The sequence below is a fragment of the Anolis carolinensis genome, chromosome 1 (genome assembly GCF_035594765.1).
Source record: "Anolis carolinensis isolate JA03-04 chromosome 1, rAnoCar3.1.pri, whole genome shotgun sequence".
In the NCBI taxonomy this organism is placed as follows: domain Eukaryota; kingdom Metazoa; phylum Chordata; class Lepidosauria; order Squamata; family Dactyloidae; genus Anolis; species Anolis carolinensis.
Genome location: NC_085841.1, coordinates 286,051,210 through 286,339,567, shown reverse-complemented (window position 1 = coordinate 286,339,567; position 288,358 = coordinate 286,051,210). Strand labels below are relative to the sequence as shown.

The window sequence follows — 288,358 nt, the reverse complement described above, 5'->3', positions numbered from 1 at the left end:
TCACCATCCCCAGCTCCTTCAAAGTCAAGCCAGTCACTTCAGGGATAACATCCATCCATCTTGCCCTTGGATGGCCCCTCTTCCTTTTTCCTTCCATTTTTCCCAGAATCATTATCTTCTCCAAGCTTTCCTGTCTTCTCATTATGTGGCCAAAGTACTTCATCTGCGTCCAGTATCCTTTCCTCCAGCGAGCAGTCGAGCACTATCTCCTGGAGTATGGGCTGGTTGGATCTTCTTGTGGTCCAAGGTATTCTCATAATTTGCCTCCAACACCACAGTTCAAAAGCCTTCCTTTGTTTTAAACAATGGGAATACCATTATTTTAATGATGCAGACCTTTGTTGCCAGTGTGATATCTCTACTCTTCACTATTTTATCGAGGTTGGTCCAAGAAGTAAATGTCTTCTGATTTCCTGGCTTCAGTCTGCATCTGCAGTAATCTTTGTGCCTAGAAATACAAAGTCTGTCAAGGCAAGGTTTACGTATAAATGAAAATATAATTGCTTCTCAGACCAGCAAATAGGGGTTTCCAGAAACCATGGACCCTTGGTCCTCCTCATTGTTGCTGTTACTCTATCTCTTAACTTGCCCTATCTGACAGGTTTAAGGAAAACTTCAACCAAATGTACAGTGTCTTTAAAATGATGGCTTCCTCAAAAGCAAAAACTTGTAAATGCAACACTAAAAAGGTGTGGATATTGTTACCATAAAAAATGATAGGCTGTTGCAACAACCATAATTTTTAACTTGGGTAATTCTTGTCATTGAATCATAGAAACATAGAGTTAGAAGAGACTACAAAGACCATCTATTCCAACCTCCTAAGTCTGGAGGAATACACACTCCTGGAACACATCCACCCAACCGCTTTTCTCGTTTTACTATAATTCAGTCAATATCTGAGACATTGGACTAAATCTACTAGAGCAAATCAGTTGAATCAGTGGATTTTATTTAGGTGCTGCTTTTTCTCATTCTCATTGATTCTGATTCTCTCCTACAGTTTGGACTAGTTGTGAGCACCCATATAGAAAATGTTCTACTCTCAATTCAATATAACTCATTCTGAAAAATCATGTTGGAAATATGTGTCTTTCATGCATCTGGTTTCAGGTTTAAAAAGAAAAGAAATGTGGGCAATCAGGAGGATTACAAAATACATTTAACTGCTCTCCATTGTTCCATAGTGTTTAACCATTTTCCATTGTTCTGTAGTCTAGTAAACCAACCCCACATATTACACCCTGGAAGGGAAGTTTCTAATGGTACAAAAGGTATCTTCCCCCATTGAGGGAATAGCAGCTTCACAGAAGGGTCAAAATTTTCACCAGAAAAAGGCTAGAGATACATTTAAAGTTGATCCAGAAGCTTCTACTAATATGGTATGTAGAGGTTCAATAGCTGGAGTTGCTATCTATGCCCTGCATATGATTCCTTTGCTGAAGACACTGAACTGGTTGCTTATTTGCTACTGGAATAGATTTGTTTTCCACTCTGCAACTGATGCAGAAGAAATATCATCTGATTCTTTTATGGGAAATTGGGTGCAATCTATTCAGGATAGTTTAGGAAAAGCTAAAGCTGCCTGAAGATATCTAGTTAGTATTACAAGGAGTCTAGAAGCAATCAAATCAATATAGTTCTATACAAGTAGATAATTCCACAGGATATAGGACTTGTAGATAAACATAAAATATGTATTTATTTTATGCTAAAACTGACAGGTATCTGCAGCTAAAAATAATATGGTTAGACAGTGAAAATGATCTGAACTTTGAAGACTAAGTTGAAGATATTGGAAGAATATCAGTATGGATCAGTGTATGGATTGTTTACTGTTTATTCAGAAATCGGTTTACTGTGTAATTAAAAATGATTTGGGGGGAAAGTATTACAAAGACATAAAGCAAACAAGAGATATGACTTTATTGTACAAAGCTGCTATCCCATGAGTGTCACACTATCACACAACTATATACTAGGATGAGCATCTCATTATCACACGTCTCTGCATTTGCACAACTATGTTGATTTCCAAAACTTGTACTTCAGCATAACTTTATAAGCCCCTTTTATCCCACATCAACTGCACCTATATATTTTATTAAATGAAGGGGTTTAAAGCAATTTTGCAATGCAATTATGGTTATTTTGTCTTTAAAATACTACAGAAAATCTTAAAAAATCTACTTTGGAAATAGTGGGGGGCGCAGAGAGAGTGGGAGATGACAAGAAACCTGCTTACTGGTGTCACTTCAGTGTCAGCATATTGGCACAGAAGCAGAAGAGCCCTATTGCACCAGGTGATGGTAATGTGGCACGATTGGCAGCTATTGACAGTTTTTCCTGTCAGTTGTGGGGATGGGTTAATCATCGGGAGAAGACAAACTGGCAACAGGATGCACATTGTGTGATAGAGGACATCACCAAAGGTGTCATTCTGTTTCAACGCCAGTTTGTCTTCTATATGCAGAAATGTCCCTATTAACGTATATAAATTTGCCCTGTTCTATGTTTCTTGTGGGACCCATACAACAGTGTCCAATGGATTTGTAATCTCATTACAATCATGAGAGTTGATTTCATATTTACCACAAAATATTCTAGCCATCTACATGAAGGTCAGGTTGTAGCAACATTAACATGGTGTAAAGTCTAATCACAGGCCTTTTCCCTGTGGAAAAGGACACTGCAGAAATAATTACTTGGCACTCGCATGCGCTTTATCACTTCCAAATTAGATTTCAGTAATCCAGCACTTTATTTCCAGAGTAATCTCATTACCACAATGCAGTTTCCTGCACTATTTTTCTTTGTGCATTTGATATTTATTGCCATAGATGTGATGCATTAGATGTGTAGATAGAGCCAAGACACATATTGGATTTAGGTAAAGAACTGGGCTAATATGATCCAGGGCAACAAAAACCAGTTGCCTTTCTTTTCTCAATTTCATTATTACTATATCTATATCTATATCTATATCTATATCTATCTATCTATATATATATACATACATACATACATACACACACACACACACACACACACACACTCATGTATAATTTTATTTTTTAGAAATAACCTCAGTGGCCTGAGGTTAGGGAAACCTTGTAAGTTTTAATTGTTTTATATTATGTGTTTAAATTGGGTTATTTTAAATTAGTATATTATGTTTTCGTTGGTTGTGTATTTGTATTTGTGTCGATGTATATGTATTGGTGTTTTTAAATTTTGTATGCTGCTTTGAGTCCCACCCATGGGAGAAAAATGGGATTGAAATGAAATAATAATAATAATAATAATAATAATAATAATAATAATAATAATAATAATAATAATAAAATTGATCCTGCACTGAAAAGAAGAAAAATGAAGTTTTTAATGAATGAGAAATCTTATGTGTTATATTGGCTATGATCCTACATCAGGAAACGTCTATATCACAGCTCCCAGCTAAAAAGAGTAGCAAAAAAGGGGCCTCTAAGAGCCTGCTCTGCTTGGTTGCAGAAACAGCCCAGAGATTTGAGCTTTTACACCAAGCGTTCCTGCTTTATCTATTTCTAGGCCACAGTATAAAAAAATTCTCTCTAGAAATCTCTAGAGAATCTCAGTGTGACACTAAGGTTTAACCATTGCAGTTTTGCTTTGCCTTGCTGGGGTCCATCAGTGGAGCTGTGGAGGGAAGATCCATTGTTCCTGCCTCTTCACAGACGCAGGCACTGGTTGCCAGTGTCATCTACACCAGCTGTGGAGTCCACTGGGGCTGAGAGAGTCAATGCCTTCTGCTCGGAGAAGAACAGCAGTTTTTGCTACTGCTGCTGTTCTATTGGCTGGACTTTATCTCTCTGGCTGGAAAGGGACTTTGTTTTTCTTCTGTTTAAATTGTGCTGCGTACTTTTGTGTGTATGAAAACTCCTCTATCAGTTCATTTTAGTGGATGCCAACTGTTCTCAGATTGATGCGCATCTGGCAGTGTGCCAGCTGAAAGATTAGTGGGAGGACTACATGGAGCTGCCTAGCTACAAGGCAGCAACCTAGTATGAATTGGGTTCTGATGGACTAGCCAGCTCATTGGCCTGATTGATTGGGAACCACATCCATTGACTGATAGGGTGTGTTAAGTATTGTTTGATTTTGTTATTGTGTTGTGGTAAAAAAAAAAGTACATTGGGTAGATACTGATTGTTCCAGGGCTGTTGTGAGAGAGCCAGCTGAAGGAATGGGTAGCAGTGAGAGGGCTACCCAGAATTATCTATTGACTGCAAGGTAGTCCCCTGGTGGGAGTAAGGTGCTGCTGGACTAGCTAACTCATTGACCTGATCAATGGGGAATACATCCATTAATTGTGTGTTAAGTGTTGTATTAATGTCTTATAATTTGTTGTTTGCATTTTCATTTTTTGTTTTTTGGGTGTCTCTTTGGCCCTCTATTGTTTGTTTTTAATTCAACGTATTCAGACCCTGGGGCGGCAGTACATGTCATAGAGGGGCAGAGGTAGATATGGCGATGGCAGGGTCATGTGCATTTATAGAAGGAGAGAAAGGTTTTTAACGCTTATCTCACCTTCCAGTTACCTTGCCAGACTGGGGGACTTGGAAAGTGAGCCAGACGACCTATAAAACCTCACCTTGTTTTAAAGCAATGGCAGGTCAGTGAAAAGCTCAGAACATTATGCAATAGGTGAGCAGCACACTTCCCATAATTACAGTGTGCTTACCTATTGCATAATGTTCTGAGTTTTTATTGGTTGCTGTTTATGTTTTTAATTTAGTTTAATTTTCTGATGGTGTACAGCAAGTGCACTATGAATGGATGCTCATCTAGATGGGTCTCCCTATGCTTATTTACTGCCCACTGAACTAGCAGGTTGTGCATTTTTCATGTGTGTGCTGCTGAGAATTCATACTAGTTATTATGATTAATCACTTGGACTATTTCTACCCTGGGCCTCAGGATGCACATCAGTCTTTGCACAGATTCAGAACAAGATATCTACAACTGGAGAAGATGTCTGGACAACATATGTAGGAAAACCAGGAGGAGATGAAAAGGGCCAAAGAAAACAAGCGGAGGAAGCAGTATGATAGAATCACACTATCAGTGCCAAAAGAGAACAAAGCCAGTGAAATACAGGTGCTAAAATCAGTTTTATTTTATCACCTCATTCGCAAAAATGTCATTTCCTTCTGCCAACTTTTTTTCTTTAAATAGACATGTAGCCTAATAAATACAATCCACTCTTCTATGTCAATAGACACAAAAAGCATAATTTAAAATACTTTAAAGTTAAAAAAAACATTTAACCAGTTAAACATAAATGTGACGTGTGAACCTAACAGTAATTTTCTTGCTGTTACAATGCTTATAATCATTTATACCAAAGAGTACACTTTCAATAACATGTATGGGACAGCTCTATAATACATATTTAGAAGAGTTATTGAAGTGGATAGAACCTATGATCATGTAAGTAGACAAAGAATTGCAGACTCATATGCGATATGATGGAAGATGGTAGAAGAGTCTGAAAACCTACATTAATAACTTATTTTGCATAACTTAATATTCATTGTTCTGAGCTCCAGTCTAGATTTAGTCTCATGCAAACAGCACCATACATTAACCAGTGCCTCTATGTGGTATCTGCAGAAAACACATCGCTTCAGTGAATAACATGGAAGTTTTTTCACTGGATAAGGACAGGTTGCTTACCTGTAACCGTGTTTCTTCGAGTGTACTCTGTGAATTCACACTAATGGAGAGACTGCGCCTGCGCGGGATCCAACGGAAACTCTTCCCAAGCTGAAGTTTTAAATTTTGGCGGTAGCCACGCCCCCCATCCCCGGAGGGCATATAAGGCAGCCCTGGGCGTCCGCTCTCCAGTTCCTGCGCCGCCAAGGCAACGAGAAAGGAAGAGGGTTTGCCAGAGGGGAAGGAAGGGCGGGCTTGTGTGAATTCACAGAGTACACTCGAAGAAACACGGTTACAGGTAAGCAACCTGTCCTTTTTCTTCGTGTACTCTGTGAATGCACACTAATGGAGACTAGCACGCTTAGGTCCCGTATGGTGGGACAAGGCAAACCTTGACAACAAGTTGATGTCCAAACACATCTTTATTAATTACAAATAACATGGTCCGAAGGAACCATAGAAGTAAACACAAGCATAACGCCGAGAAGGAACTCGGTAGGTCATGGAATAAACAATTTCAAGTAAGAGTGAACGAGTACAGAGCATCATTCCCGACGGGGAGAGAGGCAATAGTACATAAGGCACAATCGTTTGAGAGAAAAACAGTGCAAACGTGAACATAGAAGCAGCATAACGAGATGACCAAACATAGGGGCATCTATAGCGAAAAGACCCACGAGGAGGAGCCTCTAGGGGGTCGTGTGGAAGGTAAGTTCTGAGGAGTAAAAGTAAGGAGTCAGAGAACCTCAGGACAGACAGGATGATAATACCGATCTAGCGAAGGCTGAGTCTTTCAAGGTTTTTTGGTCTATCCTGTAGTGAGACACGAAAGTAAGGGGGTTAGACCAAATCGCTGCCTTACAAATAGAGTCCAGGGGAATGCCCCTTAGAAAGGCAGTCGACGTGGAAAGGCCTCTCGTCGAACGTGGATGGACGGACGGGGGAGGTGGACGCTTGGCCAGTTCGTAAGCCAGTTCAATAGCCTGTGCAATCCAATGAGACAACCTTTGCGAGGAAATAGGATTGCCCAGTTTATCTGGGGCGTGGGCTATAAAGAGTCTCCGAGTCTTTCGAATGTCCTTCGTACGGTCACGATAGAAGAGAAGTGCCCTACGCACGTCGAGGAGATGTAGTCTCCGTTCAAGGGGAGAAGAGGGGTTTGGAAAGAAAGCAGGAAGAACAATGTCCTGGTTGAGGTGGAAGGCTGAGACCACCTTGGGAAGGAAGGTGATGTCCGGGCGGAGAACGGCTCGGTCATGGTGGAAACGGAGATAAGGTTCATCAACCCTAAGGGCCGCCAGTTCGGAGGGCCTGCGAGCCGAAGTTATAGCCACCAAGAAGGCTACTTTCCATGAGAGAAGACGTAGGTCGGTCGAGGCTAGAGGTTCGAAGGGAGAGGAAGTGAGCTGGGAAAGTACGAGCTCGAGGTTCCTGCCCGGCGTAGGCGGCTGGGACGGCGGATAGATATTGTTGTATCCTTTCAAGAAGGTTTTGACGAGATGATCAGAAAATAAAGATGGTTTACCATGTTGTTGGAAACACCACGAAAGAGCGGCCAAGTAAGATTTCATAGAGGCAAGAGAAAGCTTTTGATCTGCAAGAGTCATAAGAAAATCCAACACTATCGGTATCGAGGTCGGGAAGGCAGCAATTCCTCGGGACCGAAGAAAGGCGCGGAAGCGGAAGATTTTATAAGTGTATGATCTGGTTGTAGCCGGCTTGTGAGCTGCGCGGAGAACCTCCTGAAGGTTTTGCGGGAGGGAGGTTAGGCGAGAATTCTCCATGCAGTGAGATGTAGAGAGGGGAGATCCGGGTGCAGGATCTGGCCGTTTTCTCTGGACAAGAGGTGTGGCAGAAGAGGCAGAGTGAGAAAGGTCCCTCTGGAGAGGTGAAGAAGGGCTGGGTACCAAGGCTGTCGAGGCCAGGCCGGGGCTATCAGGATCGCCGACGTCGATATCGACCGGAGTTTCTGCAGGACCTTCGGTATCAGAGGGAAAGGCGGAAAGAGGTAGATCAGTTCTGACGACCAGTCTAGAAGAAAAGCGTCTCCCAGGCAGCCTGGAAAGGAGGCCGGAGGAAGTCTCGCCCCGTATCGAGGTAGTTGTGCGTTCTGGGGAGAGGCAAAGAGGTCCAGGGTGGGGTATCCCCATTTGTGGAAGAGAGAAAGAAGAGTCTCGGGATCGAGCATCCACTCGTGGCAGGAACTTGTCATCCTGCTGAGGGCATCTGCCACGCTGTTTTGGATCCCGGGAAGATGAACTGCCAGGAGCTGTATATCATGGGCTATGCACCAGGCCCACAGCTGAGAGGAGAGAAGCATCAGCTTCCTCGAACCCGTGCCGCCTTGTTTGTTGATGTAGAAGACTGCCACTGTGTTGTCTGATTGAACGAGGACAGATTTTTGGTAGATCGGGCGGGAGAAGGCTTTCAGAGCCTTGAAGATGGCGAGAAGTTCCAGAACGTTTATGTGATTGGTCCTCTCGGAACGAGACCAAAGACCTTGTACGGTGAGACTGTCCATGTGGGCTCCCCAGGCGTAGTTGGAGGAGTCCATGGTTATGGTAATCGAGGGGGGAGTCGGATGGAACGGGAGGCCCTTGCAAACATTGGAGAGGGACTTCCACCAGCGAAGCGACTGACGAACATGGAGCGGGATGGAGAGGAACCTCGAATTGAGGTGGCGGGATGGCTTGAAAACGTCTATAAACCATCTCTGCAGGGTCCGAAGGTGGAGCCTGGCAAACGGGGTGGTGAGAACTGTGGAGGCCATGTGGCCCAAGAGTACCTGGATGGACCGGGCTCGAACTCTCCGATTGTTTTCGCAGAGAGTGATTTGTTGGCGAAGGGCGAGAAACCTGTCGAGCGGGAGAGAGACGGTTTGAGAGATTGAGTCGAACAAGGCGCCGATGAAGCGGATTTTGTTCGACAGAAAGATGTGAGATTTGTCGGGATTTAGCTGGAGACCGAGAGAGTCTAGAAGACTGAGGGTGGTGACCACGTGACGTCGGAGGAGGACAGGGTCGGACCCGACCAGAAGCCAATCGTCCAGATATGGAAAAACTGTGATTCCCTGGAGCCTGAGGTGGGCAGTGTGATGACCCATGGGCCTTGTAGTCCTGCTCATGACATTGTGATGCCTGATGAAGAAGAAAACTTGGGTTTTTTACCTTCCCAGTCAGAACTGGATTCTTCCCAGACAGATTCTTCCCAGCCAGATCTGGGAACCTTGCACCTGCAAGAGGATTATGTTCCAGAAGTATGTCAAACAAATACTGAGGCTACATCTCCAGTGTTTTCTCGCCATGAGTTTTGTAAACAACAGAGAGGTTTGGAAGCAGCCTCGCGCAGGAGTGCGAGAATAATTGCTAAGAATTTGCCAATTAAGCCTGCTTTCCATGAGAATCTTTAAGGAGTCAAACATCTGGTCTCAGAGATTAGCTTTCGTTTCTGGTTCCCAGAGAACTGCTCTCGGCGGGAAAGTTAGACTCTATATAGGTGTTTTACCCGCGGAGTAACTTTGCGGAGTCAATTCGTCAGCCTCCGGAGCGAGTTGTGTCTGGACAGCGCGCTCCGTTTCAAGCCTCGTTCCTGCTCAAGCCTTGTCCTTGTTTCCTGCCTTCGCTCCTGCTTCCCAGCCTTTGTTTACCTACGGACCTTGCCTTGTTTCCCAGGACTAAACCTTGCCTTGTTTCACGGATTTTACCAAGTTATTCCACGGACCTTGTTCTTGTTCCTCGTTACCTTGTTCCACGTTTCAAGCCTTGTTTCAAGTATCAAGTTATTTCCTAGCCTTGCTCAAGTTCATGGACTAAAGGACCTTGTCATCTCCCCTCACTTTGCCTGGCAAAGTGAGTGTTTCGGTTATTGGATTACAACTTAGGACCTTAATATTTCATATTGGACATTGTTTCTTTGGACTAATTTTGACCTTCCCTGAAAGGTCTACTTCTGGACTAACTTTTACATTTGCTTTTACTAACTTTATATATTTCCTTAATAAAGATATTAGATAGAATCTGGCCTCTGCGTATGGTTATTGGTGCTCTGTAGCCTGGGTCGCGACAGGCAGCCACCACAGCGACGACCTTGGTGAAAACCCTTGGGGCCATAACGAGGCCGAAGGGTAAAACGGCGAACTGGTAGGTTTGGTCGAGGACCTTGAAGCAAAGGAAGCGTCTGTGGGTTTTCCGGATCGCTACGTGGAAATAAGCGTCTCGTAAGTCTATGGACACGAAGTAGTCTCCACGCTGAAGCATAGGAAGGATGGAGGCGATGGACACCATCCTGAACTTGGTCGAGCATATGAAGGTATTGAGCGCACGCAAGTCTAAGATGGGGCGGAGCCCCCCTCCCCTCTTCGGGACCATGAAGTATCTGGAGAAGAAACTTTGAGGGTCCTGTACCGATGGAGAAGGCTGAATAGCCCCTTTGGCGAGGAGGATGTCAATTTCGCCGAGAATCTCCTGAGAAGGGTTGGAGAGAAGGATCTGACCCGTGGGCGGGAGCTCTTCGAACTCTAAGGCATAGCCCTCCCGAACAATTCGGAGAACCCAAGCATCCGAAGTGATAGACTCCCATTGATGGAAGAAAGGAGCCAGGCGGTCTGAAAAGAGGCCGTGAGGTTGATGTGGTAGAGGGGAGGGATGTAGAGGAATGATTCCTGCATCGATACCGGAGAAAGAGTCTTGATAGAGAGAGGTGGCGTCAGGTACGCCGATGGGGCTGACCAGAGGTGGGAGTGGTTCGACCGCATTGTTTTTGCGGATGGGCGGAGCGGCGAGGCTGTTGGCGGTTCTGGTTGTTTGAAACCGAGGGACGCCTGAAGGATTGGTGACGGTAAGACGGGGGCGGAAAGCGTCGGAAGTGCTGAGGAAACCATCTGGTGCGGTGCATTTGAGGCTGGTCACCACACTTGGTAGCCAGAACCTTAAAATCATGGTTAGTTTTGAGTTTATCGTCGGTGCCAGAATTGAAAAGACCCAAAGCGTCGAAAGGAAGGTCTTCAATAACTTGTCTGGAGGAAGAAGACAAACCCGACGATCTCAGCCAGGCGTGGCGACGAATGGCAATGGCATGGGCGATCATCTTACCGGCCGTGTCACCTGTATGTTTAGCCATCTGAATTTGATGATGGGCTAACGAGTCGGCTTCTTGTTGAAGGGTGGACAGTACAGATCGGTCCTCGTCAGACAACTTCGGGAAAAAAGGCTGTGCTTTCTCCCAAAGGATCTGCTGGTATGCACCCATACAGGCCCCATAGTTCGCCATTCTACAAAGTAGGAGGGCCCCAGAGTAGAGCTTTCGACCCACTGCGTCAAACCTCTTGCCCTCTCTATCTGCAGGTGTATTTGATTCACGACCGGAGGTCTGCGAAGCTTTGACGACCATGGAATTCGGGTCGGGATGGTGTTTAAGCCACTCCAAGGCATCGTCATCGGTATGGTACCAGGATTCGATTCTCTTTGAGGTAGGAGGAATCGAGGAAGGGGTCTTCCAGGATGCTTGGATGACATCCAGAAGGTAAGGCAGAAACGGCAACAGTGTGGCTGGAGGGGCTTGAGCTTGGACCCGTTTGAAAACCGGGTCGGAGACCGCCTTAGAAGTTTGCTTGATCTCTAATCCCAGAGCATCGGCCATCCTCACCATCTGGTCTGAGAAGGCTCGAATATTGTCCGTAGGCGAGGGAGGATCCACCTCGTATACGTCATGAGGAGGAGAGAGATCGAGACCAAGAGATATCACCGAGGCCGAGAGAGCAGAGTCGGGACGATCGATATCAATCTCATCGTCCTCAGCCCCTTGAGGGGACTGAGGGGGAGATGACAGCACAGTCTCTGGTGGAGGCAAAGCCTCAAGAGCAGGAGCGATCTGTGGCCGAGTCTCTTTGGAGGCCGAGGCTCGGGCAGCCCGAGCCAAGCGGGTGGTTTGTCTACCCCGTTCCGGTGTCGAGGTCGGGGGAAAAAGCTGCTGGCGGGACGGACGATGCACGGCAGCAGGCCAAGGCGATGGCACCCTGACCACTGTTTGGGTGGAGTGGTGGGGTGAGTCCTGTAGTTTGCCATCGGAAAGTTGACGAGGAGAGGGTTGTCGAGGCCGCTGGGCGGGAGCGATCGGAGAGGATCTTCTAGAAGATGTCGCCGAAGAGGAAGGGGCGTCTTTTTTAGAAGAGGCAGAAGAGGAAGAGCGTTGGGTCGCCCTCTTTTTAGCAAGCGGCTGTTTCGAAGCAACCCTCAGAGATTTTCCCAGTGTCGGAGGGACCATTGCTGAGTCGGATTGGGTCCGACGAGCTTCCTCGTGGGCCCTCCTAAAGGCGATTTTCATCGCGGAGGTCGACAGAGGAGACCCGAGATGGGATCGAATCGAGGACACGGAGGCCACAGAGCTCGACGTCGAGGAGGGACTCACTCTACCGGAACGAGTCGACATAGTGGCCGTGGTGAGCGTGCACGGCGGTTTGACGGGCTTAGCTGTTTTGGATGCCCTGGATGTCCTGGACGAGACTGAGGGAGCCTTAGCTGCCGGTGCCGACATCGCTCTCAGGTTCAGCGTCGACGTTGCGCCCAACGTCGACGGAGTGGGCTTGGGGGCGAGCGATTTCTCGTAGAGCGCTGCTCTGAGCCTCGGGGCCCTATTCTTCCTTGCCTGAGCCGTCAGGGCTAGACAGAAGCGGCAGGTACCGACGACATGGGCCTCTCCGAGACAGAAGAGGCACTTGGCGTGGCCGTCGGAATCAGGGATTTTAGCGGCACAGTGAGTGCAGCGTTTGAAGCGAGTAGTAGACATGAGAATCCGAAGTGAACCTTGCGGCGGAAAAAAAGGAACTGGAGAGCGGACGCCCAGGGCTGCCTTATATGCCCTCCGGGGATGGGGGGCGTGGCTACCGCCAAAATTTAAAACTTCAGCTTGGGAAGAGTTTCCGTTGGAGCCCGCACAGGCGCAGTCTCTCCATTAGTGTGCATTCACAGAGTACACAAAGAAAAAGTTATTTTCTTCATAATTTATCCAGCGGGTATTTGAAAAGGGGATATGCCATTGGAACTCTCTGCCCCGGAGTGTGGTGGAGGCTCGTTCTTTGGAGGCTTTTAAGCAGAGGCTGGATGGCCATCTGGCGGGGGTGCTTTGAATGCAATTTTCCTGCTTCTTGGCAGGGGATTGGACTGGATAGCCCGTGAGGTCTCTTCCAACTCTGATTCTATTATTTATTTCCTGAAAGTCTGAGGGCAGTTCAATTATTTGTGTATGTGGTGATGAATTGTAATCTCAGACAGGGCTACATTTGTTGTTGGCTGCAGTTTCCAACTGCTAAGGGAGAAAACCTCTTTAATGGGAAGTGTTGCAGTTTTTTCCCCAATCAAATGAACGTATTTGCATGTTTCCCCTAGTTTTGTAGTTTACATTGCCAATTATCCCAATAATATTTTTCATCTTCATTATCAACAGCATTTATATTTTCAATAATGAAGTAAGTGAGGCTGGATAAAAAAAAGAAAAAAAAGAAAAGAAAATAAAGCTTTTAATATTGCAGTGCACTCTAGTGGTAGAAATTGTGTGCTGTTTCAAAATCACAATAAGCCCATTGATTTTTGCAAGGCTGAAGAAGTGAATTTCTTAAAGGGGTGGAATTTAGGGGGTTGGCTTAAAATACTAATTGAAAATGAGGTGTACAAATTTATGAGGACATATGAAATATCCTGTACACTCATGTATAAGTCTAGAAATTGTAATCAAAAATCAACTCAAAACATCTACGAGTACAATGCCAATGAAAGCCAAAGCCTGAATCCTAGTGTACTGTCCTAACTGGTCTAGTGTGATGGTATCAATTGTCAGTTGGTAACCCAACTCTTAAGTAAATCTTATTGATTCAATGGATCTGCTCTCGTTTAGGCTACTAGTAGTCTTCAATCCAAAATATATCAGCTTCTCCATTGCCTTATCTATCAATTTCACAGTACATATACATTTTTTTTTCTTTTGCCTCAATGCCCTATCCTAGTGTAACTATGCTGTTAGTGCATGAACCAGATTCCTGCCTCAGTTATTATCAATGTAATTGGTAATTTATGGTGGGGGGTTTTTTTTGGTTTTCCTTTGTGATGTATATTTATAGAGCTCATATTAAGCTAGATTCGAACAGACTTCATTACTGTGTCTCCATATTGAAATCCCCCCACAGCTAAACAATCAGTCTGACCTTCTTATCTGGATGCTATTTATGTGAGAGGGTAACAATGCAAAAATGACATGTGTTATTTTAGTATGAACTTGGCAGTGCCTTTTCCTGCCCTAATTGTTTTAACAACCAACTTTTTGTTGGTCTTGAAACAGACACAGCAGGATATACAACAAAAGGCTTTTCTGGCTTCCTCTATATCTTTCTCCCAGTTCTTATCTTTTGAAAATCTCTGGATAGTTATAGAGCTTTAAGACTACTTATAGTAACTATGTCATTTGTCTCCCCCCCCCCCCCCCCGCCTTTCCACTGGCATTCTTGAAGAAGAATGTGTGTCAGTATGTATAATGCACAAATCCTAGCAAATTGACATTCTTCAAGCAGACATTGATCAATAACTGGAAATACAAATCTATGTGAAGGAGTGTGAAAGTTTTTCTAGCAATAATCTCAGTATGAAAATTCCATACCTATTATTAGTAAGAAGGATAAATCCATTCTTTGCAATGAGTAGTGGGTTCTCTTGAGTTTAACCAAACACTTTTCCTAGAACAGTCTCAAGAATGAAGAAGCTGAGAATTTGGATTGGGGTGATGAAATTAATCCCTGATTGTGTCGCTGCAGGTAGAACAATCAGTACTGATGTCTGAGCTGAGAAAGTGAAAAAGGTTTCATATATATTTATGGAAATAAACAAAAGGAACACACTCACACAATTTCAAATTTTTAATACCTGTTAGTTCCAAAAAATCGAATTGGTTAGAAGCTAATTTTGTATCACTTCCTAGTTTTTGGAAGCACATTATTTCATAGTAGAATTATTTGTAGCAAATTAAATATATTGTCTTAGTAAAAGTAAAGGTTTCTCCTAGAATCATAGAATAGTAGAGTTGGAAGAGACCACATGGGCCATCCAGTCCAACCCCCTGCTAAGAAGCAGGAAATCGCATTCAAAGCACCCCCGACAGATGGCCATCCAGCCTCTGCTTAAAAGCCTCCAAAGAAGGAGCCTCCACCACGGCCCCGGGGAGAGAGTTCCACTGTCGAACAGCTCTCACAGTGAGGAAGTTCTTCCTGATGTTCAGGTGGAATCTCCTTTCCTGTAGTTTGAAGCCATTGTTCCGTGTCCTAGTCTGCAGGGCAGCAGAAAACAAGCTTGCTCCCTCCTCCCTATGACTTCCCTTCACGTATTTGTACATGGCTATCATGTCTCCTCTCAGCCTTCTCTTCTGCAGGCTAAACATGCCCAGCTCTTTAAGCCGCTCCTCATAGGGCTTGTTCTCCAGACCCTTAATCATTTTAGTCGCCCTCTTCTGGACGCTTTCCAGCTTGTCAACATCTCCCTTCAACTGTGGTGCCCAAAATTGGACACAGTATTCCAGGTGTGGTCTGACCAAGGCAGAATAGAGGGGGAGCATAACTTCCCTGGATCTAGACGCTATTCCCCTATTGATGCAGGCCAGAATCCCATTGGCTTTTTTAGCTGCTGCATCACATTGTTGGCTCATGTTTAACTTGTTGTCCACGAGGACTCCAAGGTCTTTTTCGCACACACTGCTGTCAAGCCAGGTGTCCCCCATTCTGTATCTTTGATTTCCATTTTTTCTGCCGAAGTGAAGTATCTTGCATTTGTCCCTGTTGAACTTCATTTTGTTAGTTTTGGCCCATCTCTCTAGTCTGTCAAGATCGTTTTGAATTCTGCTCCTGTCTTCTGGAGTGTTAGCTATCCTTCCCTGTTTTGTGTCGTCTGCAAACTTGATGATCGTGCCTTCTAACCCTTCGTCTAAGTCGTTAATAAAGATGTTGAACAGAACCGGGCCCAGGATGGAGCCCTGCGGCACTCCACTTGTCACTTCTTTCCATGATGAAGATGACGCATTGGTGAGCACCCTTTGGGTTCGTTCGCTTAGCCAATTACAGATCCACCTAACCGTAGTTTTGTCTAGCCCACATTTTACTAGTTTGTTTGCCAGAAGGTCGTGGGGGACTTTGTCGAAGGCCTTACTGAAATCCAGGTATGCTACATCCACAGCATTCCCTGTATCGACCCAACTCGTAACTCTATCGAAAAAAGAGATCAGATTAGTCTGGCATGACTTGTTTTTGGTAAATCCGTGTTGACTATTAGCAATGACCGCATTTGTTTCTAAGTGTTCGCAGACCACTTCCTTAATGATCTTTTCCAGAATTTTGCCTGGTATTGATGTGAGGCTGACCGGACGGTAATTGTTTGGGTCGTTCTTTTTTCCCTTCTTGAAGATAGGGACCACATTCGCCCTCCTCCAATCTGCTGGGACTTCTCCCGTTCTCCAAGAACTCTCGAAGATAATTGCCAGTGGTTCTGAAATAACTTCCGCTAGTTCCTTCAGTACTCTTGGATGTAGCTGATCTGGTCCTGGGGACTTGAATTCGTTTAGAGTGGCCAGGTGTTCCTGGACAACTTGTTTCCCTATTTGGGGTTGGATTTCCCCCAATCCTTCATCCATTCCATGTTTCTGAGGTTGAAGATGGCTTTCTTTTTGTGAGAAGACTGAGGCAAAGAAGGCATTAAGTAGTTCTGCCTTTTCCCTGTCCCCTGTCGCCATCACCCCATCTTCTCCTTGCAATGGCCCTATCGCCTCCTTTTTCTTCCTTTTTCTACCAACGTAAGCAAAAAAGCCTTTTTTGTTGTTTTTTATGTCCCTGGCAAGCCTGAGCTCATTTTGCGCTTTAGCCTTGCGAACCTTTTCCCTACAGGTGTTGGCTATACGTTTGAATTCTTCTTTGGTGATTTCTCCCCTTTTCCACTTCTTGTGCATGTCACTTTTGAGCTTTAGCTCGGTTAGAAGTTCTTTGGACATCCATTCTGGCTTCTTTGCACTTGTCTTATTTTTCTTCTTTGTTGGCACTGTTTGCATTTGCGCCTTGAGTATTTCACTTTTGAAAAACTCCCATCCATCCTTAACTCCCTTGTTTTTTAATATCGGCGTCCATGGAATGCCGCTCCTGATATTAAGTCTAGTCGTGTCTGACTCTGGGGTGGTGGTGCTCATCTCAATTTCTAAGCTGAAGAGCCAGCATTGTCCATAGACGCTTCCAAGGTCATGTGGCTGGCATGACTGCATGGAGTGCCATTACCTTTCTGTTGAAGCGGTACCTATTGATCTAGTAACATTTGCAAGTTTTTGAACTGCTAGAAGCTGGGGCTAATAGCAGGAGCTCACCCTGCTCCCCGGATTCGAACCACCGACATTTCGGTCAGCAAGTTCAGCAGTTCAGCGGTTTAATCGGCTGCGCCACCGGGAACTCCAATATTGACTTTCTTAAGTATTATTGCAGTCTGAAATTGGAAATGAGCTAGTCCCTATATCAATATCTAGTGGTCAGCAGAGTTGTACCATTTATTTTAGGATATTTTCCTCTTCCTCTGCTTTTATTCAACAGGTACTGAAATAAGATATCAACCATATATAACAACAAATAGTATAGTCCTGCTTCAAAGGCATCTCAGCTCTCTATCTAGAAATCTACCTACTATCACTCACACATGCATTCCATATCATAAGATGTTTATAAAATCAAATCAGTAGCAAGATGGAACATTTTGCAAATACACTTACATAAGAACGGCATTGAATGCCAAAGGTGTTACAATCTTGGTCTGGGTTTTTTTTAAGGTTTAAAAAAGCAAACAAACTAAATTCACTAGACTGAACTGTCATGAATATATAACAGATGGTCTTTCATTCTTAGCTAATGGCAATATGCCAAATGACATGACTAAATGAGAAAGGGGGTAGACTCCCCACAGTATTGCATTGTTGTTGTGCTTAGCAAGCTCTGATACTAAAAGGCAAGAGCATTTTAATAACCTCTTCTTGACAAGCAAAAAGCCAGCTCAAGCAGGAGGCAATCTTATACAAAATGCCAAGAAAATGCCCACCTGGGAAACAGACCACCAGTTTCTTTCCTTAGCAAAACACTCTGCAGCCAAACCATCTTTCAGTTAAAGACTGGTAATAGATTGTGCATAAGGATGGTGGCCCCCAATATAGATCCTTACCATTTCCATAACAAACAGTAACCAGTGGAGGAGCATGTGTGGAGTGATGGTTTTATATTTTAGACAAGGTTTGAAAAGATTTTCAACAGTCCCCACTTCATAATAAAGAATACAACGGTCCTTTTGAGATGTGTCTCAAATTCTTGCAAGCGAGACAGCTCCTATGTTCCTGTGTCATAGATGTAACCGTTGTAATTTGCAATTGAAGAAATTGAGAGGTGAGGTGAAAAGTTGGGTGCTCCTTAATGATATCCATAAACAAAACTTGATGACTCCCTTAGATTATATATCTGTTGTAGCTTTCTACAGACAATAAAAGTAGACTAAAAGCTAAAGGTGCCAAAGTCAGTCTAGCCACCAAGCCATGTAAATTGAGAACTTGTGTTTGGTCTACCCCCCACCCCCCCAAAACAAAACAAAACAAAACCTTGCCTAATCATTCTATAATAGGCCGACCTTGGGGTGTCCCAGAAATGACTTGAAGACAGACAGCAATAGCAACATATTGCTTATGATGCCACATGCACCATCTCAGCTCTTGAACAAATATACCACCATTAACTACAGTTGGACCTTTATATCCACACATGGACATACATGATATTGGTATTCACAGGGGCTTCTGGAAGCAAATCCCAGTGGATAACAAGTGCTCAAGGAGCCCCGGTGGCAAAGTGTGTTAAAGCACTCTGCTGTTGAACTTGCAGACTGAAAGGTCCCAGGTTCAAATCCCGGGAGCGGAGTGAGCGCCCGCTGTTGCTCCAGCTTCTGCCAACCTAGCAGTTCGAAAACATGCCAATGTGAGTAGATCAATAGGTACCGCTCTGGCGGGAAAGTAACGGCACTCCATGCAGTCATGCCAGTCACATGACCTTGGGGGTGTCTACGGACAACGCTGGCTCTTCGGCTAAGAAATGGAGATGAGCACCAACCCCCAGAGTCAGACATGACTGGACTTAATGTCAGGGGAAACCTTTACCTTTTTAACAAGTGCTCACTGTAATGTGGTCCAAAGCTTCCACAATAAGATTTGCATTCAACATCTCCACATACATTAGATACTAATCTATCATTATGTTGGTTTAAATTACTGATGTTAGGTTTAATTAATTGATCTTAGTTTTAATTTGATCTCAGGTTTTAACTGCTGTTTTTACATGTGGGGTTTTTCTGGGATTTTATGTCAGTATTTGTTTGTTTTATGGAGGCATTGAATGTTTGGCATTTTATGTTGAAATCCATCCTGAGGCCCCATGGGGAGATAGGGTGGAATACAAATAAAGTTGATTATTATTATTGTTGTTGTTATTATTATTATTATTATTATTATTATTATTATTATTATTATTATTATTATTATCACCATCTCCCTTGCACTTTCTTACTGCTACTGATAAATGCTATTACTGCAAAATAGAAGCTATTTTTTGTACAGAATGAAAAACACACAAAAATAAATTAGTTTCTTTCAGTTTGGAATGCATTTAATTTAAGAATAGCTAGCTGTTCTAGTAGGTATTGTTCAACCAAGCAGACAGCATATTATTCCCCTTCAAGTTAATTCTTCAGTTGACAGTTAATCCTAAGGGATCATAGCTACAGACTTGTTGCAGCAGACTGCATTCCATGCTGGGTTGGGGCAGGAATATTCCAAATCCAGGCAGAGTCACGTATACCTGATGTAGCAACTGCTAGAGCTTGGAGCAGCATATTCTTCAACTAAGAAAATGACAGCAAAGCACCTATCCTTCAACAGAGGAAATGACATCATTGATTTTGCTTAGGCTAAACACTGGGGGACATTGTTTAAAGTGACTTCATATGTATTGCTGTCAGCAATATTTCAGTGGAAGAAAAAAAAGGTGGAAGTGCTATTTGAATGTCAGTTATTCTCAAAAAAAAATATGAAAGTATTAAAGGGAAGCCACAAAGTACTAATCCTTTGGCTGTTTACTTAGAATCATAGAATCATAGAATAGTAGAGTTGGAAGAGACCTCATGGGCCATCCAGTCCAACCCCCTGCTAAGAAGCAGGAAATCGCATTCAAAGCACCCCCGACAGATGGCCATCCAGCCTCTGTTTAAAAGCCTCCAAAGAAGGAGCCTCTACCACGGCCCGGGGGAGAGAGTTCCACTGTCGAACAGCTCTCACAGTGAGGAAGTTCTTCCTGATGTTCAGGTGGAATCTCCTTTCCTGTAGTTTGAAGCCATTGTTCCGTGTCCTAGTCTGCAGGGCAGCAGAAAACAAGCTTGCTCCCTCCTCCCTATGACTTCCCCTCACATATTTGTACATGGCTATCATGTCTCCTCTCAGCCTTCTCTTCTGCAGGCTAAACATGCCCAGCTCTTTAAGCCGCTCCTCATAGGGCTTGTTCTCCAGACCTTTGATCATTTTAGTCGCCCTCCTCTGGACGCTTTCCAGCTTGTCAACATCTCCCTTCAACTGCGGTGCCCAAAATTGGACACAGTATTCCAGGTGTGGTCTGACCAAGGCAGAATAGAGGGGGAGCAGGACTTCCTTGGATCTAGACGCTATTCCCCTATTGATGCAGGCCAGAATCCCGTTGGCTTTTTTAGCTGCCGCTAAATACTAACTTCTCATTAGTATTCTGATGGCTGCTTCTTCCATATTGTCTTTCAATTCATATTTAACGGGTGAGTTTTCCAAAGACACAGGTACAAAGAAAATCCATATGCCTCTCTGTGTTGAGAGCTTCCTCCTGCTTCAACCTTTTCATTTCCTTTGCATCATTTCCATTCTAACAATGCTGCAACCCTTGTTCCTTTTCTCTTTCTCCATTAAGGAAGGACTTGGGAAGCTAGGAAAAAAACTGCTTTTGTACTGAGACTTACTGCTTTCATCCCTTCCCTCAGCCTTTTTATTGCCTGTAACCCTTAAATAGATCCACAGCCTATATTACAAATGAAGCAATGGAGATTGGTCGAAAAATATTTCTTTTCTTTCTTTTATCTGGCAGTATCTGGCTTCAGAGAAACAAAAGGTCTGTGCCAGCCCAGGATATTGTGTAGGGAGCTCTACTGATCTCCCACTCCGAAGAGTGGCCTCCCCAAAGTACCAATACTCTAAAGCAGGGATGGTCAAGCATTTGGCCTTTGGGGATCCAACCTGTGGCTCCAGAAGTAATCTAAATCCACCCAAAAGCCCTCCCTCCCAAATTTGTTTTTTTAAGGGTTATTTTTGCCTCCCAAAAAAGCTCAAAATAGGCTAAAGCCACTTCAAGATGGGGTAGCTTTGCCCCACCCCTACCCCCTAAGTCCCAAACATACTCATAAATCTGACCTCTCCCCAAAACATCTGAAAATCAGAGGCATAACTCACTTCATCATGTTGGACATGTTTTGTGACCCACCATGGGGCTGATGGTCCATAAGATATCTAACACCTCTCCCCTCTACAGTTGCCCACATTAAATGGCCTTCTCTTGCATTAGGGTGAATGAACCCTGTGCATCATGTAGTGCAACCCATGGCATAACAATACATTTTGAAGTACTCACAATTTTTCCTACAGTTGGCCCACCAAAGGAGAGTCCACAAATTTAGGTGGCTGTGCTTGTTGATATCCCTCCTTGCCGCTATCTCTATATGTTTAAAAATTAACATTTTTAACCTTCACAGGAAACTTGTACAACTAACTGGTTTTCATTGCTCATTCAAGATTACCCTCCTCCCAATATACACACACCTCTAAATGCTTTGGATTACAATAAGGATAGCTCATTACAATGCATAGATGTTGGAAATAAACCTTTTCCTTCCAGCTGCCATTGAGATTTCAGGCTACCAAAAACTAAAAAAGGTTGTATCCACAATGCAGAATTAATGCAGTTTGACATCAAGATGGATGGTATCCTTGAAGAGACTGGCTTGACCTTGAAGGAACTGGGGGTGGGGGTCCAACAGGGAGCTCTGGCATGGACTGGTCCATGAGGAATAGTTAAATAGTCAGAAACGACTGAGTGATTGCACAACAACAACGACACCATATAGCATGGCAGTTAAAGTAGTGTCAAGCTGCATTGATTCTGCAGTGTAGATGCACTGATAAATGGATATCTTTATTGTTTATAAAATACATTCTCAACATTCAGATTGCTAATCTTGTTCACCCTGCAACACGATTTGCTTCAAAACGGATCTCTTTTTTGAAGTGTCATAAAGGCATTCAAATTTGTCATCTCAGTGGTTACGTTTTTTTTTTTACAATGTTGAAGTTCTGTGTCAGTTCTCTGTATAGTCTGCTCTGTTTTCATGTGATTCTTTAAAAAAATGACTCTCATGAAGAAATGGGAATGGTGAAATTGCATATATATGTTCTGTGAGTCCTATCTTTTCTGCTGTTTCTTTGAAGTGAGGAGTAAGCTGTGGCTGGGCTTTGTGTGGAAGCATAAAAGCACCAGAAAAATGAAGAGAGGCAGCTGAAACATAAAGACCTCTGAAAGCATGCCCCTCATACAGTATCATTTCTAAGAGGCTTTTTATTATTTCCATGTTTTAAATAACATTATGTGAAGTATCCTCCATACCAGTGCATCTCAAGACCACCTGATGTGAGGTCTGAACTATTTCATTTTTCCCAGTATACCAGTTCCCTATTTGGTGCCTATTGCCTACAGCTGTTTCTTTCTTCCATTAAACCCAGCAGTCAATGGTTCTTGAATCATTACTGAACACAGGATTGGTATTTTGAGTTGTGTTTTTTGTACCTTTTCCACTTTTATAATCTGTGCTGTCCTACATTAAGAGCTATGTGTTCTTCCCATATACAGGACACCACACCAAAAAGTATGGTTTTCAAACTATTTTCATCTTTTAGCAAGCACCCTCCTGTGAGCACTGTAGATACTGTGACATTGTCTATTTGGTTGTGTATGGGGACAGACATTTTTACTTTTGATGTAGATGGGAGCTCATAGTGGCATGGTGGGCTGCCACATTATTATATTATTTGTCATTACACAGCTAAAATATTTTAAAACTCTTGTACAGATCTTTAAATTCTTGCTATTCTATGTCTGCAATTTTACAATTTACATGGAAATACATGGAAAGTAGGAAATAAAGGAACTACAGATAGTTTTTCAAGTTACACCCATGCTCTCAGCTAATTTATTCAATTGGAATAGCCAATGAAGGAATTCAAATCATAACATCTGAGGAGAGCACAATGGTCCTCCAGTCCAATCTGCTGCTATACTGCGATACAAAACCTTCCAAATCAATGGCCATCCAGCCTCTGTTTAAAAACCTAAACACTGGGGCAGCATATTCCACTGCTGAACAGCTTGTGTTTTGGAATTGATGTTGCCATTTCTCTAACACAGCTATCAGGACACAACTACTAATTGAAACGGTTTGGGGGAGGAGGAGCTAAATAAGGGATACCTAAATCAGATGGATTGTGTGTTCCTTCACATTTAACCTCCTTTGGAGAAGACCACTATAGGAACAACACTATAGGGACTATAGACCGTCTCATTTTAGCCCGACATAACTAGATATGATGACAGTTGCATTACATCACATCTTAGGAGGGATACTCAAGATTGAAAAAAAATTCTAGTTAAGACCTTGGCTTGAATGGCTGCTGATGGTAACACTGCGGAAAGTAGAGCCAAAATTGTCATTGGTTTATGTAGAGCTAATGAAGTGGGATTTGCTGTCTATTGACTCCATTAGACACATCCAGGTGGCAAAGTGATGCATGCATATTATTTGTCATCAAGTTATTTATCATCATAGTTAACACTCAAATATTTATAGTATGAAAATATGCAACCATGTCCACTATGTGATTGTTATAGACTTTGAACCTAATTTTTGCCTTCTCCCTCCCCTTATTCTTTTTTCTAGCATTAAGTCTTAAAATGAGATTGTAAATTGAGAGTAGGGATGGTTTTGCTATTTGTATAATGGAATTTTATGTAACAGCTGCAATCACATTGAGTGAGCAACCAATGAAAGGTCAGGTAAAAGAAGACTAATATTCCTTGACAGCTGGCAATCACCTACCCAAAAAAAGTGCTGCTCAAATAATAAGCAACTACAAAGCCTTCCGGTTGATTTTAGGCAGCAAGTCAATGGGACTGGAATTAATTTTACAATTTGAATTTAGATTTGGAATGAAGCAGAGGAAGAACAAAGAGTTCAGGTGGAATCTGAGCTTCTGTTTGCATATTAGCATGGCACTAAAATTCCAAATTTTGAACCAAGAAAATCCCTAAATGCTGCAGTTCTTATCTGGGTCTTATCATTTCCCAGGGACTGAGTGTACTTACAGTGAGTCTTTGGTAACCACTGGGTTTTGGTCCCAGGATTCTCAGTGGATACCAAAGTCTATGGATGCTCATGTCCTGTTGTATAAAATGAAATAGCAAAACTGCATCTCTTATATAAAACGTCAAAAATGTGGTTTGGTTTCTGGATTTCATAATCCATAAAAATACATATGTTCACATTGTGGATGGCTGAATCCATAAATAAAGAATTTATGGATACAGAGGGTTAACTATATAAGATTTGCATTTTCAATAGCTTGAATATAGTTGTAGTCACTCCTCCACATTCCCAGTTAAAGGAAATATTGAGGCTTTTTATCTGAAAGAATGCCTCTCTGGGGATTTCTATGTCTTCCAGCATGAATTTGTGGTTGATTTCCACTGGAAGCTGAGCATAAAATTGAACTGGAGGACCTAGAGATATCAAGTGAGAACATTTTAATCAATTTCCCAAATAATCAAATTCACAAAAGTCAAAACTGCAAGTGTGGAGTGACGACTGTATATGATTACTTTCCCATCTCTTCCTCATGTAGAGGTGGTTGATACTTTAGATTAGTGTTCTTATTCATCTTGTTGGTTTAATGTGGTGCAACATAGCATAGTGCCAACTCCAAAACTCAGATTGTGAAGCAAGATTTGAAAAATCACATTACCTAGAGAAGTGTTCTACAAAAAGTAGGGGAATTTGTCTTGTAGGCACAGTGAGCAGGTACATACATTTTAAGTACACAACTGCACAAACTAAGTGTAAATAGAATACCTCAGAATTTGCAATACAAGAGTTTCAAATTGCATTTTTGACCTAGGAGGACCTTGTAAGCATAATGCTGGAGGGAGCACAAGATTACAAAAAGCTATTTGAACGAGGCAATAAAAGTCAACCTTCATACAGCTTTATGATTTTCAGTTACAATGGTATTATTCAAATTCTCAGAAATATAACCCTTTATGAGAAGAAATCCTTGAACAGATGGGTTTTCTTTTGTTCTCTTGCCTAAAATGTATTACTGTTGAAAAGCTCTAAGCAGTCAGGAACAGAATGGTCCATTATGTTTCAGGTAAAGCATTTTCTTGAATATCTCATAGAATCAAGCAATTTAGCAAAGATTTTCAGCCATACCCCTTTTTTCTGTCTAGACCCAATCTAGATAGTCTATTAAGAAATATGCTTGGAACATAATCAGAACAATGTGTGTGGGTACAAAACAATTTCCCTGAATAGCTAGTAGTTCTCTGATCAAGGACAAACTCAAATAAATGAAATCTACCAGTGTTGTGCAAATGAAACTTGTGTTACACTTACCATGCCATGCTACATTGTATGCCTGTTGCTTAAGCAACTTTTCCACAAAGTCCCACTCCCAGGCCATATTGGCTGCTCTTTCCCTATAGCTTGAGCCTAAAGCATTAACAATCTGAAATACAAATTTGGGACCCAAAACGGTGGGTGGGGGTGAGTTGATGGGAATACAAGGCCCATCTTTCATTGCTCTCAACTTGTCTGTGAATGCCATTTTAAATAAGCAAAGCTTGGGAAATTGCTTAATGGAGTTATTTTGCTCTGTTCAGTTTGTGTTTTGTTTTGTATTACTAATGGATCTTTCTTGAAGGCTTCTGAAACTGGGGATTCAAAAAGAGCAAAAGATCAGAGACTAATGCAGCTCCAGGACATCTTCAAGTCCTCCAAGCACCCTCCCTCCTGCAAAAAAAGTGAAATCAGTGTTTAAAAACTGGTAGATTTCATAGACCTGCCCCCCCTAAAAATGTTTCAATTGTTGTTGTTGTTTTTTTTACTTTCTAAGAGTCTTTTTAAAGAGGCGGGTAAAAAACAAGAATAATCAGCATCAGGATTGATCAAAAATAAAACATCAATTCGACCACAATTTTCCTTACAGTTCTCAAGAAATGAGTATTTGTTATATTAAATAGTATTAACCCCTGATGGCACAGTAGGTTAAACTGCCGAGGTGCTGAACTTGCTGACCGAAAGGTTAGCGGTTGGAATCCGGGGAGCGGGATGAGCTCCCGTTGTTAGCACCAGCTTCTGCCAACCTAGCAGTTCAAAAATATACAAGTGTGACTAGATCAATAGGTACTTCTCAGTTGGTAAGATAATGGCACTCCATGCAGTCATGCCGGCCACATGACCTTGGAGGGGTCTATGGACAATGCTGGCTCTTTTTGAAAAAGTAAATTGTTGCTGGAGGCTTCTGGGAGCAGCAATTCAGCTTCTTTTTCTGTCCAGAAAGGGCTGGATAAGGGATTGTGGAGGTGCACAAAACCATCTTTAGAGGAGGGGGGGGGCACATGTAGCCCCAGGGCTGTACTTTGCTCACTGCTGATGCAAAGTCTCAAAGTTACATATGGCAAAAATACAATTTAATTGGGCCACAGCTAGAATTGCTAAAAGAGATACTCGCCTCCCGCTGAAAACAAGTCCTTTTACTTTCATTCCCAAATATGTTTGCTTATTACAGTTCCCATTTTGACCCATACACATTTATGTGGGAGTTACACATGGACCTTACTTCCAAGCAGAAATGTCTAGAATTGTACATGTAATGATGGTAGCCAATAGCCACTTGTCCATTTTGTTCTCTAGATCATCCTTCTAATAGATGGATGTATAATTTAACTTTCTGGGATATAACATAAAGTTATATCCCAAGTTGCTTCTGGTGTGAGAGAATTTACCATCTACAAGGACATTGCCTAGGGGATGCCAGAATGTTTTTGATGTTTTACCATCCTTGTGGGAGGCTTCTCTCATGTCCTTGCATGGAGCTGGAGATGATAGAGGGAGCTCATCTGCGCTCTCCCCGGGTTGGATTTGAACCGGCAACCTTCAGGTCAGCAACCCAACCTTCAAGACATTAGTCCTACTAGCACAAGGCTTTAACCCATTGAGGGACTGGAGGCTCCAATTTAGAATTAATACTCAAAGAAGAAAACTTCAAAGACTCCTCCTAATATTTTGGCATGATTGATCACACATTACTTTCTGTAATACAATGCTTTATTATTGGAGGTTTGGCTTTGAAACACAGTCTTCCCTTGACAATACAGGTTAAAACTTTTTAGGTTTTTAACAAGCTATTAGGAGGTTTTTCAATAAAAATACCTCTCCCTATTATAGTAGCGGCTTAATCCAACGAAATTATTCTGAACATAATGTGTAATTAGCCAGCTGGGAAAATAACATCTAGGCTCAAAATAACTATGCTATAGATAAATTATACCAGGTATTTCTAATCCCTTCAAAATTTGAAGGATGAATACAGCCTTTGGGTAAAGAGAAATGTTTGCTATACTTCTTTGACAGATGGGACCTGTACATTATTACTTTTCTGTATTCCTTCAGGGCAGGTCATGCTTTGAGTTCACCACTATATTGTGCCATTAGCTCCCAGAGCCTCATAATTCTTTCAGATTTCAACATTTCATTGTACTCGGAAAGCTACGATTTCTGCTACCATGATGCTCAAGTTAATTACTTTTCAACAAAGCTGAGACTGTAGAATAGGAACCAAGCTGAGGTAAAATTTGTAGGTCTGTGCATGATTCCCACAAATTAAACAAAACATATGCCTTTAGGATTTCTAACAATTGTCCTCTGAATAGTTCTAGCTTGCTATAGCATCACCTATAGTAAGGAATTACATTTTTGGGCTCATTAAACTGAACAGAACTTGGAATCTTTTTTCAGTTTTGTAAAACATACTGCCACTCATTTGCAAGCATGGAATCTGTCAAACCTTATGGGAGAGCTTCTTTGGAGAGCAGAAAGAAGTCTTTTGGACTGTAAGACATGGGAACATATGAGATTGGTCTCACAATTCAGTTATATCCATAATAGGACCACCAGCAGGAAATGTGGTATGTTAACAAACCTTCAGAGGTATTGGACTAATCTCACATTATGGATAGAGGATTTTGGAGCTGTTGTTCAGCACATCCAGAGAACACCCAGTTCAAGAAAAATATGAAATAATATTGAATTGCCCAACAGGTTGGAACTAATATCTATTCTGTCAGCTTTCAGGTGGACATAGTTAGCCCTAGACACAAAATCTATATGGTTTATAACCTGAACAACAGCATCCAATAGTGTTGCCAGGTTTTCAAAATAGCAGAAAGAGATAGTCAAAATGTGTTGTGACTGTGCCTTTGGGGATTATGGTTGATGGGGATGGAATTCGAAGAGGAAGAAAAAACCCTCGTGATGAGGGTTCACTGGAGGAGTTGCGCAGGAAGCGACTTAGAGAGCTATATGGGGGATCTTCTGAGGAAGATTCAGATGGGGAGATGGATGCTGAAGAACAGGTGGTGGCTGGGGAAGCGGGCACTGAATGGGCACAGCCACCGGAGATGTCTGGGGATTTGGGGTCTATGCATACTTCTGAACCTGGGGTTTCTGCAGGAGCTGATCCCAATTGGGATGCTTGGCGAAGGGAGGATGGTTCTTTAAGTGTTCATGGGGTTAAGTGTGGGCAGGATGATTGGGACTCCGACGAATTGCTAGGTACTCCAGATCCACGAGCTCTAGCTGTGTGGAGCTCAGACTCTGAGTAGATTTGGGACACCTGGTGTTTGGGTGTGAGTGTTTGGTCACCCAGGAGGAAGGGGAATAAAATGGGAATGCTTGGCCACTGCACTTTGCGTGTGGCAAGGTGTTGCTGAGGCGCCATTGGGATCTCTGTGTTTCCATGAAGACTGGACTTGGACTATGATTTGAATCTGCTGTTATCACCTAGCTTGGCTCTCGCTGTGTCTTATCGTGGACCTGTTTTGGATGACTGCACCCTCTTCAAACCTTGGATCGGAATTTGACCTTGCTACTGCCTTCGCCCTGTGATTGATGACTACTATCGGCTTTTGACTCCTGGCTTGCTCTTTGGACACCGCTGTTATCTCCTGACCTGACCTTGGAATCCCGGACGACGTCTTTTCACCATCCTTTTGGAGCCTTCGGCTTTATCCACATTGTGGAAGCAGTCTACTGCATTCTTAGTTTGTTTGTTTGTTTCCTGACCAATTTGGTGTTTTCTTTTGCGAACTGTTCCTTTGAAAACTACAGAGCCAGCTGGCAGGGCTTGGACTCAGAAAGTGCAGTTTGCACTAAGTTTGTTTAGCTTTGTTTTTACCTGCTTGTGTTGCTGTATTATATTTTTGTTTGGACTGCTCTTGAAGCACTGATAGTGAAGTGTTTCAAGGTTTTTTCTGTGTTAACATTACTTTTTGGCTTATCTGCTGAATAAACTCTATTTTTGTTCGCTAATTGGCGTCTGACTCTTGACAAAATGTATGAGCTGAAGATTTGATTACAGTAGAGTCTCACTTATCCAACGTAAACGGGCCGGCAGAATGTTGGATAAGCGAATATGTTGGATAATAAGGAGAGATTAAGGAAAAGCCTATTAAACATCAAATTAGGTTATGATTTTATGAATTAAGCACCAAAACATCATGTTATACAACAAATTTGATAGAAAAAGTAGTTCCATATGCAGTAATGCTATGTAGTAATTACTGTATTTATGAATTTAGCACCAAAATATCACGATGTATTGAAAACATTGATTACAAAAATGCGTTGGATAATCCAGAACGTTGGATAAGCGAGTGTTGGATAAGTGAGACTCTACTGTATTAAGAAATCACTGTTAACAAGTTTGTGTTCTATCTAAATACCAAATGAAAATGTTGATCTTGATTAACTTAGCCACATATTTCTCTGTAAATTTGACATATTGTATGTATTCATAAACACAGTGTAGAATGTAATAATTATAATGCAGACATTTCACTTCTTGTGAAGGGTCCATGTTCCAAAATATGGGGATTTGGAGCATCTTGTTCAGTCTATATAAAAGAAAATAGGGGACATCTCTTATAACAACAGACATTCAACCTGTCAATGATAGAATGAGTCTTGGATCTCACTCACCACAAGCATGCAGCCCCCAACCCAGTTCTCATAGTGGGAGACAATGTGGCTTTCAGAGTTATTTCCCAAACCTGGTTTAAGGCTTCAGTACGTTTGGAATGTAGAATGTATATGAATGAATAGAGTTGTAACTTTTTCATGGCACATGTGATCCGTAAGATAAACTACTCATATTCCATGGTACATGGTTCACTGAAATATTAAATTAAAATATTTGAAGGAAAGGACTTAGGCATTTCACTTCAATACATAATAACAAGGGAGCAGCTGGGCAAAAAAACCCTCACCAAACCAAGCACTCAATATAAATTGCATTACAGTGGATGGTCAGACCTGACATAAACAAAGAGTTTAATGCTATGCTTTAGTACCATTAAAGTCAAGATCCTTAAAAAACATCACACAACTAAATATATATGCAAGCATTAGGAGATTACGCTCAGTGCATATATTAATAGATTGCACACTGTAAATCTAAACTCAATTTCTTTTGGTGTTGAAAGGGCAAGAAGTATAGGATGAACTGAAAGGTTAATGTTTTTTAAGAATCCACAGAAACTCTAAACATTCTCCCCTCCCCCCAACAGCTGGCTCATAAAGCAAATGTAATTGCACTTTTAAAAATTCTGTTCCAAAGTTTTTGCAGTAAATGATCTTCTATTCATGGAACCAACCTATTAAATAAAGGCACAGCATCCTTAATGGCTTGCAGATACCATACCCTGCTTGAAAATAGTGATTTTGCTAGAGGCTATAATGACAGAGTAAAATAACAGATACTACTGGGACCAATTTGCTGGTGTGGTGCACAAGACTCAGTGTGTTCCTCCTCTTGTAATTAGTAAAAGTGGCATGCTCCCCACTTGTTTTAGTTGTTATAGTAAATCCTGATGATGAGATATCTCTGCTGACTCTCAAGATTCTTCAGGAACATCCAGCAAATTGGCCAACGCTAAACATAGACCCATTACATAATCCTAACAACAAGATGGTAGCTGTCAATTATACTTTTTCTAGCTTGAGGGCACAAAATATCATTGGATTCTCCTCCTACAAGGAAAGCAGACCAATATTTGCAATAGAAATAAGAAAAACACAAGTTTCTTGAAACCCAGTGACCAAATTGCAGCACATCAGCTTAGAAGTAGCCCCATTGAGTCCAATAGCCTTAATTTGTGTAGCACTGAAGTAAAAAAGATGCTGCTGCAATCTGGCATTAAGTTGTTAGAATTTAAAAATCAGGTTTAAAGCTAACATAACTTTGTGCAGTATAATTCAAAATGGACAATTTACGGCAGATCTGAAGGGCATCCTCACAACCTGATACCCTCCAGACCTGCCTTCCAGCCATCATCCAAGGTCACAATCACATCATATCCTGTCATGCTGGATGGAAACGATGGGTGCTACAATCCAGCTTGTCTGACTAAAGGAGGGGGAGATTTATAGTCACTAAATACTGCAAAGAAATAGTTACAAAGTTATTCATATTCCTGAGGAGTACAATCTCTTGCCAAGTATAACATTGTTATCAATGGATTTTGAAAAGCTCTCAGTGCAAATTGAGCAAACATGGATAACAGAAACCTAATTGACAGGACACACTACAAGGAGTGTCCTGTCCTTGATGACCACTCATGAAAAGTACTTACCTGTTCTATGGACCCACCTGTCTATAATGATTACAATGAAGCATAGGAACATGTCCAGGGACTCTAGCTTCATCAAAATGAAATTTGGAAATAGGGAGTTTTAATTGATCCGATTCTGTGTTTCCCACACCCAATGCACAATAGTGTAGCCATTCTCTGCATTATCTCACAGGAATGTTGCTTGTAACTTCTCCTTGTATTATTTCTACTCCTCTGGTTCTGGTTGTTTTAAATTATTGGCAACTTGTTTGCCCCCCATTCCTTTCTGCTTTCTCGGTCTTTCTTTGTCTGGTTTTATTTAGACCGCATGGCAGCTGTTATAGATTGTGTTGTATTTTATTTTCACACACCCCTAGCAGATTTTTGGGACTTTGGTTTAGAGTGTGCATAAAACCACATGCTAAGTTGTGTGTGAAGCATGATATGTGGTCAATTGCAGCAGTCCATGGGAGAAGTTTGATTCCTCTGTGCAGCATTTTTATTTTATGATGGTTTTGTGTTATTAACCTGTGGGGTTATTTTAATTAAAGTTTTTTAGCTGTTTTACTAAGTTTTTAAAATTCTATTGTGTTTTTAAAACACTGTTCCTCAACTTGGATCCCATGCTGAGAGAAAAGCAAACTATTAAATAGATAGATAAATTAGGTAAAATAAAGGGAATGAGAAAAGAAAGGAGCATAAACTGCTGGAGTAAGAAGACATATTGCCTGCCAGACATCTTTTCCTGTTTCTACTTCTGTTTTGTAGTACTTCTGTTGTTCTGCCTAAAATATTTATGTATGTTCTCCAGAGTTCAAACTGGACAGTTCCATAATACTAGATCAGCTGTACCCTCCATCTTTATCCTTATCAACACCTAATATTTTACACATCATACATGTGCCTTTTATTTCTCCTTGAGTTTTGTTACATAATCAGTATTGGGGAGATTCAAGCTCTGAGAGCAGAGACAACCGAATTATGAACCCTCATGACACATTGTAGAGCCCTTCTGTACTCTGCAGCGCTGATCCCAGTATGAAGAATAATGAGGCTACAGACAGCAGTACGCACATTTAATTGTCAGCAGCACAATGATTTAAATCTCGTTCCCTTGGGGCACTCCATCTTTTCTCAGCTGAAAGGCCAGGCATAGCCCATTACAACTGTTAAGCAGCTGATGAATGACCTTGTTGTTCCACTTGCAATTCACAATTGATCATGCCCAATTAAAGCCTAAGAGAAATCAATTGTTCCTACCTAGATCATTTACGTTAATAAAAAATTAATGAATTTACTAACATATAAAATGCCTACATATGTATTTTGCACACAACCCATTTTAGGGTGTTCTTTTTTAAACTGAAAGAAGTAATCTGATTATTTTTTCAGTTTGATCCTAATGCAGTTTCAAAAATCCATTCAATATAGTCCTCATATCAGATATTAAACTGATTAGAATAGATGCTAAAATTGATCTTTGTCAAAACAAAACAAAACCTGAGAAGCAATAGTTTGTTCCTAATGCAAAAAGAAACCCAGATAGATAGATAGATAGATAGATAGATAGATAGATAGATAGATAGATAGATAGATAGATAGATTTAAAAAAAATAGCTTCTGGAAGGGCATAATAAATAAAAAGATCTAGCTGCAAGCCTGTGTACATTTATCTAAGATTAAGAAGGTCTCAAGGCTGCAAATCTTAGCACATTTGTCAGGCTTTTGAGAATGAAATTCTACATCCAGTTTAGTCCACTCTAAATCCCAATGAACAGGATAGGTTTAAGGTAAATATATATATATAATTCTTCTGAAGTGGGAGGGATTATAAATAAATTTGTCCGGGTCTGCTGTTTAGATCAAGAGTATGCAAGCCTTCAGGTGTTGTTGGATTGTAACTTTCCCATCATGCATCACTATTGGCTAATGGCTATGTTAACTAGGGCATCTTGAGCATGAGCCAGCAATTTCAGCTCTTCAAATGCTCTTTGAATGTGATGTTCACAATTCCTTCATTGGCTATGCAGTTGGGAGGTGTAAACACAAAACACCTGGTGGAGCACAGTTGTCTTAATATGAAGTAGGTTTGTCTCACCGCATTGCTGTTTGATTTGTGGTGCTTACATCTTTTCACATATATTCCTGCTAAACAAGATGTCACCCATCCTACATTTGATTTTTCCTGCCTAAATTATCATTTATTCCAGATGAAATTCATTTTAATACGTCATTTTCTAAACTGTAAAGATCATCTTGGAAATCCTGTCACCTGAGATATTAGCTATCCTTTTTTTTACATAGCTTGCAAATTTAATGAGCACATCCTGTTCCTTCATCAAAGCCATTTAGAAACATGGGGAATTATTGCACAAAGCTGCTATTCCATAGCAGTCGCACAAAGCAGATACATTGTGGGGTGAGCACCTTCAAAATTACAACTCTCTTCATTTGCACAATTGTGCCCATTTACTAATCCATGGTCCCACAATGATATACTGTCATAACCCTGCTTTCCCTTGCTCTATAATTTTTTTAGGGTTTTTTAAAAAGCAAATTTAGTTTCAGCAATGAAAAGAGACAAATATACCTGTAAAATATTAAATGAACTGAATACAGACAGCTCTAGATTTGTGAGAGGAGGAAGTGAATTCCACCCATTAAAGTAATTTTAATTCTGATATGCCAGTTCAGAATCAGAATGGACCCATTGCAAAAGGCAAGTGATAGGAACGTTTGTAGGATTACAAGTTATTAATGAGTTCTGCCTGTCAATAGTGAGGGCTGGATTAATTATGCGGCAAAGGCAAACTGGCAGTCCATGGTGAACATGGGCAGAAGATAGTTGGTACCACATGCTATTACCACTTGCAGGGAGAGAAGACATGTTCTCCAACAGACTGAATGTATTTGCAATGAATGAAAGATTGGATCATAACCTGAGTGAATAGAATGCGATTACAGTATATATTTCCCTAAATTACTGTGCAAAAAGAAAAACAAATGTAGGCTTAATCCTCCAGGTTGACTAGCACACCAGAGGGAGGAAAAACAACTGGAGGCCTTGCCATATTCTAGATTATTTGTATCCACTTTGATCAAAATACTCAATAGCTCAGAAGCTCTCACCAATATGTACTATATACACATACTGCTTAAGGTGCTAATGCAGTAGGCTTTAAATAACTAAAGTGATAACTGACAGCGGTGGGTGGGAGATGTTAGTTTGAGTGAGAATTTCTGAAATAAAACACTGTACACGTCATTCTGGGTCCCTTGTTTCTTGGGCCCCCAAAGCAACCAATGTCTATACCAAATTAATGTATATGTGTTTATGCTTTTAAGTCACCTTATCAACCAATGGGAATTTCATAGGGCAGGCCTACACAACTTGGCCCTTGTGAAGGGCCAATATTTTTTTGAAGATCGGTAGGCCACTCCTTCCTCCTTTGCAGGCCACATCCAGCCCACAGGCCATATGTTGTGCAGGCCTGTCATAGGTTTTTTCTAGGGTACTGCAATAGGGTAAACCCTTGTGTTGCCCTACTGAAGTTGGCAGTTTGAATCCGTGAGATGGGGTGAGCTCCTGGTGTTAGCCCTAGTTCTTGCCAACTGAGCGCTTTGAAAACATGCAAATGTGGGTATATAGGTACAGCTTTGGCGAGAAAAAGCATAAACATGCTCCAAATAGTCATGCCGGCCATACAACCAGGTGACAACACAGGCTCCTCGCCTTGGAAATGGAGAAGAGCACCACCTCCAGAAGCCAGAAATGAAAGAAGCCTTTGTCTGTGTTTGTGTGTCTCATTGTATGTGATTGTAACAAGGCACTGAATGTTTGTCTTTATTTGCTGTATATGCTGTAATTCGCTCCGAGTCCTCTTGGGGAGAAGGGCGGAATATAAAGTGTTGTTATTATTTTTCTGAAATATAGCCTACACCTTGACATATAAAAATGTAGAAATTCACATGGTTAATTATAGTGATCCCATCACTCTATATCCACTGATTAAACTTGGAAATTGTTTTTAAAAATTAAGAAATGCAAACCTTGGCTTTGCTGCATGTTGAGCGCTATGCTGATGTGTAAGCATACTCTACTATAGCTTCTCACATAGATTCTATCTGATACTTGTTTATATTGTATAGAAGGAACACTATTTTATTACACCATTGTATAGGGTGGGTCAACAGAAAGATTTTATTTTTGTGGTATATAATCACTTCTTGGTAGGGGTTACATAGTAAAGATAACAAAAGACTTGCTAAGCAAGCTGAAGGGAACAACTACACAGGAGAAAAAAATGGTTGTTAAGCCATTGATGGAGCATTGCAAGAGATGTGAGAGTAAATAATATGGCTTCAATATAACCTCAATGTATCCTGGGGTGGATATTGGTGGCATTTCAGAAGTTTTGCTGCAGCTCTCATCAATCCTAGTAAGCATTGCTAGTTAAGGATAATGGTAATAACAATCAAAAACATTTTTGAGGCTTCCTAGTTGTCCACTCCTTGTCTGTTTAGAAGAGTTCTCTGTATAATGTTATTCTTAGTTTTGAGGACTGTAATGAAGAATATTCCTTCTGTTTTCAAAAAGAAACTCCTTCTAACCAGATAGCTAAACAGAATAATATACTGGAAACCTTGCAGTTAAGAAATATGCCATTTAAAATAAAGAATGAAAACTGAGGGTGCATCTACACTGTAGAACAGGTATGGGCAAACTTTGGCCCTCCAAGTGTTTTGGATTTCAACTCCCACAATTCCTAACAGCTTCAAGCCCTTTCCTTTTCCCCCCTTGGCCGCTTAAGGCTGAGGGGGAGAAGAAAGGGGCCTGAGGCTGTTAGGAATAGTGAGAGTTAAAATCCAAAACCCCTAGACAGCCAAGGTTTGCCCATGCCTGCTGTAGAATGAATTTGACAATTTTATCTGCCCTGGCTCCATTCTATGGAATCCTGGGAGTTGTCATTTACAAGGTATTTGGTCTTCACCACCAAAGAATGCTGGTGTCCCACTGAACTACAAATCCCAGGTTTCCATAGCACTGAACAGTGGTACTTCAAATGGTATCAAACTGCATTCATTCCACAGTGTAAATGCACCCTAGAGCCATATACTAGGAAATCTTGCAGTTAACAAGTGTGTAATTCGAAATAAAGGATGAGGCACAAGGCCACAGCTACACTGTCATGTCATGCAGTTGCTGGAGAAAGCAACCTTCTCAAGCCTCCACAATTTGATGTTTGTCTGTTTTGTATTATGTCCTTTTATATCCTGAAGTGCTTGTCTTATTTGGTTTGGCAGATTCCTTTTCTCTTTGTACTAAAGCAGTGGGAGGGGCCGCAAACCATGTGACTGACTCAGCACCGGTTTAGAATGTTTAGTTTTCAAAGGGATGACAGAAGTCAGTTGAACCTTGAGTCAGCTTGAGTACAGAAGTGTTAAGAGTGCAGAAGCAAATGTTACAAGCTAGAGAAGTGTTGAGGCTTGTGTTTTCTTTGAAAGTAAACTCTTATAAAACAGAACTGCACAAAGCAACATAATTTATGAAGAAACTGTTAAGGAATGTAAGTTTAAAGAAACAAAGTCTCTAAACCAGTGGTTCTCAACCTGTGGATCCTCAGATGTTTTGGCCTTCAACCCCCAGAAATTCTAACTGCTGGTAAACTGGCTGGTATTTCTGAGAGTTGTAGGCCAAAACACCTGGGGATTCACAGGTTGAGAATCACTGCTCTAAAGTGTTTATCCCATCAAAGAAATGTGCCTGTATCAAAAATACATGAAGTTATAAGTAAACAAACATTGTTATTCTAAAGAAGTGGTTCTCAATCTGTGGGTCCCCAGGTGTTTTAGCCTACAATTCCCAGAAATCCCAGCCAGTTAAGCAGCTGTTAGGAATTCTGGGAATTAAAGGCCAAAACATCTGGGGACCCACAGGTGGAGAACCACTGTTCTAAAGGAAGCCTGTTTGAATCTTTGCCTGCCTAAAACATCAAATAAACTCAAGGAATACTCCTCTTAAACTCATTGGGTCGTGATCATAGATCATAATCCATTCAATCCCAATAGCTGTGTTGATGGGGCCAAGTCCTCTCAGGGGGATGAGAGATCTCTTTCGCTCCAGGTCTCCGTAACAAATTGGGAGTGATCTCTTCCGGGCTTCTCCACGTCAGGCCTCTCCAAATCTATTAAGAGATCAGTCCAAACGCTCAACCCCGGCGCTTCGAAGTCCCCATCTTGGCCTTTCAGCTTCCTTATGTGCTCCCGAATGGCGCTGGCGAGAGGCTCCGGTTCCTGGGAGAGGAGGCGGATGCGCTCCCTTAATTCACTCCAAGTGACTTCGGGGTGGGTGCTCCTCCATTCCCCGAGGAGGGGGTCGTGGGCGAGGCGGCCTCCCCAAGCGGCCAAGAGACCGAAGTAGGGGCCTAGCAGTCCCGGGTGGCGGGCGCAAAGCGAGGCCAGGCGAGCGGCCGGCAAGAGGCGACAGAAGGCCTCCAGGCGGGCCCCGCCTCCTCGCCGGAGCAGCCAAGGGAGCAGCACGGCCTGAGCTTCGCTTTCCCCGCCGGGCTCAAGCAGGGCCGAAGCCACGGCCTTGTACAGCGCGGGGCCGCAGGGAAGCCGGTCCAGGAAGGCGAGGCCGCTTCCCTCCTCCTCCTCCCTCAAGCGAGATAGCAGCAGCTGGGCCTGGGCCCTGTCCGCTGGGCCTTCACATGCGGGAAGGAGCTGCGCGGCGGCCTTGCGCCGGGCCGAAAGGGGCAGGAGGAGCTCTTCCTCGCCCCCGCCGGAGGGGAGCAAGAGGATGCGCAAGAGGCGCCCGCGGGCAGGCGAGGGAAGCGCTCGATTCTCCAGCAGCGCGAAGGAGAGCAGCGAAGGGCTGCGCCCCAACTGGCCCAGCCCTCCATGCAGGCCTCGCCGTCTCAGGCTTCGCTCCGCGGCCTCCCGAAGGCCCGGCCCGGCGTCCCTGAGGTGCCTGTGTAAGTGACGGAAGGCGCGGGCCCAGCCCAGCGCTCGACTCACCGTCGCCGGGTCCCAGCTCCGCACCGCCGGCGAGCGAGAGGCCGCCACAAGGCCCGGCAGCTGCTCGGCCTGCGAGAGGAGCGCCTCCATGACAACGCCGCTCTTCCTGCCTCTCTCTTTGGCGCCAGGCGTTTGAGCCAGCGGGAAGCCCGCCTCCTTGTTTACATGTTGAACCAATCGGAAAGGTGCTTTCCTTTGCGCTGCTATTGGACGGTGGAAATGCCATACAAGGGACACCGTTTTGTTTTGCCATTGTACATACTGTACCAGGCATGGGTAAACTTGGGCCCTCCAGGTGTTTTGGACTTCAACTCCCACCATTCCTGACAGCCTCTCTTGTCTGCCTGAGGCAAGTGTGAATATTGCAATTGGCCAGCTTGATTAGCATTGAATAGCCTTGCAGCTTCAAAGCCTGGCTGCTTCTTGCCTGGGGGAATCCTTTGTTGGGAGGTGTTAGCTGGCTCTGATTGTTTCTTGTCTGGAATTCCCCTGTCTTCTGAGCGTTGTTCTTTATTTACTGTCCTGATTTTAGCGTTTTTTAATCCTGGTAGCCAGATTTTTGCACAGATGATTGGGCCTCACGTTGCCAAGTCACCCAGGCAGAAAGCAGCCAGGCTTTGAAGCTACAAGGCTATTAATTGCTAATTAAGCTGGCCAATTGCAACATTCACACTTGCGACAAGCAGACAAGTGTTTTTTCTCCCACCCTGGACATTCGACAGATATATAAATCCCACTTGCCTAGTTTCCAACAGACCTCACAGCCTCTGGGGAGGGCCTGCCATAGATGTGGGTGAAACATCAGGAGAGAATGCTTCTGGAACATGGTCATACAGCCCGAAAAACTTACAGCAACCCAGAGAACTTGATCTTTGCTGGCCTATCTGGGTCAGAACACTGTGCCTATATCAACCCTGTTTCCTGATTCTACGAAAGTACATGACAACCAGTAGGCTCAGTATGAAGGAGGTGAATGCTGGCTATGGCCCCATCTACACTGCCATATGTATAACACAGTTTCAGAAACTTACATTAAGATGGATTATATGAGTCTACACTGCCATATAATCCAGTTTGATGCAATTAATCTGTATTAATCTGACAGGCCGGGCTGTGGCGCAGACTGGTTAGCAGCCAGCTGCAACAAATCACTCTGACCAAGAGGTCATGAGTTCGAGGCCCGCCCATGCCTGCGTTTGTCTCTGTTCTATGTTATGGCATTGAATGTTTGCCTTATATGTGCAATATGATCCGCCCTGAGCCCCCTTCGGGGTGAGAAGGGCAGAATATAAATACTGTAAATAAATAAATAGGTGAGGTCTATCTGTGACTCCCTTTTTAAAAAATTGCATTCACTTTGGAGTAGCGATCTAATTACTGATCCGCAATCTCATCATTATTCATCAGCAAAATATCATGTTATGTACAATATGTGGTGGCTGGGTCCTGGGGAAGGGTACCTACAAGACAACGCTAAAAAATAACTGAATTTCCAAGGATGTCTGTGTTCCCTTGGGGTCATGAAAATGGTTGTCAAGGGGCATGTGTTAGTGGAAGTAGAGCCCAAAATGGCCAACGTCACCCTTTCCCTCACTATCCACTCCTTTTCTCTCCCCAAATTTATCAGTCTAGCCAAAGGTCTGAACTGCTGACTTGGAAATGCAAGGCCCAATTATCTGTGCAAGCATAGCACAGATTCAATTTTCTAATCCTACATCACCATCCCTTGTCACTGGTCTACAAGTGCATTAAATGAAAGAATTTTGGTTTTTATTCCGAAATTACAGTTGCCTATTTTACAGTTCTGGAAAACATTTGCCTTTGCTACTTTTGAACACTTGAAATCCTGAAAATTTGCTACTTTGTAATTTTGGTTAAAAATGAAGAGATAGTCTTTCCAAAGTCTCACTTCTGAAAAGATTGATCATTAGACAAATAACCTTAAAACTTTATTTATCTTACCTTTTCATTACAAAATCATGATTTAGCTCCTCCAACTCACATAGTTCCATTTCTCTCGCATGGTCACACTCAGTAATCAGTGTTTCTCCAACTCCCTCCAGGTGTTTTGGACTTCAGCTTCCAGAAATCCCAGGCATTTTACCAGCTGTTAGAAATTGTGGGAGCTGATACCCAAAACATCTGGAGGAGCACAGTTTGAGAACCTCTGGATTAGATTGCTTTGTGGTTAACAATTGTGTGTGTGCCTTCGAGTCAACTCTTAAGGCAAAAATACTCAGACATTTTTTAACAGTTCTGACCTCTGAAATACAGCCTACAGCACCTGGTATTCCTTGGCAGACTCCCCTCCAAGTACTAAGCAAGGCTGACCCTACTTAGCTTCCAAGATCAGATGGGATCTGATGCCTTAGGGTTTTAGGCTGATTGGTTAACAGTTATTATCCTATTATAGAACACCTGTGGTTTTTATGAGTTCTGGTTTGCTGAAACTCTTTTCACTTCCTGTCATAATCACTGGCAGTGTGCATAGAAATGAAGCTCAGCAACTATGCATGTTTCACTAAAAATAATTGAAGGATTTTCATAAATATATACAGTATCTTCTCACTGAATAATATAAAGGGGCAGTTTATTTATTTATTTATTTATTTTAAAAACTAGTTTTCTTTATCAGAAAAATCTTTGGGAGACTCGTGAAACGGACTTTCAGAAGCTTCTCCTCCAAGTTTTTATGGTTTTGATTATGTGTGTTTGTGTGTGAAATAATGCAGTGATGGGTTACAATCTATTTAAAATATATTTCAAAAGTGAATTAGTGCTTTATGGCCCTTTCACATTATACAATTGTACTGCTATTATTCCACTTTAATTGTCATGGGAATACCCATTGAATCTTGGGATTTGCAGTTTGGGTGGGATTGTTTAGAATTCTCAGACAGCTCCATCTAGTGCAGTGTTTCCCAAACTTTGGTCTTTCAGATGGTTTGAACTCCCATTTGAGTTCTTCATTGTTGGCTAAGCTAGCTGGAACTTCTGGGAGTTGAGATCCAGCTGGAGGAGCAAAGTTTGGGAACCACTGATCTCTAGCAATCATCATTGCATCATGAAGCTACAAGATCCCAGATTCCACATGATGCAGCCATGGCAGTGAAAGTGGAATCATAATGTTATAATGGAATATTCTAGAGGCTTTCAGAGAAGTCAGTTTGGAAAGGACAATTTGGAGTAGTAAAGTTCTGCAAAAGAAGAAGAGGAAGAGGAAGAAGAAGAAGAAAAGAGTTTTTCACTCCATTGCTCACATATTAGAGGACTGACGAGTGTTAACCAAATGTTACTGGTTGTGCTTTGAATCTGTGCTGTAATGCAGAGACAACATAGACCTAAAGTTGTGTCAAAATTGACTAGGACTGCATTTGCAGTATGCAGTTATTCCATGCTATGGCATCCTGGTTTTTGTGGTTTGGTGAGGTACCAGAGCACTTAAACTAAGCCTTAATAACATTCATCCCTAAACTGCAAATCCCAGGATTCCATGGGATGTTGTCATAGAATATAGTGTTATAACTGTATCCTATGAAGGAACTAAAGCATTGAAATGTTCCCTCAGCCTACATTTGGACTTCAAGCTTGGGAGCAGCCACTTCTCTGACATTTGTTTTTCCATTTAATTTAGATTAAGTCTTTTATCCCAATATGGGTCCCAAGGCAGCTCGCAATTTCAGCTAAAATACAATTAAATGCAAAAGTGAAAAAATAATCACATTAAAGCATTAAATTAAAACAGGCAATTGAAACACAGTAATAATGATACAAGTAAAAAATCCCCAAAAGATGGTGTTAGGCTGGATGTCATTGATCTTGGCATACATAGCTCTGGAAAAAATGGTGGGCAAGATTCTTGGCTGCCATGTTGAAGGAGGGCCCATGCAGCATTAGTGCTAGCCACAAAAACCTGGAAGTGACCAGGATGTTACCATCAGATGGACCTGTGAAAGTAGAAGGACAGAGAGACATATCTTCCAAGAAAATCTGAAACCATATGTGGCAATACAATCTGTCAGATAGCCTGGACCTAAGCATGCCATATAGGTTGCTAGCTGCTCCAATTGATCTCTAGCAAGTGGACTGAGGGAGAGAGGGGCATTGGTCAGCAGGTGGATCATCTGATGTTTGGGCCCATAAGCTTCTTAATCAGTAACCAACACAGCTGTGACCTTTTCCACATTCTAATGTCATGATCAGGGCCGGCCGGAGATATTTTTTGAGGTGAAGCGGGGGTGCTGAAAAGCGCCCCCGCCACCGGCGCCCTGGCCCCGCCCAGCGTGCCCTGGCCCCGCCTCCCACGCTGCGTGGGAGGCGGGGCCAGGGCGAATAGTGAGGGGGGCGGGGCCAGAGTTGGCCCCGCCCCCCCGCCCAGCGTGCCCTGGCCCCGCCTCCCACGCAACGTGGGAGGCGGGGCCAGGGCACGCTGGGCGGGGGGGGGGGGCGGGGCCAGAGCTGGCCCCGCCTCCCACGCTACCCCCGCTCGCCCGTCTGGCCATTTCTAGCAGGCCAGAGTTAAGCGGAGGTTCCTCCAGGCCGCGATTGCGGCCTGGAGGAACCTCCGCTTAACTCTGGCCTGCTAGAAATGGCCAGACGGGCGAGCGGGGGTAGCGTGGGAGGCGGGGCCAGCTCTGACGCCGCTCCCCCCCCCCGCCCAGCATGCCCTGGCCCCGCCTCCCACGCTGCGTGGGAGGCGGGGCCAAGGCACGCTGGGCGGGGGGGGGAGCGGCGTCAGTGCTGGCTCCGCCTCCGCTACTCCCGCTCGCCCGTCTGGCCTTTCCTAGCAGGCCAGAAAGCAGCGGAGGTCCCTCCAGGCCGCGATTGCGGCCTGGAGGGACCTCCGCTGCTTTCTGGCCTGCTAGGAAAGGCCAGACGGGCGAGCGGGAGTAGCGTGAAAGCGGGGCCAGCTCTGGCGCCGCCCCCCCGCCCAGCGTGCCCTGGCCCCGCCTCCCACGCTGCGTGGGAGGCGGGGCCAAGGCACGCTGGGCGGGGGGGGGGAGCGGCGCCAGAGCTGGCTCCGCCTCCGCTACTCCCGCTCGCCCGTCTGGCCTTTCCTAGCACGCCAGAAAGCAGCGGAGGTCCCTCCAGGCCGCGATTGCGGCCTGGAGGGACCTCCGCTGCTTTCTGGCCTGCTAGGAAAGGCCAGACGGGCGAGCGGGAGTAGCGTGAAAGCGGGGCCAGCTCTGGCGCCGCCCCCCCGCCCAGCGTGCCCTGGCCCCGCCTCCCACGCTGCGTGGGAGGCGGGGCCAAGGCACGCTGGGCGGGGGGGGGGAGCGGCGCCAGAGCTGGCTCCGCCTCCGCTACTCCCGCTCGCCCGTCTGGCCTTTCCTAGCACGCCAGAAAGCAGCGGAGGTCCCTCCAGGCCGCGATTGCGGCCTGGAGGGACCTCCGCTGCTTTCTGGCCTGCTAGGAAAGGCCAGACGGGCGAGCGGGAGTAGCGGAGGCGGAGCCAGCTCTGGCGCCGCCCCCCCCGCCCAGCGTGCCCTGGCCCCGCCTCCCACGCAGCGTGGGAGGCGGGGCCAGGGCACGCTGGGCGGGGGGGGGAGCGGCGTCAGAGCTGGCTCCGCCTCCGCTACTCCCGCTCGCCCGTCTGGCCTTTCCTAGCAGGCCAGACTGCAGCGGAGGTCCCTGTAGGCCGCGATTGCGGCCTGCAGGGACCTCCGCTGCATTCTGGCCAGCTAGGAAAGGCCAGACGGGCCAGGGCGCACTGGGCGGGAGGCGGGGCACCGTCAGGGCGGTGCCCCGCCTCCCGCCCAGCCTGACGGCGCCCCCCCGGGCCTGCGCCCGAGGCGGCGGCGTCAGGTGCCTCCATAGTGGGGCCGGCCCTGGTCATGATATCTTTGTGTATTAATGCCAAAGGAATACCCTCACATCATAGATACTGGTTCTGCAACTAATTCTTTTCCAGTTGAAACCTCTTGTTCTTATCTAGCAAACATTTCAGTGATTTTAAACATTGTGTAGTTCACATTCATAACTGATGACACCATATGTTTCTTTTCTCATTTAGCTGTAGGTTTACCTGAGTTCCTGGCTGAATCAGGTTTTTGTAAATGAATTGATATCTAAATTTATAAATGTGTTCATATTCTTCTTTTGTTCTGGATTCTGTCCTATGTATTGTTTACTTAACAAGACTTGCTGTTCAGAAGAGCTCATGACTCAGACTCTACTTTGAAATAAAGTTGCACTTAATGCACACTTACTTTTATTGAAGACAGTAGACTCTATGAGTAAACATACATCAGATTGTTCTACAGAAGGATGTTGGAGTTATCTGTACTGCTTGAATGCCTGCCAAGTGTATAATATTTGGTCAATGGAGGGGGAAAAGCTCTTAATATGTATCCCTTGAGAGACCCATTGGATGAGATGCTGTTGTGAGTTAGAGACCTTGGATTGAAAGCCAATTCCCGAGCTACAGAAGCTAGCTAGTGAATGATACCAGCAGCAGGTTCATTGGCACAGCTTCATACCTTCAGTATTTTGTTTCAGTTTTGCTCCAAGTTAACCCTAGGCTTCCAACAAACAGATGTTTTATCACTCTTTCTGAATCAAAAGATCTCACCAAAAATGTAAGCTTATCGGAGGGAATCTCAGAGGTGACTGTGGTGACCTAAAAACAGTCTTTCTTTGACTCTGAGAAAACGCATTAATATTCAGAACTATTGGAGGAGTTACATGAAGAAATTCCACCTCTTTTCTTGCAAAACAACATCATACTATAATTGGTCCTCCTTATATGCTGAAGTTTTCAAGGTGTTTTAATACAAAGAAAATAACGAATAAGCATTCTTTCAGTTGCTATAACACCATATGAAGGAGTCTCCAGTGTGAACTGGGGGCTTGTGGATGCTGTGATAAAGTTATATTTCCAAGACCTGAGTAAATCTATAATATTGACTTAGAATTAAATTCTAACATATTCAGTATATATTCCAAATGGAATCTAGTATGATTCAGTCCAATTAGATGAAAAGATTTCTGCCTTGGTCAGACCACACCTGGAATACTGTGTCCAATTCTGGGCACCGCAGTTGAAGGGAGATGTTGACAAGCTGGAAAGCGTCCAGAGGAGGGCAACTAAAATGATCAAAGGTCTGGAGAACAAGCCCTATGAGGAGAGGCTTAAAGAACTGGGCATGTTTAGCCTGCAGAAGAGAAGGCTGAGAGAAGACACGATAGCCATGTACAAATATGTGAGGGGAAGTCATAGGGAGGAGGGAGCAAGCTTGTTTTCTGCTGCCCTGCAGACTAGGACACGGAACAATGGCTTCAAACTACAGGAAAGGAGATTCCACCTGAACATTAGGAAGAACTTCCTCACTGTGAGGGCTGTTCGGCAGTGGAACTCTTTGCCCCGAACTGTGGTGGAGGCTCCTTCTTTGGAGGCTTTTAAACAGAGGCTGGATGGCCATCTGTCGGGGGTGCTATGAATGTGATTTCCTGCTTCTTGGCAGGGGGTTGGGCGGGATGGCCCATGAGGTCTCTTCCAACTCTACTATTCTATGATTCGATGATTCTAGTGCTGCCACTGTCCACATGGACAATGAAGATGAATCTGGTGACCACTCAGCCTAGTATTTGTTGTGTTTGAAGCACTTCAGAAAGAGTTCTAAGAGAATACTTGCCACATGAAGATCCCACAAAGCACAGAATATGAAGTCCTCTTTGCCTGTGTTGGTATGTAAAGCATTTTGAAGTGCTCTGTCTTATGAAGAAACAACCATGTTGTCTTGGTGGCATGGCTGCTGGCTTTGATAGCAGGACATAGGGCTACCCAAAATCTCAAAATACTCATATGTTCATTTAATTGGGGGGTTTTGCAACTGTGGACTAAATGGTTGGGAACTTCAGAGATTAATAAAAATGCCCCTGCCCCAAGGATTTCCCCTCCAAGGGAATCAAAACTAACAACAATATTCCAGAAACATTTATTTAATATTTAAACTCCCAGATTTCAGACCCTCCCCTTCACCTTTTGCGATTTTAAAAATACCAGTTTTCTAATGGTTGGGTTGAAAAATCCATTATTTATTTCATTTGTTTATTAAAATTGTTATCTGTGGGAGCTATTATAAAGATTCAGAAAAATATATTGTTTAAAATGCATCTGCCTATTTAGTTTGGAAGAGGTCTTTCGGGGAAAATAGATGTACCTTATCAGCTAAGAGGTAAGCTATGAAACCAAAGTTCCCAAACTGAATCTTGCATTCAGTACTCATGATGCAGACTTAACATTTTAGCAACCCAGTATTTCCTGTTTTGAACAGCAGAAGTTCCCCAGAGGACCAAGCAGAGCTCTTTTAAAGCAGAGACAACAGGCACTTTGTGCACACAAAGCATGTGCTGTCCTGCTGAGAAACATTTCCTTCTGCATAATCCCAATCTCCCAAAATGCCTTAGGAAAGCTATTCTCCGATTCAATCACACCCCATCAATAATATAGGCTAATAATATTGACCTAATTTATGGAGGTCGTTGTAAGAATAGCACCATGCCATATGTGCTTTGGCCTACAGGTAAAACACTAGAACAAATTCAAGTATTTTTAAGAAGGTTTCTGAAACATAAAACTCTGAAAGTAATCCTGGAGTTTATCTTTTATTCTCTTTTACATTTCCCTTTCCCCTTATCACAGATGTGCATGAGAGCTCCCACACTGTAATTTCTTATACCTTAAGTTTGTCTTTTTAAAATATGAAATGGAGTACAACAATACCTTTCATAGTCAACAAAAATGTATTTCAAAGCCACTGGTTGCTTTTGGAAGCACATATGGTTCATCTGCTGATTTATTCCCAATCGATCAGCCAAAGAATAATCAATTTGGAGTTATCCTGAAACAAAAGTTATAGACAAAAAGGCTAGGCAGAACTCTTCCCTGATTTTGATATTTTGTATTGATGCTTTGTATTTTATATTGGAAAGATCACTTAATATTTTAGGTATATGTTTTTTCTACTTTGTAGTTGGAGCTGTGTGTAATATGCATGTAATGTGCATGAGAGAAGGGAAGGCAATGGGGCACATGTGCATATGTGAGAGAAAAGGGAAAGCAGAGACACATGTATGCACACAAGAGAGAGCAGGAGACAGGGAGAAGAAAAAGCAGAGAGGCATCTCTCTCTGCCTGCCCATGTCTTCCTGTCTTTAGGTCTCTCTCACGTGCACATACACGGGTCTCCCTGGCTTCCCTTCTTTCTGCACGTGCATATATTTCTCTCACCTCCCTCATTCATTTATGTACCTGGAGTATATAAGCAACCCCCATTTTGGGTCCCAAGTCATAGTTTAAGAATGTCTGGTCTAGCTCACATTTTCATAGCCAATTTGCAAGAATTTAATGGGATATCTTGTCAAAGGCCTTACTGAAGTCAATATATGCTACATCCACAGCACTTCCTTCATTTGCAAAGCATGTAACTCAGCAAAAAAGGATTAAATTAGTCTGGTTTTTGGTTTTTGAGAAATGCATGTTGACTTTTAGTGATCATGGCATTTCTTTCTGAGTGCTTAGAGACTGTCCCCTTTTTAATTCTAGAAACTTTCCTGGTATTGTTATTGAGCTGACTGGGCAAAATTAATTGTTTGGGGCTTCTCCCCCCCCCCTTCTGCTTTTGCAGATGGGGGCATAATTTGCCCTCCTCCAGGCTGCTCGAATATTTCCTGTATTCCAGGAATTCTCAAAGATTATCAGTACTTCTGAGTTTACTTCTGCCAATTTTTTTATTATTGGTTGTAGTTCAATTGACCATGGATGTAGTTGTTTTCCAAGAAATATCAGAATACTTGAAATCTGCCATTACTATTTTAGCTCTAATTTCTGAGTGTTTGGTCACATTTGAAGCAGGTATCTTCTAGGGACTTCATCAAACGGGTGACTCCCCTCCCACACACGCACACACAGGTGCCGTTTTGCCAGCTTCTGTGATGAAACGGCAGGGATACGAGATGTTTCTGCCACACAGGGGAAACATTGTTGAAGCAGCATGGATCCATGCTGGCTCCATCAGAGCCAGAATAACACAGTCAGGCTCCTGTGAAAGGGAAACTCCCTAGGAAGCTTCCACTCCAGTTGTGGATGGGGCCTCTGCTGGAAGTTCAGCGGCCTTGTGTGATGGGCAGTGTACACATTCATGTGCTGCTTGTGAATGGGTGAGCAGAATGTTGATTCAAACTTGGTATAACTGATGTGGTTCTTCTTACTATATGTTTTGCATTGGTGGACAATAATGAGGAATGGGAAATGTCCCTACCAAGATGACCACTTACATCTCCAGAGGGGTTGGAACAGTTGATCAGTATATGCTCAGTTCACCAGCACCCATGGGGATTGGTAGATACTGGATAAATGTAGCTTCTGGTTGCTTGAGAGTTACTATTAAAATAGGCCTAAAACTATACTCCCTACTACATCATATAACAAACTCTGTATTGACTTGATATTAATATTGAAACAACAATTAAAAGCAAATGAAGGCAACCTACTGCCCCTCTGACCATAATCTTACTGCTTTTCTGCATTATAATAACTGCTTTTTAAAATCTGAAGTGTTATTTCTTCAAAATGATGCTGCTTGCTTTATAGTTCCAGAAACTTGAGTTCCAGTTAACTAAGGCCCCTTCCACACTGCCATATAATCCATATTATCAAAGCAGACAATTCACATTATTTGCTTTGAATTCAATTATATGAGTCTACACTGCCATATAATTCAGTTCAAGCAAATAATCTGAATTTTATACGGCAGTGTAGAAGGGGCTTGGGAGTCCACTGTGGCTTGAATTTTAAAGAAGCACAGAGTTTGGAGTTTAGAAAGGTCCGTTTAAAGATTTTGACTCTAGGAATATTCCGTCTGGATTGTGGGCCCCAAACTGTTGGTTTGGGAATCAGGTCCACAATTAGGATTAGCATATGTGCTGCCTGCAGAAGGTGTTTGCTTGCTTTCACTGTTCTCTACTTATATATTTGTATGGAAAATACATAATACAAATAAGTCCTAAACTCACCAGTGTTCTCTTCCAAAAGAAACCACATGCTTTAGCATTACTCTTGGACTTCTTGCTCCTCAGGGAGCACACCACAGTATTTATAGGAGTGTCTGGAGATTATTACAGAGCAGTCGACTTGGATTTTTATTCTGAATCTATCCATACACTTTGAATATCTTGCAAGCAAAATGTCCTGATTTCTCCCAGCTATCTTAATAGCATTTGAAGTTATGCATGTGCTTCTGCAGTCTCACATACTCCACCCAAAGACAAAAAGACAGATTTTTTCATTAATGTGCAATACGTTTCTAAGTGTCTGTTGTTTCCATTTTCATTTCTCCAAAGCTTTTTATGTGCATTTTTCTAGCACATTTCTTATTATTCTCTCAGTTTTTCCTCTGCTGGATAGCTAAGCTTTCCAGACATATAACCTGAAATGTCCTGGGAGAATTTACATAAAAACAATATAGCCAAGGAAATGGAAACCACAGAATATATACATCAGTTTTGCAGTCCTTGCTATGGAACTCATTGGTTCTTGTTTGCTGGGGAATTCAACTTTCCATATTAACATCCTTTCACTGTGGGGCAAATGTACAAAGCAAGGAATGGTTGAAATCATTTGAACTAGCGTATGTTTCATGACTTAAGTGAATGTTCTAAATTTGGTGGCAGGCCTTGTATGTTAATCTCATTAACCATAAAAATGGTATTATGTGCACAAATCCTCACACATCAAGTAGAGTGCTCTGTGTAAAATCATTTAAATGGCTGGATCAAGCAAACGTGCTCTCTGAAAAAGCATATATATCTTGAAGGAGAGTAAAAAGGTTCTTTTTATGTCATTTGCAAAATCCAGTGGTATATTTGATCACCCTAACACAAGATGGGCAGTTTGAACCAATGTAACTAAATATGGATAGGTAGTCGGATAAAATATCTCTGATATATGCCTGCATTGCATTTGAGGATCATGATTGCTTGTCAAATGTTTTGTGGGTCACACTTAAACCAGTGCATTGGGACTATGTTTTAAAGCAGAGATGGAGTGAAAGTAGACTAAGATCCACAATGGGAGATTCACAGGGGATTCAAAACAATTCTGAACATCTATTCATTTAATAAAAATATCTGCCAAATATGATTCCTCAATTCTAAATTACAATGCTTAAATGAAGATAGCTATGGTGTGTGTAAGATAGAAATAAAGAGAGAGAGGGCATCAGTGGGCTTTATAACCCAGAAATTGTTAGCTCAGCCATCATAATTCTACAACTTCTACTGCTATGCTAAACAGAAGAGGTCACCAAGGACCAGTCAGTATCCAGGTAAGCAGTATCATTTATTTATGAACATTTGATGACTCTCCCCAAAAACCCAAACCCAAACCCCCAAAACCATACTGTAGCGGAACCTTTGTGCTACGGTCCTTGCGAGCGCAGTGGGAGGGATTTGGAGACGGACAACTGGAGTAATTCCAAGAAAGCAGTTTTATTTGGCAAGTGGCCACTAGGGTTCCCCCTCGCAGAAAATAAGTGCTTTCTCAGGGAGAACCCCCAGCGGCGGGCTGAGTAAATATTTATACACACTGCAGGGTTCGGGTTATGCCCGCCCACAAGCAAATTCATTGGCTTATAGTTGTGACGCTGCTTAGCTTGCATCCAATCAGCGCTGACCAGCGGCCCGGGCGCACTCTTTCTGTGCCGTGTTCATAATCATTCAGAGCGCCTGCGTGCGCATGCGCTATTTGTTTATCTTTAGCTTTCATTTCTTCAGAAACACATGATTTCCCAGAAACCACATGTTTCTGTGAGTTTATGCACCCGGGTCGCTAGCCGTCGCCATCTCTGCCCATATATGGCATTTCCTGGGGTTCTTTTACCTCCCGCCTCACTCCCCCATTTTCTTTTTGCGAAGCGCGTGTACAAAAGCTGAAGCAAAGCATTATGGTTCCATCCAATCCCGCTTGGCTTGGAGTATGGCTATCTTTTTTCCAGGTAAAGATTGTGTGACACACCTAGTACACATTTGCATCATTATTGGAGTGCAGCACATAACTATGAGAACAATGAACAATCCTAAAATCCCTACCAACAATATGTCCTTCAACCATTCTACTGAGGGTAACCAGCTAGTCACCCAGGAGAAGGGAGACCAACCTTCTACCTCCTGGACATTATTGTAAATTAACTTTTGTAATGACTCAATGTCATCTTCAATAGTACTATTCAAGTTATGAAATTTCACTACACAACGCCCTCTAACCATGGCGCATAAACCCCCCCTGGCCGCCAGTAGGTAGTCAAGGGCCAGCTTATGCTGTAGGGCCATCTGGCTGATTTCTTCTACTTCAGACTGGATTTCCCGGAAAATTTTTCCAGTGGCATTTATGGACTTTTCAAGACGGCAAGTCAGGCCTAAAACACTTCTACGATTTGCTTGAGCTACAATCCCTGGGTAGGCACCCAGGGTCAACAAGCCTGTGATCAGGCCTCCTCCTACACGGGAGGCTTCTGAACCTGACAGGGCCTTGTTAATTATGACCTCATCCGAACATTCTGGTCCTAGAGGGCCTGTTTGCACAATGTCCCGTTTCAGGCGCTGATGCCTTTTGTGTAAGACCTGAACTGGGAATGTCAAATAACCCACACCGACACACTGGTAGTTGCCGGGGTGATAATTTGTGGCCCATTTGTCAAAGAAAAACCATAGATTTGGATCCCTAATTTGCCATAACGGACAGAGGCTTTTACCTAGGCTCAGTTGGGTTAATTGTTGCAGTATGTTCATATAAGATTTTAGGCCCTCAATAGAATCATTCACACTAAATGTAGGGTAATCTGGATACATGCTAGCCCACTCGGTTGCGGTTAGATTTAATCGTGAGACATAAGATGTATTAAATCGTCCATGTAGATAGAACCGGTCTCGACAATGGGAGTAATTGCCTAATCGGGAAAAGAACGCCTGCCTAGTTCCCCAGTGTCTCCACTCAGAATTCCATATTCCCGATCCTCCACAACAGAAGCACAAACCCCTGGTGGAGGTATGGTATCTAAGCCGTCGAAACCGAGTTTGATTTATTTTTTGCGGTATGCTAGAAAACACGGTAGGTGGACCCTCCTGAGCCTTGGACAATCCCTCCAACACAATCTGTTGTTCATCAATTAAATCGGGAAGAAATGAAAAATCTCCTATGGTGAGGGGGTGTTCATATATTAATGCTACCTCTTTCCCGTGCTGCTCAAACATATAATTGGCATGTTCTTTTATCCAATTCCCATGTGCTCTTTTTCCAAAAGGGAGAATAAAACTCAGCACAAATAATATACCAAACACAGTACGCTTTCCTCCCCTCCTCATAACTTGTCTCCCACTTTTTCCTCTCAAAATGTCTAGCCACCATCCCCCGGAGAGCGCCTTTGTTGGGCCATGCTGCGACATACTTGACCACCGACGCTCCGTTGCACCCGAAGGGATCAGCTTCATGGCCTTGTTGACCCCTCAGGGAGTTGCCGGATGATCCTGAGTCTCAGGTCCTCACCAGGAACTCGCTCCGTCCGCCACTCCTCAGGTGCTAGTTTTACACGGGTGTAATGTATCCATGGCTTAATCTCCTTCACCTTCACTGCAGTGGGGGTAGACAGGAGCACAACATAGGGTCCTCGCCACTTGGGTCCCAATGGCTCAATCTTCCAATCCTTGACCAAAACCTCGTCACCTGGTGAAAAACAATGTAGAGGTGTGGTAGGGAATGGTGGGTTCAATTCAGAAATGTATTTTTCTAACTGCTGCATTTGTCTGCCCAAAGCCTGAACCTGGGCCAATGTCTGTTTCTCTCCTATGAGGTGTTGCTCAGCTCCTGTCTCTAAGGCTCCCTTCAAGTTCAAAGGGGGTCGTCCATAGAGTCTTTCAAAAGGGGAGAGTCCTGTCCGTTTGTGTGGTGTACATCTGATTCCTAATAATGCCATGGGCAAAACCACCGTCCACGGCAATCCTGTCTCCTGGCAAAGTTTCCCAAGCTGAGCCTTTAATGTCCTATTCATTCTTTCCACTTTTCCAGAAGATTGGGGTCTATATGCACAATGTAACTTCCATTTTATGCCCAAAATTCTACATAATCCTTGCACGGCCTGTTGAATATATGCGGGGCCATTATCTGATCCAATTTCTAAGGGTATGCCAAATCTGGGAATAACATCCTTCATTAGAGCTCTTGAAACCTCCACAGCCTTCTCAGTCTTTGTAGGGTAAGCCTCCACCCATCCTGTGTATGTGTCCACGAACACAAGTAAATATTTGTATCCTTTGTATGGGGGCATTTCTGTAAAGTCAGTGACTAAAGCTTCAAAGGGTACCCCACCCACATGTTGGACTCCTGGTGGCTTGAGGGGTCCTTCTCTGGGGTTATTTTTTATACATGTCCAGCATCTTCGGGCTGCTGCTGCCGTTAGGCTATGTAATCCATCGATATACAACTGTCGTCCTAGCAGATTTGCCAATGCCATTTTTCCTAAATGTGTGTTTTGGTGCATGTGTTGGACTAAGTGCCATGCCAAGTCCTTAGGGACGTAGACACGGGCGTCTGGCATCACTATGAGTTCTCCTGACCACTGACCCTTCTCCTTTAAGGCCCATTCTTCTTCCTCTGGTGTATATGTAACGTTATGTTCAGTTAATTCTACCTGTAGGGCCATTACCTGATGTTCAATATGGGGCAGCCTAGCTGCCTCTTTGGCTGCCAGATCAGCCTGCCTATTTCCTTGCACTACGGGATCGTCTCCACGTTGGTGCCCTTTACAATGCATCACAGCCACCTGCCTTGGCTTCCAAACCGCCTCCAGGAGATCCACAATCTCTCCGGCATGTTTCACGCACTTTCCTCCAGACGTGAGGAGCCCGCGCTCCTTGTACAGTGCTCCGTGTGCGTGGAGGGTAGTGAAGGCATATTTTGAGTCTGTGTAGATGTTAACCCGCTTTCCGCTTGACAATTCCAACGCTCGGGTCAGGGCAATCAATTCGGCCTTCTGGGCAGAAGTCCCCGGGGGCAGTGACCCTGCTTCCAGCGTCTCTCCCCCCCACCGGACAACCGCATAACCTGAGTGTCTTTGATTATTTTCCATAAAGGAGCTTCCATCTGTGAACAGAGTGTCGTCCACCTTAGTCAGTGGCACATCCTTCAAATCCGGTCGACTGGAGAATACCTCGTCCATCACCTGGGCACACTGATGGATCGTGGTGTCTCTTGGAGTCGGGAGCAGGGTGGCCGGATTCAGAGTGGAGCAAGTCTCCAGGGTCACCAGTGGGTTGTCACACAACAATCCCTCGTATTTCATTAACCTCTCACTTGTGAGCCAGCGCGGTCCCTTAGTGTCTAACAGTGCCTTAACGCTATGGGGCACCTTAACTGTCAGTGGCTGTCCTAGGGTCAATTTATTCGCTTCTTTGATTAAATCTACTGATGCTGCCACAGCCCTCAGGCAAGGTGGCAATCCACGAGCCACTGTGTCCAATTGCTTTGACAAGTAGGCAATCGGCCTTTGCCATGAACCTAGTGGTTAGGTCAATACTCCAACCGCTGTTCCTTCCCGCTCTGCAGCGGACAGAGTGAATGGTTTTTCCAAATCGGGCAGTCCTAATGCTGGAGATGACATCAATGCTTCTTTTAATGCCTTAAACGCCTGTTGATATTCTTCTGTCCACTCAAACGGATCTTCTCTTCCACCTCTTGTAGCCTGGTACAGCGGCTTAGCCAACACGGCGTAGTTGGGGATCCACTGTCTGCAATATCCTGCTGATCCCAAAAATTCCCGCACCTGTCGCCGGGTACTGGGAGTGGGGATGGCGCAAACAACTTCCAATCTTTCAGCTCCTAACATCTTCTTTCCTTCGGTCAGATGGAACCCCAAATATTTCACCGTGGGACAGCACAACTGGGCCTTTTTCCTTGACACTTTGTAACCCTTCTCTTCTAATTCCTTGAGTAGCCTCAAAGTATGATCTCTACTGCCCTCTAGTGTCCGGCAAGCGACAAGCAGATCATCTACGTACTGAAGCCAAATTCCCTCTTCTTTAGGTATTACAAAATCCTGTAAGTCTTTGGCCAGGGCTTGACCAAAAATGGTCGGGCTGTCCCGGAACCCCTGAGGAAGGCGTGTCCAAACATACTGGGTCCTTTGCCCTGACTGCTGAGATTCCCATTGGAAAGCAAAGATCGGTTGGGATACAGGGGCCAATCGAATGCAAAAGAATGCATCCTTTAAATCCAATACAGTAAACCATTTGGCAAATGCTGGTACTAGACTCATCATGATGTATGGATTAGGCACTACTGGGGTTAGGGGAACGGTGACTTGATTCACAGCCCGCAAATCTTGAACTGGGCGATATTCTCCTTGTCCTCCAGGTTTCTTGACTGGGAGCAGGGGCGTGTTCCACGGGGAACTGCATGGTACCAATATCCCATGCTGCAGAAGTCGCTCTAGATGCTTTCTGATCCCCTGCACCGCCTCTCGACTGACGGGATACTGTGGCTTACATATGGGTCCCATTCCTCTTTTCACTTCCACCACCACCGGTGGAACATATTTAGCTAATCCTGGAGGATTATCTTCTGCCCACACTAAAGGAGTCTCATGCCATGGCCACTGTATTTCTTCAGTAAAAATCCTAACTTGAAACAGTCTCCATTCCTCTTCCATGGGAAATGATATTTCCATTTGTCCATTTTTCATGAACTGGAGTTGTGCTTGTAATTTTGATAAAATGTCCCTTCCCAACAAAGGGACTGGGCAGTCTGGAAGATATAACATCTTATGCTTGACCTGATGTCCGGCCAGATTGCAGGTGCGTTCCTTGAGGAAGGGGCACTTCTGGGTCTTCCCAGACACCCCTATTACTTTCGTAGTTTCCTGAGTTGGTGGACTAATTTTTGTATTTACTACTGATTTTTCGGCACCTGTGTCCACTAAAAAGTCCAATTGTTGGTCCCCGATTTCAAGTGTGACCATCGGCTCCCCGGGGTCCAACAAAACAAGAGCCTGGCTTCCTCATTCCTCTCCTCCATCCATATCTTCCCATTCTTCTTCCATCACAGCTGCTGCAGCTATCACCTCTCTCGCAGGAAAAGGTAATAATTTTTATTAAGATTTTATTAACATAAAAAGAGTGAGAACAATAATAAATAAAGAAAAGATAGTGAAAAGGAAGGGGATCATGGGATTGTGAGAGAGGGAGAAAAAAAAAAGAACACAGTACTTCCCGTCTTTTCTTTGGGGTAATGAAAAATTTCGTATTTGTTATCACTGTAAGTCCTCTCCGACATTATGATTTGAAAAAAAAAAGTTCTTCTTGTTCTATGTAGATTGTTAGTGGTGACCAATCTGTTTCTTTTATTGGTTTGCCATGATGGGTCTTCATATAGTATGTCAATGTGTCCATGTTCTTTATGTCCATGATTTTTAATATCCATTCTTCTTTAGTTGGTATGTCTCTTGATTTCCATTTTTTTGCATAAACTATTCTGGCTGCGGTTACAAAGTAATTAAATAGAATCTCTTGATTTCTGTTGAGATTCGTATCAATCATTCCTAATAAAAAGTATTCCGGTCTTAGTTGGATATTGACTTTAATGATTTTTTGTATCACTTCATGTATTTTTTTCCAATAATCTTTTGCCAATTTGCATCCCCACCACATATGGAAGAATGTGCCTGTCTGTTTCTCACATTTCCAGCAGTGGTCCTTTACATTTTTATAGCACTTTGCCAGTTTTTGAGGAGTCATATACCATTGGTACATCATTTTGTACCAATTTTCCTTGAGATCGTATGAATTGGTGTATTTCAATTTGTGGTTCCACATTTTCTTCCATTCTTCCATGTTTATTGGATGTCTCACATAGGATGCCCATTTTATCATGCAGTCCTTGACTTGTTCTGTTTCTGTAGTCCATTGTAACAATATTTTATAGTTTTTAGTTATTTCTTTTCTCTCATTAAGTCTGATTTTATCCCATAAGGTATCTTTTTCTGCAAACCCATTTTTTTATCTCTGTTGTAATACTCTTGGATCTGTCTATATTGAAACCACGAGACCTTTTGAAATCTATTTCTTATTTCTTCTTGAGTTCTCAATATAAATTCCCCATTCTGTTTTTTCAAGACATCTTTATATGTTGGCCATTCTTCCCATCTTAATTCTGTTCTTTGTGACGCTTCTATTGGGGATATCCAAAGAGGTGTTTTCTGGTAAAATCTTGCTTTATAATTTCCCCATATTTTGATGAGGGCCGATCTAATAAAGTTATTTCCAAAATTCTTTTCCACTTTTTTCTTATTGTACCACATATAGGCATGCCAACCATATCTTAGGTCGAATCCTTCTAAGGTTAAGCTTTTGATTTTGTTTAAATTTGCCCAGTCTTTGATCCAGGTTAGGCCACAAGCCTCATAGTATGATCTCAGGTCTGGTAGTCCCAGTCCTCCTCTCTTTTTTTCGTCGATCAGGTTGAGGAGTTTTATTCTCGCTTTCTTCCCTGTCCAGATAAATTTAGTTATGTCTGAGTTCCATTTTTTAAATATTTGGTAGTTTCTTATTATAGGGATTGTTTGAAAGAGGAACAGGATTTTTGGTAGCACGGTCATTTTGACCGTTGATATTCTTCCGAGTAACGATAGATTTAGATGTTTCCACGATTCCATGTCTTTTTTTATTTCCCTCCATTTTTCTTCATAGTTATTCTTTAATAGTTGCGCATTTTTGGGTGTAATGACTATTCCTAAGTATTTTATTTTATTAGTGACTTTTATTCCTGTTATTTTTTCCAATTCTTCTTGTCTTTTCCTTGAAATGTTTTTAGTCATTATCATTGTTTTATTCTTGTTAATTCTCAGTCCCGAGACTTTGCCGAATTCTTCGATTTTTTTTATCCACTTTTGGATGTTTTCTAGTGGATTTTCGATTATACAAATCATATCGTCGGCGAATGCCCTTATTTTATAGTCTTCTTTTCTTATTTTTATTCCAATTAATTCTTTGTCCTCTCTTATGTTATTTAGGAGCATTTCCAATGAGAGTATGAATAATAAAGGTGAGAGTGGGCAGCCTTGCCTTGTGCCTTTTGTTATATTAAATTTTTTTGTTTCTTGGCCGTTTATATAAATCTTTGCTTCTTGTTTAGTGTAAATTGATTTTATTCCTGTAATATATTGATGTCCCATATCCAATTCTTTTAACAACATAATAAAGAAATCCCAATTAATATTATCAAACGCCTTCTCCGCGTCTAGCGCGAGGAAGGCACATTCTTTTTGATTATTTCTTTCGTAATATTCGATTGCATTTAATATTATTCTGACATTATCTTTTATTTGTCTCCTTGGGAGGAATCCGGCTTGGTCTTCTTTTATCCATTCTGTTAAAAAGGCTTTCAACCTCTCCGCCAGTATGTTTGTAAATAATTTGTAGTCTGTGTTTAAAAGCGAGATTGGTCTATAATTTTTGATGTCCTGAGGATCTGATTTTTCTTTATGAATTAATGTTATTGTAGCCTCCTTCCACGAGTTTGGTATTGTCTGGTTTTGCATTGCGTGATTCATTATTCTTAGAAGTAATGGTGACAGTTCTTGTTCAAATGTCTTATAGTAACCCGCAGTGTATCCATCGGGTCCCGGAGCCTTTGAGGAGTCTAGTTTCTTGATTGCTTTGTGCAGTTCTTCTTTTGATATTTCCTTATTGAGGTATTCTCTATGTTTTTCTGAAATTTTGGCTAGTTTCTGATTACTTAGATACAATCTGGAGAAGAGGAAGAAAACTGTGACAGAGAAGAGGAGGAAGAAGAAGGAGTAGAAGAAGAAGAGGAAAATAAAGAAGATGGAAATCAGATTCTACTCTAATAATGTCAACGGACTAAATTCTCCACAGAAAAGAAAAAAAATATTCAACGCCATAAGGAAGGGTAGATACGACATATCGGCACTACAAGAAACCCATATCTCCCATAAACATATATCACATCTGACTCAAAAATCAATTGGACAAGAATATTTTTCTTCAGCTCCTGAGAAAAAGCGTGGAGTAGTAATATATGTCTCGTTCCTAGTGTAGGTGCACCGGGGGCTGTTCCCTGGGGTGGGGGCGGTGGCAAGGGTGGCGGCAATAATTTCTGTTGTCTGGCCTGTACACTCAACTGTAAATCTGGGTAGTCCTCGTTGGATTGGAAAACTTCCTTCTTTTTCCCTTCCTTCTTCACCACCATACATTTGCCATTCCTGCACTGTCGAACCCAACCTGGATCTTCTCTAACTACCCGTTCCCAGGTAGCAATATAGACCCACTGGTTCGGATGATTCACAGCACAATATTCTTCCACTGTTCGGATCAGTTTCAGATCCCACGTCCCTTCTACTTGCCAACCTAACTCAAACTCTGGCCATTCTCCCTGACACAAATTCCTCAGTCTATAATCTCTCAGGTCCCTTGGATTGCCTGCTACGGCTCGGGTAGCAAAAGAGCCAAAATTATCTAAGATGCATTGTAAGGGAGTGGAGCTCTTTGAATTTTTCCCTCCCATCCTGCCTAATAGAGGGGACTGTCTTGGCCTGGGCACCCGGACACTCAATGGCATGTGTCAGGAAACACAAGACAGAGCCCCTTTCTACCTCCCTGGGAACTTTTGTGTCCCTCCCGGCGCCGGTGTTCCCTTAATGTCTCATTTAACCACTATACTTGCCAGATTTCTGTAGACGTCGGACCAACCTTCGCCCCTGGGCTTTTCCCTGGATCCTTTTCCCTCCTGGCTGGTTTCTATGGAACCTCGCTGGTGTTGCAGCTCCCACCGTCAGTCGGCGTTGGCATCAGAGGCAAGCACCGCAGCCGGTCTTGCAATATTCAGGGGCCCCTTCTCGTCTCACGGTAGTTGCCTCCGGTCCCCACCGCTGAGTTGGGACCGTCCCGCCAACGGGATCCGTCTCCAACCTCCTGGCCCGTCTTATAGGAAATCACGTCGGGGTCACCAGAAAATGTAGCGGAACCTTTGTGCTACGGTCCTTGCGAGCGCAGTGGGAGGGATTTGGAGACGGACAACTGGAGTAATTCCAAGAAAGCAGTTTTATTTGGCAAGTGGCCACTAGGGTTCCCCCTCGCACAAAATAAGTGCTTTCTCAGGGAGAACCCCCAGCGGCAGGCTGAGTAAATATTTATACACACTGCAGGGTTCGGGTTATGCCCGCCCACAAGCAAATTCATTGGCTTATAATTGTGACGCTGCTTAGCTTGCATCCAATCAGCGCTGACCAGCGGCCCGGGCGCACTCTTTCTGTGCCGTGTTCATAATCATTCAGAGCGCCTGCGTGCGCATGCGCTGTTTGTTTATCTTTAGCTTTCATTTCTTCAGAAACACATGATTTCCCAGAAACCACATGTTTCTGTGAGTTTATGCACCCGGGTCGCTAGCCGTCGCCATCTCTGCCCATATATGGCATTTCCTGGGGTTCTTTTACCTCCCGCCTCAATACAGCTCAGACAGATACCATGTTCTGGACAATGTCTTATTCCAATTTTTGTAGTATATGGGCTGCCAAAGCGACTATAACAAAAATCCTATTCTAAGTATCTCTGTGAGAAGACTTAAAATACTTCCCTAGTAGGTTTAGCCCACAACATTTAAAATGCCCACCCTCTTTCAATCATGTTGAAGGGAGGGGTGAATTGTCCAATGGGAGTGCAAATGGATTATAAGGTTAACAGGAAAAAGGTTATCAGTTGATAAATTTATGTGGAAATAAGTGAATTGCCATGCATGCTGGGAAGAAAAGGCCCTGCAAGTGCTACAATCATATACCCTAAAATAATCTTAAATAGAACATGTGAATATGCCAAAAATTGCCTTTTGTACAAAGGGGACTTCTGGGAGGTAGAGGTGTGTGGCTTTCAGCACAAATTTGACTTCAGATTAAAATAAGTACATGTAACTTTAATAGAGTCAGCCTAGGCAGGATATTGTGGAGTTAGGATATATTCCTCGTACGGATTTAATCATAGTGACTAAATCAAGCCCTATGTAAGCATTTTAAGTCCCCATCGATTTCAGTGGCTGCTGTCCTAGATACACTCACCTCAAAATGGTTCTTTCACCAGTTTAAATCAATTGGACACTGTGTTTGTGCTTGTAATGCTATTTGTATAGGCACAATTATTTCTTGTTTTGATCATATTATAAAATTTAAGAGAGTATGCTACTTTGTAGTAACTCAAGAACCAAGAAAAAAAAATACAAATGCATCAAAACATCTGAAAAATGGATAGGAATCCATGAAAACTCATGTTAAACTAACCTGTTTAAAAGATGCCACTAGATGCCTTACTTCTTATCCTTTTGATATTGAAATAGATGAACATGGCTATTGCTTTGAAAACTAATTACAGTAACAGTTTCATTCTAAAAAAGTCAGTAAATGTTTTCTACCATGGGAGCACAATTTCACATTTAAAAAAATTCCTACTATCTTCAAGATGTATTTGTCTTCCCATGACTTGTTTCTCTGGACATCTGTTTTTATGGTTGGCCTGACATTTGAACCTGATGTATTCAGAAGCACATGATATTATTGTATTTTGAGTAACCAGCCTGCCCATTGTTTGTAAATCTACTTAAGAGCAATAAACAGCAAAACCTCAGACAGCATCAAATTAGAAAACATGTTTCAGCACAATGTCTCATATTGAGCAATACACATAGACACAAAATTCCAATTCCATTTAGCAGAAAGGAATGAGTGAGAGTAAGAGTGCATACATTTGGCAAAGACGCTATGCATTCATCCAAATAACATCATCATTAGGGGGGCAGTTCATCTGACTACTAGAATTTGTTCTGAGTGCATTCTTACAGTAAATTTAAATAACCAGAAAAAGCACATAGTCTTTTCCATGTTTCTCTAGATAAAAAAGAAAAACAACACAGAGCATGGAAAGTCAACATGATAAGGAGAGACCTTGGCTGAAGTGCTAGCTTTCACCATTTTGGGACCTTTTTTTGAGAGAGAGAGCATTTAAATATGTATACTTCAAATGGCATAGTCCCAAACGAGTCTCTGTGCATGTTTCTGATTTACATTTGAATTGGTTTTTAGTTTTTGCAATATTATACCCAGTGGAGCTGTTGTCATTCCTTCCCAGTCTCAGTCCCCAAACGAATACTGAGTGTACCAAACTTAATGAGACAGGACTACTCAATATAGTACCCACTGATCAATATGCTATTTTTATCAATATGGTCAATATGCCATTTGAGATCAGCATCTTCTTGGTGATTTCCCCAACCTCCAGCCCCATAGAGTCATAGAATCACAGAGTTGGAAGTGAACCTATGGGCTTTCCAGTCCAACTCCATGCTCAATGCAAGATCATCAGCTAAAGAATCCTTGAAGATGTCCAGAAAAGGAGACCCCACCACCTCACTAAGCAATGTGTCCCATTGCCAAACTGGTCTTACTGTCAAAATGTTCCTTCTAATTTTCAGTTGAAATTTACTCTTCTGTAACTTCAGATCATTAGACCTGGTTCTACTCTCAGGCAGTAGAGAACAATCCTGCACCCTTCTTTTCATGGCAGCCCTTGAGGCATTTAAAAATACAATCATGTCTCCCCTAAGACTTCTTTTACCAAGTTGAGCATGCCCAGCTTCTTCAGTCTCTTCTCATATGTTTTGTTGTTTGTACATGTTATCATCCTTATTATCCTTCTCTGAACCTGTTCCATCTTCTCTATATTCTTCTCAAAGTGAGGTGCCCAGAACTAAACACAGGACTTAGTAGAGACCTGAACAGCACTGAATATAGTGGAACTATTACTTCCCTCATCTTGGAAACTATGCTTCTATTAATGCATTGTCAAATAGAATTCACTTTCTTTATTGCAGCCTCACACTCCTGGCTGCTGTTTAACTAATCATCAACAATAATGCCAAGGTCCTTTTCAAATATAGTTGTGATGAGCCATTTATTCCCCCTTCTCATACCTGTTTTAGTGGCCTGTATAATTTTGCATTTGTCTCTATTGAACTTTATTTTATTGATCTTTGGAATCTATTCCTATATTCCAAGTTTTGTGTCTCACCATTTTGTGTCATCTTGATAAGAATTCCCTCCACCTCATAATCTAAGATGCCATTGATAAAAATGTTGAAGAAAAATATCCCCTTTGAGACCCCTTTCCAAACTGAAACACAGTCATTGATGGTGACTGTCTGAAAACCATTTCCAACCATTTACAAATCCATCTAACAGTGCCCCAACTATTTCACATTTAAATAGTTTGTTCCATGTGGCTCAAAAGTGTGGAAACTGTATTAGTAATAATTCCTGCTATCTGAACTATTTCCCAGTATCATACACGTGGAAAATCAAAGCAATTGTTTGATTGTGATTTCTTTATTTTCTTCAATTTCCCCAAAATTGGGAGACGATAATGGCAATGGAGGAAGAGGGGAACAACAACAACAACAACAACAACAACAACAACAGTAGCTTCTAATCCAGGGAATGGGAAGTGTGATTGCTCCTGTGAAAGACAATGGAGAAAGACTCCATTGCTTCAGATGTCCATTCAATATTTAAAGCTGGATTCAGAAAGACTGAGATGTCACATTCAACAAGTGCCATAACATTACAAAAAAGTTATGTATGTAGTATTTTCGTTTTAGCCTTCAACAAAAACTTGTTCTTGTTTTGTGTTTAGCAGCTCCTCCTAACATGAAGTCTGAATCTATACTTCACTCAGCTTGTGCATAAATCTTACACTCTCTGAATTTAATGTGGTATTGCATCCACATGAAACCCTAAATACATTTTTCAAAACCTTCTCATTGAGACTGGAGCTAGCTAAACAAAGAGTGTGATTTCCCTGTCAGTGGGCCAGTGAATTTATTCTGGGTTTTAATCCAGAGAAGCTGTCCAGGGATTGAGCCCTTTGGATAACTCCTTTAAAACTCAGATAAAATCTTGGACTAGATTACCATCTGCCAATGCTAGCAAAGTCTTCAGTAGGAACTCTATGCCTTGAAGAAACAGACCTGCAAGCTAGTAAGTATGACTTTTCACTTTGTAATGCTTAAATGTATGGCTACTCCATCTGGCATTACAAATGGGACCCATACTTGGAATGGAGTCAAAAAGTTGGCTCACATACGTGAAAGACTGAAAAATAAAAGAAAACAATCTGAAATTAGAACCTGATGCTACCTTCTAGTGAAATTAATACATTTTTTCAGTGACTTCATTAGAAGCAGATTTACATTGTAAGTTGTTTTTTTTTTAAAAAAAAGAATACGACAAATAGAAGGTCAATTTCACACAAGAGGTAGCAAACATTTGGAATAAGTTACTAAGGAAGGAAACTGAAACAAAAACATCAATGAGTTTATGGGAAATGTATATTTGTATCCTACAAGGAAGAGACGGTAAAATAACATAAAAAGCAGAAATGTGGGATTAAAGATAAGGAAGTACAGATGGTCAAGCAGACCGGGCTTTCCTTTGGTTATGCAAACCTTTAAAATGTGCATTTGTCTTGAACAGTAACATTTTAAAAAATAAATGATATCCTTTATCATATAGATTTAAAGTAATTTTGTTATTTTTAGAAAAGCAATTGATCCCATTTTGGATGTTCTAACAAGGTCAGTGAGAAACAGACACACACTATTTGTTGAGTAGTGTATTCATATGTTCTAAGTTAGTCTTCCTCAGTCAGGTGTACTTTCTATCACTCTTCCCATTGGCCATGGAATAAAGGGTTTGTAGTCTAACATTTAGCTTGCATCATGGAATGCTGTCCCATGCCTGTCACTATGTCATTATGTCACTAATTTAAATAAGAGCTCAGTAAAAAAAAGTTATCTACAATATATAGTTATCCATGTATTGTAGATATTCAACATATGTTGTATTATAGAATGGACTGCCAGTGACCACCTAATGATTCCATCCAAAATAGGGTTGAAGTAGTGTTGGCCCACTACTGACTAAAGAAAAAAAAGTGAAGGCACATTGTATATATATTTGGTGATTACATTTTGGCACCTCAGTCAAAACATCCAAATAACACTTCCTCCTATTGTGTCAGTACTTTTACACACATGCTTTATATCAGAGTGATTTTCAAATCAAATACTTTTTGCAATCAGTTGTCTTCCAATGTGTTGTGCAATTGTCTCCATAGGTGAGTTCAAATAAATGAATTTATGCTACAAAACAGGTAGGAAACAATATTAAAAATGTTTCAAGTACAGTATTGTTATTTCCTGCATAGATGCTTTTTCTTATGCAGAAAATGCTGTTTTCCATGTGCAGATTTTGTACGGGATATGTGCCAAATTGTACATAGACTTCAAAACCAGTGTGATTTAAAAGATTTTTTTTTTGCAGTGGGAAGGAAATTGCTAAGATTACACCTTGCTCTCTTAGAAAAAGATGTGAAGCAGAACTCTTTTAGCTATGGCATCAAGTTATTAAACACTCTTCTTTGTGGTGAGTACTTGGGATCCAGGTGAGCCAGCGTGGTGTACTTGTTTGAGCATACATGTAAAATTGGTAATAATATTACAGTATAATGGTATACTACAATACAGTACTATAAAATGCCTCTATTGTGCAATGCTAATATAATATATTATATATACATACAATATTGATAATAATAATATATTGTAATGCATATATATATATATATGTGTGTGTGTGTGTGTGTGTGTGTGTAATGTGCATTTTTCCCATGAAGTAAACAACAAAACCACTGAACCAATGGCGCCTGCGGGACAGGCAGGGTTCACTCTGAACAACACTCTGAAAACAGGGGAATTCAAGACATGAAACAATCAGGGCCAGCTAACACCTCCCAACAAAAGATTCCCCCAGGGAGGAAGCAGCCAGGCTTTGAAGCTGAAAGGCCATTACATGCAAATCATTCTGGCTAATTACAGCATTCATACTTGCCTCCAACAGACAAAAAAAAAAGGAACAACCAGAAATATTGTATATTCACATGCTTTAAGAAATAACATATACTAACTACCACCAATTCCTCAATACTTTATTTCCAAAACCACCACACTTTGCCACAGCAACGTGTGGCCGGGCACAGCTAGTTATCTATAATTCAGGAGAGAATGGGTTAAAAGGGGAGGGGGCAGATGACGCTTATGCTAAATGTGTGCTTAATCACAGCAAGTGAGGGAAAACCCAATTCAAAAAGTTTCTCTTTTACCCTGGTTCTGGGTAAAAAAAAATCTGTTTTTCCATGACTGTGGGCCTTGTAGCCATGTAAAGTTTGGGATTTCCCTCTTTACCCCCGTGGAGACTGCTTCTCACCCCGTGCTGGTTTTAAAAGGCCTGAAACAGCTGATCAGCTGTTCAGGCTCCCATGAAGACACCGCTGATTTCCAGCTGGTTTCAAAAGAGGAGAAGCAGAGAGTCATTAGAGGTCTCTGGAAGTTATTAATTTAAACTTTATAATATTAAATAGATCATGAATAAGCAATTGGGAAAAGAGGGAAACCTGCTGGCATTTTAAAAAAGAAATTCCCGCTGTTACGTGCTGCGGCTTATATGTGCACATAGGAATCTATCCATATTTGTGTTAGGATATTTACATGTGCACATATATGCATCAGCACATAATTGAATGATTTTTTTTTAAAAAAAAACTTCCAGAGGATGTCCCCTGTCCACCCTTCATTTTATCCCAAGACAGAGAAGGGCTGTAAGGACAGCAGAGAAGAAAGCCACTAGACTGGCAAGTCTGTGTGGGGACCTGCTCTGAGGTCCTGAGTTGGTTTATCCTGTATTTTGGCACTGTCTGGAAGTGCCCTGTGTCTAAAATGTGGTCTGCTGCATGGATATTGCCAAATACTACTTGGGACAGAATCATGATCATCATGGGAGACATGAGGCTCTGAGCTGTTCCTGACAAAACAGTCTCCCAGTGGATGTTGAAATCCTACACCACAGCAATCTTGGATGACTCTTAACACCCCTGCTGTCCTAATCACCTACCTGAATACATTCAAAGTACATACATTCAAATCCAGCAAGTTGTGTAATGTGACCCTACTCACTTCATGACTCAACAGTCTTCTCTAGAGGGGAACCATATCATCTTGCAAAAGGGAAAGATGGTACTTATATGGGTAAACCGGAGTATGATGGAGGCTCCTTATTTGGAGGCTTTTACACAGAGGCTGGATGGCCATCTGTCGGGGGTGCTTTGAATGAGATTTTCCTGCTTCTTGCAGGGGGTTGGACTGGATGGCCCATGAGGTCTCTTCCAACTCTACGATTCTATGATTCTATGAAACACTTGGAATTATGTAAGTCCTATTGGGCAGGCAGGCACCAGCCTACAGCAGAGAGAGAGAGCAGCCAGAAGCAGCCATCAGAAAACAGGTGGTACCAAGTAGGGGGTGTACATTTTGAGAAAAATCCTTCCTGAATTTCACGAAGTTTTCTAGCACGCCCCCTCCCTCCCCAATTCATTTCCCTGGAACTTTCATCTTTCAGAATAGGTGATATGTCATTTTTCGGGAGCTATCCAGCCATAGGCAGCAATGGGGAGGCTTAACAGGCTCCCCTTTCCATCATTTTAAGGCTATTTGGATGAAAGTGGCCACACTAGGAGGACACATTTACCACTGCAAAGCCCCCCAAGTTTCATAATACCATTTGTAGTAAAATTTTAAAGTTTCATGAAATAAAATATCTGTTTAAAAAAAACAAACCCCCAAAGGTTCTCCTCCTATCCCCAGGAATGTCTCCACAGGGAGGAGCAGCAGTAGGGCAGAGAGAGTGTGAGTGAATCCAAGATGTGAACATTACAAACAACTTCTAAGGGCTTTGTTTATTTTTTTTATTAAGTGTTTGGGATGAGGAAAGCTACTACTGCTAGATAGGACTGTGTACGTATTCATTTTCTAAAATGGAATTTGTCTGATTTGTTGTTTTAATTACCATTTCAGCCGTAATGGCAGGGGTGGCATGAGGGGTTTTTTTCTGGCCACAACAAATAATACAGTGCCAGACTTTGGGTGGTTTCACTTGTATTCGGATTTTCAAAGGCAACCCCATGGCACGCAGAGCATTAGCCTGTACACAAAGGGTTTACTGTGGCCCTTGCTTTCTGAGCCAATTGCAAGAAGGAACCATCTCACATGTCTTCTTTCCAGGCTAGGTCAATTCAAGCACTTCTCCATTTCCAGCCATGTCCTGACTTTGTATGAAAGAAGTTGCTTGTTTTAGTGTTCTGCTGCTCTCTCTGCTCTGCTGCTATTTGCTTGGCTTGCACTCAGTTTCATTGCATTAGCTGGTTTGGATCTGTTTGCCATAGTAGGAGTGTGCATTTTGGGGAAAATCCTTCCTGAATTTCGTGACGTTTTCTAAGCCTCCCCCCCTCCCCAATCCGCTTTCTGGTAACTTTCTGACACTGTGTTATTTGTTGAGGCTGGAAAAAAACCCTCATGATGCCCATGCCGTTATGGTTGAAACAGCAAACTAAAACAACTAATCAGACAAGTCCTGTTCTAGAAAATGAATACGTGCACAGCTCTAGTACCAAGCAGGAAATAGAAACCTTTCTTCTCTGGGGTAACGGTGGTGTTGCTTCTCCATTAGTGTGCTGACTACCTTAGTCCATATTATGTCTTCAGTGCATCTCACACTGCTCACTTTCAAGGTTTGTCCCTTTTGGCTTCACAATACCATGTACGAAGTTTGACTTGCATTAACTTAAATTTTATTGTTTTATTTAATGCAAGTAAATGTATTTCATGAATGGGAAGAGGGAAAAGTAAAATTATTCTGTTGTCAAAGAACACAAAAGGAAAAATGTCAACTATGCACAATCCAGCATTTTTGTTAATCCAGTGGGATTTATTATTGTACTTTTCATAATTTCAGTGGCAACAAAGATTTTAAACCTCATATTTGTTCAAGTACAGGCCAGTTCATGTTGTCACATATTTCTGAGGCAGTGTCTGAGAGGTAATACAGATTAATGTTTAGGATAGTTCTCCACAATCTGATCTTGAAAATGATCCAACAATGGCATTTTTCTTGCTGTTTGTTTAAAACATTTAACGATGTGTTTGAGGCTGGGGGCTTAAGGTGGAAAGCACATTTTTTTTAAGCAAGAGCATTTTAAAAGAGCAAGTGAATACCATCAAATGGAGAAAAGCATTCAGACTAATATCATCCATTCATACTCATGGCTAGAACAAGCTGATTTCAGAATGGCCAGATATAAGTTGGCAAGATAAAAATAGTCCTTCTTTGGAAAGAGATTTCATAATATACTAAGATGCTGCTCTTAAGTGGAGACCTCCTCAGTTTTGTCCTTCCCAGCCATTTTAAGGCACTGGTTAGCATGTGGTTTTCCAGATCTTTCTGGACTCCCAGTTTCCATCAGCCTGACCTCACATGATCAGAACCTAGAGATGAAGCAAACTGTAAGCTAATAACATTTGGAGATTGCTCATTTATTTTTTAATTGAGACAAAACTGAGTCTTGACATAAAAAGAAACAGAACAGAACTGTTGTAACATATACCTGCCTATGGTATTTCCAGGGTCCTTTCTACTAATCGTTTCCAGATGCCCTTTAGGCATGCCCTTAGCTCATGCTTTGCATGGCTGTGGCCAGTCCCAAGACCCCTCCCTTTCATTCATTCTCTCATTCTTTTCAGAATTCCAACCTCTGTTCATTTCCCCTCCAAACCAGGTAGAATGTAGACTCTTTTCAGTTCTCATTGCTCCTCTTCTGCTCTACTATTGTTGGTTTAAAGCAGTGTTTTCCAAACTTTGTCTTCCAGGTATTTAGACTTCAGTTCCAATAATTTCTGATCATTGACTAAGGCAGCTGAGGCTTCTGGGAGGTGAAGTTCAAAACACCTGAACTAAGGTTTGGGAATCAATGGTTTAGAGTAATTGTAGTCTAGTACTTTCTCAAACCAGTTGTACATGCCAGTATCATGAATAGGTCTACTAGCCTGTATATTTTTATGTACAAATGCTAGAAAGAGCTATTAATGGAAATACTGTAAAGATAACAGATCACATCTGATCTTGGAATCTCAGCAAGGGCAGCCCTGGTTAGCACTTGGATGGGAGACTGCCAACAAATGCTATGCCAGGTTTCAGATTAAATGGCAAAAACCATCTCTGAATATTTCTTGCCTAAGAAAACCCTATGAAATACATGGAATCACCGTAAGTTGACAGGCAGTTTAAAGGCATGTGCATGCACAATAGTACCGTAAGACACAACCATATATACTTCTATAAGACATTATGTCCATTGATAAATACAGCTGATTCCTTAAGTGCACATAGTAAACCATTTCATTTTGCATTTAATAGAAGTTATAACAAGATTTCCCCCACCCCACAGATGACCTCTTTAAATACGTAGTAATATAGTTGGCCCCCTATAGCCACCTCTGCTTTTTTGTAGTTTTTTAAAAAGAGTGCATTAGATAAAGTGAAATAAAATTTACTGGAAATTTACTAGATTGGTTGTGCTCTGCTGTTCATAGTACGTTTTTTCAAGTACATACGTAGTACATTTTTTTCTTGCAAATGTTTTTGTTGTTATTATTGAGTTCCTTCAAGTCATTTCTTACTCATGGCACCCTTAGGTAAATGTATCATTGGGTTTCCTTGGCAAGATGTTTACAGGTTTATCGTTGCCTTCTTCTGAGGCTGAAAGAGAATGGGTTTTCCAGTCATCCAGTGAGCTTCCATGACTGAGCAGGAATTCGAACACTGATCTTCTGCTGTAGTCTAATGCTCAAATCTCTACACCAGTGGTTCTCAACCTGTGGGCCCCCAGATGTTTTGGCCTTCAGCTCCCAGAAATCCTAACAGCTGGTAAACTGGCTGGGATTTCTTGGAGTTGTAGGGCAAAACACCTGGGAACCCACAGGTTGAGAATCACAACTGTACACCATGCTGGCTCTAAGCATATGTTAGGCCAGTGTTTTTGTTTTCTTTTGCTTTTATCAGTTGTTCTCTAAGACTAGCTTAGAAATGCCTTCTTAAAATATTTAAACTCTCCCATACTTAACCATTCAAATCTTTGGGCTGATCTTGAGGGGCCCTGAAAATGTAAGGTAAAAATTTACAAAACTATTTAAAATAAACTTTTAAAAATTGTTTCTTCTGCAAACCTTATTAAATGCTATCGTTTGAAGAGGAAGCCACACTCAGAGACAAAATTCAATCATAAGTGTGAAACAAAAAAAAGCACAAGGCTTGTTTGAAGTGCAAATCCCTCCATTATTTGTAGTTTATAATGTAGATTTCAGCTGGATGTTTGGCAGTCTGGTCTTACCAGGCCGTCTTCCATAGCGTTTGCTCTAAATTGTACAGATTTACTAGCTTTTGATTGCTTCACTATATTTTGCAGAACACATTCCCGTTTGATGGCTGTTCAGCAAAAACAAGAAGAAAAGGCTCACTAAATGTATCTCATGCAAGTAACCAGAAAGAAAGAGAAGAAAATACAAAAGAAAATACAGACTGACTAAATATAGACAAATTGGCATAGTTTCCTCCCCACCATATGTCTTGGACCATTGTTTAAGGTCTGCATTATCCACTGTTTGAAGAGGGAGTGTACATGTGGCTGCAAAAGCTTTCCAATTCTTTCTTTTGTAAAAAAAGAAAAACCCTTCTGCAGTGAAATACACATATGCATAACTGGCTAGTTTATAGCCTGAAGTCTGGAAAAAATTCGGTGCTTCATTCCAGATGCAAGACTTCTCCTGAAAAAAGTATGAAGTCATACATATTCTGGAAAATTCTGGATATTCTTGATTCTGTGGCTTGGTACTATGTCTCCAAACTACCCAGAATCAGGAGATGATGGCTTACCAGCACAGAAATTCAACATAGATGGTATCAGTGGCCAAAGTGCCTTCCTGTCCAAGCTGTACAAAAAGTAGACACTTACAATTCTACCTCTTGCAGCTCTTACAAACCATGGCTAGCATTTAGTGCTGCAGTTATAACCAAGAGGGATCTCTAACTGCTATTTTCAGTTAGGGTGCTTCCACACAAGATAAAAATCCATGCCAAAGTGATTTTTTCAAAACCCGCTTTGGTGCAGATTTGCATTCCCACAAGCCTCCAAAAACCTGGGCTTTCCCGGGATGGGGGTGCGGGGGGGGGGGGGGTGGCTACGTGCCACACCGATAACAATCAGGATGGCATACAGCCACCCCAAAGCCCCCCAAATTAATTAAACACCTGGTAAGATCTGGTTTGAAAGATAAGATCCGGGTCTTACCGGGTGTGGGTCCTGTGTGGATTGGGCCTGAACACCACATCAGGTGATTTCCAATACCAATCCACACAGCCATCTTAGGTTTTCGGGCTCCAGGAGCCTGAAAAACCAAGAGGTACACCTACCTCCTCCACCAAACCCCAAATGTGACCCTAAAATAAAATTAAACTTACCTGTCCACCATAACATTACTCCTTGAGCCCTCCTGGATGCCTCTGGAAAAACCAAATCAGATCCCATATTATGGATCTGTCTAGATGGGCCCTTAGACTACAGTCCTAATTACACAAGGAAGGCGAACCAAAAGTGATGATCCCTATCACACAATGCCATGCACATCCTGTTGCCTGTCAGCCTTGATTCCATGATTAACCCATCCTGTGCTATTGAAGGGAAAAAAACCATCAATAGCTTCCAATCCTAGAATGTTCACATCACCTACCTTTTCCAGTGGGTCTGTTCTGCTAGTATAACTGCATGCCAGCACTAGAGTGATGTCAGGGCAGGGGCGGTTCACCCGTTAGGCCAACTAGGCGGTTGCTGAAGGCGCCATCCTCTAGGGTGCTGTGGCCTGGGCGAAAGCCAGGCCACGGCCGTGGAGGCAGGCTGAGGCAGTCAGATTACGCAGTTCCGGAAGGTGCCATGAGGGTGCAGCCTGCCTCCCTCCTCCTCCCTAGCTCCCCTGCCCTCTGTGGGCATGGCCTGGCCTGCCTCCGAAAGTGCGCCTCGGAAGCGAGGGGCCGGGCGCCTGCCGGGGGCGGAGGAGGTGGGAATGGTGGTGCCCCCTCTTTCTTGTCAGGAAAGGAGGGTGCAAGAAGGCAGAGGGAAGCCCCCAGGGCCGCTGCCGGGCATCCCAGGAACATGGCGGAGGAGGCAAGAAGGAAGATGTTCACCACTTTGCAGAGCAGAAAAACCCCACTTCTTTGCTCCCCAAAGCGGTGAATGCCTTCCTTCTCGCCCCTTCCTCAAGGCCGGATCTCCGGACTTCCTGGCCATGTTCCAGAAGCATTCTCTCCTGACATTTCACCTACATCTATGACAGGCATCCTCAGAGGTTCAGAGTTCTGTTGGAAGCTGGGTAAGTGGGGTTTATATATCTGTGGAAAGTCCAGGGTGGGAGAAAGAACTCTTGTCTGTTTGGGGCTAGTGTGAATGTTGCAATTGGCCAGCTTGATTAGCATTTAATGACCTTGCAGATTCAAAGCCTGGCTGCTTCCTCCCTGGGGGCATCCTTGGTTGGGAGGTGTTAGCTGGCCCTGATTGTTTCCTGTCTGGATTTCCCCTGTTTTCAGAGTGTTGTTCTTTATTTAGGCTTTTCCTTAATCCCTCCTTATTATCCAACATTTTCGCTTATCTAACGCTTTTATTTTTCAGTGATTGGTTTGGGGGGGCACCAAAATTCTGTTTGCCTATACTTGAAAATTACCTTGGGCCAGCCCTGGTCGGGGGGAGGTATTTTCTTCCCATTCTCCCCCATGCCATTTCCAAGCCTGGTTTTTTTTCTAGTTTATGGTAGTATTTTACTTTTAAAAACACATTGCTGAAACTGCAAAATTGCAGTGGAAGTGTTGGAAATCGATGTTATGAGGATATGCAAATATATGCTTCTGAGACCACAGGTTGGTAAATCAATACAATTGTGCAAATGGAGAGAGGTAAAATAACAAGTGTGCTCATGCTGAATTTATTTGGTTTTGGTAATTGGACAATTGCCATGAAATAACAACTTCATGTGACAAAGTCTCAAGTAGTCTTATTGTAAAACTATGTAACTTCCTTCCTGGTGTACTTTGACAGCCAGCAGAAAGATTGGGTAAAAGAAGTATGTTCAGCTGGTCATTATATTGCAAGGAGGATGTTTCAGTCTGTTCCCAGCAATGTGTAAGGCTGTAAATCAGAATCATGATTTCTGTTACAAAGGCAGTATTTGTCATTGTAAGAAACTAATGGGACAGAGATAAATGGGAACCGAGAGCCCTTGGTGGTGCAATGGGTTAAAACCTTGTGCCAGCAGGACTACTGACCAAAAGGTCATCAGTTAAAATCCAGAGAACAGGGTGAGCTCTTGTTTGTCAGTTTCAGCTTCCCATGCAGGGACATGAGAGGAGCCTCCCACAGGATGGTAAGACATCTAGGCATCCCCTGGGTAACATTTGGTGTGAGAGATGGCCAATGCTCTCACACCAAAAGTGACTTGTAGTTTCTCAAGTCACTTTTGATATGAACAAAATGGGAACTGGAGCAACCACTGGGAAGGTGCTCCCTCAGTTGTCCACCGAGCAAGATAGGAGCCTCTTCTGAAATTCTTAAAAATAGTATGCTTGTATGAGAGAATGTAGTTTTTCAAATAGCAAGCTCATTAGCCCAAGTTGTTTTGGTCTTTATAAATTATAAGCAGCTCATGGAAGTTGGCCCTGAAAACAGATAGTGGAGCTGTCTAAACAAGGGGTCACATGCTGTCAGTAACTGGACCCATCAACAGATTGGCACAGCATTCTGGACTCTCCAAGTCTTAAGCATGTGCACAATATTTCCAATTTAAAAAATAACTCTATAACAAGCTAATCCCTCTGAGGGCAGGCAAGGCTATTACAATTTCTACCACATGAAGATAGGTTACAGCTTGAATGATATTAACAGAGCTTAGAAATATTGCTTTTTTTGGAGCACAGCTTACAAAACATTCAGTAGCTAGTGAGTCAAGCTGTCTGAGCACTATGATCCAAACAGTAACTTGTCAAAACTCTGAGCAAAAGATAAGTCCAGTGCAGCTAAAGGATTGAATCCAGTTGCACATGCAAAGTGGGGCATCTGATTTTCACAACTTTTGTGCACCTACTACAGCCTCAGTGAAAAGTACTGCTGGATCCAAACCAAAGATTGCTTAGGAGAAAAGTATTGTTTAGATTTTGCTTTAAAGTATGTTTGGAAAGCTCTTGAGTTCAACATTATCGAGATAAATGTTCTGGAAAAGAAACTGGTTAAATTTCAGTGATCAAAACCCTTTGGCATGACTTTAAAGCAAGCAGGAGGATCAAGAGAAATAGGTTTAAAATGATCAATTACAGCACAAAATATTTGAATAAATTCTACATATTGGACTGTGTGGAGCCCAGAAATCAGTTGGTTAAGTATGAATCATTTCATAGAAATAGCCATCTCAATTCCAAATCTCAACTGCTTACTACACAAAGTTTCTCATTACACTTTTTTAAATATGTATGATTGGTTGAGATATTCTTATATCACATGAAACACAAATCTATACATTTCTATTCATTGGTAAGTGCCACTCAATTCCATGAAATTTATAGCTATGTAAATCAATAGGATTGCAACAGCCATAATCTCATAAATATACCATCAGTCATACTAATTGCAAATTCTAATTATAAATGCTAATGAGGCAGGGTCTAAAATAGGGCAACCATGTTAACAAGATTTAGTTTGATTAGCATGAATGGGATAAGCTTGAGGTTTGAATAGGCCAATAAACCCTTAGCAAAAACATTTTAAAAATCTGTTGCACTCTAATAGATACATGCACATGTGGGGTAGAATATTTCTTTTGTTACAGTTCATAATATCCTGGTGGATGACATGGCTTGCTGGAACTAATAAGAGCAATGATATATTGTAACATTTCTTTAAAATCCTAGTTGTTTAACATTGATATGTTTCTAACCAAGGAGGCAGGGGAACATCCATCCATCTGAAACAGTTTTTCATTTGACAGAAGAATGTGAGCATACTCAGACTGATAATACGTACTCAACATATAAAACAGAGAACCATAGATCCTCCAGATGTTTTAGACTCCAACTCCCAGAAGTCCCGATCAACATTGCTTATTATTATTATTATTTTATTTTATTTCTTATCCACCTCTCCCCACAGCTTGAGGCGGGTCACAGCAAGGTCAAAAACACACAAATACTATAAAAATTCTCCAAACACGCATATTAAAATGCAGTTCCATAAAAGATACATATCAAAGTATTTCTATAAAATGCACCTTAATCACACAGGACAGAGACCAAAACCCTAGACGTGAGTTTTAAATTCATGCTTTCAACTAGCTGAGCAGGTCTGCCAGAAGAGATAGGTTTTTAGATGGTTTTTAAATTCTAACAGCTGATCTAACTTTTGGAGCTCTTCTGGCAGGTCGTTCCACAGTCTTGGGGCAACCGATGAAAAGGTCCTCTGGGTAATGGTCACCAATCGGGTTCTGGCAGGCTGGAGTAACCCCGCCTCCCTCAGAGGACCTCAGTGTTTGGGGCGGATTGTATGGGAGAAGACGACCCTATGAGGAACCTGGAACCATGTAGGGCTTTAAGGGTCAAAACCAACACCTTGCCTGGAAACTAATTGGCAGCCAGTGGAGTAACTTTAGGATAGGTGTAATATGCTTATTCTTAGATATTGTCACGACCCAGGCAGCAGAGCACCAATAACCATACACAGAGGCCAGAATCTATCTAATATCTTTATTAAGGAAATATATAAAGTTAATAAAAGCAAGTGTAAGAATTAGTCCAGGAGTAGACCTTTCAGAAAAGGTCAAAATTAGTCCAAAGAAACAATGTCCAATATGAAATATTAAGGTCCAAAGTTGTAATCCAATAACCGAAACACTCACTTTGCCAGGCAAAGTGAGGGGAGATGACAAGGTCCTTTAGTCCATGAACTTGAGCAAGGCTAGGAAATAACTTGATTCTTGGAACACAAGGCTTGGTTCAAGGCAACAAGGAAACGAGGAGCAAGAATAGGTTCCGTGGAATTGCTTGGCGAGGTCCGGAAAACAAGGCAAAATCCGGAGAGTAAAACAAGGCTGGAAACGAAGGCTTGGAATCGGGAACAAGGCTTGAAACAGGAACGAGGCTTGGAAACGGAGTAGCTGTCCACACACGCTACTCCGGTAGCTGACGAATTGACTCCGCAAGATCCCTTTGTGGGTAGAACACCTAAATAGGGTCCCGGTTTTCCCGCCAAAGAGCAGTTCTCTGGAGAACCAGAAACGAAAGCTATTCTCTGAGTCCAGATGTGTGACTCCTTAAAGTTTCCCATGGAAAGCAGACTTAATCAGCTGAATGCTTAGCAGCTATCCTAGCACTCCTGCGAGAGGCAGCTTGAACTCCCCTCTGTTGTTTACAAAACTCATGGCGAGAAAACGTAGGAGATTTAGGCTCAGGGCTTGTTTGACAGACTTCTGGAAGACAAATCTCTTGCAGGTGCAAGGTATCCAAATCTGGCTGGGAAAGTTCCAATTCTGACTGAAACGGTGAAAAACCCAAGTCTTCCTCTTCATCTAGCACAACAGTGCCAGGGACGGGACTACATGGCCCATGACTCATCACACTATCCCCCTCCTCAAGCCCCCCCTCAAACTGGGACTCTCTCCCCGAGGTGCGAGGCCGCGGCTTGGTGGGATAGGTCTGATGGAAGCGGCGGGTTAAATCGGGAGCGTGGACTGTGGAAGCGTCTTCCCAAGAGCGTTCCTCGGGGCCAAAACCCACCCAGTCAATGAGATATTGTAGGCGGCGGCAGTGAAAGCGAGAATCCAAAATGTCCTGAACCTCGAACTCCTCCCCTCCATCTACCAAAACAGGAGGAGGGGCCGGCCGGTCTGCATCAGGGCGCACACCATCCGCCGGAAGGAGCAGGGAGCGATGAAACACTGGATGAATGCGCATAGAGCGCGGAAGTTGGAGTTTGAAAGTCACGGGGTTAAGTTGCGCCACCACTGGGTAGGGGCCAATGAAACGGGCATCTAACTTCCGGCAAGGGCGATGGGAGGGCAAAAAACGAGTGGACAGAAGAACCCGGTCTCCTACCTTGATTTCGGGGCCCGGCTGGCGATGTTTGTCAGCGTGGCGTTTATAGTTCTCCTTGGCTTGGTCCAGTTGCTGGAGCAAAAGTTGTTGCACCGCTGTGAGTTCCTGCAGCCAGTCCTCTGCTGCGGGAACTTCTGAGGTTTCAATGACTGGAGGGAAGAAACGTGGATGGAAGCCGTAGTTTGCAAAGAACGGGGTTTCTTTAGTTGAAGCCTGGACTCCATTGTTGTAGGCAAACTCCGACAGCGGTAACAGGGAAGCCCAATTGTCCTGTTGGTAGTTCACATAACAGCGAAGGTATTGTTCCAAAGTGGCATTGGTGCGCTCAGTTTGCCCATCCGTTTGGGGATGGTGAGCTGAAGATAAACGAGAGTCTATGCCCAATAGTTTTTGTAGTGCTTTCCAGAAACGAGAGGTGAATTGGGACCCACGGTCTGTGACCAAACTCTTGGGCAATCCATGCAATCTGAAAACATGTTGGAGGAATAGATCTGCAGTCTCTTTGGCCGTGGGAAGGCCATCACAGGGAATGAAATGGGCTAACTTGGTAAAAAGGTCCACCACCACTAGGATCGTGGTGAATCCACAGGAAGGTGGTAGATCGGTGATAAAATCCGCAGAAATTATTTCCCATGGACGAGATGGGGTAGGGAGGGGATGTAGAAGCCCTGAGGGCTTTTCCCTTCTTGTCTTGGAGCGCTGGCATACTGGGCAGGTGTTGACGTATTTTTCCACATCCTTGCGGATCTTGGGCCACCAGAAATCTCTTAGGATCAAATGCATGGTTTTAAATAGTCCGAAATGCCCTGCTGGCTTGCAGTCATGACACAGACGAAGTGCTTTTTCCCTGCCCGGCCCTGGGGGGATGTAAACATGATTTCTATAGCAAAGTAGCCCATCCTTAAGCGAAAAGGGAAAACGTAGTCCTTGGCGAAGTTGGTCCTGTGCCCAGGCATCTGCTTGCTGACTAGCCCTGATTTCCTGAGCACCAAGGGGCCCTGGAGTAGAGGGAGTTGATTCAATGGGAGTGGATTTGGTGTTTCCCACTGTGATCGTGGCAAAGTTCTCGGGTTGTAGCAGCTGGGACTCAAAGGTCTCTTTGCGCCCTGCAGCGTATTCCGGTTTCCGCGACAGAGCATCTGCTTGTTTGGTCTGGGCTGGGGTTACATAATGAATTTGGAAGTTAAAACGTTCAAAGAATAAAGCCCAGCGTTGTTGCCTCTGATTAAGCTTGCGGGCAGTTCTCAGATGCTCTAGATTCCGATGATCAGTATGTACTTCAATGGGAAATTTGGCCCCTTCTAGCCAATGCCTCCAGGTTTCAAAGGCTGCCTTTATGGCCAAAAGTTCCTTTTCCCAAATGGTGTAATTTCTCTCTGGTGTGGTCAACTGACGGGAATAAAAGGCACAAGGATGAAGATGATCTCCCACTGGTTGTAGAAGTACAGCCCCAATTGCCACATCGGAGGCGTCCGCCTGCACGACAAATGGGGTTTCAGGATCTGGATGCTGAAGTATTGGCTGAGACGTGAATAATTTCTTTAGTTGCTGGAACCCTTTCTCTGCTTGATCTGTCCAGCGGAAGGGCTGTTTCCCACGGATGCAGCTGGTGATTGGGTCAGACCAGCGGGCAAAATCTGGAATGAACTTGCGGTAATAGTTCGCGAACCCCAAGAATCGTTGCACCTCCTTTTTGTTGGTCGGCGCCCGCCATTCCAATACTGCTGAAACCTTTGCCGGGTCCATGGAGAGCCCTAGTGGCGAGACGCGGTACCCCAGGAAATCTACCTCTTGTAGATCAAAAGCGCATTTTTCCAGCTTGGCATAAAGTCCATGATCCCGCAATCGTTGTAACACCATTCTGACGTGGTTCTCATGTTCTGATTGTGATCTAGAAAACACCAAAAAATCGTCCAGGTAGATGATCAAGAACCGATCTAGATAATCCTGAAAGATGTCATTGACAAAATGCTGGAACGTTGCGGGAGCTCCACATAATCCATAATTCATAACTCGGGACTCGAATAATCCGAATTTAGTCTGGAAGGCGGTCTTCCACTCGTCCCCTTCTCTGGTGCGAACTAGATTATAAGCCCCCCGAAGATCCAGCTTGGTGTAGACCTTGGCTCCTCGAAGTCGGTCTAGTAGGTCCGAGATTAAGGGCAGGGGATAGCTGTTCCGCTTAGTGATATTGTTCAATGCTCTATAGTCCACCACCAAGCGTAAGTCCCCTGACTTCTTTTTCACAAACATCACTGGGGAGGCTGCTGGGGATTGAGAGGGTCTGATGAATCCCTTGCGAAGGTTTGTCTCTATGAACTCCCTGAGAGCTTCTTGCTCCGGTTCGGTCAGGGAGTAGAGATGTCCTCGCGGGATCGGGGCCCCCTCCACCAAGTCAATGGCACAGTCATAAGGTCTATGTGGGGGTAATCTCTCGGCTTCTTTTTCATTGAATACATCCCAATACTCTGAGTACTTCTTGGGCAAGGTGATAATGGGTTCAGTGTCTGTGGCATGGCAGACCTTGGCTACAAGGCAATGGTTTTGGCAATATTTTGAAGCAAACTGCAGTTCTCTGTTGGACCAGGAGATGCTTGGGTCGTGAAGTGTCAGCCATGGAATTCCCAAAATCACAGGGAAATGGGGAACCTCGGTAACAAAGAAGGAAATCTCTTCCATATGTTCCCTTATCCACATTCTGGTGGGTTCCGACCACTGGCTTACGGGACCCGTCTCGAGGGGGCGGCCATCGATGGCTTGCACCACACGGGCATTCTTGAAGTCATGATATTGTAATCCCAGAGAGTCGGCATACTCTCTATCAATGAAATTGTTGGTGGCTCCGGAGTCTATCATGGCATGGACCATGACGGGCCCTTTTTTTGCTGACCACAAGGTGACCACTAGAAGAAACAGGACCCCGGTTGGCGGCTCTTGAGTGGGTTTTTTGACCGGGTTGGCGAGCCTCTCTACGCCCGGTCGCTGGCTTCCCCCGCCGGCTGCGCGCCAGCCGCCTCAGACGTCTTCGTCTCCGTGGAGGACGCCGCCGCCAGACGGGCGGCGGGCTTCCCTTTGGCTGGGCACTCTCTGGCGAAGTGGCCCCCGTTTCCGCAGTACCAACAGAGATTCAGGCGTTGGCGGCGGGCCTTCTCGGCGGCATCTAATCTGGGACGCACATTGCCCAACTGCATCGGCACCTCCTCGCTCCCTCTGGGGTATGGGGCTGGTGGCGGGGGTCTCCATACTGGGCGCGGCTGGACGCCGGTGGGAGCGGGAGGTTTCACCCCAGCTCTACCGCTCTGGCCTCGGACCCATTGTTTTCTGTTGGCAAGCATGACTTCAGCTCGTAAACATTGATCAATGAGTGCTTCAAGAGAGTGGGGAGGATCCACCTTGGAGATTTCCTCCAGCATCTCAATGTTGAGACCCTCCCGAAATTGTCCTCTAAGGGCTACATCGTTCCAGCCGGTGTTGTGGGCCAGCACTCGGAACTCGGCTATGTACTGGGACAAGGGTCTGTCCCCTTGGGAGAGGCGCCGGAGTTTGTGGCCGGCTGCCTCCAAATTGTCCTCGATTCCCCAGGTCTCCTTAAGGTGGTCCAGGAAGTGTTGCGCTGACCTTAGATGTGGGGAGGCTTGGTCGAACAGTGCCGTCGCCCAGTTGGCCGCTGGCCCGTCTAGGAGACTGTAAACCCACGCCACCTTGATGTCTTCTTGGGGAAACTCGGCAGCACGGGCCTCTAGATAAGCCTGGCATTGACGACGGAAAACATGAACCTTAGAAGCTTCTCCAGAAAACTTGGTTGGCAACGCCATGGCCGGGAGACGGATTCCGCGTTCCTTCAAACCCTTTATTTCCCCATCCTGCACATTGAGCTTATCACGGATCCGGTCCACCTCATCCTTGTCGATGGTGTAGCTGATCGGTTGGCCACCCGGCCCGGCTCCGGTAGACATTCTGGCCTAGGTTAATTGGTGCTTAGGGTGGCGGAGTCAAACTGTCACGACCCAGGCAGCAGAGCACCAATAACCATACACAGAGGCCAGAATCTATCTAATATCTTTATTAAGGAAATATATAAAGTTAATAAAAGCAAGTGTAAGAATTAGTCCAGGAGTAGACCTTTCAGAAAAGGTCAAAATTAGTCCAAAGAAACAATGTCCAATATGAAATATTAAGGTCCAAAGTTGTAATCCAATAACCGAAACACTCACTTTGCCAGGCAAAGTGAGGGGAGATGACAAGGTCCTTTAGTCCATGAACTTGAGCAAGGCTAGGAAATAACTTGATTCTTGGAACACAAGGCTTGGTTCAAGGCAACAAGGAAACGAGGAGCAAGAATAGGTTCCGTGGAATTGCTTGGCGAGGTCCGGAAAACAAGGCAAAATCCGGAGAGTAAAACAAGGCTGGAAACGAAGGCTTGGAATCGGGAACAAGGCTTGAAACAGGAACGAGGCTTGGAAACGGAGTAGCTGTCCACACACGCTACTCCGGTAGCTGACGAATTGACTCCGCAAGATCCCTTTGTGGGTAGAACACCTAAATAGGGTCCCGGTTTTCCCGCCAAAGAGCAGTTCTCTGGAGAACCAGAAACGAAAGCTATTCTCTGAGTCCAGATGTGTGACTCCTTAAAGTTTCCCATGGAAAGCAGACTTAATCAGCTGAATGCTTAGCAGCTATCCTAGCACTCCTGCGAGAGGCCGCTTGAACTCCCCTCTGTTGTTTACAAAACTCATGGCGAGAAAACGTAGGAGATTTAGGCTCAGGGCTTGTTTGACAGACTTCTGGAAGACAAATCTCTTGCAGGTGCAAGGTATCCAAATCTGGCTGGGAAAGTTCCAATTCTGACTGAAACGGTTAAAAACCCAAGTCTTCCTCTTCATCTAGCACAACAGTGCCAGGGACGGGACTACATGGCCCATGACTCATCACAGATATTCCCGTAACCAATCTGGCTTTGAAACAGCTGGTTTCCAAACTTGGTACAAGGGTAACCCAATGTAGTGTGTGCTGCAGAAGTCTGATCTTGAAGTTACTAGTGTATGCACTACCATCTTCAGGCCCTCCTAACCTAAAAAGGGGGGCAGCTGGTATATCAGCCTAAGCTTGTAGTAAGCACTCCTGATTGTTGCATCTAGCTGGGATGACATTTGGAGGTATCCAGAACTGGTTGACATACCTCCATTGTCAGATTAGGACTCTTGAAGGCAAACACCTCTGTTATGTTGGATTCAGTTTCAATTTGTTTTTCTTCATCCAGCCCATTACTTCCTCCAGGAATTCATTCAGAGAAGACATGCTGTGTTAGATGAGGTTGTTTTTGAAGGCATGTAGAAATATATTTTGGTGTCATCAGCATACTCATAACACCCCGCCCCATGCCTATGGATGATCTCTCCCAGCCGTTTCATATAAATATTAAAAAGCATTGGAGATAGAATGGCACCTTATAGGATACCACATAACACCGCCTTTTTGGAAGAGCAGCTATCCCCAAGCACCACCATCTGGAACCTGCTTGAGGGGTAAGACCGGAACCACTGCAAAACAGTGCCTCCAATTCCCAGCCCCTCCAGGCATTCCAGAAGGGCACCATGATTGATGGTATTGAAAGCCACTGAGAGGTCTAGAATCACTAACAGGAACACACTCCCCTGTCTGTGTTGAGACAGAGATCATCCACTAAGGTGACCATAGCAGTCTCAACTCCGTATTCTGCTCTGAAGCCACTTTGAAATGAGTCAAGGAAGTATGTGTCATCTAAGACTACCTGGAGTTAGAAGGCAACTAACTTCTCAATCAATATATATATATATATATATATATATATATATATATATATATATATATATGACATAGATTAGAGCTCTTGAGCAGAAATCTATGTACCCGCATCAAACTATAAATCCCTAAATTCCATATGATGGGAACATAAAAAACAGAATGGCCATTAAAGTGCTACAAATCTGTGGTGAAAACCAGGTGTGCAGTGTATCTGCATTACACAATTATAGCACTTTGATAACATTTTGACTGTTGTGGTCCATCCTATGAAGTTACAGGATTTTAAGTTTCTCAAGGAATTTGGAATTTTTTTGCCAAGGAGTTCAAATACTAAACTTTTGACCGCTGCACTAAAAATTCCAAGTGGCTACAATTATGCAGTGTGAATATATCTTTGTAATATCATTGATTTAACAGCTGATCCAAATGGATACATGGTGAATCAACACATAGCTTAACCATCACTGCAAAAAAAAAAAAAATTCAGTGCGATACAAAATGTCCATGTTGGTGGTTTTAGGTAGTATTGGTTAGTGATGTGTAAGAAAAATCAATCTATAAAGTGGATAAAAAAACACATGCAAACAGTTCTGGTACATAAACCTCACACTGGCCCAAATTCAAATGATATTTATCTTGTGTTCATTTTATGATAACGGGGTCTTGCTCTGGCCTTTTTCAGAGCTCAGGACACAGTTGTTCGCTTCAAAGGACTTTGTGAATGATGATGCTCTGAAAAAAATGCTCATCAATTTTTATGAACTGAAATGCATACTGAGCCCTGATGCAAAAAAAAAAAAAAAAAAAAGCCTGCCATGGAAGCCAATCAATAAGAATGACAGACGCAGTCCTACCATGAAGGAAGATGAAGTGGTTGATTTTGAATAGTCTAAGGCTCCTTCTATAATGCCATATAAAATCCAGATTATCTGCTTTGAACTGGATTATATGGCAGTGTAGAATCTGTATTATTTGATTTGATAATCTAGATTATATGGCAGTGTAGAAGGGAACTCAGGGGTTTCATTACTCTGTAGGGGCTTAACTTGGAGTACATTTACACTGAGTCTTAGGTTGGAGTGTCCTGGAACTGTTTCAAGGCCTGGATGGTGCTTATATGCAGTTGGTCTTGAACCAGTTCCAGAATCTCCAGTATCTGTAGCTTTACAGCCATGTAGGATTCAGGTTGGGTTTTTTTTGTTTTTTTTACCTTCCGCTATTGCAATACACTTGTACTCAGGGTGGCAGTCCCTTGGTTGGTTTTACTATGCAATGTGATTTACACTTAGGTGTGCTGATGCACATGAATGAGCTTTATTTTGGAACCCTCCCTTCCCCCCCCCCACCCATTTAGTTTATCCCTTTAATGTGTGTAGCTGTGTGCATTCAAGGTGTGTATAATCTAAACACTGAAGATTTAGCTTCACAAGCACCAAAGAGTGCTAGTGACTCATCAAATTCCACATCCTAGGATTCCATAGCATTAAGCCACACAAGTTAAAGTGGTATCAAAGAAAGTGCCTTAATTCTAGAGTGGAGATGCACCACAAGTCCACAGTCTAATACATACTATCCAATACAACCAAGCCTGGTTGAAATTAATATAGATCAACGTGGCACTAGTTTTCTTAAGAAAAGGAAAATTGCCCTGGAAGGTGAACACCACCATTTATCAGCTTTTCATTTTTGGTTGCTGTGAGTCTTCTGGGCTGTATGGCTATGTTCCAGAAGCATTCTCTCCTGACATTTTGCCCACATCTATAGCAGGTATCCTCAGAGGTTGTGAGGTTTGATGGAACCGAGGCAAGTGGCCTTCATATATCTGTGGAATGTTCAGAAAGGGAGAAAGAACTCTTGTATGTTGGAGGCAGGTGTGAATGTTGCAACTGGCCAGCTTGATTAGGATTGAATAGCCTTGCAGCTTCAAAGCCTGGGGGAATCCTTTGTTGGGAGGTGTTCGCGGTCTGGAATTCCCCTGTCTTCTGAGTGTTATCCTTTACCCACTGACCTGATTTTAGAGTTTTTAAATACTGGTAGCCAGATTTGGTTCATTTTCATGGTCTCCTCCTTTCTGGTGAGGTTGTCCACATGCTTGGCTTATCTGTGTAGTCTGACATGGTGGTTGCTAGAGTGGTCCAGCATTTCTGTGTTCTCAAATCATATAATGTGTCCAGCTTGGTTCATGAGTACTCTGCTATGACTGTCCCCTCAGGTTAAGTTAGTCTGCAATGCCTTTCATGTTCCTTGATTCATGTTTGGGCAATGCTGCGTTTGGTGGTCCCTATGTAGACTTGTCCACAGCTGCATGGTATATGGTAGACTCTTGCAGAGGTGAGAGGATCCCTCTTGTCCTTCGCTGACCGTAGCATTTATTGGATTTTCTTTGTGGGTCTGTAAATAATTTGTAGGTTGTGTTTCTTCATCAGCTTTCTTATGCGGTCAGTGGTTCCCTTGACTTTTCCTCTGGGTGGATCTTTGTTTTTACTCTAGTGGCTTGTTCATTTTGTTTGTTTACACTTGTCATTTTCACCCCAGGGACCTCTAAAGAAGGAAGCTAAAAATCAGGTCACTTGGGTCTCCAAATGAAACATTTTACCAGCATGATGTCACAAAACCTTTCCAACAACGCTCAGGTTCCATCTTTTCCAGCTCCACTTTCCCTCCCCAAAATATTGGAAGTAGCACAACCCAGAGTTGGACCCTCTCTCCCCTCCACCCCTTCCCCGAATTCCCGGCCAATAGAGTTTGTAATTCAATCTCTCCGCGTTTCAAGGGTAAAACCGGTATCAATTGTATTTGCCGTGTGGTCGTCGCTCCCTTCTGCCCCCCCCCCCCTTTCCCCCCTCAAAGTCAGCGTTAAACTTCCGCTCAGTCTATGCGGACTGATGAAATGTAGGAAATCTGTTTCTGGCGGGGTTGGGGAGAAAAAAAAAACAGGTTTCCCAAAGAGAGCAGCAAGTACAGAGAGATCAGAAGTATGAAGAGTGGCAGCAAGGCGCCTGCTGCTGCTGCTCCTGGCGAACGATTCGGGCGAGCAGAGCGTCTGGACAGGCAGCAAGTGGAGAAGAGTGGTGGGGACATTGCGCCGAGAAAGTGAGTGAGATAATTTCTTTGCAAAGGGAAGGAGAGAGGAAAGGGGGAGGAAGGCGTGAAATGCTGGCTGGCTACCTCTTAAGCAAGAGCCCTCTCCGGGGAAGGCGCACTCGGGTGGCTCTTTTGTGAACCATTCGCAGAACATCTGACCGCCTTGCTTTCCCCCTCCTCTCTGCCTGCGGCTGCTCGAAGCAAGGGGAGGGCACCGCGACGCCTCCCTGCCTGCCTCGTTTGTTGCGGTTCTGTGCATCTGTGCAGGGATTTTTCGATCCTCCTGAGGTGCATCTACACTGCGGATCGAGGCAGTTTGACCCCACTTTAACTATGGAATCGTAGGCATGAGGCTGCAGCACTCTTGAGGCTGCAGAAAGGGCTAAAAACCTTCCTAAGTTCTTACTATCCCAGAGCATTGAGCCCTAGCAGTTGAAGTGGGGTCGAACTACATTCATTCCACAGCGTAGACGAACCCGTGATTTTCTGCGTTGTGCAAAGAGAGGCGCTCGCTGGGCTCACGAAGTTTGCAAATAGGAGGAGAGCCCTGTCTGGCTTTGAGTCTATGGAGAGACGGTCGTTTCCTTTCTTCGGGGTTGGGGCTGCCAGGAAAGGGGCTGCGTGGGTGTCTTACGCGGGCGGGGAGTCGTCCAGGGCTCTTCCCCGCCCAGGCATTGTTTCCAGAAGCTGGGTCGAGCCTTGCAGCAGGGCTTTTGCGCGTGGAGACGGCACTCCATCCACCTCCGCTCTCAGGGCTGGATCTTGGCAGGGTCTTTTCCCCTAAGAGAAGCCCCGGCACCAGAGGCAAGGCTTCGAGAAGCCTGAGGTCATGAGTGCGGAGGAGGTGAAAGAGCAGGCATAGCATATCGCTTTAGAATGGGAATAGAACCCTTAGGGGGCAACTACATTGCAGAATTAATGCAGACAGACCCCGCTTTAAATGCGATAGAGTTGTAAGGCGGGGTATAAATAAAACATCTTCGAAGGCTTTCATGGCCGGAATCACTAGGTTGCTGGGAGTTCGAGAAGCATTCTCTGCTGACGTTTCGCCCACATCAATGGCAGGCATCCTCAGAGGTCGTGAGGTCAATTGGAAACTAGGCAAGGGAGGTTTATATATCTGGAAGGTCCAGGTTGGGAGAAAGTACCCTTGTCTATTGGAGGCAAGTGTGTTGTTGTTTATTCATTCAGCCATCCTAACCTCACGGACCACGTCGCCATCCCCAGCTCCTTCAAGGTCAAGCCATTCACTTCAAGGATACCATCCCATCCACCCATCTTGCCCTTGGTCAGTCCCTCTTCACTTTTCCTTCCATTTTCCCCAGCATCATGATTTTCTCCAAGATAATGATGCTGGTGATTATCTGCAATTAATCACCTTGATTAACATTGAAAAGCCTTGCAGCTACAAGGCCTGACTGATTCCCGCCTAGTGGAATCCTGTGTTGGAAGGTATTAGCTGGCTCTGATTGTTTCGTGTCTGGAATTCCCATTTTCAGATTGTTGTTCTTTACTTACTGTCCTGATTTTAGAGTTTTTTTAATACTGTTAGCTAGATTTTGTTCATTTTCATGATTTCTCCTTTCTGTTGAATTTGCCCACCTGCTTGGGGATTTCAATGGCTTCTCTCCCAACAAAGGATTCCCCCAGGCAGTTAGCAGCCAGACCTTGAAGCTGCAAGACTTTTCAGTGTTAATCAAGGTGATTAATTGAAACACTCACACTTGCCTCCAACATATAAGAGTTCTTTCTCCCACCCTGGACCTTCCACAGATATATAAATCTCTCTTGCCTAGTTTCCAATATACCTCATAACCTTTGAGGATGCCTGCCATAGATGTGGGTAAAATGTCAGGAGATAATTCTTCTGGAACATGGCCATACTGCTGCAAAAACTCACAGCAACCCATAAATAAAGTAAATAATATCAATAATAATAATTTGGTGAGGTACCAGCATTCTTTGGCAAACAGTGCTAAATACTTTGTAAAACTACAATACTCAAGATACTGTAGCACTGAGCCCTGACAGTTGAAGTGGAGTCAAGCTGCATTCATTCTACAGTGCACATGTGCCCTAAGGGGTTGGTAAACTCTAGCTGCCATCCTCCCTGGCTACTCTGTGGATGGATTATGGAGTTTTGCAACATCTAGATGTCATCAGATACACCAAGAACCTCTGGCCTGTCCAGATGTTTTTAAATTCCAGATGCCATTAACACGAGCCAGAGCGACCAGTGGCAGGAATGATGAGAGCTGGATTGTAGCAACATTTTAGAGGGTCACAGATTTCGCACCCCTATTTAGAAGCCACATTCCCAATAATCTAGTTTTGTGGGTCTCCATGGATCATTCTCTGAGATCACATGGGCTCCCTAGATCCAAGCAACTTTGAGGTATTATATTTAAACCAACACTCCTCAAGCTTAGTAATTGACCACACATTTTGGTCTCTGGGTTCACTGGAGGGAAGAGAGGGGCAAAAAAAAAAGATGGTCCAAGGAGATCCACAACACTGTGGATTGTAATCATGGTGGGAGATGTTATTTCTAAAATGTGAAGAGGTTGCTAGATTCCAGTTCCCATAATCCCTGGACACTGATCATTCTGGCTTGTGTTTATGGAATCTAGATTTCAACAACATCTGAAGGGTCACAGGAATCTGGTGTAATTGTTAACTTCTAGTGGTTTCTGTGGATCCTCAAATCCCATCAACGGAGTAGTTGATGGGATTTGCACTCCTACATGGTTCCCCACTACCGCTGAGGCTTTATCCCAGATTAAAGTGTACATATGTATAGGACACCATCCAGCCTCTGATGGCCTTGGCTTCCAGTCATCCCTTTCATTCATTTCAGTTTGATTACCCATTAGATCTCTAGAATATGGACAGCCAAAAATGAACCCATGAAAGGGGACCCAATATTACCCAGGTGGTATCACAGCAGCAGATTACAGGAGTGGTCTTCATAGACCTATTAGCAGCTTATGACATTGTAAATCATTGCCTTCTCCTGAGAAAAACTTAAAATATCAGAAAGGACTACCATCTCACTTGCTTCATAGGAAATCTGCTACAAAAACAGGAGCTTTTTTGAATTCCAGGGCCAGAGAAGCAGATGGCGAAATGTTTAACATTTACACAAATTATCAGCCATTGCCAGAAGGGACAGAGAGTTTCATCTATGCTAATGATTTTGCCATCACCACCCAAGCAGGGAGCTTTGAAATGGTTGAACAAAAGCTCTCCAAAGCTTTGGGTGCTCTTATTGTCTATTACAGGGAAAACCAGCTGATTCCTAATCCATCTAAAACACAGACATGTACTTTTCACCTTATGAACAGACCAGCATCTTGAGCTCTGAGGATTAGCTGGGAAGGAATCCCACTGGAGCATTGCAGCACACCAAAATACTTGGGAGTCACCCTGGACCATGGTCTGACTTACAAGAAGCACTGCTTGACTATCAAGCAAAAAGTGGGCACTAGAAATAACATCATTTGAAAGCTGACTGGCACAACCTGGGGATCACAATCAGATACAGTGAAGACATCTGCCCTTGTGCTTTGCTACTCTGCTGCTGAGTATGCATGCCCAGTGTGGAACACATCTCACCACATTAAAACAGTGAATGTGGCCCTTAATGAGACATGCCACATTATCACAGGATGTCTATGCCCCACACAACTGGAGAAATTATACTCTTTCGCCAGTATTAGACCACCTGATATCCATTGGGAAGTAGCAGCCAACAATGAAAGGACCAAGGCATTGACATCTCTGGCCCATCTCCTGTTAGAATATCAGCCAGCATGGCAATGCCTTAAATCAAGAAATAGTTTTCTAAGATCTACAGTGATACTCGCAGGGACAGCCCATCAAGTGAGAGTCCAAAAGTGGCAGGCTAAAACCTCAGGCCATGGCTGATGCCAAATGAGAGACTTCCTCCTGGGCACAGAGAAGACTGGATGTCTTGGAAGGCGCGGAACAGACTGAGCTCTGGCACCACAAGGTGCAGAGCCAACCTTAAGAAATGGGGCCACAGAGTGGAGTCAATGACATGTGAGTGTGGAGAAGAGCAAAGCACAGACCACCTATTACAATGCAGCCTGAGCCCTGCCACATGCACAATGGAGGACCTTCTTATAGCAACACCAGAGACACTCTCAAGTGGCCAGCTTCAGGTCAAAGGACAATGAGTAAATGCCAAGTTTTAAACTTTGTGTTTTTAAATACATCACAACTGTACCCTTGGCTCGCTTCTGACATGATAAATAAATAAAATCGCTTTGTGCTGCTTCGAGGGTTCAGAGTTGAGAAGAAATACACAACGTGATGGATCTGATATATTATATCAGGCATGGGCAAACTTGGGCCCTCCAGATGCTTTGGACTTCAACTCCCACAATTTAAAGTTGGAGTCCAATACACCTGGAGGGCCCAAGTTTGTCCATGTCTACACCATATGTTTTGCGGTTTCCCCCCCTTCCTTTCGTTCCTTTCTCTGTATTGTTCCCTGAAAATAAATATCTGCTGGGGGAGGGAGGGAGGCAGGACGCGCGTGTTTCTCTGGGTCTTCTGCAGAGCTCAAGGTGAGCCCTAGGGAGGCACGGGCCTCCACATTTCCAATCTTAAACACCTCCTCTCTCTCCCCCACCCCATTCCTGGCCGAGGAGAGAGAGAGGCAGACAGGAGAACGAGACAGGCTCGCTCTTTGGGGGTCTCTGCAGGCATCGGGTTACCGTCGGGCTTCTTCAGACTGGCTCGCCCCCCCCCCCCCCCTTTGCGCGTCCCTTTCTTAAAGAATTGCAGGCGAAGGAAGGAAGGGAAGGGGCCGGTGGAGCAACTCTTGGCTTTCTCTTTCCTTTCCTGGGAGGGGGGTCCACGGAGAAGCCCTATTTCTCTGCCGCATTGCGGGTTTCCCCCCACCTCCGGGCAAGGACCGGGAAGGAGGGGAGGGCGGAGGCGGAGGCGGGGAGATGGGTGCCCTCCTTTTCCTCGCCAAAACGCATTCACTTCGGGAGGCGGGAGAGAGAGGGAGGGGAGAGTAGCCGACTGGATAGGATTGAACGGGACAGGAGCTGACATTCTGCAAGGCCGATTTCTCCCCTTCTTCCAGAGACCATGGATCAGCATGGCCGAGCAGCGCCTAGCTCTTCCCTGCCAGGGCTTCCTGCCAAGCCGGCGAGAGATTGATCCGAGGAGGGAAATGGGAGTAGAGAGGCAGTCGCAGGCTCACTCCCCAGAAGGGATTCTGTGCTTCTGGAGGCCAATGAGGAGACTTATGGGAGGGGGAAGCGACAGGTTGGCTGTGAATGGCGAGATGAAACGTTTCTAGACGTAGTCTATATTCCTATACTAGCTTGGGTACCCGGCGTTGCCCTGGTTATTTGAAAAAGTCAGTGTTTAATTTTACAAAATGCATAAGGTTGTGGGTGAATTGCAACTGACATCATGCCAGGTTCACCCCGAAAAACTCTATCAGAACTTAAAGTTTGTAATGTTGGGCAAGTTTGGATGCATCATTGGTGCGGTTCAGTGTGCTCTCTGACTGTAAGGTAAACTACAACATCCACTATATTGAGTCAGTCCCCTCAAACCCCTCCAGTAGGTTGAGTTAGTCATGGGGGTTCTGTGTGCCAAGTTTGGTCCAGGTCCATCATCGGTGAACTACTGGTTGAGGGTGAACTACAACTCGCAGAAATGAAGGTCACCTCCCCCCCAAACCCCTCCAGTAATCAAATTTGGGCATATCAGGTCTGTGTGCAACGTTTGGTCCAGATCCATTGGTGTTTGGGTTCAGGGTGCTCTATGGATGTAGGTGAAATACAACTCCCCCAAATCAAAGTGAATTTTCTCCAAAGACCTCCAGTATTTTTGTGCTGATCAATTCGCCTCAAAACCCACCAGTATTCAAATTTGGGCATATCAGGTATGCATGCCAAGTGGGGTTCAGATCCATCATTGTTTGGGTTCACCTCTGGATGTAGGTGAACTACAACTCCTATACATTCCTCCAAAGACCTCCAGTATTTTTTGTTTGTCATGGGGGTTCTGTGTGCCAAGTTAGTTCCAGGTCCATCGTTGGTGGAGTTCAGAGTGCTCTTGCATTGCAAGTGAACTATACATCCCAGTACCTACAAGTCCTATAAATCATGGTGAATTCTCCCCAAACCTTTCTAGTATGTTCAGTTGCTGATCAATTCCTCTGTTTGCTGTGTGCCATAGAAAAGAGTAGGAAAGAGTTAAGGGAGAGACAGTGGGCGGGATCATGCAAACTCCTCACCAATGGAGAGAAAAACAGAAAATCTAGGATGAAATTGTAACCTTATGAAAGCCTTCACTTGGATGGTGGGCAGTATGGTGTTTGTGGAGGACACTGGCTGGGAAGGACCATTGGTGTCTCCTGAGTAGTGGGAGCTAACTGTGGAAAATCAGTCTGTTTAGCAAGCCTACTAAATGGTGAAGATTTATTATCAGTAAATGTTTGATTTTATACCTATATAAAAATTTCTCAGGCCTAAAAGGGTCACAAGTGAAAAAGTTCAAGGCCCCTCCTGCACTGCCATATAATCCATATTAACCATATTATATGATTATAATATGAGTCCCCTTCGGGGTGAGAAGGGCAGCATATAAATGTAGCAAATAAATAAATAAATAAATAAATAAATAAATAAATATCTGTTTTGAACTGGATTATATGAGTCTACACTGCCACACTGCCATACAATCCACTTCAAAGCAGATTATCTGGATTTAATGGCAGTATATGAGGGGTTTAAGAAGCACTGGCCTATATTAGCACCTGGTATTCATTGGTGAGCTCCCTTCGAAGTACTAACCAATTCTGAACCTGCTATGCTTCCAAGATCAGGCAGAACTTGGTGCCTTTGGGATATTTAGACTCTGTAGGAAAGGCCCAGGGGAATTTAAGGGGAGTACATTTTTTCCCTCAGGATGTATTTTTGTACTCAGGTTCATTTCTACAATGTGTTGAATGATAGAAGGTTTAGAAACATAGGAAGAATTCCCTTTCATTATTACAGAGTAACACATCCTCTCCAGTAGTGTTGCTCAAGTGAAAACTGGGGACAGCTCCCGGATCTATAATGATTGCATAGAAGACACGGCTTCTTAAACCTTTCCCACTGACTACCTGTTTCTGCCTAAGATGTTTTTATACAGGTATAAAACAAAATATTTACTGATAATAAATTAGTATTTGCAAGGTTTGCTGAATAGGCGACTTTTCCTTTTTATGTACAGGCAGTCCCCAAGTTACAACAATATAGGTTCTGTAGGTTTGTTCTAAAGTTGAATTTGTTTGTAAGTTGAAACAGGTACATTTTTAAGTGTAACTCCATTCATCCATATGTATGTGTGTGTGTGTGTGTGTACATACATACATACATACATACATATAATATACACACATATATGCATGCACACATGCTTTGGATTGCATAGGGAAAGGTTAACACCCCTGTGAGATTTGTTTTGCTCTCTGTGCCCTTGCTCAGAAGATTTCATCTCATTTTTTGTCCTAGTGATAATTGGGTTTTGAAAATTTGGCTTGTTGTGGATACAAGGATTGGTGATAAAGCTTCTGTGGTGACGCCTTTTCACCACGATAACCTCTTTCAGGAGTGATTTCCCCTTCCTAGGGGTAGGTTTCCTTTACTTCCTGTTGTCTCACCTCTGTTCTTAGCTATGAGTTGTTTGTAAGTCTGATGTTTGTAACCTGGGACTGTTTGTACAGCTGAAGCATTTTCTGCAGAGTCCACTGTAACTGCACAATGTTGCTAACAAATTCATGAAATGTCAAAAACAGCGACTAGGTGATGTTCAGAAAACCTTTACTGTTGCCAATGTTTTCATGACCCCAACATTGATCTATGGGAACCACATTTGGGGTTGTGATCCACAGCTTAAGAAGCAGTGGCTTAGGGGAGGGAAATTCACCAGATGTTGCTGGTTCCTTGGTTGCTGGTTACCTGCTTGAGATACACACTTGTTTAAAGCCCATCTTCCAGATGAACATTAAAGGTACAGGAGCCATTTCCAGTTTTCAATCTGGTGACCATATATAGCTGGGTGCTTCTTCTGGAGTTACCTTTGGGCAGTGGGGTTGAGGGGAGAACAAAGTGTAACTCCTAAAGCTGCTTTCATAACTCTTGAGCTTTTCTGACATCCAAACCACTTTTTTTCTGACCGAAAAGAAAAGAAAAAAAGTGAATTGTCACAGCAAGAAGCTGCAAGTAGCAACCTTTTGAGTATATTGCATGACTCCTGTAAACACTGTCTAACTTCAATAGATACTAATTTTTTAAAACCAGAACAGTTCTGGCCACTTTTGGGTTCTTTCTGGGATTGTTGGCAATCCTTGTGGTGTCCTATAGGTTCCCAGGGAGAGACAATTCATCCCTGGACCCACTGAAGTTGATCACACCACTTGAGGATCATTGGAAGAAATGTATTTCCTGTCTCAAGCAGGTATACACTGCACTGTTAGACCCTTTAACCCACTAACTATCCATGCTATGGAATTCTGAGATGTGTAGTTTGTTGAGATACTCCCTACTGAAGAATGAACTGTCATGGTTTCATCCTATGGAATCTGGAATTTGCCGTTTATGGGGACAGATTTACAATTCTCATCCAGAGTGCCTATTCACAACCCAAACTCCAGGATTCCACAGGATAAAGTGGTGTTTGGGACTCCAACTCCCACAATTCCTAATAGCCAGTAGGCTGTTAGGAATTGTGGGAGTTGAAATCCAAAACACTCGGAGGGCGGAAGTTTACCCATGCCTTGTTTAATCCATGAGAAAGAAAATTAAAATACAGTAGAGTCTCACTTATCCAACATAAACGGGCCAGCAGAACGTTGGATAAGCGAATATGTTGGATAATAAGGAGGGATTAAGGAAAAGCCTATTAAACATCAAATTAGCTTATGATTTTACAAATTAAGCACCAAAACATCATGTTGTACAACAAATTTGACAGAAAAAGTAGTTCAATACGCAGTAATGCTATGTAGTAATTACTGTATTTACGAATTTAGCACCAAAATATCACGATGTATTGAAAACATTGACTACAAAAATGCGTTGGATAATCCAGAACGTTGGATAAGCGAGTGTTGGATAAGTGAGACTCTACTGTACATACAAATCAAATGCAGTGTAATTCATGCCCCACACAGAAAACACATAAGACACTCGTTTTCTTTTGTTAGGCACACTGGCCTCTAAATTCTGTGTTGGCTTTGTTCTGGCTTTTCTGTTCCCCTGGCATTTTTTTCTCTCAGTTATTCTGATCTTCACTGGCCTTCTGTTATCCTCCCTAACCTGCTCCCCCATCCATAGCCCCATTTAACAAGCATTTGTAACAGACTTTAGCTGCACTGTTTAATCTTCAAGAAAGAAGAAAAATTGAGTGTGAGAAATCTGTTTGGCAGGACAAGGTAATAAGAGGCCCTTGAGTCCTTCTCAAGCAATTCTGTCTTAACTGATTGCATTGAGACTTCTGTGTGGAGGAAGAGGAAGAAAGAGGAATGAGTAGGAGGAATCATAATGTGGAAATTCCAAGGATCTTTACTTACCCGAGAGTAAGCTCCATTGAAGTCAGTGCAGCCTTCCTGTGAGCTGGCGTGCATAGAATTGCCCTGCTAATGACCACCTGCAAAATAGATGAATAATATGTTTGCTAATGTCATTTTGTGCTGGCTTCCAACCCAACAGACTTACATAAGCCTTAGGCATCGGTGTGCAGGCATGTGCCAGGTTCCTGTCCTCCTGCGTTTTAGGCACACCATGCACTTTGTATCAAATTTATTCATAACACAAAGGACAAAGGCTGCTTGTGAATTAGAGTTTACTTTATCAGAATAGATCACATTTTGATGTAAGCCCTTAAAAATTCTAATTGATTAATGAGTTTCAGATGGTGGCGCCCCTCCTCTTTCCCCACTCTCCTCCTCCTTTCCTTTAACATGGAGAATATGCTCCAAGCTAATCTGGGAGAGTTCCAGAACTTTGGGCTAAATTGGTTGTGGTATAGTTTATATGGATAATAAAATAACTAGAGAAAGAGAAAAAAAGATTGAATTGCTTTACAAAAATATAATAGCTCTTGCTGCATATGAGTGAGCCTATGTTTTATCCTGTTATTTATTATTTTTAGACAGGGAAAATAAGCATTCAAATTACAATTTTTTGTACTTATGATGTAGTTAGAGTTAATATGTATTTTCTTATATTTTATTCCTTGAAATAACTTAAGATCTCTACTATAGTCTAATATGAGTGTGAGAATGTCAGTAAAGGGCATATTATTCCAATTTCTCTGTCTCACTTGTCACCGTGAAGTCTGATCTGCCCATGGTGGTCCATGCCTTCGTTACCTCTAGACTGGATTATTGCAATGTGCTATACATGGGGCTGCCCTTGAAGACGGCTGGGAAATTTCAACTAGTCCAACGCTCAGCAGCCTTGCTTCTAACTGGAGCTAATTATAGGGAGTGGTCAACCCTCCTGTTTAAGGAGCTCCATTGGCTGCCGTTCACCTTCCAGACCCAATTCAAGGTGCAGGTGATCACCTACAAAGCCCTAAATGGTTTGGGACCCTCCTACCTTTGTGATCGCCTTTCCCCCTACAAACCTGCATGATCTCTTCATTCGTCGGAGGAGGCCCTCCTCTCGCTCCCGCCTCTGTCACAAGCATGGTTGGTGGGGACGAGGGAGAGGGACTTCTCCGTGGTGGCCCCCCAGCTCTGGAACTCACTCCCCAGAGAAATTAGGCAAGCCCCCACCCTGGTGGCATTCAGGAAGAGCTTGAAAACCTGGCTCTTAACACAGGCCTTTGGATAAAGACCACCCATCCCCATAACAATAATGTGCCATGACCACTTCTGCACCGGTTGCACTTTTTCCTGGTCAATTTGACATTGACGCAGGGTTTCTCCCATCCCAAATCGCTCTCCCACAAATCTGCAGCACTTTATCAGTTACCTCGTGTAACAACTTTTACAAGGTGCAGTTTACCCAGTCTATTATTACAACCTCACCATTTTAAATTTCATGTTTTATTAAGTTTGTTCTTTATAGGTTAATGTTTATATTTTATAATTGTGTATGTTTTTGTCTATGGATGTATTTTATATTGTTATTGTTTTATCCGGGCTTGGCCCATGTAAGCCGCCCCGAGTCCCCTTCGGGGGAGATGGAGGTGGGGTATAAAAATAAGCTTATTATTATTTATTATTATTATTATCCTCATTATGAGGTGCTAGTGATAATGAAAGAGATGGGATAGATCTTGCTCTTCAGGTATTTTGGACTATAACTTCCATGGCTTCTTAGCATTGGCTCTGCTTGCTGGGGCTTCTCTGGGAGTTGAACTTCCCCAAACCTAGTGTATCTGAGGGTGCTTCCGTACAGCACAAAAATGCAGGTTTAAGAGGGAGGACAAAAACCCTGGGACCTGAGACCAGGTCCACCACACTGACCTGTGGGACCCAGGATTTATCCCCCCCCCCCCCCCCCCAGTTCTCACAGGCATCCTCTGTCTTGGAACAAGATGGAGGGCAGATAAGGGACATTGGGCAGAAGTTTTTTAAAAAATTAACTCTATTATGTGCTGAACCCTATATGCACATAAGCAAATATCTTAATATAAATATAAGCAAATTTGCAAGTGCGCTTATGAGGTTCAGCACATAATAGAATGAATTAAAAAATTCACTGGATTTCTCCCTTTCTCTAATTGATTATTCAAGCTCTGTTTAATATTATACAGTTTAAAATAAAGAGTTTCAGAGAGTTCTAATTGCTCTCTGTTTGTGCTTCTTTTGAATCAGCCGTGTGTCCGTTTCATAACCTAATCAGTTAATCAGCTGTTTCAGGCTTTTAAAAAGCAGTCATGTGCTAGAGCAGTCTCCTCAAAGGGGGCGGGGGGCAGGAAATCACGTGTTTTTGTTAAGTGCAGGGATATATAGTGATGTGAATATGCACATTTTTGGCTGGAAACAGGATAAAAGGGGAACTTTTTATCGCATGTTTTTTGGCCGTTGCAGCAAATTAGCACACATTTAGAGCTAACATCATGTAGCCACCTCCTTTTACTTTGTAGATGGGCCCTGAGAGACAACTTTCATCCATATGTTGCACCTTGACCTTTATGCACAACCTTGAATGTTTTTTGAAATATACCTTCTAGGCATCAAATTGAAACCATTTGAACAGATGAAATGTTTTAGTGACTTTCCTTCAATTTATGAACTGGCATTTTCCTGTTATTTCTCATATTATTTATACCATATTGTTTTTCTGCAAATACAGGCATTTATTGCAAAGTTATATTGTGTTTTTCATGCTTTTTGGAGAAAGGTGATATTGTTAGAAATAAATATGTATTCTCAGGCTGTGTGGTTAGTAAGAAACATTTGTAGAGTCTATCTTCCATTACCAGAAATTCTCAAAGTGGCTTACTTCATGACATCATATACATAAAAGTTCTAATAAAATGAAGAAAAATATTCCACATTTTCAACCTAAAGACTTATACTGCTATCATTTAAGGTTTATTTGGCACAAGCAGTGTATTGGGTCCTACAAATAATACATGTGATGCTGTTCCTGCGTGGAAGGCTTTCTCTCCAAGCTTAAATCAAAATACTTCCCCTTTATTCTTCTAAGGTTAGTAGAACTGAACTGGATTAATTTCAAATGCTTTAAAGTTTAATTGTACAATTGGGAGCTTCAGCAACATAGGGCAATGATGTGCTCCTCCTCTGGAATAGTTCAGTTGCATATCCTACTTTGCTTTTTCTGTTGTTCCTTCTCCCAACAAATTAAAAGTCAGTGCTCACTGAACAGGCTTTGTTTTAGGGGGGCCTTTTGGCCTTTACAAACCTTTTTTTTACTGTAAGGATGAAATATTATATTGCTTTGTCAGGTCCACCTCTGCTTCAAATCATAATTTGATTTCAGAGCTTAGTTTTGCCAGTTTCAAGTGATGGTGCCTCCACAGTTTTCTTAATGTTGCTGGAATTTAATATAGCAAATATTGTTGCTCATGACACATTCTTCAAGAACAGTGTCAAGTTACTGGTATATAGATGAATGAAAATAGCTTCCTTCAACCATAGTATTTTCATCATCATCATCACCATCATCATTATCATCACCATCATCATGTATATCAACATTACCTAGCTCTTTGGGGCAATTCATAAAACTGTTTTGGTGGAAAAAGTAGGATTTAATAATGGGTTGAATGAATAATATTCGATCCTGCCTCCCCTAGTTCTGTGCCTGGAGCTTGTTGGGTTGAATCAGTATAAAGTTTTGGAAAAGAGTGTTGGACATCTACATGAAGCCGGTGGGAGAGATCATCAGGAGTTGTGGAGTACGGTGTCATTTGTACACAGATGATGTCCAACTCTGTCACTCCTTTCCACCTGGAACTAAGGAGACTATGCAGATCCCGAACCGGTGCTTGGTGGCTGTGTCAGACTGGATGAGGGTGAACAAATTGAAATTGAATCCAAATGAGACAGAGGTCCTCCTGGTGAGTCATAAGGCTGAACAGGGTATAGGGTTACAGCCTGTGCTGGACAGGATTATACTCCCCCTGAAGGCACAGGTTTGCAGCTTGGGAGTGATCCTAGATTCATCATTGAACCTGGAACCCCAGGTCTCGGCAGTGGCTAGGGGAGCTTTTGCACAATTAAAACTTGTGTGTCAGTTGCACTCGTCCCTTGGGAAGCCTGGCTTGGCCATGGTGGTCCATGCTCTTGTTACATCCCGAATAGACTACTGCAACGCGCTCTACATGGGGTTGCCTTTGAAGATTGCTTGGAAGCTTCAGCTTGTCAACAGGTGGCAGTCAGGCTGCTCACTGGAGCGGCATACTAGGAGCACACAACTCCCTTGTTATGCCAGCTCCACTGGCTGCCAGTCTGCTACTGAGCACAATTCAAAGAGCTGGCTTTAGCCTATAAAGCCCTAAATGGTTCTGGCCCAGTTTACCTGTCCAAACATATCTCCCCTATAAGCTACTTCAGAGGTTTAAGATAATCTGGGGAGGCCCTGCTCTTGATCCTGCCTGCTTTGCAAGCGTGGCTGGCGGGGACAAGAGACGGGGCCTTCTCAGTGGTGGCCCCTCAGCTGTGGAACTCCCTCCCCAGTGACGTTAGATTAGCCCCCTTCCTTCTAGCCTTCAGAAGGAAAGTAAAAACTTGGTTCTGGGATCAGGCTTTTGGTGATAAGTACAGTGCAATACTAGACTTGGAATTATGGATAATTGACAGAACAGCCTTGGACCAAGATTTTAGGATGATGTGATTTTAATATTGAATGTAATGTTTTAAATGTTTAATATGTATTAATTTTAAATTTAATTGATTTTAAGTCTATGTATGTATGTATGTATGTATTTTAAGCATCTAATGGTTGCCATATGTAAGCCGCCTTGAGTCCCCTTTGGGGTAGAGAAAGGCGGGGTAGAAATAAGGTAAATAAATAAATTAGATATCCTAATGCATGTTGTACTACATATGGAGAATAAGCACAAATCAACATCTTTAGTTGCAACATGTGAAAAAATCCACTGGGAATCTGCTGGCATATACGTTATCAGGATTACTACAAGAAAGCCTTCAATTCATCTGCTAGTGTCACTTGCAGTAAGGCACTCAAGGCTACCAAGAAGAAGAATAAAAGGAAGGTTGTTGTTGCATAACATCAAGTTATTTCCAACTCACAGCGACTGTTTTCTTGGCAAGATTTGTTCAGAGGGGGGTTGTCATTGCCTTTCTCTGAGGCTGGAAAAGTTTGACTTGCCCAAAGCCACCTTGTGGATTTTCTTGGTTGAGCAGGAATTTGAAGATGAGGGCGAGTTGTAGTCCAACACCCAAACCATTATGTCACACTGGGAAGTGAGAACGGGGTTTTTTGGAGAAAAATGCTATGAGCCACATGTCTTGCTTTCAAATCCCTGATTTAGTTTGTGGACTTTGAGTATGGTGGAAGATGCTGACCAAAAATTCAACTTCTTATCAACTAGTGTTCTGTCCATAAACTGGGTTCTTCTTCAGACAACACAACTATTTGAATGGGCTGTTCTTTCCCCACAATGTAAGAAGTTCTTCTCACTTCACTTCTAGTCTAGAATTGAGTCATTGCCTTAACAACAATCTCACTCTGGCCTTGTATTTCCAACTCTTTGTCTTTTTCCATGTGTTTATTGATTCTTTCCTACCAGCTTTCCAGTCTGACTCCTACATTCTGCCAACTTCCTTCAGTTGGGCTTGGGCTGTGCTGAGACTGTCTCCTGCCCCTGTTCCCCAGCTCTGCCTGGACACGTCTGCACTGTTTTCTGTGGGCTCATCTGCCTATATCAGACTGGTTGCTGGGAGCCAAAGAGCCATCTACATGGGGATGTATGAATAAATGAGCTCAGTAGCAGTGATTGGGGTGCCCCTATCATTAGGCAGAAGGAAGCTTCAGGCAGCAGGTGCTGGGAGGTGGCAGTAAGGTGTTGGAGGGAAGCTGTATGTCATGTGTTCTTTCATCTACCCCATAATCCAGTTTATTAGTCTCCTTCATGATGGATGATGTTGTACCCTTGCTGGTGTTGAGGAAATATTCAGGTGCTAGTCAGTATTTGTATGTGAAATGGGTAGGGTGGGGGTCCATTTTGTTCTTTGCCTCCTACAGTAAAATGTCTTCATTTAGTGCTGGCAGATAATCCCTCTGTCTTTTCCTTCTTTCTATCTTCATCTTAATAGAGGATCAAATGTGTACTATGTTTTTTTGGTTTGTTATTGAAGACACATATCCACATCAAAGTATCTCATGTGATGATGGAACTGATTGCCGTGCGTAAGTTGCCTTTTAAAGTGAAAGGTTGGTTTGTTCATTTCTAACAGAAGTTCGCAATGCTCTCTTTAATGCACAGGCTTCTGTCTGTGTGCAGACTCACATTGGCTTCCAGCAATAATGTCAGCTAACCGACATGCTTCATGGGCAAAATGTAAGTGCTTATTTATTAATGTCTCATCAACATGTGTCTCTACTTTCTGGCAACTTGCTTTACCAGTTTCAGTGTTCAAAGCAGAAGGTACAGTTTTTCTTCATTTCTTTTTGAAAATCCCTCATCTGCCAGGAGGCAGATGAAAACTCAGAATAGTTTTTGTCTTTTTAAGTGCCTTTTTTTTTGCTAATGAGAAATAGTAGTACTAGGTAAGCAGAAATTCGTTAGATTCTGTTAAACTAAATTTGGACGTCTGATTAGTTTATGGTTCTTTCTTTTCTAAAGGGTTCTTCTCCAGTATTCTGTGTTTGCTGTTAACTTTTATGTTCAACTAGCTTTGTTGATGTTGCTATTATGCTGTTTTTCATCATCTGGTGAATGATGTCTCTGCTTGTTTTCAATATGTTTTCTTTCAGTAATATAACCAAATCCCTGTAATTACAGAATTTATATCTGCAGCTTGACTTACCCAGGCCTCAGGACAAATGATCTTTCTAGGAATTTGCTAGGTTCTCCAGTGCAATTCTATAGTATACTTCCCTTGGGGGTTACCATAGAGCTGTGCTGGAAGACTAGAAAATTTCTAGAGATGATGTCTCTTAGGAATCTCTAGATCCTCCAGGACAACTCTATTGTATGCTGGGGGAAAGATCAAGCAAATTAATAACATTCAGTTGTATTCTTGGTTTCGGGTAAACACAATCTGGCCAGGAATGTATTTGCCCCTTGGATATGCAGGTCCTAGTATATATCACTAAACCAGACAGTAGGGCACCTACTTGATGACATAAATACCCAGTGGCCTCAAAAGGTATCTGTCCATTTATCCATCTGTTTACACACACACACACGCAATGAATAAGCTATTTATGTAATTAAATCTTGTTTTAAAGTAGTGGTTCCCATCCTTTGATCTTCTAGGTATTTGGGTATAGCTGACATATAATTGACATACTTTTCTGTTAGCAGGGGCAATGATGTTGCCTGCTTCACAGCTCAGATGCACCAGTCTCTCAAAACTTCGCTACAAATTTCACATTATTTTCAGTGTGTGCAGATAGAAATGGCTTTTTTATTGCATTGTCATTCTTGTAATTCAAGGTATTGGAGACATTTGGGTTTGAACAAGCAATTAAGAGCTATCCTGCTTTTATTGTAGATTTAAACTGTTAGAATTGGTTTATTGACATGAATTGAGAAACAATTGTTTCCATTTTTTGCCATTGCTTGGAAGATTGGCTATGGGGGCTGTTAGAAGCCCCTGCACTTCAGAATATATGCGTACACCATGGTTTTAGAGCCACACAGCCAAAGATTTCTCCCTTAACCTACTACATAATGGTTTGTGATTCTTTTTATTTTAACTAGATAGATTGAAGATGGGATCTTAAGCATACAAAACATGTAGCTTTATCTGACATTTGGTTTCTCTAGTGATAAAACCTGGTAAAATGCCATTGATAAATTCAGAATAGAGGTTCCATTGCTGCTTATAGAGTTTTTGTACAGTATAGACTTCCAAAATAGCTGCCCATTGAAAATTAGCTTGTTGAAAACCTGTCTTGTTTAATACCACCTACCAAGACATGTAAGCTTCATTGTTCCTCAACTTACATCTGTAGTACAAACCACACCTGTGGTTTACTTTACGGCTATAGTGGGGGAATATTTGTCCTCCAGATATTATTGCATCACAACTCTCATGTGTACAATGCAGAATAGCTAATGGTGAAGAATAATAGGTTCTTCTAGGAATACTTGGAGGCTCATATGTTCTACTTGACCTAATATATGGCATTGCTGAATCCTGATAAAATATATATGGTGAATTCTCAACACTGAGAGTTATGATGTTTTACTCCAAATGCATTAGCATTTTCCAAGGTTTATCGCAGATGACAAAATGAAATGATTCTATACATTGTAGTATTTAGCATAGTTTGCTCTCATAAACATGACCTTTGATTCTAAAGTACAAAATTTTAGTAAGACATATTTTTTTCACTTTGGGGGTAATGATCAGTTTTGTATGTTTATTGAGACCAAAGTCTGTTTGAGTAAACAGAAGTGAATGGAACAAGGTGACATACTGCCAGGTGTACCAAAAGATAGGATTGCAACAAAGGGTGCGGACACTTAGTTGCCTTATTTATTCCTCTATTTATTTACTTTAATACTTCTATCCCATCCTTTACCATGGAATCTCAATTTGAAACATATTCAGACTAAAACATATGTAATTTGAACAAGTTAGAAACATATTATACATAGTCATAGTGAAAACCACCTTATAAGAAACAATTAAGACTACTTAAAAACAGCAACAATTCAAAACCATGTACATGAAGACTTGATATTCATTAGTTCTCAAGGAGTTTAACAAAAAGTCATAGCTTGTCCTTGGTCATTGCAACAGAACCAAAAAGATCATTTTTCAAGTGTTACCTGCTGTAAGTCCTTGAACAAATCTGTCTCTTCGACTCATAGGTGGTTGTAGCCTAGTGCCAAAAAGAAAACAAGAAAGAAAATCAAACAGCAAGCCACAACCCGGTGGAATGATAGCAGAGGATCACCTGACCTTTTTTGCTTATCGCTGGCGATCACAGGCAAACATCAGCAGACAGTTTAAATTGCAGAGCTGGCAAGCTCCTAGTTGGAGCGACAATATGCAGAAAACTAAATGCACTACTGTCTAGGAACATAAAAACTTCACTGTTTGGCAGGAGTGAATGGGAAGGAATGGAGCCTTCCAGCTTGTTGAAACTGTTACATGCCATTAGGTGTACTGTAAACTATCCTGTGCTGAATCTTTGACATAGACAATAAGGCTAAGAATTAGAGATGCTTCATTACTATTGGTGGGGAGATAGAGAGTGTTACACTGCATAAATAGGAGGTACAGCATAACAAGAGTATAAATAAAGACCTGTTCCTAATGAAACTATCTAGGAAGGAAGTATGGAGAAGGTGTATGACTGAAAGAAAGCAATAAAAAGGTAAGTGTTTCGGGCATTCATAATCCATTGCAAGACAGAAATAGACTCTTCCCTGCCATGTTTTCCCTAGAAGCATACCGATTTCCCATTTATAATAATATATTTTGTAGAGTGGTATTGATGTTAAAACCCCGATACTTTGTAAAGACATTTTGGGACATTAACATTGAAATCTTCCATGTACTTGTCATTTTCATGAGGAGTTCTGCTAAGGTCTAAAAGAATGAACACTCACTACTTTGAGTATTAAATCAGCACAATTACTTTTGTTGTGTGCCTTTGAGTTCACAGCTATCATATAATAGGATTTCCATTGGCCAGATGTATACAAAAAAGGGTTGCATTGCATTTCTCTAAGCCCAAGAAAATGTGGCTTGCCCAGGGTCACCTTGTGGAGACTTTAACCCAAATCTCCAAACATTCAAATCAGTAGGCTACACTCACTGGTTTCCTAACAAGGCACGCCCATAGAAGAGCATGGATATCATACAATATAGGGACCAGGAAGAGTGGAGTTTGTATTCCTGCTAAGTCTTGTAATGTATTGAGTGGTTCCATATTAATCATTATGATCTGTTAGCCTACCCCATAAAAGTAGGAAAACATATATATTTGCTTCCTTGATCTTTTTAAAAGAGGAGGACAATGGAGAAGAAAAAGAGGATGAAGGGAAATACCTTGGCTGGAAAACTTTAGCAAAATAGGACCATGCCCCCCCCCCCCCAAATAAAATACATATTTTAGCCATTTCCATTTTTAGAGTGAATGCATGATTTTGTGCATATGAAATATACTGCATGCCTTGAGGGATGAATTCTTTACAATTTTTTCTCAAAGTAAACAAAGAGTAATTTTAGAAATTTTATTCCCACTATAAGAAAGTCTTTGAAAACCTAAGTTTTTGGAGAATATTCAGAATTTAGGGCTTATTGTGTACATAATTCATTCATGATTACGTAGTGCAAGAAGCGACGTTTTGCTTGAGTCTGATATTTATTGGAATGAATCCAGTTTTTTGTATTGAATTTCTTTAAATAAAATCAGTATTTGCCTCTTTCAAAATATAATATTTTGCAAACTGTTGTCACTTTAAGATTCTTCCAAGTCTTCATACTTATGTCCATGTAATATTAAGAATATGTTGCTTGTTTCAGGATCTCTGGTGCCACATATTTTTTGAGTTTGAGATTTGAGAGCCACTGACTCTCATTGTTTAACCCATACTGGTGACAGACTGAATACACAGACACTTCACTGTGAATGTAGCTTTGAAATAAATATGGACATTCTTCTGTATAAAATTGGACTGCATATGTCACCATTACTAAAAAAGACCTCTTTAGACCCATCTGTATGTAACAACTACAGACCAATTTCCAACCTCCCATTTTTGGGCAAGGTTCTGGAGCGGGTGGTTGCCACGCAGCTCCAGGAGTTCCTCGATGACACTGATTTTCTGGACCGCTCGCAGTCTGGCTTCAGGCCTGGGCACAGCACCGAGACGGCTTTGGTCGCCTTGGTGGATGACCTCAGCAGGGAGCTGGACAGGGGGAGTGTGACCCTGCTGGTTCTCTTGGACATCTCAGCGGCTTTCGATACCATCAACCATGGTATCCTTCTGGGGAGGCTCTCTGGGATGGGGCTCGGTGGCATGGTTCTGCTGTGGCTCCAGTCCTTCCTGGAGGGTTGTTCCCAGATGGTGAAGCTGGGGGACACCTGCTCGGACCCCTGGCCATTGACCTGTGGGGTCCCGCAAGGGTCTATTCTATCCCCCATGCTATTCAACATCTACATGAAACCGCTGGGAGAGGTCATCCGGAGTTTTGGAGGGCGTTGCCATCTCTACGCAGATGACACACAAATCCACTACTCGTTTCCATCTGAATCCAAGGAAGCCCCTCGGATGCTGAACCAGTGCCTGGCCGCTGTGGCGGACTGGATGAGGAGGAACAAACTGAGGATCAATCCTGACAAGACAGAGGCCCTCCTGGTCAGTCGCGCGTCGGATCGGGGTATTGGGTGGCAGCCTGTGCTGGATGGGGTTGCACTCCCCCTGAAATCACAGGTCCGCAGTTTGGGGGTCCTCCTGGACTCAGCGCTGACGCTTGAGGCACAGGGCCTTTGCACAACTCAAACTTGTGCGCCAACTGCGACCATACCTTGTGAAGTCTGACTTGACCATGGTGGTCCATGCCTTAGTTACCTCTAGACTGGACTACTGTAATGCGCTCTACGTGGGGCTTCCCTTGAAGACAGCCCGGAAACTACAATTGGTCCAGCGCTCGGCTGCCAGGTTAATTACAGGGGCGAGTTACAGGGAGAGATCTACTCCCCTGTTCAAGGAGCTCCACTGGCTGCCTTTTATTTTCCGGTCCCAATTCAAGGTGTATACCATCACATATAAAGCCCTAAACGGTTTGGGACCCACCTACCTTTGTGACCGTATCTCCTATCACAAGCCTACACGATCCCTTCGTTCATCAGGGGAAGCTCTCCTGTCCCCACTCCCGATATCCCAGACCCGCCTTGTGGGAACAAGGGAGAGGGCCTTTTCAGCTGTGGCCCCCCGATTGTGGAATTCTCTGCCCGCTGAGATTAGGCAAGCCCCCACACTAGCAGCCTTCAAGAAAGACTTGAAAATATGGTTCTTTCGCTGTGCTCTTGGAGAGTAACCATTTTATATTTCTTTTCTGTTGCTCCCTCTAATATCTATCCTCCAGAATACCCCACTCCCTTATGACCCTGTTCGCTGTGGTTTTTATTTTTATGTCTTTCTCACCCCGAGTTTTAACTTAATGTTCATGTGGTCTGCCCTTGTTTTTATTGTCTTCTTGTTTTATTTTGTAATGGATATTATTTACTGTATTGCTTATTGTATTGTGTTGTGCTGTTCTTTTATATGCTGTTTACATTGTATTGTTTTGGGCATGGCCCCATGTAAGCCGCCCCGAGTCCCCGTTGGGGAGATGGTGGCGGGGTATAAATAAAGTTTTTATTATTATTATTATTATTACAGTGTTGGCTTAAATTGTTAATTAGCAGGGGGTCTGTAAATGGACAAGGATTAATTGTTCTAAAGAGAAGCTGCTAAGCTGTTTTAAAATTGTGTTTATTTTGCTTTTTAAAATAAAGAAATCTTTTAAAAAGTGGGAAAGAACACTATTAATATTTTCCCCTCGCAAATAGCAGAACACTTTATCATTTCATCTTTTTCCAGGCTGCAATCTCTGGTGTGATTTGCGCCCTGCAGTCATTTGGCAACCATAAGAGCCATGTTGCTGCCTACAAAGAACCCAACAGGCAGTATCATTTCTTACTGATCTTTGGAGAGAAGCTGAAGACTCCCTGTGTAAACCCACCTGCTCCTAGTCATGTAATTTGTGAGGTTATTAGGTTCTAATCCTGATGCAGCTGACAGATCATCAGGATACCTTTGAGACCCAGCCCATTAAGTGGGACAACATCCAGCTTTCTTGCTTGGCTTACTCCTTTTAGGATTAAGCTAATATTCTTTTTAAATTAATCATTGCGTACTGATTCCTATTGTACTTTTTAAAAAGTATTAAGGTTAGAAAATGGAAACATGTAGATGAATAAAACTGCACAATATGCAGAAAGTAAACAGGAAAATATTTCACTTCCATAACACTTGAACCAGCATTATACATTGTGGTATAGTAGTTTGAGTTTTGGATTAGGACTCTGGAAGATTAGGGTTCATGTCCTCATTCAGCCATAGACATTTATTGAGTGACCTAGGACAAGTAAAAAAGAGGCAATGGTTTTGCTTCCAAACTCTTTCTTGTAATATCCCAGGTTTCCCTCAATCCATTGTGGTCTTTTTCCATGTTTCCCATTGATCATGTGTCACATCTAGTCTCAGACAATGTTTGGGAGGAGGGAGGAGGAGGAGCAGGCTTGTTTTCTGCTGCCCTGCAGACTAGGACGCGGAACAATGGCTTCAAACTACAGGAAAGGAGATTCCACCTGAACATCAGGAAGAACTTCCTCACTGTGAGGGCTGTTCGGCAGTGGAACTCTCTCCCCTGGGCTGTGGTGGAGGCTCCTTCTTTGGAGGCTTTTAAACAGAGGCTGGATGGCCATCTGTCGGGGGTGCTTTGAATGCGATTTTCTGCTTCTTGGCAGGGGTTTGGACTGGATGGCCCATGAGGTCTCTTCCAACTCTGCGATTCTATGATTCTAAATTTTAAACTATTGTTCAGGATTTCTTCTCAAAGTGCTTTACCAATATTATACTACTTAAACATTGGGATCATTTTCTTTCAATGCGTTTTTATTTCCTTCGCTTAATCTCTGTTGAATCTGTTGTTCTGAGAATAGCTGCCATTCTTCTTGTTGGAAGCTGTTTTAGCTAGAATAACAAAATCACACTGCCAAGGAGAGGTACATTTCATTTGCTTAAATACTGGTTTAGTTTATTTTCACCTGAAGAATGTAAATAAAAAGCCCTTTAAAGTGCTGGAAATTCTCTGGAAATACTTCATAATGAAGAAAATGTCTTGTAGATCTCAAAAAATAATCAGAAAGGGTAGGAATAGACCCCCTGGAGGCATTCTTAATAGAAAAGAAACCATCAATGTGTAGCTGCTTCATGTCTCTTTCAGAATACCAGTATGTGTGTGTGAATATTACTTATATTTTTTTCAGATGTCAGACTGATTCTATTTTGAGAAATCTGTCCCATTTATCACAAAGAATTGTCTGTTACATAGTTTACCTTTTTGCTTAACTGCTTTATCTGAGGGTTGTTGTATGTTTTCCGGGCTGTATGGCCATGTTCCAGAATTATTCTCTCCTGATGTTTCACCCACATCTATGGCAGGCATCCTCAGAGGTTGTGAGATATGCAGAAACTAAGCAAGGAAGGTTGATATATATCTGTGGAAAGTCCAGGGTGAGAGAAGAACTCTTGTCAGTTGGGGGCCAGTGTGAATGTTGTAGTTAATCACCTTAATTAGCATTGGATAGCTTCATCTCCTGTCTTCTTCCTTCCTGGGGGCATCCTTTGTTCAGAGTCGTTAGCTACCCCTGGTTGATTCATGTCTGGAACTGTTTTCAGAATGTTGCTTCTTATTTACTGGTCTGATTTTTGAATTTTTTAATAGTGGTAGCCAGATTTTGTTAATTGTCATGGTTTCCTTCTTTCTGTTGAAGTTGTCCACATGCTTCTCTATATAGTCTGACATGATAGTTTTTGGAGTGGTCAAGCATTTCTGTGTTCTCAAATAATATACTGTGTCCAGGTTGGTTCATCAAGTGCTCTGCTATGACTGATTTCTCTGGTTGAGTTAGTCTGCAGTGCCTTTCATGTTCTTTGACTCGTGTTTGGGCAATGCTGTGTCTGGTGGTCCCTATGTAGACTTGTCCACAGCTGCATGATATACAGTAGACTCCTGCAGAGGTGAGAGGATCCCTCTTGTCCTTCGCTGACCGTAGCATTTGTTGGATTTTCTTTGTGGGTCTGTAGATAGTTTGTAGGTTGTGTTTCTTCATCAGTCTGCCTATGCGGTCAGTGGTTCCTTGATGTATGGTAAGAACACCTTTCCTCTGGGTGGATCTTTGTCTTTACTCTCCTGGCTTGTTCTTGACCTCACAGCTCTTCTGATGCCCATGGTGGAGTATCCATTGGCCTGTAGAGCCCAGTTTAGGTGGTTTAGTTCACCTTGGAGGAGGTGAGGTTCGCAGATTCTTTGTGCACGGTCTGTCAGGGCTTTGATTGTGCTTCTTTTTTGACTTGGGTGATGGTTGGAGTTTTTATGAAGGTATCTATCTGTGTGTGAAGGTTTTCTGCTTTATCTGACTTTTTAATCCTGCTTGCAGAGGATTTTGCCAACAGTATGTCAAGGGCATTCATCTGTTTTTTGTTCTTAGATTTACCAGCAGTAAAGTGATCCATTTCAATAATAATCATGATGGGTGGACCTTTTAATCAATTGTTAAATGGTGTGTCAACATATAAGTAGACCTTAATAGTCAATGAGTCTCCTCTAGTCAGACTAACCACAGGATAGTCATAATAAACAACATATGGTTGTCATATACAGGGTGTTTGAAAAAGAACTCCCTAGTTTTAATGTGTTTTAACTTAAAACTAGGGAGTTCTTTTTCAAACACCCTGTATATTATTTTCATGGAATGGACTTCTGTTCTTTTATTTTAAGGTCATATAGAATCTGAACCATTCTCAGCCAAAAATAATAAAAATACAATGCTTCATGAGACACGCTAAATCACTTCTTCTCCTTCCCTCCTTTTTTTTTTTTTTTTGAAAAACAGGTAGCGCCAGTTGTTGAAGGATGTGCACTGCCTTGAGCCCCAAGGCCCGAGGCCCTGGCCTCTCCGACATGCACCAGTATAGCCAGTGGCTGGCTAGCAGACATGAGGCTAATTTGTTACCAATGAAGGAGGATTTGGCTCTATGGTTGACAAACCTGCTGGGTAAGATTGTTTTTCAACACTGTTATTATTGTTAGATGTTTTTACAGGTAATTCAATTTCTTATTTGTTTCTCAAACACAAGTAGGAAGACTTGCTCTCAATAAATTGTTAACCTGCCGAAATCTGTATCTTCTCCTTCCTTTCAGCACCTTTCTTAGCCTGTAAACATATTATTACCCTAATCCTAATGTGGCAGCACATTATAGGATTGCCAGCTCAGCAGTATCCAGTTCACTGAGGTTTCAGGGCCCAAAACCTGAGATTTGGGGACAGATCATTTTGCTGTCACAGGAGTGAATTCTGTGATGTCATTAGATTAGAGCTCACAATGGCAAAGATATGGGCTAAGCAAAGGTTGGAAGGTTGTTCTATATCAGCTGACTGTGGAAAGAGCAATCGAGATACATGGACCCTGGCTAACTAAAAAAAAGGCAATCCAAGAGAGAACCCCACTCCCCACAAGACCTTTGTAAAATTGTATTTATTTATTTATTGCTGGGCAGGCGGACAGTAAAGTGTACCTAGTTGCTGTAGCAGTTGCTGGTATTTCTTCTAGGGTTCATAAATCTCATGACCTTTATTTACAGCCCACATAAGATGCGGAATTTCTTTTTAAAAGATCCTGCATTGCTTCTGGGTCTTAAAGCGCACAGCTGGCTGTCAGAAATGTTTTTCCCCAGGCCCTGTACTGCTGATGTTAGGCTTCTACATCAAGAAGGGTAATGAATTGTGCTCATTCATAGTTCTATTTACTGTTCTGCTCTAAATGTCCAAGGGTATTTCTCTCACCAGTATCTCTCCTTACTTCTGTCCTTTGGTGCACTGTGATCACACAAGTCCAGCGCATATCAAATACCTTCACACTCAGCCAGAGGACTCTGACACCAGCTTGGATACATGGAGATTGATGCACAGCCTTTAAAGCTATCTGAAATCAAACACCCTCCTCCTCTTCCTCCAGTGTGCAGAGACATGTCTCCTTGTCTGGTGAAGCACAGCTGAGCTGTTGTGGCTTGGTAACCCTAAATATACATGCTCTGATATTTATGTAGGCAATAGCCAAGAGGTGTCATGTGCTGCTTATATACTGCCACTACCACAATTCCTCATGTTCCATATTGAAGCACCTGCCTCGGACATCTTGAAACAGGGATGCCCTACCATTAGGCAAAGTGATATGGCTGTCTTAAGCAGGAGATTTTGAGTGTCATGAAAGGACTGAAAATGGTTAGTTATTTAATTTGTTGTATTTCTGTCCAGGCACAGGGCAAGAATTATGAGTCTTTTTGTTCCAAAATAACTTTGCCAGCTTGACTTGAATTGTTCATCATTTATTGCAGCAATAAAATGTCTTAGTTCAGAATTGTCCTCAGGCATCTTCCCTCTGTGCTATATTCCTCAAAGCAGTCTATCATTTTTCTGCTTCTCACAATTTCAACACTGTTTTCTTACTTCTACAGTATGGAGCAGAATATGCATTGCTGCAAACCTATGAATTGATTTTCACAATTTAAACTTGCAACAAATGGTTACTACGTCTTTTCTCTGCTGTTCGGTCAGCCATTTCTTCCATTCTGTTCACTGCTTCCTCAGTTTGCTTTTCCAGTTGTTACTTAACAGGTTGATACTAATCATGCTAAGCCCTCTTGTTTAGTGGTTACTGTACTTTGCTTTGCCACTGAATTGTTTTTTAAAGATGTAAAAATATGTGGGGGGTTGTTGTACTTCTTTAAAACATCACACAATTTTAGCTACACATGTGTTGCCAATATCAGTTGAGTTCACTGTTAGAGGGACTGATATATCAGATGTTTCACATCACTTCAGAAACTAGACATTGTATGCCACAATAGATTACATATAGACTGAACAATTTACATATAGTTCTATGTGAGAGCAAGGGATTTAAGTTATGACCATCATTTCCCCATAGATTTTAATTTAACCTAAGTACAAACAAATTTGAATCCAATCTGATTTATTTTATATTTGCTATGAAAACTGAATCCATTCATTTCTGAATAAAGAATGCAGATATGTTTGAAACCTCAAATGCTTCTTTTTGTGGCATTATCTGGGCATCTGTGTAGATCTGATTGTCTCCAAATTGGCCTAAGATACTGAGGTGTCCTAGTGTGATAAATGCATGTAATATTTTGTATGTTAGTCAAAACAGGTACATGTTTAAGTGTAACTCCAGATGTATATATGTATACACACACACACACACACACACACACACACACACACACACACACGAGCTTTGGATTGCATAGGGAAGGTTTAACACCCCCATGGGGTTTGTTTTGTTCAGAAGACTTCACCTCACTTGTCTCTGTGATAACTGGATTTTGAAAAATTTGGCTTGTTGTGGAAATAAGGTCTTGTGATAAAGCTTTAGTGGAAACACCTTTTCTCCATGATAATAACTGTTTAAGGAGTGAATTTTTCTTCCTAGGGGTAAAGTTATAATAATAATAATAGCTTTATTCTTGTATCCCACCCCATCTCCCTGAAGGGACTTGAGGTGGCTCACATGGGGACCAGGCCAAAAATACACCACAAAATACAACAACAAGGTACATTTAAAACATAGTAAAGGTAAAAGTTTCCCCTGACGTTAAGTCCAGTCATGTCTGACTCTGGGGGTTGGTGCTCATCTCCATTTCTAACCCGAAGAGCCGGCATTGTCCGTAGACACCTCCAATCTCATGTGGCCGGCATGACTGCATGGAGTGCCGTTACCTTCCCGCCGGAGCAGTACCTATTGATCTACTCACTTTCGAACTGCTAGGTTGGCAGAAACTGGAGCTAACAGTGGGCGTCACTCCGCTCCCGGGATATGAACCTGGGACCTTTCGGTCTGCAAGTTCAGCAGCTCAGTGCTTTAACACACTTCGACACAGGGGCGAAACATATAACATGTAAAATTAAAGACCTATAAAATACAATAAAAACATACAATAACCAGCAGCCTTCCAGGTGCTGTGAGCATAATCAGGATTGGAGGTGAGGGAGCAAGATTTGTTTATGTGCAATATCTCTCACTTCCTGTTGTCTCAACCCCATTCTTAACTATGAGTCATATGCAAGTCAGATGTTTGTAACTCTGAGACTGCGTGTATTACAATTGGATAACATATATAAAAATTTTGAACTCTTAACTCTCTCTCTCTCTCTCTCTCTCTCACACACACACACACACACACACCTGATAGTATGAATCCTGGCTTATTGGTGTCAATATTTTAGGGACCTACACTTTAGATACTTGCACAAGAGGCACAACTCCCCCCCCCCAACAACAACACAAATAGGCTGTAAATGTGTTCTTAATAATAACACAAAGGCCTTGTCCACACCAGGTTAGCTCAATGGAGTAGCCCTTGATTTAGCACATATGTGCTGAACCTGGGGCTGTTGTCTGGAACTGTTGTCTGGAACTGCATTTGCCACACTGAGCTGTTGTCACTTATGTGTAACCACCACCATTCATAGTAGCCATGGAAGTCTGTCCAATACCTGGCGGTTTTGATTATCACTTCTATTGAAGGGTGTCTTTTGAGTACTTTTGAAAGCAATAGATATTACTCTCATGTCAGAGGCTGTATTTTCCAAATGTCTATGTGGCAGAATCGGTGTATGAGCAAAGCACTATAGCCATTGATACACTCTTAAAGTATAGAGAGTTAAAGCCAGTGTTAATCCTATTTAGCATACACAATTTCAAATGAATGGGACTTGCATTTGATGTGACTAGCCTACATCTCATTCCTGTCAGTGGCTCTCCTGTAAGTGAGATGCTCATTAGATTTAGATCAAAACTGTGAATTGTCAGATTTATACATTGCTCAGTTTAGCAAAATATTTGTACCTCTTTTGAATACACATTTTTAAATTATTGGGAATTAGCCTCTTTACATTATAAAATATGAAACAGAAATAGAAGTGTGAGAAAGAATATTTCATTCATATTTCATTATAAATCTTCAGATTTACCTATATCATTGTACATTTCCCACTTGCTACCTGCCAGATTTGTTGGATTAGAACTCCTCTTATTCTTCACCAGAGTGGCCTTGAACTCATTAAAATTCATTGACCAAATCTTTGGCTTTGCAATAGCAACAAACAATTATTATTGTTGTTGTTTGTTGAAATTAAGTATGTCCCAAAGCACTGAGGATATCATAGTCTTGCCAATATTCCTTTAATGATTTCCCTAAACCCTCGTACTCCCAACAATACATCTTTGAAATCTCAAATTTATTTGATTTTTTGCTGATTTAGAGAAAATAGTTAAGTAGTTTGAAGGTAGTATTTTGCAGCTGAAGCTAATATAAAAATCATATCATGAGTTATGTGGTATGATGGCACAGTGTGCCATTATGATATTTATTTTTATGTCAGGAGTGATTTGAGAAACTGCAAGTCTCTTCTGGTGTGAGAGAATTGGCTGTCTGTAAGAAAGTTGCCCAGGGGATGCCTGGATGTTTGATGTTTTACCATCCTTGTGGGAGGCTTCTCTCATGTCCCTGCATGGGGAGCTGGAGCTGACAGAAGGAGTTCACCTGCTCTCCCTGAATTTGAACCACTGACCTGTCAGTCAACAATAGCTTAATGAAAATATGCCGTTTGAGCCTAGAGGAATAAGTTGTTCTTGTTCTGATTACTTTTCGGTAACTAACTGGAAGCTAACTCATACCTTCATTGCTCTTTTAATTCATATTTCTAGTCTTATTCTTTGGAACAGAACATGGGGAAGGCAGTCAGTTCCGTATTGTAAGGTACGGTAGTCCTGGAAGATAGATACTTAGCATGAGATAAACACCAGTGACTTTTTACACCACATCACTATAATACTATGGATGAATCTCATGGGGTCCTAGGATTTGCAGTTCAGGGAGAGGTATTTAGAATTATCAGCCAGAGATATCCAGTGGTTCCCCAAATTACATATTCCAGGATGCCATTGGATTCACCATGGTGGTTAAAGCAGAAGAATAGCACAATAATTGCATAAAATTATAAAGTCCCCAATTCAGCAAATGGTGGACTCTTATTCACTGATGTTTTTAAAACAGAAATTGGAAAACTGTTTCATGGAATTGATTGAACTATGACAAGGGTGAGCTAGATGGCCTATGGATGTCCTTCCAATTCTGCTTCTAGGAAGCATCACAGTCCCAATGCAAAAAAAAATAAATAAAAACCCTATGATTCTACAATTATGCTTTTGCTAGTTGATAACAATTCTCTAGGCAACCAAATAAATATTTTCCAGTTTATAATGGCCGAAATCCTATTGGTGACATACATGTGCTTTATGTTTGCCTGAGTCCTTTTATGATTATCATGTAAGGAGATGGTAAATAGCTCCATGCATAATGCCCCCTCCCACACACATACATCCCAAAAGTCTGCTGTGTAGGACCAGGCAATGCATAGGTTCCTCAGACATTCCATGACATGGAAAGGTTATGTTGCACCCCAAGGCAGCGTGAGCACTGGAAACCTAACAGAGGCCAATTATCATATAATATCTTTATTAAAACAATTATAAATTCAGGAATGAATAAGTGGAAAGGATGAGTGAGCAATAGTCCTTTATAAAAAGGTATGAATTAGTCCAAAGAATTGAAGAGAAATGTTCAATATTATTGTCCAAAGTCCAGAAACCGAAACACGCTCAAAACTGTTGGAAAATTCTTGAGCGGGGAAAACAACAAGGAAGCAAGAGTGAATAACAAGGTCCAAAGTCACTAAGAAGTCTTTGATATCAAGGCAGGAATGAGACAAAGCTAAAACCAATCTTGATTCAGGAACAACACAAGGAAGTGAATTTACTCCGGTTCTAGGAACAGGAAACTTGGCTTGGTGAAATCAGGAAACTAGAGTCAGTGAACTGTTCTCAGGAAATCGCTACGTTGACACCGTAAAGTGTTCACAGTGTAGGGCACTTTTATGAAACTTAGATTTGATCACAGTGAAGGAAAGCCAAACTCCCCAGAGGTTCCCAAGGGAATCTTCTCTCCATTATCCCCTCGAGATGCCAAACGTTGACTCCTTCAGAGCCCTTGTTTTTCTGATATCTGGCGATGCAGAAACTCCCTTCTGTTAAAGGATACATTCCCTGGGGAACTCGGGACATCTGGTTCAGCCACGGGAGTAATATTTTCAGTATCTCTCCCAATTAAGGAAGCATCCGAGCTATCAACAGCTGGGCTCTGTAATTGGAAGGAGCTCTGCGGATTAGGCAAAAAGTCAGAATAAGCTTCATCCTGGTCAAAGTTCATTTCTGAATCAGGTTCACAAACCAAAGGTGGCTGAGGTATGACAGGTTACAGGATGTTTGGAACTAGCCATCTTCAGCTGGAGCAGAGAAAAATTGTTTCCTCTCAGACTTCCAGCACACTGGATTACAATTTCTCTTTAAAAAGGATCTGTGTGGGTGGGTTGCTCCTTTTTTGTCTTGGAGAAAACAGGTGGCTCTTCAGTGTCCTGCATCTTCACTCACCTGCCTTTCCAAGCAGTCTGACAGAATTGGACTAGCAAAGCATTATTCTCCACACCAGATGATGAAGGATATTTAAAATACAACAAATATAAAAGCCACTGGGAAGACAGGACTTGTTAGCAATCCAGAGTATTTCACTGAAAGTCACATGTATGTCTGTTTGCCTTTTAGAAAGATGTTATGGTGTGCACTTTGTACACACCATTTTGCACCTAGAAACAGTTTTGTTCTTTTAAAGATAGCAGAGAAGAGCTAGGTACATACATCAGTAGGTGAGGTCTTCAAAAAAATCCTGCTCCCATCATGACAGTTTTTCTGCAGTCTAGAAAGGGAGTTCTCGGGGAAGTAGGTCATCCTTTTCAAAGTGAAGGGAGAAAGGTCTTATCTTTTGGTGGATATATATATTCAGATACAGTTGATATATCTTTGAGAAATGATTAGCAGTACATTGAAATTCTAATAGTGTTGGTTTCAATAGGCTGAAATCGTGAAGTAATATTACCCTATTGACATTTCATTGTACTGGATTTTCTTACATATAAATTATATTAAATGGTACTGTGACCATTATTTCCAATTGGTTCTATGATCACTCATCATATTACATCTTAGGCAGTCCTACTTAGGATCAGGTCCCCTCTGCTTGGTTCCATAACAAACTGTTCTAGCATTTTAGTCTAGTATAATCCTCTATATACCTTCATTTTCATTCTTCTTTTGAATATTGTCTGAAGTATTTTAGGCCAGTAGATGATACATATGTTAGTTTTGCTGTTTATTATTATCATTCACAGCATTTCTGAAGAGGAGTCAGGAGCCTTTAAGGTTTCCAGTTTGCTCAACAAACAGGGTTTATATAGATTCTCAAACCAATTTATATGGACCATTTATCCTGAAAGGGGTGGGAAGAATCTGTTTCCTGGTGGTTGCATGATGTTCAGAGCTGATTCAGATTAACACGGCCTTGAACTACGTTATTAAAATTGTCCCTGAGAATCCAGAACAAACTGTGACTTCAAGCTGATATAAACAGTTAAAATTATTCTGAGACAGAACTGTCCATAACTGTTCATATGAGCATCTTGTGGTCCAGGGACATGAAATGACAATTACTATCCCCCTCTTGTTCTTGTTATAGCAGGGAATGGTGACTGGAGGGGGAAAGAAAGGTCCAAATTCTCCTTTTTGCCCTCACTCCTGTGGCTGTCTAGTGCCCGGGTCGACATTACTCCAAGTGACGAGCAGTGGCTACAAGCCACGTTGTGCCTTGAGGCTACCACTATGATGAGAATGGGAGGGAGAAAGTAAGGTTGACCATCCAGTGGTGCTGAACTGGATTTGGCACTGTTGGATGGTAAAAAAAAAACCTCTTTCCTGACTCTGCAGCAGCTTGGAGCCTGGCTGTAAGAATTCCCTTCCACCTCTGCAGCAGCATGGAGGTTGGTGGTAAAAACCATCATAGGTTTTTGACACTTTGTTCGGGCCCAGAATTAAATGTCTATATAGAATTACTCCCTAATACACAGAATCTTTGCTGTTTTCTCTATAGCATTTGTATTAGTAGTCCCGGCTTCACCACAGTTTTGGTATGTTCATATCTGTGTTCTCTCTTAAAACTCAGCAGTCTAATTTCATCATTTTGGTTTGGAGACTCCTAGCATTAGCATAGAAGCATACATAGTGTTCCTTTTCAAGTGTCTTTGACACAAGGATTTTCTATTTAACTCTGTTTGAGTGTCTTGTACTAGCTATAGCTTTCAAGAACTGAAGAGAACAAGATAGTTTTATTTTTCTTTACAGAGGATCCACAAGCTATTTAGGGACTCTTAGGTCTTTTTCCTTGAAGACCTACAGGGCCCAAGAGTATGTTATGAACAGTAGTAACACATGAATACATTTGGGAATAAGAAATATATGTGATGGACAGATGTGTAACACTATGTGGGCTAGTGCTAGTGCTATTAACATTCTCTACAAAAAAGTACATCCCTTGTCAGGTATTAACTGCTTAGCTGTACAGTGTTCCCTGTCCTCCATTATACAGTGCCTGCACTAGTGTATAAAGATTTTCAAGGGAGGAAGTTGCATAGCAAACTGCATATAGAAGACTTCACTTCTGATATCCCCTTGTCTTTGATCCTGGTGAGTCCATCCTCACTTTATCAACTCCACAGGGTACCTACTGCCACTAGAAACATCTTCATGAAATGAGTTATAACCATTGACTTCTCTTCTTTGTCAAATGTGTGAATGAAACACCTGCATTGTTATTTGTGGTAAGCTAAGACCCTCCAGATCTAGCATCATGCTGTTTGGTAAGTCTTTGGTGCTGAGAAAGATCAGAAAGGTGATATTAATGTGGGAAGCAGTCAGTTGTGATCTGTGATCACTTCATCGCTACTCTGTTGTCTGGACTGAATAATTCTGATCTTTAAAAAGTTAGACAGCAGCCATAATTGCAGTATGACCCTGTCTCTGCATGAACTTTATATGTAGTTTAATTTATCCACTTCCAACAAAACATGGACCTTCTAGGCATTTCCTTGGGCTAGAAGTCTTTCATTTCAATATGGTTCACTATTATTAGCAGTTTTGTCTTTCCACAGAATATCTGAGACTTTATCTTCTGTTGATACAGAGATTATCCCATACTATATTGAAATGCAACATCCCAAAGTTGCAGTCCTACACATGGTTTCTTTAGGTAGTAAATAATATGCAGGCCTTTAGCCAAAGTGTGTTGCTAAATACAAACTTATTAATGGAAATTGCAATAAGAAAAGCATTCTAGGACTGTAATCCTGTGTACTGGGTTCCAATATGTAATAAAAGCAAGAAAAAAAATCCACTCCTCTGCCTTTGCAGGCATGTATATGGTTGGATAGTGTAGCTGTTCTGGCACTATGCCACAAAGTCCATAAGTTTTCAGTGGAAGCAAAAGTGCTCACCTCCCACCCATTTAAAAACAAGTAGTACAATATTTAGAAATATTTATCATCTTGATGGGTCTAAACAATCAGGGTGAAACAGATGGCAATCTCCATGTCTGTATGCAACAACTCCTTCACAAATTTCAAACTGACAAATAGTGTGAAGAGAAGCTTGGAACACACTGTATCTTATTCCAGTAATGGTTGCAAGAATGTTATTAAAAGGTAATTACTTTAGATTGCTTTTTATTCATGCAGCCTTGGATATGGAAGAAGTCTTCTGGCCTCTTCCTGGACATTTATCCACTACAGTAGAGTCTCACTTATCCAAGATAAATGGGCCGGCAGAACCTTGGATAAGCAAAAATCTTGGATAATAAGGAGGCATTAAGAAAAAAACCTATTAAACATAAAATTACATTATGATTTTACAAATTAAGCACCAAAACATCATGTTTTACAAGAAATTGACAGAAAAAGCAGTTCAGTACACAGTAATGTTATGTAGTAATTACTGTATTTACGAATTTAGCACCAAAACATTGCAACATTTACTACAAAAACAATGACTACTAAAAGGCAGACTGCCTTGGATAATACAGAACCTTGGATAAGTGAAGTTTGGATAAGTGAGACTCTACTGTACTTAATAAACCCATCCAGTCACTCAATCTGTTAACATTAACATCAGTCAATCAATCAATTCATCAATCAATCAAGTAATGAATCAATTTGTCCTACAAGTGTCTTTAGGAGGAAGTAAAAGTGTGGTGATTCTTTAGCTTTCACAACAACAGCTACTGAATCAAGAATGGGGAACACATGTTGTCTTCCAGATGCTGTTGGACCCCTCATAGCTGGCTGTGCTGGATAATATTAATGTGAGTTGAAGTCTATCAATAGCTGGAGGTCCAAACATTCCTTCTATTTGCACTGCACAATATTGTATGATATTGTTAGTATTTACTTCTTTTCCACCACAGTATGTGAACTCTTGTTTAAATTATCTAATATAGTAAATAATTATCAGAGCTTGTATTTATCTCCCCTCTCAGATGATCTCATATAATTTTCAATACTAGACCAGTCTAGCAAAACACATATCTTCTGTTTATTCTTTGGGGTGCCATTTTGAGTAATTAAAATAAACCTGCATATGTGGATACAATCTTGAGAGCCCATTCACAAGATACACTAAGCAAAGGAGCCATGGGAGCCCTAGCTTATGATGTACTACATGAAGAAATGTTTGTTATTGTTCAATGTATTTTATTTATTTGATTTATATGTTGCTTTTTTCATAGATGGGATTTACACATTTTGTGAACTTGAGGACAATTGCTCTTCTGGTTTATTTCTTTCTCAAAAAATTAGTGACATAATCCTTCAACAAACCATTCTGCCTCAACTTTCTTTGGAGAGGAGCAAATCAGAGCACAGTTATGTCTTGGTTTCCACAGAACAATAGTTTATTTTAAGAGCTCTGGCTTGCCATGCAATGAAAACCTGTGAGAGAAAATTTGCAGTGAAATGAGCTGAGGGATGAATTTGCAGTTATTCTGCAGTACAGAGCTAAACACGTAAATTGTTTTGTTGTATGCCTTCAAGTTGTTTCTAATCTGGTGACCTGAAGCAAACCTATCTCAGGGTTTTCTTGACTAGATTTATTCAGAAGAGATTTGCCATTTCCTTCCTTGGAAGCTGGCAGAGTGTGATTTGCCCAAGGTAACCCAGTGGGTTTTATGGACATTTGAATCCTAGTCTCCAGAGATGTACTCCAATGATCAAACCACTACAGGCAGTCCCAGAGTTACAAACATCTGACTTATAAATGATTCATGGTTAAGAACAGGGTTGAGACAACAGGAAGTGAGAGGAATCTAGCCCCAAGAATGGAAATTCAATTCAGAAACAGTTACTATCATGGGGAAAAGTGGTCTCCACTGAAACTTTATCCCCAATCTTTGTTTCCACAACAAGCCAATTTTTTTTCAAAATCTAGTTATCACAGGAACAGAAAGTAAGGTGAATTCTTCTGAACAGGGTCACAGAGAGCAAAACAAACCTCACAGTGGTGTTAGTCCTCCCCTATGCAATACAAACAATACAAACAAATATAATACACACACAGACACATACACATATATGGCTGAAGTTATTCTTAAAATGTACCTGTTCTGACTTACATACAAATTCAACTTAAGAGCTAATCTGTAGAACCTATCTAGTTCATAACTTGGGGACTGCCTGTACATAACACTGGCTGACTCACAGGTTTTATTACATTTGATAATAATGGGTATCTTGACACATTTTGAGACTTTTTTTTTGGAGGAAATGATCAACATCCAATTTTTTTACCTTTCTGTAAAAACAGCAGTTTGCATAAAATACTGAAGGGTGTTAAAAAACCCCTTCAGTACAAACCCCAATATTTTGAGAGGGAGTAACTGACTTTTTTGTACACAAATAATGGATGAAATCGTGTACTGAAAAGATATAGTGTGAAACTTTACTAGGCAAAAGTTTTTCCTCAAAATCTCACCACCTCCTGACACTCACTGTTTTCCTGCAAACCCCAGTCACATATTAGTTGAAAATTGGCAGCTGATGGCTACCCATCTATATTCTGATAGACTCACAATGACAGCTTCACCCTATGAGACTCTTGAACATTAGATTGCTCCCATAGGGTACCTTGTAGCTTGCATAGCTGGCTATTCCCTGCTCCCTCTTGGCCATTGTATGGTTGTGTTGAGAGTAGGAAAGCCTGTAGCAAGGGGGGGGGGTTCAGGTTCAACCCCCCCCCCCCCCCCGAAAAGTCAGGTAAACTCCCCCCACCACAAAAAAAACGTCAGGTAGTATACTCATGAATTTTAACTAGTTAACCAAATCTCTATGCTAAGTCTATATTAAGCAAAACTGAGTTCCTCCAGAATTGCAAGCACTATCTCAACAAAATTTTGATAATTTAGTCACATTATAATTACCTATCTTTCCACCAATTTACATTGCAATAGCAGCAACAGCCAACATAGTGGAAATGACCAGGTTTTGACATCATGGATGTTTAATCAACATTTTTGATGTCAAGACGATGCATTCCACCTATCAGAAACTGCCAAAGAACAATATCATCTGTGTGCAATTTATTCAGAGCATCATCCATCAGACTGGAACTATTGAAGAAAAATAGAAAAGACTGTTTCCCTGAATCAAGAGCAAATAACCTGTTGCCGCTAAGTGAAACCTGTTGGGTTGACTGACTTGATGCTATTTAACGTTTTGTTGAACTGTACAGTGTGGTAGTGAGAACACTTGAAGAACTAAACAAGAGTAATCTATACAACAGTGAGATTTCTTCTCAAGCTGGATACATTGTTTTAGCTGAATGTGGAATTTGCAATAACCATACACATCCTAAGAAAGCTTCTTTCACCATCCCTTCAGCTTAGGAAAACATTACAAAGACTAGATATGTACATTTTCTCTAGTCTGCAACATGTTGACAGCCTCTTAGAAAAAGCCAGGCAGCTTCACCAACAACAATGGAATATTATAGGTAAAATGTGTACATCACATTTCTGGTTTTTTTTTCTGTAGTCAACCTCAAGAAAGGTTTACAAGGCACAGGGAAGTAGTTCAGGAACTGCAAGTGTCCCTCGCTATTAATTGTGGCCATTTAAAATCCAAGTTGAACAAGTGCACATAACTTTACAATGAATGCCTTCAAGATAATGACAGTTTTTCTAAATGTGAGAAAACTTCTTCAGATTTCTGCAACATTGCCAGTGTCAACAGCTACAAATGAAATGTAGCACAATGGGGCAAGAAGGACTGATCAGACTTGCACTCTTGAGTGTCCACTGAAGTTTATCGATGGAGATTAATTTCTGTCAAAGTGCATTGACACAGTTTTCAAGTGTTTCCAACATGCATTGTGGTATTCTTTTGTAACCACTAAATTACCAATTAAGAGTCATTTTCAGTTTTTTAGACTGAAACTTCATAGCTGAAATAGAAAATTGATTTAATTAAGTCTATATACATTTAAAGAATGAGTCATAGAATTTAAATTATTTTGTATTATGGACTTACTCTTCCTGATTCGCTAAAAAAAATTTCAGCCACCTGAAATTTTTTTGTGTGTAGAGCACAGAAACTGAGTCTCTGGGTAAATTGTTTTTGTAAGAGGGAGATTGTGCTTTTCTCCCTCAGCAATGGCTAAAAAAGAAACATACCAGGCATAAATTGGATCTCTATCTGAGGATGTTACTGACAGAATGGCAGTTGTTGGGGGCAGGGTTGAAAAAAATAAATGAAAAACAAAGACCTTTCTGCACAGACAATTTTTGGTTGATAATATGCCTACAGTGTAAAAAAACTAATACTAGAAGAAGTACAAAAATCTCTTCCCAGCAGAGACAACATGTCTGCAACTATCTTTTCTTGCATGTGAGAATGAAAAAGCCAAGATTTGCATCCCAATGCACTTAGGGTTTTATAAGTGAAAAGTTATGGTAACAAGTCACAGTATTTGAATATTCAAGAATTGGCAAGAGCTACAGTTGGTTTTGTTTCATATTCTTTCTCTAGCTAAACCCATTTGGACTTTTTAAAACTATATTAATAGTTTTGCTTTTTCCTCATCTTTGTTTTTGTGCATCAGATTGAGAGTGCAACATTTCATTATGAATTGATATTTCTTTGTGGTGTTTTTGTTTAGACATAATTAGAAACAGTGACTTCATGTTACATATATGCGCTGCAATAAGATTTAGCTTGAATGCTTTCCCTGCCATCACATTCTCTTTTGCCCACCAGAGGACTAAATGAAATAAACTATTTTCTGATTTTAAACTATCCACAGTTCCTCATAATGTCTGCATGACATGAACTGTGGTTTGTTTGCATAATGTTTTCAGAAGCCAGAATCTGAAACCACTGTTAGGTTCTGGATTGTTATTTCATTAACCGTAGTTTAAAGCTGGTGTGGGCGGCTTTAGCAGGTCTGTGAGCCAATTTTCTGCTCCTTTTGCCCTTAAGAACTGCACGGTCTGCCAGAAAATGGGGATAAAAGTAAACTGAACCAGATGTGTCCAGAAAGTATACTTCTGGATGAGAAGAATGGGTGTTTTTTAATGTTAAGCATTGTAGAAGGATCTGATTAGCTATTTCAGTAATTGCCCATCTTGGGAACTCTGGGGAAGAGCAATTTGCCTCTTTTGTCTGAAAAGTTTGGTCCAAGGAAGATTTGGGTAATTGTGGGCATCATCAGAAAGCCTTGGTGGGTAACATGTGATCCCTAGATTATACTGTGTCAATCCCTGCTTTAAGTCACTTTATACTGATCAATAAAGGGGGTATCTAATGTATAAAAACTGGTTATGCAGATTGATGTGGATGGGATTACTACAATGCAAGAGGTACATAGCTTGGCAGTATTACTTGACCCATTGGCAACCTTCATAGCTGAATGATTCAGAGTTCCATGATTGAATTTTTTCTTGAACAGAGATAGAATGATCTTAGTGGCAGATGCACTTAAAACTTCCTGATTATACTGTAGTAGGGCTTGAAAGAACATTAATTTGGAACCCTAAGTTCCGTTTCAAGAAGAACCTTCTCAAAAACAGAACCGGGGGGGGGGGGAGGTACCCAAAAACAGAATAAAAACAGAACGAAAACAGAACAGAATCTGTGCTGTTTTGCACACCCCTAATTATTCTGTAGTTTGTAATTTGGTGACACGCTAGAATTCTGGCAGAGAATTCTAAGGACATCTCCTTGAACTGCACATCCCAGGATTCCACAGGATGTGAAACCATGCAATATCTAATGGAATATACAATATTTCTAAAACTGTATAGTCTGAAATGGCTCCAAGTTAAAACATTTTTGCCCTGTTATATTTTATGAAGATTGTGTTTTATTGCATTTCATGCCTTCTTCATTTGTGGTTATGTTCACTGTGGTATACACAAAAGTATCTTAAATACTTTAAGCAAATGAATAAATAATTTCTAAAGAACAGTAGTTTGTTCAGAACCAGAAGCAAAATTGATATTTTCCTTGTAGACACAATAGAAAAAGAAAGGGAAGTGTGGAAAAACACACTTGGGGCTTATCCTATCTCCTCCATAAAGAAGGAAACCACAGTACAAATAATATTTTTCTAGCTTTAAGTTGTGGGCTATATATTTTTTTCTTAACCAAGGACTCCTTGGCTTATTTTTCAGAAGGTTGTGCATTTATAATATTCTTTGACAAGAAGCAACCACGTTTTATTAAAGACTTAGATTTGCAGTACAACAGAACTTCCTCATAGAATGAGGATAATTCATATCTGATGTTGATTGCTACTATTTTAATTTCGTTTCAGGAAAGGAAATAACAGCTGAAGCATTCATGGAGAAATTGGATAATGGCGCCTTGCTCTGTCGACTAGCAGAGACTTTACAGGAGAAATTTAAAGAAAATTGCATTGAGGTGAACAAGTTTGGAAAGGTAAATGTCATAATGATCAGCAGTCAGAGAGTTTTTTATTTAAAAAAATAAAATAGTAGCAACCTTCTTACCTTCTATCCATGATGACACACTTGTGGTTTTCACATTACTTTTAGTGTACTTCATTCTTCTACAGTCATCCTTTCACTTTTGCAAGGGTTAGGGATGCAGTTCTGCTGCAAAGGTGGAAGACTCCCAAATATCTCTAGGAGGGAATGGGGCATTGCCACTGTGGTCCTGGGGTGTGGGAGGTGTGGTGTGAGATATATACCTTGGTCCCTGTGAGAAGCAGAGGAGGAGCCAATCTCGCAAGGGACTTCATTTACCCTGCAGATTCTGCTTCCTTTTCTTCTTTCTGTGTTCTGTGTATGTCTCTTTCACTTGGGGAAAGGAGGGGTGGTGCCAAGCAAAATAAACAGAATACAGGAAGAGGAATAGGTCTTACCCATGGCTGCAGTGTCACTTCTTGTGTGTCTTGTGTTTTTGTTCTCCACAGTACCTCCCTTCCCTTGCTCAGGTTTAACAGACACTCATGGAACAAAAGAATAAGGATAAGTAAAGTGGGGCTAACTCCTCTTCTTCCTCCCTGTCACATGTCTATTTTGCATGGGCCAAAGAAGGTAGAATGGAACACTTCCCCCCTGCTCATATTATGGATGGGGCTGATGTGTGAATGTTCACATGGCAACCCCATCATAGGTAGGCATGGCATGAGCAACGATCCCATGCCTCTCCCCACCTCATCAGGGCTTCACATGGAAGTCCAGATGAAAGGGCTTCCATGTGAATGATTGCACAGTGGCTCCAATGTTGGCAGAAAAGGCTAGCAATAGAAACTTGTGAATAATCAAAACCAGAAGTATGAAACATTTGAAAATGGAGGGATAATTGTATCTGCCTGGCCACCAAGGTGGTTGTGATGCCAGTGATGCAAGTTTCAACATACCTTAGTTAGGCAGTATTTAATTTGCAATCATGATCCAAATATTTTTTTTAAAATGTCCTAGAAGTATTATGTATAGTCATGTATAAGCCATGGGAAGATATTTTTGGCTAAAATTATGAATTTTTATATGACCTGTGAATATGTTGAGGGACATTCCATGGAAAGGAGAAAGCATCAATGCCACCTTGTGTTGGCAGTCGCTTCTATCTGCCACCAGTTTTCCCCACCCACACCAGAAGTGGTGCCAAAGATAGTAGAGGGGTTTGGTGCTTCCTTTTAGGTTTTCCTGAAAAGACTAAGTTCTAGACTTATATGTGAATATATAGGGTACATATACAGACTTTGCATTCTATTATTATTTCCCCCACTCTCCTCTGCTGAAAAAAACAGATTTAGATCATTCAGTTCCCTCCAGCTACCGCCCAGTTTCAAATCTTTCATTTCTGGGCAAGGTGATTGAGAGGGCAGTAGCGGTGCAGCTGCAGCAGTTTCTAGATGACACAGCCGGACTGGATCCTTTCCAGTCTGGCTTCCGTGCGGGGCATGGGACAGAGACTGTATTGGTTTCCATCACAGATCATCTCCGATGCCAGCTTGACCAGGGCGGGTCGGTGCTGCTTGTGTTATTGGATCTCACAGCAGCATTTGACACAGTCGATCACAATCTTCTGACCCACCGCCTTGCCGTTGCTGGAGTTAGGGGGACAGCTTTAAATTGGCTGGCCTCCTTTCTTCACAACCGTGGACAGCGAGTAGAGAGGGGAGGCCTGGTCTCTGAAAGGTCCCCTCTACATTGTGGGGTTCCTCAGGGGGCCATTCTCTCCCCTCTGTTGTTTAACATCTATATGCGACCACTTGCTCAGCTGGTCCGAGATTTCGGGCTCAAGTGTTATCAATATGCTGACGACACTCAGCTTGTGTTAAAGATGGAGGGCTGACCAGAGTCTGTACCCGACAGTTTTCATCAGTGCCTCGAGGCCATTATTGGATGGTTGCGTTCCAGTAAGTTGAGGGTGAATCCAGCAAAGACAGAGATCCTATGGCTGGGCAGACTGGGCAGTGGGGATATACCCTGGATGGTGAAGTGCTATGCCCGTCTCTACTGGTAAAGAGTCTGGGAGTCCTCTTGGACCCTTCATTGACGATGGAGGCCCAGGTCTCCGCCGTTACCAAAACTGCCTTTTTTCATCTTCGGCAGGCTAGACGGCTAGCCTCCTATCTGTCTAGGGACAACCTGGCTACGGTGATCCAGGCTACAGTCATATCGAGACTGGATTACTGCAACGCCCTTTACATTGGCCTTCCTGTGTCGGTGATCCGGAAGCTCAAATTGGTGCAAAATGCAGCTGCCCGGCTCCTTGCCGGAGTCCCGATAAGATGCCACATAACACCAATCTTACGGCAGCTGTACTGGTTACCAATTGAGCACCGGATCACTTTCAAAGTGATGGTGCTTACCTTCAAGGCCTTACATGGTCTAGGGCCGATGTACCTGAGGGACTGCCTCACTCCCTACAAACCCCAGAGATCCCTCCGTTCTGAGGACCAAGACATACTGGAAGTCCCCAGTTTTAAGACTTTGCATCTAACTGCAACTAGATGCAGAGCCTTTTCAGTAGTGGTGCCATCGCTCTGGAACACCTTGCCACCTGAAGTTCGTGCCTTGTGGGACTTGTTGGCCTTCCGCAGGGCATGTAAGACACATCTGTTTCGACAGGCTTTTGAGTTCTGTTGTTGATGTTTTAAAAGGTGCTTTTAGGATGTTTTTAAGATGTTTTTAAAGATGTTTTTAAGATGTTTTTTAAATTGTTGATTTTAGCCGGTTCTTGTAAGCCGCTCCGAGCCCTAGGGGAGTGGCGGCATATAAGTTTGAAAAATAAATTAAAATTAAATTAAATAAATAAAAATGAACATCTGTTACAGCAATCCAGAGCTAATTATAGTGCAGAGTTGAAACTGTTCATAAATTTTCACCGAATTGTCGATCACTGCCAAACACTACTTCTTCTCTCATTGACACTCCTTGTGAAAACATTCACCAAATAATGATCTACTTGGATGGAACTCAGGTTGTGAAATTCCACTCTACGGAAGGTCTGGTTAGCCCCCTCTTGTCTCTTTTACAGATTGGCAAAGATTTTTTTTATGTAGGCAGAGCTTTGATTCTGAAATCACGTGGAAAAAAGGGTTTGAAAGTGTTTATCTTCTATTTTTAAATAGTTTCAAAATGTGCTTTTTACCTGGATTCTTTTCCAATTGTTTTAAAAGATGTGTTTTTTAATTGATTTGTTAACATTTGTAAAATGAAATAGCTGTTTGAAAAAATTATAAGTTGTTTTGGGTACCAGGCTGAGAGAATAGTGGCATATAAATTAAGTAGATAAATATATGGATTGCTTAGATCCAACACAAGACATGTTTCTTTTTGATGGAAGACAAGATGGTCAGGAGAAACAGAACTATAACTGGACTTTTTCATACTTACAACACTTCACATTCACTGGAGTTAGGGGGCCAGGTCTCTCCTGAAAATGAAAAACCACAAATAATATTGTTTACCTGAGAAAAAATATCCCTCTAGTAATTACTAGCATGAATTTAGAATTGTATAAGAATACCTAGAAATTTCTAAAGAGGTGTTCTTTTTATAAATTTCCACAGCTTTAAAAGTTTGAGAACCCCTGAGTTACACTATGACTCCTCTAGCCTAGTATTGGGTGGTCTATGTAGCAACAATTCTCCAAGGAGATAAATATTTTATCAGAGATCCTTTTAAAACAGAAAGAGAAAGAATTGAGTACAGGACCATCTAATATAAATGATTTGCTCTGCCGCATGGTTCTTGTAGATTATACCATTTGATGCACATTAGATTTTTGCTGAACCATTAAAAAATATGCCAGAAGAACATGTGCCAAATTGGAAACATCATGATCAAGTGACTCAATGAACAATTTTTTTGAAAGCTGAATATTTGCATAAAGCATTTTTCAAGAAAATACCAAATCTCGTCCTTCATGTTAGTTTTTCTTTCAAACCTCACACAGATAATATCTGATGCAGCTTTTATATCTCCTGTTGACTACATTATGCTATTCTCTGATAAACCCTTTGGTCACAGAAATAAATCAGAAGATAAGAGTGATTTGCCTGGTTTACAAAGAGGAAGCTCCCTTGAGCATTGGTGGGTCTTTGTCCTTTGCGTGCGCGCAAGAAATAAGGCACATCAAAAGGTTTATGTTCCCTGTTCTTTGGACATTTTCAGATTTCAGTGAAGCTATTTTCTTTCTCAGAGGACTGCATGAGTTATATGAATGAGATTAGAAAGCCTCACTCAAAAACTATGTGATGTCTGTGAGTGTGTTATTTTACTTTCTGTAGTGTAAGAATGTGAAGAAATGGCAGTGTAATAGCTTCATATCATTGCCAGCTTTTATAGAGATTATTTTTCTCCCTTCCACATAGTGATTCTCTGATTGAAGGGGTGTTTTCCAAGCTCTGTCTCTGGAATATGAGCCCTTGAGTCAAGTAATGTTATGTGAGAATGCTAGCATATGAAATTAAACATAGTAAGAATTCCACTATACTCCCTTGGACCATCAGCCTCCTCTGTATTTGTAATATATGGGCTACAGTGGAGCTGCACAGAAATTGAGAAGCAAGCATGGCTTCTATCCAGCTGCTACTTTGAAGACAACTATTGTGGCAGACAGCTGGGCCTCTTAGATACTTCAGCTGCTATTAAAATAGATAAAGCATTCTGGAATCTTATATATGCATGTAGGTGCTGGCTGATGTTTTTAAAAATGTCGAACAGCTGTTAGAGACCATGGAGACAATAGTCAGGTTGCAGATGAGGTGCAGAGAAGCAGAAAGACTTGAAAAAGCCAGAGGGAGAAAAAGAAAAAAGAAAAAAAGAAGGAAGGAATTAGACAGAGGGTATCTAGGAATGTAGGCATGTGCAATCGATAAAAAAATGTTTCAAAAGTCATCACAAAATTAAGGGGTGCTGGCATTTCATTTCTAAAGGTTTCTGAAGTATGGTTAGTAAAAAAAATGTTACTTTAAAGAGAGTAACACAATTTCATTAGTTTTTCGTTATAGTAATTGTGCATAATTACTATAGTAACTACTTCAGGGGCTCGTTTCGCCCTCATTTATACAGGTATTGGGTGAAATGTGCTACAATGGTAGAACAAATTTTCTACTGTTGGCCGATCAATTTTCGAAACGTTACACATATCCACAGATTTTTAGGAAATTTTCAAAGTTTTTATAAACAACATTTTTAAAAAACTACAAGAGCTATCTCCTAAAATGTGTATACAATGACACAAGATAACAGGGGATCATTCCCCTCAGCTTTTGGAAATATTCATGCATCTACTAATTTATGGGAATTTGTTTTAAGTTTTGACAAAAATGTTTTTTAAAAGCCACAACAGCTATCTCATTGAATCTCTCTCATATTAACTGATAGAAATCAATATTAACCAATTCTACATTTTCATAGAATTCAAGAGTTGGAGGGGACCCCAAGGGCCATCTAGTCCAACCTCCTTCTTCCAGGCAGAAGGACACCATCAAAACTCTCCTGACAGATTGTCATCCAGCCTCTAAACTAATATGAGTTGGAAGGCACCCCCAAGGGTCATCCATTTAGGGATTTCTTCCCAGCCTAGCACAGATTTACATACTAGTATTGAAGTATTAGTCAGTTCTCCTCTTTGCAGATTCAACAATTTCTTGGAACTCTGGTTGGCTGCATGTTATGGAGGGAAAAATCTCTCCCCTCTCCTGACTGGGGCTTTCTGATGCTGAACAAATAGTTTAGAGTAGGGCCTTTTGAATTCTCTGCCATAGGGCTCCTCACCTTCCCAAACTACATTTCCCATAGTTCTGTGCAGGCCTGTAGCCAGGATTTTGATTCGGGCGGGGCTGGGATTTTTATTCCGGGGGGGGGGGGGCTGAGTCTGAGTGCGAGAGGATCTACCCTAGCAAACCTTTTGTATCATTATCCCAATACCCCCATGCATATGGAATATATTGAGCATGGTGATCAGATCGTGATATGAATAAACAGAACAGTTTAAATAATAAATGTTATTTATTTACTTTCATTAACAAAATGTTTAAACTACATTTTGGTCTGTGGTGTGGCGGCATCCTCTTTGGCGCCTGGGCTGTCGGCGCATTCCCCTTCCTCTCCTGGCACCAAAGGCGGAAACCAGGGGCACTGAAAAGGAAAGAGAGTGCGCCGAGGGCCCAGGCACGGACCACCATGCCACGTACCAGTAAGGCCTTCTCACAGACCACCCTGAGAATTTCGGGGGGGGGGGGGGGAGAGTGAAGCACCTCAAGCCCCTCCCCCAGCTACATGCCTGGTTCTGTGGTTACTTTCCCAGAGAACTCTGCTTTCTCCCTGCTTTTCCTCTTCTAATTGTGAGAGGCCATTAATTTAAAGAGTAGTAGGAGCCTTTTTGACTGCTTGCCATGAAAATGAAACTGACTTTGAGAGGCTTTTGAGTATTACGAAATTAAAATGAAAAAGGATTGGATAAGTATTGATTCTTAAGTTTTAGGTGCAGGCCACACCCACATGTCAGATATCATTTCAGAAGTACAGATTTAATAAATTTTAATGCAATTTACAAAACTTCCAAATTTTTTTCACAAGTCTAGTAAGTATCTCCATGCAAGTCAGAGTATGGGTCAAATTTTGTTCTTCTCATAATGCATTGTCAATCACTGGTTTTATTTCATTTCCACAAATGAATGAAGTATGTATGTTGTATTCCTACATGCACTTCCAAAAGTAATTAGAGCCTTGTGTTTGGTGTGGGGCCAAGTCAAATATTTTGAGATACCTATTAAGAATTTATTGAACCTCTGAAAGTCCTAGGCTAGGGGTTTCATATATAGGTTTCTTTATAATTACATGAAGGGCAAAAAGTCAGAGCAAGTTTTGTTTAACAAACTGGGGGTCAAGCACGATGGTGTGTTTCTATAATTCTGGCGACATGATTAGGGTTAAAAGCACATGAGACACACCTTGGGAGAAGCACTACAGATATATGCTCAATTATATGCTAACCTAGGAATCTGCCACTCTCCATGTCAGTCACTACCACAACTTCTTTAATCTGCCAGTTCAAATAACCACGAAGAGAGAGGGAGAGGGAGAGAGATATGGGAAATTTATTTATTTGTTTACTGCATTTCTATACCGCTCTCTCTCATTCCAAGGGGGACTTAGAGTGGTGTACAACATGGCAAAATTCAATGCCGCCAATATACATAAAAAGCAATACACAACATTAACTAAAACCAATGACATATAAATACGAATTAAACCATTAAAACACTATACATAAAAATGCAATCACATAAAACATAGAGCACAGTCTTTGAATTTTTTATTGTGTCAGAAAAAAGCAAGTCACTTCTGGTGTGAGAGAACTGGCCGTCTACAGAGATGTTGCCCAGGGGATGCCCAGATATTTTACCACCCTGTGGGAGGCTTCTCTCATGTCCCCACATGGGGGACTGGGGCTGACAGACAGGAGCTCACCCCATCTCTCTTCAGATCAGCCAGCACAAGGGTTTAACCCATTGCACCACCGCCTTGAATGGTGAGATATAATTATGGTAAATTGGGTCACTTTGTGCCCCTAAATAATTGAACCTGAAATGGCATAGGATCAATGGAGATTTAGAACCAGTCCTATCTTTAGGCAGAGTGAAGCAACTACCTCAGGCAGCAAATGCTGAGAGGAACAGTGGTAAACTTTTAACTGTTTCTCATCAATTTTCTAGCTCTTTGTTAAACAACAGTGGTGTGTATGTCATGCAGCCTATCTTGGGCTCCTTAAAAAAGACTGTTTCCTGAAAAACAGTGGAGGATCCTACTTTGTTGTTAGTGTCATTGGTTTATCTTGGAAAGAAGTCACGAGTGGAGTGCCGCAGGGTTCCGTCCTGGGCCCGGTTCTGTTTAACATCTTTATTAATGACTTAGACAAAGGGTTAGAAGGCACGATCATCAAGTTTTCAGATGACACCAAACTGGGAGGGATAGCTAACACTCCAGAAGACAGGAGCAGAATTCAAAATGATCTTAACAGACTACAGAGATCGGTCGAAACTAATAAAATGAAGTTCAACAGGGACAAATGCAAGATACTTCACTTCGGCAGAAAAAATGGAATGCAAAGATACAGAATGGGGGATGTCTGGCTAGACAGCAGTATGTGTGAAAAAGATCTGGGAGTCCTTGTGGACAACAAGTTAAACATGAGCCAACAATGTGATGAGGCTGCTAAAAAGCCAATGGGATTTTGGCCTGCATTAATAGGGGTGTAGTGTCTAGATCCAGGGAAGTCATGCTACCTCTGTATTCTGCTTTGTTCAGACCACACCTGGAATACTGTGTCCAATTGTGGGCACCGCAGTTGAAGGGAGATGTTGACAAGCTGGAATGTGTCCAGAGAAGGGCAACTAAAATGATCAAAGGTCTGGAGAACAAGCGCTATGAGGAGCGGCTTAAAGAACTGGGCATGTTTAGCCTGCAGAAGAGAAGGCTAAGAGGAGACATGATAGCCATGTACAAATACGTGAAGGGAAGTCATAGGGAGGAGGGAGCAGGCTTGTTTTCTGCTGCCCTGCAGACTAGGACACGGAACAATGGCTTCAAACTACAGGAAAGGAGATTCCACCTGAACATCAGGAAGAACTTCCTCACTGTGAGGGCTGTTCGGCAGTGGAACTCTCTCCCCCGGACTGTGGTGGAGGCTCCTTCTTTGGAGGCTTTTAAGCAGAGGCTGGATGGCCATCTGTCGGGGGTGCTTTGAATGCGATTTCCTGTTATTTGGCAGGGGGTTGGACTGGATGGCCCATGAGGTCTCTTCCAACTCTACTATTCTATGATTCTATGATTTTATGATAGTGGCAGACTTCTACAACAGCAATTGCTGTACAGAATAACTGGCACTATGTGTTACCTCTTGGTGGAAGCTGGCTGGGTCATGTTTCATGTGTCATCTGTCACTGCCACATTATTCTTAAGGTTTTTTTTTTGTTGACATGTGTATTTATCTTCAGTGGTCTTCAATGGTGTGTAGCCATTGGACCTGATCTTGGATGCAAGCCAGCTGCATTGCTGAGATGATATATGGTTTGACTTTTCCCTTTGGGAATGTCAAAATTACTTCTCTTTCCTCCACTGTTTGTATGGTCATTTTGTCTTCATATGAAGTATATTTTGTAAACTTAATCATAGTTGGGGAGTGGAGTTGTGTTGGATAAAGATATATGAAAAAGGATGGGGGGGAAGGCAATGTTGACGAGGTGTGGTTTAGTTGGACTTGTTCAACAATATGGTTTTAGGTTTGCTATTTCCTATTTGTTATAATAAACCCTACAAAAGGCTGAAAAAATGTGTTGGTGGAGTTTCCTCATGATCAGAGTTTTGCCCCCTGAGAGAACAAAATGTTATCTCTCAAATGGAGGGCTTTGATGACACTCATGTTTCATCTGCACAATGACTCATATAGAATGAGTAATATAGAATGACTGCACACAGTCAACGGGATCTATACCATCTGGCACTTAGTGTGGTCCTAAGTGTGGCCCTTTCTCTAATTGCAACTCTCCATTTGGTAAAGCTGTGAAAATAGTTCCCACAGAAGGAGGAATATGCAAAAGGCTCTGGTACTAAGACAATAAAGGGCCCTATTGTGAACAATCTGGAATAACAACTGGAGAACTGGGAGTTTATATTAGAGGCATGAAATTTCCACAGATCATGTGGCATGCATTTGGTTTTGCCGCCAGAACTGCCTGAAGCCACTTCTCTGGTCAGAAATTAAGAAATATTTTGCAAGTACAAAAGACACTATTTAATGTGATCATGCTGAAGTTTCTTTCTTTTTGTAATGCACTCCCAGTGTTTTTATTCTATATGCTATAGAATGGCTTTTTTGTTTTTCGGTTCTCTTGCTGTTGCATTTTAAAACTGCGAAACACATCCTCCCCTCAAGTCTTTCTACTCCAATGCCTAATAAGCTGTTTCATATGAGCCATCTGAAAGATTGGGTGTATCCTATTCTGTCTTTGAAAATCACTTTGCTCTGCTGTCAATGCTTTAATTTTTTGGCAGTCTGCATATTAGAACTTCCACTGGGAATTATTATTATTATGAGTCATGTGATGATTGTTTTGAGCATTTTTACAAAAGAGAAAGGAAACACATGCCTGTGTATTTTGTTTATTTTCAGTAAGGTGTGTGAACGTATTCAACTACATGATAGACTAATATGCCCAAATTACCAGATAAAGTGGCATTTTTGCAACAGATCTTAATGTTTTGCACAAAAACTTGAAGCTTGGTGTTAGTTAAGTGCTAGAGCACATGTACTTGGAAGAGGTCCCAGTTCAAACTCGGCCCCCTCTCAATTTTGATAAATGATAAAGGGGCCATATGATGTGAAAGATCAAGGTTTGGGTTAAGTTGAAAACTAGCCAGACATCATCTTGATCTTGCCAGGTTGCTCTTTTGTGTCTTGTTTTTTCATTGTTTCTAAAGCTACCATATATTACACGGAATATACAAATGTCTCTGAAAAATGGTAAAATTGTCCTAAGTTTCTCCTTCCAAAAACGGTTGGTGTCTTCCATGTTGGGCTGCATTGAATTTATTTTTAGTTTTATTTCACAGTCTAAATCAGGGGTCCCCAAACTAAGGCCCGGGGGCCGGATGCGGCCCTCCAAGGTCATTTACCTGGCCCCCGCCCTCAGTTTTATAATATAATGTTTTTATATCATTTTAAATAATATAATATATTGTATATACATATAATATTGATAATAATATTATAATGTTATACAATATAATACTAATAATACCATATAATAATATTAATTATATGATATATATTACATATAATATTACAGTATAGTGGTATAGTTCAATATAGTAATATATAATGCTAATATTGTGCTATGCTAATAATATAATATATTGTATATACATACAGCTGCTCTGAGTCCCCTTTGGGGTGAGAAGGGCGGGATATAAATGTAATACATAAATGTAGTAAATGAATAATTAAATAAATAATTTTAGACTTAGGCTCGCCCAAAGTCTGAAATGACTTGAAGGCACACAACAACAACAATCCTACTTAACTTGACTATCTCATTGGCCAGAAGCAGGCCCACACTTCCCATTGAAATCCTGATAGGTTTATGTTGGTTACAATTGTTCTCATTGTTGTTGTTGTTTTGCACTACAAATAAGACATGTGCAGAGTGCATAGGAATTTGTTTTTGTTTTTTTTGTCCCTCCAAATGATAATTCGGCCCCTCCACAGTCTGAAGGATTGTAAACCGGCCCTCTGCTTTAAAAGTTTGAGGACCCCTGGTCTAAATGAACTATCCAAGTGTCCTCAATTCCCCACTAGTTTCAGCATACTGGATAGCTCCTCTAAAGATGGAATAAAACTAAGATGGGGTTCTCTGTAACATTATAATGGAAGCCTCTGGCTGAGATATGGGCAAACTTTGGCCCCCAAGATGTTTTGGACTTCAACTTCCAGAAATCCCAGCCAGCTTACCTGCTATTAGGAATTGTGGGAGCTGAAGTCCAAAACACCTGGAGGGCTGAAGTTTGCCCATGCCTGCTCTGGCTCCTCCTGCTTTTACTCTCTAATACAGTATTTTGATGTGAATTCCACTACTTTCCTGCCACCCTATTAGCTGCTATGGAAAATGAGGTAAATACATTAGGCATGAATTGTGCGAATCATTGCAAACTAGTCTTTCAGCTGCAGCCTTCTGCATAGTTACTTCCAAGTTCTCCTTGAAATCCATGGAACTGATTAATAAATAAAATGGGGTGACTGGCTAGAAGGTGTGGGTTATCTACATAACCTGCCTGCTTTTAAATTAATGAGTGATTTAAAGCTGAAAGAAACCATTTTAAAAAACTGTCGGATTTTGATGCCTTCTATCCCTATAGTGAGTCAGATTGGCTGATTTTTTTTCAAAAAACCCTGAAAGCCAAGGAATAGCCCTTGCAGAGTGTTTATCAAAACCATAAAATGACTCAGTTTTACACATTATAAGTGAATTTGTAATCATAAACAGCATCAGGGAAAATGTAATCAGTAAAATCTTGAATGTGGGTTTAGCAGCAGAGTAGATGCAGTGGAATATACTAATCATTTCTGAAGGTTGTGGTTCCATTTTTATGTCTTCGAATCTACCTGTGGGACATCGTGTGGTATTTGCATTATGAATAAATTTATATTCCAGCAGATTTAAGAGACAGGGAGAGTCAGTGACAGTTATGTTAGTAAATGCTGGGGTTTTGTGTAGTAGTAAATGGCTGAAACTATCCATGTTATGGCTAATGACCTACTGGCCTCAAAACTGCAGGTTTATTATTATAGCAAGTGTGATTCTGTAAAAAAGTGATTCATATTGCAGAAGTCCATTTTGTAATTTTCTCCCAGTGGCTTGGATTTCATCTCCTTGGTCGCCAGGCCATATTTTACTTCTTTTGACAGATAGTTAATTTGAGAATTTCACAGCTGTACAAACAAATTTAAAGCACCAAGGCATGTGTGGTATGTGCAGAGCCCATGTTAGCTTGGAATCATTAAAGAAACCTTTTTTTGAAAAAAACGATTTAAAGTAAACTCAAATAACATGTGTGTTAATAGTTATCAGGATAATATTCAGGGCTTTGTTCCAAGTCTACCTGAAGATGGATTACATTTTTGCCATTATTACAAATGAATAACACAAGGTTCTGAAATAAAAACATTTAAAGAGGAGGATAGCATGAGTGTGTACCTCCTGAAATGAATGTTTACAAGTAGGTCTAATATGCAGGCACCCAAATGGTAAAGTTCTTTCATACTGACTATTTTACCCCAGATGCATGTGAAGATGAGGAGATCATGATGGGTGAAAGATAAAAAATGTTGCACTGTGGACATCAAATATCAGCTGAGATCCCTCCATAAAGGTGTTCAGAGCATAATGTGCCACACATGTAGATTTGCACCATCTGTCTGATAACTGATAACACTTGGGGCACTGCCATAGCATTTACTAAGGTAGTACCTATCTTGGTATGTCAATGCAGTTGGGGAAAATGAAATAAGGATGCTGACTCATGTCTCCAGTGGATCTGTGGAGATCTGAGAAACTGATTTCATTTCTTACCCCCTGACTTCAGATGTGTATGTAGGAGATGAGCTGCCTGGCCATTTTCCCACTTCTAATGCCCCAGAGAGTAAACAGCCATGGCAGTACCATCAGGGTTAAAATCAATTGGGGAGTTGTGCAGAGAACTAATGAATAGCTCACAAATAACACTTATGTGCACATGTGCCCTAGTGTGCACCTACACTGTAGAACAGGCATGGACAAATTTCGGCCTACCAGGCTTTTGGACTACAACTCCCACAATTCCTAACAGCTGGTAAGTTGGCTGGGATTTTTGGGAGTTGAAGTCCAAAACACTTGGAGCTCAAAAGTTTGCCCATGCCAGCTGAACAAATGAATGTAATTTGACACCATTTTAATTGCTGTGGCTCAAAGATATGAAATCATGGGAGTTGTGATTTTCAAAGGTCTTCTCTGCCAAAGAATGCTGGTGCCTTACTAAACAACAATTCCCAGGATTCCAAGGACTTAAAAACCTCCAGAGGAGGAGATTCCACTGTGCTCTGGGGCAGCTTATTCCACTGCCAAACATCTCTTATTGTCGGGAAGTTCTTCCTAATTTTTGGTGGAATATTTTTTCCTGAAGTTTGATTCTATTGCTTCTTGTTCTTGGACCTCATCACGTGTACCTTTTTTTCTTCCGACCAATGGTATTTTCAGCCTTCAGCCACAGAGCCCAATGGCTCCCATCACATACCAACTAACTACTTCTGGGGCAGCTCTGTGGCTGAAGTATTGCCACCGCCAAAAAAATGGTGACTGCAGACAACAGCAGGCTCCATAAGGAAAGATGGGTCGAGTGGCTGAAAACAGGTTTCCCCCCATGGGATGAGGAAGAGAGAAATCTGTGATGGAACGTGGCAGGAGGTGAAAGATTCCCATGCCACTGCACAACTTCCGACAGGATGCGGCAATTCGGGATATCTTCAGTGGCACATCTGACAAGGTCCCTAGTCCCCCGAGCAGCAGAAAAAAGCTTTTTCCATCCCCTTCAGATGTTGAAACATGGCTATCATATCCACTCTCAGCCTTCTTTTCTTCAAGCTAAGTAATAATCTGTTCCTCATCGTGCTTGGTTTCCAAACCTGTGATCATTTTGGTCATCCTTCCCTGGACACATTCTAGCTTGTCAATATTCTTCTTGAATTGTCATGCCCAGAGCTGGACACAGTAGTCCAGATGAGGTCTGACCAAAGCAGAACAGAGTGGGGCTATGACTTCCCTCAATTTGGACATAGTACTCCTATGGATGCAGCCGAGAATCACATTAGCTTTTTTTAGCTGTTGCATCACGCTGTTTACTTATGTTCAGTTTGTTGTCTACTAAGATTCCTAATTTTTTTAACGTGTACTGTTTTCAAGCCAGGTGTCACCCATCCTATATGTGTGCATTTGATTTTTATTGCCAAAGTGTAGTACCATAAATTTCTCTCTATCAAAATTCATTTTGGTAGTTTTGGCCAGTTCTCTAAACTATTGAGGTCATTTTGAATTCTGATCCTGTCCTCTGGAGTATTGGCTATCCCTCCAATTTGGTGGATGTTCTGTCCAAATTTTGAAAAAAATATTGATGCATATTTTTCAAGATGTAGCTATCACTTCTTTAATTTTTCCTAAGCACAGTATTGCAGTGCCTGCAGAGAAAAGGAATACTTGTTTGCTAACTTTCCAAAGAAACGTCTTGTAAGGCCACACTGCAGTCTAATTCAGCTAAAATTTCCAGTGTTGTGGCAGAGAAGTAGTTTATAGACCTACATAAACAATGATCAATGAAGAACTGAAAGACATTGCCTCTAAATGGGATGAGATTACGAAGATACTGTCTAATAACAATGACCTGGCTGAACCACTGGTGAATTTAGTATCCATTGATGATTCTCTCATATTGAAAAGGAGTTCTATTGATGCTCTTTTGACTTATGACTCAATTGATAGAAACAATAGGGAATCACAATTGCTTTTTAATGAAGAAACTCTATTCCAATATGACTGTTAGAATAAAAGATGACATTTCTTGCTACTCTTTTCCTACTCTGACCAAGCAAGGAGTAAAACAAGGATATCTGTTAGCATTATCACTTTATAATTTATACTTGAATAACATAATTCAAGCATTGTCTGTCCCAGATATTTTTCTGTACTCAGTTGGGTAAAAAAAGATTTCTATTCTTTTATATGTGAATGATATGGTTTCAATTTCGCTGCTGACACAGAAACCACCCCATGTTCCATTAGGAACAAAGGGGCTGTGGTGGAGTAGCAACACATTCCCATGTGGGATGGGAAAGCATCAGCTGGTGGCCTGGGTGGCAGTGGGGATTGCCCCACTGCCACCCAGATTGCCGTGGAGGCTGGTGAATCAGGATGCTGGACCTCATCAATGTGATGAGACCCTTAAAGAAAAGCTAAACATTGACTATACAAAAACAAGGCTGATGGCATTTGAAAAAAATATTCTCGTTTTCCTATGGTCTATCCAGATTAAACAATGCCAGAAGTGTACATTCCTTGGCATTCAGTTTACTAAAACCCTCTTCTGGATGCCCCATATAGAAGCTATGAGCAGTGGCTTTGAGATCTATTGGAGCTGGAAAATCCTCCGATTCTACAACACTGCAGGGGGCTGCCTGGTTGTTCCAATCCTGAAAATATTTCAGAGCAAAGTCATTGCCCGGATTTTGCATAATGCTGTTGTCTGGGGATGGGATGACTCTGAGGATGACTAAACTGGAGACACTTCAAAAACATTTCTCAAGGATCTCTTCATACTCCCACCTGGCACTTCTATAGCTCTGGTTCAGGCAGAGGTCAGTTTTCCTTTCATTAGATCTCACATTCGTTTTATGTTATTAAACTAGTGGAGCATTTAAAAATATTTCTCAGTCAAGGTTTCCCACGTCATGTTTTGAACCATCTTCAAACTGCAAAGTTTGGAATTCAGTATATTACAAGTTGCTTCAATTGTATCCTCGTTTTGCTTGACAATTTTTCTATGTTGAATTCAGAAGAAAAAAATTGTGAGTAGGTTTTGGCTATAATGCTCAATTGGATAATCAGGCTATTAAAAACTCTACTGAAATGGTATAGACTCTATAAATTTGACTATCAAAGAGGTGTTTGATTGGGGAAGGTTAAATTTCTCAAATCTATATTCCCTTCATTTTCAAACAATGCCTGCAGCTATGTTCAGTGACAGATTTTCCCATACCATTTGGCTTTCCATTGCTAGGGCCCATGAAATTGAGAATTTGCCTCATTATTTGTTCTTTTGTTTATTATATTCTAAACCAAGATCTAAATTCATGTGGTATATTTTGTCCTACCTACATTTTAATGCTATTCCAAAAAAGATGTTCTATATTCCCTGTCTGATACTGATTCTGTGGTAACTCACTAAATTTCTCTTCTTACCCTTGTAGCAATGAAAATCCAGGCAAGATTTAGCACAGATATTAAAGTTCATTGCTCTGGGGAGGTTGTTTATGTTCAATGTGTTTTCATTGTATTTATTTTTTTAAAAGATATTCAAGATATATATGCTATTTATTCATGTTATATATGTATATTGTTGCACTTTTGTATTGTAGTTATTTATTTTGTACATGAATGGGTTATGTTTTAAGCATTAATAAATTACTATTACTTAACTGTGATACTTATAATCACTTGTTGACTTGTTATACACAGCTGATGGAGATGGGATCTGTATCCCAAACAAAGAATAACCACGCCTGTACTGAAGCCAGTGAATTTATACACTGGATTGAAAAGTCTGAAAAAGTGATAATCTATGCTTTTGTCCCGTCCCTCCCCCCAGACTAGATTAGTGTAATGCACTCTACATGGGACTGTCTTTGAAGACAGCATGGAATATTGAGCTGATCCAAAATACATCAGCCATATGTTTTGTTTGGCACTCAGTGATCAGAGCTTATAACTTTGTTATATTGTCTCTGTTGGATTCCTATTTGCTTCTTGGCTCAGTTGAATATGCTGGGTTTAGCCTTTATGGACCAAAATTGCTGAATATCACATGTCGCCATCTAGACCTTCTCCAGAATTAAAATCTGTACCAGCTGACCTTTTTGTTTGTCTCTTTCTGGGAGGTTCAGCAAGACAGCATGAAAGATGGATTTGATGCCATTTTAGTATTGTTATAGTTCTCGAATGCTCTCTCAGGCAAAAAATCCATTGCTCACTCTTTGTTTCTCTTTTACCAGAAACCAAAGAAACTTACATTTGATGGGCTTTTACTATATGATGCCTGCTACAGTTGCTCCTTGTACATGTTATTTATTACCAATTTTAAATGTTTTGCAAATTATACTTTGTTTGGATTATATTGTATAGTTTGGTGAATATGCCATTTATCAGTGAAGTGTAAAAACATATTACTAATGTAGCAATTTGTAATAGTGATATATAAGAATATGGTTCGAACTTGGGATTTAGTATTCTTGCACCCACCATGTGAATTACACTTCTGTCTGGAATTCCTTATGTTCCTATTTATTATTATTATTATTATTATTATTGTTGAAACATTACCCATATTTGTAAGACATAGTTGTGTTATTCCATGTGCCATCTCCTCCTCCTCTTCTTTTTGTTTTTTATACCCCACTTTTTCTCTTCACAAGGAGACAAAAAGTGGCTTACATTAAAAGCATTTCAATACAATTCGAAATTTTAAAATATAGAAACATTAAAACAGAATTAAATATAAATGGTATTAAAATCACTATGAACAACAGAAACAATGCATTTTTATGTATCTTTGGTGAACTTTGTCTGTTCTGAATATTTCAGGTCTAAGGAGTTTATAAATTTTCATAAATAATAATAATAATCATAATAATAATCATAATAATAAAACTTTATACCCCGCCACCATCTCCCCGCGGGGACTCGGGGCAGCTTACATGGGGCAGAGGCCCAAACAACATAGGACAAAATATAGGCAACCTAATACAAATCACACTATAAAAAGATAAAACAGTAATACAATATATCAATTAAAACAAAAATACAGGATAAAAAATTGCATTTAAAACACATAAATTTTAAAATCGTAATAATACAGGATAGATTATTAAAAACCCTCTGGGGCTGATTAATTAATGGCATAGGTGGAAACTTGCAAAAAAGACATGCACAGAAATATAAAACTGGTCTGACAGTTGTTGATCACTTTTCAGCCACAATGATTATTAGCAATATCCATCTTTTCTTCTTTCAAGTGTTCAGTCTAAGTACAATAGATAAGATGGAGGCATTGATGGACAGATTGTGGATGGAGGGAGAGATAGATAGACAGATCTGTTTCAATTTAATGCTTTGAGTAAAGACATTCTTAACGTATAGTTTAAATGGAATATTCCAAGTCAAACATGTGTTATATCATCTGGAGAAGATTAATTTCACAAGACTATAAAACTATTCACAAGAAACACACTTGTATCTTTGTCTGAGCTATTAACAGTGTCTTATATGTTTCCGAGGTGTTAAAACAGGTGTGAGGATTGTACGGCCCTCTGGTTGTTGAAGGTCACAAGATGCCTTCTAACTGTTGAAGACCACATGATACCAACTAAAAAGATCAGTTCCTAATTCAGATCCAGAAAATGAAACAAAACACAGTTTTCTCTGCTATCTTCACTGCAGCTTATGCATAACTGTAACAAGTAACAAAAACCTTTCACACTGTGCATCATAGCTTAATGATTCCATTTTAACTATTATCCTTTTGTCCAATGGGATCCTATGATTTACAGTTTAATGAGGCCAGAATAATGACAACTGGAAACTGAAGATAAGTCTTGGTGACCAACTATGAAAAAACAAGGGAAACACAGATTTGTCAGATTTTATAACTGAGAGGAAACCCCCTAGGTTATCCCCAAGGGTGGGGTCTTTCAGAACCCTAAAGTCTTTCGATGCAAAATGCCATTCCAGAGTGCCACCCTTCACCAAACCCTAATTTCTCCCTCCAACAAGGCACGGTTTACAGAATAAATAAGACATGACACATAAGGAAAATGAATGGCAATAAAGGAAATGATTAAGTTCAGTAGATGTTGACTGTTCTCCTCTCCCTCAAAGGCCAGAGCAATGGTAGCTAGAAAATGGAGAGATTTTTCCCATCAGCCAGTGGGCCAATGCAGAATGAAAATGTTATGTGGACTAGAATTAATACTCTGTATACTGCTGATGAGCTGATGTCTTTTATTCATTTTTAGTTTTGATTATTTTCATGCTGTCATGACTGATTTATAGATACCCAAATAATATTGCACCATAAAATTTTATTTATTTATTTCTATCCGGCTTTTCTCCTGGCTCAGGACTCAAAGCGGTGAACAACATATAAAAAGCATAAACATAACATACAATAAAAGTAGACAATACCATCATAACCAGAATCATTATATACAATAATTATAATATTGTGGAAGTACTTAGATTTCTGCATGATTTATCACTACTTCACCCCAGACATTTGTGAAATGGAATGATCTGATCTATTTTAACATAAAACGTGAAAAACGATGTTTTAAGTGTTGGTCAGAGGTTCTGTTCCCATTTGTCTCAGAGAGATGATAATATATCATTGTCATGTTATTTCTTAAGTACTTTAAAATCATTCAGATAGCTTTGTAGCTGCTTAGTGCACTGTAATGTGATATTGCATGTGTGCATACGGAGCCTCCATTAATGGATGATGTTACAACTTCTGGGCATTCATGCATGGCTTTCCTGGATTTCTCATAAATTCCTATAAAACCATTTCTTAAGTCTTAGCAACAGATAAACCTTAACTACATCAGCTACGTTGAACTAATTATATTTTGAATGCTATGGTGTCTTCAGATTTTGTTGGCGGTAGTGGGGTGGTCCTAGTACTACCAATCAAAAGATATTGTTTTTCTATTCCATCTTTCTCTCCTTCATTTTTCTTGGAATAAAAAGTATGGAGGAAGTGGGAAGAAAGACAAGAAAGTTATCAAAGGAAGGTCAGAATGTTCTGAACTGCTTTCCAATTCTGTGAATGAAGCAGAAAAAAGATCTTTTCTGGAACCACTCTTAATTAGACAACTATACATATATTAGGAGGCATAAGACAGCCAGCATAGTATAGTGATTTCAGGATTCAACTCCAACTCTAGAGACCAGAGTTTGATACCCTTTCAGCCCTGGAAATTCACTGGGTGACCTTGGAGATGTCACACACTCTTAGTCTCAGAGGAAAGCAAATGTGGACAAATCCTGCCAAGAAAACCTTAGATTCACATTAGGAAATGAAGGCTCACAAGAAGAAAGAATGATGTGTAGGGGTCATCTGTGCTAAGAGGCATTTTCACTGTCTAGTTTTTATTTTAATTCCTATCATGTTATTTTTTAAATTTGCTGAGGGTGCTTAGATTGCTAAATCTGGGCCAGTCCAGAAAATGTTATTTCTGGCCTCAGAGGTGATCAAATATAACTGTCCAAACCCATTGGCTGAATCCCCATTGTCATCCAGCTAGTTTAGCCATATTATAACTTATCAACACTACGACTGTCAACTCATCCTCTGTGTCACTGCTGCTGCTCTAAGCCAGCTATGGAGCTCTACTGAAACATCATGGAGACCTCTTCTGATGTTAGAATGGGCCAGCAAGAGACCAGCAAGAGAAGTTGGGTGTCTCAATCCAATGTCAATAGAGACTCCCACAATAGCCAGGAGCTTGGATGGAGTTCCATGGCCAGGTGGCAGCAGCAACACAAGATGGCCATTCCCTTCCTCTGCAGTGTTCAACTGAACAGGGGATTGGGCTGAAGCAGACTTGATATAGCTGTTCAGAATGCCATGCAGTCCTGGGATACTCCAACATTTTCAAAAAACAAGGCAAAGTTGGAGTAAACAAATAAAATTTGTGAAACTCACTAGAATCCAATGAACTTCTTAAGGACAGCCAGCAGTGGGTTCAAGGTGAGTCAACTTTTTCTTGCCCATGTAAACTTACCTTTAGATTTCAATTTGTTAACTTTGAGAAATGTTATTCTTCCTTGCATGTCTCAGTCATCCAGGATTTCCAGTTCCCTACAACTATAGGTCTTTTGTGCAATTTTACTGAACATATTTTGTTTATTTAGCATGGACATTAGCAAAGGCTGTAGTTTTGTATTAGAGCACCTGGTTGCATCCAGTGAAACTCAGATTCAATCTCCGGCATCTCCAGAGAGGATTAGGAAAGAATTGTACGTGAACACTCTTAGCTCTAATGACAATAAGTAATGATAATACTAGGATAGAGAAAGACTCAGTGTGAGCCACATCCCAAATTCGTATGGTGTAGAATATAAATATTTCATGTTCACCAAGTCGAGTGGAAATGAAGTCTGAAATACATCAATTTGCCCAAAGGGAAAAGGGAGTGGAGGTGGACAGCTCTCCCATGGAAGGGAGTTGCACAGCCTAAGAGTAGCCAGTAGGCATGAGCAATCAATGAAAAAAAATGGTTCAACACTCGCTTCTAAAGTAGGGGGTGCCGGCGCTTCATTTTAGAAACTATTTCCGATTTTTCCCCTCAAAAATTTCAGATATTTCCGAAAATTCGTAATGTTCTAAATTGGTTCATTAATGGTGGATGTGCATGCGCAATTGCAAAAAAAAAAAAAAAAGTTCCGAGGGGTGTGTGTGCATTTACAGGGCTCTCCCACCCTCATTTTTTGAGCTATCCTGATCAAATTTGGTACAGTGGGAGAACACATTCAACCTTGCCAGCTCACCCAATTGCAGAATGCTGAGAAAGAGCCAATGTGTGACTAGGGAGGTGCTAAGAGGACCACCACTAACAGAGCAAACAGAGATGTTGGTTCTCAACCACAACCAGCAGGAGGAAATGGAGCTCCGTGACGTGGTTCTATAAGCTGGGGACGGGCAGGCTAGGAATTGACATGGAGCGATGGGCCACAAGCAGTGAGGAAGCTATCACGCTAGCTTCAGACTGCAACCACAATGATTGCTGACGTGGTGGAGCGAACTACGGTGAAAAAACTACCACGTTAGCTCTCAAAAGCCTACTTCCTTGCCAAATGGAAAATCAGGAAGAAAGGCAGAAATGGTGGCTGAGCAGCACAAAGGGGAATGGAGATCAGAGAAATATACAAAAATTGAATTAAATTAAAAACATTATTTTAAATAAAAGAAAAAACGTTTGGAACAAATGATTCAATGCACTTAAAGGTGGCCACTGGCCAGCCAGATGCCAAGAGGATAGCCACAAAAAGGAAGCTAACAGCTGTGGATGTAGTGTAGTTCTGAGAAATATATATACTCTTTTATTTCTTTTAATTAAAGACCCCCTCCAAAGCCAGCAGCGTGATGTGACGAAGTGCCTGCCCTTTCTTGCAAAAAATCACCTAACAGCTGTGGATGTATTTCAGAGAAATATATAATTTTACTTATTTTTATTAAGGAAGAAGACCCCCTCCAAAGCCAGCTGCCAGCAGCACCCAGCAGGACGAAGTGCCAGCCCTTTCTTGCAAAAAATCACCTAACCCGCCCTTCTCCCTTCTGTCACAAAACCCACTGCCTGCCAGCCCAAGTCCTTGCCTTGCTTCCTCTTCTTAAGAAATGCAACCCACCCAGACCCCCTACAAATCCGCTTCTGTCTTGCTTCCCCTTCTTAAAACTTCCCCAGCCAGATAGAGGCAAATAATAGCCAAGCCCACAGACAACAACACCATCCACACACCCTCACGTGCTCTGACCCGAAACGCGAATGCCAGGAGGCAGCCCAAACTGGGCTTTTTATGGAAAAATAAAGCGTGGGCATGCAGAGGAGGTTGGTCCCCACCCATGCGTCCATCGTGGATTCCTCTGATTGGTCGGGGAAGCCGAGGCCATGTTGGCTGTGCTGCGCTCCCAATCAAGTTCGGTAGTATTAAAAAATACTTTTAAAATAATAAAAAATATTTTTAAAAAAATTATTTTTGTGGAAAAAATAAAAAAATAAAGAGACATAACAAGAGTAGGGCGACAATGCTTCAAATTACAAAGCTTGATGAGCTATGCTAGCCCGCATCGGATACCGGTCCTAAAAGCGGGATAATTCGGAATTTAATCCAGTTTAAGATTCATTTAGATATTTTGCTCATGCCTAGTAGCCAGTGTTGTCACCAGATAGATACGTGATGGTGGTGAGACTGAGAAAGCTCCTTTCCAATTATCTTGAAACTCAAGCTGGTGTATATAGGGAGATGTGTTTTTTCAGACTTAAACTTGGGTCAAAGCTGTATAGGGCTTTAAAAGTCATAATCAGCTCTTTAAATTCTGCCACCCCTAACAAAGAAAATTGATTGAATTAATGGATAAATTATACTTTCTTCTTCCATGCACATCTGTCCTCTTAGCTCTGCTCCTCCATAATATAATGTATTTCCCACAGTTATCTCAGTCTTTCAATTTCAATTAGATTAACTGTAGAAGTCTACAACACTATCAAAAAACACCTGAAACAGCCAGACAAAAGGGAGGGGGTTATATATTCACAGCATATGTATGTGTATGTGACTACAAAATAAATTAATTGAACACTGCTTTCTAGGCAAATGAGCATACATAGGATTTCTTTGCTTGAGAATTACAGACACTGAGCTAAGTTGAGTTTGGAAATTTGGCTTCATCTGTTAACATTCCAGCATGTTTTTCAAATCATGGGTTATTTAAAAAAAGTCAACTCTATCCAGATTTAAATTCCCCAAATCTCAGCAGCTTCTTTGTGGTTTCTGATTGGCAGAGTTACAGAAAAAAAAAAGCCTTATCACAGAAGCAAAAATGAAACATTTTCGAGGAGTGTCAAACGAAACTTCAGAAACATTTTGAATGAAATCCTCTGTGAACATTTTGGGTGACAGAATCAACATCTCTGAACATCTGTCAGTCTGAAAAATGACAGCAAAACCAGTATGTTTTATTTTTAAAAGGGAGGGTGGGAGGGAGAGAGAGAGAGAGAGGAAATTCTTTTTTTGTATTATCTAAATTGCTATCCTGAGGTATTTCCTTGACACTTGGCTCATAAAAGGTAAATCACCATTTGGAACTCATTTTGCAGGAGAGTTGGGGAGGGGGCAGTGATTGTACATTTTGGTGAATTGCATAGCATGATATTGTCTGCTAAGAAATGGAGAGAAGCGAAGAAGATAAGTTGAACTTGACAACACATTCCATGTGGTCTCAGCTGCCTCTTGGAATTTGCATGGAGTTTTGCATTTATTCGTCTTATTGCAATGTGAGGCTATCTGCAGCTTCAAAATAATGGCTCCTTTGAAAGAACTGTCATAGTTTGTAAAATCAGGGAGAGATGATGGCCCTTCTACACAATGTGTGTCTCTAAATGTTGTCTAGGATGGTTGCCTTTCAAGACTTTTAGCCCCAATAACAAATATTGATTTTTTTATATATTTCACTTTTTTTTCTTCTCCCCTCTTTCTTATCTTCTTTCCCCTTTCCCCTTAAAATTATATGCAAGCATGCTAAACTGAAAAACAAAATTCGGTATAGTCTAACAAAGAATAATGAATAACTCAGCTAATGGTGCCACAAACCACAAGTTCAAAATCAGTGGGATCCAGCAGTTGCCTTATGATATTTAGATCTTTGCTCCAGACATATGGACAGTAAATTTACAGTGTCTGGAGATGCTTAATTTAGAAAAAAAAGATGAGTAAGGGGGGAATAAAGGAGAAATATACATTATGTATAAAGTGGAACACATAGATAAGAGTTTTTTCCTTTCTCATAATACAAACATTTAGGGTTATCTCACTCAACTGAATGATGGGAGATTCAGGATACAGTCTGTACACCAACAGCAGAATTTTAATGGTCAAGATACACTTTGGCTGCCAATATGGAGGGATTTAAAATGGATTAGACCCATTCACTGGGGATAAAGCTATCAGTGACTAGTATTTGTCTAGTAGCCACAATGGCTATTTGCTACCTTGTATTGCTTTATGTATATTCAACATTTTCCATATAAGTGAAATTAAAGGTAGATTGCAAGATAAAAAAGAAACACAAGCAACTGGAAGTAAAATTAATGTAGATAAAAACAATTGTTCGTAAAATGACATTTTTATCATGTCAGAAGTGACTTGAGAACATACTGCAAGTTGCTTCTGATTGAGAGAATTAGCCATCTACAGAGACATTGCCCAGGGGATGCCCAGATGTGTTACCATCCTTCTGGGAGGCTTCTCTCATGTCCCCACAACCTAGAGCTGACAGACAGGAGCTCACCCTATCTCATGGATTCGAACCGGCAACCTTCAGGTCACCAACCCAGGCTTCAGGTCAGCAATCCAGCTGGCATAAAGTCAGCAGTCCAGCTGGCATAAAGTCAGCAGTCCAGCTGGCATAGGGGTTTAACCCGTTATGCCACCACATCTCCTAAAATAACATTGAAGTGTTTATATAATTTAAACAATTTAAGATATGCACATTGAAAGCAAATAATAGAAGTATCATAGTTCAATATACTTTAAAAGGCCCCCTTTCTTATTAAACAGTTAGATTTAAAATGTCTATTTAAAATAGGAAAATAGAGGAGAAAAGAATTGTGGGATTTATATATAATAAAAAAATAGAAAAACAACAATTTGAAACATACTTTGATTGAGGTATAGAAAGATGAATTTAAATAGCTATGACAATGAGATTGAAGATTAGATAAAATCATTTAAAATTAAACACTAAAAAATGAAACACAACATAAAATAATGACAAAATGGTATTGAACCCATCAGTTGGCACATCTTATGAAAAACACATCAATATTGTGCTGGCATAAATGTGGTGGAATTGGAAGCTTTATCCATATGTGGTTGAACCATAAAAAGCTACAAAAAATTATTTACAAGCTAAGAACAAGATGGAGGAAATGTTAATGATTAAAAATAGAGTTGAACAAAAAACCACAACTCTTTAGAAAGTAGAAGGTAAAAAAAATAATGGGTAGAAATCGTAGAATACATGTTAGCAGCAATCTACGCAATGGTAGCCTCAGAATGGAAAGAGCAAAGGAAATGGGAACTTAAAATGGTATGAATTTTTATCAGATTATAAATTTCAAGATTACATCACTGAAAGAAGAATTAAATATACAAATGGACTTCTTAAGGAGAACTGGGAGCTGAAATGGAAAGGTCCTATAGCCAGAGTAAAAGGGATGGAAAATATAAGGAATTGAACAGACAAGCTGAGATCAAACAAACAAAATAATACAAAGAGCAGAGGTACAACTGTTCCCAGGGGAGGAAGGAAGAGGGAAGGGGAAAAAATGGATATGTATAAGTAGTAGATAAGTATAGAAATGTAAATGATAGGAAAACAGGAATCATAAGAATGCTATGGGAATATATAGATTTTTTGTAAAGGTGACTGTGACAAACAATATTATAATTTACTTATACAGTAGAGTCTCACTTATCCAACATAACCAGCAGAACGTTGGATAAGCAAATATGTTGGATAATAAGGAGAAATTAAGGAGAAGCCTATTAAACATCAAATTAGGTTATGATTTTACAAATTAGGCACCAAAAACATCATGTTATACAACAAATTTGACAGAAAAAGTAGTTCAGTATGCAGTATTGCTACGTAGTAATTACTGTATTTACGAATTTAGCACTAAAATATCATGATGTATTGAAAACATTGACTACAAAAATACGTTGGATAATCCAGAACGTTGGATAAGCAAATGTTGGATAAGTGAGACTCTACTGTATAGCCAAATAAAAATATAACCCCCCCCCCCAAAAAAAAGCCGATTGGAATAAAAAGGCCTTCACCTCCCAATGAAAGGCGAGCAAGGAGGTGTAACATAGTCCTTCCTTGGAAGAGTGTTCCAGCTATGGAAGAAGCCACTAAGAAGACAAGTCCATATGGGAGAATACAGTCTTTCATGCACCTGGTCCTAATGCATACAAAGCTTTTTAGAAAATTAACCAGGACCTTGAATTAATCCTGGTAGTGAACTATTTTTCCACGAAGCTGGTGTAACATGGGATCCAAAAATCTGAACACATTCTATCAATTATACATAGCACCTGCCCACTACAAAATTTTCAATCTCTTCTTACAAGATTGACAAAATTAATTCAATCATATCCATAACTATGTTACAAGAAGATACAATTGCTGAAGTGACGATTTTCTCCCTGTGTATTAAATATGTCACAGACGTTCTAATCGAATTTAGACAATCTAGGGTATTTTATTAAGGGCCGCATCACACTGACGTTTTTCAGCGTCCTAGGACACTGGACGGACAGAACTGGATTGAGCACATTGCAGTGTCACTTCCAATGCGGCTCTGTTCATCTACTGTTCTGAAAGCATTCCATAATGCTGCCCAGAGAACACAGGAGGCTTCATGTATTCTCATTGTCAAGAATAGGGCTAGCATAGAGGTAAGTCGGGTGGTAATGCTTTCCTGCACTGATGCGGGTGATGTGTAGAGTGGGGCGATGGTTTTCCCCACTGCTCGCTGGATTCACCTTGCTGCCTGGTGAATCCCCCCGCTATTGCCCACTTTTTGGACCTCAGTGTGATGAGGTCCTAAATCACATATAGGGAATGTATACAGAAGGCATTGGGGTGGCTGTGCCTTCAGACAGAGTGAAGAAATTGCTCTCGATAACAAATGTTGAAAAGCAGAGAATGCCAGCAAGGTGTGGTAAGAAAAAACTGCAAATGACAATTTCCTTATTGCTGGTGTTGCAATTTGTCACAGTAGCTAGAACAATTGACTACTGCACATGGAACTGGAGGCAAAGTAGTATTTCATTTACTACAGCAGGATATATTAGGATGTCCCTGCTATGATAACAGTGGTTTCTCCTAGTGTGATGATTTAAGTACCTACCCCAAGCTGGTTTCACTTGATAGCATAGCAGCTCAGACAAATAACTATGCATACTATGAATAATAACTCTTTTATGCTGGCTTCAAGTCAGTAAAGCCAGCATGAAGCCATCTGTAGGCTATCTAAAGGATGGGATTTTGGAGACAGTGTGGTGTCTCAGCAGGCCCGAACCTAATATCTTTCTGTTTAGAGATTAATACTTTCTCTGTGGCTGTAGCGTTAGTTGCTTTAGTTGTCCTCTATGGCCTTCCTCTAAAAGATAGAAATGCAAGCTTTTTAAAATGGAAAAATGGTTGAAAAACATGTATGCTTTTTTATTGTTGAGAAATTCTGATAAGAAGAAATCCTGGACTGATGAGAACCTCTCAGTGTGAGAGTTATTGTGTGCAAAAACTACATGTGATTATTTTGTAAAGCATTTTCTGTGCAGAAAACAGCATTTTCTATCCAGGAAAAAGCATTTTTGCATGAAAAATATTATCTCTTCTGCAGAATTATTAATTCCTATGCAGATCCTGCTGCTTTCTGCACAGAAAAAGGTTGTAACTGGGGGTTTGATCTGCATAAAATGTATGCATTTTGATTTCCATAGAAAACTGCATATTAAACACAGAAAATAGAGTATTCTGTCCAGGAATTAATTGTTCGGTATTGTAATTTTCTAAACAATGGTGTTTTCTGGAAAGTGTTTTCAACATAGATCAACCATGTGTGATTTTTATAAAGAACAAATTCTGAATTCCATCTTGATTTTCTACTCAGAAAATAATATTTTTATGCAGGAATTAATTTTTCTACATTGAATATTATTTTCCACACAGAAAATGCTGCTTCATGTGCAGAAATTACTGTTTTCTGCACAAAACCAACATGTGCAATTTTTTGTACAGAATAAGTTTGGAATTATGAATCACCTTTGAAAACTGATTTTTGTTTCAGTCTTTTTCACAGTGGGTAGAATATTGCTGAAATTATTCATAATTTCAAGGAGAAACCTAGGAATAATCTAAACTGACCATTTTATTGTGGCTCTCTGCTGACTAGAATCTACGACAGCCAGAAAAAGCATCTCGCCAACATGAGCTGCAACATGGATTAAAGAATACATAAAGCATTAAAGGTAGTCACAGGAAAGTCTGAAATAAGCCCTTTAATGCACTGCAGCAGATCTCAATATAACCCAGATCCCAGGGTAAAATTGGCTCTGCAGAATGTGGAGCACATTATAGATACTCGCCTTGCTGTAGCACTTTATAAGATTTAGAATGAGGGGGTGAAGGGACTGATGAAAGATTCCTAATTGACACCCTAAGGGGGATAATCAATTTCCTCCACTCCTGTCAGTCCCCCCCCCAATCTCCTGTGTATCTGGAGAGCTGGGGCACATCTCTTCCAGGCCTCAAATCAGGTCTAGACCTGTAATTCTAATCACCTGTGCAGTGAAACCAGTTCCTCCTAAACCAGTTACAAGCTGCATTATAGTGCTACTGTAGATGTGCCTTCAGTGAAGAATTACATCTCTACTGTAAGATCCATGGTTTCAATCTCTGTTAGTCAATTGTTATCTCTGTACATGACAATTTGCTTGCTTTTCTCTTTCCCATTTTCCCATTTGCATTGCACCAAGCTAAATCAAATGCCTACAGGATGAGTCTTTCTTGGCTTTTCATTTTCTATACAATGTTAGATAATTTTGGTACTTTATAAGTGATAAATAACATAATACTGACTTAACTTGTATTTTAGATTTACTTATAAAATGAACATGGTTAATATCCAAGCGTTATGTTTTCAAAGTTATAGGAGTGGTATAGGTTAATATGGGATGCTTCCCTCAGTCCTATTGTGCTTAGTGCCATTTGGACTTAGCAGTGCCTAATAGTTATCCATTGTGCTTTCCAGAAGAAATTGCATAATAACAAATGGTTAGAATGATTTCTGAATCAGGTCCTGCTGGCACTTCACTGTGGGAACCTGAAGGGGGAAGTACAGAGATAACAATTGGCTAAAAGAAATTGAAACCATGTTGTTACTGTTTCTCCAGAGCTTGCAAAACATCATTTTCTGTGGGCTATGAATGTAAACCAGATTATATTTCACATTTTATAATTCTTAGGGTGCTGAGTTCTAGCTCTAAAATAAATGCAGAGCCTTGGATAGCTGATTAAAGTTAGGACTGAAACCTGAAATGTATTAATACTCAAGTCACATGACTGCCACTACTCAAATGCTAGATTCTCTAAGGCTTCTTTTGAATAAAAATTCACATGATTATACTGTAGAAGTTTGACAGACATTACCAATTTTCTGTGAGTGTTTTCTCAAAATACTTTCCCCAATTGAATAGCCTCCAGCTTTCTAGGTCTAACCATACTTCCTATAGCAAAATGATTTTCTTTTTCAATTGCATTTATTTTTAGTCTTAAAGTTTCAAACAATAATACTGGAGTACCAAACCTACATGATACAACTTTCAACCTCATCAGACTTGCTGCTGGAATTGCCATGCATTGTGGCAAACCCAGCAGTGCCCGTCATGGGCATGGGGAACCCATCACCCCAGGCCCCGCATTGCCCGACTCACCTGCCACCCCATCCCACGGGGGAATCATCTTCCACCCATCGCCCCACTTCCACCCATTGATCCAATGCCACATGGGAAGCTTTCCATGTTGCTGCAGCAGCATACATCGGTTCATCAATACTTTTGCGATGGAGCCCCACCAGAAGTTGCTCTATGTCATGGGATGGGAGCCATTGGGCTCTGTTGCAAAAGTAATGATGAACCGGTACATACCGCTAAAAAGTATCTCATTTGATGAGGTCATAAATCTTGAACTATATAACAGTTACTTGCAAATAGGGGGAATCTTATGTATGAATTATACTGGTGAATCTGGATTTGATTTCACTGGATTTGATTTCTCATTTCCTCCTTTTATGTGTTCATTTCATCTCATGGTCACATCCATTTTCAAGTATATCAAGTCCAAATGAAAATTGATGCACATCTTGGTGCACATTTCTAATATCCACTTTTGTGAGTACTTTTTGACTTTGCATAAGTTTTACCTAATATGATGAGTTCTTACTAGAAATTTTATCTAATATATGCATGCATCTCTATGCTTGTGTAAATTTTAAAGTTGTGAATTGAACTGAAAAATTGTAGATTATAGGGATGCACATTTCTTCCAGAACACTTATGGGTTTATCACAACCAAATATGGTAAATTTGTACAAAAAATTACATTTGACCATTTTTCTCAGTTCTTACATTCATGTCATAAAGCCATCTCAGATAGGAGCTGAACAACCTTCTGACATGTTAGTATTCTGTTTGCTGATATGTTCCCTCCACCATGGATGAGTGTTTAAATGTGAAATTCTGGTGCCTACTATCTGAACGAAAACAGCCCAAGAAAAGCTCCTCATTATGATTCTTATGTATGTGTAGATCAGTTCATGAAGGAATAATATGAAGGTATTCAGTGAATGGAAATCATAATAATCTGAATTATTTTTAAAAGGTCTCTGATACCCCAAAGCTTTATTTTCTATAATCAGTGAGTGAATGTTATCTAGGTATAAATGATTACTAAAATACTTTGGAAAGATTATCGGTCATATTTTAATAACCTAGATGACTAAAAGCTTCAGGGTATTTTTTAAAAATAAACTGCCTTGCTGACCACAAACCCTGCTGTTTTGGGGCTTGCTGCTTTACAGGAATTTGTAGAGAAATAAAGGATATTTTCTCTTTTCAATAGATTTTAAAATATGCTTTGAGTCTCCCCAAAGCAAACATTTTAAAACAAAATTATGGAACCTCTTTTGGAAAAAATTATATCAATATATTTCTTTTTCCATGTGATTTCATAGAACTGTAGCCCCTCTTGGGGGTGCAGAAGCAAACCTGAGCACATTTTTCCAGGCTGACATCATCTGTTTCACTCACACTTTCACATCCTGCATTAAACCTCCTGCATGCACATCAACAAGACAGGACTGTAAAAAGAGTGTAACTGGGGAACAGGGGTCTTTTTTGGGTGATATTTGATAGGAGCAATTGTGTGCACTGCTGTTTTAGAGTAACTGTAGCTATACTCTACTATGTCAACAAAAGTCACTTTTGCCATATGGAAACCTAATTATGTCAGGATGATCTGTTCCAAAACACTTTGGAGAAATTCAAGTCATTATAAAAAAGTTTCAAAAAGCATTTGAGAATCAAACCTTTCTTAAATAACAGTATTCATATTTCAGAGTTAGAAGTTACAGTTAACAGATTTGAGAATAATAAAAAGGACTTTCTTAGTTATTTTTAGGTGGTTGAAAATTTATTAGGTGAGAAGAAAACAGAGATATTTCCCTGTAGTCCTTCAGTATGTTTAATCTTACTTTCCTTTAAGGCAGTGACAGAAACAAATCTGGCTCTATTGATATAAATTGCAACCTTTTCTCCAAGCTTTCCTCCTTCCCTTTCAGTGCAAAACAAGCATTTTTTTGTGCAAAAATATAGCATAATGACATTTGGGGCCATATATGTAGAATCAAATGACCTCACCACAAAGGGCAGAATTTTGGCGGTATACACCAGCTTCACCTTACATCACCCACGTAGCCCTCCGATTCCCAACAAATGGCCCTGGTGCAGCTCTGTGGATGATATAGGGTGGAACCTGCATGTGTCGCCACCACGGCAACACAGGAGGCTTCCCTCCATGGAATCATGCCTAACTGGAGCTGGGTGGTGCAGGGCATAGGGATGTGCAATTCGGCAAAAACCCATGCCGTTTTCAGTGTTGGGTTTTTGGTTGCCCCCCTTTGCCTTTTTAGGGAGCTTCCCAAATTCAGGAGAGGTTTCTGTTTTCATGCTGAAAAGATTTGGTCCATGCCGTCAATGAGGAAGCTTTAGAGGCTCATTTCACAATCATTTTTAGGCTTGTCAACATGAAACTCACATAACTTGTAGGCCACATTTATTTCTGCAAGCCTGCCAACTTTCAGAACATTTTATCAATCCACTAATGTTTTTGGAAATTTTGAGCCCATTTTCAAAAACAGAACTGTGCAAAGCCCTAGCAGAGCATGATGCCCCCAACAACGCGAGGTGATCCCAGTGGCATGTGACAAGCATCAGGAGAAAATGCTGCTAGAACATGGCTGTACACCCTGGAGACCACACAACACCCCAGTTATTCTGGCAGTGAAACCTTTTACAATACATAAATAAAGCATTCCTGAAAAAATGGCCATACAACCTTAAGATCTTCAAAGAAGGAAAATCCCCCCACTTTCCAAGGCAGTCTATTCCAACAGCTTTTTTATTATCAAGATAGCTGTCTTAATGTTTTGATAGAATCTTTTTTTCTAATAATTTGAACGCATTGTGTTGAATTCTAGTCTCTGGAGTAACAAAAACCAAGCTTCTCCATCTTCCACATTTCATCGCTTCACATGTTTAAACATGAGTATCATGCCACTTCCCATTTCTTAAATCATTCCTCACAGGACTTTGTTTCAAGATCTTGACTGATTGTCCTTTTCTGGACACATTTTGGACACCATTGATAGGAATCCCTTTTGTAAGACCCCCACTACAGGAAGATGAAAATGCATAAAGACCAGATCCCATTCATTTCAATAGATTCCTTACCAAATGCTCACAATTAATTTTATCAGTTATTTTCTTTTACACTAAGGCTTTTTTGGCTGCTTGAGTATTGGGTCTTTCTAAACACTTTGGGAAGAGAATTAAAATGGTGCCTTTCCAAAGGATTTGACGGACTGCTGTGTTACTCAAAATATTATTGCAATGTCCATCTCCAAAGTCTCATTCATCCAAGACCCTACTTGTTCCTGCCATTTAGTGTCTTCCTTCTATAGCCTTCTAATTCAAGTAGCTCCTGTTTTGATAATAGTGATTTTATATATCAGCTTATTTTTGTCCTTTTAGCCACAATATTCTCGAGCTGATCTTTTAATTACCTTCCTGTTACTAGAATGAAATTCCTTACTTTTCTTAATGGTTAGTGGAATTATTTTTTTTTTACAAAAATCAACAGTCCTAAATGTGATCTCAAAACATATCAAATGTTGCAAAACATGTTAGAGGTTATGAAACCAAAAATTAAAGCCTTTTCCAAAGTAATAGAAATCATCGATGAATGGGCCAGTTCAGGTTTTTTGTATAATGGAACAGGAAACAATTCACCAGCGCAGAAACAAAACAAGGGAAGAGTGGCCTTTGTTTCTTTGTCAGGGGGGAATTAAATAAATTTTCCTCTGTACAGGAAATGCTTAATGTAAATGCAACTTACATTTTTGCTTGGTATTAAGTATAACAAAATGTGGGCGTTCAAACGGATGCTTTACTGTTCTGTGGAAGTATAACTGGGAGGAAAGGAAGTGAAAGCTGTGTTCCATACAACATAACCTCAAAAATAGAAGGTATCCTGGTTGTAAATTCCCAACTGATTTAAAGCCACTGGTAATAAACATGGGAAGAGGTGGTTCATAAAACATATTACAGATATGGACCAAAATAGTTGTTTGGAAGCAGCTATAGTAGTCATATTTGTTATTTATTTGCTGACTTAAACTATTATCATATTATTATTTTGGGTAGTTTCAATGTTAACTATAACTATTTTGCTTTCATTGCAGCCATCTGAACTATTATTGTGGTTATTTAACATTTTTCACACTTGCCTTCATCAAAGGAGCTGATTACAGTTTTTATCAGGTTTTCTCATTTTACCCTCACAAAAAAAACCTTATGCGATGAGATGTATCCAGTCCACTTTAAAGATAATGCCTAGTCAAAGATATTCCCTAGAAATCCCTCAGTCTTGAGATCTCATGCCACCCTGGGTTTTAAGATCTAGATATTGCTTTATTTTCACAAATCTTTAAGAAGGCTATAGTTGCTCCTGGTAGAATTTTGCACACTTCCTTGTTTAAAATTAATTACTACCTTCTGAATACAACTATGATAAGCAAATAGACTATTCTTATTTCTAGGGCTTCATAAGGTGAGAGCAAGACCAGAACTATTTTACCTTTGACAGGCATGTAGCTGGGGGGGGGGGGGGGGCTTGAGGGGCTTCAGCCCCCCCCCCCCTGAAATTCTCAGGGTGGTCTGCGAGAAAGCCTTACATTTATTATTTAAACTGTTACATTTATTCATATCATGATCTGATCACCATGCTCAATATATCCCATATGAATGAGGGTATTGGAATAACGATACAAAAGGTTTGCTAGGATAGACACTCTCCCGCTCAGACTCGGCCCCCACCCCACCCCCCCACCCACCCCCCGAACCAAAGTCCCAGCCCCTCTTGAAACAAAATCCTGGCTTCGGGCCTGGACTTTGATAATTGTGCTGCCATGCAAACTGAACCTGCTAAAACTCCCTCTTCTATTCATTTTAATTATTTCATAAGAGTCCAGGATCTATTTTGAAATATTGTTGCATGGTTTTGTGTGGGGTGTACTGGCAGTAAGTTTAAAACAAAACAAGCATTCTCTTACTTAAATGTTGCAGTAGGGTGAGTGGCTTTCAATCTCTTTTATTTTAAAGGCCACCTGAGATCTCATTTATGAGGAATTTATTCTCACACCAGCAGTCTAGTCAAGTGCTGGGTTTGCATATGTGTGGTTTGCACTAGACCAGAGAGAAAAATTAGATTTTGTTGTTCTACCAATCCTCTTGCTGCCTGAACTGGTTTCTCTTTCTGGTATGGAAATCTTAGGTAATATCAGGATTCACTCTAGCAATGTCTTACGCCTGTTGTTCTCAACCTGTGGATCTCCAGGTGTTTTGGCCTACAGCTAGTTTACCAGCTGTTAGGATTTCTGGGAGTTGAAGGCCAAAACATCTGGGGACCCACAGGTTCCGAACCACTGTTTTATAGGTTTTGTCTTGGAGCTTCATGGGTCTATCTCTACATGTGACAGAATAGTCTCCTACATGCTAAGGAAGCTGTTTTGGTCTTAAACCAGAGCCTGTCATTAATAACGGACTATATAAAGGTGAACAAATTAAAATTTAATCCAGAAAAGATTGAAATGATCCTGGTCAATTCAAAGGCAGATTAGGGAACAGGGATCCAGCCTGTGCTAGATTGGGTTACACTCCCATTCAAGATATAGATTCATATCTTGGATGTCCTCCTGAAATCAACCCTGTGCCTGGACTTCAGATGTCATATCTGGCCAAGATGAAACATGCCTTATACATCCAGGTTGGATAACTAAAATGTATTCAGAAACCTCAACTGCTCCAAAGAACTACCTGGGACTGAATATAGGGAACACTTGTTGCAACTGATTGCCAAACTGTTTTTGGGCACAATTCAAAGTGCTGGTTGTGACCTATAGGGACCTACAAAGTTCAGGTCCAGATTATTTGAAGGACCATGTTCTCTCTTACAAACCAGCCTGTGCTTTGAGATCTGTCAATAGGTCCTTCTCTCTATCCCATCACCCTTACAGCTACATCTGTTTGGACCATGAGCATTCTTAGTGGTTGCCCCCATGCTCTGGTACTCCCTTTCTAGAGTAGTTAGACTGGCACCATCCCTGCTATCTTTTTGCAGACATTTACAGACTTTTCTATTCCAATAGTTATTTGATGAGTGACTTTTAAGGCTCATGTCAGACAATGTGCGGAATATTGCTAATTTTATGCTGGTGAATGTGTATGTGTATTTTAATGACATAGGTTTTAATCTTTTTTTAATGCTTTGATTGCTTAATCTTGTTTTAACTTTGATATTTTATTGATTTTAATCAGAGCCATCCTAAAGTAATTTTCTGTAGTAGGCAAAGGTAATTTTGGTGCCTCGCCTGCAGCTGGGGGCCGCGCAGCGCTGCGTGGGACCAGGGCCAGGCTGTGCTGTGTGGGAGGTGGGGCTAGGCCACGCGGGCCATGGGAGCCTGGCCTGGCCCTGCCCCCCACGTGGCCCCACCCCCCATGGGAAGGCCCAGAAAGGAGAAGGAGGAGGGGTGGTGCCACCCTCCTGGGGCCTTGACGGTGCCCCCGGGATGATGGCGCCACAGGCAAAAGTCTACCTCACCTGGTGGTTGGACCACCTCTGATTTTAATGATGTTTTTAAAAAGTGTACATTACTTTGAGTCCTGGTCTGGGAAAAAGTCAGAACACGAATAGAAGGAGGAAAAGAATTAGTAGTAGTTGCAATAGTAATTGTAATAGTTGTTTTCAGTCTACATGTCTTGTCTCTTTGAGATGTAGAGATTGAATGGAAAGCTCCTAGTTTTCCCAAATCAGTTCTCCATGAATTAATTCTAATTTTGAAAAGGACTCAGAGCCTTATGAATTACTAGCACCAACAAAGAAACATCAGACCCTAACAGCTGTCCTATCACTTTAAAGGCTGAATGTTAGTTTGGATGATATTGTGGCTTCAATGTTACCTATAGAGGCTGACACTAGGGGATTTCACTCAAGCAATATTCCCATGTATTGACTTTATTAAAAAGGCATATTGGATTAATGTATACTTCATACAGAGGTCTTCTGAGGCTGAGTCTCAGACTGAGCTTTTTACTGAAACATATGGAAACCATCATTATATTATGATGAACTAGAGCCAATCTTTGTCTTTCGGGCTATTAAAAATAAAATAAAATTAATAATGCTTAATTTCATTATTTTCCTCCCCCCACCTCAATTATTTTGTTTGTAATTCTTATGGAAAATAAAATGAAAAATAACTTGGAAATATTTCTCATAATGTTGCTATCATATGCTGCACACTTGCTCCAAGTTCAGTATGATGGTTGTTCCAAACAATGAGTCATGTATGTGGTTTGGCTCTCACTATATGGTGTGTCTACCATCTGCCATCTGTTTTTCTGGTGACAAAGAGGTAAAATATGTGGGGAAGGGGAACACAGCCATGTTGCATTGTAGTCCTTCACATAGAATAGCTTGTCATGTGGCTTGTTAGTAATGTGGCTTGAATTTACTTGGGCTGATATAGCACTAGCTAGCTACCAGTAGCTGCACCCTCTCTCCCCATGCAATAGTGTCACTACACGTGATTCATTCAGCTGGCATGGTATGTCAGCTCTAATTAGTTTGCCAGTAGCAACAGTGAGATGGAATCTTCTCAGTCTCATGTTGTTTCACTTTCCCCCTTGTATTTTGTAATGTTTCCAAAAATGATTTAGGGATGTTTATGTCTCTCTCTCCCCATGTGCAATCTTGCATCTGGACATAGAACTGGAAGCTTCTGCAGACATCATTTGTCCTGCCTAGTGCTTGGCTTAAATAAAATGTTGAGTTTAACAACCAGCTCCAGAACAGAAGCAGGTATTCCATAAATCACTCTAATAGCCAAGCTGCAAAATATAACTCTTTTTTAAAAGTCCCACTTGCTCAGGGATTAGAAAAAAATAAATGAGGGCAGTACTATCACCCTATTTTTGTATATCCAGGCACATAACAGTTTTCTTTTTTTAAAAGGATCCTGCCTCTAAATATTTGTACTACAGAAAAGTTGCAGAATTTGGTCATGTTTAGGTATAATGAGAACATGAGCCTCTTCACATGTACCTCTTTTTGTGGCAGCTGGATTCTTAGGGTTCAGCCATGGTACCTGATGGCTCTCATCACACTCTGGATAACTACTTCTGGTTCATTGGCTGAAGTGCTGCTGCCAGCCAAAAAATGATGACAGCAGACAACAGCTGGCTCCCCATCTTTCAATAAGGAAAGATGGGTCAAGCCATCGAAAAAGGGCTTCCTCCATGTGATGAGGAACAGGAAAAGACACGGTAGAACGGTGGTGGGGAGTCACGTCCCCATGCTCCCTGCACAATCACTGGCGGGACACAGCAATCCAGGACATCTTCAGCGGCATGTGTGACAAGGTCATAAGACATGCTAATCTTTTGCATTTCAATAAGATTTTGGAGTTTGGAAATAAAAGTCACTTAAAATGACTTTAGTTTGTGAGAATGGAAGTCTACAAAGAGCCATTGGAACCAAATGTTCACACGCTCCCAGAAAATATGAACCTTAAAAGTTGTAACATTGTCTAAAAAAATATTAACTACTTGTATCCATGTATATTTACAATCAGAGTGCCCTTTTGTTTCTTTGACAGATAATGCCAGTGAGAAAAATTCCCTGCAAAGCCAATGCCCCATCTGGATCTTTTTTTGCACGGGATAACACTGCAAATTTCTTATCCTGGTGCAGAGATGTAGGAGTGGATGACACTTGTCTATTTGAGTCTGAAGGTCTGGGTATGTATCAACCCTTATAACATTTGCCATTCTGCTGTATTGATACAGTATGTTGGCTATGGGTGCAGAATCAATTCTATGAAAAAATCATGTAGTTTTTCAAACTGTTAAGTGCTTTGAAATGCAAGATGACTAATCTGCTTTTTATAATATGTAGTAATTCATACTTGCTTGGGTTTTTAAAAAATGTCCACCTTCATTTGCTCATTATCTGCTGTCAAATCAACATCACCTTATGATGACCACATGAATGAGACCAAGATCCACTAGTTGCTTTGCTTAGGTCTTTCAAACTCAGTGCCAAGATTTCCTTGATTGAATCAATTCAACTATAATATGGTCTCCCTATTTTTCTTATACTTTTCTCTTTATTATTATTTTTCCAATGAGTAATGTTGTCTTATGATATGCCCAAACTGTATCTAGTCATCTTGCCTTCTAGTAAAAGTTCCAGCTTGATTTGTTCTCAGACTCCATTTAACTTTTTAGCAGTCCATGTATAATTCTGTCTGTAAAACTCTATTTTTATTTACACAAAAATGAAATAAATATTAATGCAGCAGTGTGTTAAACAAATAGTTGCTCTGGGTTTTGAGAATAATAAAATTGAACGACATGCCAAGAGATGTTCAAATGAGAAATCCTGACCTCCGTCTGCTTTAATTTTCAGAAAACAAGGTCAATTCAACATAGGCTGGTATCTTAATGCACAATATGTTCCATAAAGAAAATACTGGTCAAAAGCACATATTGCAGATCAATAAGAACTGCATGGCACAGTTCCAAAATTATATGATTTTGGAGTGGAGGTGTGAATTACTTGACAAAATGCTGCTCCATGTTCAAAAATCTTTTCTCATAGAAAAATAAATAAGATATTAGTGAGGGAGAACTGATAGCAACATTCTCCTATCTAAATGTGATTTTTATTTGCATTTTGAAATGGCACAACCCCAGGAGAATATTACCACTTGCTTTTCTGAATGCTTTGATGCCGAGACTACATTTCTGTTAAAACTATACAAAGGTGCAAGAGACAGAAATATTTAGTTCATCTGGCTATGTGCCTCGGCAGCAGTTTTCTGTATTTCCCAAGCTACTATACATGCCCAGTGTTTCTATATTCCCTAATATTTTCTGATCAGGTGCAATATCCTTTGCTATAGTCTTCTTATTAAAACTTAATGGATATAGATTCATCAATCCCTTGGATGGGACTACAGGGAGAGGCATGAGAGAGGGAGATAAAATGATTAGCTTTCAGGGTCCAACCTGCGATATGGATTTCATTTAGTGAGCCCAGGAGAAAAAATATACTATGCTGCCTGAGGTTGAACAGTAAATGTATACCTGCAGTCAGGATCTGGACATGTTATTTTTGACACCTTAGGCAGAAAATGTTTCTCCTGGGAGCAAAAACGCAGTAATAATAAGCCCTTCCTACAACTAAGACTAATCCATGTATGTCAGTACAGTTTGTCCTATGGCAACTCCTTCTACAAATGGGAAAGGGTTTTGGAAATATTTAACATATAATAGGAAATATGTTGAAACCCTTTGCAGTTTGGGATACTACACAAAATCTACATGTATTTTTCAGTGTAGAAAACAGCATTTTCTGTGTTGAAAATAATATGCACAGAGCCATTTATTTCTGTACTCTCCGTTCTCACTGTATAGCCACTAGAGCAAAACACCTAACTGGATGTTCTTAAAAACTCAAAAGCTTGATCTTGACATTGTGATTTTGCTGTGTATTTTCCCCTCCCTTGTGGACTAAGAGGACTAACTTCATTTTTTTTTCATTTGTGTATCCTTGCACTCACAACATGGTTCAACACTTTCATAAAGACTTATCTTTAGGGTTTCTACAGCTACTGTTAGATAAATAAATAAATATTATACAATCGTAAAAATGAGTAATGGTAGAAGTGAAGGACAAGGCAAGGATTTTATGATCATCTCACAAATAAAAGTGCAAGGAATAGGACACCAAAACAGAGGAAAAACAGATCAGTTGCAACCTAGATAACAGTTACACACATTCAAAAGCTTTGTGAACAATGGAAAACAGAAGGCTCTTGATGGCAGCACAGTGGGTTCATTTAGTGCTCTGAAAGACTTATCTTCCTTCACAACAGCTTTTCAGTTTTATCTGCCTTCTGGCTCCAAACTATCTATTGATTCTCTCCGTTTTCAGCTGAAATACAATCTGGAAGCAGAAAGGTTGTCCTGAATTTTGTATCAAAAGAGATTTGTCATAAAAATGAAAAAGAAAAAAATATTATGTGATATGATAATTTTGCTAAAATAGTTGCCTTTTGGTGGAAAGGTAGGCAGGCACTAGGCAGAATACAAAAGCTGATTGTTTTGTAGTGATTCCCTATTCTTCAGAGTCAGGAGTAGCAAAAGTAAAGGGGACAACAGTCTCAGTGTCCTTCTACACTGTAGAATTAATGTAATTTGACATCACTTGAACTGCCATGGCTCAATGCTGTGGAATCCTGGGAGTTGTAGTTAGGTGAAGCTCCAGTACCATTTGACAGAGAAGGCTAAAGACCTTATAAAACTAAAAAAACCCCAGGATTCCATGGAATTGGACCATAACAGTTAGTGGTGGCAAACTGCATTTAGATAAACCCTATGTGAGGGGGATCACAGCAGCTTGGAGCCATTCAAATTTACTTTTGTGCAGAGGTATTACCTAAACATGATTCTTCTTCAATTTTTTTCTCCCTTGAACTTTTTTGTGTGGATAAAGCAATGTTGTTTTCCTAAAGTAATACAGTATACAATATTCATAATTTTCCAAAGTAACACTTTAGTTATTACTCATGCATTGCCTTAAAATGCATTTAAACAAAGCAAAAACCAAAATGGGTAGAGTATTTTAAAGGAAACGATCAAATGTTATACTTTTCACTAAATAAAGCAATGATATTGCCAGTATTTATTATTTTGACAGACAACAACAAAACAGTTATGCTCTCATGAGTCCCCAAGGTAACATTTCAAGTAACATTACTTTCAATGGATGACTTCCAAACTCTGAGAGACATTGGGTTAAAATGTTAGATGAAGTCAAACTTTGAAAATGTTGGCCACATGCTAGACATAATATAACTAGCAAAATTCCTTGAAGCAGGTACATGTGCCAGCCTTCAGGCAATTTCCTTGTTACTTTATATGTATATATGATGAGAAATTTCAGAGCCAAAGTATGAGATTTGCAGAGGGCAAAATCACTGGGGTAGTCTCAGAAATATCTCAGAGGGTGGCCCTACTGATGTCATCAAACATCCATCCCAGATGCTCAGAGCATGCAAACTGAATAAAAATACAAAGTCTAATGAACTGTAGTTTAAAAAAAATCTGATGGGCAATTTGAACAAGGAAGCAAAGCTTTTCTTCGAAAAGAGAAAAATCAAACTTTTCCTCACTCTGTCCAAACACTGCTTTTAACAAAATGTAAGAATTATAATTCAAGCAGAAAATTCTTCAACGAACTTAATTAGCTGATCTCACGTCCATAATAACAACAGCAATCAGTCAGATTGTGGAATTTGTACTCTCCCCCTCCAAATAAGTGAGCCTTATATAGAGCTTCATCCAGTTCTGGGGTAGAAAAATGAAAAATAAGAAGAGAAGTCATCAAAAACTTTCATAACAGACACCACCCCAGTTTATTTAATTTGAGGCTATTTTGTCACATGCCAAATGCACAGGGAAGCTTTTTTTAAAATGCAGAATTTGAGATTGCCCATCCATTAGAGCAGGTCGGCACAACCCTCCAGGTTTTGGGACTCCAACTCCCAGAAGCCCTAGCCAGCTTGTCCAAAGATCAGGAATTATGGGAGCTGAAGTCCAAAACACCTGGAGGGCTACAGGTTGTACAAGTCTGCACTGAGTGAAGGAGGAAGACTGGCAACACATTAATGTGATCCTAGCAAGTGAATTCCCAACATGTAGCATGTAAGATTGGGTTGTTGTCTGCCACATGCATGAAAATCCATCTGTTGAGAGCACAACCAGCGCCCCCTTCAACAAATCAAAGTATATAAGATATGAGGTATCCTATATGACCCCAAATACAGGACTGAACTTCAAGACCCCAAATACAGGACATCCTGTCTAAAACAGACACCAGGACCCCTATTTACAATGCTTTGTAATGTTTTCTGGTACAAAAATATTTCTGTGAAATTTAAAGGGCAAGACGGGAACAACATTGTTTTAGCATCTTTTGTCCAGTGGAAATTAATGAGAACATGATCAAACATATAACATTGCAAAACTTTTTACTTAGCAAACCAAGGCAAGCACCCAATGAGAATTAACCTGAAATTATTTTCTAAAATCAGTTTTATTACCTGTAGACTATAGGTAGGAAGAAAGTTTTAAGAAATAAATTCTCCCCTAATTATTTGTCCAAGAGAGTCGGTATTCCATTCTGGGACCTAATGGTATCTAAATGCAGATATGTCATGCAGCCAGATCCCAGGGCTGAATTTCCAAGCCCTGAATCTGACTTCATAACATAAACATGCGAGCACCTGGTGGGAGAAGATAAAATGAGCCTGGGAACTCAGGGGTGAAAGTATAAACAATTATAATTGCTGTAGTGTGGGGGGGATAGAAACCTTGGTGGAAATGTGATCCAGAAGGTGGGGTTTGATGATGATATTTGCGTGTGATGTTACGTTGCATCAGAAGTGATAAAATTAGATGTATGTAAACATTAGGTCATTCTCGACTTTTCCAAAGTCATGTATTCTTCAATAAAGATTGTGTTTGAGAGCAGCTATCTTTGATCTGCGTTCAGACTGGTCCTTTGAAGTAAGCCTGACATTAAAGTCGAGAATCCCATTTCTCACCCTCCTGCGGAATTCGCAGTGAAGTGATAATGAGCGAGGAAGAAGATCAAAGCCCAAATGAGGCAGAGAGGCCTTTGCAAGGGGCCCGGCCGAAGAGAGAAGAGACGCTGCAAGCCATAGCTTCCTCTACGGGGTACCCCAAGCCGAACGGCGTGACCCAGAGAATTCCCAGGCTCGGAAGAGGCGTCTCTGCAGCTGCAGAAACCAGTTGGGGATCTGGAGGAAGTATGCCGGAGACCGTGGCCCTGCGGTTATCCATCCTGGAAACTAATTTATCCAGGCTGTCGGAAACCGTGGGGAGATTGGTGCCATTATTGGAAGAGAATCTCCAGAAGGAGGCCAGCCGATATGGCGCCGAGAGAGAACCAAGCAAAGAAGGAGATTGGAGCCAGAGGGGCCAGCGGGCGTCAACGCAGAGCCCCGTGGCGGCAAGGGACGAGGGAGATGAGGAATACTGGCAGGAGCTGCAGTTCCGGGACAGCATGGCGCGAGAAGTGGAGCGTCAGCGAGCCCTGGGGACCCTGAGGCCGCCGTCTCCAACAGAGCTCCCAACCCCCCGAATGGGCGTCGGGGTGGAAAGGCCACTGGGGCCAGGGATCGGGTCCAGTGGATTCGCAGACGAAGGCGGAGAGGAGCGGGGGGTCCAGGAAGAGGAGGAGGATGTGCCGTACGACGAGGAAAGGCGAGATGAGGGGGCTACAGCTAGGCCAGTATGCGGATGGGCGGAAGAGCCAACAGCGGCGGCAGACTTCCAGGAGCCGCGCAGAATGACCACCGGAGTGGGGCGCGGCGTGTTCCAAGGAGCCACCCGAGGAAACCTGATGCAACCCTTCCCCATGCCGCCCAGACAATATCAAAGGGCTGCAGAATGGATGCCTAGAAGGGAAGATCTCAAGCTGGAATACGGAGGGGAATCAGAGGAACTGAACTTTTTTCTAATTAGCATTAGAGGATACATGGAAGACAACGCACACACATTTCCCTCCGAAGCAAGCAGGGTTCGAGCCATCGGCAACACACTAAAGCGAGGAGCAGCCAGCTGGTATGTGCAATTGCATGCCAGACGCGACCCATGCCTGAGGTCAGTGCCCCGCTTCCTCGCCGCACTGGAGAACCGGTTCAGAGACCGGCTAGAGCAATTGAGGGCTCGAGACCAGCTGAAAGGAATAAAACAGAGGGACAAAACGGTGCCCGAGTACGCAGAGGAATTCCTCCACCTCGCGGAAAGGGTACCGGAGTGGTCTGAAGTAACCAAAGTGGAACTATTTAAAGAGGGACTACGCCCCGAGATTTTCAGCTGGGCAGCGCACAGAGACGACCCCGAGACGCTCCAGGGATGGATTCAACTAGCGGGGCGCGTCGAATCTACCCTGGCACAAGTAAAGCGCTTCAGGAGCAGCAGCGGCCAGCAAAGACCGGTGGCGAGAGGTCGAGGAGAAACGAGGAAGCAAGAAAGACCCGGAGGGAGGCCGGGGATTCCCCCCAGAGGAGACGACAACAAACCTAAACCGGGATGCTTTGTATGTGGGAAGACGGGCCACCGAGCAGCGGAATGCTGGGCCCGGAAGGGGGAGCCGCCAAAAGCCCCAAAGCCCAAGCCAGCAACCGGGAGGCGTGCGGAGGAGGAGGTGCAGGTCCCAGAATCTTCGGAAAGATTGGTGAGTCGGGACAAACGCATGATAGTAGTACCAATTTGCCTCTCGGGGCTAGAAAATCGGGCCACCTGCAAGGCGTTTGTAGACTGCGGGTGTTCTAGGAACATTATAACCCCAGAATTAGCAGGAGCGCTGAAATGCCAGCAGATGGCACTTGACTCCCCAATTGCATTTTCGCAGCTAGATGGATCAGTCGCTGCTGGGGAAGTATCTACAAAGGAATTACGGGGAGTTCCATGCAAAATAGGCAAATGGGGAGGAAGAATATCCTTTGTGATAGCCCCTATTGCCACATACCATGTAATATTGGGGATACCATGGCTCGAACAAGCAAATCCTGAAGTAGATTGGAGAGGAAAAAGCTTAGCATTTAAAGAACAGCAGATGCAATGGGAGATAAGCAAAATTGCAGAAGAGGAGGACGAGGAAGACGAAGCAGGGGAAATAGACCCACAGCTATTGCCACCTGAATACAGAGACTTTGCGGATGTTTTCAATCAGAAAGAGGCCAGTAAATTGCCTCCCAAAAGAAATATAGAAGTAGGGATTGAAATAACCCCAGGAGCAGACTTACCAAAACCAAAAGTGTATCCCATGTCTGTGCAAGAGAAGGAGGAATTGAGAAAATACATTGATAAAAACCTGGCTCGAGGCTTCATTAAGCCATCTAATTCTCCTCTCGGGGCTCCAGTGTTATTTAGGAGAAAGAAAGACAATTCCCTAAGATTGTGCATTGATTATCGAAATTTAAACGCAATTACCAAGGACAATAAATACCCTATGCCCTTAGTCAAGGATTTAATTACCGTATTGAAGAAAGGGAGCATATTTACTAAACTGGATTTAATTGAAGCGTATCATAAATTAAGGATCAAACCGGAGGATACTTGGAAAACCGCATTTTCCTGCGCATTCGGCCATTTTGAATACGAAATTTTGCCTTTCGGGTTAAAAAATGGAAGCGGCTGCTTTATGCAGCTTATAAATGAAATACTACACCCGTTATTGTACAGAGGGGTGTTCATATTCCTTGATGATATCTTGATCATTTCTGAAGATAAGGAAAAGCACGTAAAATTGGTCCGGGAAGTTTTGCAGAGACTAAGAGAAGCAAAGCTGTACGCAAAACTGTCCAAATGTGAATTTAATAAAACTCAAATTGACTTTCTGGGATATCGGATGTCTCCAGAAGGGTTAGCTATGGATCCAGCTAAAGTAGCAGATGTGAAAGAATGGGGAGTGCCTCAAACAAGGAGGCAATTACAATCATTTCTGGGGTTTGCAAATTTTTACAGACCCTTCATAAAAGGCTTTGCACAAATAACCGCACCCCTTACAGAACTTTTAAAAACAAAAGGGAAAGGGGAGACAGCAAAAGTGAAAGCTCCCGGCGCCAAACTGAGTTGGACGCCAGAATGCCAAAAGGCATTCGAGACCTTAAAAGAATGCTTCACTGAAGGACCCATCCTAAAACACCCTGATATCAGGAGCCCTTTCATAATCCATTGCGATGCCTCAGACTGTGCGTACGGGGCAGTGCTATTGCAAAAGGATCAAAATGGGAACTTAAAACCCTGTGGATATTTGTCACGGAAGTTCAGCGAAACTGAAAAAAGTTGGCCAATATGGGAAAAAGAGGCATTAGCCATATTAAAAGCCTTAGAATGCTGGCGACACTTCCTCGAAGGAAGCGGAATCCCATTCGAAATTTGGTCTGACCATAAGAATCTCCAGTATTTAAAGTCTCCTAGAAAATTGTCCCCCAAACAAATCAGATGGGCGCAATACTTCAGCAGATTCGATTTCCAATTAAAGTTTTTTCAAGGGAAACAGAATGTCTTGGCAGATGCTCTTTCACGCATGCCTCAACACGAAGGCCTAACCACAGCAAAGGAGGGGACAATATTCTCTGACAAACAATGGGGCTTAGCTGTCAGGACAAGAGCACAAACCCAAAAGGAGGACACGGCTTTTGTCGAACTCGGCGGGGAAGATAACTGGGGAAATGAACTAAAACAGTCTTATAAAGGAGATCAATGGATCGCGTCCAACGCAGAAAAGGGGGACCAGAAGGGGGGATTTTGGTTTGTAAACAAGAAACTGTATATCCCAGCAATATTAAGGATTAAGATTCTGCATCGTTTTCACAACAACCAGAGCGCTGGTCATACAGGAATTACCAAAACAACAAAGGCAATAGCAAAACATTGTTGGTGGCCAGGAATGAGGAAGGACATAAAGAATCATGTTGTCCAATGTGATGATTGTGCCAGAAATAAATCGGGAGGAGGGAAGCCTATGGGATTGTTACAGACAGTAGCGGAACCTACCAGGCCTTGGGAATGTGTAGCTATGGACTTTGTGGGAGAACTGCCAGTCAGCAAAGGACATCGTTATATTTGGACAGTATTAGACCTGTTTTCTAAACAGGCCCACTTTATAGCACTGACGAAGCTACCATCGGCTGAGAAACTAGCTGAATTGTACATAAACCATATTTACAAATTACATGGATGTCCAAGTAGAATAGTCAGTGACAGAGGAGTACAATTCACAGCAAAATTTTGGGAAAAATTCTTGGAAATGCTAGGAGCAGAAAGGAGTTTAAGTTCTGCTTTTCACCCCATGACAAACGGGGCGGTAGAACGTACTCAGCAAACGCTTGGGCAGTTCCTTCGAATGTACTCTAACATGAGACAAAATGACTGGTCTAGGTGGTTGGCGTTTGCGGAACTAGCCTTTAATTCAACTATACATTCAGCAACAAACAAAACCCCCTTTGAAGTAGTTTACGGGTATGAAATACAACCTTTACCCCAATTGCCGAGGTGGACAGAAAATGAAGGAACAGAGGCAGGGAAATGGAAAACGCAAATGATGGAATGTTGGAATCAAGTGACTGCTTCGTTAAAAGAAGCACACAAAAAGTATAAAACGTTCGCAGACAGAAAGAGGGTGGAAGGCGATAAATTAGATAAAGGAGATCTAGTGTGGTTAAGTACCCAAAACATCAAATTGGGGTTACCTTCAAGAAAACTGGGCCCCAAATATATTGGACCATTCAGAATACAGGGTGTTATCAATGAAGTGACTTTCCAATTGGCATTGCCAAAAAGTTTAGGGAAAATACACCCAGTCTTCCATCGCAGCTTGCTGAAAAAATATATGGGGACTTTAGACAAAATGGACCCATAGAGTTATTGTTTGATTTGTTTCAGGACTATGGTGAAAGAAGAACCGAAGAGGAGGACGAAGAAAACGGGGGCGCCATGTCATGCAGCCAGATCCCAGGGCTGAATTTCCAAGCCCTGAATCTGACTTCATAACATAAACATGCGAGCACCTGGTGGGAGAAGATAAAATGAGCCTGGGAACTCAGGGGTGAAAGTATAAACAATTATAATTGCTGTAGTGTGGGGGGGATAGAAACCTTGGTGGAAATGTGATCCAGAAGGTGGGGTTTGATGATGATATTTGCGTGTGATGTTACGTTGCATCAGAAGTGATAAAATTAGATGTATGTAAACATTAGGTCATTCTCGACTTTTCCAAAGTCATGTATTCTTCAATAAAGATTGTGTTTGAGAGCAGCTATCTTTGATCTGCGTTCAGACTGGTCCTTTGAAGTAAGCCTGACACAGATAAATAACAATTTATCTGCAATTAGAAATCCACCTCACATAGAAGTTATCTTTCTCACTTACACAAGAAATATATGTGGGTGAAGGACAAAAAATTGTGAAAGGCTCTATTCAGTATTGCCAGGAAAAGTGTCAATGCATTACATACTTGAAATACTGATGTTTACAATGCTTAATGAAAGACCTCTGTATCTTTGCAACTTTCCAGTTCTAACAATCTGATGGTTGCCAAGGCAACTCAGCTTTTTCATATACAGTAAGAGAAATAGGTGTGAAAAACCTGTGTAAATGGCCAGGAGCACAGCAAATGTTTATTCTCCTTTCTCTGTTAAGGTCGTGTATTTGCTTAGCACTTCAGCCAACCAGATTTCTCTGCTAGGTTTTAAACAATATTTTCTATTTTCAAACCAAATTTAACAATACCTTGGCACTGCTTTTGGAAAACAAACTCTAATAAAGAGCTCAGCAGAAGGTAGACTGAGACCTGTTGATGATTCAGTGGATTGCTATGTGTTTGTGATTGTCTAAATTAAAGTGGAAGGTTTTAACAACTGTGGTGCTCATGATTTGTTTTTTAGAACAGCAATGAGAATCCTGTGGCCCTCCAGAAGTTTTTGAGCTGCAATTCCTACTAGCCTGGCCAATATGACTAATTGTAATAGGCACTAAGGGAGCATCTATATGGGCTTGATGCGGAGTGGGGTATTCTGGATCAATATCACCATGCATGCTGAATGGCATCTGTACAGCTCAGAGGCACTGGAATTGTCTCAGCACCACCTGACTGCCACCCTTCACTTGCCACCATCATTCTGGCCTTTGTGGTGCCCACCAGGCATGAAAATGGCAATGTTAATCATTAAGCAGCCTTTTCATGGCAAATAGACCCCATGCAGCATGTGAATGCCATGCAATTCATTCAACCTGGCCCGACTCATATGACCTGTGTAGATGGATCCTTAGAGACCTTTACTAATGTAGACCTGTATTTGTATACTGAATGTATGGTTTCTGGGCTATAATAGGTGATGTGACTGATCTACAGAATTTGGTAGCAGCAAAAGTGATTCACAGATGTCTTTCATATACCATGGTGATGAATAATGTGAACCCCAATGAAACCAATAGCTCAGTTTGAGCCAATTGCTCCAAAGAAATATTATATTCTTAGAAATGCCACCACATCTTCTATTGTGTATGGGAAGAATGTTGTTGTTTTGCCCTCAAGGAGATGGGGATTGTTTCCCTAAATTCAGAATAAATTCAGTTCATTATCTGTTTTAGAAAGATAAATGGTTCTTCTGGCTCTAAATCACATACAGTTGGCTCTCTGTACATATGGATTCTATATCTACATATCCAATAGCCATGGCTTGAATTTTTTTTAAATCATAAGGACAAGACTTGTTTTTGACATTTTAGATATGTTTATTGTATATAATAAGAATTGAGAATCCACAGATTTTGGTATTTGGGTAGTGGGGTACCCAAATGGAACCAAATTCCAACATATACCAAAGACCTACTGTATACCAAAATTGTATGCCATAGATCCCAGAAAGGAGAAAAGATAATTTTCAGGGTTGGTTTTTTTTTTTTAAGGAATATTGTGAGATTGCATGGATTTCTGAACTCTGGCAGGTATGTCTACTTTCCTGTACCTTGAGATGTTGCTCACCCCATCTTACAAGGTCATCAGGATCACAGATGGAGATCAAATAATATTTTCTTGGAGCAGTTTCTAAATTTCCTTACATACTCAGGGACAATTAATTTGCTTTCTAAGGTTTTTCCTCTTGCTTTGCAGACTCTCGGCATAGGATATTTCAAATCACTCTTTTGCTTAATAGAAGAGGTAGACTTGTGTGTTTGTTCGTATGCTCGTTAAAATTCGGATCTAATTCAGATCTAAAGCACTTTTGAAGTGAGTTCTGACCCAGCTGCTCACCGCCTTCCCAATATTAAGAATTTGAATCAAAAGGACCCTTCATTTTTTATGTCTCAGATGTCTTTGGATGTAGCTGTGACTAAGCTCTGCTGAGAGGTGAAGCCAAACATGTTGGCATGCCTCTCAGCCAATCAGGGCTGATGGGGGAGGGAAAAAATGTTGCTTTAAAAAACTTTGAAAATTCCCAAAAAATCAGTGGCTAGGTGAAACATTACGAAACTTGAGGCAAAGAGTGATAAATATGTGCTACCATTGTAGCAAGTTTCATTACAATAGCTTTAAAAATGAGGGAGAAAGGAGCCTCTGAATTTTACCCATTTATAGTAATTTAATGGGAAGCGAGGAGATGCCACAATGCCTGCACTGACCTACATTTCCCAGAAAGCATTGGGCTGGACCAGCAATATGTGGCATTGAGGGACAGTCTAATTATTATAATATATACAATCATGGAATCTGCAAAGATGAGTTAAGAAAATAATAGTACATAAACCTGTGGTTGAGTGTCAATACTAGGGAAGCCAAGCTAAACCTGTGCCTCTCAGCCAGGAGGGATTGGGCGGGGGGGGGGGGGGGGGGGGCAGAGAGGATCTTTTTAAAAAGGTGTTTTAAAAACTTTAATAATTCCCTAAAATTCTGTAGATAAGTGAAACATTATGAAACTTGATGGGCAAAGAGTGATAAACATGTTCTGCCATTGTAGCAAGTTTCACCCCAATAACTTTTTAAAAAGGGAGCTAGCAGCCCCTGAAGTTTCCCCAATAGTAACGGAGGAGCGTGTCTGCTTTAAAACTACATTTCCCAGATGTCCCAGTTCCTCTCTCCTCTTAACATTCTCTACCCTTTTTTGTCCTCACTTTTTCCTTATTAATAATATTGACCATCTTGACCAAACTTGAATGTTTTCATCTGTGAATTCTTGGAAGGTACGAGAAGTTTAGAGAGAGAGGGAGGGAGGGAGGGAGGGAGGGAGGGAGGGAGGGAGAGAGGTTAGAGAATTGGACTATGATTGTGGCTTGATTCCCCACTCAGCCATGGAAACCCACTGGGTGATCTTGGGCAAGTCACACACTCTCAGCCCCAGAAAACCCAATGAAACAGTTTCAAACCAGGAACAGATTTCCTAATTCAAAGACTGATGGCCATCTTCAGGGAGTGGTTGGATAATGTACTATGATTTCTGTTCTTGGGTGATAAATGCCATTTCCTAATTGGTTCTGTCATAAAAACATGGCAAAACTTGATTTCACTGCCAAAACTTTGTCTTTGTGTAAGGGACATTGTCCTATAAATAAATAGCACATTATGGTTTGTTGAGTTTCCACTGCTACAAAAACAAAGTTTCTGAAATAGAACAATGACTTTCAAAGTAAAGACAATCGTATAAAACAGGAAATAACACTTTAAAACCAGGAACAGATTTTTGTTATTATTAAAAATGGTTTTTTAAAATAAAAACTTTGAAAATTCACCAAAAAATTTGAGGATAAGTCAAATGTTCTGAAATTTAGTGAGCCAGCAGTGGTAAATGTGTTCTACCACTGTAGCAAGTTTAATCAGGATAGCTCAAAAAATGATGGAGAAGCCCCTCAAGTTTCCCCATTGACAGTAATGTTTTCCTTCATGTGCATGCGCTTCCCCCATTAACGAGGTACATACAAATATTTGGAAGTTTCTGAAAGTTTCAAAGTTTTGCTTCAAAATTCGGAAATGACTTTAGAAATGAAGCATCAGTGCCCCTACTTTCGAACAAAGTTTAGAACCATTGTTTTTTCTGGATCTCACATATCTAAGAAGAGGTTATAGATCATAGACCCTATTGTGGACAGAATCAGAGAGGAAGCAAGAGACGCTTTTTATTTAGGACTTTAAAAAATTGAATTGCATTTTGAATATATAAATAAAATCAAGGTTGAAAGGAGTTCAAGAGGTATCTTGGGAAGAGCTATAATACACCCTTGAACTCCCTTCAACCTTGACGCTGTTGTGAACTGGGTCAGAGTTTTTTGTTTTTTGGGGGTTTTTTTTGCTTGTGCAGTAAAAGTGCTGCTGGGGGGCTTCTCTCTAGAAACAGTCCTCCTAGCATTTGATTTTCATTATGCAGGAATAAGACTTTAGTTTCCATTGTGTAAAAAGATTATGGCATGTCCAGTGGGGTTTCTGAATTTCCTCTCCCCACCCCCACCCCCTTGCACCCTCCCATGCTTTTGAAGTTCTCACAGCAAATACGGCAGCAGGAAGATGTAGAGCAAGGAATAGTTTAGTAGGCACTTTAGGACAAATTTTATTTTGTTTCTAGACATTGAAGGTACACTTCAGAAAACTGAGTGGTCTTGTCTCTCCATGCTTCCTTTCCAAAATATGCTCACAGTCTAGAGATTGTTGCTCTGGTGGTGTTTGAACCTGGCCTGATAATGTTAAGTTTTTCTCTACTAACAAGTGGTCCTCTTTCCAACAACAATATAAAGCCAGTATAGCAGACCTCCACTGAAGCACTACAGATCTTGACAATGCCTAGGGCAAAAGTAAAATTGATATCTGATCATATATATGCATAAATTTACCATTTTGTGCTTATCTCACAAACCTGTAATCAGGTCTAAAGAATATAAGAATATAATACATGAGAGTGTTTCAGGATGAAGTAGATTTTTTCTTTATTCTTGAGAATGCATCTGGAGATGGCACCTGATTAGAGCTCAAGTTATATCTGGCACTGAAGTGTTTGGGTTGTGTTAGGTGGAAGAAGTACCGTAATAAAACACACCCTTCTCTTTCAAGGGAGGCACATAAAGCAAGAAAAAAGACAGCAAGAGTGTGATCATAATCCTAATTTTCTTAAAAGGCCCTTCCTGGTAGGCTCAGACAAAACTGTTTTATTTATTTGCTTATTTGCTTATTTTACTTAATTAGACAGTTCCTTGCTCTCAGGCTTACAATCTAAATAATGCACAACACAAAATGAAAAGGAAATAGCAATATAGGAGAGGATCAATCCAACAGGTTGTTCTCTCTCTCCAAGGCTAGGACAATAGCAGTTGAGATAGAGAGAGAACCTATCATTTGCTTCTGGTCTGGGGCATGGCTGAGCCTGTAGCTTCTCCGAGATTGTGTATACTTTATTAATGAGAATAATTGACCATCTTGACCATACACTGATATTGCTTGGTCATGTATGTACCAGTTTTCATCTGTGAAACTTCTTTGGTTTACTAAGTAATGCAGAATGCATACTGAAGTTGGCTTTCCTGTACTGAGTGTATCTTAATATAACTTACAGTGTTTCAGCCAAAAACTCTAGCTGACCTCAGTAGGAGTATTGGCACTAGTTTACTTGTTCTGTTTATTTATGATGCACTAAGTTCTTCATTTTCAATGAATTTGATTTTCCTGTGTTATTGAATGGTTATAGGAAAACTGGAGGCAATGGACACTCTCCATCTCTTTCTTCAAAGAATCTCTTCAGCAAGAAAAGGGTTTGCCTTCAGTTATGCTAGCATGCTAATCTGTCTGATACATTCTGGAAGTATTTGACCATTTAAAACCCACTCCTTCCTTGGTGCTTGTGACACATGCATTTATAGTGCATACATTTTGTGTGACTTATTCTGATGCAACATATAGAAATGTGATGAACTTTTCAATAGAGTTGAGTCTCAGATGTGATTTTTTTTAAAAAAAAAACATGCCATCAGATATATTTTTTACATTTTGTATTACACATACACTGTTATGCCAGGTTTGTCCAACTCCGACTCATCGACAACTCTAAGTCTACTGACAATGTAGCGTGGCTCTTGATAAGAGAACTATATGAAAGTGGAGGATGTTCCAAAAACCCGTCAGTCCAAGATTTATGGTTGGTAAATTTCATTGGCTTAGTAGGTCACACTACTAGCAGGACACTGTTATATTTGCAGGGTCCTGTTATATTATTTTAAATCTGTTTTACAGATTTGAATTAATAGTTTATATTGCAATAATAAATTAATCTAATTTTATTATTTCTTCATGTTGAGGTATACAAAGGTCCAAGAAGTGAATTCGCAAGACTTCATTCTAAGTTCTCAGTAGGCATAAAAATGTGCATCAAAAGCCTTCCTGAAACAAATTCAAGAAGTTGAATCCTGTCCTGGGAGACAGGTGGGATATAACTTCAACAAATAAGTAAATAATATTCTATAGCTTCAGCCCATTGCTTTTCTCAATTGCTTACTAGATGGTAAAAACCATGTGAACAGTTTGAGGAATATTTCATCCTGCTTTTACCATATTGTTGCATCAGGAAAAGTGTTTTTCTGTTTGTCTTTTTTCACAGAGTTTGTTTAAGCTATCCACATTTTTGTGTATGATTTGTCATTAGGACTATAAAAGCATTTTATTGCATATACAGTAGGTCCATGTATTACATGAATTTGTGTTGTGTAGTATCAGTTATGCATGAAGACACCATCTGTGTATGAAAGCGAGGGCAGCCCACATTGATATCTCAAAAGCATCATGATCCCTGGGTGCCAAATCTGGCAGGAAAATTCAACAGTGCAGAGCCATACTCTTTCTCTCACTGCTGAGAAATTATTTTTTTTCTTTTCTTTGTAGACAGACATATAGTTGGGCTTTGGTCACTTCAGTCCACTGAGAAAAAACATAAAAAAAAACATTCCCAATTGACAGAAATGAAACTTGAATTCTGTTGCTGTTGTCTGCTGAGAAATGAGTCCATTTCCCTTCTTGGCAAACAAATGCAGCCAGGCTTCAGTCAATTATGTCTGCTGAAAAATGAATCCATTTCCTTTCTCAGTGGATAGAATCAACTGAATCCTGGCTGCATTTCTGTCCACTGAGAAAGGACATTGACTCTTTTCTCTTTGGAGAGAAATGCAGGCAGGCTTCTGTTGCTTCTTTCCACAGAAGAAAGAGATTGACTTCTTTTTTTGGTGGAGACTTGTATAGGTCCTCACACCCAGGCTTTCCACCAGTTTGGCATCTGCTGCTTTTGAGAGCTAAGCATGAGTAGACAGCACCCCAACATTTGCGTCTTTCCTTCAACTACTCTTCACTTTATAGGGCAGCAAAGGAACAGGGTTGTGGTGGGGATATTTTCACTCTGTACTGCACAGTATTTTAAATTTCAGCAACATGCCAACTAGGGGAAAGGGTTCAAGATATTAAGCAGACATCACATTACATGAAGGATCCTGAAATGGATTCCTCATTTTGTATGTAGGTCTACTGTATATATTTTGAATCAAAAATATGTTGTTATGAAAATATGCCATTGTCAATTGATCTATAATCTTTATGCTTTTTTCCATTTCCAGAGAAAAGTGTTTCCATGAGATTATATGTTTTATGGACTTCAGACTTTTAATAGCTATTTTTCATGACAGGATTTATAATGGTTCTGAACCTTTTTATGTAAAACAAAGCAAAATAAAAGTTAATTAAATGATGCTTCCAGGATGTAAAATTGTATTAAACAAGAAGCAAAATAATTGATGAGAATTTGTAAAGTATTTGCATAGAGACAACAAAAGCTGCCACAGAAGATGACAATAAACCAAGAATGGAGGCATGAAGAGAGAAAAAATGTCTATTCATAAAAGTACAACAAAATGAATTGTAATTTAGGGTGTGCATAAGATGGGATGAAATTTTCAGTAAAGACTGGAAGATCCTAAATAAATGTTTTAAATGTCCTTGGAAGCCCTTGCTGTTCTGAGAGAAAGGTGACATATCAATTAATTAATTAAATAAATTTAAATAAATACTTTTAAAGATGTTTTAACATGAAAAAAATCTGTTCCCTTGAAGGCAAGTGTCAACTCTTCTTTGTTTCTGTATGCTGTTTCTACATATATGGCATTACAGATATATTATATGGAATTATGCACAATTTTCTTTTTTAGGATATCCATCCCTACCCAGCCACTTCTTTAAAACAGGGTACTTGAAGCAGTGGTCACTAGACCAGTGTCCTTGGCTGCTGGTCCCTGTCAGGTTTCCAGGAGAGTAGCAAATGGGCACACATATGGTTCTGATTTCCTGCACATTGGGACTACCCCAACCAACCCTTTCCTGAAGAATACATACCAAAACATCCTAAACGTGAGTGGGAATAACATAGTTCTTCAGAATACTGCAATTTCCCATATGCTCACCATTAGCTATTGCCACGGCCTGATGAGTCTTGTAATCTACGAACACCTGGAGACCAGCATGAGTTCCACCTTGTCTTAGATTAACCTTGCCTTCACTTTAATTGCCACCTCAGTTCTCCTCAAGTACATTCTGATTTCTTTCCCTTCTTGACATATCTCACGTAAAAATACAGTCTAACGTCTGGCCAGGAAATACATCACTTTTATATTCTGCAGAACATTCTAGCACTATATCAGTGTGTAACTGAAGTAGTTGTAAGCAGTAAAACAAAAAGGTCAGCAGCATGACTGTAAAAAAGTACACCTGGACCATTTTTACAAGAATTCCTATTTGTGTCAGTGATTGTTCCAGAGGTTTGCTGGAAAACAATTTCACAGAAAGTGCATATCATAGAAAGTTATGCCTTTAGTCATAAAGGGTAAAAAAAAATCAAGTTTGAAATGTGTCCTTATAGTCCAATGATGGATCACATAAGATAGGTTGGAGGTTCTGCTTGCAGTGTATCAGGATAGGAACTTTTGTTTTGTTTATAGCACAGAGCACAGGCTTATAATGATAGTATTTGTTCTGTATGTGTAGCAGTCAGATCTTTTTTGAATGTGATGTCAAAGGTATGCAGCTATGCTTATGCAGTCCCCTTGACTACAACATGCTTTTATATTCAGTTTGCTCATCTGGAGAGCAAGCAATACCACAGTGATCCAGAGTGATCCTGAGCCACTTCCCATACAGATGTTGAAGCCAGAAAGATACTCTCAATTTTTCCCTGTTGATCTGCTGATGAGTTGGCACAAACTATGCTTCTTGGATTCTGATTCTTTGCTGTTTACCTAATTCTAACAATAGAATAACCACAATTCCAATGTCAAGATACATAGGATTGTATGTTTCTGCATGAATATGAATGTTGTGTGTACTTGTATGCTTGGGCTACCAGCCCCTCCCAATTAGCACTGAATGAAGCCCCCAAGACCAGAAGGAGCAGGAGGAAGAAGAGGAGGAGGAGGAGGAGCAGGAGCAGGAGCAGGAGCAGGAGAAGTGTGTGCTCCCATCCAGTATTAGCAGAGATTGAAAGTTTATGAAATCCTGATATACTCCAAAATTTGAAGTTGTGCACATAGGTGGCTAAAATGGTGCCATACATGCTTTTTATTGTTTCAATGTACACAAGCTTTATTTCATGCAAAAAAGTTATATAAAATGTTGTGTAAAATTATCTTCAGGCCATGTGTATAAAATGCATATAAAACATAAACATTTAGACATGGGCCACATTTCCAAGATATCCCATTCTGTGTGTGTGTGTGTGTGCACATGTAGGTAGATTTTTTTCTAGTTGAAAGGTGAATGTCAGAGGTAAGTGCTCAGAGTTCCCTTTGGATAGTATGATATATTTATTGTTTTGAAATCATATTCATGTTAGTCCTAATACATAGGAAGCAGATAATGATGTTATGGAGCCTCATGATGACTTCTAACGCTGGACATAGCAGTTTTGTTTTTGCAAAGAAACCGATTACAGTGTGCTGCACAAATAGATCATTTCTCCCCATTGTTCTAAAATATTCACGTCAGTGCTTCTATAGTCCTTGGTAATGTTAATAGCTTTGTTTAAAACATACCCTGTGCTCTTATCACATCTCCATACACTTTTTTGTGATATATTTGTCTGTCATTCTCTAACCATGATTGCACTGTTTTACATTGTTCATCATGAAATGCATGGGATATGTCTGGTCTATGATGACTTGAATGCCCAGGAGCACATTCGTTTTCAGCAGAGAAGCAAAACTATGACAGAATTCTTCTCTCACTTGTTCAGATTGTCTTGTTATTATCTTCCTCTCCATCAACCATGGAATACTGCATTGTTTTAAAAATGAATAGAGTATGTCTGAAGTGATTTTTTTTTTCCTAAACTGAGATTTAGAAGTATTTCAGTAACTGTATCTATACATTAAATGCTGTGGGTTTAAGCTCAGCAAAACTTCTAAATTTATAACTTATTTTCCTCTTATTTCTCATTGTGAAACTATCCTGTCCATGACATTGTACAGTCAGACTAGTTCTTCATTACAAATACATATATGGGCTCTATATGCATTCCTGTTGTAGCCACCCTTTATTGAAATGTGTTCAGTATCAGGAGTTCATGGCTGAGAATTTGCAACTGGATTTAACTAACTGGAAGTGGGACATCATTCATGTACTTAAATATCTTTGTTTGTCTTTGTTTTGCCTTTTCAGTCCTTCACAAACAGCCCAGGGAGGTGTGTCTTTGTTTGCTTGAACTTGGAAGGATTGCTGCCAGGTAGGCACAATTATTTAGAGAAATTAACTTTATTGAGAGAGATTGGTTTAGCACATCTTCAAGATAACATTTACACTTAAGCCAGAATCAAGGCAAAGGCCAAGCAGTGCAAAACATATTGTGGACAGTTGTTCAAACAAAGCAGTCCAGGCTGTCATAATACACTGATGCAGTCTGCTAGCAGGAAAATCCATAGACAGACTAATTAATATTGGAGTAGGTCTTTCTGAACCAGATTATTTTAATCTCCAAAAGTTGAAATACTAACCAATAATTGATGCTTCATTTACTCGTCAATCTGCTAGAATTCCACTGGGTTGATTGAGCCATTGAAGTAAGTCAAGGGGGAGGATTATTCAGGCTTCCAGATATAGTGGGACTGCAGTTCTTAACAATCATCACAATTTGCTATCAAGGCAAGATGTCTTGAAATTAGCACTCCAACAACACCATGAATCCCTAAGTATAGTAGTAACACAACAATAATAATCATGGATCATCAATACTAGTAGTAATAATTGCCCCACATAATTTTCCTTGACATCACAGGAACTGTGCTTTCTCTTATCTTTTCTTTGGAGTCACCCATGTGAGATCAACAAATGGGCTTGACCTCCTTTTAAAGTAAATTTCATTCTTGTTCTGTTTCTAAATATAACCACGTGTGATTGACTTCCACTGAGTGAAAGAAGTTAGAAAGGTTTGCTTCGTTTGATTCAGAAAGAATTTCAGATATATGTGAGAGCAGTCCTGTTTAAATCAGTCTTTTCTGAGATGAAATAATATGCTAGGGTTAGATCATATGTGTCAAACTCCAGGCTTGTGGGCCAAATCCAGTCTGCCATGTCATTTGATGTGGCCCTTCAGATGTTGGACTACAACTCCTGTAGTCTTCATGATTCAGACACTGAGTAGAGCTCATGGGAGTTGTCATACAGTAACATTTGGAAGACTATAGTTCTGTTTAGTCAGGATAGTGGGGCTTGAGGATATGATAGCTGATGTTAAAATGTCCTTAAATCTTTCTCCAACTTCAGAGACACAAGTACAGTTGGTTGCAATCAAAAGTGATTAGAGTTGTTGTTCAATAACCAAACTGGGTGAAAACTAAAGAACACTGACCATTATTTTTTAAAAAATATAGCTGGCCCTCTGAATCCACAAATTTTCCATCCATGGATTCAACTATGAGGGCATCCATAAGGCTGATGTAGCCCTTGATGAAAATAAGTTTAATGTTTCTGGGTTAGATTGTGAAAATGTGCAGAAAAGAAAAGGAAAGACATTCCTAAGCAGAACCTGAGAAGTCAATCTGATGAGTAAAGTTGTATGCAGGTGTAGTCAGGACCCAATGGGAATGCAATGATTTACAGCCTGTCAACATCTGCAGACAGACAGGAAGTCAGTGGGTTATATATAGGTGTTTGCTACAGCCCTGGCTAATATTGCATTAAACAGAAGGGACTGGGTAGTAGCTACTGCAACCCACAGATGTATCACTCATAGCTTCTTGTATATTTATTTCAAAGATCAAAAAAGTCTTTAGAATTTGATTCTTGATGAGGGCAGTCCTTTCTGTAAATCTTATTGTTCTTGGCCATGGGAAGTTCTTATATCTCAGCACAGTATGTCTGTGAAACTAATTGAAAACATGGGGACCTGAAATTAAAAGAGAGGGGGAGAAGAGAGCAAGTGTGTTGTAAAAAGAACAAACCAAACTCTCCCATACTAATACCATTTTTTGATATCAAGTGTCAGGAACTCTAGAATTTCAAGAAAGAATTTCTTAACAGTCATGTTTGAAGATCCAAATCAAGATGATCCCTGTCTTAGAGTGTTAGCCGTTAAGTAAAAAAGCTGGATTTAAAAGCCAAATAACAGAGTCATGTGACACGTTTAAGAATTTACTACTCTAGTACAAACCTATAACCCGCTGTCTCAGATGTATCAAGTGCCCTGTTCTCAGAGCCTAGAGTTTGATTCTGTATACATCATTATCATCATCATAACAAGCAAAACTTACTGGAAGCAAGTAAATGCTATGCCTCACTTACATGACTCTGGGAATGAGGGGGTTAAAAACACAAAAGGCAGTTTTATCAAAGAGTCCATGCACTAGTTTGGATCTTAATAAATATTAATGTGTGCATTCACCCATATATTTTGAACATTTTAAAGTACAATGATGTCTGCAAATCAACAGAGCATGAGGCTTCTGCATGCAAGTGAATGCTTGTTTTTTTCATGGGAGAAACTCTGAAGTGATAATTTAAATATTTTGAACTTCACTTCAGTCTGAGAGGTATTTGACTAGGAATCAAGGACAGCTGCAATCTTAACCTCTTAACCTTTGCTCCCTCTGCCTGGTCCTGTAACAGTAAACTCCATGGCAAGGTTGTTGTCTACTACTCTCTCAGCCCAGTGTTAAAGGGCAGGCTTATTTGATTGCAAACTCTGAGGCTGTGAATAAACCTATGAAATTAACCAAGTGTAACCAATAAAGAATAACATATAGCACATAAACCTCATGGAAGAAAGCTAAATATATTAAAATATGTGTGTCTTTTATTGGGAAACCTATGTCAGCTTACATCTGTACAAAACACCCACTCAAAGGTAAATAAGATAAGGGTTGAGAATGCTTGCACTTCTAACAAAACTGTGAGATGTCGAGCAGATGTGACCAACAATACTCTATGATTGAGGCTATCAGGATGGTAGATAGCCAAAGACTTCAACTATAATGTGCGGGCTGTCATATCACCTAGAACTATCGTATCTTTGTTTAGATAGGATGTCATACACAGGGAATAGTTAGCACTTTTGTTTTGAATTACAGTGTTCCCTCACTATTTTGCAGTTCGCTTTTCATGGATTCGCTGTTTCACGGTTTTTCAATAAACTCTAAAAGACTATTATAAATCATAAAAAATTACAATTTACAGCCTAAGGAAGGGAGGGAGAAGCTGAAGAGAGAGAAAAGGAGCTCAAGTGGCAACGGGGGGAGAAGGAGGTGATTTATCAACCCACAATTGGTTGATAAAGACTTAAAATAGTGTATAACTACTAAAATAATGTATAAATATTAAATGTAGTGTCCCTAATTTCCGGATTTTCACTTATTGCGGGTGGTCCTGGAACATAACCCCAATGAGTGAGAAACTGCCCAGGCATGCTGAAAGATAGTACTAGCAACAACTAGACTTATTCTAAAATAGATATATGTCCCATTATTAGTGTAATGGATACCTGTTAAGAAATTTATGGGTGTGACAGATGCTGTTAGGATGTAACATTGCTCAAGGAGATTAATCCTTGGATGCTCATTGGTTCACAGATGTTTGTTTAGAGATGCAAAGTCCTCGACAGAAGATATGTACTACTCAATAAATATATGGCAAAATTGTCTGCCTTAAGATGAGAATGTCCCTCTGTATGTTTACTATTGAAATGACTGTTAAAAAGGTCCAGTTTTATGAGACAGTAACATCTTAATTGGATCGTACTAATATACCTATGTTATTTAACATGATAAAAGAAAGTACCCAAACTTTGACATGTCAGTGTTTCTTATTTAAGGGAATGTATATATTTGTAAAGGAGCCTCTGGTGGCTGAGTGTGTTAAAGCGCTGAGCTGCTGAACTTGCAGACCGAAAGGTCCCAGGTTCAAACCTGGGGAGCGGAGTGAGCGCCCGCTGTTAGCTCCAGCTTCTGCCAACCTAGCAGTTCGAAAACATGCCAATGTGAGTAGAGCAATAGGTACCGCTCCGGTGGGAAGGTAACGGCGCTCCATGAAGTCATGCCAGCCACATGACCTTGGAGGTGTCTACGGACAATGCCGGCTCTTTGGCTTAGAAATGGAGACGAGCACCAACCCCCAGAGTTGGATACAACTGGACTTAACGTCAGGGGAAACCTTTACCTTTACCTATATATTTATAAATCTATGATTGAATGTAGTAAAAAAAATCTTAAAAGATTAGTGAAGAGTCTGATAACTATCCTATAGAAATATCCTGAGATTCCTGTATTTAATTATGCTTAAGTGGAGTGTTGCTGCGAAGTCCGCCTAACCAGTTATAACCACAATCATGAACTGGGCACCTAGGTAGCCATAACATGATAACAGAGTCCCAGATTTGATCCAAATTCATTGAGAAGTGGCAATGAACATCAATTCCTTGGGTTCAAGAGCAGCATCTTACCTTTTGGGGATAAAAACACATGTTGCTGTATTCTCAGCTTTAGCCTTATTCCCAACCTACGGTGAGATCTAACATATCCTAGCAGTTTCGTATTGTTGTAAAACTTCCAGAACCTGAACCGAATTTTTCATTGTTACCGGTAACTATATTATGGGATGTCATATGCCATTCACTCCTAGCCACTGCCTGATCAAACTACAGTGAAATGCATTCATTTTGGTGCTTGTGTTTGTATGTTTTGATTTTTAAGTTTCACATTAAGTAAGAATGATGTTGGAAGGAATAGGAACTCTTTGCTGTTACCTGCTGATGCTTTGGGTTGTTGTATGTGCTGGAGCCTGAATTTCAGCTCCATTAATGTTCTAGCTTTAGCTATTGATTTCTGTGAGTAGCTCTCATTTTCATCCCTAGAGATATTTCAAAATAGATGTTCAGTGTGAACCAGGAAATTGCTTCTCCAGACTATGACATGGTTGTCTCGTCTCCCATATTCTTTAGTAAAAAAAATAATATCTGTAGCTTTATTCAAAATCCTCTCATAATAAGTGAGAGTGAGGACATGCATTCTCTTTTCCTCCAGCCACACAAATCAAAAGTGGGTGACAAGTAAGGTAATGACACAAGGGAACATCTAACGTTTTCATTTCCACTCCCCATGGTGTTGAAAATGACTTAAGACAAGAGGGACTATTCAGGAACAATCATATCCATTGAGCTGTTTCTCTGTTCCAGAAGTTAGACAGAATATCAACTGTGGTGCTAACTGGGGGTGGTGGTAGGAGTTACCATATATCACCAGCTTATTCTGCTTTTTATTGGCTGCTTTTCCTTGTCTGTAGTCATGTTGAATTTCTTACTTTTAGAGCATGGTTTTGCTTCTTATAATCTTTCCTTGCTAGGTCTTTTCATTCTTGTTTTCAATAGTCAGCTTTCCTGGAATTAATTATGATTAACAAATAAATAGGCTTCTGTGTTGTCATTTGCTCTAGCTTCTGCATATGCATGGATCAGCCTGTGTTTTTATATCATCTTTGTATTCTTTCTTATTTTGGAAAGCATTTAAATTAGATGCATTTCCAAGTTCAGTGGCTTTCCATATCCATAGAATTGGCATCCATAGATTCAACTGTCCATGGTTTGAAAAAAATATATTTTTAAAAAATTAAAATGGCAAACCTTGATTTTTGCTATCTATCTAAATCAGTGGTTCTCAACCTAGGGTCCCCAGATGTTTTTGGCCTTCAACTCCCAGAAATTCTAACAGCTGGTAAACTGACTGGGATTTCTAGGAGTTGTAGGCCAAAAACATCTGGTTTGAGAACCATTGATATTTGAAAATCAAAGCACGTGTTGTCTGTTTGTATGTATGTCTGTACCACAAAGGCTATTGCTACGTGACAATCCAGTGACCCTTTGCGATGTCACTGGATTGGCTGTTGCTAGGTGAAGGATTAGCTGTTGTTAGGCAAAGTGACCCTCTGTGATGTCACTGAGAAAGAAAAATGACATGTGTTTGATGAGTAGTGAGGAGAGAAGGAAAGAGACAAGTAGAGCCATTGTGAGATATGCCCTCTCAGAGCTGAACAAGGGAGGAAGGGGAAGGGAGGAAGGGAGGGAAGAAAAGAGAAAAGGAAAGAAAGGAAAAGAGAAAGGAGGAAGGGGGAGATGAAGAAAGTAGGAAAGGAGGGAAAGAAAGTATGGAAAGTAGAGGGCAGAGGTCCGTGTGACACCCAAGCAGCACCGCATATATACGATAGTTGTTTTACTATGCTATTGCATATTACGGGATGAGCATCCATGGATTTTGGTATTCATGGGCAGAGGGTCAGTGACAGAATCCTGGTTAGTTAGTCCTTGCCAGAGGAGTCTCACTGAATCAAATGATGAGTCAACATATAGGGAGATCTCAGCGATTCAGTGAACACTTCATTTATAGGCTCTAACAGCAGAATTCAGGTCTACCTTTTTGTGTGTTCACTCCTTCCTATTGTGTTAGTCCATTTTGACCATAAATTGTACACCAGGACTAGTCTTGTTAAAATTTATTCTGATAATAGTTTTAATTGCTTTATTTAAAAAAAGCATAATGTTTCTTCTAGTAAAGCCACAAACATAGTAATGTTGGTGTATTTTGCAGCTGCTACATGACAGCTAAGGGCCCTTCCACACAACCATATAACCCAGAATATCATGGCAGATAATCCACAATATCTGCTTTGAGCTAATTTATCTGAGTTCACACTGCCATATAATCCAGTTCAATGTGGATTTTATACAGCTGTGTGGAAGGGTCCTAAGAATATGCTCCAAAAATCAGGGTCTGCTCTCATAGTACATATTATGTCAAATATGTAGTTCAACCAGTCACATGTATTATTTCAAGAAGTAATGGATTCAAAATCTGAGGCCTAAATTAAATTCTTCTTAGTTAAATTTGCTAAATTCTCCATCTCCCGCCATTCTTGAAAAATATTTTTAGTCTTCATTGACATGATCACAAATCCCCCCCCCCCCCCCCCAAAAAAAAAGCTCTTATTACAAGAGAGACAATGCTGGCTAAGATCCTAATCAAGACTGCACCAGTTTATTTTGAAAGTAAAATTAACAGTACCTAAACACCTGGATTGAACTGCACAGTGGCTATTTTATATACTTGTTAACTCTTTATATCAGCCGTAGAGCCTAAAACAGGAGAATATGTGTAGCATTCCAGATTGCAAACATGAATTTCTAGAAGCTCTAGAGAGCATGGTCCAACAAGAGAGTATTATGGGAGTTGTAGTTCAATACTTTTAAAGGATTCCTACTCCTGATATAAAGCATGCAGTATTGTTATTGTCTTTGTTGTTTTAATGGAACTCATATTGTTATTCTATTGGAGTATACATGGATGAATATCTGGTCTGCTTTGCAAGAATGGCATTTTTTTTTTTTTTTTTGCTTTCAAAAGGTTTGGTGTGGAGCCTCCTGGGTTAATTAAACTGGAGAAAGAGATTGAACAAGAAGAAACACTTTCAACCCCTCTTCCCTCTCCTTCACCCACTCCATCAAAGTCACCTGGTAAAAAGAGCACAGGGAAGATCTTGGATGATGCGGTAAGAGCATTTTGATTTATTTATTTTTACACAGAGCAAGTTGTGAACTGCAAAGATTTTAATCAGTCCAGCATTCTCCATGACAGGGTTTTGAGAAACGTGTTTTTAAGTCAGTCTACCAGGTCTTAATGGTTTTCATTTTGATATCTAAACAGTAGATGCTGGTGAACCTTCTCATACTGTCAAAATATGTATAGTTTCATGTGAATGAAATCGGTTTATCACTCAACATGTCTTCAGGACATCCCGTTGGATTACTATAATGCACTATGTGGGGTTGCCTTTGAAGAGTGTTTGAAAACAAGAAGCTGGTCCAAAGAGCTGCAAACAGTTTGCTAGGGGCTGACCACAAGGAATATATAATCCTCTTTTGCAAGAGCTGCACTGGCTGCTGGCCCATTTCTGAGCACCATTCAAGCGCTGGTTATGATCTATATAGCCCTAGACAGTTTAGGTCCACATTTTTTAATGACAGGTTGGTTCTTTATGACCCTGTTCATGCTTTGAGATGTGTTGGGAAGCTCCTTCTCTCTGTCTTACTGCCTGCACAGGAACAACACAGGAGACGGTCTTCTCAGTGGCTGTCTCCAGGTTCTGGAACCTCTTTTTCAGAGAACTTAGATTTACACCATCTCTACTGTCTTTTTGCATATACAGTAGAGTCTCACTTATCCAACACTCACTTATACAACGTTCTGGATTATCCAACGCATTTTTGTAGTCAATGTTTTCAATACTTCGTGATATTTTGGTGCTAAATTCATAAATACAGTAATTACTACATAGCATTACTGCTTATTGAACTACGTTTTCTGTCAAATTTGTTGTATAACATGATGTTTTGGTGCTTGATTTGTAAAATCATAAACTAATTTGATGTTTAATAGGCTTTTCCTTAATCCCTCCTTATTATCCAACATATTTGCTTATCCAACATTCTGCTGGCCCGTTTATGTTGGATAAGTGAGACTCTACTGTATGTAAAAACCTGCATTTGATATAGGGCCCACTTACACAATTTGGTGGGTATTCCCAATTGTGGTGTTGGTGATGAAGATGATGATGATGATGACATGTACATTTCTAGTGATGTATATTTGAATATGATCTTAATTTTTTGATTAATTGTATTTGTATCTTGTTGATTTTAACAATGTTTTTGTAATAATTTTGAGTCTCAATCTGAGAAGTGAGCAAGGTAGAAAAAATAATAGGAGGTGGCATAACTATGAAAGACATTTTAGCTAAGGACAATAATCTTGTATTGTATCTGGGAGCAGATTGGAAACCAGTATGCGTTTTTAAAAAAATAGGTGTCATTGATCACAGGTCAAGTTGGGTTGCCAGGTGAGAAAATTACACCATTAAAGGAAAAGGACCCCTCTATTCTTTATTTTTCTTGATAACCTTAGATTAAATTTATATTATGATTGTAACGAACTGCAAGGATCTGCTCAACTCTGCTGTCTCAATGCTTTTATCTGGAAACTGAAGCTGAGAATTTCTGCACACAATGCACTGTGGTCTTTTGCTTACATAGTAACACAACTTTGGAGAGCTATGGGTTAAACTGGAAAGCAAAAAATGCCTACTAAAAAAGAACCTGTTACTATGGCAACTGCTATATCACATGGTGGGATGTGCCACCTAGGAATTCGAAAGTGCTCCTTGAAAGTCTGTGCCACTCCCAGCTACAACGAACAGATGGAATTCAGTGTATTCAACAGGGCTTGTGAGATGTAATTTGTTGAAATGTAAATATGATCAGGGTTAGCATTTTCCTCCCACCCTTCTTGAATCATTCAGTTTTCAAACTCTTGTGCTGTGATGATTGGAAAATCGTAAAAGCAGAGTTAATTTCTTTTTACTGTTAAAGGGGATTGTAACCCCTGTGGGTTTAGAAACAAGGGAAAGCCATTATAAAGTATGGCTTAGGTGACCTCTAAGTTATCATCTAAAATCATTCCTAGAGGTCTGTGGCCTCCCAAACCTTCCTTGGTATGTTGACTGTACTTGTAACAGCAGTCTTTACATTATTTAGATACAAAAAAAGTTAAAGAAGGACTAAATTCTAACCTTGTCACAGCACAAAGAATTTATTCAATGTTGCTATGAAAAACAACAAGAATAAACTAATCTTTGTACATCATATAGAATAAACGTGAAATGTTTTGTTGCTGTTCTAAAACAGAAGCCTAGTCAATGTGGAAAAATCCTTCAGAAGGAATAAAGACAAATCTTAGCTCTGTGCTATTTATTCAGCTCAAATGAAGGGACTGCCTCCAGCTCTAAATTTTGAGTGCCACAGAACTCACAACAAATGCTTAATTACTGCATTTTACTGCCAGGGATCGAGATAGGACCAAAAAAAGTGTGTGTGTGTGTGTGTGTGTGTGTGTGTAGGGGGTCTAGGTTAGAGTGGGAGGCTTCAATGCTGGGGCTTGAAGGGTATTTGATGTTCCATATTGGGCAGTGAAATATCTTGCACTGCCCTGTGTAATGGCACAGTGGATCATCAGAATAGTTGCCTTCAAATAGCCTCCTTTCACTGTGTACTTGACCCCTCTTTGAACAGTTGCTCACACCATACAGAGCTCATGTCTTATAGGCTAGGATGATAGAAGCTGGGATGAGGCAAGATTTTCTCTTCATATGGGAGGTCTAAGTTGATACTGTGGGCTATCTGAACCGGGGATGGACTTCTGCCATTCCTTAAGAATGCTCCACTACTTAAAACTTGGTTAAAGCCAAGGAAGGGTTAAAGCCAAATCTAGTCTTGTGTAAGTAATACATGACATCATTTACCACAACTAGCCCTTGGTCAGGTAACAAAATTGTTAACCTTTAAATGAAGAATCCCAGAAGCAGATGGATTATCGAAAGGAAATGCTACAATCATGTCTAGCCATGTTTGCTTTGCTGTCTTCCGAACTGGAGTTTGAACTGTAAAATGGCTGCAGCTATGTCAAAGAAAAGTGAAATCCTTGCAAACATGCACAGGTTAAACCTCTTCTTTCTTCTTTTCATTAGAATTTTTTTTCTAACTTTTGGCAAAGTATTAAAATCTACAACCAATATACAATTCTCAGCAAATCTTGGAAAAAGCAGAATCCCATGAGGCACCTGTATGCTCTCAGTATTTGTTCCAGAGAGCCGAGAGACCCTTCAGGGTCTAATTTAATGTGGCATGGATGGCTGGGATGGGGAGAGAAGGAAAATACCATGTTGTGACACACAGGGACTGAGTACAAGGGAGGAAATGGTTTCCTCTGAGTAACACAGTGTTTTTCTATCAGTCCAGCTCCAGGCAGGGCTAGCTCCAGGCAGGGCTTTTGTCATATTTGTATGATCTGAGATGGGAAAAGAAAAAGATATTCCTAAAGAGATGTAAAAGTTGATCTTCCGTCACTAGGTATTCTAACAACATATTTACCCTGCTGTCAGTCTTTTTTTACAGGCTGTTAGTTCATGAACTAAATCTCAAAGGTCTCTGGAACATTATCTAAAGAGGGTGAAATCTTTAGAAGATGCTTCTTCATTTGACATCAAAACATTAGGTCATCTTTCCTTCTAGAAACTACATCCTGTGGAAATTATTGTATTCATGTGCTTGTCAGTGTTGTTTTTTTAAAAAAAAAAGAAAAAAAAAAAAAGAAAATACAGCACTAGTGCTGGAATTTCAAATTAGAGTTCACTCAACCGGATCTGCTTGCTGGGCAGTGAAGTTTCTGCCTGCTTCAGCTTGCTGACAAGTATCAGAGAGCCCAAAAATACAGCAAAGCTCAGTAATACCTCACATAGTTGTTAAACTTAAAATAATGGCCCTTTATCTTACCATGTATTGAATGGAATAGCATTGTTGGGGGACCAAGCTCCCATCCTCTAGGAGAATTCAGAAGAAAGTGTTCACTCAACCAGCGAAAGAACTTGCAAGTGAAAGCTTTCATTCTGCCACATATGTTTACTGAAATTATTTGGTTCATGATTCAGGCTGACTTCCTATCAAGAGATTCAAATCTAGGTTTCAACCAAAGAATACATTTTACTAGTTTTCTACAATTTCATACAATTAGATCCAATCAGGTATGTCGCTGATCGCATTAAAAAGACATTTCATATCCTAAATATCACACATATAATCGAGTGCAGATCCCTGTAAGACACCTGTGTTAACCTATCACTTTCATGAATATGTAGGTTGGTAATGTTTTATACACAGCTTGGGCTGTGGCGCAGGCTGGAGAGCAGCTGCAATGAATCACTGCAATGAATCACTCTGACCAGGAGGTCATGAGTTCGAGGCCCACTCGGAGCCTATGTTTGTCTTGTCTTTGTTCTATGTTAAAAGGCATTGAATGTTTGCCTATATGGGTAATGTGATCCGCCCTGAGTCCCCTTCGGGGTGAGAAGGGCGGAATATAAATGCTGTAAATAAATAAATAAATAAATGTAAGAACAACTTCTCAGTTTAAATTGAGCTCATTTTTTCAGGATTTTGGGTTAGATGTCCAAGGCCATAAGAGTGGTTAGTAGGTTGGCCTGCAGCATTCTGAAGCAAATGAAGTCAGGCACTTTAACATCAAAAAGAGGCATTTCCTTATGTGATAATATCAAGAATATAATACATCCATGAATCTAAAGAGCACCCCCATCTCTGAAAAAAATATAAAGTCCAAAGCCCAATTGTACCAATTGCATGTGTTTCCCTTGTGTCTAACTACACATTCAAGCATTTCTTAACCAGTGAAGAGCAAATGTAAAATTCTTAGAGTTTATGGATTGTTATCCATGATAAGCAGAGCATAGTAGCACACCCCCTCTGGAGAGATGCCTTTGAGGAAAGACATATGCAATTTTGCACACATTCAGAGAAACATCATTATAAAAGCTCAGTTCTTGGGGATTTATAAAAGTATGGGCTGGAAATGAGGAATGAGACCCAAAGTCCCTAACAGCTAAAAGCTCAGGCTGTAGTTGAAATGGTAGAGGTGTTTAGGTGATGGAAGAGGAATGTTTCTTGGATGATATTAATGCAAGGCATAGCATACTCAGCTTCTTTGCCTTATAATTCAGTCCCCCCCCCCCCTTTGCTACTGTTTTTAGAAGGCCATGATATATTTACTTGCAGTGGATGGGGCTGAGATAGTTGGAATTTTCATAGTCTCTTACCTTCTTTTTCTTCATAATTTTAACACTGTAGAGTAGTAATGAAGTGTTAAGTGTCAAAACTGAACAAATGGGAAAGAAATTTCATGGAGTTTTGAAATGAGGTTGAATTATCTGTGAAAGAGAAAGAGAGAACGCATATATGCACAAAGAAGATTAGTTTAAAACTGTTGAGAAGACTTCCAAATAACAGCATGAAAAGTTATAATCTGTCATAGAGGTACAGTCGTCTGCTACACATGCAGAAATATGAACTTGCTTGCCTTTTTTTTTAGGTGAAGTATATTTCAGAAGATCCTCCTTGTAAATGCCCCAGTAAATTTTGTGTGGAGCGCCTTTCCCAAGGAAGGTACAGAGTTGGAGAGAAGATCCTTTTCATCAGGGTAAGAGAGTTTTCCTGTTCACTTAATGGAGGATTTTTTTGGTAGGCAGTTTAATAGGATAAGCCATGATGAATGTTAGCTTATAATATGTTGATCTGCTACAGCTGTATTTTTTGCTTTCTCGGACAATTGCTAACTTGCATAGAATAATGCCTCTATTATTGTTTTGTTGCAAAAGATCCAACTTTTCACTCTCTAAATATTAAGTATATTACATTTTTATCACATAGCCTGCAGAATGATCTCCTCACCTACCAAGTGTGTATCAATTGGAAATAATAATAAGTTATTTTAAGTGTTATTCTACTGGTAAAAGTATAGATGTTCATACTGTTTTGCAAGTAGAAGCACAACCTCTAGCACCACAGGTGCAAAGAGCACAAGCAACACTGAGTTGAATAAAGTTGTAATTATTACGCAGTGCGTTGGAGAGCAGTTTGAGCAATGCCTTCGAACCTCAGAACCAGAAAGTTGGAAGAGATCACAACTACTATCAATCCAACTCACTGTCATGCAGGAACACACAATCAAACCACTCCTGACAGATAGCCATCCAGACTCTGTTTAAAAACCTCCAAAGAAAGAAACCGCAACACACTCCAAGGCAGCATATTCCACTGCTGAAAGGCTCTTCCATCAGGAATCAATTGTGCAGTTTGATAAAACTTTAAGTGCCATGCCACAGTGCTATGGAATGAAGGGATCTGTAGTTTGGTGGGCACCAGCCCTCTTTGGCAGAAAAAGCTAAAGAACTTGTAAAACAACACTTTCCAGGATTCCATAGCATTAAGCCATGACAGTTAAAATGGTGCAAAACTGCATTAGTTCTACAGTGTACACCAGGCATGGGCAAATCACGGCCGTACAGGTGTTTTGGACTAACAGCCAAAGTTTACCCTTGCCTGGTGTAGAGAGGCCCTTAAGACCCTTCTACACTGCCATTTAAAATCCAGATTATCTAATTTGAACTGGATTATGTGGCAGTGTAGACTCTCATAATCCAGTTCCTAGCAGATAATATGAATTGTCTGCTTTGATAATCTGGATTATATGGCAGTGTAGAAGGGGCCTTAGTCTCTAAAGCAGCAGAAAACAAGCTTGCTCCCTCCTCAATGTGACAACCTTTCAGATATTTAAACATGCCTATTATGTCCCTTCTCAACATTCTCTTCTCTAATCAAAACATACCCAGGGTATAATTAAAATGCATACACAATTCGTTTTCGTCTACTGAAATGGAGAGTAACCCATATAAGGGTCGCCCACTGCTGCTTACTGTAGAGGCACTATAGATAGGATAAAATCAGGTTTATAATGAATTGCCATTTTTTTGTTATTGAGAAAATTATGATCTCATCACATGGAGCATCACATGGTGGATTTCTCAATTACACTCCATTTTATGAAGTGCCCCTCCATGATCCTATTGGAAGAAATGTTTTCAAAATGTGCTGACCTCCTCTAGAGGGTGACCATTGAATTGAAATTGAAATGAATGTTACAAGTGGAGTTAAAATTCTGCTTGTCTATTCAAGGAACAGAATTTAAACAGAAGAGGGGAAGATCCCATTGAAAGGAATGTTTTAAAACTGTGACATGTGAGGAGACATCGCTTGCTCTGGTGTGCAAGGCTTTGGGGAGAGCAAGGGACTCCATTGAAAGAAGAGTTTTTAAAACTGTGTCCTATTTCCTTTAATGTAAGGGTTTTGGGGTAAGGCATTTTATCCCATGGAAAGAAGAGGGTTTAAAGTGGTGTCAATCTCCTTTAATGTAAGGGGCTTTTGGGAGGACAAGGGATCTCTTACCTTTTGGATATGGAAGTTTTCCCTGATTTTTTAAAAGCAATATGGAGAGGATGGAGAAAAGGATTTCCTGTGTGATGGTTCCAAATGCAGGCAACAACAGGCAAAAACCTGAAGAGAGAAACATGTATGATGGGAAGGCAGAACTTGAAATGGGATGATTGGGGATCTAACAGTATGATTCCCTTTCCTAGACAGATGGCCCCCAACGCTTCTTAATGTCCATGTAATGATGTCTTTAGTCAATATCTGAAAATACTTTTTTCTTAGACTGAAATATTAATTCTTTAAATTGTAAAAAGTCTGGAGGATTTAAGAGCTATGTGAAATACATCTCAATGTGGAACTTGTTTAGCATTCTTCTCTACTCCTGTAAAACCAAAGGAGTTATCAAACTCTAGCGTGGAAAGGTAGTGCAGTTGCTAAGGAAACAGAGCCAGACTATTTCTTTGGGGACTTACTATATCATCAGCAGGGTTTATCTGCTTTTCTGTTTCTACAGAAAGGTTTGTGATGAATTCTTGAAGATTGACAAGACTAAAATCCTATAAATAAAGAATTAATTTTCTACCAAATACCTGGGCAGTAAAATGGTTCCATCGTGAACCTAATAATCCTAAAGCTTAATTGAGTGAATTTATTGATGTTTGTTCTTAACTATACTATATCACATTAATTGTGAACATAGCCCTTTACAAAATTAAAGATCCAAACTGCAGAAAGTTACAATGTATTTTTTCCAGATGGAAAGAAAACGGGACAAGGGGTCATAAGGAAAAATGAGATGGTCATATAAAAAAATGAAGGTGCAGATACAAATATTTAGGCTCATTGCAGAATAATCTGGAGATTGTGGTGATAAAAAAGGATTTTGGAGATGAAAGTAAAAGACTCAGGCCCCTTCCACGCTGCCGCTATATCCTAGGATCTGATCCCAGTTTATTTTCTTATTATCCTAGATTATCTGGCAGTGGAGATTCATATAATCCAGTTTAAAGCAGATACTCTGGGATCAGAACTTGGGATATAGGGCAGTGTAGAAGGGGCCTCGGATATCTTGTGGTTTGGATGTCTGAGAGTCTTTGTTAGTGTATAATACATATTGTGTCTATATGTCAAGTAAAATATTAATTCAGTTTTCACAACAGAATGGGGCCACAGGGTGTACTGCCACACTGAGACCATTAATTTGCTTCACCTAAACACTTAAAACAACTAAATTTTTTATGTTTGTGATGTGACTCTTTCAATTTTCATGATATGACAACTGTTTATATTTTAGAAGATCTGTGTGTTTGTTTTGTGGTGGCTTGTGCTCTCCGCACCCTGCGATGATGTTAATGCCTGTCACTGGACTCTGCAGCATTCGAGATTCTCTTTGTCTCAGGGAAGGTTTTTTCGAGACTGTCATAATATGCTTGGATAGAAAGTTAATCCATTCAGGTCTAAGGAATATTGTTATGGCAGGGTCCTTGGAAGAAGTAAAGACGGTGTTATGTATTTTAAAAAGATATTCATTAACAAGTTAAACTAGGATGAGCATCCATGACTAATAAAATTACCACCCACACAAATGGCCAATGAGTCCAGACTTTTTTTTAAAAGTGAAACATTGTGTGTGAGAGAGAGTTTAACCTATATAATAAGTAGTTCAGTAAATGCTGTTCACCATTTCCATTTTTTGGGGACCAGAGAAGGGCCAAATATGGAGAGTGTTGAGGAGTTCAGAGATGCAAACTACCCACTTTGGGTAAACATTTCCTAAATGCCCCAACTTATCATTTTGCCATTCACACACACAAAAGTTGTCAGCTGTTGGCAATTAGGAATTATTTATTTTTCAATCACATTTCTTTAAAGTTCCACCTGGAATTGTTGGATCTCCCTCTTCGAGATGAAGATAGTTTTAGTTTTAGGGATGAGAAAGAAAATTATCAAAGCTGTAATATAAGTGATATAAAAAGCCCTACAACTAGTTTGTACCAATAATATGGGGGAAATTACAGTTTTCAAATCAGAGAAAATAGTGGCTGGATGATGCACAACCTTGAACTTCAGAATATTTCGATTCGGTGGTGGTCATGATACACATAGCACGTGTCCACCAAGTGTGCCATTCTAGAAGTTATTGTTGTAAATCTAACTGGATACTGACCATCCAGAATTGAATGCTAATGCAATTGAGAGAAAGGCATTTTTGAAAGAGGTACACAATATCTTTTTGTATAGTGTCTGAAAAAGTATTTATGTTGGCACAAATGGGAATAACGTCACTATTATTCTCTGAAAAGATTCTAACAATGTGTCCTTGCAATCTTATGCATACATACTTATGTCCATTGAACCCAATAATGCTAACTTCTGAGTGCACACATACAAGACTGAGGTGTATGTACATAGACAGAAAAAAATCCAGGGCTTTAAGTCTATATTTATTTATTTTATTTATTTGTATTAGTTCCTCCATATTTTCCTCCATGCTTGCACTGAAAAGTATTTAAATCAAAATAAGCCCCTGGTGGTTCAGCAGATTTGATCGCTGAGCTGCTGAACTTGCTGACTGAAAGGTCAGTTGTTCGAATCCAGCGGACAGGGTGAGCTCCGACTGTCAGCCCCAGCTTCTGTCAACCTAGCAGTTCGAAAACATGCAAATGTGAGTAGATCAGTAGGCACCACTCTAGCGGGAAGGTAACAGCACTCCACACAGTCATGCTGGCCACATGACCTTGGAGGTGTCTATGGACAACACCGGCTCATCAGCTCAGAAATGAAGATGAGCACCAACCCCCCAGTCGAACGCAACTAGACTTAATGTCAGCGGAAAACCTTTACCTTTACCTTAAGCTAATGACAACCTAAACCTGTCCCTTTTTACCATATCAAACTTTCTGACACTTTCAGTAGCTGATCTAGAACCAACACAGATCAGTCACAATTGTCGGGAATAACAAAATAATGTGTTTTGTTGAGTAGTGTCTACATTAGTCCCTTGAGAGCAGTGAACTGAGCTGGAGCATGTGTCAGCTTGACATATACTGGCAGAGCTTTAAAAGATGTATTCAGTCTCTCTCAAGAAGTTTGAGCAGACCAATTCTCAGATGATCTCTCTTTGTTCTACTGTAAAATACAATTTTATAGCAATACTCAGCTGTCTTATGATATAAGGATTTTTTAAAAAGTGAATTTGTCTTTTCAAAAAAGGTTCACCAGGCTTCTGGTTTCAATCCCAGGTCAGCCACAAATCACAGTCCCTTAAACTCTTTGCCAATATTCTCTCTTTTGATGCCAAACTTATTAGTATATAATGAAATTCAATTCAAGTTTTACATGCCCAGGTGGAAAGTATAGTCGAAATACAAAGTAGCTTTTAGGGATTGTTACTGTTGGATCACCTATTGCACTAAAGCATGTTAATACCCCCCTTCATTTGCTGGCAATATTTTATTGTGAGCAGACTATGGATGAAAATGCAGATCATAAGGAAAGTAATGCAATGTAGGCAGACAACTTCTGAATCTTAATGTATATCTGAACACGCATCCCTATTTGCATTCTGGAACATTGAACCATACCATGAGAAAACAGTAGATCTGATTGAAGAAGGACCAGTTTGATTGTTTTGGCATGTTAACTCTTTCAGCAACACAGCTAAGACTTAAATATAGGTTTTGTTTTGTTTTTAAAAAATGTGTTTGGTTTCTTGGTTGGCTTGGACTTTTTATTTATTTGGTACTACAGGATCAGAGTTCCAGCTACTGTACACTGAACACTCTCTACTCATGAAAGAGGAATTATTATTATGGAATTGCAAACAGTAAACTGAATATTTTTTTAAATCAGGCACCAGAGGTATCTCTGTGATATAGAAATTAGACAAATGAGCTTATCATATGGGAGCTGTACTTATAGTTGCTAGCATTTTATGAGCCCCTTTTCTTTAAAAGCACTATAAACATAGGAATTAAGCACACACAGCTTTCTGAAAATGAAGTAATGCAAAAAAACTTTCACTCATTTATTACAGTTACAAGTTGGTGGCCTAGAAATATTCATTTATAATTTTTGGTTCTGATCCATGTCTTAGTTTACTGCTATGCTATAGTTATGCCATAGTTGGCATGAAAGAATATGAAAAAATTATCTGAATAAAGAGGGTGAATGTTGCAACTCTTAAACTGATTTTGAGCAGTCAACTGATGGACTGCTCAAAATCTGCTCTGTGAATCTAATGTTTGCATTAGTAATTTAAATAACATAAGATTCCTTATCTTCACCAAGAAAATTATCTTGACACATTGAAACACCTCACTGAGAAATGCTGAACCATTGTATACATCCAAAAAAATAATTGTGGACATTTTCTTTCACAAAAAATGTGATTTTTGAGCAATTTTTTAAACCACAATTTAAAATAATAGGAAATTGTATAATTCACATTAAAAATTCAAATTTCATGGAAAAAAGCTTTATACCGATTTTTTTTTTGCAGAAGTGTGCCAAAGTGTAAAAAATGAATGATAACATATATACAAAAACTCTTATAATCTCACCCAGCGCGGAGAAAACATGAAAGTATTCCCTTCTTGCATGTAAAAATGCAAAAGCTAATGCCAGAATTGTTTTTAGTTTCAATATCTTCCCTGGTACATGCAACCTCTGATAAGATTATTGAAGTTTATATGTGTCTCATGGAAAGGGCTTGAGGTAACAAATGGAATGCACATAGGGATTCTCTAATGCTTCCATGTGCGAACTGATCTGCATTTTTGTTCATGCAACTAAGGCTATACTTTGCTGAAATCAAGAACCATAAAAGCAAATTGCACATAAGGAGCTGTTGAATGTGCAACCCATATGTTTTTTAAAATTAACTTCTGATTCAGGAATTGAAAATCTGAGATACAGCAAAGGGTGTTTGTTAGGAGGGAGGAAGAAGAAGCTAACCTGATAACATTGACGATCACTCATGTCTGAGTAGGATTGTCTTCCAAGTCTTGGCTGTGGGTATTTAAGTGACTGTAGAGACCTATTCTTGATTCTCATGTTCTTCCACAGTGAGGACATTGATTTCAAGGTGGAAGGCAGTTACAGTCAGGGTTGGCTAGACACGTTTTCCTCTTGACACATTTCTCCTTTTCAGCATCCATTCGTGCCTCTTTGAATTCCACAGCACTGTTGGTCACAGCTGACCCCCAGTTAAAACGTTCAAGAGCCAGGGCTTCCCAGTTCTCAGTGTCTATGGCACAGTTTTTAAGGTTGGCCTTCAGCCCATCTTTAAATTTCTTTTTCTGTCCACCAACATTCCGTTTTCCATTCCTGTGTTGGGAGTATAGTAGCTGCTTTGGGAGGTGGTGATCAGGCATTTGGATAACATGGCCAGTTCAGCAAAGTTGATGGCGGAGGATCATGGCTTCAATGCTGGTGGTCTTTGCTTCTTCCAGCATGCTGACATTTATCCACCTGTCTTTCCAAGAGATTTGCAGGATTTTTCAGAGGCAACGCTCAGGCAACAGTAAATAAAGAACAACATTCAGAAAACGGGAATTCCAGACAATAAACCATCAGGGCCAGCTAACACCTCCCAACAGAGGATTATCTCAGGCAAGAAGCAGCCAGACTTTGAATCTCCAAGGGCATAAAATGCTAATCAAGCTGGCCATTTGCAGCATTCACACTTGCCTCAAACAGACAAGAGTTCTTTCTTTCAACCTGGACTTTCCACAGATATATAAACCGCACTTGCCTAGTTTCAGACCTCACAACCTCTGAGGATGCCTGCCATAAATGTGGGCGAAATGTCAGGAGAGAATGCTTCTGGAACATTGCCATACAGCCCGGAAAACTCACTGCAGCCCAGGTGTATAACAGTGTTGGGACAACAATAACTTTATAAACAAGCATATTGGTCTCCCGATCCTCAAGCACTCTCGTCTTAATTCCAAAAAATGCTGCACTTGCAGAGGTCATACAGTGCTATATTTCAGCATCGATGTTGACTTTTGTGGAGAGGTGGCTGCCAAGGTAACAGAAATGGTCAGCATTTTCTAACTTTCCACCATTATGCTGTATTTCTGGCATTGCAGAGGGATTGGCTGGTGTTTGCTAAAAGAACACTTTAGTTTTCTTGATGTTCAATGGGAGGTCAAGCTTTTCGTATGCTTCTGCAAAGGTGTTAGAGTGGCTTTTACATTTTTTGATAATCGACAGGAGGAATTGGCATTCTAGCACAGTGCACTGTTCTTTAAAGTTTTAAATTAGATTCTACATCTTTGGCAGAGCTGTCTTAACTTTTTGATTACCTTTTCCCATGAAGTACCATAAGATTGATGACACTATATCATCATCATCACCACCATCATCATCATCATCATCATCATCATCATCATCATCATCATCAAATAATAATAATAATAATAGTATTAATAAAGAGGCTGTTTCAAATAACTGTAGCACTGAAATTCTAGTATTGTTTGAATTATATCTAAGTATTTTTGCCAATTAATCAGTGATACAAAGTTTCAAGGTGCTCTTAAAGTTTTGAAAGTGTCTGCATTCACTTACTACAGTATGCAAGTATAGTAATTTTTCCCTGCCTACTTTTACTTTTACTTAGAGACCTCAAACCAATAATGAAATAGCTGTGTGCTGTAAGGTGATGTGTTTTTCCATAAACCAGTAGCAAATGCCTATCTAAAACATGTGTTAGAGACAAAGCAGTGCAATTCTTTTGATAGCGACATACAGAAAAGAAATGGGGAAATTTAGAATGATCGTATTTTTTTTGAAACAGGTTGAATTATGTAATTCAATATCAGTTGAAGAGTATGACATGTGTTAACATTTTCCTGAACATCAGCCAATTTAAAAAAAGCATGGGCTGATCTCATTTTGGAGGCCTATTTTTATAGGAGGCTACCAATGTGTTTTAAATTTCAAAAGCAGTTTAAGTCATGAATTTGTGTTCAGTAATTGTGATCAAGAATGAGTCTTATTTAAGAATATGTCCTTTCTAGCTCAAGTATTATTAGTTCAAGTTCTGTAATCTGTTTTCCACTGGAAATAGGTCAGTGATCTATCTGTGGTAGGGGTGCAATGAATATGTTTTTCTTATTCACAATGAGAAAGTGTGTCTAGACTCCTTGAGATACCTTATTATAACAATGGTCTATCAATGTTTTACATTTCAGGATTTTTATGAACATTTTGTTTACACAAAGTATCATAATTTGTAGGAGGAATATTCCTCCCCCTTTCCCAGAAATATGTTTTATTTGTGCAACAGAGGCTAGTTGTAGTTTATGTATGAATGGCATTTTCACAAAAAGTTCTGAAATGAGAGAAACCATAGAAAACAAATTCCACAAAGCTCTCATGTCATTGGGATAGGAAAAATACTTCAAAAATGTTGATTACAAGAACAAAATTAAATACCTCCCTAACCAGTGGACCAAAATTTGCCATCTGACCTGCTAGTGATAATGGACATGCTTTGGAATATAGTGGTGTGATTGCACCAACTAATATGGCTTTCTTAATCTGTGTACTACTCCTTGAGTAAAATAGTGAAGGCTTTCACTTGTTTGTGGTCACTTCAGTTTTTGACCAAATCTATCAATAATGAATAAATTATAGTAGTGCTCACTCTTTATTGTTGGGAAAGCACCTTTTTACTTCATAAACACTATCTGGCTTGTGCATCAGTATAGTTACTAAAGAGCTTTATCTCACCAGCAGTTCCCTACGGGGATCATTATGCCATATCTATTCTCAATTTCCTTGGGGCTGTAAATGGTTAAGACTCATGGCACTGTCTTGGGCTAGTAGCATTGCCTTATACCAGGAGTCCTCAAACTTTTAAAGCAGATGGTCAGTTTATAGTCTTCAGACTATTGGGAGACCCGTCTATAGTTTGATAAAAAAAAGAATTCCTAAGCACACTGTACATATCTTATTCGTAGTGCAAAAAAGAATAATACAATACTTTAAATGAAGAACAATTTTAACCAACACAAACTTAATAGTATTTCATTGGGAAGTGTGGATGTGCTTTTGGCTGATGTGATAGTCTTGTTAATTTGGATTGTTGTTGTTGTATTCCTTCAAGTCGTTTCAGATTTAGTGCAACCCTAAGTCTAAAGTTTAAGGTGGGGAACAGGTAAATGACCTTGGAGGCCACATCCATCGTGTGGGTCTTAGTTAAGGGACACCTGCCTTATACCCATTGTCTTGGGGAAACTGATCAGCTGAAGCTTCAAAAGCAGAGTGGCTCCACCTAGTTGTTTTCTTACTCAAAATTTGTTTGTAAATTTCAATAATGTCATTGTCCCCATTCCATGGGAAGCCATCTGGAGTAGACTTTAATATGGAAATCCATCATAGAGGTAAGTGACAAAAAATTGATTGAAAGTGCTCTTCCATGGACATGATAAGCAGGATTCAGATTCTTCAGTGACACATCACTTATGATCTCCAACTGGAATTGTTATGTGGAAAGCCTGATCTACCTTCGTGGTTACAATTAGGGTGGTGATTTATTTTCATGTATGGTTTTGAAATAAGGTTGTACAACACACGTATCCCACCTTCCTTTAAAATGTTCTGCTGCAGAACATTTACAAAAAAGCAGAAAATATTATTGCGCCATCATGACATCACAAACCCCATGGCAATTTTCTTCTTACTAGCATTTATTTTCAGCAGAGATGTCCTGACTTATAATTATACACATCAAGACTTTTAAACAGTGGGGCATTCATATGCAAGATGGAACTGCTCTTTTTAAATACTTTGCTTTAAGGGATGTCTGATTTATTGGTTTGCCTCTAAGAGAACTGTTGGAACATATAAACATACTGAGAGACTTTGAAAAGATGTAATTGCATGATCAACCTCTGAAAGTATGCCTACAGGAATGCCATCTCAAAATCATGTGTGGTCTTTCCTCGGTGTTTTAAGGCTTGAAGAAAATAGAGTTGGCATCAGTCAGTAAACAAGTCATTCTAGTTTCTTACTGCCACTTGTCTACCACTGCACTGAAAATGCTGTTTATTACATAAACATCTTTCTTGCATAGAAAATACTGTTTTCTACACAGAGCAACACAAACAAATTTTGCACAGAATAAGTTGTGAACTGGGAAATTATCAGTCCAAGATTCTTGTCTTAAGAGTTTCTCGTTGAAATTTGAAATAGGGTTGTTGTATGTTTTCCGGGCTGTATGGCCACGTTCCAGACGTTTCGCCCACATCTATGTCAGGCATCCTCAGAGGTTGTGAGGTACTTCTGGAACGTGGCCATACAGCCCGGAAAACATACAACAACCCTGTGATCCCGGCTATGAAAACATTCAACAACACATTGAAATTTGAAATATTGGGAAGAATTCACAAAACTGTAGGATTAAAAACACAAACATCTTTTGACCATCTATTAAATTTATGAAAGCTTGAGAAAAGGAAAGAGCCCCAAATCAGTAAATGTCATTTTCTCTCTCTCTCTCTCTCTCTCTCTCTCTCTCTCTCTCTCTCTCTCTCTCTCTCTCTCTCTCTGTGTGTGTGTGTGTGTGTGTGTGTGTGTGTTTGAATGAGAGAATGTGTGTGTTAGGATTTTTGAGATTCATGTATAAGTGGGCCATCAGAAAAGATAGCCTTTGTATCATAGTGGTTGCAGTGTTTTGCTGGGATTTGGGGTATCCAGGCCTAGATCATTAGTAAGCAATAGAATTTCAGTTTATGTCCTTTGGTCCATCACTGTTTCTAGGAATTAAGCTGGCTTGAGCTCACTAAAAGTAATGAAAAATTAGATCATCATTGTGATTTGGAAATATTTTTATACTATCTTGTGAAGTTTTAAAAATTAGCATTGTTATTTTGTTTAGTTTTTGTTTTGTTTAGCACAATATACATATTTCTAAGTGAATAAATAAGACAGACAATGTCAATCAAACTCAAACTTTATTTATATTCCACCCCATTTCCCCATGGGGACTCAGGGCGGTTTACAAAAATTCAATGCCATAAAAATAAACAATAAATTTAACATTACAGATTAATAATATATTCAATCGTAAAAATCAAATCACAATAAAATACCAATAAAACACAATGTGCCATATTTAAAATATTACTTATGTCAGTTAATTAGTGTTCTAAAATTCAAACATATTTATAATTATACTTAGAAGATGCCACATAAAGATAAAACAAGATACAGCTAATTAGAATGAAGTTCTTGGGTATCTCAGGATTTTGCCTAGGGTGACTCCAGGGCAACACCTATTTATATATGTGTATTTATTTATGGGATGAGGAAATCAAATTGGAAAGCAAAGAGGAAGGCAATTCTTTTTTGAAAGATAAAGAAAAATAGGTAAATCAGAATAGATGGATGCATGGTGGATCAAAATTATGCTGCAAATTATATTTCAAAAGTGCCATACAGTCTCCTTTCCACAGTAATGAACCAATTAAATAGACCCAGAAAAACAAAATTTGTTTACATGATAAATAGATAAATTTTCTGCTAGAATCTAAACCAAGCCTTCTTTAAGGTGTGTGGAACCAAAAATTAGAGGCATGGTAGATGAATCAGATATCTGATCACAAATGAAGAATAACCATTCAGCACCAGTACCTCCAATGTAGAGACCCTTATTTCTTTTTTTAAATGGTGCTGATTCCTTCCACCCTTTATTCTGCTACAGTAGAGTCTCACTTATCCAAGCCTCGCTTATCCAAGCTTCTGGATAATCCAAGCCATTTTTGTAGTCAATGTTTTCAATATATCATGATATTTTGGTGTTAAATTCGTAAATACAGTAATTACAACATAACATTACTGCATATTGAACTACTTTTTCTGTCAAATTTGTTGTATAACATGATGTTTTGGTGCTTAATTTGTAAAATTATAACCTAATTTGATGTTTAATAGGCTTATCCTTAATCCCTCCTTATTATCCAAGATATTCGCTTATTCAAGCTTCTGCCAGCCCGTTTAGCTTGGATAAGTGAGACTCTACTGTATATGGATCATATCAGATTGGCTAGGCTTGAAATAGAGTTTTTTGTTGGTACAAACTGACACATACATCCTGGAGAAGTTGTAAGCCAAGCTTAACTTTGTAAGATGGGGAACTTTGAGCCATTTAATGTGATGCAAATGTCTCTATCCCATACAATGTCTAGTTGCTATAGTTCATTTGTCACAGTAAATCACTCCGCTCATGGGCATACCAGGTTTGTTCTTCTGTGTTTTTTCTTACATTCCCAAACCAGAGCTGAGAACTGAATATATGATTTTCAGTTATATTCTAAAGTGACTTAAATACCTTAATTCCTGCTATGATTTATAATTCCTGGGCAAAAACAGGGAAGTCAACCTATTCATGGATTGTCATTATTCGATGAGAACCAGAATGTTTCACACCAGTGTTTTTTTATTATTAAGTATTTTTGACCCTGTATCTGATTAAAAAATCAATTGTGACTGCCCTCTTAATATATTTAATTGTTGTTTGCCAAGTCTATTTTGTATTAATGTTTTTGCAATAGAAAAAGTACTTTGGACTGATGTGGTAATCTCTATTTGTGTTATTACTGCTTTTCCTATCAGGTATCTGAAGTAGTATAATTGTTGAGTTCATTGATAGATTGCTTTATATGTGTATTTAAGTTCTAAGTATATATGGATAGTTTAATAGGAGATTGAAGAAAGTCTTATAATTGTGTTAATCAGTCCAGACTCTTTTCTAATTGTATCTAAATGTAGTCACTGGTGTAATAGTTTAGCAGGTGGGATGGGAAATTAACATAAGAAGATGAAACTAGAAAGATAGCATATTTCTCTTTGAAGATAATTATATGGAGCCTGTGAATTATTTTTCTGCGAACACCATGGTTTTCACCAAGATGCCTTTGCCTTTTTTGACAGATTTTTAACCAGTTTTTCATAAATAGTAAGGCTATTTTGAGCTAATTTGTTGATCTGCATTACAAAACAGTAACTTGTTATGTCATGTAACTTGTTTGCTAAGAGAAAAGGAAGAGAGTCATATAACATTTTGAGACATGTACAAAGAGCCTTGTTTTCAACCCTCCTCCTCTTTCCCTCCTCCTTCCCCAAGGTATATGATTGTAGCAAGCCAAGAAAGTGATGTCATGCCCCATTCATGCTGAAAGTATACATTGGCCTTGTGTCCTGCTTCTCTCTGAGGCATACATTGTCCTCTCTTCACTATTATGGTGGTTTCATTACTTGATCAAAGAAAAGTCCTCCTCCTTTCCCCCAACATATAGATCAGAACAGTAAAACAATAAAAATAAAACCTCCTGAAAGCAGGTAAAGGCACAAGGACCAAACAGCTTTCTAGTGGCTATTCATATACATGACTAATATGATCTGAGGTCAGACAAGTTTGTTCAAGTGCATTTATTCCCGCTATGCCAATTACATATTCAATTGAGCCTATTCATCTAGTTTTAAAACAGATTGATTACTCAACCCTGCTTTGTGAGGAATTTCTTGAAATGGAACTCATAGAATCATAGAATCATAGAATAGTAGAGTTGGAAGAGACCTCAAGGGCCATCTAGTCCAACCCCCCGCTAAGAAGCAGGAAATCGCATTCAAAGCACCCCCGACAGATGGCCATCCAGCCTCTGCTTAAAAGCCTCCAAAGAAGGAGCCTCCACCACGGCCCGGGGGAGAGAGTTCCACTGCCGAACAGCCCTCACAGTGAGGAAGTTCTTCCTGATGTTCAGGTGGAATCTCCTTTCCTGTAGTTTGAAGCCATTGTTCCGTGTCCTAGTCTGCAGGGCAGCAGAAAATAAGCTTGCTCCCTCCTCCCTATGACTTCCCCTCACATATTTGTACATGGCTATCATGTCTCCTCTCAGCCTTCTCTTCTGCAGGCTAAACATGCCCAGCTCTTTAAGCCTCTCCTCATAGGGCTTGTTCTCCAGACCCTTAATCATTTTAGTTGCCCTCCTCTGGACGCTTTCCAGCTTGTCAGCATCTCCCTTCATCTGCGGTGCCCAAAACTGGACACAGTATTCCAGGTGTGGTCTGACCAAGGCAGAATAGAGGGGGAGCATGACTTCCCTGGATCTAGACGTTATTCCCCTATTGATGCAGGCCAAAATCCCATTGGCTTTTTTAGCTGCCGCATCACATTGTAGGCTCATGTTTAACTTGTTGTCCACGAGGACTCCAAGATCTTTTTCGCACACACTGCTGTCAAGCCAGGCGTCCCCCATTCTGTATCTTTGATTTCCATTTTTTCTGCCGAAGTGAAGTATCTTGCATTTGTCCCTGTTGAACTTCATTTTGTTAGTTTCGGCCCATCTCTCTAGTCTGTCAAGATCGTTTTGAATTCTGCTCCTGTCTTCTGGAGTGTTAGCTATCCCTCCGAGTTTGGTGTCATCTGCAAACTTGATGATCGTGCCTTCTAACCCTTCGTCTAAGTCGTTAATAAAGATGTTGAACAGAACCGGGCCCAGGACGGAGCCCTGCGGCACTCCACTTGTCACTTCTTTCCATGATGAAGACGACACATTGGTGAGCACCCTTTGGGTTCGTTCGCTTAGCCAATTACAGATCCACCTAACCGTAGTTTTGTCTAGCCCACATTTTACTAGTTTGTTTGCCAGAAGTTCGTGGGGGACTTTGTCGAAGGCCTTACTGAAATCTAGATATGCTACATCCACGGCATTCCCTGTATCGACCCAACTCGTAACTCTATCGAAAAAAGAGATCAGATTAGTCTGGCATGACTTGTTTTTGGTAAATCCGTGTTGACTATTAGCAATGACCGCATTTGTTTCTAAGTGTTTGCAGACCACTTCCTTAATGATCTTTTCCAGAATCTTGCCTGGTATTGATGTGAGGCTGACCGGACGGTAATTGTTTGGGTCGTTCTTTTTTCCCTTCTTGAAGATAGGGACCACATTCGCCCTCCTCCAATCTGCTGGGACTTCTCCTGTTCTCCAAGAACTCTCGAAGATAATTGCCAGTGGTTCTGAAATAACTTCCGCTAGTTCCTTCAATACTCTTGGATGTAGCTGATCTGGCCCTGGGGACTTGAATTCGTTTAGAGTGGCCAGGTGTTCCTGGACAACTTGTTTCCCTATTTGGGGTTGGATTTCCCCCAATCCTTCGTCCATTCCATGTTGCTGAGGTTGAAGATGGCTTTCTTTTTGTGAGAAGACCGAGGCAAAGAAGGCATTAAGCAGTTCTGCCTTTTCCCTATCCCCTGTCACCATCATCCCATCTACTCCTTGCAGTGGCCCTATCGCCTCCTTTTTCTTCCTTTTTCTACCAACATAAGCAAAAAAACCTTTTTTGTTGTTTTTTATGTCCCTGGCAAGCCTGAGCTCATTTTGCGCTTTAGCCTTGCGAACCTTTTCCCTACAGGAGTTGGCTATACGTTTGAATTCTTCTTTGGTGATTTCTCCCCTTTTCCACTTCTTGTGCATGTCACTTTTGAGCTTTAGCTCAGTTAGAAGTTCTTTGGACATCCATTCTGGCTTCTTTGCACTTGTCTTATTTTTCTTCTTTGTTGGCACTGTTTGCATTTGCGCCTTGAGTATTTCACTTTTGAAAAACTCCCATCCATCCTTAACTCCCTTGTTTTTTAATATCGGCGTCCATGGAATGCCGCTCAGTAATTCCTTCATTTTTTGGAAGTCAGCTCTCTTAAAGTCCAGAATGCGTGTTTGACTTGTCTTAGTTTCAGCATTCCTTTGTATTGCAAACTGCAGGAGCACATGGTCACTTGCCCCTAAGGATCCAACCACTTCAACTGTATTGATCAGGTCTTCCACATTTGTTAAGATTAGATCAAGAGTTGCTGATCCCCTTGTTGCCTCTTCTACCTTCTGGACCATAAAATTATCTGCAAGGCAAGTGAGGAATTTGTTGGACTTTGTACTCTTGGCTGAGTTTGTTTTCCAGCAGATATCGGGATAATTGAAATCGCCCATGACTACTATATCTCTTCTTTGTGCCTGTTTGGTCAGCTGTTGACAGAAGGCTTCATCAAGTCCTTCATCCTGACTCGGAGGTCTGTAGTAGACACCCACGACAAGATCTTTTTGAGTCCCGGTTCCCTTGATTCTTATCCAGATGCTTTCAAGCTGGTTTCCCGGATTACAGTCTTGCATTTCTTCTGCAACGTAACTGTTTTTGACATATAAAGCTACTCCCCCTCCTCTCCCCTTTGTTCTATTTATGTGAAAGAGGTTATAGCCCTCAATGGTTAAATTCCAGTGATGGGAGTCATCCCACCAGGTTTCAGTGATGCCTATGACATCGTATGTGTGGTGCTGTGCTAGGAGTTGGAGTTCGTCTTGCTTATTTCCCATGCTCTGAGCATTAGTGTAAAGACATGTAAGCCCCTGTGACCTCCCCTCGAACTGTTTATTTGGGATTATTGTGCTCTCTGTACTTGGTCCTTGCTGTGTTTGTGCAGCCCTCCGTTTAGCCTTACGGCGGTTCCCTGTGGTCGTGGGTAATATAGTGTTCGCCAGGCTGTTGTTCCCCTCCCCCAGTGGATTTAGTTTAAAGTGCGCCTGATGAGGTTTGTGAGTCTGTGTGCAAAAAGATGTTTTCCTACTTGTGTGAGATGCACCCCATCGCTTGCCAGTAGTCCATCCTCTTGGAAGAGTAGACCATGGTCAAGGAAGCCAAAATGCTCCTATTGACACCATTTTCTGAGCCAGTTATTGACCTGTACTATTTTTCCGGCCCTTGTAGAGCCATGTCCTACAACGGGGAGGAGGGATGAAAAGATCACATGTACATTATACAGTTTTAGCTTTGTTCCCAGAGCTCGAAAATCATTTGTGATCTTTTGAAAAGTATGCCTAGCGGTGTCATTGGTACCTACATGAATCAACATAAGGTGGGGAGGGTGATGGGGCTTTAGGAGCCTGCTGAGCCTCTGAGTGATATGGTGTATTTTTGCCCCCGGGAGGCAGCATGTTTCTCGAGCCATCCCATCCGGTCTGGAAATGATGGCTTCCGTTCCTCTAAGGAGGGAGTCACCTACTACCAAGACCTGTTTCCTTTGAGGATTGACAGGGTCCCTTTTGTGCAAGACAGTGTGTATGTCCCCTGAAGAGTGTTCCTGTTGAAGTGAATCATGTAGGTGTAAAGTGTTGTCCTCCTCCTCAACATCCCCAGTGCATTCATCAATGACAATCCATTGAGATACATCCGAGAGCCCATTACTCTCCCAAGGATGTTCCTGTTGCTCCTGGTCTATGATTGGGGATGGAGCATTTGCATGACTACATAAGTGTGACTGTGGTGATGCACTGTCCCTGTCAGGGCTATCCCCTGCGCATTGATCCAGGATGGTCCACTGAGTGGTATCTAAGAAACTGTGGTCCTCCACAAGATGTGTTTCCTGATTGTATGTTAATGATGTAAGAATTTCAAACTATCAACGATTACCATTGGGGAAATCTGGTATTAAAACCTTTGGATTAAGTTTTAGTTGTGGCTGTACTTTTAAAAAGACTTTTTATAGAGAAGATAAGTTTTGTACAAGTAGATAAGGAAGCTTGGTGTAGTAACTCATTATTTCATATCCAATCTGTATAGTGTTATTGACAACTAGTGAATGCATCCTGCTTGTCCAGGTTGAAAGCCTTAGCTACACCCTTAGCCCAGTGTTCTTGCTCTTTCCCCCTCTTTCCTTTGCTCTACCCCAAACTCATTTTTCCACACTGGTCTTTCACTACTGCATTCCAGATATTCATTCAGTCTGTTCCAGCTTCACTATTAGAAACCTTTTCCTCCCCTTCAATCTAATGCTATTTATTTTCTGCAACTCATTTTCTGCAACCCCACCCAGCTTATACTACAGCAATAGTATATGTCCATGTTCAGCCCTTAAAGAGCCATAGCTGAGGTCTTGAATTACATCCAATTCTGGAGCAATGGGGTCAAGCAAGGTTGGCTGGGGGGATTTTCTTTGTGCATTGTAATAACTATCATGGAAAAAGTCTGGAAGGAGAGGGGCATGTTAGTTATTGAATGACCATGGAGATTTAAACTTCCTAGCTTTTTTCTGTTTTTAAGGGCTTCTCCTGAAAGCAAAAGCCCATCATCCCTCACAAAGCGCCTTTGCTTTTTATTGCCCCCGGCAGCCATTTTCCTAGGTGGATCTCCTCAAAACAAGTTCCACTTTGCCAGTCAACAGGGATTGTTCTCCACTGTTTTTTATTTGAAGAGTTGGGTGTAGTAAAACATATGGGGAGGGAGCAAGGACAAGCTGGAGAGTATTCTTAGAGTTTACTAAGTGGCAAATTGGCTGAAAAATGCAATCGTAATTCCACTCCCAGCCCAATGTTTGTGTATTGTGTGTGCTTAGCAAACCATTCTAATTTGCAGTGAGCAAGGGAGTGCTTTTCACATCTCCTCAATTGTCCATACGTGCAAGCATTCTTGCCTATAAAAGACACATTCTCTGATGGATGTGTTCATTGCCTGCACAGTTCCAGAGCACATCAACACCTCTGGAGTATACATGCTTTTCAGACAGATTTCTCTGAGTGCTGATCCTCACCATTGGGACTAAGTGGCTTTAGAAAACAGAGACAGACTGTGAGGCTGTCCTGTACGAAAGTCATTCAAATGTTATTTGTGAAGGAACACCTTCCTGTCACTTGGCCAAATTCTACACCAGAATCCAGTTGTTCATGAAGAAAGGAAATAGGAGGAGAAAAGCTCCCGGATACTCTGTTTCAGCAATCAGTACTCTTCTGGCATTTAGAGTATATTCCTGGCCCAAGCTCTTTGCCAGAGTCTGTAAAGAGTTTCTTTTTTCTTTTTTTGTCTTCTAGTGCAGAGGGAAAGATATTAAACTGATGAATGTAAAGACATCCAGCATACTCAAATTTCTTGCATTAGGGGATTTCAACAGGGCTATGCCTAAACATCTCCATGTTTCACTTGGCAGCAAAAAGCACACTGGATGGCTAATGCTAAAGTCAGATCATTTATCTTCATATCACTATATATATGTATGTATATATATCAGAGCTATAAGGTTTTCATATGCTCCATAGGAAATGTGTTCTTTTCCCCCTAGGAATGCTCAGAATCTCCCTTGAAACCCATGGATTCTGTATAGAAATTTTTGTTTGTGAAAGTGACCTCTAGCAATCTCATTAGCTAGGTGGAGTTTAGAATTATCCAACTTGTTGCTTACTCAAAAGATACAAAAAAGCTCCTCCTTCTCATCTCATTTTAGTAGACAAAAGTAGAATCCTACATAACATAGGAAATAACTATTACCTGTGAGTTTTTGTTTGTCTCCTTGGATCCTACTTGCTAGTCCAAAACAGAAAAATATATTATCCAGACAGAAGTATATACACATCTGTCTCCTGTATAATGAAACCAGACTGATTTTGGTCAATTAATATTATTCTGTCATCTCTTATATAGAGCTTGAAAGCAGTTTCAGTCCTTCCATTTGACATGAATTAGTATTCTGAGCTTACCCTTTGTTTTTTTCGAGTTTAATCTTATGGTTCAAAATCAAACCTGTATTTTCAGGGCCAACACTTCATATCTGTCCTGTTAATCAAAAATCATGTCTTGTGCAAACACCAATGTGCACCGCAATGCTCCTTGAAATATTCTGCTCCTCAAAATGCTTCTTATTAATTCTGAAAGGGGATTAAAATCCTCAACTATTTAGTCCTTGCATATGAGGATCAAAAAGTAAGTAGGTTTTCCCCTGAACAGGAAAAAAAATGAGTGTCTCCCCACAGTATTTTTTTTCCAAATTTGAACACCCCAAAGTGTTGTGCATGAATTATTCTTGGAGAAAATACTTAGTGCAACTCTATTTTGATCTGTTTCTGTTCAACCCCATTTTTTTCTGCAGAAAAACATTGTTTTTCTCTATAGAATACTTTCTGAACTACGTTTAGGATATCAAATACCAGGATAAAAATTCATAGAATTCTTACAGCCATGCTTGTTGTTCACTTCTGTACAGTTTGGCTACTGTACACAGTTGCTAATTAACTGATTCATTTGGACAACTGCATCAAGTAGCTAGTAGATAACAGGTGTCCTTTTTTCACTATTGGGTTTATTATACAGTCTAATTAGTTTGGGTGAAATAGCCTGTGGATCTCTGTATGGGCAAATTTCCTCCCAGGAAATTTTATTACGGGTATGGAAGAGATTCCAAAAAACAACCTTCTATAAATGTTATAGGCATATTAGCAGAAAGCTTCTTTCTTCCCTAGAAGAATGGAAAAAGTGATACTGTGTTTTTCTCATTAGCATTTACATTTTCAGGGACATTTAATTCAGGGAGCTTTAGCGATTTACCAAAAAAACACTAAAAACCAGTACAACACAAAACCAGTACTCAAGAGAGAGTGTAGGAGGAGATGAAAGCCCAGTGGTCCCCTTTTTTCATTATTCCACTATTGCTAAGCAACCAAGGACATATTGCTTTGTATTCTATGTGGTATGGTCTATCACGTTTAAAGCTTCCCTTCCTTTTTAAAAGCAGAGTCATTATTTGGGACCCAAATTAATGGATTCCAAGGATATTATGACTTTCTCAAATCATTTCTGTCTTCTGGCATGTGTCTTCTAACCGGGTCAGAGCAGTCACACAGCTGAGGCTCAGCTAGCTTCAGACTTCTCACTTACAGGTTTAATTAAAATTTCTAGCCAGTTCAATCTGTCATTCCCGTTTTCAAAGCTGCTCCTGCTGAAGAGAGGCAGGTTCCAGTGCACATTTGCAATTTTGAATTACATCTTCTTCATACCGGCTGGGATACGTATAACCTTCACTGACAGTAAAAGTATATGTCTGCACAATGTCCAGACAAATTTTAATTAGAAGTATTTGGTGAAACACAATAATTGTGTTCCTAGAGAATTTTTTCTCTTACTAACATAACTTCAAAAACTGATTTTAAAGGCATCTAGATTCAGCAATCTCTTGAGGGCTGTATGGTACATGCACATGTCTGCTTTCTTGTCATTGCCACACAGTTGTTGTTCTTTGTTTGTAGAAAAGAGTCAAAATATGTACTTTCCACCATTCAATCCACAGTAAGCATTGTTTGAGCACAATGTTCAAAATGAAGTCATACCATAGATTTTTAGTTCTATTATGAAGCTGGCTGCCCTTTCCAAATTTTATTTAGTATGAAATTTGCCTTTATAAATTGCTAGTGTATTGATGTTTCCATTTGTATCAGGCCTCCTAAAACACTCCTAGGAACATATTGAGTTGGGAATGCATTTGAATATATAAAAAGTTGTTTCCCAGTGTTTTACTTCTTACTTACATTGAATCTCTTCTGCCATTTTGCTGTCCAAGTATCCTGACTATGGTGATTATTTTTTAAAGAAACAGATTTTATAATGATGATTATAACATGATTGTTTAATCTGCTTTTCAGCCTCTTCAAGACTCACCCTTGATTTAAATAGCATCAGTTTCCACAGAGATATTTAGGGGACTCTGTTGCTTCCTTCTTTCCATTCTGGAAATTGTCCACTTATTTCTCTTCTCTCTTTTCTGGGATGCTTCAAATAGCAATTTTATTATGTAGTGTAGCTATCCTTTGTGGAATCTTGCACAAGTTCTAAGTGCAGTTGCCTTTTACTTGTACCCTGTGTTTATTTGACTACAATTCCTTCCTTTTTGTCACAGTTCTTTAAATAAATCATTCTCCATGATAAGGTATGATTTCTTATGTCACAACCATTAAGTTACAATGCACAGGGATCTGGTAGCATCTTAGAGAGAGAAAGAAGGCAGTAGCATAAGCTTTTGTAGATTAAGAGCTTGTCTACACTGGCCACTAAACAGAAACTACCCAGAAACCACTCCTGGCTGTCTTCATGACATCCAAGGACACAAGGTCCTTAACATGGGGTAAACTGGGTTTACCTCTGCAATAAGAAAATGTTTTAAATCTGTATTGTTTTTAAATATGCTGTTAGCTGTCTTCAGTCCTATTGTTGGGAGAATGGTAGGATATAAATGAATGAAAGAAAAAGAACCAACAGCAGTCCTGTTGGACAGACCTATCTAGTTCAACATTTGGTTTCACTCATGTATAGTCAGTTGCCTATAAGAACCCCATGAGTACATATGAACCCTCCATCTGGCACTCCCTCCCTATTGATACAATGGTATTCTTCCATCATCATCATCATCATCATCATCATCGACAATCACTCATGGCCAAGTCTTCCAAGAATAAAGCCTTGGTAGTGGGTTCGTAAGTGACTGTAGAGACCTTTCTGGATCCACATGATCTGTCACAATGAGGACATAGGTTTCCAGGTGGAAGGCAGTCACAATAAGGGTTCGCTTGATACACTTTCCTCATGGCACATTTCTCTCTTGCGCCATCTATTCATGCTTTCTCAAAATCCATGGCACTGTTGGTAACAGCTGACCTCCAGTTAGAATGCTCTAGGGCCAGTACTTCCGAGTTCTCAGTGTTTATTCCATATTTTTTAAGGTTAGCTTTAAGCCAGTGGTTCTCAACCTATGGGTCCCCAGGTGTTCTGGCCTACAACTCCCAGAAATCCCAGCCAATTTACCAGCTATTAGGATTTCTGGGAGTTGAAGACCAAAACATCTGGGGAGCCACAGGTTGAGAACCCCTGCTTTAAGCCAATTTTTAAATCACTTTTGTTGTCCAGTGACATTCAATTTTCCATTTTTGAGCTGAAAGTAGAGTAACTGCTTTGGGAGACTGTGACTGGGCATTCAGACATGGCCAGTCCAGTCCAGCAAAGTTGATGGCAGAGGATCATCACTTCAATGCTGTTGGTTTTTGCTCCTTACAGAACATTGACATTTGTTCAGTTATCTTCCCAAGAGATTTGCAGGATTTTTCGAAGGCATTGCTGATGAAATCTTTCTAGAAGTCGATAGTGATGTTTGTAGGTTTGTAGGTGAACATGTTTCGCAATAGAGTTGGAAGGACAATAGCTTTATAAGCAAGCATCTTCATATCCCTACAAATCCTTGAACACTCTACTTCATTTGAAAAATTGCTCAGACGGTGTTGTATTTTGGCCAAGATGTCAACTTTTGTGGAAAGGTACCTGCCAAGGTAGTGGAAATGGTCAACATTTTCTATCATTTTCCTTCATCAACATAGTCATTAAATCAATTGTCCTTGAATTTATCTGGTTCTCCTTTAAATACATCCCAGTTGACAGTCATCATCACTACATCTTGTGGGGGTGGATGTAACTTCACACATCCAGAGCAGAAATATTTTTTTCCATTTATCTGTCCTCATCTCTGGTTATTTAATTTTAAGGAATTTTAAGAAATTATGAGAAAGATTCTTTATCTACTTCCTCCATACAATATATAATTTTATACACCTTTCTGATGTCTTTCACATTTATTTCTCCTAAGCTAAACCCTAAATGTGTTGTCAAAGGCATTTATGGCTTTTCATGGCTGGAATTACTGGGCTGCAGTGAGTTTTCCGGTCAGTATGGCCATGTTCCAGAAGCATTCTCTCCTGACATTTTGCCCACATCTATGGCAGGTATCCGCAGAGGTTGCGAGGTCTATTGGAAACTAGGCAAGCGGGGTTTATATATCTGGAAAGTCCAGGTTGGGAGAAAGAACTCTTCTTGGCAATAGGTTTGTAAGTGACTGTAGCAAACAGACATTTGCAGGATGTGTGTGGAAATCCACAATGTTTTAGATGTGTAATGGGTAGATGAGTGTGACTTGCCTCAGAGTAAATAGATATAAGTCTGACCTGTAAATAAAAAAAATAGCATCTCATAACATACGTTAAGTGTTAAAAACAAACATTACACCATCCTGCAGAAAATGAAGATCTATTTGTAAAGATGTGTATAGTGAATGGCTTTTTCAAGAAGCTGCTTCTGGGTTGGGGACATTTTCAGAGGGTCTTGCACTGCTGTCCTGCCAATCTTGCTCTGCTGAAGGGTTGATTCCATGTCAATGAAAGCTTTAAAGGGGTATTTAAAGAAAAAAAACTCCTTCTCTTTTGAGTACAATAGAAACATCAGAGTAACCAATGTTTTGAAGCCTTTATACCTTGGACCTATGGGGATTTCTAAGCTATCTTCCAATAATATTTCATCAAGAAAGGATGTACTTTGTTGGCTTGGTTGAACTAAAAATATCATCCTGCTGTCTCTCACAGTATCTGCTGGTTCAAGTGAAATTTCTTCTGGCCTATGCAGTATGTATATAGAGCCTGTCTGCCATCCAGTGGTACATTTAATATTCGCAAGTGCTTGAATAATTTTTCTTCCACAAGCTTAAAAATAGTTTGGTTTCTCCAACTTAAGAAAAAGCATAATGCAAGATCTTTAGGAATATGCGTTAAGAGTGTGGAAGGCTGAACCACTTGGCAAACTTCTTCCTGAAAATGTGTTGAAAGTGCTTGTGGGTCAGCTTTGTGCATTTGTTGTTATTTATCTATCTTTGACAAAGTGTTGACAGAACAGAACATCTTATGGTTCTTTTATTGAATGATTTTATAGTGTTGCCGGTCAGCATGGCCTATAGGAGCTTTAACATTTGCTTTCTGAAAACCTTAGTTACCTTGGAGAGTCATTGTCTATCACTTCCTTACTCATGAGCTTGAGCTGTTTTAAATATTAGCTGTTGGTGTTGTTGTTGTTATATTCCTTCACGTTGGTTTTGGTGACTGAGGTTTTTGGGACTAAAAATGTGCAATTCACTCAAAATCACCCAGTGGGTTTCTGTAGCCAAATGGGAAATCAAATGCTGGTCTTCAAAGTCATAGTCCACAGTAAAGGAGTACTGAATCATGTTCACAATTATATTTCAACAACACCTTTAATCCACCATGGGACAACCAAAATAAGACATATGTTCAATTCTTGTTTTTTGTAGTTCTGGAAGCTTGTATTGAGGCAAGGTATCCAAGGCATGAGTAGAATCATAGAATCATAGAATCATAGAATAGTAGAGTTGGAAGAGACCTCATGGGCCATCCAGTCCAACCCCCTGCCAAGAAGCAGGAAATCGCATTCAAAGCACCCCCGACAGATGGCCATCCAGCCTCTGCTTAAAAGCCTCCAAGGAAGGAGCCTCCACCACAGCCCGGGGGAGAGAGTTCCACTGTCGAACAGCCCTCACAGTGAGGAAGTTCTTCCTGATGTTCAGGTGGAATCTCCTTTCCTGTAGTTTGAAGCCATTGTTCCGTGTCCTAGTCTGCAGGGCAGCAGAAAACAAGCTTGCTCCCTCCTCCCTATGACTTCCCTTCACGTATTTGTACATGGCTATCATGTCTCCTCTCAGCCTTCTCTTCTGCAGGCTAAACATGCCAAGCTCTTTAAGCCGCTCCTCATAGGGCTTGTTCTCCAGACCCTTAATCATTTTAGTCGCCCTCCTCTGGACGCTTTCCAGCTTGTCAACATCTCCCTTCAACTGTGGTGCCCAAAATTGGACACAGTATTCCAGTTGTGGTCTGACCAAGGCAGAATAGAGGGGGAGCAGGACTTCCCTGGATCTAGACGCTATTCCCCTATTGATGCAGGCCAGAATCCCGTTGGCTTTTTTAGCTGCTGCATCACATTGTTGGCTCATGTTTAACTTGTTGTCCACGAGGACTCCAAGGTCTTTTTCGCACACACTGCTGTCAAGCCAGGCGTCCCCCATTCTGTATCTTTGATTTCCATTTTTTCTGCCGAAATGAAGTATCTTGCATTTGTCCCTGTTGAACTTCATTTTGTTAGTTTCGGCCCATCTCTCTAGTCTGTCAAGATCATTTTGAATTCTGCTCCTGTCTTCTGGAGTGTTAGCTATCCCTCCCAGTTTTGTGTCGTCTGCAAACTTGATGATCGTGCCTTCTAACCCTTCGTCTAAGTCGTTAATAAAGATGTTGAACAGAACCGGGCCCAGGACGGAGCCCTGCGGCACTCCACTTGTCACTTCTTTCCATGATGAAGATGACGCATTGGTGAGCACCCTTTGGGTTCGTTCGCTTAGCCAATTGCAGATCCACCTAACCGTAGTTTTGTCTAGCCCACATTTTACTAGTTTATTTGCCAGAAGGTCGTGGGGGACTTTGTCGAAGGCCTTACTGAAATCCAGGTAGGCTACATCCACAGCATTCCCTGTATCGACCCAACTCGTAACTCTATCGAAAAAAGAGATCAGATTAGTCTGGCATGACTTGTTTTTGGTAAATCCGTGTTGACTATTAGCAATGACCGCATTTGTTTCTAAGTGTTTGCAGACCACTTCCTTGATGAACTTTTCCAGAATCTTGCCTGGTATCGATGTGAGGCTGACCGGACGGTAATTGTTTGGGTCGTTCTTTTTTCCCTTCTTGAAGATAGGGACCACATTCGCCCTCCTCCAATCTGCTGGGACTTCTCCCGTTCTCCAAGAACTCTCGAAGATAATTGCTAGTGGTTCTGAAATAACTTCCGCTAATTCCTTCAATACTCTTGGATGTAGCTGATCTGGCCCTGGGGACTTGAATTCGTTTAGAGAGGCCAGGTGTTCCTGGACAACTTGTTTCCCTATTTGGGGTTGGAGTTCCCCCAATCCTTCGCCCATTCCATGTTGCTGAGGTTGAAGATGGCTTTCTTTTTCTGAGAAGACCGAGGCAAAGAAGGCATTGAGCAGTTCTGCCTTTTCCCTGTCCCCTGTCGCCATCACCCCATCTTCTCCTTGCAGAGGCCCTATCGCCTCCTTTTTCTTCCTTTTTCTACCAACGTAAGCAAAAAAGCCTTTTTTGTTGTTTTTTATGTCCCTGGCAAGCCTGAGCTCATTTTGTGCTTTAGCCTTGCGAACCTTTTCCCTACAGGTGTTGGCTATACGTTTGAATTCTTCTTTGGTGATTTCTCCCCTTTTCCACTTCTTGTACATGTCACTTTTGAGCTTTAGCTCAGTTAGAAGTTCTTTGGACATCCATTCTGGCTTCTTTGCACTTGTCTTATTTTTCTTCTTTGTTGGCACTGTTTGCATTTGCGCCTTGAGTATTTCACTTTTGAAAAACTCCCATCCATCCTTAACTCCCTTGTTTTTTAATATTGGTGTCCATGGAATGCCGCTCAGTAATTCCTTCATTTTTTGGAAGTCAGCTCTCTTAAAGTCGAGAATGCGTGTTTGACTTGTCTTAGTTTCAGCATTCCTTTGTATTGCAAACTCCAGGAGCACATGGTCACTTGCCCCTAAGGATCCAACCACTTCAACTGTATTGATCAGGTCTTCCACATTTGTTAAGATTAGATCAAGAGTTGCTGATCCTCTTGTTGCCTCTTCTACCTTCTGGACCATGAAGTTGTCTGCAAGGCAAGTGAGGAATTTGTTGGACTTTGTACTCTTGGCTGAGTTTGTTTTCCAGCAGATATCGGAATAATTGAAATCGCCCATGACTACTATATCTCTTCTTTGTGCCTGTTTGGTCAGCTGTTGACAGAAGGCTTCATCAAGTCCTTCATCCTGACTCGGAGGTCTGTAGTAGACACCCACAACAAGATCTTTTTGAGTCCCGGTTCCCTTGATTCTTATCCAGATGCTTTCTAGCTGGTTTCCCAGATTACAGTCTTGCATTTCTTCTGCAACGTAACTGTTTTTGACATATAAAGCTACTCCCCCTCCTCTCCTTTTTGTTCTATTTCTGTGAAAGAGGTTATAGCCCTCAATGGCTACATTCCAGTGATGGGAGTCATCCCACCAGGTTTCAGTGATGCCTATGACATCGTATGTGTGGTGCTGTGCTAAGAGTTGGAGTTCGTCTTGCTTATTTCCCATGCTCTGAGCGTTGGTGTAAAGACATGTAAGCCCCTGTGACCTCCCCTTGAGCTGTTTATTTGGGATTATTGTGCTCTCCGTACTTGGTCCTTGCTGTGTTTGTGCAACCCTCCGTTTAGCCTTTTGGCGGTTCCCTGTGGTTGTGGGTAATATAGTGTTCGCCAGGCTGTTGTTCCCCTCCCCCAGTGGATCTAGTTTAAAGTGCGCCTGATGAGGTTTGTGAGTCTGTGTGCAAAAAGATGTTTTCCTGCTTGTGTGAGATGCACCCCATCACTTGCCAATAGGCCATCCTCCTGGAAGAGTAGACCATGGTCAAGGAAGCCAAAATGCTCCTCTTGGCACCATTTTCTGAGCCAGTTATTGACCTGTACTATTTTTCCGGCCCTTGTAGAGCCGTGTCCTACAACGGGGAGGAGGGATGAAAAGATCACATGTACATTATACAGTTTTAGCTTTGTTCCCAGAGCTCGAAAATCATAAGTAGATACTGTTCTGAGTCACTCTTATAACATAAAAATCAAAGGAAATTCACCTGGTGGTATTCACTACCTTTCTTTATGGGTCAAACCTAAAAGCTTAACTTGTTTGGGAGATGAGAATGTCTGTGGAATTCCCATTCCCCAAAAATGTGATTTTCTCCAGATGTGCAAGATTCAGTGGGAGCTACTGACTTCCATGTCTGCAAGGCAATGAATCTGTTTTGATATTTAGTATGATGTTTAAAGGGACTGTTGTGGGGATGGGGCTCTGGATCTTAAATACTCCTTTAAAGTTCAAACTAAATTCTGAAATAGATTCACCATCCACTGATATGGAAGCCACCATTCAGCGAATATTAATAATAATATTAATAATAATAATAATAATAATAATAATAATAATAATAATAATAATAATAATAAAAACTTTATTTATATACCGCCCTATCTCCCGGATGGGACTCAGGGCGGTTTACAGTCATAAAAGCAACACATTACATAACGACATAACACACATTATTAAACAAGGTAAAATAATACAATTATAACAATAAATCACACTTACATGACCAGATCAAGGGGACGGGAACCATAAACCCAATATATTAAAATGTATCATTTTAGGCTAGGGAAATCTTGTGCAATGTATTCAGGCTCAGAAATCGGCGGTAGTCCAATATAATTACTCAAAAACCTGCTGACACCACCAGGTCTTCAGTTCCTTACGGAAATTGGATAATGTAGGGGATTGCCTGTCACGACCCAGGCTGCAGAGCACCAATAACCATACACAGAGGCCAGAATCTATCTAATATCTTTATTGTAGGAATATATAAAGTTAATAAAAACAAGTGTAGAAAATAGTCCAGAATTAGACCTTTCAGGAAAGGTCAGAATTAGTCCAAAAAAGCAATGTCCAATAAGAAATATTAAGGTCCAAAGTTGTAATCCAATAACCGAAACACTCACTTTGCCAAGCAAAGTGAGGGGAGATGACAAGGTCCTTTAGTCCATGAAACTTGAGCGAGGCTAGGAAATAACTTGATACTTGAAACAAGGCTTGAACGTGGAACAAGGTAACTAAGAACAAGAACAAGGTCCGTGGAATAACTTGATAAATCCGTGGAACAAGGCAAGGATTGATCCTGGGAAACAAGGCAAAGTCCGTAGATAAACAAAGGCTGGGAAGCAAGGCGAAGGCTGGATAGCAAGGCAAGGCTTGAGCAGGAGCGAGGCTTGAACCGGAGCGCGCTGTCCAGACACAACTCGCTCCGTAGGCTGACGAATTGACTCCGCGAAGTTACTACGCGGGTAAAACACCTAAATAGAGTCTAGCTTCCCGCCGAAGCAGTTCTCTGGGAATCAGAACCGAAAGCTAACTCTGAGACCAGATGTGAGACTCCCCAAAGATTCTCACGAGAAGCAGTCTTAATTGGCCACATTCTTAGCTGCAATCCTCGCACTCCTGCGCGAAGCTGAATCTAAACTTCTCTGTTGTTTACAAAACTCCCGGCGCAAGAATACGGGAGAAGTAGGCTCTGGGCTTGTTTGACATACTTCTGGGAGACAACTTTCTTGCAGGTGCAAGGTTCCCAGATCTGCCTGGGAAAGATCTGGCTGAGAGGAATCCAGTTCAGACTGGGAAGGTAAAAAACCCAAGTTTTCATCTTCATCAGGAATTACAATGTCCTGAGCAGGACTACAAGGCCCATGAGTCATCACACTATCCCCCTCCTCAAGGCCCCTCCCAAACTGGGGCCCTCTCCCCGAGGCGCGAGGTCGCGGCTTGGCGGGATAGGTCTGATGAAAGCGACGGGTTAGATCAGGAGCATGGACTGTGGAGGCGTCTTCCCAAGAGCGTTCTTCAGGGCCAAAACCCACCCAGTCAATGAGATATTGTAGGCGGCGGCGGTGAAAGCGAGAATCCAAAATGTCCTCAACCTCGAACTCCTCCTCCCCATTCATCAAAACAGGAGGGGGGGCCGGTTGGTCTGTATCAGGACGCACACCATCCGCCGGAAGGAGCAGGGAACGGTGAAACACTGGGTGAATGCGCATTGAACGCGGAAGTTGGAGTTTGAAAGTCACGGGGTTTAATTGCGCCACCACTGGATAGGGGCCAATGAAACGGGCATCTAACTTCCGGCAAGGGCGGTGGGAGGGCAGAAAGCGAGTGGACAGGAAAACCTGATCTCCTACCTTGATTTCGGGGCCCGGCTGGCGATGTTTGTCAGCGTGGCGTTTATAGTCCTCCTTGGCTTGGTCCAGTTGCTGGAGCAAAAGTTGTTGCACCGCTGTGAGTTCCTGCAGCCAATCCTCTGCTGCGGGAACCTCTGAAGTTTCAATGACAGGGGGAAAGAAACGTGGATGGAAGCCGTAGTTTGCAAAGAACGGCGTTTCTTTTGTAGAAGCTTGAACTCCATTGTTGTAGGCAAACTCAGACAGTGGTAACAGAGAAGCCCAATTGTCCTGTTGATAGTTTACATAACAGCGAAGATACTGCTCCAAAGTGGCATTGGTGCGCTCCGTTTGCCCATCTGTTTGGGGATGATGAGCTGAAGATAAGCGAGAGTCTATGCCCAATAGTTTTTGTAGTGCCTTCCAAAAACGAGAGGTGAATTGAGATCCACGGTCTGTGACTAAACTCTTGGGCAATCCATGTAGTCTGAAGACATGTTGAAGAAATAAATCCGCAGTTTCCTTGGCCGTGGGGAGGCCTTCGCAGGGAATGAAATGGGCTAACTTGGTGAATAGGTCCACCACCACTAAGATCGTGGTGAACCCACAGGAAGGTGGTAGGTCAGTGATGAAATCCGCGGAAATTATTTCCCATGGGCGAGATGGGGTAGGAAGGGGGTGTAAAAGCCCTGAGGGCTTCTCCCTTCGTATCTTGGAGCGCTGGCATACTGGGCAGGTGTTGACATATTTTTCCACATCCTTGCGGATCTTGGGCCACCAAAAATCCCTTAGGATCAGATGCATAGTTTTAAATAGTCCGAAGTGTCCTGCTGGTTTGCAGTCATGACACAGACGAAGCGCCTTTTCCCTGCCCGGTCCGGGTGGGATATAGACATGATTTCTATAGCAGAGCAGCCCATCTTTAAGCGAAAAGGGAAAATGCAGACCTTGGCGAAGTTGGTCCTGCGCCCAGGCATCTGCTTGCTGACTAGCCCTGATTTCTTGAGCACAGATGGGTCCTGGAGTAGGGGAAATTGAACCAATGGGAATGGATTTGGTGTTCCCCACCGTGAGCGTGGCAAAGTTCTCAGGTTGTAGCAGTTGGGATTCAAAGGTCTCCTTGCGTCCTGCAGCGTATTCCGGTTTACGTGACAGGGCGTCTGCTTGCTTGGTTTGGGCTGGGGTCACATAATGGATCTGGAAGTTGAAACGTTCAAAGAATAAAGCCCAACGTTGCTGCCTCTGATTTAGTTTGCGGGCAGTTCTTAGATGTTCTAGATTACGATGATCAGTGTGGACTTCAATGGGAAATTTGGCCCCTTCTAGCCAATGTCTCCAAGTTTCAAAGGCTGCCTTTATGGCCAGTAGTTCTTTTTCCCAAATGGTGTAATTCCTCTCTGGTGTGGTTAGTTGACGAGAATAAAAGGCACAGGGGTGGAGGTGATCTCCCACCGGTTGTAAGAGTACAGCCCCAATTGCCACATCAGAGGCGTCCGCTTGCACCACAAAAGGGGTTCCAGGATTTGGGTGCTGTAGAATTGGCTGGGAGGTGAATAGTTTCTTTAGTTGCTGGAACCCTTTCTCTGCTTGATCAGTCCAGCGGAAAGGCTGCTTTCCACGGATGCAGCTAGTGATGGGGTCGGACCAGCGGGCAAAATCTGGAATGAACTTGCGGTAGTAGTTCGCGAACCCCAAGAAACGCTGCACCTCTTTCTTGTTAGTTGGCGCCCGCCATTCCAATACTGCTGAAACTTTGGCTGGATCCATGGAAAGCCCTAGAGGCGAGATGCGGTAACCAAGGAAATCTACCTCTTGTAGATCAAAAGCGCATTTTTCCAGCTTGGCATAAAGTCCATGATCCCGCAATCGTTGTAACACCATTTTGACGTGGTTCTCATGTTCTGATTGTGATCTGGAAAACACCAAAAAATCGTCCAGGTAGATTATCAAGAACCTGTCTAGATAGTCCTGAAAAATGTCATTGACAAAATGCTGGAACGTTGCGGGGGCTCCGCATAAACCGAAATTCATAACTCGGGACTCAAATAATCCGAATTTGGTCTGGAAGGCGGTCTTCCACTCGTCCCCTTCCCTGATGCGAACTAAGTTGTAAGCCCCCCGAAGATCCAGCTTGGTGTAAACCTTGGCTCCTCGAAGCCGATCCAGTAGATCCGAGATTAAAGGCAGGGGATAGCTGTTCCGCTTGGTGATATTGTTCAATGCTCTGTAGTCCACCACCAAGCGTAGTTCCCCTGACTTCTTCTTCACAAACATCACTGGGGAGGCGGCTGGGGATTGAGAGGGTCTGATGAATCCCTTGCGAAGGTTTGTCTCTAGGAATTCCCTGAGAGCTTCTTGCTCTGGTTCAGTCAGGGAGTAGAGATGCCCTCGCGGGATCGGGGCCCCCTCCACCAAGTCAATGGCACAGTCATAAGGTCTATGTGGGGGTAATTTTTCGGCTTCTTTCTCATTGAATACATCCCAATACTCGGAGTACTTCTTTGGCAAGGTGATGATGGGCTCGGTGTCTGTGGCATGGCATACCTTGGCTACGAGGCAATGGTTTTGGCAGTACGGTGAAGCAAACTGCAGTTCTCTGTTGGACCAGGAGATGTTAGGGTCGTGGAGAGTCAGCCATGGAATTCCTAAAATCACAGGGAAATGGGGAACCTCGGTAACAAAGAAGGAAATCTCTTCCATATGTTCCCTTATCCACATCCTGGTGGGTTCCGACCACTGACTTACGGGGCCCGTCTTGAGGGGACGGCCGTCTATGGCTTGCACCACACGGGCATTCTTGAAATCATGATATTGTAATCCCAGAGAGTCGGCATACTCTCTATCGATAAAATTGTTGGTAGCTCCAGAGTCTATCATGGCGTGGATCATGACGGGTCCCCTTTTTGCTGACCATAATGTGACCACGAGAAGGAACAGGACCCCGGTTGGCGGCTCTTGGATGGATTTTTTGACCGGGTTGGCGAGCCCCTCTACACCCGGTCGTTGGCTTCCCCCGCCGGCTGTGTGCCAGTCGGCTCAGACGCCTTCGTCTCCGTGGAGGACGCCGCCGCAAGACGGGCGGCAGGCTTCCCTTTGGCTGGGCACTCTCTGGCGAAGTGGCCCCCGTTCCCGCAGTACCAGCAGAGGTTTAAGCGTTGACGACGGGCCTTCTCGGCGGCATCTAGTCTGGGACGCACATTGCCCAACTGCATCGGCACCTCCTCGCCTCCTCTGGGGTATGGGGTTGGCGGTGGGGGTCTCCACACCGGACGTGGCTGAACGCTGGCGGGAGCGGGGGGTTTTGCCCCGGCTCTACTGCCCTGGCCTCGAACCCACTGTTTCCTGTTGGCAATCATGACTTCAGCCCGTAAACATTGATCAATGAGTGCCTCGAGGGTCTGGGGAGGATCCACCTTGGAGATTTCTTCCAGCATTTCAATGTTGAGACCCTCCCGGAATTGTCCCCTGAGGGCTACATCGTTCCAGCCGGTGTTGTGGGCCAGCACTCGGAACTCGGCTATATACTGAGACATAGGTCTGTCTCCTTGGAAAAGGCGACGGAGTTTGTGACCGGCTGCCTCCAAATTGTCCTCGATTCCCCAAGTCTCCTTGAGGTGGTCCAAGAAGTGTTGCGCTGATCTTAGGTGTGGAGAGGCTTGGTCGAACAGTGCCGTCGCCCAGCTGGCCGCTGGCCCGTCTAGAAGACTGTAAACCCATGCCACTTTGATGTCTTCTTGGGGAAACTCGGCAGCACGGGCCTCCAGATAAGCTTGACATTGGCGACGGAAGACATGAACCTTAGAAGCTTCTCCAGTAAACTTGGTTGGCAACGCCATGGCCGGAAGACGAACTCCGCGTTCCTTCAAACCCCTTATTTCTCCATCCTGTGCATTGAGCTTATCACGGATTCGGTCCACCTCTTCCTTGTCGATGGTGTAGGTAATCGGCTGGCCGCTCGGCCCAGGTACGGTCCCGGTAGACATTCTGACCGAGGTTAATTGGTGCTTAGGGTGGCGGAGTCAAACTGTCACGACCCAGGCTGCAGAGCACCAATAACCATACACAGAGGCCAGAATCTATCTAATATCTTTATTGTAGGAATATATAAAGTTAATAAAAACAAGTGTAGAAAATAGTCCAGAATTAGACCTTTCAGGAAAGGTCAGAATTAGTCCAAAAAAGCAATGTCCAATAAGAAATATTAAGGTCCAAAGTTGTAATCCAATAACCGAAACACTCACTTTGCCAAGCAAAGTGAGGGGAGATGACAAGGTCCTTTAGTCCATGAAACTTGAGCGAGGCTAGGAAATAACTTGATACTTGAAACAAGGCTTGAACGTGGAACAAGGTAACTAAGAACAAGAACAAGGTCCGTGGAATAACTTGATAAATCCGTGGAACAAGGCAAGGATTGATCCTGGGAAACAAGGCAAAGTCCGTAGATAAACAAAGGCTGGGAAGCAAGGCGAAGGCTGGATAGCAAGGCAAGGCTTGAGCAGGAGCGAGGCTTGAACCGGAGCGCGCTGTCCAGACACAACTCGCTCCGTAGGCTGACGAATTGACTCCGCGAAGTTACTACGCGGGTAAAACACCTAAATAGAGTCTAGCTTCCCGCCGAAGCAGTTCTCTGGGAATCAGAACCGAAAGCTAACTCTGAGACCAGATGTGAGACTCCCCAAAGATTCTCACGAGAAGCAGTCTTAATTGGCCACATTCTTAGCTGCAATCCTCGCACTCCTGCGCGAAGCTGAATCTAAACTTCTCTGTTGTTTACAAAACTCCCGGCGCAAGAATACGGGAGAAGTAGGCTCTGGGCTTGTTTGACATACTTCTGGGAGACAACTTTCTTGCAGGTGCAAGGTTCCCAGATCTGCCTGGGAAAGATCTGGCTGAGAGGAATCCAGTTCAGACTGGGAAGGTAAAAAACCCAAGTTTTCATCTTCATCAGGAATTACAATGTCCTGAGCAGGACTACAAGGCCCATGAGTCATCACATTGCCTGATCTCTTTTGGCAGTGCATTCCAGAGCCGGGGGGCCACTGCCGAGAAGGCTCGTTCCCTCGTCCCCACCAGCCGCACTTGAGACGGTGGTGGGAGCGCGAGAAGAGCCTCCCCGGAAGATCTCAAGGTCCGCACTGGCTCATAGGAGGAGATGCGATCACGGAGATAGGTAGGGCCCAAGCCATATCCATGAATTGTATTCCAATACATCTGGAGGGCATTGGTCTTTTTCAATTATTGGAGCTTTAGAATAAGAAAGGAAAACAGTAAAGGAGAAAAAAATAAGAAAAGTGGGGAAAGAATGGTATGTACACAATATACTAGACATATGCATAAATATAAACTGGTCATTTGTCCAAAAATACGTTTTCTTTAAAAGAAGGAAACATATTTTTAACATCACCAGCTGAAGAAACTTGGAATCTTTTCAGCTGTTTTCTCCTGTCTTCTTGTAGCCCAGCTGAAGATCAGGTGAAATGCGATGTCAAATTTGCAAAATACCAATTATTAGTGTAGTTAAATGAATTACATCCATAGCCTTTTCTCCTCTGATAGATTTATAGTTAGGGCATGACATTGGTTCCAACTCAAAGTAAGCTACTTAGGTGTCACTGACTAATGATTTTAATTCTCTACTGAATTGTGGATAAGGTCAAGGATGCTCCAGTGCAGTGGTTCTTAATCATGGTTTCCCAGAAGTTGTTGAGCCAAACATAGTTTGATGAAAGTGCAGCCTAACTGGGTGGAGTTAATTGATGAAATCATGTGCTGCTGCTGTATAAACTCCCAGAAGTCTCAGTCATCATGAGTAATGGCCAAAGTCTCTGAGATTTGTAATCTAACAATAGCTGGGCACCCGATTGGGGCCCACAGCTTTATGCAATCCCTGAGTGTTTCTGGTCGGCTCGAAGAAACCCTCAATCAACTAATCTACATCTGAATGAAACAGCTCTTATATATCAGTTAAGATGTTTCAAAGTGTTTCACATATTTACCTTTTTGTCATTTTTACAAAAGCTTCATAAGGATGATCAATATTATTACTTCTGTATTGAAAAAGGCAGGTTAAGGTTTGCCAAGATGAATTAATGAGTACAGATCATGTAGTGCAGTGGTTGTCAACTTGTGGGTCCTCAGGTGCTTTGGACTACAACTCCCAGCCAGTTTATCAGCTGTTAGGATTTCTGGGAGCTAAAGACCAAAACATCTGGGGACCCAAAGGTTGAGAACCACTGATGTATATTGATACAATGCACAAAACATACATATCCTTGAGCAATGTGGATGATTTCACAATGTTTAAAAAGATGTAAGGTAGTCCTGTTGTTCCTTTGCAACTAAGAAAAATTTCTAGCATAAGCTTTCATGGAATTCAGTCCACTTCATCTCTTCCAGCAGGCTTACCCAGTCAATTTTAACTTGTGAATTTTAATCTGCATTTTATCAGTGTATTTTAACCTGTATTTTTACTGTCAGTATCTTGTTATATGTACCTCTCAATGCAAAACAAACCCAGTGTGAGGACAGCACACCCGGGCCAGCAACAGGAGGTGGCAACATGAAAGGAAGATGTGAGGCTTGGGAGGTGGTCACAGGGGCTGGCCAGGACAGCTGGTTTTCCTCTCACTCTCAGCCACAGCTCCTGATTCTTTTTGATTTTTTAAAAATTGATTCTAGGATGTTTGCGATCCTGGGATGCATCCCTTCTTGTGAAACTCAATTTGGGGGGGGGGGGGGGAGTGTGTCTTAGAATAAGTGAAATGTGGTGTTGTTGTCATGCAGTGAAGCTTCAGTGGTAGAAATATATACCTACAGATGGGTGAATCTGAATTGTAGAAATGCAAAACATGTGGACATGACAATATGGTGACATGTTTAGCTTCAGTAATGGTTGTAGAGAATAAAGTGACAAAAGTGTGAGTCAGGTTTTACATTCAAACCAAGGTAAGCAGGTAAACCTATGAGTAGTGGAGGAAGTTCTTCATTTAGTGTATTGATTCAAAACAGTCAGTAAAATGTAATAAAGAAGGCATAGTAACCTAACTTAATGTTTGATGTCCACTAGTGTTAATATATGTAGGGTACCAAGAAACCACTGTCTTGGTCAAACCATTGTCAATGAGCTTGAGTTTGGAGTTAGTTTGGACAAATTTACAGAGCAGGGGTCCCCAAACTAAGGTCTGCAGGCCAGATGCAGCTATCTCTGGAAATTTACTCAGCCCCTGCACTAAATTTTAGACTTTGGATCACCCTAAGTCTGAAATAACTTGAAGGCACACAATAACAACAATAATCCTAATTGACTTTTCATTGAAATACTAGAAAGTTTATGTTGGTTAAAATCGTTCTTTGTTTTAAATATTGTATTGTTCTTTCTTTTTCTTTTTTCTTTTTGCACTACAAATTAGATATGTGCAGTGTGCATAGGAATTTGTTCATGATTTTTTTTTAAAAAAAACTATATTCCAGCCCCCCAACAGTCTGAGGGACCGTGAACTGAACATGAACTGCTTAAAATGTTTGAGGATCCCTGTTGTAGAGGACATGGTGAACTGTATCTTGTAGTCATGGCTAACATTTATTCCACCACCACTCTATATCATAGAGTCAGAAAATTGTCAGTGGAAGCATAAGGGCCTAACTTTTGCCATTGTTAACCCCCAGAGGATCACAGCAACCTATTTTTCATAATGTTTGGTTTCATTTCATTTAAATGGGGTGTCTAAAGAAGGCCTTGGAGACTTGGAAGGCTGCAAAAATAGGGCTAGGAAACACAAGGAAGGAGGGCGCAGTGCTGCCCAGTTCCTACTGGTAGACTTTCTGTGGACAATGTAATGGCAACCCTGTAATCATAATCCTGAATTAGATAAGCCTTTGGTCTGCTCAGCCATGACTTTATTTATTTTCTTATGTATGCTTACTTATGCCCTTCTATTTTAGCTATATCAAGCACTCTCATCATTATGCAGCTTCTGTATTTGGTTTCTGGTCTTCTGTCTTTTTGTTAATTTTCTGAACACCTGTTATATTCTTCAACATTCAGCAAGAAGCATACTTTCTCAGTCATCAGAAACCGTATTTTGGTAAGGTGCCATTTCAGGACATTATTACATATAAAACAGCAAAAAAGAAAGTGTGCTGAACTATAAAGAAGTCAGCTTCTGCATATAACCATCTGAAGACTTAGGGGAGAATGTTTCATTTAATGGATAAATGGCCTGGAAAGAAAACTTGCATATGGAAAATATAAGTAGGTGCTTGGAAACACACACTATAGTATCCCCAGGAATCTGAAGTGTTCCAAGTCACAGATCCAGTTTCCTTAAGCTTCTACTGTTGAAATCTGATTCATTCATAAATGAAACCCCCTTTATAAGACAACAATAATTTTCTATGTGTAAAATTGGCAGTAATATGAATCTGAAGGAGAATAATAAGCAAATAAATAAATGTAATTACAGTTCATTATTAGTGCAGTCTTAAATGGGAAGAGTCAAGGACATGTGAAACAGTTGACTTGTTATTTAATCCCAAGATCTGTTGATTTGTGCTGGCTACAGTGAAGAATGCGTGTACTTTTATATCGACTGGTATATGTGCCAGGCTCCTCAGCCTTTCAGATCTTCCTTTCAATCCATTGTTTTCATTGCAGAGAGAAACTAGCTAAACCAACCCCAGACTGATATGGTTGGAAGCTCACTTGGCAGAATGAAGTGGTTTGGGATCCACTCTGTCTAAAGTTAGCTTGAATTTACATTTGGTCAAACCTGGAACACCTTGTTTTCAACCATTAAACTTAAACTTATTTTATAGTTCCATTGGCTGCTGGGACAACCAGAGACCTCCGATAGGCTGAACTTGGTAGGAGGGTATTTCTACTCTCTTGGATAAGATTTTCTCTCCAAATGAATTGCACTGCTGTAAGGCATCACATTTTGTAATGGTGAACAGAACCTCCCTCATAAGTATAATGCTGATATTAACATAGATTCATCATTGTAAATTCTTTGACTTTTGTTTCTCAGCCAAGGATGTGGGCTGATGAAGAGAATACAATCCTATGAGCTAAGTTACAGTATATTTTATAAAGCAGTTTGTTTTTATTAGTTTTTTTAGACTATAGTGAAAGAATTGCCTTTACTGTAGTGTCACCTGTTTTATAGTTATTCATTTTAATCTCTTTATGTAGTTCTTTCCATTTGGCTTGCTTGAATTAATCAGAAAGCAGAAGCACATCTGAAAAATCTATCTACGAGGGTTTAATGAAAAGTAATGCCTCCACCTTCGTTAATTGGGTTTCGATGGGAATATTTTAATAAATCAAATGCAGAAATAATCCTTAGAATGTGCTCTTTAACTACCACTATTCACTTTTCCACATAATCATCAGACAATTGGATACATTTCTGCCAACGATGAAAAAGTTTTCTGAAGCAGTCATGGAAGAAGTCGGCACTCTGTTTCCTCAACCAGCATCTCTTGGTTTTCTCAACATCTTCATCAGAAGCATAATGATGTCCCCGCAGAGCTTCTTTTATTATCGGGAACAGATGGAAATCAGACGGTGCCAAATCCGGACTGTGGAGGATGCTGTACGGTGGTGCGATCCAGTCTCTGAAGTTCTGCTGTGGTGGCATGTGAAGTGTGTGGTCTGGTATTGTCATGCTGCAGGAAAACATTTCCCTTTTCCTTCCAGATCCTTGTTAGCCGTTGTTTCAAAGGTCGCAGCATTGCGATGTAACACTCTGTATTGTTGTTCCACGTTCAAGGAAATCAACATGGATAACACCATCTGCATCCCAGAACACTGTTGCCATGTTTTTTCCTGCTGAGGGCTGTGTCTTGAATTTCTTTTTCTGAGGTGAATCTTTGTGTCAATATTCCATAGACTGACGCTTCGTCTCCGGGTCATAATGGTGTACCCACGTTTCATCTCCTGTCACAATTGAATAGAGAAAGGTGTCACCTTCATTCTCATAACGCGAGAGGAGTTCCTGGCAAATTTCAAGTCTGTGTGCTTTCATTTCAGCATCCTGGGTACCCATCGTGCACAGATCTTCTGATGGCCAAGCAAAGCAATAACGTGACCCACACATTCTTGTGAAATGCTGATTATGCTTGAAATTTCTCTCTGAGTGATACAACGATTGTCCTGAATCAATCTCTCAACATTGCTTAAGTCGCATTGACCGACCGTCTGCACAGGGTTCCATCTGTTGAGGAGTTACGAAAGTAGAGGCATTACTTTTCATTCAACCTCTTTATAGCTTTATAGCTTTATAACAGCTTTATAGAACATAGTGCAATCATAGATTTTTCAGTATTGAAAATTATCTTCAAAAACCAAAAAAAATTGAGAAATCTTTTGGAACATTATTTTTCACTAGCATATTCACAGCAATTCATAGAATAGCACTCTGTCATACTTTCTTCCACCAGTGCTTCTCTGGAGTCAATGTAATATATTCAGGAAACACAAATGAAGAAATTCAAAATCAAAAGTCATGCACATGAAAAAAATATCTGTTCTTCACATGTCTTGTATATTTCTGTTCATGCATTATTTTTATAACAAATAAAGAGTAGGCACTTTTTCTTTAAAAACAAACATGTGCTTTGATTCAGTGACTGCTCCTTTAACAGTGATTGCATTGGTTTTCATTATTAGCTTTTGAATTGGTGTCCCATTGGAGAAAAATAGCTAAATTATTTTTTATGTCTGAAGGTTATGGAAGGTATTTCTATAGTGTAATTAATAGTGAATGTGCAGAAGTCACTGCAAACTTTACATACGGAGTTTATTGTCACAGGATATGGTGATGACTGCTAACCTAGATGCCTTTATAAAAGGATGAGATGGATTTGTTGAGGAATGACCTATTTTGACAGCTTAAACAAACAAATATATGATTCTATCATTTTGGCATGGTTGTATCATATCTTGCATATGAATTCCCCAGGATCAGCTTTTTGTGCACTCTCAGAAATGGAACTGGTGGCTTAGATGAACTGATGGACTGAGGTCGTGTTTATGTGTCTTGGTCTTCATTCTTACTATAATTTACTTAATTGAGAAGTAGTGATGCATGAAATAAGACATCAGGCTAAGGAAAATGGTTTTCTATTTGGAAGAAAAGGGGAACACTTTCCATTGATCCCAAATGTTTTAAAAAAATAAAAACTTGATAATATTTGGATTATCGGTTCAAAATGTCACTTGTTTCATTCTGATATGTCAAAAAAACCTGCAAACAATTTTTGCAAATTTATTTTTTTTATATTGTAGTACTTAGTGAAAATTTCATAACAGTTTGGTTGTTGAAAAGGGAGTGTGTTTGAACAAAACGAAATATCTTTACACAAAGTATTATTTTTGTAAATAAATATCTTGCACCAAAACAACTAATGTTTGTGTCAGGGATGCAGAGGGCTTCCCAGTGCATCATATATAGTTCAACTTCCTCTTTAACCAAAATCTGAACCTTTTATAGTTGAAATAAAACCAGCTCATATCATATAAACTGCTGACTCTTGATGGATGATGATAAAAATGCAACTGTTGACAGATCTTTTCAACAGATCTGCTTGGCTATGTGAAAAGGATTTATGTGTTTGAGGGGTAGATATGTGGGAGTGGAGACATGCCTTCAATGCAGAGTAGTATTCCATTTCAAAAGCCCTACATTTGTTGCATAGGTAGAAAGGTGACCTACAAAAGTTCACGTTGATTGATCTACTCCAGACTTCATGAATCTTTCACTGAGTCCTGACTTGGCAGAAGATAAATGACATTTCCTTCATGCTGATATCAAGTATGCTTGCTGCCAAAAATAATTATTAATTGCATTCCATTTTATTTTATCATTCTATTTTTTAAAAAGAGCAAATTAAAATAATAGTCGAAAACAACAAAGCAAAAAACAATAAACAAATGTTGAATCAAAATGCCTTTACAAAACAAAATAACCTGGTTATTTTACTATATTTCATGGACTTCTATTGGATTGTAGATGCTTGTTGAAGAAGTGTAAGTTTTATACCTCTGGCTTTATACTTCCCTTTCCTGTGATATCTCTCTCTCCCTCCCTCCCTCCTTTTCTTTTTCTTTTATAAAACATTGAAGCACTAGTGTTTAAAATACAGCAGATATACTCCTTAGACCTAGCCCAATAATGTGTTTGATACAGCATGCCTTGGAGCATTTCATGTCTTACCAGACACCCATGGCCGGTTTTTTATCCTATAGATGAATTCATTTTGTTGTTGCTGTGGGTGTTCCTAAACACAACTTGATCAGAATAAATATTCATGTTTCCTGACACATATTTATTTACCAAAATGTATGTGGGAAATGAATAGTTTTCTCCTCCCCCTTCTAATTTAAGAGGTTTGTGGATTTCCATGTTTCAATAGCACTGAGTCATGCCAGTGAAAGTGGTGTCAGACTTCATTAATTCCACAGTATAGATGCACCCATAGACTCTTGTTCGTCTCTTCAAAATTGTGCAAATTTGCAACTGCTATGAGTCCCAGGAGGAATAAAAATCCCATCAAAATATTACTTGTCCCTCTGCTGAATGCAAATGGGGACTAAGGTAAGCCCAGAAACCACGAGTCTTGTCAGGATGCAGCTTGCAAAATGTTTTTGAAATAATTTTGACAATTTCTGCAGTAGGCTGTTCACCAGGCAACCCAAGCTGTTTTCACTCATAACCATGCTGAAAACCAGATTATCTTGGAATGTTTAGAGTTGAGAAACAACCACATGTTGAAATACATTGTCCTCCCTAAACAGTATCTTGCACATATGAAGTATATTACACTTTGAGGGTAGTTTGTAAAGAGCTTGAGGTAAACTGACATAAACTTTTAGCAGGTGAGGAAAGTAACAAAAACTCTTCCTGTACAAGGACATAGTTATCTCTCATATTTATTCTCCACAGAGGTTCACATTTCTTTTTATAGAATATCAGGAAAAGTAGCTTTTTGGTTATGTACTTCTTTTTTTATAGTTCTTTGTACTACCAAACATATCTCACAGCTTTCCAAGGCTTCTTCCAGTTCAGCAGTTCATGAAAGCCAGAATGCCAAATTGTTGTTGTCATTGTTATTTTGTTCTTTCATTTGGTATAAGTGATAAATACGACAGCCAATCCGTATTGCATTCTTTTCTTCAGATGTGTAGTTTCTGAGTGCTTCAAGTGCTTCTGACTTATGGCAACCTTACGATGAACCTGTCATAGTATTTTCTTGACAAAATTTGTTTAGAGGGGACTTGCCATTGCCTTACTCCGAGACTGAGAGCATATGACTTGCCAAGGTCACCCAGTGGGTTTTTATGCCCAAGCAGTGATTGAAATATTGGACATCAACATCACAATCCAACACTTAAGTAACTTCACCACCCTGACTTTCTTTGGCTACTGCTGTACTTTATGGCTTTTATCTCCACTTTAATCACACCACCAGAACCCATATTACAATAATTCAAATGCAGATCTTGGAACGAAAGAGACCCTTTATGGCAACCAAAGAACTCATAGTTTAAATTAATTGGATTCGTAAACATCACTTGGAATTACTATATACTTAAAAAGATACATGCTTGGATGTGAATGTGTTTAATAGCAACATGAAATTTTATGCATGCCTGGAATTTATTTCTGAGAGAAAAGCAGTCATCAGGGTGTTCATTTGCAGCAATTCCTTCCCCCAATCATTTCTAGCTTTTCTTTAAAAAAAAATCTTCTGTAAGGGAGTCAATGAAGCTTTTTCTTCTTCTTCTTGAGCCTTCATACCTCTATGTACATATATGCCCCAGGTCATATATGTATGATTCTGGACATGATCTTTTTGTGTTTGTACCATGCAATTTATGGAATTAGCTACTATCAAGGCATTTTTAAAGGATTTTAAGAACTGAAACAGGATTATACGGTTTTTGATTTTTTGTTTTCAACAGTAACTTGTATTTTAATGATGATTAATGGTCTATTTCTTTCTTCTTTCTTTTAAAAATATAGATGTTGCACAACAAACATGTGATGGTCCGTGTAGGAGGAGGATGGGAGACATTTGCAGGGTACTTGCTGAAACATGATCCATGCCGAATGCTGCAAATCTCTCGTGTGGATGGGAAAACATCTCCAATCCAGAACAAGTCTCCGACCATCAAGGACCTGAATCCAGACAGCTACTTAGTTGTTTCTGCCCACTACAAATCCAAAAAGGAGATTAAGTGAAGTTTCTTATTTCATTGGGGACTGTGTATGTGTAGCCCACACTATCTTCTCAAGTGTAGTGAAATTAGTTGACGCTTTAAAAGGACTTGTGAAAATTACATGCAGCCTGGAAATGACAGCCCATTTTGTGGATTGTTGAACTGTAGAGATATTTATTTCTAGTACTGTACCTTTTTATAGCAAGTTACCCTTGATAGGTTAATTACGACAATCAGATAAAAAATAAAACATATATTTTTAGCCAAATTATTACTCTATGAATGTATTCTTAGAATGACTTAAACAATATGACTCACATTCAAGTAATAAAATGTGATATATTTGTATGAAATATATATTTGATTCCCAACAACTTTCCCCAATACAGAGTTCTTTGTAGCTCAGTGGTGGAATACACCCTTTGTATGTGTAAATCATTACATTTACTTCCAAATTCTGAAAGTAGGAGGAGAATGGAGCTTGGAAGAATGATTTTTTGAACTAGCTCCTCAATTTTGCATGTGTGTAGTTGTCTAAAAAGAAATCTTTACAAGCTGTGAGCAAGGAAGCTTTCTTCCTAAGTTCCTGAAAAGGAGCAAACAGATAGATTAAGCAATACTTGGCAACTCTCAGCTAGTTTAGGACTTCATCATTGTTCCAACACACAATAAGTTCCTATGCTTGCAGACTTCCACTTCATGGAAGAAACCTGATTTTCTCATGCATTAGTTTGGAAGGTTGCTCATTGAGGGTCTCCATTGACATTGATGCATCTTCTTTTGTAACTGAGAGATTTTTCCTGCTTATATCACTTATTCCAGAAATGGAGCAACATCCTGTTTACAGCAGTTGCTCCAAAAATGAATCAGGTGACAGTTTATTACCTGATATGAAATGAAAACAGATATTGGGTACCAACTGTAGGAAGATACCTGCACTTCTTCGCATTTGTATGCTAATGACAAAATTCTTTTTTCATAGGTAGTGCTAATCAGTACAAAAAAGAAGCATGCATTATGTATAAAATAAAAAATGTACTGCTAGTGAAAGCAACATTAAGTAATTTTTTTTGTTCCAGATTTAGAGTGTCAAGTGACAATAGAAATTTTCACCCTTATGGGCAGTGCATAATCCTTTGTTTGCCAACCCATATACTATACTAAAACAATTGTAAAAATAACAAAAGTACTCATATGTTCCATATGTTATATAGCAAAATGTGAAGTAAGACAACACTTTTTATGAGCAAATGGAATCCACATTTTGTAACTGGCACAAAAGTAGCACGAGCTGTCAAAGCTGATATCTTGGTTTCTGCAGGTATTTCTTTCTCCTGTCACCTTTCATGAGCTGTCAAAGAACTTTTAAACTCTAAACCACTTTTCTCAAATTCTGTTTTGTTTTGTATGGGGACAAAAAAATCCAGATACAGGTATTGCGTTGTTTCCCTCCCTCTGAAAGCAAGTAACACCTATGGGAGAGGAGAAACTATTTCACGGAATACTGCAGGGGAATCTCCCAGTAACTTTTTTCTTTGCTTCTCAAACTCAACTCAACCATGCTTTAATTTAGAAGACAACACAACAGATAGTTGTTGACACATTTCAGTGTAACACATACTTTGGAGGAACCATCTCAGCTGCATTGTCCCAGGCAATCTGTTAACCTTCTGGAGTTTATAGCATTCTCTATTTCACACCCTTGTTTTATGTGAGACTTTTTCACATTAAGCCTTAAGGATATCAACCAAGCATTTTCTATGGTAATGAAAAGATGCAAACAAGTCTTTGAGACTAACACTAGCGTAACTAGAGGTTATAGCAGTTTAAGTACTTTTTCAGACACAGCACAAGAAGGTAACCAGTGCCTTCTGGTGCAATGTTTCCCCCCAAATTCTGCAATAGTAGCCAGACAACTCTGCCCCAATCCAAAGGATCTCAAAAGCTCCCTCACTGTATCAGCCATCAAACAGCCATTACCCTCCCAGAAAGCCAGGATAAGTAATGGTGGAAAAACTATACTAGTCCACAATCTCAGAATTAGTAATATTTTAATGTCCTTGTTACACCTCCCAACTACTTTTATAAGCACTACTACTTAATGCTTCAAGATAAATTAAATGTAAAATATTTGCAAGACTTTTCAACTTAGGAGTGAACTTAGGAGTGAACTTGGCATAAGAATACATTAATTTGTAGAAGTAAACGACTCCTTGGTTTGTTCTCTGGGTGCCTGTTGTCTGCCTTTAGGATGGCCTTCCCATCTATTGTGAGTGAAGAGTATGGTATAGCTTAAGACAGTCCTGGACACATATCCTAACATGACATGGTGGGATATTCTCTGCCTCTGGGTTTACCAGATATTTTCAGCATACTGAATAAAATATGAAAATATTGTATTTGCTGTAGATAAATGTGAGGGGAGGGGGTTAGGTAACATATCTCCATGATATATAGGAATGCTGGGGTTTGGTTTATAGGGTTTGCTAGTTTTCTTTGTACTTGATAACTTTTGTGCCTTGCTAGGAAAAAAATCATTATTCGAGGATTGTTTGAATGATGACTGTATAAATTTGAGCTGAAATCATACGATGCATTAGAAATAAACAAATACTTTTTAAAGAAATGGTCTTAAAACTTTTATTATTTGCAACATGGTAGTTTCAGAAAGACTTATTACATCAGCTAGTCAGATTCCAGAGTTGTTTCAGGATTAAGGCTCTATCAACACTATCTCTTACTGAATCATAAGCAATACTCCTAAGACAAATGGTATAAATATATGCTATGAATCAGTTTTTCCCAAACTTTGATACTCCAGCCATTTTGGACTACAACTCCTAGAAGCCCCAGCCAACTTGGCCAACATTCAGGAATTCTGGGTGCTGAAGTCCAAAATTATTTGGAAGATAAAAGTTTGGGCAATGGTGCTATAGATATTTAACAACCTTTCCTCCATTTCTACTAAGACGTCTGTTTAGCTTGGAGCCCAACAAAGGCAGCAATTCCCTTATTTCTTTCCAGTGATATGGAATACTTTGCACACAAAATTGAGAATTTCAAGAAAAAAAGAATGTGGCAGCATCCTTAGTCTACCTTTTTATTCTAGTATGCACATTTTCAGTGCAGTACAGAGTGCTTCTGAAGAAATGGGGTTATAGCCATGAAAATAAAAAATCATTCTTATAAATTCTGCTACACCTCCCCCGCCCCCTTAGCTGTCATGGCTACTTCTTTGAAAATTACTATCACTGCATTACAAAAGTTAGAGTACAATTTCTATCATCAGCTACCACTGGCTGTGGACTATGCAATCCAATAGATGTTACATGGAAAACCCACAGAATCTAACAGAACTTATCTCATGAGTATAGATATTTCCCAATGTCTGCTTTTGTACAACGGGGATATTGCATTCAGTTTCCATGCCAATTAATACAAGTATTAATTGCTCTAAAATAAAGATCTTTATGCACAGAAACAAAGCCTGTGTGTTCTGAAACCATTGGTCATTGGTTTGCTGGAAAATAGCTGAGGGTGGCATAAGATTTATTTATGTGCCTACGCAAAAGCATTTCCAATTCTGTAATGACCGTATCTTTTATACGTCCTTTTTATGGGTGGCAAAGCTGAAGATAATTTAGATTTCAACTTTCACAATGCCTACCAGCATGGCCAATGTCCAAAAATGCTGGGAATTTCAGTTTGGAAGATCTGAAGGGCACCAACTTGGGGAAACCTGCTGTAAACCAATGTATTAGGTGCAAAAGTAATGTTACAATGAGATCTAAATCCAAAATAAATCAATTTTCTAAAAGCTAATGGTAGGATTAAAAATACCAAAACAAATACATTCCCAAATTGGCACTCTATAATGTCTGACTGCAAAAGCCCACTGAAACATGTTTTACATCATTAGAAACTTCTGTTATTCCACATTACTGGTACATTGGTGTTCTATTGGACAGTAAGACAATATGGTATATGAATGCTAGTGACACGGATGTCCATAATTATCAAGTGTGAGGCATTAATATTTACAAGGTCACAATCCTTTTGAGATGTTAACAAAAATCACACTTCAGTGGATTAGTTTAAAACAGCACTGTATTCTTTCCAGCCAAATAGGAAAGATCACCCTTAGAAAAGTGTCCAACTGCATTAATGGTAAGGGCTAGAAAAGAGAAGAGTTGTAGCCATGCATAAAAGGCCCACTGCTGTCAGATATTTATGCATGTAGCACATGAAAAACATCAACAATTGTGTATAACCGTTTATGAGATAAGAAACATTGGCATTGTTCAGAAAAAAATCACACAAGGGAAACAACAGCTAAGGGTTCCCATTTCAGTGGGGAAATTAATGTGCTCTGGATTTTAGCCTGACTTTCAACAAGAGGTCCAAAGTGGGGTATGGTTCAGCCTCTCGACTAGTTTCTTTAAAGATCAGATGAAAGCCTGGCTCACCAGCCCACTGACACAAAATCCACCATTTCTCAGTGTAAACCTTTTTTCCCCTTCAAATTTTCACGCTAAACATAAAGCTATCTAACAGTATCTGAGCATGTGGAAATGGGGTTGCTTGCCTACTCACATCCACTTCCAAGTTTAGCCTTCAGGATTAATGAACAAAAACAAGATGGTCATAATTCATGAAGTTTCACAGCTGGGTTAAGTGTAGCAACTGCAAACATAAAAACAGTGCTATTGTTTTATTACCATGAAGATAAATCTTCCTAGCTCCGAATGCTAAAGAACATAACATGGATAAATACAACACAGCTAACAAAAATTAGCTTTTCTTTTTTTCTTTTTTTTGGGGGGGAGGGGCACTTAGAAGGTTAGCAAGGCAGAAACCTGGGATCCTTTTAAGCTGCTTTTAGTCCAATCTGAATTTTCATTTTAATTGAACAAAGTGTCTGTGCCTATTACAATGCTTTGGGATTATAGTGGAGGGGGAGCAAAAATTTAAATAACAGTACATTCATTAGGCATATTGTGTGCACATACAAACAAAGGAAAAGCAAGTTTGCATTTAATACAGACAGAGCTATTAGGCTTTTGTTTTAAACATCTTCCTCAGGCCATTTTTTAAAAAGAGAAAGTGTGCCACCTTGGGGACAAATAAGAAATTGCCAGCTTTATTTTTAGCAGAAAAAGTAATGGTAAAATCAGCAAAAGCGTCACTTCTTCCACTATCAGTTGATTTCATTCCCTAATCATCTCTAAGAGGCTGGTTTATATTTCCAGTCTCTAAATCTGTCTGGGAATATTAATCTAATATTGTATGAACTCTGTATAGTAGGAATTTCCCTTCATCTGTTTATTTCAAATATGCTCCAAAGGGTCACTCAACTCTTTGGCTCAAACTTGGGTTGCAAAGGCGGCTCACGGATTGGTGAAGGATTCTGTTCAACCAAGTGTCCATTCTGTTGTGGATGGTCACCAATTAATCACCATTCTCAAATGCACTGGTGGCCAAAATATCCAGTGATGGGTATGTATGTGCATATATATACCACACATTCAGCGAAAGAAGAGAGAAACAAATAACAAATAGGGAAAATCAGAGAGGAAAAAGATGGACAGAAAGAGCTGCAGTTAGGTGAGTAACCATCAAATATCCTAAATAAGAAAAATCTGGGAGATAAATCACATAAATATATTTATCAGAACTTAAGTATACATGGATATTAATGTTTAAAACATTTGTTACATTTGAAGAATTTCAGAAGTTAATTTGCAGAATGTATAAGAGTAAGCTTACAGTGATCTTTTTTAAAGACAGAAACTTCACCATAGGTTCCTTCCCTAATATGGTACTTTCTTTCAGAATGTATACTTAATGTGGTAAAGCAGAAGTATGTTCTGTTAAAAAATTAACGGTTCATCTTTCCCTGTATTTCTACATCCCCACACACAGAAAGAGCATTTACAAGGTTTAATCATAAGTACATGGCAACATCTTAATTAAATATGGGAATTCACCACCCAGAAGGCACAAAAAGCTTCGACCCTAAAAAAAATAATCCTTACTTTCTGACAAGACTGCTAGCTTTAGCCCAGAGCAAGGGAACCCCAGATTAGGTCTTGGCACCAGGAGGGAAGGTGGACAACTTACATATCTAAGGCCATTTGCAAAAGCAGAAGCATTTCCCATAACAATTAGGGCTAGGACATTTCATGTATCTTCTACATTCTGACCCGCTCAAGAAAGTTAAGACATGCAAAGTTATACAATATGGCAGCATAACTAGTAAGTGCCTGGTTTTGGCCATCCCAGCTGTACAGTGTGAGGTTTTGGTTTGGAAGTATCCTTAGTGCACATCTTTTATTTGCCTTGCTACAGTGGCAAAGTTACTGCTGCGTCTTCAAAGGCAAACAACAGCAAAAAGACAAAAAACAAACAAGTGTCACTCAACTGCAGAAACTTGGCAAGGTATTGGCAGTAAGACATTCGTCATTTCTCTTCAGAAAATGTGTAGAGATTCAACTTATCCAACTTGCCACTAAAAATGAAAAAAGAGATTATTTAAATGTATAGCGATCCGTTATAGTCTCAGGGTGTATATACACTGTAGAATTAATGCAGTTTGAAATCTCTTTAACCTCTATGGCTCAATGCTAAGAAATCACGAAAGCTGGAGTTTTACAAAGTATTTAGCCTTTTTTTGCCAAAAAGTGCTGGGGCATCACCAAACTACACTTTCCAGGATTCAATAGTATTGATCCATGAAAGTTAAATGGTGCTAACCTGAATTTATGTACAGTGTAGATGCACTACCAATTTATTCCATTATTTCAGATGAAATAGATACTCATTCCTTCCTATTCACTCTACCAGCTCTTGGAGAGCTACTTTCAGGTTATGGCACAATCTCCCCATACTGAAGATTTTATTTCCCCATATATAAGATTTACTGCACCTCACATGTACCGTGTTTCCCCGAAAATATGACAGTGTCTTATATTATTTTTTGCTCCCAAAGATTCGCTAGGTCTTATTTTCAGGGGATGTCTAATTTTTCCATGAAGAAGTCACATTTATTATTGAATAAAAAAAAGAACATTTATTATATACTATTCAGTAGTTGTCATCACAAACCAGCATGACCAGACAAACTGTGAATCCTATCAAGAATTTCTTGTTACTACCACTATTTCCATGTACAACAATCTGTGGTATGTACATTTATCGATCTTGCATACTCTGGTGTTGTTTGGCAGGCATGCTTCCAAACAAAAACTTTGCTAGATCTTACTTTTGGGGGAGGCCTTATATTTAGCAATTCAGCAAAACCTCTACTAGGTCTTATTTTCAGAAGATGTCTTATTTTTAGGCAAACAGGGTATGTAATACATACTTGAAAGGATGGTTAAAGGTTAGCAACAAACAGCCCACCTCTGCGAGAAATGCCTGATTTTCATGTAGCAGTTTCAGTGACTTGCAATTTTTTTAAATTATTACTCAAGTATCTTCAGACTTTAAATGAAACTGCTACGCCTTCAATAAACTTTCAAAACAATTTCTCTTCCCTGGGGGTAAAACACCTAGAACACACATCAATTTATAAGTTATAGTTGTTGCTAAAAAGAAAGCCAGTGACTTTGCAGAGGCATTCGAAGTAAACCTAAGAACCACTGCTTGTAACATGATGTGAAATCAATGTTTTAATATAAAGTAGATAATTAATTGAAGACCAGTTACTTAGAAAGACTGGAAGTGGGGAGTTATTGATTTCATGTCCTTTGTGTGAGCTTCCTATACAATGGCAGCCAACTTTGGGGAACAAAATGTTGAACTAGATAGGTCTGGCGTAAAAAACTCAGATTCTGGACTATAGTTCCATTAACCTCACTGGTCTCTGCAAAAATTAAGTGACTATGGAAGCTATAAGTACAAAAATCTGGAGGGTTCAAGTGCTATCAAGACCTATCCAACACTTGAAGTAGATCTTCCATTCAAAATAGCAGTGTTTTTTTTTTCTTATTTCTTACTCTTAGTCCGCCTCCTTCTGGTCCAGGGCCTGTGGATTCAAGACGCTTCTCCATTTCCTCCTGTTTTTTCTTCTTTTGCTCCACTGAAGATGGATTCTTAATACCTCGAGAAGCAGCCTTTGAAAATGATTTTTTTAAAATTAGTTTTTCTTCAACCATGCATGAATAGTAAATATCTTCCACATGCCTTTTTTGTGAAATACAAGTACTAACAAAGGCTGCTATTTTAACTATTACATTTATTGTGTGTGCGTGTGTGTATTATATATATGTATATATTGTAAATAGTGGGGTTTATGGGACATTTGATCACAGCTTGGAAAACCTTTTTGATCTGTACCTTCCGCATCCAATATGACCACCAGGACTTTATGAGCTTGCCAAAAGTAAATTTCCAAACTCTAGGATTTCTATCATTGCAAGGACTCTCTAAACAAGTGCCAAATACAGTAGAGTCTCACTTATCCAACATAAACGGGCTGGCAGAACGTTGGATAAGTGAAAATGTTGGATAATAACAAGGGATTAAGGAAAAGCCTGTTAAACATCACATTACAGAATGTGCTGTCATTATATAAATAAAAGTGATTTGGCCATGTTCACATTACTCTCCTGGAGGGTAGCATTTCCCTATTCCCCTTTGGGGCCTCTGGAACTGCAAGGAGTCAGATATGAAGAGATGTGGTATAATAAAGCAGCATTAACTTTGAGTCCCACCCATGGGAGAAAAAAAGCAATGAATAAAAAATGAATAAATAATAATAATAATAATAATAATAATAATAATAATAATAATAATATACACCTCCCTTGCCTGCCATAGATGTGGGTGAAACATCAGGAGAGAATGCTTCTGAAACATAGCCATACAGCCTGGAAAACTCACAACAACCCAGATCTCTTCTTTTCCTGTTAGTAGCCAAGTGGCCTGATTGGATGTCTGAGCATCTAGCTGTCGTCCTTTCATCCCCTACGTCGTCAGAAAGCCAAGTCTTCCCTTGCTTCGAGGCTTTGGAAAAGCCTGTCGTGAGGAAGAGCTGCTTCTTGCTATGGCAATGCGGGCTTCCAAGGAAAAGGTGACCCTCCCCCCTCCCCTCCCCCTCCCTTCTGTTTGAAGCCTCACTCACTGTCAAGCTCCAAAAAAGCAGTAGAAGCAACAACCATGCTCCCTCCGCCACTCTGTTTCCCCCTCTCAGACCTAGTATCCTCGTTCCCCGTGATACATTTTCAGCCTGATTCCTTTTGTGAATCATCTGCATGGAGGGAAAGAAGCAAATTCTGGGTAGGCCAGTGGCTGCTCAGCAAAAGCAAAACATTGAGTGGAAGGGAGGAGGAGGAGGAGGAGAGGAGAGGAGGCAGGAGGTGAAAGGACTGGCATGGGGAGAGGCCCGCTGCACGTTGCTGCCTAGAGAAAGGCAACAACAGCTGTGGATCCAGGAGGCAGACTGCCTTGGATAATACGGACGGTTGGATAAGCGGTCGGATAAGTGGGACTCTACTGTATTCCTGCAATCCCATGGATAGAGTTGAACATTAGAATTAGTCAAAATGTGAGTTCATAACCTGTCTCACAGGGTCATGTTGAGGACAAAAACTAAATGTGGCCAGGTTTCTACCATACTGTATAAGGGTTTTTTAATAGTGCAAATAACACATTGGAAGTATGGAAGTGGTAAGAGCTTTCAGTGAGGACAACATCACAAAGGAAAGATGTACATCTCCAGCTTTGTAGTCCATAACTGAAAATCAAGTAACTCCTGGTTGATCTCACCTTTTCACAAATACATTTATATGATGAGACTGCATCAAGAAATGCAAATCTTGCTACTCAATGATGCTGACACAAACTAGGTTATGGAGGCAGCCTCATGTACTATACTGAAACATTTGAACTGGACTCAAATAAACGCAAAGCTAGCAGTGAAATTCAGACCCCTGGTCATCTCTCTAAATTTAAACACAGAAATCTGTACCTCTCTTGATTCATTCTCCATAGCAAAATACCTTTCACATCGATTAGAAATGTAATCTGACCGTGTTAAGATCTTCTTCTTCCACCAGGCCTTCATTTCATGCTTTGCTCATTTTTACTTCTGGCTTTCAACATTTTGATAATTTAATCCTGTACCACCTGATTTGTTTGTCTTGGATGTAATTTAACCCTCATGTGTTTTTGTTTAAACATTGCTGGGGGACATATACATTTAATAAATAAACAAATGCTAGTAAATCACAAAGGCCTTCAAGTAAGCACCACCAAAGATTGTAAATTTCACAACCAAAGGTTTCCTAGCCTTGTCTGTTGATGGATGACACAAGAGTGTGATGATTAGTTTAGAGATAGAAAGTTATCTCTAAACTAATATACATATATTTTTGGATTGTAGTAGACAGTTATAGATCTACGACAGCATTTCACACACGCCTAATTACTAGAAGTGTTCTGTGTACTGACGAAGCCTATATCTCAGTGGTTCATCAAAAATCTTTAATAAAAACAGCCAATCCTTGGATATTCAGTGTGATCTGGAAGAACTGCTGCCTTAAATCCTGGAGAGCTGCTGTCAGTCAGTGTTGACAATATTGAGTTAGATGGACTAATAGTTCAAGCGTAAATGAGCTTCATATATTTCTAATCTTGCAAACACAGTCTCATTGTTCTTTGTGTGCTGTTTTGCTATTTCTATATAGTCTTTTATTAAATGTTTGAAATCAAGGCATTATTGCTAGTTATTACATTTAAGGGATGCAATTTCCAGAAGAAGAGCTGTTATTTATATTGATTGCATAAGAAAATATTTGAATAGGCATCCATGCCAAGCACCTGATTACCTCCATTTGTCTCTTTTCTGCAGCTTCCGCAAGCTGTCTTCTTCTCATTTCCTATGGAAAATATGAAAGAGCACCATTACAAAAAAACCCTCATTTACACACTCATTTTCACACCAATTTTATGGGAAATGAACAACTGTTCTTCCACTGGTATTTTTTATCAGGAAATATTTTAGCCTATGCTACATGCATGGGAATGCTACACCGTCTAGGGAGAATAAGAAGACAACCTGAGTATGTTATCTTTTTTTCACGGTTTCAGTTTTGGACCAGTCAAACTTTCAGTTAATGAAGCACAGGATTTAAATAAGCCAAGCAAAACAGATTGTGTATTCTTGGATGCATCCAAGCCTGTTAACAGTGGGAAATGACAGGGACAGGTATATTGCTTGCTCTACTAGAACCATGGCTGTGCTTATTGAATTTTAGCCACCAAAATGTCAATCTTAAGAGCAATTATGCAACACTGCAATCAGGTAAATGGCTCCTGGTGCTAAACAAACATTGCCCAACATTAAATAATGGTCATTCTTAAGAGCACTATGAAATGGTCACCCTGAATATGTTAAGACAGTGGTTCTCAACCTGGTTCTCAAAAATATTTATTGATAGATAAATAAAGAGATAGGCAGGCATTCAATTTCTGAGTAAAAGACACTGTGCTCTGATGTTCTAGTGCAAATTCATGATCCATCTCATCCATTAAACTCATTGAGGCCTTGACTATGTAACTTCAAGCCCCAGGTTTTCCACCTGCAGGATGTGAATAATTATATTTCTAATCCAGATGAACAAAATGTAAGAATCCCAGGGTAGCAGTCATGTAAACGCTGGATCAATTGGGATTTTGATTGGCATACCACATCACCAACACATTCAACCCCAATTCCTTCTCTCCATCACACCACATGGACCAGTCATTCCAAGATTACCGACTAATCTGATTGATATAGTTCATTCCAGGATTTGTGAAGAAGGGCTCAACTAATCCTATAGCACTGGAGCTCCACAGCAAAGGACTCTTAAGTACTTCAACCTACTAATCCCAGTCTTCTGTTGGATGGAACCACAACAAATGAAGTGGTATCAAAATGCTGTTAACATACCTGTAGTACAGAAACACCAACTGTAACAACAACATACCCGATAAAACATGCCTTAAGGTCATCTACATTGGAGAATGTATGCAGCTTTTCACCAGTTTAACTGCCATAACTCAATACTATGGATTGTGGGGGTTGTAGTTTGGTAAAGCCTCCAGTCTCTGGCAAAGAAGGCTAAAGACATTGTGAAGCTACAATGCCCATGATTTCATACCATTGAGCCATGTAAGTTAAAGTGGCGTCATGCTGCATTAATTTTACAGTGTAGATGAGCTCCTAGATCAGTAGGTCTGAATCTGAGGGTCCCCAGCTATTTTGGCCTACAACTCCCAGAAATCCCAGTTTACCAGCTGTTAGGATTTTTGGAAGTTGAAAGCCAAAACATCTGGGGACCCATAGGTTGAGAACCACTGCCCTAGATTCTGCCTGAGATTACACATAGCTATCCATTGCAACCACCCAAACCATTATTGCTGCCGTATTTTAAAACCAATTAAACTGTCATTCACTATTCCCCCTCTGCAAATATTTTAAGCAATTCAAAACTGCTCTCTTATACTTCAGTCTAAAACTATGTTTGAACTATGTTCTATCTCTCGTCACCCAAGAATAACCCTATTATTTAGAGCAGCCCTTTTCCCAAGAGGGAAAAGAAACAAAAACCAACAGGACTGACTTCTAAACTGCCATATTTAGATTTAAAGATTGAGTGTTCCTGATTCCAGGCATGGGCAAACCTCAGCCCTCCAGGTATTTTCGACTTCCAACTCTCACAATTCCTAAAAGCCTACTAGTTGTTAGGCATTGTGGGAGTTGGAGGTCCAAAATACCTGGAGGGCCGAGGTTTGTCCATGCCTGCCTTATCTGGACATCCAAAATTATCCACATAGGTGGCAGAGACACTTGCCTTGTGATGGTTCAAGATACACAAACTTTGTTCCATTAACAAAATAATTTTTTTAAAGTTTTGTATAAAATGAACTTCAGGCACGAGGTATACATGAAACATACAAATTTCATGTTTAGACTTGGGTCCCATTTCTAAGAAATCTTATTATTTATGTATTTTAAAAACGAACAAAAATACTTCTGGAAAAGTTACCCCGCCTCTATTTCTAAATACAGCAACGCCTTCTGTTTCCATGTTGTTCTAGTGTGGTTCCCAACAGCTGGACTTCAACTCCCAGAATTCCTAACAGTTGGCCAAGCTAGCAAGAGCTGATGGGAGTTGAAGTCCCAATCACTTGGAGGACCAAAGTGTTTTATGAAAGGAGAGAAAAATTGGGAGGGAAAGCAGTGATCCGAACAAGTAAAAGGTAATTACGGAAGGAGCACTGAGGGCCCTTCTACTCTGTCATTATATCTCAGAATCTGATTCCAGGTTTTCTGCATTAAACTGGATTATATGAGTCGCACACTGCCAGATAATCTGGGATACAAAGATAAACTGAGAACTTCTTTTCCCCCACAAAGGAGGGGGAATTTTCAAGGCAAGGAACAAACTGCAGATAGGTTGCTGCGAGTTTTCAGGGCTGTATAGCCATGTTCCAGGAGCATTCTCTCCTGACTTTTCACCCACATCTATGGCAGGCATTCTAATAGGCTGTGAGGTATATTGGAAACTAGGTCAGCGAGGTTTATATATATCTGTAGAAGGTCCAGGGTGGGGTAAAGAACTCTTGTCTGTAGGAGGCAAGTGTGAATGTTGCAATTAATCACCTTGATCAGCACTGAAAAGCCTTGCAGATTCAAAGCCTGGCTGATTCCTGCCTGGGGGAATCCTTTGTTGGGAGGTGTTAACTGGCCCTGATTGTTTCTTGTCTGGAATTCCTGTTTTCAGAGTGTTGTTCTTTATTTACTGTCCAGATTTGAGAGGTTTTTTTTTTTAATACTGGTAGCCGGATTTTGCTCATTTTAGCTTTTCAATGCTAATCAAGGTGATTAATTGCAACATTCACACTTGCCTCCAACAGAAAAGTTCTTTCTCCCATCCTGGACCTTCTACAGATACAGTAGAGTCTCACTTATCCAACACTCGCTTATCCAACGTTCTGGATCATCCAATGCATTTTTGTAGTCTATGTTTTCAATACATTGTGATATTTTTGTGCTAAATTCGTAAATACAGTAATTACTACATAGCATTAGTATGTATTGAACTACTTTTTCTGTCAAATTTGTTATAAAACATGATGTTTTGGTGCTTAATTTGTAAAATCATAACCTAATTTGATGTTTAATAGGCTTTTCCTTAATCCCTCCTTATTATCCAAAATATTCGCTTATCCAACATTTGCTGGCCCGTTTATGTTGGATAAGTGAGACTCTACTGTATATAAACCTCACTACCTGGATTCCAATATACCTCACAACCTCTGCCACAGATGTGGGCGAAACGTCAGGAGAGGATGCTTCTTGAACACGGCCACACAGCCCGGAAAACTCACAGCAACCCAATGATTCCGGCCATGAAAGCCTTCGACAACAAACTCCAGATAAGCCTTAGGTCTACCTCCTCAAAGTTCCCTTCAAATCCTTAAAACCAGGCACTGGTTCCCAAACTCTAGCCCTTCCAGAGTTTTGGACTTCAAATCCCAGAAGCCTCAGCTGCATTGGCCAATGATCTGGTATCCTGGGAGCTGAAGTCCAAAACGCCTGGAAGACCAGAGCTTGGGCGATGGAGACTCATTGAAGGAGGGAGGGAGAAACCAAATAGTGGAGAATGGGGGGAGGGCTAAGGAGGGTGAAGGGAATAATAGTTCCCCCGCCCAGGACAGGTGGCACCGACACTCACGGGATCTGGGGTCTCCACCACGTTGTCGGCCGCTCCGCCCAGGCAGGGCAAGCAGAGGCCCATCCCGGGACTCCAGGCGGCCTCTCCGGGTCTTTGGAGGCGGCCAAAGCAGCGAGCGCAAGCCAAAGCCCAGCCCCGCCCCGCCGCCCTTTGACCACCGCGTCTCCCTCCGACGCAGCTGCGAGGCGCGGACAGCGCCACCTGCTGCTCGGAGACGGGGGTGCTGCAAGGGATTGGGGAAAAGAGGAGGGAGGAGGCTGGAGAGGGGGAGAGAGAGAGATTGAGAGAGAAAGAAGACAGGAAGGAGGGAGAAAGGAAGGGAGGGAAGGAAGGGAGACAGTTTCCTGCTCTCTCTAGTCTGTACTGCAGGCATGGGCAAACTTCGGCCCTCCCTCCAGGTGTTTTGGACTTCAACTCCCACAATTCCTAACAGCCGGTAGGCTGTTAGGAATTGTGGGAGTTGAAGTCCAAAACACCTGGAGGGAGGGCCGAAGTTTGCCCATGCCTGATGTATACTGCAATGAATGCAGATTGGCAACACTTTAACTGGTTTACTCATGAATTTTAACTGGTTAACCAAATCCCTGTGATGGCGCAGCGGGTTAAACCGCTGTGCTGCTGAACTTGCTGACCAAAAGGTCGGCAGTTCGAATCCGGAGAGCGAGGTGAGCTCCCACTGTTAGCCCCAGCTTCTGCCAAGCTAGCAGTTCGAAAACATGCAAATGTGAGTAGATCAATAGGTACTGCTCCAGCGGGAAGGTAACGGCACTCCATGCAGTCATGCGGGCCACATGATCTTAGAAGGTGTCTAAGGACAACGCCGGCTCTCCGACTTAGAAATGGAGATGAGCACCAACCCCCAGTCGGACACGACTAGACTCAATGTCAGAGGAAAACCTTTACCTTTACCAAATTCCCATGCCAAGTGTATGAGAAGCAAAAATTATAGAGTTCCTCTAGAACTACAAACACTATCTCAACCAAATTTTGATTATTCACACTATCATTACCTACCTTTCTACCAATTTATATTACAATAGAAGTGATAACTGACATAATGGAAGTTGCCAAAATGTGATAACCAGCAGGCAAAACCTGGATTGCAGGTGAAAACCAAGGAAACTGGAAATTAAGGCGTCTACCACTGGTTCATTTAATCCAGTAGTTCTCAACCTGTGGGTCCCCGGGTGTTTTGGCTTTCAACTCCTAGATATCCTAACACCTGGTAAACTGGGAGTTGTAGGCCAAAACATGGGGACCTACAGGTTGAGAACCACGGATCTAATCCAAGCCCTGCCAAGGAAACAATAGAACAGGAGAATATAGAAATTATCCTTCTAACAATTAATACCATTAATAAAATTATTATCCCAGCCAGGTGTCTTCTCAAAGTAATCTTGTAGCAATTCTGAGACTAACATGGGACATTTCTACACTGCTATTTAATGCAGTTACTACATTAAATGGTTAGTGTAGACTGATATAATGCAGTTGTAGCTGACCATAACAATGAGTATTTAATGCAGTTTCAAACCAGAATTGAATTTTGCTGTGCAGATGATTACATAGGACATCCTTTGAATGCGATTTCCTGCTTCTTAGCGGGGGGTTGGACTAGATGGCCCATGAGGTCTCTTCCAACTCTACTATTCTATGATTCTCTGATTCTATGAATCACTTTGAGGCCTGGATGGTGAGTACATTAGGACTTTCTTTTGCACACTTTTTGAGGGAGTTTGTTGTCTGGATGCAGCAGTTTGAAGCTAGTTTCGAACTGCGTTAAATAGTCAGTGTATACAGTCCCCGAGGCCCCGCCTACACTGCCATATAATGCAGTTTCAGAATGCAGTTTAACTGCTTTGATCTGGACTATTTCAGTACACTGCCATTCTGAAACTGCATGGTATAGCAGTGTAGACAGGGCCTGAGAGAACAACGTTTATAGCATTTCAGAGATACCTCAGGCCCCTTCCACACTGCCCCTATTTCCCAGGATCTGATCCCAGATCATCTGATTATCCCAGATTATCTGGCAGTTTAAAGCAGACAATCTGGGATAAGATCCTGGTATATAGAACAGTGTGGAAGGGACCTCAAAAACATGGAATGAAATGCCTAGGAGCAGACCTATATGTATATTGTATGTGAATAGCCATAGAAATGCAAAAACTTTGGGTTATGGTGATGAAGGAAAAGTTCAGCTTTGATGATGAATGGCTGCTGGGGAACTAATGAAGGAGAAAGATGTGGCCCAAAGCCACAGTGAGTAGATAACCATAGGAATAGTAGAAGGAGTAATTTGCATGTAATGTGATGCTGCCTGGAAACCAGAAATGAGATGTGATAGCCTGGCGAAGAAGGCCATCGTGAGACCAATATAACACATGTAGTGTGCCAGGAAACCATTGTTCCTGTCAACTCACTATCAATTCTCTATTGTTACTTTGCTGACAATGATGTTTAATAATTGTACTTCTCCTTTAGGCAATTGGCTTATGCTGCCATATGCTACCACAGGGTGATCCTTCGTCATTTATTAAAGCATTGGCTCATGAGATTGTTGGGCAGTTTCTGTTATTTAAACAACATAAGCAATAAGCAAAGAACAATTGGAAAAATTACTGCCAAGATAATAGTGGAGTATCAGAATTCATTGGTTGCTAGAATGTAATGTTGACAGCTTTCATCCTCAGTGTTTCCTTCACTCGTCAAATGTTATTAGAAAAACCATAGCACTAAAGGAAAAGCAGAGATAAACTATCTTGGAAGATGGCTCTTGGGGGCTCATTGATGAAAAGAGATTTGTATTCCCTCATGAGATGATGACGTAGGGTTATAGCATGAAAAAAAAAAGGGGGGGGGACTTCTCTCAGTTCTTGCTTCTTCATTTTGCAATGATAAACATTACTTAGATGGAAAATTTTCTGAGCACTTTAATCTTTTTTTCAGCTATACTTCCACAATGATATAGAAAGATTAGTTTCTCCTTGGTGTGTTATTTTTTTTTCTTTAAAAAATTGCTGCTTGAGTGGTTTTAGAGCAAAATTGAGTTAAGAGAAAGCATTCATGGAAACAATAGCCACTCAATGCTGATTGGTTAAAGAAATGATGTACTGCCCATTGCTGAGTCGAGAAGAGAATATTTCAGTTTCAATTCAGAGTGGTTTCAAATGGATCATGCTTCATGAGATATTGCTTTCTTGATGTGTATAATTTTGGGGATGTAAAAATAATACTGCAGAAGTTAAACAGGTTTAGGTTAGAGCAGGAATTAGCAAACTTTGGCCCTCAAGGTGTTTTGAACTTCAACTCCCACAATTTCTAACAGCCTACCGGCTGTTAGGAATTGTGAGAGTTGAAGTCCAAAACACCTCAAGGGCTGAAGTGTGCCCATGCCTGGGTTAGAGGGAAGCAATGGTTAAGCAAGAACAAAATCATAATGTGTAAACAAATCTTGATAAATCCAAGATTCTTGCCTATAATTTCTAGTACCAACTTTTACAGTTGCAATTGTCTGTTGGATAAGCCCCCCCCTTTTTTTTGGAGCGATGTTTGGATCCTACTGGTGCTGAGAAATACTCATAGTTTACCTTATTATCAAGTATTGTAGGAGCAAATGGCTCACTGGCACTCTAGGACGCTGCATGATGTCAGGAGTCCCCTTAGCTCAAGAGGGCGACGTGAAAGAAAAAGTTGAATTTCAACTGGAGAAGCTGTTTATTGTGTGCCAAGCAATGGCGAGAAAAATACATATAGCATTGCACGAAAAGGTTTTGTTGCAACTCCAAGTTAGGTTGCAAGGGTTTTTATCACTTTTATAGAAAGTTAAAAGCACATTCCCATTGGTGTACAAAGATCAATTATTTCATTGGTCTAAGCTGACTAACACAGATTGGCTCTATTTTTCTTTAACAAGCACAAAGGCAAATAGGTGGTGTCACTTGCTTAGTTTCCAACAAACCTAACAACCTCTCAGGATGCCTGCCATAGATGTGGGTGAAATGTCAGGAGAGAATGCTTCTGGAACATGGCCATACAGCCTGGAAAACTCACAGCAACCCAGTAATTCTGGCCATGAAAGCCTTCGACAACACATTATTACTATTATATGTACAGTAGAGTCTCACTAATCCAAGCCTCGCTTATCCAAGCCTCTGGATAATCCAAGCCATTTTTGTAGTCAATGTTTCCAATATATCGTGATATTTTGGTGCTAAATTCGTAAATACAGTAATTACAACATAACATTACTGCGTATTGAACTACTTTTTCTGTCAAATTTGTTGTATAACATGAAGTTTTGGTGCTTAATTTGTAAAATCATAACCTAATTTGATGTTTAATAGACTTTTCCTTGATCAGTCCTTATAATCCAAGATATTCGCTTATCCAAGCTTCTGCCGGCCCGTTTAGCTTGGATAAGTGAGACTCTACTGTATTTATAATCTTTATGTATTTATTTCTCCAAAGGGGACTCAAAGTGGCTAAGTTAATGTTTTAATGGAAATTGTGGTATGCGTATGGGGTGGGAGGAAGTGGGGGAAGAGAATAAAGAGTGAATAGAGCTAAGATATATTAGATAAATATATAAAATAAATATAGATAAAAGCCTCCAAAGGTGGAGGCTCCTTCTTTGGAGGCTTTTAAACAGAGGCTGGATGGCCATCTGTTGTGGGTGCTTTGAATGCGATTTCCTGCTTCTTGGCAGGGGGTTGGACTGGATGGCCCATGAGGTCTCTTCCAACTCTATTATTCTATGATTCTATGAATAATATAGAAAGGAGGAAGAGTGAGAAATAGGAAGAGGGTGGGAAATGTAATAGATAAATAACATGTATGGAATAAATGTACAAAATCTACTTTAATAATAATAATAATAATAATAATAATAATAATAATAATAATTCTTTTAAAAAAACTGTGGGGGCTCTGTGACTTATTTAGCCACTTCTACTGCAAGTGAGAATGATTGTACAGATGACTTGAAGGCCACACATACTCACACACTTTTAAGTGGTGCTTACTAATGGCATGCTTATAAGGGTGTGTGCCTTTGCTCTAGGTATGCCAGTCAAGCTATTTAGGATATGTAGAAAATATAATTAATGAATATATTCTGAATTAAGTTCCTGGATGTGAAAATGCACTGATAGAATGTCATACATAGTGCTAACTGGAAAATTTTGGGGTGATTTTACATTACATTTATGGTGCTATTTTCACTATAACTGCCATGGCAACATCTAATGGAATCCTGGGGTTTGTGGTCTAGGAAGTCCCTACAGCTCTCTTGGTTATGAATTCTTAATGCTACTTCCTAAATTAGAAACCTCAAGAATCCATTGGATATTGCCATGGCAGATAAACTGGCATAATTGCTTAATTTGAAAGAGCCTAGAATTTGCTGGTAGAAGGGGAGAGATAGAAATATCCTGCCTGTGTTCTATTATGGTGGAATGAGGATAGATGGAGGGAGATTGAGAGTGAAGACTGTGCTTTTCTCCCATCTCTTTTGTATGTAATGACTGTCTGTCTCTCTAGCTGCTGAAAAATGCATTCTTTATTAAAAGTACTTAATTACAACCCTATAGCTTGCTAGCTCCCTCCCCATGAGTGATGCATTATTAGCAAAACACTTTTAAAACATCCAGTAAATGACTAAAAGCTAATTTAAGCAAGGATTCTTTTTAAACATAACTCTAAAAACAATTTTAAGAAGTGCCTTTTGATTTGGGAGAAGAGAATAGATGTTAAAAGCCCCCCCCCCCTTTTAACATCTATTCTCTTCTCCCAAATCAAAAGGCACTTCTTAAAATTGTTTTTAGAGTTATGTTTAAAAAGAATCCTTGCTTAAATTAGCTTTTAGTCATTTACTGGATGTTTTAAAAGTGTTTTGCTAATAATGCATCACTCATGGGGAGGGAGCTAGCAAGCTATAGGGTTGTAATTAAGTACTTTTAATAAAGAATGCATTTTTCAGCAGCCTTACATAACAACCTTACATAAATAACAACAACCTGAAGAAGGACTTCCCGAAACGAGGCAGTGTACCCGGGATTACTTGTTGTTGCATAGTTTTGTTCTACATACACACAACAGCTGTGGACTGTTTTCCGTTGAGTTTGATGTATGCTTTACTTTATATGTTACTCAATAAGGTTGTATAATTGTATATATACCATAATTGTTGACTGTTTTCAGTTGGAGGTTTATGTGTGTTTTGCTTTATATGTTTCACAATAAGTTAGTACCCGGTTGGGACTGTAAAGAAAATACTCTATATACTAGCATACCACAATACACACGCAAAAACCTACACGAGAGTATATACATTTAAGTTGTTGTTTTTCTAATATATATATATATATATATATATATATATATATATATATATATACACATACACCATTCTTATAGCAAATGGAATAGACCAACTAAGGCTGGCTTCTAGGGTATTTTTTATGGTCCACCCAAAATCTAATACAAAGGGAGGTATCTACACTATTGGGAAAACCTATAAACAGGGAACTAAAGCAAAGGAGAGTGTTCCGTCCCCCAGGACGATGGTTTGCCTTACCTATTGGTCGTTTGTTTGTTTTCCCTCCTTTACATTTTGTTTCAGCCTCTGGCTGCAAAAGCCCAGGAAAAGTGGCTTGGAGTCTGCAAGAGCTGGCTGCAGTTTTCTTTGCAATGATTGGTCAAAGAGTACAACATCTTAGGACCGCCCTTTTTTACCAGGGTCTAGTCTCCATTTTGGAGCCTCATTTTGGCTATAGTCTTCCAACGTGCTGCAGCTGTGCAAGCTAACTGGGACAAATCATCCTCAAAACCAGGCCAATCTAAGCCTATCCAAATTAGATAAGTATTGAATTATACTGATCTGGAATAGGAAATCTAGTTAGAGGAGCAGGGTTATTCCGTTGCTTCTAGAACTAATCTTTGCTGTAAAGATAGGGAAGGAAAGAGTTTCTCCTTCTAATATAGACAGCGTGATTAGGGTATAGTGGTTTTATAATCACCTTTGCCTTCTGGAACCAGGGATAATTCTGCAACTAAAACCTATAGAAATTTGTTTCATTTTCTGTAATTTTAAGATCTGTGCCAGGTTTACAACCTTGTATGAATAAACATCCTTTTTTGAAGTTTTCCAGACTCAGTCGTTCAATATTTTTAGGACAGCTTATAGGGATTTGCAGTTCGCCCGGATAAAGGACGGCACGTTTCAGCTTTATAGTTTTTTTATTGTCTGGCGAACGGCACAGAGAGGAAAAGGCAGAGCCAAGACTTCACATATGCAGTCATTTATTTTAAGAACAATTTGTTATCATTGAGGGCTCGTTAATTGTAGTTTACATGGGATTGTAGCCTTTAAAGTTTGGGACCTGCCTATCTTCGCAACCACATCCTCCCCTACGAACCCACATGGGCTTTAAGATCTGCTGGGGAGGCCCTTCTCTTGCTTCCTCCTCCATTTCAAGCGCAGTTGGTGGGAATGAGGGAGAGGGCCTTCTCAGTGGTGGCCTCCTGGCTCTGAAACTCTCCTCAGGGAGATTAGACTGGCACCCACCCTGTCCACTTTTCATAAAGACTTAAAAATGTGAATGCTCCATTGTGCCTTCAATTAAACAGTTCACTAGATATTCGGCACCAACCAGGCATGTAGCGGGGGGGGGGGGGTTGAGAGGCTTCAGCCCCCCACCTGAAATTCTCAGTGTTCGTGTGCCAGAAACAAAGAAAAAAGACTGACACGTTTACATGAGACTCGTTTTATTGAGAGGCATGACAGTGTATTGACATTTGTTGAACTATTTAAGCCAATTGTAGTTACCTTAGAAGAAATCTCAGAGAAACCATGGAAAATCTTTTCTTCAGCTTCAAACATTTTGACTGCATTTGAAAAAAGTGATTTCATTGTTAGCCTGTTTGTTTGTGAACAAGTCTTCAGCCTTACGTTGCCCCTATCAATTTTTCTTCAGGAAAAAAGTTTTGATATGGCATCTGCCATAAACCATGCTAAGTCACTGTTAAAGTCTTTAGAAATTTTGACAGCAGATGCAAAAGATCATTTTGTAAAACTCTTTGAACTTAGCAAGAACAACATCTGAAAAAATATTTCAAAGCAACGTGACTATTCCAAGGCAAAGTTCAAGACAGGTGCATCAGGCAAATCCAGGGACTAATTCTGTAGAAGATTATTTCAGAGTTGCGGTGTTCATTCCATGTGTCAATTCACTTATACAGAACATTACTAAAAGCTTCATGTCAAATGAAGACATTTTAACCAGTTTCCAGGTTCTCCTCCCTGGGTTTTCACGTCTAGATAAAGTTTACCATATGGAACAACTGTCAGAATACTTTGAAAATGACATAGCACTCGCTTCCATCGAGGCTGAGTACATAATGTGGTGTAATATTACACCATCAATTAAGAAAGATACTGAGGTACTTAAAGTGTTGGAATTGTGTGACAAAACCTACTATTGGTCAATAAATTTCCTTTTGACTATGTTAGCTACTCTACCAGTAATGACATGCAGTGTGGAAAGATTGTTTTCAACCATGAAGAGAGTGAAAAGTGTATCTAGAAGTTTAATGACAGACCAGAGACTTAGTGGACTAGCAATGCTTTCCATCCATCGGGACATCACTATCAAACCAGAAAAAGTAATTGACAAAATGGCCAGGGAGAAGAAAAGAAGACTGTTGCTGTAAAGTAAAAATAAGTCAAAAAGTATTCTAAACATTTCGTTAATGAAAGTAAATAAATAACATTTATTATTTAAACTGTTATGTTTATTCCTATCATGATCTGATCACCATGCTCAATATATCCCATATGCATGGGGGTATTGGGATAACGACAGTAAAGGTTTGCTAGGGTAGATCCTCTCTCACTCAGACTCCCTCCCCCCCCCCCGGGGGATCAAAATCCTGGCCATGGGCCTGGCCCCAACTATAACTTGCTATCAGCTCCTGCACTTTATCACTGTCCCTTGTCCTATAGGTTTAGCGTTTTAATTGACATTGCCCTTCTAGCCCTAATTTATTATTGCCTCTGCACTTTTCAACCAGCCCTGTCTGGGAGTTCTATTGCACAAGCTCCTACCCTCCGAATTCCAGTATTAATTACTGTTCAGGCTACTGATTGTTTGATGATGTTGTATGTTGTTATAATGTTGTTAATTTTATTGATTCATGTTTTTAATCTATGTTTGATCAGGAGGCGCAATACAAAAATAAAGTTATTACTATTATTTACTCATAATATCACAATTAATGACAGATGAGGAACAGAGAGTGGAAATCTTACTATAAATGGGATTTCTGAGTGTTAGTGTTAGTCTGTGGCATTTTTGCCACAAGATGAGAGGCATTTTTATTTTGTATACATCTGTACTCTACTGTTAGTAAGTACTTGACTGAAATTGGTTCTTTGCAAACATGTGTACAATAAATGTTATCATGATGATGTACAAGTTTTTTTTTACCATCTCAGTTTTATTTGGTTGAAATGTTGGATAACTTAAGATTTACCTTGGCTTCTGATGAAGAATGTTCTTTGAAATGACTCTGGCTTCTGTTCAAATGAAGAATTGTGCCATTTTTTTTCTTTCAACAAATGATTTATGTCCTATGTCTAATGAACCTTCTCCCATACCATTATTTATGTGGATTGTGTAGTGTTAATTTGAGCAATTGATTATTAGCGATATATTACATTAGTAAGTTATATATTATAAAAATACTTTCTCTCTCACACACACATTTTGTATTCTATCCCCCCTCTTTTTTTTTTGACTTTTGTTTCAGTGTTGGGTTTTATCTTTTCTTTTTGTCCTGTTCCAACTTTTTAGTTATCAGGATTTTACATCTATCCTGTTTTAATTTTGTTGTAAGTTATCTAGGACCCTATGGTTAGAGAAAACTTGCTGGAAATGCTGAGCTTTAGGTAGTGTACGGACAGGATCTAAAAAGTGTAGGATTCATGTATAATTTCTATGTTTTGTGGTTATTACTTGCTTTGGAATCATTGCAGTCTGACAGTGATTTTTTAAAAAGAGACTCTGGCTTTTTGATGATATTTTATAAAAGCAGTAGAAAGAGGTGGTAAGAAGAGCCTGCAAATTGATTGGTATAGCTGATGCATATCAGAAAGCAGAAGGAACATGAAGTTGGTTGTTTGACTGGAACTGGTCATGTTTAGAATTGATATATGGAGATGGAAGTGCAGATACTTGATTAATGAGAAAAAAACAGCGAGGAAGTGAATTACTATGCTATAAATCAAGAATCAAGGTTTTGTTCAGGGGCAGGCAAAATCAAAAGAAGGATGGAATTGTTCTTGGTGTACAGAACATTAATGGGCCTATCCATCATGTTCAGATGTAGATTCCTTTCCAAGAACATCTCTATAAATTTGGGATCTTTACAAATCAATGTGCATTATTACTTTGCACTTTTAAATTGTCATCAAAACTGTCTCTTCACTTTGTGTATGTATCCCAAATCATATTTGTCATTTGTATGTGTGTGTTTTTTGTGTAAATCAATTTCTAGATTTGAAGATAGATGACATAAAATGCCTAACAATTTATTATCAAACTGTGAAACATGCACACAGATGATGAGGACATAGGGAGTATAGCTTCCTGATTAAGTTCATATTCTAGGCTATCTTTCAATATATTTTCTGCTCTGATAAAGGATTTTTTTCTGATTTCAAAACTTCTTGGATACCTGTGGAGCAGTTCACATCTCAAAGCTTTCTGAAAACTTTAAGAACTGATCTCGTACCTTATGTTTGCCATCATGCTACATATGTATTATGAGGCAGCATTTCAGAAGTAGTGACAATCCCAGTTATCCTTTTCTAAGCCTTTGAAAATGTGCTTGGGAGTCAGCTTCATAGCAGCAAACTCCACACTCCATCTACACGTGTTCATTGATTGTCTCAGTAGAATGCCCAAGGAGAGGTCTGTTTTAGTGTTGGCATCCCATTTGTGAAATGGCTCTCCAGAGATACCTGTCAGGATTTTAATATTTTTGGCACATGATTTTGTTTAGTGTATGCTGATTATGCTTATGTTATTAGTATTTTAATCTTATTTTCATTTTAACGACCCAAAATCTCTGCTTAAAGAATGTTCTATCTTCCTCTGTAAATGCATTTGTCCTACCACAGCTGCCACATATCCTGGCCACTCCTCAAGGCAGCAACAACTCTGTAGATCATTGGTAAGTGAAAAAGTGGGGGAAGATTATAGACGGAGTGAAGCAAAAGTTACAAAAACAGATATGGTGAGAAGATTCTCCAGCCGCCATTGGGAAATTTTGAGGATGATTCTTTTAGGACTTTGAATTCTTTCTATCCCTTCAAGATAGTTCAAGGGATCCATTATTTAGTTTGGAGGAGAATTATTATTGAGGGAGCTAGCCTGGTTCAGCCCCCAGGAAAAGGAGGAGCAGCAGGATTTGAGTAGAAACAAGGAAATATATTAAAAGAAATAGCTAGACCTAAGACTGTTGGTCAGTTTGGGCAATATTTAGTTGACATAATAGTTGGAAGGTGTTGGCTGATTTCAGTACAGTCTTCCCTCACTACTTTGCGGTTCACTTTTTGCGGATTCGCTGTTTAAACTCTAAAATATTATAAATCATAAAAAATACAATTTAAAGCCTAAGGAAGGGAGGAAGGAGAAACTGAAGAGAGAGAAATGGAGCCCAAGCGACAACGGGAGGAGAAGGTGGTGATTTAGTATAACTACTAAAATAATGTATAAATATTAAAATAAATATGGTGTTCCTACTGTGCGGATTTTCACTTATTGCGGGTGGTCCTGGAACGTAACCCGCACGATAAGTGAGGGAACACTGTATATAGTTTCAATCCACGATATTCAGTTCATCTTTTCCATTCTGTCCATAACTTCATCATTCCAATTTGAGCTCTTATGATAAATGGGAGTTATAAATATGGTGGTGGTGGTGATGAATTCAACACATTGTTTTGTTCATTTAAGGATTATAACCTACATTCTAGACCAACACATTTGGAAAGAATCTTGGGGAAAGCTCCTTTTTACCACAGCACTTAATAAAAAAGACAGGGAGAGGCATAAGTGATGTTTAGGGTCTTAAACTGATTACTTCAATTAGGAGTTATATTGGTCCTAGTTATTAATAGCAATGATCATTTAAGCTTATCTGTGTATAATGTACTTTCTCCAATTACTCAGGGTGCTAGTTTTCAGTAACAGCCTACTGCTGTATACTCTGACACAGGGGTCAAATAATGTTAATGCCTTTCTGTTCATTGTAATGACTTTTTCGGTAATCCAGAAACTGGGTAATTGCATTAGCCAATTTTGTGAAGTCACGCTTCAAAGGGAAGGTGAGTAATTTTCCTCAAGAAATATCAAACTTGGCACTTCTATAATTCCTTACTTTCATGTAGAGAACCTTGCACTTGCGAAGATGTCAACCAAAGTTTGAACATTTTCTGTAATAGTGCAGATGATGTCCTACCACTTCATTGGAAATTGAAGCAGCACTTTGGTATAGTTGATAAAACTGTTATCATATAATTCATATTGCATTCCTTTCAAGTGGTTTTAATTTCCCAAGAAGCTGGCTTGTTGCTAGCACTAACTACTTTTTCAGCCTCAGTCCACCAGATGGGGCTCTGTAACAAGATTTTAGCTTTATGAAACTATCATACTGCAAGTATATTACATCCCTGCCAGCCCTTATTTTTCTGATGTAGTATGTGTCCAATGTTTTATGTTCTGCAGGTTAGAAAAGTCATAAAATGCCTCCTTTTGAGGAAAAAAAGATAACTTGTAGCAGAACATGATTTAGAAAATTGATTGTTGCTTGGCATAACATAACCCATTCTTTTCTCCAATGGACTCACCATACCTTTGTGAAGAATGTCATGTTAAGCATTGACGGTTCAAGGATACCCAGTCAGTTTCATAGTTCATAGTGGTTTGAATATGGGCCTCCCAAGTCCAAAACTCTCACCGCTACATTACACCCAATTGTTTCACATATGCATGAGGAAGGGCTGGATTTCACCTTATGACTCTTTAGTTTCCAGTCATGAGGCTTCTCATTGGAGATTTAAGTGCAGCCTTCTGTACTCCAGGAATGGATGCACAACGTAGAGTTACAAATTTGTATCCACTTCTTATTTAGTAAGACTATGTGTTCTTACAGTAAGAGCATGTACATTCCCTCCAGTTCATTTTAACAGCCAGTAGTCATATCAGATGAAGGAGGTTGTTCAGCTGCAGATTGGGACACCAAGAAAAGGGTGTTTCAAGCCCCCTCTAACCAGCAAGTGAGACTACGGCCCCAATTACACTGTTACACAATCCAGTTTCAGAATGCAGATTAACTCATTGTAGTAATAATAATAACAACAACAAAAACTTTATTCTTGTATCCCACCCCATGTCCCTCAAGGGTCTCAGGGCAGCTCACATAGGGACCAAGCCCAGTAATACGCAATAAAATACAACAACACAAACACATGTAAAACATATAAACAATAAAATCATGAAGCATATAAAATACAATAAAAACATACAGCAGATAACCAATAGCCAGGCACAGTGAACGTATTCAAAATTGGAGGCAAGGTAATAAAATTTATATATGTGCAATATATATGTGCAACCTCTAATAGGATGGGCCAGAATAAAGTGCCGTAGCCGGGTATGGGAGGAGGAAGAGGACATTGTCAGTTTATGCCAAATTAATCTAACACACACTGAAATAACCAGGTTTTTAGCTCTTTCCAGAATGTGGCCAAGATGGGGGCTAGTCTAATTTCTCTTGGGAGGGTAGTGTAGACTCAAATAATCCAGTTCAGTGCAGTGCGATCTGCATTAAATGAGTCTACACTGGTCATAATAATCCAATTCAAACTGCATTATATGGCAGTGTAGATGGGGCGTATGACAATCAGAAGCAAAAGCCTTGTCACAATCCCTTGTCATAGACTTGCTTGCTGGTGAGAGGGGGATAGAAATGTCCTTGTCTATGACAAGGGATTGTGACAAGGCTCAGTATGCAGCTGAGCAGACCTCCTTCGTCTGACATGACTGTTAAGGCAGAGTCAAGCTAGGAGGCATTACTCAGACATACATGACTAGCTGGTGTTGAATGTTTGCATAACATACTAGCCAGACTTCACCACAGCAGGTTAAACTATCAGCTGCAGTAAATCTTATCAGTTAAAAGGTTGACAATTTGAAGCCTGAGTCAGAGTGAGCTCCTCGTTTTTAGCCCAACCTCCACCTACCTAGTGTTGAGTATGCAAACAAACACAATAGTCTATGCGCAAAAGAGCATGTGATGACCAAATAATAATATCACGTATCCTAAATATAAAGCTCAATACAATGCCATAAGAATACAATGAAAAGGGAGCAAATGCTCTCCAACAGAAAATATCTCAATTTAATATAGTCCCAAGGTTTCACAGTCTATAAGCTTCAAGGGTCCACGTTCAATGATGAATTCTTCCAAAAGAAGTAAAGGTGAAAAAATGATAGGTCACACAAGGAGTAGAGATGACCAGTTGTCAATGCAATGTCCGTGTTGCTGCTGCTACAGGGGTGCGCAGGTATTTTTTATACCCTGCTTTGGGGAAAAAATCCCCTTCTTCAGGAGATAATGTGATCAGCAACTATTGACTCATATCTAAAACAAGTCATAATGTAACAAGTATTTTGCCAGCAATACTACAGAAATTAAAATGACCCATATATCTAAAGTATACTCACATAGTGCCTGACAGCTTCACAAGAACTGACTCTGCTTATAGGAATTCCAACAGTGAGTAATTCTGAAGGTTCAGTCAAAGGTTTATAAAGAGTTCTTATTAACTTAAAGGAAACAGCTGAAATTAAGTGAATCATTAAGTCCCTGAGGGGAAAAGGTTTTAAATTTAAAGATACAGTACATTTCCCTTTGGGATAATAGTTTTTCTAAATCCATATGTGGTTTTTGAGTGACTCATTCCAAAGAACAAAGCTTAAAAGCGGCGGAAGAATGTTTATAATGGGTAAAATGAGAATATAAAAGGAAGACATCTTTCCACCATGTCTCCTATATCATCAAATGGGAGCCCCCCCCCCCCCCCCCCAAGGTCTAACAGCCATCCTGGACCAGAATGAAGGCGGGGCCAGGAAGACATCTTTCCACCATGTCTCCTGTATCAATTTAACAATATAATAATCTATAATACTCATATTATACTATACTAATATTATTTTGTATATTCATATAATATTGATAATAATATGATGTAATATAATGTAATAATAATACAACACTATTATAATTGTATATTTATATTATATGCAGTATTACTAATAATATTGCAATATAGTCATATAGTACAATATAATAATATATAATGCTTATATAGTGCTTATATTGTGCTATACTAATAATATAATATATTGTATGTATATATTATTTGTAAGCCGCCCTGAGTCCCCTTCAGGGTGAGAAGGGCGGGATATAAATGTCGCAAATAAATAAATATAGAGAGGATTCTGTAGATAAATGTTTAATTCTAGATTTGTGTTCAGAGATACTTATTCTTAAAGGTCTAGTTGTTTTTCCAATGTACCATAGATCACAATCGCATATCTAAAGATAGATGACATTACTGGTATCAAAAGTAGAAAAATGTTTGAGTGTAATGCCCACATTGTTCCTATGATTATATACATCTTTGGTCTTCCAAGCTTGTCTACAGCACTTACAGTGTCCACAAGAGTAATGGCCTCTCAAGTTACTCTTAGGTGTAATAGTGGGAGTAATTAAATCTGTATGAACTAAAAAAAACTCTTATATTTTTAGTACGTCTGTTTCTGAAAATGAGTAATTTATCATAACCTGGGATGTCTTGAAGTAGATGCCAATGCTTCTTTACAATTTGGGTTTGTTTGCAAACTCTACTAGTATACTAGTATTTTGGGATATCGTTCAACAGAGGTATTTTAAGGCACCCATAAGGAAACGTCAGAAAAATGCTGGTGATTATATCAAGGAGGAAGTTTACAGTTTTGGCAGGGAGATGGAGCGACAGCACCTCACCCCCTTGGCCGGAACTGAGCACAAGCCTTTAAGATGCCGAAGATGGAAAAGCCTATACAGTGTTCCCCTGCTACTTCGCGGTTTGCTTATCATGGACTCGGTGTTTCACAGGGAAAATTATTTATTTATTTACCCTATTGCTGCTGCTTCTCCTCCTCAGGGCTGCTCCCTTACTTCGGCCCTGCCATGTGGCTCGAGCTGCCTCTGCCAGGGAAGAAGGAACGCCTTCTTCCCTGGCAGGTGGGTGGCAGCGGTGGCAGAAGAGCCTGGAAGAGGCAAGCAGACTCCTCCTCCATGAGTCCCATCCCCTCTTCTGAGTCCTCCACGTTTCCCAGCATGGCCGGCTGGAGTGGCAGCAGAAGAGGAGTCTGGCTGCTTCTTCCAGGCTCTTCTGCTGCTGCTGCCATCCGCTCGCCCTCGCTCACTCACCGAGCGGAGTGGCGTTCCTTCTTCCCTGGCAGAGGCAGCCAGAGCCACATGGCAGGACCGAAGCAAGGGGGCAGCCCTGAGGAGGAGAAGCAGCAGCAATGGGGTAAATAAAATAATGTATAAATATTAAAATTAAAATAGTGTCCCTACTTCACTGATTTCCAATTATTGCAGGTGGTCCTGGAACGTAACCCCCACAATAAGTCAGGAAACACTGTATATTTCTTTCTATGTAAAATTGTCTGGCCTGTGTATAAACGGCATTGAATGTTTGCTGTATATGTATGTTCTGTGTACCGCCCTGAGTCCCCTATGGGGTGAGAAGCGAGGAATATAAATACTGTAAGTAAATAAATAGCACAAGATTATATTACATAAAAGGTAATTCATTGGTGTTACTTTTTTGTTGTTAGACAAAGTTATGTTATTCATTAGTAACAGGTTAGCAAATCTGAATTAAAAATACAAAAAAGTCCCAATTTCCCAAAAATAATTCCCAAAAATGAATATCTAAAATGAAGAGTAAATTCAAAACCCTTTGTTATAAGAGTGATCCATCTTGTAGTAAAAATATTGTTGGAATGGCCTACTTTTGCAGATATCCCCATGTCACATAGTAAGGGTTTTTCTTTGGAATTTTTTTGTGCTAGCTGCAGTCAAAAGGGTTTTTTTCCTTGTTTTGTATGCTGCAATCATCAGTCAAAAATACATCCTTTTGACAGAATACTACAATTGCTATTTTGATATCAACAAAGAATATTGTGGCTTTGTAAATGAATGTTCTGTGTGTTCAGCTGCCATTGCTTCATTCCTGAAGAAGTGAACAAAATAAGAACAATTTCTTGTTAGTTTTTAATTAAAAAAGCTACCCAAGTCCATAGATTAAAATACACATCTGGATGCTTAGCTTAGATCAGACAACATAAAACATTCATCAATAACCCAATGCATGAGAAATCCTAAAGAGGAAACGTCTTGTCAAAAATGTGAACAATTCTACACTAATATCATTTTTTTTTTTAAAAAAATGTATCACAATATGTTGGATACATGATGTTTATTTTGTCTGTATTGCATTAGCTACCTTTGCAAGAAAATAGAAAGTCAGAATATAAGAAGATTGGGAGTCCTCCTGGACTCAACGCTGATGCTTGATGCCCAGGTGTCGATAGTGGCCAGGAGGGCTTTTGCACAGTTAAAGCTTGTGCGCCAGCTGCGATCGTACTTCGTGAAGGCTGACTTGCCCTTGGTGGTCCACGCCTTAGTTATCTCCAGACTGGATTATTGCAATGCGCTCTACATGGGGCTGTCTTTGAAGATGGCTCAGTTGGTACAAAGAACAGCGGCCAGATTAATAACTGGAGCTAGCTACAGAGAATGGTCAACCCTCCTGTTTAAGCGGCTCCACTCGCTACCGATAAGTTTCTGAGCCCAATTCAAGGTGCAGATCATTACCTATAAAGCCCTAAACAGTTCAGGACTTGCTTATCTCCGTGATTGCCTCCTCCCCTATGAACCCACGTGGGCCTTAAAATCTTCCAGGGAGGCTCTTCTCTTGCTCCCACCTCCGTCCCAAGCGCTGTTGGTGGGGACAAAGGAAAGGGCCATCTCTGTGGTGGCCCCTCGACTCTGGAACTCTCTCCCCAGAGAGATCAGACTGGCACCTTTGTTATCCACTTTTTGGAAGGATTTAAAAACGTGAATATTCCGGTGCGCATTTGAGTGAATAGTCCCGCCAGTTAGGCAGTTGTTCACATTTTCATTGCACTTCATCTCTGCTCCTCACCTTTTTGGTTTTCCAGTGTCTTGATGAGATCGCTCGTCTTGCCCCTATCCTTGATTGTCCCTGTACTTCCCACAAACTCTACTTAGAGTCCTGCACTAGTCACCGCATATGCTGTACTTGCAGTCAGGTTTTAAAGCAATTGTTGTATTTTATGCTGTTGTATATTTATTTGGTTTATATTGTTTTAATTCATGTGGAATTCTATCCCCCGGACTGGGGTGGAGGCTCCTTCTCTGGAGGCTTTTAAGCAGAGGCTGGATTTGCCATCTGTTGGGGGTGCTTTGAATGTGATTTCCTGCTTCTTGGCAGGGGGTTGGACTGGATGGCCCATGAGGTCTCTTCCAACTCTATTATTCTATGATTCTATGATTCTATGTACTGTGTTTTTAACCTATGTTTTGTTGTACTCATCCCCATGTGAGCCGTCCCGTATCCCTTCGGGGAGATGGTGACGGGATACAAGAATAAAGTTGTTGATGTTGTTGTTGTTGTTATTATTATTTATTAAATCAATTACATTTCAACGATTCTCCATTGTCTTCCCCATCTGTGCAATTGCCCGTTTGTCTATGCTTCTCTCCATTTTTCCAGAAAAATTGCACAACCTCAACATCTTCCAAGACTCAATCTTTTCAATTATATTCTTCTGCATGTTTATAAGCATTTCCCCTTTAAATATTTTAAGTATTAATAATAAAGGAAATAAGCATTTTGCAATTACTAACCTTTCCCTGTTTTAGGTATTGTGCAAGGGAAAGGGCTACTTCTCATTGCCAAACCTGCATTGGCTGCTGATTTTCCAGACCTGGCTGTATTGCAATATGGATGATTTCATTAACAAAAAAGGAAATACACATTTTGCAATTACAAGCCTTTTTCTGGTTTGTGAATTTTGCAAGGGAGAGAGCTACTTTTCACTGCCAAACCAGCTCAGGCTCGATTCCAACACACTGCTTGACTATTTATAAAAGAATAAAGGGAATCATAGAATAATAGAGTTGGAAGAGACCACATGGGCCATCTAGTCCAACCCGCTGCTATGCAGATGTTAGCAAATAGTGTAGAAATGTCTAAACAAGAGGGGAAATTTCAATAAATGCTTTGAATTAGTACTGAAATTAAGGTTTCAAAAAAGGAAGCAATTGAGGAGAAGAAAGATAGTTATGACTTTGTAGCTAGAGCTCCTCCCGTTCTGATCTACAGATTAGTACTGCTGCCCACAATGACACATCACAACCCCCAAACTCTGCTGAAGCACTTTTGGATCTACTGCACACCTGAAAACACTTTGAATACAGTTACAAAGTGTTTTCAGCTGCCTAAAATTGGATATTCCCATTTTTTGAAAAGTACTTCTTCAACAAGAGTTGGAGAATGGTTTGAGGTGGGTGTAAAATGGCATCATGTGATGGCTGTCATGTGATTATGTTTGTAGCTGGGGAGCTTCAAACCAGCCATATGTGATAATGTTTTCTGTTAGGTTATAGCCCTGCTCCCAGTCTTTATGGAACCAGATCTCACCTCTGCTCTACAACTAACTCCTGACTAGAAGCATATAGTCTATTCCCTCTCCCTAAGTCAATGAGAAATAATCTAATCCGTTCATTTCACTTTGATAAGAGATAAGTCCCTTTAGTTAAGAATTCTGTCATAATGTGTGCTTTATGTAAAGGATTTCATGGCCGGAATCACTGGGTTGCTGTGAGTTGTCCGGGCTGTATGGCCATGTTCCAGAAGCATCATCTCCTGACATTTTGCCCATATCTATGGCTGGCATCCTTAGAGGTTGTGTGGTCTGATGAAAATTAGGCAAGTGGGGTTTATATATCTGTGGAATGTTCAGGGTTGGAGAAAGAACTCTTGTCTGCCCGTGGCAAGTGTGAATGTTGCAGTTGGCCAGCTGTATTAGCATTGAATAGCCTTGCAGCTTCAAAGCCTGCCAGCTAACACCTCCCAACAAAGAATTGCCCCAGACAGCCTGGAAAACTCACAGCAACCCATTTCTGTCATAATTTCCAAATGCAAAATATTTTCTCTGTGTATTGTTTGACTGGCAAGTTGTGGACAACTGTAGTTGGTATTTAATGCCAAATAATCTTCTTTTCATTCGTTTAGTCGTTTTCGACTCTTCGTGACCTCATGGACCAGTCTACGCCAGAGCTCTCTGTCAGCCGTCGCCTCCCCCAGTTCCTTCAAGTTCAAGCCAGTCACTTCAAGGATACCATCCATCCATCTTGCCCTTGGTCGGCCTCTCTTCCTTTTTCCTTCCATTTTCCCCAGCAACATGATCTTTTCCAAGCTTTCATGTCTTCTCATGATGTGGCCAAAATACTTCAACTTTGCCTCTAATATCCTTCCCTCCAGTGAGCATTATTCCTGGCGGATGGACTGGTTAGATCTTCTTGCAGTCCAAGGCACTCTCAGGATTTTCCTCCAGCACCAAAGTTCAAAAGCATCTATCTTCCTTCGCTCAGCCTTCCTTATGGTCCAGCTCTCGCATCCATAGGTTACTATGGGGAATACCATTGCTTTAACTATGCGGACCTTCGTTGCCAGTGTGATGTCTCCGCTTTTGACTATTTTGTCGAGGTTGGCCATTGCTCTTCTCCCAAGAAGTATATGTCTTCTGATTTCCTGGCTGCAGTCTGCATCTGCAGTAATCTTCGTGCCTAGAAATAATACTTAACACTATAGATTCTAGATTTTGCCTGGGACAATACTGAACTGGTAACCGCTACACAAGGCCTAATCACATGTATGGGGTGGGGGGTTGCACGGAAAGTTTTTTTTTTTTTTTTTTTTGCAAAAGAACTTATATTTCTCCATAGGAAAAAAAAGATTTCCTGCATAAGAACCAGCATGTTCTGTGTATAAATAGTGTTTTCTGCACAGGAAATCTGTTTTATATACAAAAAGTTTGTGGCTTTTTTGTGTAAAAATGCATGTTTTTCCTACACAGAGTAAGTCCTAAAGTACTTTCATAGAAATGTCATCAGGGTTTCACAATGCCCAACTCATTGCCTTCTCCCTAATCTCATTCCTTCCCTCACTTCACTTTCTTTATGGGTAATATGGTGGTGTCTGAGTCCATTTTATCCTGCATGGAATAAAGGTTTAAGAAACAGGCATTTACATTCCCTCTCTATTTCTCTTTCCTGTATCGCACTGGGACAGCTGAGTATGTAGTTATAAGGAAAACAGCAATTTGAGGAAGGTGGGGAGGGTCATATTATGACCTTCTGGTGCAACTGTGATCCATAAATGAGAGTTGTTACCATGGTATTTTCATGGCAAAATACTTTAAGCATACTCTTAGCTGATCTGACCTTTTCAAAATTCTGCATCTTGAGGGCAATATTCTGACATTCTTTTCTTGTTTGCAGATCCTTTCTCGCACGACTGCTCTTTAACATGACTCGGCAGCACACATTATCCTACTCCTGAAGCATCAAATATGTAAACAGCTACCTCTACCAGGTAAAGTAGAAATACTTGCTTTTAAAGATACCAAGACGAATGACATTTTTGCAGTTAACTCTGCTGCCTTCAAGTCAGTTGCTTTTTATTTATCAATTTTAGATGTTTATAATGTCACCCAGTTGTCCAACAAGCAAATGGCATGGATGCGTGTAGAAATATAAAAACAGTCTATAAAATAACAGGTTTTAAAATAAAAACAAAAATTAACTGAAATGGAACATAAAACATAAAAAGGTTAGAAGGACTATTACATGTTAAAGTTCCTCCAACTGCTTTTTCTTAATGGGTTAAAACTAAATAATGCTGAGAAGTTTCTTTCCTTTGTAGTACAGCTTTATTAATTATTTTTCTACTGTCAGCTTTGCTAAATATTCACTAAGTGGCTTGAGGCAAACTTTGATCTCTTAAGACTCATTCCTCTCATGTAGAGTACTCCTGGCCTCCCTTGTCAGATCTGATGCATTTTTTTAAAAATCACTAAATCAGTGATGAACAACTTATGGCCTTCCATAGGTTGTTGAACTGAAGTTCAAAATTGGCTATGCCAGCTATGTCTGATGGGAGTTTGAGTTACAGTCCAACAACATTAGCCCAGCCCTGATTTAAATAAGTACAAATTGACTATCCCTTTATCTGAAATGCTTGGGGCCAGTGTTTTGGATTTCAGATTTTTAAGTTTTACTTTGGAATACCTGTATTTGCACAGACATACAGAATTATATACTTTAGAGAGTAATCCAAATTCTAAACATGACATTCATTTATATTTTATATACACCTCATGGTAAAGGTAAAGGTTGTCCCCTGACATTAAGTCTAGTCGTGTCCAACTCTGGGGGTTGGTGTTCATCTCCATTTCTAAGCCGATGAGCTGGCATTGTCCGTAGACACCTCCAAGGTCATGTGGCCAGCATGACTGCATGGAGCGCTGTTACCTTTCCACCGGAGTGGTACCTATTGATCTACTCACATTTGCATTTGTATGTTTTCAAACTGCTAGGTTGGTAGAAGCTGGGGCTAACAGCAGGAGCTCACCCCACTTCCCGGATTTGAACCACTGACCTGGTCAGCAAGTTCAGCAGCTCAGCCATTTAATCTACTGCACCACCATACCTTATAGTCAGGAGTTAATTTCCAAATTCTCATTTGGAAGGGATGCTTCAAGGAAAGAGATGGTTATTTTTGCCATGGACACAGTAGTTGATAAATCTATGGGTAATTTGCAGCAAAGCAGTATTTGCTATGGTTGGCCTTGTGCTAATTGTTGATCTTGTAGACTTAAGTGCTCTTTGTTTACCATACATGAGTATTAATTCTTTGGCCTTGACCAGGTTTTTGTGCAGCTCTCTTAGCTGCTTAATAACTGCTTTGTTAGAACCCCTGATTCGTAGTAATTCAGATATAGATTTATATTTGTAATGTAAAGTGTAAGCATGGGATGCAGTAGATCAGTGACATCATCAAGCGTTCCCATTTTCTAATTAGTGGTTGTTTCCAATTGTTTGACCTTGGTGTTTTAGTAAAAAAAAAAAGTCAAATTAACAAATTGGATGTTTGCTTGCCATTCTTGTGAGTGACTTAACCTATCCAGGATTCCACTAAGAAGTTCAAATATGCAGGATAAAACTCATCAAGGAATCCAGTGTTGTCATTGTCCACCACTTCTCCTTGTGCAGTAATTTCCTTCTGCTGCAGTCCTGGTATTGCAAACAAGAATAGGGTCTCCAGAGAATGACATAAATGCATGGTTATCACTAAATGTGTGTGTGTGTGTGTGTGTGTGTGTGTGTGTGTGTGTGTGTTGGGGGGGGGGGGTTAAAGAAAAATAAGGGGGAAAAGTGCGATCTGGATTGGAAAAGCACAGGTAAGAAGTGAATCTGTGTAGAAGACTGATCATGGGAATTTGCATTAACAAAGTGGAAACATCATGCAGCTATGTAAAAAATGAAAGTGGTAGTACAGTAGAGTCTCACTTATCCAAGCTAAACGAGCCAGCAGAACCTTGGATAAGCAAATATCTTGGATAATAAGGAGGGATTAAGGAAAAGTCTATTAAACATCAAATTAGGTTATGATTTAACAAATTAAGCACCAAAACATCATGTTATACAACAAATTTGATAGAAAAAGTAGTTCAATACGCAGTAATGTTATGTTGTAATTACTGTATTTACGAATTTAGCACCAAAATATCACGATATATTGAAAACATTGACTACAAAAATGCATTGGATAATCCAGAACCTTGGATAAGGGAGTCTTGGATAAGTGAGACTCTACTGTATTAATAACAGTATGTTTTTGCTTGTGTAAGCAACATGACTGACTCAAGACAACAGGATGATGTGATAAAGTCGAAAGTCCTTCAAACAGCCTTGCCTTGGATCTCACCTTGACAGAAGAGTGGTACACAAATTCAATTAATAACAGCTGTAACAATGCATTACTTCCTGGACCCTTCCCTTTAGAGAAAACATTAAACCACTTCCATAGGTCCCACTGAATTTCTAACTGAATCTCTACCTGAGGCTGAAAGTAATTGAGTGGGAAAAGGAACAGAATAATCCCCTCTCCTTTTCAGTACTCATATTATTTTCATGTGTGTGTGTGTGTGTGTGTGTAAATTCTGAATGAATTTCTGCCACTTTCCTCGCTTGCTAAGCGTCACACAATGCTATTTTAATTACTGTGCCTTACCAGAAAAATGTCTCTAGCTGAGAGAGCGAATGTCTAGGCTGCAGGGTAAATAAGACTGAGCCTTTGTAATCTTTGCTCCCTTCCCAGCATGCCTACCCTTCCTGCTGTGAACACAGGGGAGCATGCTGGGTTAGTGAGAGCAGATTTACATATCTCAGCATGGAATGCTTTCTGCTGTTTTGGCTAGCTGTTTATTTACGCACTATACATTAAAATTGCTCCTCAGGAAAACAGTTTCTGGGTATAAGGCTGATGCAGACTAAAGAACTTTGAACGTGTGTATTTTGAAGAATAACTTCCACATAACAAAATGCATGCGTTGGAAGAGCTGAATTGGTTTGCCTCCCTTAAATACCTTTGGAAAAAGTTATAATACATTCAAGAACAGAAGTCATATTTCTATACATGTCACAGTATTAACATATGATACTGCAAGTCTATTTGGAAGGTGCTGAACAGACTGCGCTCTGGCACCACGAGATGCAGAGCCAATCTTAGGTAATGGGGCTACAAAGTGGAGTCCACAACATGCGAGTGTGGAAAAGGGCAAACCACAGACCACAACCTGAGCCCTGCCACATGCACAATGGAGGACCTTCTCACAGCAACACCAAAGGCACTCCATGGGCCAGCTTCTGGTCAAAGGAAATCTAGTATAATGCCAAGTATTTAACTTTGCTTGTATTTTTAAATACATTATAACTGTATCCTCAATTAGTTTCTGACACAATAAATAAATAAACATATGATATATAAAGCCTCAACTGATTTACTTATTAAATCAATTTCTATCACAGAAAAATAGTATTTAAAGCAGTGGCTAATAACAATAACAATTAAAACATAAAAATGGATAACTGCATAATAACAGAAAGATAAACAGAAACAACAATCCCTTTCATTTTGAATCCAGCTGTGATTTCTGAACAAAAAAGTCTTTGCTAGTAGTTGGACTGAAGAGAGGGACCCAGCCAGGCTTCATTGGCAAGAAATTCCAGAGTGGAATAGCAACCATTGAGAATCTCCTTTTCTACATTGCCACCAAATATTCTTCCAAAGTTTTGGGAATGAACGTGACGGTGGTAACAGCCCCTGGCTTACATGGGTTTTAAAACAAATTAGATGAATTCATGAATTATAGGTCTATTATCAATGGTGGTTGTAGTTCTCATATCAGTTGGGTGCATCTGTACTGTAGAGTTAAAACAGTTTGCACCACTTTAACTGCCATGGCTTTGTGCCATGGAATCCTGGGATTTGTAGCTTGGTGAGGCACTAGCATTCTTTAGTAGAAACATTTTAAAGTGGTGTTGAACTGCATTAATTCTACAGTGTAGATGTACCCAGTGTGGCATTGAATCTGCTTAGGTTTTGATTAGCCTGGATTAGCTTAGGTTTTGATTAGCCTGGAAGGGAGTCGCAACCCACTTGTGTCACATACATTTTGTACAAAGAGTGGGCACTAGCCTCTGAGGATTTAATGTGCAGCACAATGGACTCAGATTACACATCAAAACCCACAGGAGTCCAT

At 40.7% G+C, this 288,358-nt stretch overlaps 3 protein-coding genes and 1 long non-coding RNA gene across 4 annotated transcripts; 1 reads left to right on the top strand and 3 right to left on the bottom strand.

Moving 5' to 3' along the window:
* Positions 1-22,393: 22,393 nt before the first annotated feature.
* Positions 22,394-39,142, bottom strand: fancf (FA complementation group F). The gene has a single exon (XM_062967781.1). It carries the CDS (start codon positions 39,125-39,127, stop codon positions 37,883-37,885), a length of 1,245 nt encoding a protein of 414 aa, XP_062823851.1. The 5' UTR covers positions 39,128-39,142; the 3' UTR covers positions 22,394-37,882.
* Positions 39,143-87,585: 48,443 nt separating this feature from the next.
* On the top strand, positions 87,586-250,219 carry gas2 (growth arrest specific 2). Its single transcript, XM_062967780.1, has 8 exons — positions 87,586-87,849; positions 113,178-113,339; positions 129,169-129,293; positions 168,534-168,675; positions 189,203-189,266; positions 196,423-196,567; positions 202,009-202,116; positions 247,397-250,219. The coding sequence occupies exons 2-8, from the start codon at positions 113,198-113,200 to the stop codon at positions 247,613-247,615; spliced, it is 945 nt and encodes a 314-aa protein (XP_062823850.1). The 5' UTR covers positions 87,586-87,849; positions 113,178-113,197; the 3' UTR covers positions 247,616-250,219.
* Positions 95,683-97,857, bottom strand: LOC134295414 (uncharacterized). The gene is made up of 2 exons (XR_010001973.1): positions 97,451-97,857; positions 95,683-96,050 (listed from the first exon to the last, which is right to left on the bottom strand). It is a non-coding gene; the product is annotated as an uncharacterized LOC134295414 (long non-coding RNA).
* svip (small VCP interacting protein) lies at positions 250,220-262,494 on the bottom strand. The gene is made up of 4 exons (XM_008106254.3): positions 262,320-262,494; positions 258,423-258,473; positions 255,591-255,707; positions 250,220-254,101 (listed from the first exon to the last, which is right to left on the bottom strand). The coding sequence occupies exons 1-4, from the start codon at positions 262,380-262,382 to the stop codon at positions 254,087-254,089; spliced, it is 246 nt and encodes an 81-aa protein (XP_008104461.1). The 5' UTR covers positions 262,383-262,494; the 3' UTR covers positions 250,220-254,086.
* Positions 262,495-288,358: the final 25,864 nt, after the last annotated feature.

Coding starts and splice junctions, on each gene's coding strand:
- gas2 (XM_062967780.1), top strand. CDS start 113,198: ATGTGCACTGCCTTGAGCCCCAAGGCCCGAGGCCCTGGCCTCTCCGAC. Junction 113,340..129,168: donor ATGGTTGACAAACCTGCTGG/GTAAGATTGTTT, acceptor ATTTCGTTTCAG/GAAAGGAAATAACAGCTGAA. Junction 196,568..202,008: donor GGAAGATCTTGGATGATGCG/GTAAGAGCATTT, acceptor CTTTTTTTTTAG/GTGAAGTATATTTCAGAAGA.
- svip (XM_008106254.3), bottom strand. CDS start 262,382: ATGGGCCTCTGCTTGCCCTGCCTGGGCGGAGCGGCCGACAACGTGGTG. Junction 258,474..262,319: donor TGGTGGAGACCCCAGATCCC/GTGAGTGTCGGT, acceptor TATTTTCCATAG/GAAATGAGAAGAAGACAGCT. Junction 255,708..258,422: donor CAGAAAAGAGACAAATGGAG/GTAATCAGGTGC, acceptor TCATTTTCAAAG/GCTGCTTCTCGAGGTATTAA.
- fancf (XM_062967781.1), bottom strand. CDS start 39,127: ATGGTGGGAGTTGAAGTCCAAAACACCTGGAGGGCCCAAGTTTACCCA.